General features: G+C 45.3%; 2 protein-coding genes across 6 annotated transcripts in view; both read left to right on the plus strand.

Moving 5' to 3' along the window:
* The first annotated feature begins 3407 nt into the window (after positions 1 to 3407).
* On the plus strand, positions 3408 to 154227 carry DTNB (dystrobrevin beta). Its single transcript, XM_054989090.1, has 23 exons — positions 3408 to 3446; positions 17464 to 17531; positions 19911 to 19991; positions 24099 to 24312; positions 28091 to 28176; positions 32582 to 32736; positions 33937 to 34042; positions 35907 to 36073; positions 44272 to 44396; positions 66172 to 66180; positions 75916 to 75993; positions 90939 to 90950; positions 100451 to 100528; positions 102323 to 102410; positions 110683 to 110768; positions 112591 to 112704; positions 115848 to 115944; positions 117093 to 117113; positions 138672 to 138831; positions 142145 to 142234; positions 144964 to 145017; positions 147363 to 147398; positions 151656 to 154227. Exons 2-22 carry the CDS (start codon positions 17465 to 17467, stop codon positions 147365 to 147367), a joined length of 1893 nt encoding a protein of 630 aa, XP_054845065.1. The 5' UTR covers positions 3408 to 3446; position 17464; the 3' UTR covers positions 147368 to 147398; positions 151656 to 154227.
* A 40038-nt stretch (positions 154228 to 194265) lies between these two features.
* The window catches only part of DNMT3A (DNA methyltransferase 3 alpha), a 106390-nt gene continuing 12297 nt past the window's right edge, over positions 194266 to 288358 (plus strand). For 2 of the 5 annotated variants that reach the window (XM_054989182.1, XM_054989215.1), the window contains exons 1-10: positions 194266 to 194417; positions 211256 to 211504; positions 229011 to 229118; positions 242790 to 243048; positions 247026 to 247072; positions 252718 to 252864; positions 259301 to 259333; positions 283929 to 284141; positions 284990 to 285148; positions 287167 to 287274. In XM_054989182.1, the coding sequence (XP_054845157.1) occupies positions 211436 to 211504; positions 229011 to 229118; positions 242790 to 243048; positions 247026 to 247072; positions 252718 to 252864; positions 259301 to 259333; positions 283929 to 284141; positions 284990 to 285148; positions 287167 to 287274 (1143 nt within the window). In that variant the 5' untranslated portion in view covers positions 194266 to 194417; positions 211256 to 211435. Of the gene's footprint in view, positions 194418 to 211255; positions 211505 to 228111; positions 228229 to 229010; positions 229119 to 242789; positions 243049 to 247025; positions 247073 to 252717; positions 252865 to 259300; positions 259334 to 283928; positions 284142 to 284989; positions 285149 to 287166; positions 287275 to 288358 lie in introns of those variants that run through there. The other 3 variants (XM_054989191.1, XM_054989200.1, XM_054989206.1) reach the window with 3 other exon arrangements.

The following is a 288358-nucleotide window of genomic DNA, read 5'->3' on the forward strand; positions in this document are numbered from 1 at the left end:
TCATCCTTGGTTAGTCCTTCCATGGGAGACCACCAAGGAAATCCAGAGTTGCTACTACACAGAAGCAGGCAATGGCAAACAACTTCTGTTCGTCTTTTGCCTTGAAAACCCCAGCAGCTTAAGTCAGCTGCGATTTGAATTTCTGACTTGGGAAGTACTTCACACACACACACTGGTTACCAATTTGTTTTGGATTAATTTTAAAGGGCTGGCATGGACCCATAATCCCCTCAGCACTCTGAGCCCAGAGTACCTGAAGGAGTGCCTCCACCTGTACCAACCTGCCTGGGTTCTGAGGTCAGATGGTGCACGTGGACCTTCCTTTTCAGCTGTCTCCAAACATGCATGCCTTCCCCACAGAAGAGAGTGACACCACTGTGACAGGCTTTCTGGAGCAAGTTGAAGATATTTTCAATTACAGAGGGCTTTGAGCTAAACTGAGAGAGGAACAGCAGCAGCAGCTGGATTGTGCCTGCCATGTTTTTCAGGTTTTCCCAATGTTTTTTCTGCTGTGTTTTAGAAAGTTAAGTCCCATGTTGCACATTGGGGCTCAAGTGGGTTCTGAATTTGAAAAGTTTACTGGCTTAGACTATATTATGCAGACATTTTGGCGATTCAGGACTTGTTCTTGCAACCACAGCAAGTGGTGAAAGAAATGCTCCTCCTCCACATACCCCTACATTTGGGAAAGGAACATTTCAATGAAAAGAGTAAGGTTATAGTTAAACAAGATTCAGGTCCAGTGGCACCTTAAAATACCAACTAGATTTTCAGGGTATGAACTTTCGAGAGTCAATGCTCCCTTCATCAGATACAAGGGGTGGAAAAAGGCAGGAGTCTATAATCCAGGCAGAGGGTGGGAGAAGCATTACAAATTAAAGAGTGTCAAGAAGCTAGCTATAATGGATGATGTAATTAGCTTGCTACAGCTAATATCTTGGAAATGTTAGGCACTTCCCATTACATTGTTTGTTGTATATAATAATAACTGCACTTATATATCACTCTTCTAGACAGATTAGTGCCTCACCCAGAGCAGTGAATAAGCTAGTGTTATTATTATCCCCACAATACAGCTGGGGAGCTGGGGATGAGAGGAGTGGCTTACCCAAGGCCACCTACTGAGCTCATAGCAGGAGTGGGATTCAAACCAGTAGAGTGCTGATTCGCAGTCAGACAACTACTGTGCTATAATAGCTCTTACACTGTTTTATTGCACTATTCTCCAATTTTGTAATCCTGTTTTATTGCATGCATGGTACATTTATGGTCTAATTCAGTTTTACCCCAGTGTTTGTTGTATGTATTATTACATTGGTTACATTTTTGTAAACTGCATGTGTGTATGTACCGTCAAGTCACCTCCGATCTATGGCAACCCTATGAATGAAAGACATCCAAAACATCTTATCATTAACTCACTCAGATTCTGCAAACTGGAGGACGTGGCTTCTTTTATTGAGTCAAGCCATCTCATTTTAGGTCTTCCTCTTTTCCTACTGCCCTCCACTTTTCGTAGCATTATTGAATTTTCCAGAGAATCTTGCCTTCTCATGATGTGACCAAAGTACAATAGCTTCTGTTTTTTTCATTTTAGCTTCTAGGGAGGATTCAGGCTTGATTTGATCTAGTACCCACTTATTTGTCTTTTTGGCTGTCCACAATATCCACAAAACTCGTCCAGCATCATATTTCAAATGAATCAATTTTCTTGTCAGTTTTCTTCACCTTCCAACTTTCACATCCATACATAGTAATGGGGAATACCATAGTTTGGATTATCTTGATCTTGGTTCCCAGAGAGACATCTTTAAGGATATTATCTAGCTCCCTCAGAGCTGCTCTTCCAAGTCTCAGTCTTCTTCTGATTTCTCCCTTTTGGTTGATGATTGAGCCAAGGAATAGAAAATCTTGAACAATTTCAATTTCCTCATTGTCAACTTTAAAATTGTGTCATAGATCATTACTTTTGGCTTCTTGATGTTCAGCTGTAATCCTGCTTTGGCACTTTCTCTTTTAACCTTCATCAGTAGTTGTTTCAAGTCTTCCACTATTTTCTGCCAGTAACGTGGTGTCATCTGCATATCTCAAATTGTTAATGTTCCTTCCACCAATTTTCACTCCACCTTCTTCTAGATCTAATCCAGCTTTCCTTATGATATAATCTGCATAGAGGTTGAACAGATAGGGAGGTAATATGCCAGTTTGGTGTAGTGGCTAAGAGCGCGGGAATCCAATCTGGAGCCCTGGGTTTGAATTCCCACTCCTCCACTTGAAGCCCGCTGGGTGACCTTGGGTCAGTCACAGTTTCCAGGAGCAATCTCAGCCCCACCCACCTCACAGGGTGATTGTTGTTGTGGGGATAATGATAACATACTTTGTAAACTGCTCTGAGTGGGTGTTAAGTCATCCTGAAGGGCAGTATATAAATCGAATTTATTATTATCATCATCATCTTTGCCAATTGGAAATCACTGTTTCCCCATATTCTGTCCTGACCGTGGCCTCTTTGAGTACAGGTCGTGCATCAAAACAATCAGATGTTGCAGCACCCCCATTTCTTTTAAGTCTCTCCTCACAGTAAACCGCATAATCCGTCTTAAACCTCATCCAGAAATGTGAACTATAAATGAAGCGAACTAGTAAATAAATAAGCTAGAACCCTGACTCGCTATATTTCTTCGAGCAGGGAACTTCCCTCATTCCTCCCCCCCCCCACACACACAAAGAAGTGGTGAAGCCCTGATAAAGGAATAGCATTTTTTTCTTGGTGAGAACGAAGCGTTAAGAAAGCATCACGATAAGGTACTAACAGACGGGCTCAGAGGAAACTTCCCATCTTCACACCAACCACTACACTGCAGTGCGCGTGCGCACTCCTGAGAAGGCGGGGTGATCAAGGGTCGCGCGAGGATGGTTATTCGAGCGCGTGAACAGGAAAAGGGGGGCGCGCGCAACAGCGAACGAACCGATTGGTCGGGCATATCTGCGCATGCACCTCCGCTCGCCCTTGGGAGACGGTGCGGCTGAGCGAGAGAAGGCGCGCTCCGACCCACCCACCTCGTCGCCTGGCCTTTTGCGCTCTCGGATTGGCTTAACCGTGGCGAGGCCGGCATCGGATGGGTGGGATTCCGCGGTCGGGTCTTTCCCTTTCTATTGGTCAAGAGCCGCCAATCGGCTGTCGGGTTGGTTGGAGAATTTCTTTCCCCGCCTCCTACCTTTTAGCTTCCCTGAGGAAGTGGCTGCCCGGATTGGATGGCGGGGAAGGGAAGGCGGGCTCTCCGTGCTGAGGGAAGAACGGTCGTTGGTGGGGCTCTTGCCCGCTAGGTCGGTGCGAGCGGAGTCGCCTGAAGGGAGCAAGGCTTGGGCGCGCGCGGAGGCTGGGCGGTCCCCCCCCCCCCATTTCCCTGGGCAGACGGACGGACGGGAGCTCCCCGCGCAGAGAAGTGAGTGAGGGAACTACGAGCAGGGGAAGGAGAGGGCACGGTGATAGGGGCGGCGGGGGCCGTTTCTCCACCCACCCCAAAGCCTCGGGGAGGACCTTCCTCTCCCGTGGTCCCTTCGGGGCTTTACCTGACCAGGAGGGCTCGGAGGCTGCGCGCGGGACTCTCCGCCCTCCATCCTCTCTGGAATGCCATAGCGAAGCCTCCCCTCCCCCTCCTTTTCAAGAGTGATTCCTGTTTTCGACCTTGGGGGCCCGAGAGGGCTTCAGCTGCCTATGCTGCATCGCCAGCTGGGGAGCGCCAGAAGGTTTGCAGAGGCGGAGAGGCGCGGACGGTGCCCTTTAAAACTGTGTTAATGAACGGGCCATGCCCTGCGACGCATCCTTCCCCGCGGTGCTTGGTGCAGGTGGCTGCTAAGTCGCTTGGAGGTAGAAAGGGGCTGTTGTGGTGGGGGTGCAGGATGGGACGCGCTGCATCTCTCTGCATAGGATCCCTTTCCGGGCGGGTCAGGCTACCCAGTGTTCTTGCTCCATGGTTGCCTTTCATTGGCAGAAACTGAAACGGTAGGCTCATTAGAATGGAAGTGGTGCTTCCTTCCCTCTGTTGGTCACTTTTGAGAGTGAAGGAATGTTGGGAACTGGTTTATGTGGTGTTAACTGTATTGCAAAGTGCTTTACCTTTTGTTCGTCTGCATAACAGCTCCTTGGCATAGATCGCTCAGTGAGTACCTAAGAGAGCAGTGTGGTTTGATGCTCTGGGAGATGAATGTCTAACCTGCTTTAGTTGTAAGTCTATATGTGCTTCTGCTGCTGTTCACTCAAGTCAGCTCTGCTATAGCAAACATGGGGAGGCCTCATGGCTTAGCAGTGCTGCATTTGTTATATATGCAGAAGGTCCTAGGTGCAGTCCCTGACATCTCCAGATAAAAGGACCAAGTAGTAGCTGATATGAAAAATCTCAGTCTGAGATCCTGGAAAGCCACTGCTGATCAGAACAGACAAAGCTGACCTTGATAGACCAGCGGTGTGGCTCAGCATAAGGCAGCTTCATATTTTCAAATATAATATACAAATGCTGTCACTGGCAAATGGACCCAAGTTTGAAGCTGGAGGCCTCCTGAAATTATTCCATCCGCTGTCCAAAGATTGCTATGCACTCCTTAGAAGTACTGAGACATAGTGTGTGGGTTCAGAGTCCAGCCGAACTCCAGTCACATGGGTTTTCATGTTTATTGGACTGAAGGTGTTAATGAGAAATCACGAAGTCTTTTTCCACAGAGATGAACTAGAGGCGGGTTGTATTAGTGGAGATGGCTTTTATTATTAACATCGCCTGGATGTCTTAACCATGTTGTGAAATGATCTTTCTCATTGTGGAAGAACTTATTGCCTGCATACTTACTGCTTGGGAGGCTGTAGTCTATGTGAAACGGTGGGTTTCTATTAATATGGTTGTGTTGTCAATATTTCAGGATCAGGGTGCAGATCTCAAGCCCATAAAGGAGTGCAGCAAAGAGCTGAGCCAGAGTCAAACTCCTGGATTGTTAAGTGGGTGAATCAGCACCAGTACAGTGGACAGCACTGAGTACCCCTTGCTGCTCTGCTTTTGGGGAAGGCATTGCATTTGGGCTGAATCAGGCATTTATTTATTTATGTTATTTGTAGTCTGCCTTTCTCAATGAGACTCAAGGCAGTTTACACAGTGGAAGTCAATGGTTGAGACATTCAATAAACAATATTTTACAATAGGTTGTAAAAATTTGTAAACAACTAGAAATGGATAGAGAGCTGAAACAAAACATAATCAACTTTACACAATATATTAAACAACATGGAAACTACCAAGTAGGAGCATATTTGCAGCAACAGGCAGTGCACAGTAATGATATAGTCTACCATCCTTATCCCTTTACCAAAGCATCTCTCTGAACTATTATCTTACAGCACAGCCCTCTTACCTGTGTAAATCTGAATAATTGAGTTTTGCATAGTTTGTGGAAAGCCAAGAGAGTGGGAGCTTTCCAGCATGCCACAAAGGTGTGATCTTTTTCATGGGGAGGGGAGGCTACAGTTGTTATATGGAGAGACAGTACAAGTGATACCATGTTAACATTTTCCCATATTTGACTTTCCTTTCACTCACAATTGCCCTTGCAGCTACTTCCCTTTTCTCCTTCTCCTGCCACTGTTCCTCTGCTCAAAACTGCAGCCTCCTGAGTGTGTTAAAACACACACATCACTACTTCCCCATGACTGGTTTCTTGAAGCTTGTATCTAAGAAGACTTGAACTGTATAGCTTTTAATGATTGATTATATTAGCAGACTGTTTTGTGAATCAAGTTGAGGAGGTGAAGCCTGCTCTTTGGCTGAATTGGTATGAGGACATGGAAGGTTTATTTGCTCAGTGAACTAAGTAGTTTGCAATCCAGTTTCTGTAAAGGAAGTTTGAACAAGGCTAAGATCCTGCATGGATGCATGCTGAGGGCTGGGAAGTCTCCAAGTTGTCAGGAAATGAAGAGAGGAGAACCTAGACGTAGGAACCTGAAGGAGCAGTAGACTTGTTGGAAAGAGTAGTTGGCAGGGAAATGAAACAAGGAAGGCCTAATTGATTTGAGTCTGTGAAGATACATTTCAGTGCTTAGGATTAAGAGGGGCTGTGTGGGAGGGAGAGAAGAATAGTAGGGAGACTAGCTAAAAAATTTGGCTTCCAGAGAGAATAGGACAAAGTGGATAGTGGCTTGAAAAGCAGGAATATAAGGACACAGCATGGAGCCAAGGAGACAATAGAAATGAAGCAAAGTCTGACATAGGGTCTAGAGAAGCTGTGCGCTGTTGGTACAATAGAAATGGATTGGTGTGGAGATCTGATGACTATAGGCCAGGTGGCAATATGTACCTTCCCTTATCCCCAAGTCACCTTATATATATTGAACTTCGTAGCTCCTGGTGCTTCTTCCTCCTCCATTTCCAGCACCAGCTGCTGCTGAGCCTGGAAGCCACCACTCTCTTCTTAGAACCACTCAGTGCATGAGCTCCTTCTGTCCTTGATTATCTCTTCTAGTCTGTTCTGCTAGGAACAGGGTGTGTGTTTGCTGAGTGGTGGGCAGTAGCTTGTCCTTTAAGCACCAGCTGGTGCTGTGAAGGTAGAAATGTGAAGGGAAAAGTAACTGTGATGAGGGTGGCTGCAGAGATGGGCAGATTGAAAGGGATGAGGAAACAGCAATGGACATCTCTTCCAATCTTAGATCAGAGATTTTGCTTTTGGTTCTTTTAGTTCAAAGATTGCCTCCCAAAGCATTGATTTGACATGGGTGATGCTGAACCAGGGAAGGGATTTGGGGATCATCCTCGACTTTGTATTGTTCATTAGAGGTGCTAGTCTCTAAAGGTCACCATGATATTGAAGATAAGGCCCAGCCTTCCTAGGAAGGTTCATAAGAAGTGCAAATTTTGGCTCTTGGCTATGCAAAACAGTAGCACCACTTGTGTGTCTGTGTAAATTTCACGTATGCTTGAGCTAACCTGCCATTTCTTTGGCTGTCAGTTAATAGAGATGCTGTTGGTTTGGTCGTTTGACCTTGCAGTGTTCTAAATTTAACCCTCAAATCTATCGACTATAATTTCCTTTAAATCACTCATTACAGTATTCACATGGAATGCACTTCTGCATACAAAATAGTATGGAACCACTGTGTAGATTTACAAGTATTCACATGGGTTTTCTGTTACCCTTACATATAATGTGTGTACATCCAGAAGCTGAAGATAATACATGCATTGAGTACATCCACATGCAGCAAATCCCCCTTCCCAATTTCACCAGTTATAATCTATGCGCTAGTTGTAATTTCCTGCCCATATACCTTCTGTGTAGGAAAATTTATTTAAAACGTTTCTATGCCGCCTTTCAACCTAATTCAGCATCTCGAAGGCAGTGAAATTTTTCAGTGAGTGTGCTCATGTTTTCTCAGATGTGGGTCAGCATCTGTGCTAGCAGTTAATTCAGCCTGGTAGTTCATCACAAGTAGAAAGTCAAGAGTTTGCCATAATCTGAAGCAGCCACCATGTACCTTGAAGCTTGCATGTATGGTGTCTAAGACTGAACTTTGACTGAACACGGGATGGTGATTAAATGTCAGTGTATTGGCCTAGCTTTCCTGAAACACTTTTGGCATTTTCCAGAAGAGTGAATTCAATCAATCAACTGGAAGAATAACTCAGGTCTCACAGCCAGATGCTATCCAAATTTACTTGGAAGTGTATGCAGTTTGTTCAATTTAATTGAAAATGTCTAGTTTGAGTCTTTATTTGAAAAATGTAGTCTTTTGTATCATTTCTATCTTGTCTGTTGTTTGCTATTTTCTTAAATAGTTGCACTCTGTCTGCAATGTTAGCTTCCAAGCATGCCCAGAAATCTAAATATTTTGCTTAATATGCCATTAAAAGTTGTTCTTCTTTTCCCAAATGCCAACTGTCTCATTGTATAAAAAAATCCACTGACAACTTGCAAATTTTGCACTCTTAACTGTGCTATATATATTGTGCATCATTCATAACGCCTATACTTTATCCATAAAACTAGCATGCTGCTAGCAAGTCATTTAGTTTAAGAAATAAAATATTCTGCAGTCTATTCTGAGACTTCACTAATTTAAAACCTCTGCTGTTTGATATACTTGCAAATGAAACTGCTTTCATCTGCAGGTTTTGATAGTTCTTCTGCAGTACTTGAACCTGCGACCTTCTACATACAGAGCACTTGCTGTGCCACTGACACTTGCATCCCTATTTCATTATAAACAGAATTTGTACACTAGCAGTTTTACTTTTGGTTCTTTGCAGTATTTATTAATAGAAAATGTGGGACTGTGGATTATCTGTTAGTTCTTTACATTATTATTCATCAAAGTCTTGGATTATTGGGCCCCTGGAAAAATCAAGTTGTGTGTCTAGATTGAGTCGTTGTCTCCATGTCTTCTAAATTTGCTTTATACGTGACTTCAGAAGGAACCCCCCCATATCCCTAACAGTTGGCAACAAGCTTTTCTTTTCTTTTTTTGGAAAAACAGTGATGCCGAAAGATCTGTCACAGTCCTTGTTAACTTCCAGCTAGGTTCTTTTGCTAATGCCCTTGAAAACCAAAGGGCTATCTTAAAATGCCTCACTGCTAGAGAGCCAATGGAACAGGGAAATGAGAACTGGATTTCTTCCAGAGGTGGTATTGATAATTATGAACTTCTAAGATTTAGAGCGTGTCTAGACTGCATTCTTTGGCTGTTGGTTGGCAGGTTTTGTGTTACTGTTGCATTTAGCCATCTCCTACTAAAGCAGCTGCCAAATAAAAGCAAAGACTGAATTTATGTCGCAATAGCATATTTGGTGTAAAGTTGGCTGTCCCCAGTGCTACTTGATGAGAGTGTTTATCATTTCCATAGGCTGTTGCTGTTTATTTCAGGAAGTAGTATGTTCACCTGTGCAAAATGAAATCAAAATTGGCCGGTTTGCAAAGAAAAAGCAGAGGAAGGGCTATTAGGCCAGGTTAACTACACATGCTTCACAGATCCCAGTTTGGGAGTCCACCTGAAAAGGTTTCAGTGGGAATATTATGCAGTTTGATCTGTGCAAACATTACCATACACGGTTCACATGCTATTGTTGCTTGTGGAAACTGTTCCTTTAACTCGAATCAATGTTAATTAAAATAATGTGTAAACCAGAATGGTAGTTAAACCTGTTCTGGTCAGTTGTGGGCGAATAAAATGGCCTAGCAGTGAGCCCTCCTGCAGGGGGAGAAGTGCATGACGCTACTTTTAGTCTAATCATATGACTGGCTTTTTATCAGAAGAGTTTTTGAAAGCCCAATATTCAGTCCCTGGTGCATGGTTCTGATCCAGGAAGGCCAGAGGTGGCACTTTCTCCCTTTCAGTCTTGAAGGCTGTTCTGAGGCTGGCAAGTCCCATGTTCAGTCTTCTGTGCCTTACAGAGCTTAGCTCTAAATCTGCAAAGGGGAACCACTGTCGTGTGCCATGCTGAGCCTGGGGCTGCTCATTCTCTCTTTGCAGTCACAGCACTGGAGCTGCAAAGTGGGCTTGCTGGCTCTGCTTTGAGCAGAGGGGTCAGGAGAAGCAGGGGGAAGAAAAACTTGCGTGACTAGAGTAGGGTCTGAGCACAGTTGTCGACTGAAGAATAATTTGAAACTTCCATGTACTCAGCCTTGGAGAAAGGCTTCAGCGAGGGAAAGCTGATGACGTTCAGACTCTAGAAAGGTCTCTGGCAAGACTCTGCACAAGTTTAATGACAAGCATTGTCTTCAGCTCCACACTAGCTGGGTCAGAAAAATGAGTGGGAATAAATGGTCTTTTTCATCATGGTGAAAGGGTAACAGTTGGTTGTCCTTAAGCTCTGTATTGCATGAACCAGAAGGAACGCAATGGCAAATCTTGTATGGAAAAGTTTAAGCTGTTTATGTATTTGCAGCAGATCTTTGGTAATCTTGGAAAGCTCTTACACATAATCAATGGAGTCCATAACACTTCTTATCTTGCCCTTCCTCTAGGGAGCTCCTACTTCATTTTCTCCTTACAAAAACACTGTGAGGTAGGGTTAGGGTTAGTCTAAGAGAGTGTAACTGACCCAAGGAACCCAGTGATTTTTTTAAAAAAAACTGTTGTTCAGAATGGCAAAATACTTCAGTATTTATAAATATTCTCTTCTTGTGAGAATTACAGCATACCTGGAAGGTGAGTCAGTGTTATTTCTGTGCTGCTTGTTTGGTGGGGTGGGGGACACAGAAGCTGAGAAAAGAACTTGTTTAGGCCACGTATTATTTTGGGAATTTTTAATGGTGCCTCTCCTCAGGGTCGGCACCACCATTGAGGCAGTGAGGCGGGTGCTGAGGCGCTGGAGGGGGTGCTGGGGGCGGAGGCACACACCACAGAGCTGGTGTGTCTGGCCCGTAGCTGCTGCAGCCGGCCAGCCCCGTGCCGCCGCCACCAACACACACCCCTGGCTGGGCGCAGCAGCCGCAGGACAGGTATGGCAGGTGTCTGGGGCAGCGTGTGGAACCTCCCTAGCAACCCGCTGCACCCGACTGGGAGCGCAGGCAGCCCCGTGCATCGTCCCAGCCACCCACCAGCCAATGGGCTGGCTTGCTGTGTGATGACATCATCACACAGTGATGTCATCACGCAGTCAAGGGGCGCACGCGTGCACTATGTGCGAGCGCACGTAGGGGCAGCTGCGGGCACCAGAAACCCTGGCGCCACCCCTGCCTCGCCTGTGGAACCAGCCCAAAGCAGCTTACAAAATAACAATAAAAAAACAAAGATTAAAAGTTATAAATAAAAACCCAGCCGTACAAACCTCAACCTGAGAATTAAAAATATCATCAACAGCAAAGTGGTGAGCAGTTTAACATGATTTTAACAATTTCAGATTAAAAGTACATTATAAATGATTTTTAAAGATCAGTCTCTAAGTAAAAGTTTAGGCCTTATTCAGATGTCACAAACCACAGCATGACTAGCATCAGACTGGTTTATTGTCCGACTCCCATCCTCCTTCCTTTCCTTGTACTTTCAGAAGTGTTGGATGTCTGAATGCAGGCACTTCAACAAATTTCAGGTTTTATGTTTTGGGTGGTGAAAAGTGCCATCAAGGTTTAGTAGACTTACCCCTGCTAATGTTTTCAAGGCAAGAGACTAGCAGGGATGGTTTGCCATTGCCTCCATCTGCCTAGTGACTGGTCTTTGTGTGTTTGCTTGGTGGTATTTGGTATTGGTTACAGTGAGAGCATGCTTTTGGATAGGAAGGAGTATACCCAGGGCTTCACAAATCAAATAATCACTCTTCCGTTTTGGTGACCACCCAGGCACAAAGATTCTCTTCCTGCCCCTGTGTTCACCATGAATTTAAGAGACTGAGGGGTCCTTCACTAATGTCATACCTTTGAGCACATGAAAGTAACCTGAAGATCATATGAAGCCAGTCGCTCATTTTGAGCTGAATTTTGGAGAAGGCTGGATCAACCATAAAGATTCTTACAATTCTTGCCTTCTCCAAAGCCTTGTACAAAATGATTGAAACAACTGTTCCCCTCCCTCCCTGCAATGAGGATTACTCCTCATTGCAGTACATCTCTTGGTATCCAGCTTGGGTTTCCCTTCCCCAGCTCTCATGCTCTGCTGCCCCTAGTTCTGGCGTTGTCACAGATGAGATTGTAACTTTGGCTCTTCCTGTGACTGTGATGCCATTTGTCTTCCTGTCCTGTGCTGGCAGCTCAGTGGGTCCCCATGCTCCTGTCTGGGGTATACGGTTAGGTCCTTGAATGGAAAAGGTTGAAGAACACTGAATGGAGAAGGTTGAAGAACATTGCAGGAACAATGAAACAGGACTCGGGTTATTGCTTACAGCAGATAATGGGTAACTTCTAAGTTAAGACAGCTTGTGGAACATGCCCAGGATGTAACAGGTTCCACTGCTGTGTGCTTCCTAGCCCAGCGATCAATCAGCTGTGCTGATGCAGAGTGAAAGTGGTGTGTATTTTTTGTCAGTCCGCTGAAAGTTGATGCAGCTATTCTGAGAAAGACAGGACAAAACCTCTCACAGAGCCTGGAGATGAAGACTATGCCAAAAAGGCAAAGAGCCAGGATGACCCTCTCTCCAACCTACCTGGGAGCTTGCCTAGGGATCCTTGTGTGGGAGGGAGCACCACTGCATAGTTGCTTTGCTGTAAAAGTTCTTGTTCCTTGTCCTCATCCTTTCTGCAGCAAGGGGGAAGAAGGAGTGTGTGTAGGCAGAGTGGGGATGTGGGGAAGAAATTGCTCGCTGATAGTTGAAAAATGAGCTGTACGTGGAGCTCTAGTGGCTCACTTTTGATCTTTGCTGCTGCTTTTTGGGACCCAGACTCAGGCACTCAAGAGGATTCAGCGCATTCTGTATCCAGCTGCCTCCATTTGTTTTGCTGCAGAATTGATTTAAGTCGAGTTTGCCTTTCAGAACTGACAATGTCTCAGCAGGTAGCTGTGTTCTCTACACCCAGCAATGGTCTGCATTGCTACTTGGGGGTTTTCTATTGCAGATTAGAGTGGAGGAAGAGATTGCTTTCAATGGAATTGCAATGCATTTCTGCTTTAATAGAAGGTGGGGGTAATTCACCACTATTGCTTTGCAGTCTGCATTTGTTTCAGCTGGTGTTGGGCAAATCCTACAAAAACAAATGGTGGCTGTGCAGCTGTATTGCTGGAGGGAGAATTGCAGCCGGTGCCTGCAAAACCAGGAAAGCATCCAATGATATTTCAAGAAGTGTGCTTAGGCAGTTGCATTTAATGTCTGTCTCCTGTCTATTATGTTCTTTTCCAGTTGTGTCTTATGGTTCTAGGATGAGAGAAAATTCAGATGATTGGTCATTTAAAAGTTTGACATCTTCTGTTCAGCTTTTCTCCTTGTTCTGTGTCCAGCTCTTCTGTGAGGGAGCTCAGGGCAATATACGTGGTTCTCTCTTCCATTTTATCCTGGCAACAGCTGTGTGAGATAAGTTAGGGTGAGAGTGCCTGGTCCAAGGTAACCCAAAGGCTACCAGGTTTCCTAAGTCCCATTCCAGTAAGTACTATGCCAGCTCCTTTGTTGAATTTTACTATTTGACTTTATTCCATAGGTACTTCAGTAACTGTGGCATAAATTCTCTGTGTTCTACAAGCTATACCACTGAGACTAAGCTCTGCTTTCCCAAGCCAGTTTAGCTTCCTTGATTTCTTCCAATACAGAACTTGTGCCATATCACTGATCATACTTTGAGTCCCGTTGTGAGCAGAAAGCAGGTCTGGAGCACTTTAAACAAATTATCAATTTAAGTAAATAGTTCCACACTGCACAATCTCCCTTGATTTGACTATCTTTTCTTTTGGTCCCTGCTGCCTTGTGAATGTGCTATTCTGTAGGTTAAACTAATTGATTCCCCTGGAAGGGAATGTTGCTGTGGGGTCCAGTTGAGAGGGAAATAAGAATGGTTATACAATATATAATAGGCACACCACCAGTGCGAGACTCTTGTTGCATCTAAATCACTAGGAAGTACTTCACAAAACTATTGACAGTACTTGCCAACTTGGAATTATTTTTCTTAAGTATTCCTCTTTAAATCAGTTGTCTACAGTTGGCCTTGTGCAGCTTCATGTGCTGGTCTCTAGTAGAGGAAGAAGATGTCTTGGATAAAGATGGAAGTGTATAGCCGTTGTGCCTCTAGGGCTCTTCTGGTAGAGTACACAACTGTCTTGCCTGGATCATTTTGCAGGTGGGCAGCATAACATTAACAACTTTTTTTTTTGATGATTCTGCAAAATCCCCAACAAAAACTCAGGTGATGGACTAAAATGGAGAAGACAAAGGCTTCTCAGTGGTGGGGGGAAAGTGGCAACGGGATACTAGAGGTGCTGGAACCTAGGTAGGATTAGCAACTCTCATTGGGTAAACAGCTGAAAGATCATAGTCTGCAGTGAATCCAAAGTTCCTTAAAAAGAACACCCCACCTGTATGACCTATTCTTTTGATGGCTTTGTTCCAGCCTTCTGACTCTGAAGAAGTTAGTAGCCACAGCCTGTTCTAAAATAGAAGAACTATAACTCTCATGTTGCAGAAGCAACATCAATGATTGACTAGCAGTGAAGAGTGGCCATGGTAGGATGCATTTCTCCTTTTGTTCTTGGAAAAGTTACGTAGGAATTTACTCGATCAAATACCTGACATCATTGTGCATAAAAGAACACAGTGAGAAAACAGGATAAGTATTCTGGGTCATGTTGCTTTACCTTTTTGTTTTTGTGCAACTTTGCAGAGATCTAGCTAGGTCTCCAGAGCAACAGTGTATGCAAACGTAGCCTAAAAGTGAAATATCAAGTTAATCACCATGAACTGTGTAATTGAAATAAGAGATGCTTGCCCTTGTGTGTACTTGTGGGAAGAAAATTACACTGTAGTAGTTTTACAAAATTAGCTCTCGTGTCAGCTATGCTATGTTTTCTACCTACAAATTTTGTAGGAGAATAGAGAGTAAACTGTGTACTTGGAACAGTTAGTATACTCTGAAATGTCTCCCCTCTGAATTTGGTCACGCAGTAGATAAGAACTCAATAAGCTCAGAAGGTGTAATTAAGATTTCACATCCTACCCTACCAGTGTAAATCTTTCAGTTCTGAAGAAAAAAAATGTGCTGCTTGCATCAGCTGTTCCTTTACATTCTTCCAGAATAAAATAGGAGCAGTTTTTGCACATAAAATTCAAGTTTAGTACTAGAAGTTCAACATACTACAGCCACCTGGATTTGAGAGCTTTGTATTACAGCACAGCAAAACGTTTTACAGGCTTGGAAGCAAATACTCTAGGGCAGAAATTAGTTTTAAGACATAGCCATTTCAAACCCCAAACTTGATGTGAGTAAACATGTAGCTCGCTGATGAAGTGGGATGTTTCCGAAATATGATTCAGCCAGAGTGTGTGTTTGTAGGTTCTCATAAAATGTATATTTGGCAATCCATAGTAATAGTGTCATTTTCCACTGTGCAGAATCAAATTAAGGTGTGGGTACGGTCCTTTGGTTTCAGTTGAAACAAAGAACTTCACTGGTCCAAATAAATCAGCATCATGTTTTACTGTGTATCTATTTTTATTCTGTGCACACCAAATCAGAAGCTCTGTGTGGGTAATAACACATAAAAAACCATAAAGCAGAAAGTCCCAAATGATAAAGAATAATCAATGATCAAATTACATAAAACATCTTCCAGGTTTTTTGAAAAATGCAAGCGCTTTCTTCCTGATTCACCCAGCTTCAAAAGTGCTTTCTCTGCATTCAAGAAATATTCTGTTGACAAGCTGCTGTTATGGGGAAGAGGGAGAGCCTGCTTAACTGAAGAGATCCCTCCCTTATGATGGTCTGTCTGCTATGTTCAGTGTGAGTTGGTTAGGTTTTAATAAGGCACATCTTGAATTGTGCCTGGGAGACAATAGGAAGCGGTTCTTCTAATAAGCTCCCTTTAACTCAGCGTTGTTTGGTAAAGATCTGCCATTTCGTGCCCTAAATGAAGGCTCCAAGAGACCAAATGCAGCCCCTTGGTTTTATAATCTGGAACTGGAGATGGGTGAACTCTTACTTGAACAGAATGGAGTCTGCTACTGATTTGATGTGGCAGATACAATTGCACAGTTTGTTCCATGTGCACCTGGCCAGGAAACTGCTTTCGAACATATGACCTTGCAACTTGTGTTCAGATAATTGGTATGATGCATTTGTGTGCTGTCCCCTTTAATGTATTTTACTTGTTAATTATAAAAGTTATTTCTCCTATAAGCAAGATAACCAAACATTTCAAGTCTTTTTTTTTAATTTTAAGGGGACAGGTAATGATTACATGTAAAATGTTAAGCATCTGTGAGCCCAAATCCTAAAATAAATGCAAATATGTTGTAATAAGCTGTGGTATTGGAAGGCATAACCAAGTGGGTTTTAGAAGCAAAAGTGGCTATCTGTCGTTGTCGTCGTTCCCCCCCCCCCCCCCGCAGTTGTCATATTTCCTTCGCAAACTTGCCACAAAATAGGCCGTTACCTACAGCTGATGAGCTCCAAGAAGAGCGAAACCTGTTAAAATAGGTCCTGTAGTATTGGCCTAAAGAACTTAGGTTTCCACTTGTGTGATACATCTGAAATAAGCAAAATATATAAATGAAAAGGTCAGCTTGAAGTCAGTGTTTGGCTCAGTTTATCAAGTAGGGTGAGGTTATCTCCACCATTTGCTCTCTTATTCCTGAAACAGAATGAGGAAATAATTAAATTTTAAATGATGTGTAAAAGTGTGTTTATATACATTAAGCTTTTTTTAAAAAAGTTCTCACACCACTCCAGAATCTCTTAGCCCATGAAAAGATTGTGGCCTGTTAATAGTGCCTGCTTCAAAGCATGTGGTTATTCCTGAAAGGCCGCTTGACATAAAAGTGAAGATGACTTTTTTGCCTTATCTGAGGAGCATCCTATAGTTTTAGTCATCTTGGTAATTATCCTCCCTTACATCTGTGATTTACTAGTAACATCAAGGAGGGGGGAAAGGGGGATGACATGCCATATGGTCATAGCTAAAGAAACTGAACAATACTCCTGCTGTGAGAACAGGAATTGCATCGCTGGGGGTTCATGGGATACAGCAGCCACCTCTATCCCCCAGAAGCATATGCTCCCCTTCAGCAACACAGGAGAAAGCCTGCTACTGCTCCTTCAAAACCTTTAGTACTACTGTGCAGAGGCTACTTTCCCTGAAGTTTTTCTAGTGGTTGTTGTCGATTGTTGGCATTGCAAACACCGCACTGTCTTTTTCAGTGGCTGTCCCTGTGTCCGTGGAAAAGCCTCCCAGAAGAGGTCAGAGGTTTCTACCTTCCTGGATTTTCAGCAAGGCTATGTGATAAGTCTTATTCTGAATAGCTTTTGGAAAGCCCAAACTTGTGCAATGGGGGGGGGGGCGCATCTGCTTTGGTTTTACTGTGTTGTATGTCTGTTTTAATGGCTATTTTTACCCAATTTTCACATTGTTACCTGGGAGAAAGGTGGGCATATAGATATTTTAAATGAACAGAAACATCAGTCTTATGCAGTCCCCAACACTGAAAGTGGAGCTGCTTGCAAGTGGGAGCTGGGAGGAACTCAAAGGGCTTTACAATGATCTCATTCATCACAGCTTCTTTCACAGGATATTGTTGCCCTTTTCTCTCCCCTCCCCACACCTGTACCTGGATCTATATTAAAAACAAAGGAGTGGCAATTTATTTAAACTGCTGTCATCTGCTTTCTCTCTATATACTCCAGTTGTCTAACTATCTATGTAATCTTCTCAGTTCACATTTGCTTAGTGGTTTGCATTAGCTATTTCCTGTGTGACTTGTTGGAACAGACTAATAGCAGAACTACTTGGTGCGTGAATATCATTTCTCTTTTGTTAGAGGATAACATGGAGTTGAAACCCTGGCTTTGTGTCTTTAGGATGATTGAGGAGAGCGGAAAAAAGAGGAGGACAATGGCAGAGAAGAGACAGCTGTTCATGGAAATGAGTAAGTAGGACACTTGTAAGCTTACAGCTTCGCTAAGGAATGCACTATAGCTTTTAAAAAAGAATGTTACCAGATCTTATTTCTCCCAAGAGATGATGAACATCACAAGATAAAACATTAGGGGTGTGATCTCTTGAAATAAAACTTCAACTTCCCAAAAAATTTTCAGCATTAACTGCCTTTCACGTGTTTTTAGGTCTGTCTAATGAGATCCTATGGTAGTGGTACTATAGTGAGCAGAAAAGAACGTGTTGAGGGACAATGACCATGGGAAGAGAGAAGGCAGGGAATTGGAGGCTGAGTGGAGAGGTGTAGTAAAGAGGAGAGGCAGGATTCCTCCCAGTATCTTAGTGTCCTTGAGTACTTGGTTTGGAAGTCTACTGACACTCTGACATGGTCTGTGAAAATGGGAGGGTCCACTTAAGTTTGTTTAGTACATTTTTATCCCACCCTACTTCAGGGTAGTATGCATTGTTTGTTCTTTCTTCTATTTTATCCTTGCAAAAACTCTGAGGTAAATTAGTTTGAGTGGGATACCAGTCCAAGGTCCCCCAGAGAGTTTCATATTGGAGTGAGGATTTGAACCTGAGTCTCTTTGTCTGACATGCTGACTACTACATCACATTGGCTCCAAGTTACCTTGTCCAACTGTTAGCAGTCGAACCTGCCCTCACATTAATAAGAAGCGTATGAATATGGCTATATCATAAGCCCCTCTCCAGATGTGTGAATTAATCACCTCCACTTCCTACTGACCCTCCCCTTATCTGCTCTCCCATTCTGAGCTACTCAGGGATCTGTTAAGCCTCTCCCATCCAGCCATCACGGGTCATCAAGCATCTTTCCACCTTTAGTAACACTTAGGAAGGGTTTATCAAGCTTTCCCAGTTCTTTGTCTCACCCCAGAGACAGCCATTAAGTTATTGTTCTGGGGCAGAAGATGCCATCCTGCCCCAAGGTATGTTCCACAGTACAATTGGGCTACCTTCTGCCATAGTTCTGTGTGTGAGTGTCCTGGACCTACCCCACATGCCCTCAGGCTGCACTCCTGAGCCCCTCTCTTCTTGCCGCAAAGCACTGAATGCTCAAGCTGCTCGCCTTCTGGACTAGTAACTATAACCCAAGCCCCTGAAACTAGATCCAACCTCCTCTTTGCTTTTCCTAGGCAACTCTGTATGTGTGTGGTGTATGTTCTTTTACGATTGCTTTTTATACCCCTTTAATAAACATCATTTTTTTGTTATATACCTGCTTGATCATTTCGAGAATTCTCTGAGGGAAGAGACCTGGTATAAATTGGTGGAGATCTTGCAGTTACGCCCTCTTTCTAGCTTGTTTCTTTGCATGCTAATTCTCTCAACTTGCAAAGAGACCCCCCTCATTTATATAACACAGCATGTCCTGTAAGTGCTTGCATTCAACTTGAAATGTAATTAAATCCTTAACTGTGGTGGTGTTCTCTAAAGCACCATCAGTATGCTTACCATTATATTAATCCTGGTTTTAAAACAAGCCCTAACCTGAGAGAGTTGAGGAATCACTGTCTGTGTTGTAAATTGAAGTTTAACAACCTTCCTTGCATAAATGTTAATGTGGAAACAGATGGCAGGCCAAAACCTTTCTTGAGTCTAGATTTCAGTACTGCTAGGAGACTTTTGGCACTGTTCTTCTTGCATATTTGAAACCTTTGGCTAGAATTGGCTAGGAAGACCCTGCCTGTTATCAGCTGCCACATACCAGCAGAAAAATTCATAATGTAGAGACATGTAATAAAACTCCCTGGCCAGCTGATTCCTAATGAACCAATGCAGTAATTCAAAGCAAGTTGTACACCGTATGGGGAATTATATCCAGTTGAACACTGGATGTAATTTTATAGTGAAAATGGAGGGGAAATTGTCTCTTGCCTTTGATTTGATCTGAACTGAAAGTCAGAAGAAAATATCATAGCTTTAAGCAGGGGAAAGCTGAGGCCTCATTCTCACTGAAGTGATAATGCTGTGTTGGGACCACATCATTTCAGTCCAGGGCTGTGTGAAGGGAATTTTTGTATGAATGGAATGCTCCTCCATATAGAAATAATTCCTTCCACATAGCAGCTGGTATGCTAGGGAGAAGGCTTGGCTAGAGCTCTGTTTCCTTGCTGGTCATTTGTCTGTACGGAAGGATGTATACATAGTATGGAAAAGAATGTCATCAGATGAAGTATGAAGTGGTACAGCCCAAACATACGTTACACTCTGCAGTAAGAATTAAGCCCCAATATGCAGTTGCCAGGATGAGAATGGCACCAAGCCATGATTAAAGGCCTTTCCCCACCATAAAATGGTAGGAAAAATGGTAATGTGTTGTTAATATGACTCTTTTTCTGGCTTATAGGGGCCCAGAATTTTGATGTCATCCGACTGTCAACATACCGAACTGCCTGCAAACTGAGATTTGTGCAAAAAAGATGTAATCGTAAGTAAGGAGCTACTCTTCTGTGAGCAGTCTGATAAATGCACACGTTGCAGCTATTTTTCACGTGGACTTCACTGTCTTGCACTGGTTCAGTTCACTATAAGAATAATATGTGGAAATGTGGATATAATTTGAAGTAAATATACAAAGTTCGGAAGACCTTTATCAGGTTTGTTTGGTGAAATGTTCCCTTGTAAGCACTGCTGTGTATTATCTCTTGGAAGTATGGAAGCCTGACTTAGGTTAAGAGGGTGTATTGTGGTGGATTGGGGCCATATTGACCCAGTCCTGAGCCTCTCCTGCCATCTTCAGATTCTGATATACTGCCACCACCTTTTGAACCTGCCTTGGCCAAGAGGAACCTACAGGGGAAGATTTGATTGTACTTTGGCTGCAGAGAGGGAGAGACAATATTTCTTTGGATGAGGGAATTAAAACCTTCCAGGAACGTCTGGACTGTTCTGTCTCCCTTCTCTACTGCTCAACAATCCAGGATTGAGTTGAGGGAGCAGGATTTCTGTAGCACAGATTTCACCAGTCAAGGCATCAAGTTAATTAAGTTGTTTAAGCTAACGCAGAGATGAAGGAAAGGTATTCAAAGGCAAGTTGAAACTTTATTTTCTTTTAATCTATCTTACCTGTACTTATGGAAAACCTAAATAGGTTCTCAGCTTTCTAAATACTATGCCACTCAGTTTTTCTTTCAAGCAGAAGCAGCTTACAGTAGAAGCCTAACAGTTTTCTATGGACAACTTTCAGTCATGGAGCAAAGGGGAGCTGTGGAGAAACAGTTTGTTCAGTCAGCTTGTTGGAGACTGAAGAATGTTTCTAGCTCTGAAGTTAACAGTGGCTCATGGGAGAAGATGCATCTTACAGAGACCAGAGTGGGGATAGGGACTAAACAGTTGTCTGGAAGTGGCAGACATTAAGAAGTTGACAGAACAAAAGGAGATAGGCATAACTAGGTATAAATCTTCCCTGCTGTTAAGGGGAAGATTCAGTTTACTCATCTCCTGGTGCTGGCTGTGTTGTGGATGTACAGACCATATGCAGAGATGGGAAGAAGCTATCTAGGCTTTATGAAGGCCATTTAAGCTCAAAAAGCAAATCAATACAATTGGGTATTGAAGAAGTCTTATAGCTAGAAAGATGCTTTTCACCACAGGAATGCAACAGCTCACAGTGACTTTACCAATGTGCTCTACATGGATCATAAACTTTTCATCAGTTGTCAAAGCTGGGTTGTGCTGTGCTTTCCCACCCTTTGTTCCTTGTTTGCTACTATTCTCTGTGATTGTTCTCCAGGTGGCTTACAACATTAAAATCCAATTAAAAACAAATGCATAATTAACATACAGCCCCCCAGCATAACGTTCCAGCAGAGCAAATCAAAAAGCAGCCGCAATAAAAATCATAGGAGAATAAAAGCGAAAGTGAAAATAGCAGAAGGGGGAAGGGCATTAATGGCTAAGCAGAATTAAACATCATCAAAACCCTAGGAAAATGAAAGTCACCTTTTACTTGTTTTGTTTGCTGTGGTGCACACTGCAGGATCAAATGTAGCTGTGCATAAACCATAGTGGCTTATATGCAGTCCTTAAGCCCCGTGGAATGATACTGGATTAAAATGTAGTCCTGTGTGTGTGTGTGTGTGTGTGTGTGTGTGTGTGTGTGTGTGTGTGCGCACATGTTACATAGTCTACCTCACAGAGTTGTTGTGAGGATACATTGGAGGAGAGGAGGACAATGTAAGCTGCTTTAGGTTCCCGTTGGGCAAAAAGGCAGTGTATCAATGAAGCAAATAAATAAAGGCATACATTTGTGATAAAGGGGAAGTATGACACTTAAAGTGATGTCAAGACCCAGCTTGTGTCAGTGATTTTTAAAAAAAGAAAAAAAACATCCAGAAGGTGGTAGCCTGGTATACAGTAGGAAGTATAAGTGACAAAACCAGGATGGTGGGGCATAGGGCAGGTGAAGGGGTATGCACATATGAACATACATTAGGTAAGAGTGGGTTCTTCGTTACAGGTTGAGGTTAAAAGAGAATTCCAGATCCAGGAGACTATCATTCTCTTCCAAATGGATGGAAGTATGTGTATGAAAAACCAGGTGGAAGAAAATGCCTTCTACATACCTTGAATAAATGCTTTTTTAATGTATTTTTTCGCTGTGCATTCCTTTTCATGGGGCTGCCCTGTTCTGTCTCTTTCCCTGTTGACTTGTCTTTCTCTTTCCCCTTCTCCCTCCCTCTCCCTCGGAAATTACTTGCTTGTTTGTAAAAATTGAGGCCACTCTGGTCCTGTGAAGCTGAAGAGTCCCCTCTCTTTCCTGTTACAAAAAAATGAAGGATTGATTGTTCTCAAGGGGTTTCTCTTTGTATTTTTGTCACAAAGACCTTTATGTCTCACCGTTTGTTGCACAAACAGCAGTACAGCAGCAGCTAATACAGAAAAACAGTTCATTCTGACAGAAAAATGTGTTCTTTGGTTGAGGGAGAAGGTGGAAGAATCTGATTATTTACTCCTGAGAGGAGGTGGTGTGCCTCTCAAAATATATGCGTGTGCACTCCTGGGACTGCACAGTGATGTAACTTCCGGAAAGTGACATCACGCAGGCGTGGCCACCATGGGAGCACTCCTGTGCTCCATGGGGAGGGTGTCCCAATTCGGCCTGGAATGGGCCGCTCCACCACAGGGGAGCACTCCCCTGCACCACTGTGGCTGGCTCAGGGCCATTTTGGGGCCAAATTGGGCCAAAATGGCCCGGATAAGCCTAAACGGGCCCAAAATGGCCAAAATAAGCAATTTTAAAAATACCCACATGACACCAATCATGTGGGTATTTTAAAGAGGTACCGGAACACCGTTCCGGAGTGTTCCGGCTCAAAAAAAACCTTCTGTGTTTATGTGTGTTTGTGCACGCAGTGCACCTGGTTTCTGACTGGCCATGTAACAGAATGCTTATCCACGTCTCGTTAAGGCTTCCAACTGCTCAGTGTGAAGATTTTATCTTTATTCTGAGCAGCCTTCAGATCTTGAAGTGAGACCTGAAAACAGCTTTCACTCCTTTTAGAGAGACCATTTATCAGTGCAAAATAATTTATAGGATGGTTCTTGCAATACTCTCTCCACTAAGACAAAAAGAGCTTAAGATTAAAAGTTTAATGATTTCTTAAACTTACTTTTTAATAAAGCAAGATATCAAAATATAAATGCTTATTGAGATAAAACCTACAAAAATGGAACAGATAAAGTTAACAAGAATTAAGTCTCCTAACATTTCTCAATTAAATCTAAGTTTAATCCATCAGATTTACTATGAAATGCATTGAAGTTCCCATAACAGACATTACAAAAGTAAGTTTCTCACCTAGATCTACATGAGATTTCTTTCAGCCCAAACCCTGATCTGCTATCTGGGTTAGCACTTCTATATGCTATCTTTTGCAGAAATCTAAAATCTTTTTTTCATGTGATAGCATAGATAAACTATGATTCATTTGAGATTTAATTAATCATATTTCGACATTCTACCTCACCAAAAAGTGACACTATGTCCAGCTGCAAGATGAAAGATATAAATTCACAATACAAGAACTCGTGGGCACTCTATGAAATTATTGAGCAGTCGGGTTAGAACAGATAGAAGAAAATACTACTTTACACAAAGGGTGATAAACACATGGAATTCGTTGCCACAGGAGGTGGTGGCAGCTACAAGCATTGCCAGCTTCAAGAGGGGACTGGACAAATATATGGAGCAGAGGTCCATCAGTGGCTATTAGCCACAGGAGATAGATGGTATTCTCTTTGTGGGGAGGTGGTGCTCTGTTGTCTTGGTGCTGGAAGGAAGGCAGTGGGAGGGCTTCTGGTGACCTGGCCTCACTGACAGTCCTTTAGATGGCACTGGATTTCTAGCCACTGTGTGTGACAGAATGTTGGACTGGATGGGCCACTGGCCTGATCCAACATGGCTTTGCTTATGTTCTTATGTTCTTATGTTCTTAATCAGTAAAGATGACAGGAAAAGTTAAGTGGAAGCTGGAATTGTAACCAAAAGGTGCATCATATAGTAGTAAAACTTGCCTTTCCCTTTTCTTGCCAGTTCACCTTGTGGATATCTGGAACATGATTGAAGCCTTCCGAGACAATGGCCTTAACACACTGGATCACAACACAGAGATCAATGTGTCTCGACTGGAAACCATCATTTCGTCTATCTACTACCAGCTGAATAAACGCCTTCCATCTACTCACCAAATCAGCGTGGAACAATCCATCAGCCTTCTTCTCAACTTCATGATAGCAGCATATGACAGGCTAGTAACTGTCTTCGTTGGGTTTTTCCCCCCTTGAAGTAGTCCATGTTGTTTTTGAGCAGAGGTTGGGTATGCCAAGAGCCTGAGGTCTTTCATACCTACACTGAAGCAGATGGCAGACTAGCACACCCTTGTTCCAGCCTTAAAATCTAGTTTGAGCAAGATTGACTATCTCTCTGTTGTCTTGAGTCAGAGGTACAGGTCACCATGTTGGCTCTTGAGCAGGGCTTGTTGCTTTCTGTGTAAAGAGTTGGTAAAAAGAAGCAGCAAGGATCTATAGTATTACCGTTGTTACGTTTTTGACACTTTAGAGTCAAATATGTAGCAGGTGGCTCTATTCCTGTGTAGTCTAGGGCTGAAGAGATCTCTCCTGTGGGACACCTGAGACCTTGTAGCCTGATCAGGAGGTAAGACTTGTCTTTTCAGTGTGATTGCATATGGGAAGACGTCTTGTGGAATCAACACACACACTTCCATAGCATTTATGATGGTAGAAGCATATTTGAAAACTTGCAGGCAGCATCTGCAAAAGCGCCTGGTGTTAATAGAGCTGAGCGTCTGTGTCTTTTGTGGCCCTGTGCCAAGAGTAAGTAATCTCAAAGTCAAGGTGCATTTCTTTTTGTATAAAAACTAATTCTGAATTCTGCAAAAACTCAGTATCATGGTAGAATCCAAAGAGCTGCTTTAATTGTACCTATTAGAGTCCTTTAGGTTTCAGTGGTAATATGCCACATGGTATTGGGGGCGTGTTTTTTTTTTTGAGACATCTGTCTAGTGTAATGGTTAAAAGAACAAACTGTGACACAGCTCATGAATTCAAGAGGAGGGGGATAACAGCAACCTTTCAGGGTTGTTTGTCAGTATCATTAATAACACTGCTTTGAACACTTGGAAAAAGTAAAAGGCTTTATAATAGATAAAGGCAAGTCCAGAATTTCACTCTTGCCTAGTATGTACCCAAGATCAGGTTAAAGAATGCAAGATGAGTCAAGCTCTGGTGAATTTTGATCTCGCCCTTCTTCTGAAGAGTTCAGAGTGACCTACATGATTCTCTTCTTCATTCTCTTCTTCTCTGTTTTATCCTCACAGCAGCCCTGTGTGGTAGGTTGTGCTAAGGTCATCTGCCCAAGGTCACCCACTGAACTTGGATGGTTCCTCATGTCCTATTCTAACAGCTTATCATGTTGGCTCTCTAGAGAGAGATGTGTGTATAATTCTACTCTTAGAGCAAAATTGGTGGGGAAGGGTTGACACAAACATATTCGGCTCATGGTAAGGGCCTGAATTAACCATCTCTCTCCTGCTCATTGTACCACTTCTCTTGACCTGGGTATGTCTTGCAAAGGCTTTGCCTGCTCAGAATGTGATTGCTCCGAGTCTCTTTTCCTAGATTAGTCTGTGTGCATTCATCTTCAGTCTATACTTTAATTAGTCTTTGGTGACCTGATCCTTGTGACCTCATAGGGACTCTTATAAATCCCTGTTGCTTCAGACATCACTGGGAAACTTAAGACTGCTGGCTCAGTGTTTGTAGAACACTCAGCCCTGGCTGAGCTGCATCTTCTCATAAAAGGGAACAGTTATTTGCATGCCCCTTCTGCCAAGAGCAGTTATTTACATATTTGCATATCTCCCCACCCACCAGCTATTCTACCATTATGTGTTCTCTGTGTTCAGTTTTCACTCCTTCCCTTCCCCTGGCAACCTTTACCTTACCCAGTTGTACAATGCTGGGCCCAGTTGCATATTAGGGCACCTGCAAGGACTCATGGGGAAGCACTGCATTTCCCCCTGTACCCCTTCCCTACACTACTTCCTCTGTCCTTCCTCCTGGCAGCCCACATATCTTCACCTTTTCCTTCTTCCTTCTCTCCTTTCGACCCATCTGCCAACCCAGCTTTTAACTCCCTGCCTTCAGCTGTATTTATTATTTACTTCATTTATACCCCACCTTTCTCCCCCATGGGCCACTGAGGGCATTAATTTCTTAAAGCTACAGGCACTGCTTCTATTCATTTAGGGTGCTTTTAAACCCCCCCCCCCCCCCAGTATATTTTTAGATTTCAGATTTTTCCACAAACCTGGGGCACTTTTCAGATTTGTAGAAAGATCTGTCTTGTTTGTTCATGGCTCCAGTCTCCCAATATAAATATCCCACAGATTTGGCCAAATTGAGATTTAGGTATATTGATGAGGTCAGTGGTGCTTTTTCTGGAATTCAAGAGTTCTCCAACTCTCTTACATCAAATAGTGTGTAGTATTTTCATAGCACGTTCAGTTTTCAAAATGCTTCAGACATTATATTGGAGTCCTTGCAATAGCCCTGTAAGGCAGGCCACTATTCTCTTTGTATTGCAGATGAGTGGATGCTGAAATGAGTAGGTTGCTTAAAGAAATGTAGCACATTTGTGGCAGAGGTGAGATCTGAACCAGGAACAGTAGCATTGAGGCTTTTTACTTCCTTATAGTCACATGCATCTCTCTCTCTCTCTTTCTTTTTTTCGTTTACCTGTGCACACTTAAGAAATGATAACAGTCTGTATCCTACCACGTCACTCATCTAAACTTGATGCCTTTCTCCTCTCTAAGGAGCCTCTCCTCCAGTGGAAGAAGAGCCACTTAAGTTGGAAGAAGTCTTCTTCAGATAGAGGGAGGCTTCAGACTTAACTGAATGGAGTGGTAGGATAGACCAGTGTGTTTTGTCTGGTGTTCTGAGAGCCCAGCATGACATACTTTCTGCTTAAGTAGATCTTCCATGCAGGAAGCTCTGTGCAAAAGATTTGTGGATTGTCAATTATTATCAAATGCACATCTTCCTTGTGTTGTATATTCATACAGGGAAGCTAGTTTGTGGCTTCTCTGTGTGCATGGCTTCTGTAAAAATGAAGCACAGGACAATTAGTACAGAAAATCACATTTTGGTGTTGCTGGATTTCTGCAGCATCATAAAAGGCTTCTTTGTATTGTGCTGAGTACAGACAGCTGGTGTAAGCAGCTGGCTAATGTTCTCCTTCTTGGTGAGAAATGGCATTCAGAACTGCTTATATTTTGAGTCCAGTTCTATAGAGATCCTTTTGCAGAAGCGACTGCTAAAATCCACAAGAGAATTTGCTCAGTGCTCTCACTCAAATAGTAGGAACAGCATTAAGGTCTTAAAGCCTGGGTCTTCACCAAGAGTTGCTGGAGGTGGCTGCAAGAGCTCGTAAAAGTGGAAAATATTGGGGTGGATCCAACCAGCTTTCCCACTCAATCTCTCCCAAGTCCCCTCCTTATTACTGCCTCTGTCTGATGTGTCCATGCTCGACCCACAATCCTCAGCGTAACCTTTTTAGGTGGTCAAAGGGGACCCTTTCTCCCTTTTTCATAAGCAGAAAAGCTTGTTGGGTCTACCCCATTGAGTTAAATAATAATATCCAAGCCTTTAAAAACCATAAGAATCCCCAATATTTGTAGAGTATATGTAGAGCTTCTTTTTCAAGATAAAGAGATGAGTTATTGGTCTGCAGTGTGTCTTGGTTAACAATTCTAGAGTCAAGAGGCTGGTGGCAGCTGCTAATTTCTGATCATTGATTAGATGAAGTGAGCATTGTTCCCCTTGATATAAACAGAATGTTATTTGGCCAGCCAGATCAGAGTGAGGTAGCTGCACCTCCTTGGTAAATGGTCTGCTGCATAAGAATTGGATACTGATGGGTGTTGGCAAGCTTTAATACATCCTTGTCTTGTGACTTCAGTAATTTGAAATTCTCATGTAGTAATTGTGGCCTTTGTTTCACAGCGAGGGCCATGGGAAGTTGACAGTGTTTTCCATAAAAGCAATGTTGGCAACAATGTGTGGTGGGAAAATTCTGGACAAGTTAAGATGTGAGTATAACAGAAATATCTTCTTTAAGGACAGTGTTTCTCCTGGTAAGTCAACATAAAGACCCTAGCATAGTGGCTACTACTTTTTCTTCCAGTTGTGCCGAGTTAAGGAAGATTTTCCTTCAGCCTTGCATTGGGTTGCCTTAATGCTGCTTTCATACTGCTTTTCCAAACGGTCAGTCCCATGCACAATTTCAGGCTGCTTCCTGGATGCTCTGGTTATATGACTAAGGAGGAACAAACTTGAAGCTTGAATTGAACAAACTTGAATTCAGATCAGGCAGAGATGCAGCAAGAAGGAGAATAGCACACAGAGAAAGGATTGGCTGTGAAGAATCTGGCATGTGATATTAATGGATGAGCTCACAACTCATAAATATATGTGGAGAAAGAAAATTTAGTTTTAAATAATGGCTTTCTTTTATTAAATATTGGCATTTGTACAGTTCCCTTGATGGGGCTATGGAAGAGATTATCACAGTATATTTCAGTGGATATGTTTCTTTTCTTTCTTTATGTAGATGATTGTTGAATTTTGATGTACTTCGGAAGAATAATTATTTTTAAAAGACCACCTCTGGTTAGAAAACCTGATAGTCTGGAAAGGGATTTATGTTGCCAACTTTGGATGGGTTAACTCAGTGATATCATATGTGAATGATTTGGGAGTGCTGCTGAACAGGGATAGGTCGATTGGTGGTGTTGGTGGAAAGCAGTTTTAGCAATTGCATCTAGTGTGTAGATTAACTCTGTTTCTAGATTTGGCTGATCTGGCCACACTGATCCACTATGCTGTAGTCTCAGGGCTGGATTATTGCAATATGATTTATGTAGAGCTGAACTTTAAAAAACCTGGAAACTTCAATCAGTTTGAAATAAAAGAGGCTCTCCTTTTGAATAAAATGCATTATTTTGTTACATTGCACCTGTCTTAAATGTCTGTGTGGGCTACCATTATGTTTCCAGGCTCAGTTAAAGATGTTGTTTTTTACCTATAATGCACTTTATGGTCTGGGATCCAGGCACCCAAAGGACTGCCTCTTTCTCTGCCTGGACTGTACTAGTTTCATTCGTTACACTGCCCCTTATTAGGAAAGAGCATTCCAGGGCTTTTCTGGAGTGGGCTGCAAGTGGAAATGAGGACTGTTTCTTCCCTGCTTCTTTTTAGGAGAGCTTGTAAGGGACTTTTATTCAAGAGCTTTCATATTGCTGTGGTGGATGGTATGTATTTTTAAGCTGTTACTAGTTATGTGTGTTCTGGTTTTATTGTAATGCTGGGTGCATATTTGTAAACCAGTATGAGCCAACCCTGTTCACAATATAAAATTGCATCTCAAAATACAAAAAAGTTACATAAATCCCTTTCCAGACTATCAGGTTTTCTAACCAGAGGTGGTCTTTTAAAAATAATTATTCTTCCGAAGTACATCAAAATTCAACAATCATCTACATAAAGAAAGAAAAGAGTCCACAAATGGGCTTTCCGTTCTTGACAAATGCTTGTATGATGAAAATGTTAGGTGAGAGATGTGTTCCTTCCAAGTACTTTTAAAGGCTAGTGTGACCTTGAAGACAAAATTCCACACATGCATCCTGCAGTTGAAGAAGAATTGAGGTCAATAACAAGTTTCGGCTGACTACAAAAGCTTCTCGCACAGCAGTCAGCAGACTAATTGACAGCTTTAAGGAACCTTGAATTACATGGAAAGGTGGGGTATCAATGATAAATAAGTAAAAATATATTTTAATAAAGCTAGCAGTGGCTAGGCTTATCTAAGTCTGACCTGGCCTCAATGCCTGCCCAAGCAGAATAGCTTCACTGACTTACCGAAGGACATCAAGTTTGACTTCTAGAGGCGAGAGGGAGAATTCCACAGCTAGGCTTTGGCATCTTTCTACCTCTGTGCAACAGACCTATATTATTTACAATCTGCAATCTGATGGAGGTTCCCCTCCCCGAGATTTTGCTTTGTACAACTTTAATTATCTGTTGTTTTCAGCCCACTTTCTCTGGAGCTTGTTTTGTGTGGGGTAATGAAATTCAAGCAGCTCAGTTGTGCTTGCACACATCATAGCACGTGAGCCAGCCTGGCATTGTATAGGTGAACGTGGGAAGAGATTTTGGCAACTGAAAATGGCAACAGAAAGAAGAAATAGTGTTGCTCTGTGCTACAGAGAGCTCGTTGACTTGTTTGAGTAGGTGAGACTCAGCTGCGAGTAGCAAAATGGAGGCAGGGAGAGAATGCCCACCTCAATTTTATGATGTTTGTATCAGTGTTGTGAGTTTAGGTCATAATGTAGTCTTTTGTACTAGTTTTAAGCTGTCCTGAATGCTGTTTCAGTAGAAAGGCAAGGTAGAAATGTCTTAATTATCTTTGCTGCATCCATTCTGGCTGTGAGAAGACTTGGAGCTGGTCCTAAACTCTTCTAGGCCAGCTTACTCCTACTTGTTTGCATCAGGGAATTCTTCTCTTCTGCTGACTTCATTTTCCTTTAGAGGAGCAATACAGCAAGATTTATACATAGCCATTTAGCCAACCCTTTGTTTGCTTTTCCGTGTCCCAGATTTTCTTCTGTTACAATATTCTGACCCCGTCATGCTGCAGTGTGTCCAGCCATTCTGTTCCTCTTGATCAGCTTTAGTGGTTCTTCCTTCCCCTTTCAGCCTCTGAATGTATTTTTGCAAATAACTGAATCCCTCTCTTTGGGCCTGTTGCATGTTGACATTTTCAGTTCACTGGCTGACTTCTCAGTAGCCATTCCAGTGGTCCAGCAGATCTGAGGCCACGTCTAGAACTAGGTCAAGTTGTGTGGCCTAACATCAGTAGCCATCTACAACAGGAGGCCAAAGGAGGCAAATTGGTGCTCCAGTTTTCCTGCCAGAGGCAGCCATCAGATTCTGCTTTCAGTTGAATTGTCCAAGGCCGGCCTTCCTTGCAAAAAGCAGCAGTAGCGTAATAGCTCTCGAGAAGAAGGTCTGTTGAAATGTTACAAAGTAGTGAGCAAGGTTTAGAATTCCTCTGAACTTTTCATCAGGATGACCATTCAGGTGGTTTGCAATGTTGATGGATAAATTGACAGCCTATAAATAGTGGCAAGAAACAGGAACATTACTCTCAGATTACATTTATTGAGAACTGGTGGCAGCTGTTTCTTTTGTACTGAAATAAGACTAAACCTCAAGAAAATGTAAAATTAGAAATATTGATATGTAGATGAGATGTGAAACAAAATTTTCTTTGAGTGAATTGTAAATTCTCTGTGGATGTATTTTTAAACATTAGTAATTTATATTTAAAAAATTCTTATTAGCAAATCTGGAGGTTAATTTTAGGCAGTATACTAGGTAATCTCCAGTTTTGCTTCTACAAGGATTACCTTTTTCCCCACGCTTGCTCTCAACCTTACAAGGGAACCCTGTTTTCTGATTAGCTTTAGAGGCAGAATATGAATTATCACTGTTTTTAAAAATATATTTTCAAGAACAGCTGTTCCTTCTTTCTCCCTCTCCTAGCAGCCCTTGGTGCAACCTAAAATCTGTTTTGCACTGAACCCATTCTAACCTAATTAAAGCTGCTTTATCTCTCTTGTACTCCTTCTGAAGACTGTAACAAACAATACACTGCAGGGGTGGGGGTAGGGGAGGTGTTTCCACAATCAATAAACACCTTTCTGTCCCTACCTCCCTTTAAAAGTCAACATCTAACTTGCCATGTTCCAGTGACTGCTTGCTTGCTGCTTTGCAGTAGTTTAGTTTGTCTCACTTTTTAAAAGGCACTGTTAAAAATTGGCCTGAATATCTTTATCTACCTGTAATTTCCTTGGTCTTTGCTAGGGATCATCCTTGTTTTTGCCGCGGCAGTTATTCTTATCCTAGGAACTCCATTAGGGTGGAAAAAGACCTCTTCCTTGATTCTGCATTTTCCTGTAAGACAGATAAAACTTTAGAGTGGAAATCTATCACTGGTTTGCTGCACTGACCCATTGAGAACAGAGCTGTTTTCTGAGGACCCCATGAACCTTTATCTTATGCTATATCTGGCATTCTGATCCCCTCTTGATTTCATTTGGACACTGGCGAATGGTCTCGCTCTTCCCTGTTGTGCTTATTTATTGGTGGAGGCTTAGAGTAATTACTTCTGTGCTGAGTTAGCTCATGTTAAATGTTTTAAGATGCACAGTCGCACCACCCTTGAAATACAGCAAAGTATTTAGACTCCTGTTGTTTTGTTTCTTTGGGGATGGGATAGGAAGCTGTATAATATTTAAACTCCCATATAATTAAAAAAGCTAACTCTTTGCAACTTTACAAAGATTAAAGGAGGGGTAACAGGTCTGTTTGTACTGCCATGACAGTATTATATGACAGACTATAACCTAAATAATGGCTTTTGATTTGCTTTAGATATTTTCTCTCAAATGTCTGATTCCAATGGAATGATGGTATTTTCAAAGTTCGACCAGTTCCTGAGAGAGGTGCTGAAACTTCCAACAGCTGTTTTTGAAGGACCTTCCTTTGGGTACACCGAAAACTCTGTGCGGACATGTTTCCCTCAGCAGGTATGTTTAACCCTGACAGGTACAGGGGTTGCTATCTGAAATGCTTGTGTGATGTTACTTCAAGCAATCATGAAGTTTGATTAAAGAAACCTGTGGGGGCGTAAACATTTGGACTTCAGTGATGGCAATTTGTAGCCCAGTCCTGTGCACATGGGGCAACATGATTGTATTCCACCTTTACTGCCACCAAATGTTTTGTTAAAAACTGGCCAGCGGCACCTCACTTTATTGCCTGTTTTGCCTAGGTAGTGTGTCCAGGTAGGCCCTGTTGCTGACCCCTACCATCGTGCTTATCTCCACTTCCTTTTCCCCTGACACAACTCAAAGCATTTCCTCTGAGTATGCAGCCTCAGCTTCACATGAGCTTTATTGTGAAGCCCCAGTTTAGGGACAAATCGCTTTCTGCTTATTATATGTGGATAATAGTCATGAGAGGTTGGTTAAGAGCAGTGATCCACAGCATGGCAGCTGTGGGTGCTCACTGATTTGTTTTGTGGCGGCCATTTACATTTTTCTCCCCAAATGCCTTTTCCTCAATTCAAAGAACCAATCCTGGCTTTCTTCTCTCAGTGGACTCCTAGTTAAGAGTGTCTTGTTAGGTTCTTTAAGAAGAAACCACTTAAAATGAAGCAAAATACAAACTATGTTAAAAAATTTTTGCAACATTAGCAAGTGAATTGATTCAGAAGTTAAGATAGGACTTTATACTCTCAGTCATTTAGATCAACTGTATCCTATCCCAGTCCTCTAACATCTCCTTAACTGAAACTATTCCTGTTGCGATTGTTCCCATCCAGTAACATCTTTTAACACTAAAAACCTTTCTCTAGTTCCTTAGATTTCATAACAAAAGTTCCCCTCAAGTAGTATGCTGACACTGTGCCATATTCCTCGACTTTGTCTTCTGCTTCGCTCAAGAGTCTAAAAGGGGTCTCTCTCTCTCTTCCTACCTGTTTGCAGTACTACTCATTTAACCCTCTTAAGACCAGCTCTTTCCTAAAACGTAGTTAAAACATATTAGAAATTATTCTAGTTCGTTTATTCAGCACCTCCAAAACCTTACCCTGCTGGGGCAAGTATGAGGGGTAATGATATCTGTCGCCCATAGCAAAAGATGGAATGGTTGTGAAGAAGCTTCTCTGCTTAGTTTTGAAGTGAAACATGCTTGGCTTCTGTCTAACCGAGTCGCTCTCTTCACAGAAAAAGGTCATGCTAAACATGTTCTTAGACACATTAATGGCTGACCCACCACCCCAGTGCCTTGTGTGGCTACCTCTCATGCACAGACTTGCCCACGTAGAAAATGGTAAGTTGATCAGGGTGAATTTCTGAATTTTTTCCCCCTCCCTGCGTGTTCCTACTTATGCGTAAAAGTTGTTGCCTGAGATGACCAGAGTGTTCTTCTTGATAATTATAGAATGTGAGAAAGAGGAGGCATTCATCTACGTAGCAGACATGAGCTAATTGAGGCTGTGTCTTGCACCTTCCTGAATGTTTAGCATACACTTATGCCATGGCAAGCTTTGATGTACTACTACTACTACTACTACTACTACTACTACTACTACTACTACTAATGTGCCATTAAGTCCTTGGTGGTTGCCCATCTAAGTACTAACTATGACTGGCCCTGCTTAGTTTCCAAGCTCAGATGAGTTTAGGCTAGTCTGGGCCATTAAGGCTGTAGATATAGATAGATATACCACTACTGCCACAAGAAAGGCCCTTAGCAGCCTGGATCCTCTGTGAGAAGCTGTGCTTGAATGTTAGAATGCATAAGGCCTGTTTCTTAGAGCTGTAGACACACACCTGAAATTGCTGCAACTATATGTAGACTTTGTTTCAAGTGCTGCCTCATTAAGGCTAGGTGGCCTTAAGAGAGTCACAAATTCAGTATTACTTCCCCAGCTCTGAAGAGTTTGTGTGGTAGTGAAGAGCCTGAGCTTTTGAGTCAAGGTGCCTGTAGTCTCAAAACTCAGCTCAGTTGTGAACTGGACGGCCTTAGCAAAGCAGTTGTTTGCCCTGTCTGCAGTCGCCCTCCCAATCCATAACACAGGGACAATAATGGTTCTCCTTCAATAATGGATTCTTGTAGGGATTGCTGAGATAATGCATGTGAAGTGCTTTGATTGCTTAGGGAAAGCACTACTTATTATCCTCATCGTTATTAATTGTGCTAATAGCAAAATGCCCATCATCATGAAGGACTTACATATTGAAAGCATCCTCAGGGACTCTCTCTCTCTCTCTCTCTCTCTCTCTCTCTCTCTCTCTCTCTCTCTCTCTCTGTTTACAGCCTCTGACTATCTAGTGCAGTGATACTGTCTTAGTAACTTGGGAGCTACCTTTGGCTCTTCTGAGCACTATTCCCCAATGTGGCATCTGCCCCATGTTTCAGGAACGTGGGCAAGGCCTGAGGGGCTTGTTGTTGGAAGTTGGTTCCTACTTTGAAACAGCTGCTGCCAGAGGAACGGGTGAGCTGCAGGCCTCCCTGAGGTGCAGGCCTCACATCAGAGAAGGAAGTAAATGTGGCTCTTTTGGTTGTGGAATGAGTACCACTGATCTAGTACATTTTCCTCACCCACTAAGGTGCTCAGGACAGTGTATGTGGTTCTCCGTCCCCCATTTTATCCTCCTGATAGCCCTGTGAGGAAGGTTAGACTAAGAGTGTGACTGTCCCTAAGTCACCAAACAAGCATTCATGGGTGAGTGGGGATTCGATCCTGGGTCTCCCAGATCAAACTCCAGCACTATAGCTGCCACATGGCTCTAGATCTCTTCCTGATCATGTTTTTGTAATCTCTCCATCGTTTCAGTTTCTTGATCACATGGATCTTATGTAGAAAGATAAGAAGTTGGGAACTAGAAAAGGTATAGATTGGGGAGGCGGAAGAGGTAGGTAATGGTAAATTACACTGTCAGTGGAGGTTTTCTCTTTCACCCGCGGGAAAGTCTGCACACAACCATGTGCAGCTCTTTTTGGGGAGGTTACTTTGGGTTAAATATCATCCAGGAATGGATCCTCTTAAGTGTGGTGAGTTTTTGGCAGTCAAGACTTGTTTGGAGACATTTTTTGCTGAGCAGGGAGTCCTTAGCTCAGGCTAAACTAGCCAGTTTTCAGAAGGCCGTCACTTACTCTTGCTCTTTCTCTCCCTGTTGTCCTCTCCAAGTCTTCCATCCAGTGGAATGTTCTTACTGCCGGTGTGAGAGCATGATGGGCTTCCGGTACCGATGCCAGCAGTGCCACAACTACCAGCTCTGTCAAAACTGTTTCTGGCGTGGCCACGCAAATGGCCCTCACAGCAACCAGCATCAGATGAAGGAGCATTCTTCTTGGGTAATCCTACTTGAATACATTGTACTTCCTCTTAGAAGAATTTTGTGTGTCTTTTTTCTGCAAGTTGATGTATGTGTGTTGGGCACTCTGTAAGTCATGAGCATGAAGGAGAGGGGGTGGTGGTGTTCAGCCGTGACTGGGACCCTCGAGTTGTTCCGAGTCAGTTTGCTCCTTCGGCCTGATTGCTCTTCTATAAATATCCAAATGTTGGTCTTGCCAGGATTCCAAAAGGTTTAATTGAGCAGTTACCTGAGTTAGTCATAGTCCTTATTTTGCCTCTTAAGATCTGTTCTGAGACCATTCATGTCAGTTACCTACAGAGGCTGCACAAGCATGAGCTTCCAAGTAGAGGCAGGTCACACAGTTGCTAGCAAAGCTTTTTTTTTTTTTTTCCCCGAAGTGAACCTGGAAGCAAATCGGCAGCTAGGGCAGGAGTCCGCAGTGTGGTACCTGCCAGCATCTTTCCTGATGCCTGTCAAGTGTTTTCAGAAAGTGGGTGGGGCTGTGTGGGGCTCCCACCCACTGGTGCTTCTGATTGGCCACAGACAATCTGATTGGTTAAAATAATGTTGTTTCAGCAGCTGCTGCCACTACAGCAGTATTATCTTTTCACTCCTCTTTCTCAGTGTGTTTTTAAAATTTGCCCCTCTTCTGCCCTGCACTTGGGCTTGCTCTGTATTTGTGGCTCTACCTCCTGTGGCCACCATTTTATTAGGGCTGACTTCCTCCTATGGCAGCCTTTTTTTGTAGTTGTGCCCACTGCCCTTTGTCAGAATCCAAAGGTGCCCACAGACTCAAAAAGGTTGACTACCCTTGGGCTAAGGCTTAATAAAGTCTGCAGACAGCTCAGCAACTTCTATAAGCCTTTCCTCCGTAAGCACAGAGTTAATTAGCTTCCCAGATGCCTTTTTGGCATAAGGTCTGCCTGTGTGTAAAAGTAAGCAAACAATGTGGTCTTTCTCAAGAGGTACGGTAACGTCATGAATCTAAAGGCAAAGGATGAAACCAAAACAAAGTATTTCCTTCCTTTCATTAACAGCAAATCAAGATATGAGTGATCTGCACTTAATGACCATTAGGGAAAAACATTTTAATGCTTTTTTCTTTTTTTAAAAAAATGTCTTTGTCACATTTCTGGTACCACAGTATGCAAAGACCGGTTTGATACCGAGTTCTGATTTTAATAAAAAAGGAGGTTCCTATTATAGAAATAGATGCCACTGAGAGAAGTCCCTTCCTAACCCGAAAAAAGTGTGGGATATAGTGGCAGATGATGGGAAACTTCTTGCCAGCAGCGTCTCCTCTTGTGCTTATGAATTGCCCAAGTTCATAGCATTCCTGCTTGATGTGTCATTCATTTCCAGATGTTCTCAATGTGGGTAACAAAACGCAAAATGAGAATGTGATGGTTTGGTATGAAAAAGACTGTGCCCTTGGAGGATTTTGTTCTGCCATTGTAAAGTTCATTTTTCTTGTTTCCATATGAAGTGTACACAGGAAGAGATCCTCAGGGTAACCGGCTGAGGATTGATCAGTGCTCTTGATCTGAAAGAGTCCCTCTTGGAAAACTGGGTGGTGACTAAAGTAGAGCATCAAAGAATAAACTGTGAGAATTTGCATGTAGTTATAACATGGTATGAACTCCTGGGATAGACAGATTCTATGGACCAGCCAGCTCAAGGCTCAAAGGGGAAAGTATTTTAACAGGAGAGAGACAACACGTTTAAATTAAAGGAAGATACACTCCAGATTTGTGTCCTGTGTGGTAGGTTGTTGCTTTAAAGAAATCAAGAAATGCTTCTGGTTCTGGTGAAACAAGCTATGGACCAAGGTGATTCCAGAATGGTTAGCATGATGAAGAGGACCGAAGTCCTTCTCACAGGTACATGTATGTCGAGGAGGTGGAGACGATCACAACCCCGACTGGGATCAGGTGCAAAATGGGGGACAGATTGCTATCTTCTCAGGAGGCAGCAACAACAACCTGGGCCTTTAAGGCTTGCCATCCTCTGCACAGCTGTGCAACAGCAATAAGGGGGCAGGGGAAGATGGGGCCAGCAGGGAAGCAGCTACAGCGTTTCCCCTTGTGGGAGAGAGTCTTCCTATTTGGGAGGCTGGAAGAGCAAAGAGGGCATGTGTGGTTTGCAGACCCACCTTCATAAAAGACTGGAAGCCCAGCTGATGAAGAAGCGCCAACTCCTCAGTCCTAAACTTGCAGGAGGAAGCCTGGAAAGAGGAGAAGGACTCAGGGTGTTTTACCAGCCCACTTTCCTTTTACTCCAGGGCTCACTTCCCACTGAACCAGGCTCATCAAGTGAGCAGTGGGGAAACTCTCTGCCCCTGCTCAGAATGTAGAATGCAAGACATTAATTGCCCCTGTGTGCAGTCTTGCATGCCATATGTACCTGCTATAGAGGCTTCTTCACATGCCCAGCAATTCAGAGGTTATTAGTACTTGGAGCTGAGAAACCTCTGCTAAAAGTTTGTTTGCAGTCTGGCTGTCTTGAAGATGGTTGGTTTCTCGTAGGTCTGTGAATGTCCATGGAATACTTTGCGTGGTTCTCTTCCTGTGTGATCCTGCTGTGAGAAAACAAGAGTCCAGTTGAGCTCTAAAAACGTTGATGAATTTCCGTAGATGTTCTGTGAGATGTATGAAATAGGTGGGAAATGTAATGAGTGTTCAGGAGTGTGTAGAGAAAGGAGTGCACTGGAAGAAAAAGAAAAGCCCAAACTTAACAAATGAGGAAATACAATGATGCATCCTGATTGCAAGAATACTGTATACTGTGCTGAAAACATCAAAGCATGAGGATTTTTTTAAAATGCTGTTGAAACAACATGTGGGACTTTACAATGAGAGTCAGATATGCACGCAATTGCTTGCTTTTCTTTCTCAGAATCAGAGAGAGGCAAATCGAACTCCTGATTTTGCTAGGGATCTTTGATTCCCTCTTGCGTATTCCACATCTGAAGCAGAATTTGGAAATGTGTTAAAAATGATTAATAGCAAGTTGCAAAAATGGGTAGTCTTATGGTGGATAGTTTATTATCGTGCTGGTTAATGTACACACTGCCTAGTTGTTGAGACCTGAGGAAATTCTTGCATACATCACAACATGGAAGGTGCTTCCATAAGGGTGTCTACTGCGGAAATCTACCTCTTTCCTCCCCCCCCCCCCACTCATGATGGATTTAAGTTTCCATTTTCCAAGAAGCACTGAAAAGCAGATGAAGGACTAAGACTGTAAAGGAGAACATTTAGCAGCTGAGAGAACTTGAGTGAAGAAAAAATATTAAGGGCATGGACAGACTTCATAGTGGAAGACTTCAGATATCCAGTAGGCTGTTAATGCAAACTATCCCTTCAGAAGCAATCCCACGAGAGTAACAGCCTCTGCTGCCTGTTCCTCTTATCACCGGGCATTCAGAAAGAGAACTCCCTCTAAACCTGAAGAATCCATTTTAGTTATTATATGACATGTGGGTGGGAGCAGATCTGTTTTCCCCTGTGAAATTGTGTAGTTCTGTTTTAATGCCATCTGTCGGTAGCCATGGCTGCTTCTGGTAGCTGTGAATACCGTGCATCTCTGTCCTGAATCTGTTATCAAACAATTTCATTAAGGGAACCTGGCTCTCAGTATTATGAAAGGTAAGACATTTCTGTTCATTCAGTGTTTCCGGTTCTCTAGTTCAGTACAGAATCCAATACCAAGGAAAGCTGTAGACCTTGATTGTTGGGGTCTGAAATCTGTAAAACTGAAGCGCATGCTTCAAGCGGGACATGGGTGGGAGGTATGGAAGGGGGTTTAGTGCCTACCCCTAAGGCTACTTCCAGCTTCTTGTTGCCTTCCTGTTGGCTGAACGTCAAAGAAATGGTGTTTAAACAATTTGGCCTGAAAATTGCTTCAAGAACCTCTCAGACTTAAGATGTGTTCTTTAAAAACACTTGCAAGTCATTCTGAATATGCATATCAGACGTTCGTTTCACAGGATTATACACTTGTGCTTCTAAAAAGCTTAGCTTTATAGAATGTTTCTCCAGCAGAGGGCAGAATCCGCCCACGTATAAAAGCAAGAATTCTGGTCTCCTGAAGGTGGAACTTTTGAGCTGGATTGGCACAATGCAAACCAGTAGCTTTGTATGCTTGTTCTTTCCCAGGCCTCGGTGTCTTGCTTCTTTTTAGCATTTGCTAAGATTAGTTTCTTTTGGAAAAAATGGAGTATGAAGCGTTTGGCACGTTTAAAGTGTCCTGCTTTTATTATTTGCAACAGCTTCAGAACTTGTTCTGTGTATCAGTTGGGCAGCACACTTGTTTGTTTGTTTATAGTTTGCCATTCTCACTGAGATTCTAGTGCAGATTACGCAGTGCAAGTCCATAAGATCAATAGCTGGGACATTCTATAAACAATGCAGTAGGATATGCCAATGCAAATTTGCAGAGATTTGAAAACAAGGAGAAATCTGATACAGAACTAGAACAATGCTGAAACCGAGCATGCAGAAACTATCCTGTAGGACCATATTCACAGCAACAGCCAGTACACAGTAGTATAATCTACAGACTGTCCCTTTATAAAGGCATCTCTTCAAACCACTTCCTTACAGTACAGCCCTCCTATCTATGTAAAAAATCCCTCATGATTCATAATTCAGTTTTGCATAGATTGTAGAAAGCCATGAGAGTGGGAGCCTTCCTAACCTCATCAGGCAGGCCATTCCATTAGGTGAGGGCCACAGCAGAGAAGGCACACACAAGGGCAGTTGTTGGTTTTGCCTGTTTGGCTCCGGCAGGCTAGGAATAAATAGAGAGAGGAGAGAGAAAGAGAGATGTTATCTAATCTTGTTGATGTAATTATATTTCATTTAGGGATCCTATTCCCCTGGTGGGGGCGGGGAATCCTCCAGTCCCAGACTTCACCCCCCCCACCTCTCAGCCGGTCAGCAGGGGGGGAAAGTGTGGGAACAAGCTCAGGAGCCCTGCCACACACTCCAATGGGCTCCAGAGCACTTCTTCGTCACTCTGGAAATTGACTCCCCAAATTGACTCCTGATCTAGTGTTTGGGGCTGGTTTTTATCAAATTAGCCCCAGGTGGGACCTATCACTTCTGCATTGCGCCAGGAGTGATGTCATTCCCAGCACGAAGAAGTGTTCTGGAGCATACATGCTCGCTGTGAGTCCTCCCAACATGCACACACACGTGGACATGTACACACCTGTTCCCCAGTTTTAAGCCCAAGGTACCTGGCATCCCTAATTTTGTTGGTGTTTTTACTTTCAGTTTTTGCTTTCTGGTGAAATGGAAGTTACACTTTCACAGTCTGGTTTTGACTACTTATGTCATAAGATTGGATTATGATTTAAATTTAGCCTTTTGCTTTTTATAATTAAATATAACTCTTAAAGCCCTAGACTGCCTTGGATTGGGATATGTGCTTTCTCACATGCCATCCTGCCTGCAGTCTAAGAGAGCTGGTACAGCTTTCTCTGTGTACGGTTTGTGGGAATATGGGACAGGGATTTCTGAATTGTGGGCCCCCTTTGAATTATAATTCTCTGCCCCAACAGGCCTAATTGCCTCTCTCATTGTTAACCTTTTGGACAATGATAAAGAAGGTTATTCTGGAGGGTTTTGAATGAAGTTTTAGCCTAGTCAGTCTTCTGGAAAGTTCATACTATTGCTATTTTTATTTTGTTTGCATGTTGTGGTCTACTTTGAGTACTCCTATTTGAATGTATACTTTTATTTATTTACTATTTCATTGTTCATAAAAAAATTTCGGTGCTGCTGTTGCAGAAGGTTTAGTTACTGTTTTATTGGTTTTATTCTCAATCTCCTTGAGAAATCTTGTGGAAGACCAGGCTGTAAATACAGTAAATAAATATTGCTTGTGAATTTTAAATTATGATTGAGTCTCATAAGTGCTTGTCAGGTTGCTGGTTAGATAACTTGGGGAGGGGAGAGTTGGGGAGGGGGAATGAAATGATCCTCTGCTAAGCATAAGTTGTTGGGGGAGGGGCACCCCTCTGAAGTGTATCTGTGACTATATAGCCTGCTGCTATGTCCATGGATCAGGTCCAGAACCACACGTACCATTAAAACTGCTGGATATGGAGAACTTCTCCCTATAGCAAACACTTGCAATCTTATTTCTGTGCATAGGTTGGCTGTTGTTGATTCAGGGCAAGTGTGTTCAGTCTTGTTCAGAGTCAGCATAAATTCTGTCACTGTCACTGAGATTATGTAGAAGTATATGTAGAAGTGCCAGCACATTTGTTATGAAGGTGTCTGAAGAAGGGAGCTCTGACTCTCGAAAGCTTACACTCTGAAAATCTTGTTGGTCTCTAAGGTGCCACTGGACTCAAATCTTACAATAGTTATGAAAAATGTATATATTTTCTCTCATTGCACGTATCGGCAGTGTTTTTCCATAGTATTGGAAAGGCTCTAATTGAAAATCTGGGTGATATAAACATGGTAGAATCCAAAGGGTAAGATGTGCAAGACTAGCATTTATTCCTCAATAAAGAGAACGTGGTTCCGATGCAAACATAAACATTGAAACTGAATTGCAGTATTCCTTTGCTTGCACATAACAGGACACACTCTAACCTGTGCAAGAGCTTGTTTTATCTGCTTAAATTATTTTAAAAGCCCCTAACGTTGATGGCTGTGGCCGAATGTAATCTGAAAAGGTCTTTAAAATGTCGGAGCAAATTGTTTTCCGGCTAGCATGCTCCATAAACTTCCCAGTTGGATCAAAAGGCGAAAGAGTCCAGCATATATGGCTATAAATATGGTTAGCTGCTCAAAACCTTACTGTTTTTATTGGAAGTGTTTTTTGCTGCAGAACTGCTGATCCATTCTCAAAATAAAATCAGCAGCTCCTGCAGCCTGCAAGAAGGCAGCTTATCAAAATTCTTTGAAGTGCATCCCAAAGAACTTCCTGAGTTAATCAGACAAAAGCAAGTGGGGGACAAGCATCAAAAAAAGTGGATTTGGCAAAGGAACGTGCTTTCAATGATATATATTCGTTTGGCTTTCAAAAGCATGAAGAGAAATTAACGCAAAATAGCTGTGTTATATGGTATTTTTAACAGCTTCTGGAATACACGTTTATTAAATGTTGAATTGGGCAGAGCTTTGTTGCTCAGTGATCCTATCATCTGTTTTTACACTGTGCTAGTGTTCAGTTTCTTCTCACAGTCCCAGGTTTTCCTCTGCCCCCTAAAGTAGTCTGTGGTGGTTACTCTCTCACTGTTTTCAGGATTGTAGGTTCCATGCATCTGCAAAGTGGTTGAGCCACCAAAGGGACATCAATTTGAGTGGATTTGCCCCGTCCCCTTCCTGGTGCGCTTTGGCAACCCTAATGTTTGTGTATGTGTGCATTTTGGGCATGTCTGCAAAAAAATAGCAGGTGCAAAATTTTATTTTTTGCAATTGGATTTCATTTAAAGGGGGTGAGGGAGTGTCTGTCCCTTAGTGCTGCCAGTAACCAGATGTTTGGGCAACATCTGCTTGAAGGCTCTAGAGGCCAAAGACCTCTCTCAAATTGCAGGGCGTTCCAAAAAGTCCCAAATATTTCAGTAGGCCTAATCTTATTAAGCCAACTGTACATCCTCAAATATAGCTGATCTCTTCAATCATGACTTGAAGGAAGTCTCTGATAGTGGCAGGATATTGCGTTAGTGCAACCCATATTGCGAATTCACAGATTGTAGGCAAGTTGGTACTTATGGACTCTGGTTTCACCACATGGCAGATGGGAGCTTCTTTAAGCAGGGAAATATTGCTGGTGTTGCCCCCCCCCCATCACAATGAGAAAGATCTGTGAAATGAGTATGGGCTCCTTAATGTATAACTTGGGTTTTGTGTTTTGATTCCTGCCATCTGTCCCTCTGACGTGCTTCTTTAAGTGAGCGGAGGTATAGGAATGCTAGATTTTGTTTGCATTTTGTTTGCCGTATTCACCAGATGATGGCCAGAAACTCAGTGAAGAGCTGTATGCAGAGGTGGTGGTGGGAAGACCCCGCTTGAGACACCAGGCGAGCTTCCAGCTGACTGGCTCCTGGTCTCGAGCATTGAGAGCGCTGCATCTGTCCAAAGTGGATTGTAGTTCTTCTTCTGTACTGTGCTGCACAGATTGATCTGCTGTTTTAATACCAGTCTCTGTGTTTAATTCTTTTTAAAAAAACAGAAATCGCCTGCCAAGAAGCTGAGCCATGCCATTAGTAAATCTCTTGGTTGTGTACCCACTAGAGAGCCTCCTCACCCTGTATATCCGGAACAGCCAGAGAAGCCCCTTGACCTTGCCCATATAGTGTGAGTATCTGTTTCTCTGCTCTTCGTCTAAATATCATTTGTTCCGTTTGCCTTTTTTCCCTAGATTTTCAGGTGGGGATGTGTTGGCTAGGGCCGCTCTCCTTGCTTTTATTTTTATGTAGCATCTACATGGCATTGCGTTCTGCATAAAACAGGTAAAGCAGCCTGTGCGGTAAAAGAATACGTAACAATTGAAGACTTTTAGTAGAACGAATGGACTTGTTTTATGCAAATATTACTTGGGGGCTTGGCCCTGCCAATTGTGTTCTGAATGTTCAGCTCCAGTTTAGCTTAGAACTTTACTGTGCAATAAATGAAGTGCTTCTGCATGGCTAGCTTGATCACTTTTTATCTAGTCCATAGCTAAGGCTTCTATATGCATGTCTTTTGGAGAAGTAGCTCTGAAAAGCTGGTTCTGGCTTGGCCTTTAGGACAAGATAAAATCTCTTTCTTCAAATCCATATTCCTCAGCACTTTGTGAAGCACACTCAGCTTGCCAACTTGGATGCAAACTTACATGCTGCCCTTGAAATGTTCCACTGGCTTGGATCCAGGGATCCCCTTCCCCTTCCCCACAACAGTCTTTTCTGATCCTGGGGAAGTTGATTCTCAGAGTTGGGGGTCCTGTGTGGAGTAATAGTTACGTTGGTCAATAGGATGCAGTGCAGGGAGAGCAGGGGGCAAAATTGCTCTTCCTGCCTCTTCTGTCAGCACAGATGGAAGAGGCAGGAAGGAGGGATTTCAGTCCTTTCCCCCATCCTTCTGAAGCCCACTAGGCACGTGTCTGTTACTTCACACAGTCCCACAATACTGGGAATCTATTTTGTCAAGATTTGAAGGGACTAATGGGGGCGGGAGGGCAAAGTGGGAAACATTCACAACTATCAGATCGGTGTCTTCAGTTGATGGATGATTGAATCCAACCCTTTGTGAGCAGGACTTGGCAAATTTAGAATCCTGCCAGCGAAATTGAGGACAATTTCTCCGTAACTTGTTAGGAGGCCAATTCCGATGTTTATTTAGTGCTACTAGAAATTCAGAGGGTGTTTTCACAAGCACCAAAGGAGCCTTCTGCTACTTGAATGGTGAGGTGCTTTTTGGAAGGGCAACACCAAGTGTGAGGAGGCAGCAAGCAGGCAATAGTGTCTTCCTCAAAACCGGCGCTTTATACCTGCATCAAGGTTTTTGCTTTCTTAACATCTGTAGAGACAGATTAACTGTTAGAAATGGAGAGACTTGACGGTCCTCAGAAGGCTTCACAGCTCTGTTAAGTGACAGGAAATGATCTTTTGGAAAGTGAGGCATGTTCCTGTGCTTACTGGGACAAGAGGTCCTGGGTCGGATGTTGGTGTGTTCTTTTTCGGTTTCTTGAAATACTGCTTAGGCTATGATGGGCAACGGATCAGCCAGTGGTGAAACTACAGGTGCCCCCAAGGTGTGCTTGGAGCTTTGAAGTTTGGCAGAACCCCAAGAATGTCACACTTGTGAATGTGCGCATGTGACGTTCTTTTTTGCTTCCCACATTTCAAGTTTTCACAATTGCAAAGAGGGCAATCCTGAGATCTTTGTAAGTGCCAAATCCTTTGAGCTATGAAAGATCTCTGGTAGTAGGTCTGTGACAGAAATCTGCCAGTGATCCTGGAGAGTCACTCCTGCCAGTAACTAAGTTTGAATGTTTTGTTGCAGGTCTAGCTTGGCACAGAGGGTGTATCTGATGCTCTCATTGGCTAAAATGTGGTTTGATGTGCCACATTAGAACAACATGATTACATCTCACCTGGGTCACCCTTCAGACTGTCTTCAAGAGAACATTACATTGACAAACAATTCCTCCTTACTTTGTAATATGACCATGTGTGGCCTTGACAGTAGTACACAATGAAGTAGTAGGTTTTGAGATCCAAAGACTAGGATAGGAAGAGAGCTAGCAAATGGCACAGCGTGGGATCTGAATAGTAGCCCAGAAGGGGTGTTTGGTTGGCTCTGATCTGGCTTAGAAAATTCTGATGGCTCTGAGATCCAGCTTTGGCCTGCCAGTAGCTATTTTTGACTGTGAGCACTGTTTAGTCTGAAGTGGTAACATTGGTGGGCTGATCTTTGGGCATGTATCTTTCTTCTTTCCTTTCTTCTTCCCCTTCCCCTACCTGAGAGTCAGGGAAGAAGTAAGGAAAAGAATGCTTCTTGTTTATGTCTCTGTCTTCTTCTTTACTAATGTTTTAGAAGGAAGTGAGTGTGTCTGCTGGGGAGCAAGACGACAGAAGGATTGAGGTTTTTTTCGTGGTGCCTGCAGCTTATTAGCTAATCCAGGTGTCAAAACCTCTCTCACAAGGAGATATCTTATGGGGGTTGAGAGACAAAACACTCAAAATTGGGGGGAACCCTCATCCCCCAAAGTAGCAAAACCACCATCAGTCTCTTTGGCTAACCCTCACCTTGAGACTGAGATGCAAATTTCAAGTCCTACAAGGTCTTAAGCAAAAAGAAGTCAGCCCTGCAAGGTAGACCACTTTTCAGACTGAGTTCTGCAAAACAATTACTTGGGTAGCTGCAGCAAGTAGAACAAAGTACTGGATACGGATTAAAGCTCTGAAACCCAAATAATACCAGAGGAATATGATTAGCAGAGTTTATTTAAAAGAAGTGCAGGAAAATACAATAGAAGTATGCAAACAGGGAAAGAAAATAATAAAACTAAATAACTACTCTAACAATACTATACCGGCTTTCAGTCTTCTAACCAGATGTTACCTTGTCAAACTAGATTACAAAAGTCCAAGCAGAACTTCAGAATCCAAAATCCAAAGAGCAAGAGTTCCAAGCTGACACCTATCTAGGCAATCAGGCACAGGGCACAAAAACGGTATATGGCTGTAGGCGTCCACCAGCAGCCATCTCTAAGGAAGATGTCAAGAGCAGAGATGTGATCCCTAGCAAGGATGTAGCTGGAATAAAGGATCAAGCTTCAAGGCCACTTGCCCCATAGTACGGCCTGACCAGCTTGACCAATCAGTGAGTTGCTCACATCTCTGCAGCTGGCATAAATGACATAAATAAAGGTCTTAACAATTAGGAGCAAATCACTTCACTTCCACAATGCTGTGCTTTAATGAGATGAAATGCAAGTGTGAAACTCCCTTCTAAGTTCTTTCCTTGAAGCTCTGTGGTCTGCACCCGTGGCCAGTTCCATCCCATCGTTATCTTGCAGTGTCATCCTGACTCTTTTTTCCCAGAGAAGAGGCCTTGTTTGCTTCTAACTAGGCTGAGAAGCCTGAACCAATGTTTGAAAAAGGCCAAGAGACAGACTGGGCATGCTCGGTTTCTTGACACCAGGTAGCACCAGTAAGAGGACCAGGACTACCTGTTTAAATGATTGCTTGAGCAGAGGACAAAAAATAGAGCTCTAGTTAAGGACTTACTGTTTCTTTTCCAGAGTGAAGTCTTACAAGTGGAAGAGGTTGTGGTGCAGAACTATTCTTCTTTTACCTATGTTGTAGAATCTCTTGCTTGGCAAGGATTTTAACTTCCAGAGAATCTTGCTTTGTAGTGATCAAAAACAAGGGTCTAACTCCTGTAGTTTCCAAGTCTATTTCAGAAAATCCCATAAGATCTTGCAGAGTTACCTTTTTAGGGATAGGTGGGAGCTTCTGCAACAATTGAAATTAACTTGTCACCTTTATAGCGTTCACGTCTCTCTTCTTCCTCTGCTTCTGGCCTCAAAACCCCTCTTGCCAAAAATGCCTAATCTCGCAAAAGCTCAGTCCTTTATTCAAACCATCTGTATGTTTTACAAATGAGCAGATCTGCATAATTTGAGAGCACAGAATTGGAGATTGCCCTGGTTTTTTTTTTGTTAATGAAAAGTCCATGGGCTATTGATATGTCATGTTAACAATAGCTCATGGCCTCATAAAAATTAGGATGTAAAAATTAGCAAATAAACATCATAGATATTTGTCCTTGGGTAATTCTAATCCTTAATGGAACATATGAAACTCTGCCAGTAAGATCGTATGGCCATGTTAATTGCTGCATTTCCTCAAGCAATTCTGCTTTTTAAAATTTGGAATAAAGGAGTGTAGAATAACGAGATTGTGGTATTATACTTAACTGAAAAAGCTACTGAGGGTTATTTAGCTGAATTCTCCTTTGCTTAACCCTCAGCCCTCCATCCTGGCAAAGGCAATTATTTGTTTACGTGCTTAAATCAAGAGCTGCTGGCCATATCTGGCCCTCTGAATTTGAAGTGGCAATCAAATTTCTTTTGATTTTGCTCAGAACTATATGCTTTACCATGTCACCATTTATATTGGAAATGAAGAACACTTCCTGTTCTTTACAAAAATATTTTTTATTTAAAACATTTCTATGCCCTTTCCACCCAAATAGAGTTCCCAAGACAGCAAACTATTCATTTATTTATTTAGATGTCTGTCTGTCTGTCTGTCTGTCGTCCACCTTTCTCACCGGAACTCAAGGTGGATTACACAGGATAAGTCAATATGATCAACTAGTGGGACATTCAATAAACCATACAATAGGGTAAGAATAGCAGAGATTTTAAGACAAGCAGAAATCCAATACCAAGCTGAAAGACAAGGCTGAAACAAAACAAAAACAGATTGATATGACATATTAAACCATATGGAGTTATCCAATAGGCACACACTTAAAGCTACACAGTACACAGTAGTATAGTCTATAGTTCCTAACCCTTTACCAACACATCTCTTTGAGCCATTTCCATACAGCACAGCCCTATGATTTGTGTATAAGAAAACCCTCCTGAATAATTTGGATTTGCAGTTTGCAGAAAGCCAGGAGAATGGGAGCTTTCCTGATCTTTTCCGGCAAAGTGTTCCATAGGGTAAGGGAGCAACTACAGAGAATGCACATGTACAGGCAGCTGTTGATTTTGCCTGTTTGCAGGCACTTGCACTTGCAAAAGCCCTGTTCAAATGAGCGAAGCTGTTGTGGTTGTCAGGCATGCTTACTAGATGTCTGCCATGCCTCAGCTACCTTCCTGGGTCCCTGTGTGCTACTTGGATGGGGGGCGGGAGATGGTGTGAACTCCTCCCCCTAGCTCCTACCACCTTATCTGTCTCCTGCTGTTTTGTGTACACATGCCTTCCTGCTGTCCAAAAAGGGCTGGCCTTGAGGAACTCTTCTCACAGGACAGACTAACAATTCCCCACCTGAAAACTTTGCACCCAAACTAACGGCCCCGGCTGGGGGAAGGGGAGGGAAGAGGGGAAAAGGTGGGAGTATAGCCATTGATGCTTCGCTTTGTACCAGTATTCCTGTCAGTGCCTTGTTGGAGTCATGAACTTGTGATCCAATAATAAACTCATACTTTAACTCATACAGCCTGGTCTGATGCAGTGAAGTATCTGAAGGGTCACCTGTCGGAACCTGACAGTGGGGGAGCACAGGGAGAGAAGCGATCCTAAATATGAGGCACCAAGGCAATGAAGGGCTTTGTATGTGATAGCGAAAATCTTGAATTGAGCCTAATAGCTGATGAGTAGCCAATGGAGTGACTACCAAATGGGAGTAACGTGCATGCGTCCTGATAATAATTGAGCTGTGGCCAAGCTGACTTTGAAAGGAGACTTATGTAGAGTGCATTACAGTAGTCAAGTTTCAATGTTACCATGCTATGGATCCAGGTGGCCAGATCAGCTGTGTCGAGGTAGGGGCCATCTTCTAGGCTAGACTGAATTTGGAGAAGGAAGTTTTTGCAGGTGTGTTAACTTGCTGTTCTAGCATCAGCTTTGTATCCAGTATAACCCCATGGCTCTTAACCAAGTCTGCAAGGGTCAGCTGAACCCCGTCAAAAGTGGGGAGTACAATGTCCTTCAGTATCTCTGCCTTCCCATCCAACATCACTTCTGTCTTGTCTGGATTCGCATTCAATTTGTTTACTTTCAGCCAGTTAACCACAGCTGTCAGCCTGCAAACATCAAAATTTTAAAACATTTTTTTAATTCAACATTAAAGCAGCATTTAAAATAATGTATATATAAAATACAATATGCATTTTCTCAGTAAGTGGCAATTTGGGGAGATGTTTTCTTGAAAGGAGCAAGCAGATGCTGTGACACTGTTATTTTGCTCTGACAGAGAAGAATAAATCTTAACCCGCAAATGTGTGTTACGTGCTGTGTCACTTCCGACTTACGGTAACCCTTAGGAATTAACGACCTCCCAAACTTCTTATCCTTAACAGCCTTGTTCAGATCTTGCAAAGTGAAGGCTTTGGCTTCTCTCATTGAGTCAAGTCGTATCGTTTTGGTTCTTCCTCGTTTTTTTACCACCTTCGACTTTTCCTAGCGTTATTGCCTTTTCCAGTGAGTCTTGTCTTCTCATGATGTGGCCAATGTACAATAGCCTAGGGAGAACTCAGGCTTGATTTGTTCTAGAACCCAATATTTTGTTGTTTTAGACATCCATGGTATCTGTAAAACTCCTCCTATACCACATTTCAAATGAATACATTTTCTTCCTGTCAGTTTTTTCATTGTCCAAATTTATAATATAATAATAATAACAACATTCGATTTATATGCCGCCCTTTAGGACAACTTGACACCCACTCAGAGTGGTTTACAAAGTATGTTATTATTATCCCCACAATCGACTCCCTGTGAGGTAGGTGGAGCTGAGAGAGCTCTGAAAGAGCGGTGACTGGCCCAAGGTCACCCAGCTAGCTGTAACTGTGAAGCAGAAATTTTATGCACATTTACTTGGGATTATCTCATTGAACAATAGAGAAATAGTTCAGTTGTAAGTGCTTTGTACATGAATATTCTGTTGACTAGGTCCTCTTGCTTTGTAATTCTTGTTTGGAGAAATATGAGCCAAAGTTTGCTTGTTCAAATATAATGGCCAATAATAGTTTGCGTGACAGTAGAAGTCATTAATTGACTCCAACTGTGCATCGGGGAGAACGTGTAAGCAAGTGGCCCCAAACCATATTTTGGCACAACATCTGAGACATCCCAGTAATACTTTTGAACAAACATGCATCCTTTAAAGCTGAAAGTATTATACTAACTTGTATTATACTAACATCCAGGCTTCATTACTGTAATACATTGTTGTGAGACTCTCCTTGGAAAGTTTTCATCAGTTTCTGAATGTTAATCCATCATAATGACCATCTTAAATTTTTATATACATATGCAATATGCTTGTTATGAGGGATTCTGGTTAACGACTTGGCCACTGTATTCAGAACCTCATGAAAACTTTTCACTGGCTTCCAGTTTATTTCCACGAGTAATTTAGAGCACTGGTTATAACTTTTAAAGGTCTAGATGATCAGAGACTGTATGAATTTGTTTGCCTGCTGAGATCATCTTCAGAGTGCTTCTCTGGGTATGCCTACCGTCTGAGATCAGGCTGTACCTCATTTAAGCAACTCCCTCCTGATATCTGTCCGGTGCCTTTCCTATCTCAAGTGCTAGGACAGCATAAGTCATCAAATAAGGGATTACAAAGTTAGCAAACAGTGGAAATAAAAAACTGCCAAAGGCATGATATACCATAAACAAATCACTATGAAACCAAAAATGCTTACTTTGTTCATATGTGATGAAGATGTCCATGGGCAAATAGAATAGGCAAATTGTATAGGATTGATTAGTTTTGGCAAATAGTATAGGATTGATTTTGGTTGGTAGAGGAGTTCTCCCTCTCTTTCACCGGAGCTTTCTTTACTTATGGTGAAGAAGTACCAAATAAATATAGAGATTTAGTTTTGAATGCTCTTACTGCTGCTGGTCATGGGAAGAAAAGTTGTACCTAGTAAACAGGCAAGGATAGACAATTGAAAAAATTTACTATAATAAAGCTAACCAATTTATTTCAAAAGGAGAATCTGAACATGTTAAATCTGTGGAGCTAATGTTATGTCGTTTGAAGAATGAAGAATGAATTTTTCTAATAAGTATTAATTACGAAATAATTATTAAAAAGCTACAGTTTATACTTGGGTGGGTATAAATACTCTAAATATATCCAAAAGGTCTTATGTAATATTATCTACTGTTCCTCTGCAAAGCATCCTTGGGAATGGCTTGTTTGCAGCAGAGAGGAAGCACCAAGCGGGAGGTGCTTAAAACCCTCCCCCTTCCCACTAGGAAAAGCAGGGTACCGAAAAAGAGTTAAGCGTGCCCTCTCTCCTCTGCAGCTTCTCCCAGTTTAGCATGCTCTTCTTGCATTTGTTTTCGTACATTCCTGAATTAATGTTCCATTTCCTTAAATAAAGTAATTTTACTCCCTCGTACTTAAAGTTATTCATTTTGCTGTGGGCAAGTCTAAATGTTGCTGCTTGCCGTTCTTTTGTTACAGCTTAGAACCTGGCTATCACTGTTCTAAAGAGGGGTTGGAAAGCAGCCTCTCTCCCTTCCAAGGAAGAAGTGCATTAATATTGCACTGGTTGTTATTTCTGTCCTTGTTTAAGGTATTTCTGCTTCAGTAGATGTAGATGCAATAGAATTGCGGTGACTCGTTTTGACAGACTCTACAGGGTTTCCCCCCCAAGCAAGGGAAGCCAGTTGGCTGAACTGCACCGACCCACTGAGACTTTTCCGCATAAGAGAAAAAAAGGCTTTGTGATTTTAAAATGACAACTGAAACTTAATTACTGCTCATCATACTTTAGAATAATGTTTCATAAATAATTAAATTGCAGACCTTTACCAGCGTTTGTTTGTGAAGTGCGCCGTTTGCATCCACTTAACTAGAAAATGTCAAAATGCTAATTTTGGAAGAAAAAAATATATATATATATATTTAAAAAGGCATACAGAGCACATGTAAGACCCAGAAACAAAATTAGTCTCTTGAATTGATATGGTTCAAGAGTACAAGGTGGTGATTGTAGCAGCAATTTGGAAAAATAATTAGCACGGCAAACATGCACTTTCCTTCTATTGTAGCGCTTCATTCCGGCTGATGTGTACTGGCCTTTGTCACTCCCTGAAAATATATTTGTGTAATGATGATAAAGCAAGCCAAACTGTGACAGATGGCGTCAGGTGAACTCGGGGTATTATGCTGGAGTGCTGCCTTGTAATGCAGTCTGCCTGTCGCACCAGCCTCTTTCTGCCAGGAAATAAAATGGCATCTTGCTTGCGCGGGAAGGGGAGGCTAGGTTGCTGCTGCCTGTGGCAGGAGCAAAGAGAACGGGGAGAAATCAGGAACAGGTACAGTTTCATACCATCTGCTTTGGCTGCATTGCCCTGTTCGTTCCTTACAGTTCGTAAGCATACAAGGGCGGATTCCAAAAGGAGTAACACAGCATTCGCCTATTGCAGTGAGAACAAATTAGAGTCTTGTAGTACGTTAAAGAGAGCTCATTTTTATTCTAGCCTAAGTTTTTTGTGGACTAAAGCCCTCACCCTCCATATACAAGTGCAAATCACTCAGCCTTTCTCTCTGCAACCAAAATGCTTGCCTTTTTTGGCAGTAACCTTATTGGGAGAGCTTATTTTGTTTAACATAATCAGGTTTCTGGCTCCAGAGATGGAGTCTGTTGACTCCATCCTCTTTCGCCCTTTACTAGGAACCTGGAATGGCTTCTTCACTTTCTTGTGAGGAATCTAGAAAGCCACAGTTAAGAGGCAGGATTTTGAGTGGTGTGGACTTTAAGGGGTTGGTGGATGACTCTTGCTTCTGTATGACTGGGAAAGGAATTTTTTGGGAAATTTCCCTGGTCACTCTCAGCAGAGAGTCTAAGTAGGTTTGAGATACGGTGTTCTTTCCCCCTTTATTTTCCTCTAAAGATACGGTTTGACTGACATCCTTGAATGTTTGGGCACTCTGTGTCCTTTATCACATGTCCTCAGTCCTTGTGATGTGATGCAGTCAAGATTTCTTGTCTTGGAAGGTGGATGGGGAGGCCTTAACTGCACAAGTTTGTTCAGCCAAACTGCAAAAAGCCTGTAGCCCTGGCCAGGAATGATAAACTCGGGAAGGCTTATCACACATGAATTTACTAACATCGTGGAGATGTTGGTGATAAATTCAAAACTTGATTGGTAATTATCACTTAGTACATTTTACCTTAAATCTTTTAATTTACCTTTGAATAGGGAGAATGGTATAGATTGTGATTATTATTTTTTTTTACAAAATCTGCTGACTTACAGCTACTCTGAAGTGCTTGAGGGATAATGAACTAAACATAATGAGGATGAGCATAATGAACTGAGCCAAGGATGTGGCTTTAAAAAATGCAATCATTGCCAAAGCAAAGGTGGAACACTCTCCCAACGGAGATCTGGTCCCTGCAGGATTTGTTACAGTTCTGCAGGCCCTGTAAGATGGAGATGTGCCGCTGGCCCTATGGCTGAAGTGTTGGTGATTTGTCCCTCCTGACTGCCCGTGCTCCACCCCGTGCTACCCTGGATGCGATTGGTAGATCTGCATCACTGGCTGCACTTTGTAGTCTTGTTATAGCCTTATTGGGACTTCATAATTGACGCCTTTTAATTGTTGGTTTTATTTGACCTATGACTTACTTTTTCTTTTAAAGTGTTTTTAATCTTGTACTTATTATTCTTGGGACCCTCCCGGAGCCTGTTTGCAGGGAGGGTGGGATATAAATTGAATACAATAAATAACATAAGCCTTCTGACTTCCCGGCTGAGAGGTTGGCAACTGACAGTCCTTAGATCAAATCTGACCCCAACCCAGAGCAAAAGAGTGATGCCACTTAATCCCTCCATTTAGGTTTGTGTGGAAATGGGCTCAGGAGAGGGTGGGAAGAGATATAGGGAAGGGGAAGACTCTGTCCTCCCACCTCCAAATTCCCTGAGCCATTTTCAGGCAAAACTGATGAGAATGTCTGTTCTTTCCTTTTGCTTCATCGTGGAGTTTCATTGATTAACGGTGGGAAATCAGTAATATCAAGAATTAAGCAGGTAGCTATTCCTCAGCTGTTATCCCTCCTTTCTGGCCATGTCATATGGGAACTTAAACATCCATCTCGTGCTATTTTGCTGTCCTGAGGGGCAGCTATGGTAGACACCAACATTAACCTTCTCCCTTTATTCCTAAAAGCTATGAGGAATTCTAGATTCTGTTGCCAAAACACAGAGGTAGGTAAGGTCTGTACCAAGAGAAGTAGTGGATGAGTCAAGATGAGGGAAGGTTGGCTTAGAGTGTGGGTGTTTTCAGGTGGGAAATTGCCGTGTAGGCACTCGGGGAGGAGAGTGCCCCCTCTTAGAGGAGAAGAAGCTGTAAAATCCTCCAGTTGGTGGACCTGCACATGCACAGTCCCGTGTGTGCCTGCACAGAAGACCTCAATGAACAACAATTACAGGTAAGTGCAATTCTGTTTTCAGCTTAGGGAGGCTGATCTTCCCATTTTATTTTGCCCCTCTTCCATTGTATCCTCACAACAACAACCCGGGTGGGTTATGCTGAGTGTGTGACTGACTTAAGGTCACCTGTCAGAGTGAGGCTTTGACCCTGATTCTCCTAGGTGCTAGTCCAACACCCTGATAGCTCAACCGTTGCTGCAAATCCCTTTCCGTAGAAATGGGAGGGCAGAATAGAAATATGAAATAAATAAATAAATGTGAAATAAATAAATTTGTGGTCTTCTCAAAACTTTAATGTCTTTTTGCTGCTTATGGACAAAAATTTGCAATGACCCAGACAAAGCAGCCCAGAACACATTTTTCAGCATTCCATCCTGTTCTTCCAAAGAGCTCAAGGTGGCGTGCATGCGGTACTCATTTTTAAATTCCCAGCAACCCTTTGAGTCCAGACCTTTGATTCCCCCTCACCCCGCCGCCCAAGGGAAGGCACACAGTGACTCTTAAAACAGCATGCAAATGTGGTTGCCCCGCACCACTTGGTCAGGAAGCCACACAAATTAATAATCAGGGTTTGGATCTGTGGTCTGTTGCAGTGCAGCTAAAGCGGGGCAGGGGACAACGCCCCTCTTCCTAGATCAGCAAGACACATTGTGGAGAGAGCCGGCCACACCAGGAGCAGCAGTCACCTATTTTGTAATATTTGCTAGCATCCCAGGTACTGCTTGCCCAGGCTGCTGTGCTTGCTGTGGGGCACCAAGAGAGGGAAATTCTGGATTAAGTAGGAAAGGGAAGGAAGAGAGATTGGGTGGAGGGGGTGGCCCACAAATTGGCTATTTGCTGAGGAGGAACAGAGTTGTGAGTTGTCAGAGTTGTGTTTATGGGGCCTCTGTGCCAGTGTAGATATTATGCTTGAAAAGATTTTTTGTTTGGTTTTCTGCCTGTCGGTCACTGTCAGATGCAGGGCCTTGCCGAAAGTCATAGCAGCTACTGCACTCGACCCTTCATTTTACATCCATTTTTCTGCTTTCTGTCTTGAACTATGAGCCTGTGGGGAGAAATCTGTCTATGTAAAGCATTTAGTTTTTTTTATATTAGTTTAATATTAAACATTAGCATTATTACTTCTGTGATTAGAAAAACTTGAGGGGGGCATTACACCTTGATCACAAAAGTAGTCACTGTAATTTTTGAGTCCGCATTGCACCGTTCTGCACAGTAGACAATTCAGGTAATTACTTAATTATGGTGGTAATTAATACAGGAGGGCTAGGCAGTCACAATAAAGTCTACTGTGGCTCTCAGTGTTGTATGCTTGTTTACTTACCTCTTTTATAGTCCACTTTTTTCTCACTAAGACTAAAGGTGGATTGTAGAGCAGGAGATAATTTAAATCTACAAGAATGGGACGTCCAATAAACAATGCATTAGGGTTTGGATTGCAGGAATCTGAAAACTGAGCTGAAAAAGCATGAGCATTAACATGACATGTTAAACGATTCAGAAAGTATAGAATAGGATCATACTTATAGCAACAGAGAGTATGTACTATACGTAGTAGTATAGTCCACGGCCCCTATCCCTTAACCAAAATACCTTTCTGAAACAATTTTTTACAGTATAGCCCTGTTACCTGTGTAAGAAATTTTACCATTGCATGGATCTGGGTGGACAGATTGGCCATGTCAAGGTAGAATGCCATCTTCTGGACTAGACTGAGTTGGAAGTGAAAGTGCTTTTTGCAGCTGCATTAATTTGCTTCTCCAGCAGCAATGCTGGATCCAGTATAATCTCTAGAATCTTTATCAAGTCAGCAAGGGTCAATTGAACCCCATTGAAAGTGGGAAGCACAGTGTCCTTCAAGAGCTCCGCCTTCTCAACCAGCATCACTTCTGTCTTGTCTGGGTTCTATTTCAAATTGTTCACTTTCAACCATTTGACTACATCAGTCAGGCAGTGGATCAAGACCTCTACTGCATCACTGGGGGAATGGAGTACAGTGATACATATTGATGACATCCAATTCCAAAGCTACAAATGATTTCCCCTAAAGGCTTTACATAAAGGTTGATTAACAGGGGGGATAAGATGAAAATAGCTGGTCTACACTGAAGATAGCTGGTCTGCAATAGCAATGGAGTACAATTAATCAGGAACAATTTAAACCAGTCCAAGGGACATCTCCTGATACTTACTTCTGCTTCTAAACGCCTCAACAGGATAGCATGATCTACTGTATCAAAGGCTGCAGATAGCTCCAGGAGGAGCAAAAAAGAAGTGTGGCCTATGTCTACATTCAGACGGAGGTAATCAGCTAAAGCCACTAGAGCCATCTCCATCCCATAACCTGGCCTGAAACTAGACTGAAAAGGTTCCAGAGCACAAGAGTTATCCAAGAAGACCTGGAACTGAACCACTGCTGCTCTCTCAATCACTTTTCCCACGGAAAGGCAGATTTTCTGTGAGCGTGGTTTTTTAAGTAGTGGAAGTATAACCACCTCTTTGAGTGGCCGAGGAAAGGTGCCATGAGTTAGTAACTAGTTTATGGTATACATTAATGGTTCATTTATGTGGTCCGGACATGATTGTACCAGCCAGAATGGGCAAGGATCCAGTGCACATGGTAGCCTTCACAGGTCTCAGGATCCTGTCAACATCCATCATGGTAACTGGGTCAAAAGCAGACTTGATGAAGTATTTGGCAATTCTTCTGCTTGGCCGATACTACAACTGGCATCCAGATCAGAGTGTATTCATGTTATTTTATAAACAAAATACTTTGCATGGGTATCACAGCTAATCGTCTGGTCCTGAGACAATAGTCTCAGATTTAGGAATCAGCAGATGTCGAGATACGTATCTGCTGCATTTTCCTAATACAGCCTGTTTTTATAATTAATTGTCTATAAAGTAAACGTTTTTGGTCTTGGATCCTATGATGATTCCGCTGCATCTGGCATGATTGGCGCCTGAATCCTCTGCCACATGGTAGGGTGTTTGTCCTTTTGTATGCAAATATATTTCTGTATATTTCTATATTTGCTGTACCTGTTTTTAGGGTATAATTCCTTAATATGTTGCAACTTTTTAAAAATTGACTTAGTGATTTATGATTGCATCATGCTGGATCCTACAAACTACATGCAAAAAATGCTCCCAAATTGCTTCTGCCTCCCCCATTCCCCAAATATCCTCCTGGGTACTCTGAAAGCTAATGCTCAATGATCACCATGAAAAGGCTATGATTGGGCTCAAGGGGCTGCTTTAAACATCATCCTCACTTACCTCTTTCCATGGTGAAGTCTCTTACATGAGTGGAAATTCTGTTGGTGGAAGAGCAAGGAGAGACAATGTCATCTGACTCCTCCTCTTAACTGCAGCACTCTCTGCCTCATCGTACTTTGTCCACAGGGATACAGTGACTCCAAGCATCACCTTTTCAAACGTCTTAGGAAGCTGCTGGGGGAAGTGGTGTGTGCGTGTGTATGTGGTGTGTGCGTGTGTGTGTGTGTGTGTCTGTGTCAGCCGGAGCTTTTGGCTCACAGTTGTGCTGCAGAAGCTGGATGGAGCATGCATATTACTCCTATTCTGCAGTCACTCCATTGGCTACCCATCAAGTACCAGGCTCAATTCAAGGTATTGACTGTCTCATTCTGAGCTCTTCATGTCCTCAGCCCTTCATATTTGAGCAACCGCCTCGCTCCCTACATTCCACCATGGCAGCTTCACTCATCTGTACAGGGCCTTCTGCAGATACCACTTGCAGATGGGCAAACTCAACAGCTGCCTGTGCCCGACCTTTCTCTGTGGTAGCCCCCTGCTTATAGAATGGCCTGCCTGAGGAAGTCAGGAAAACTATTCTCCTGGCTTTCCACAAACCTATGTGAAACTGCATTGTTCAGGAGGACTTTCTACTCAGGTTTTAGAGCTGAGCCAGAAGAAATGGCTCAGTAAGATATGCTCTTACTGAGTAGTTCCAAATCGTTAAAGAGGTGGTGTTAATTAGTTGGTTTCAGAAAAGTTTCATCTCTCTGTCCAGTTTTATGCTTGTTTTCAGATTTTCTGCAACCATACCCTATTGTATCTGTTTTTTGGGTGTCTTGGATGCTGATCATATTGTATTTTGCTCAGTGAATGTCCTAGGTATTGATTATATTGTATTGACTTGAACTGTGTAATCAGCCTTGGGTCTATGAGAAAGGTGGACTATAAATAAATAAAACCCATTGAGTTTTTTTTTTTAAGTGCAGCAGGCCTATCTTTATATAATGGCCTGATCTAGAAGACACTGGGATGTAAGCACAGTAATGCTTTATTGAAGAATCATGTGTAAATTTTATATTATTCTTATCATTATTAATAATAATAATGTTATCTATAGACCGCCTTTCTCATTGAGACTCATGGATTACACAGTATAAATCAATAGGTTATGAACTGCAGAAATTGAAACCAAACATAATTTTAAAGACAAAGATTGCTGAAACAAAACATAAGTAATTTTATACAACATATTAAATGACGTGGAAACTATCCAGAACTAACATATCTACATCAATGAACAATACTCAGTAGAATAATCTACAGACTTTGTCACCTTACCAAGGGATCACTCTGAGTTATTTCTTACAGAACAGTCCTATTACCTGAGTGAAAAAGCCCTCCTGCATAATTCAGATTTGCAAAGTTAGCTGAAAGCCAAGACAGTCGGAGCTCTCTTGACCTCTTCAGGAAGGCCATTTCACAAGGTGGGAGCTGCTACAGAGAACGCATGTCTATGTGCAGCAACTGATTTTGCCCAGTTGCAGGGTGATACCTGCTGAAGGCCCTGTTCAAATGAGCAAATGTGTGCTTTTTAAAACCATTTATTCTGGTACCTATGAAAAAGAGCTGTAAAAACTTAACCTTTTAAATTGACTTTCAAATACTTTTTTCTTGCATTTGTGGTTGATTAGTATAGCTCTTATGTCTCTGGATAAGACTTACGAGACTTGGATGTGGAAGAGGTCAGAGACTGATATGAACTACAGTGACAGGATAAGAATATAAAAACTGACTTGTTTGAGTCTGGAAATCCATATAGCCCCGCACAGTCCCTGGCCAACCTCCTGACTCAGGAAGCTGACAATCGGGGCTTTGTAGAGATGACGGCCCTTTGTTTCTCTCCATCATTTGGTATTTATAATGCCTCGGAACACGGGGGCTCCATTTAGCTGCTATGGCTAATAGCCATCGATATAGCTCTCCTCCACTGGTCCAATTTTTAAGGCCATCTTCCAGCAATGCAGATAATTTTGCCTCGTGTGAAGAATTGCTTTCTTGTCCTGTTCTTGTTGGCAATCGATTTCACTCGGTGGTCCCGCTCTTCTTTGTGAGGCTTATTCTCTTTTCATTTGCGCTGTTCATTACTTTATTTACCTCTGTGCTTTTCAATATATTTGCACACTTCAGCTTTACTGTTTAGAACCTATTCCAGCCCTTTTGTTATCTCAGTTCTTCTCTATACCTTCTTCACCTTTACTGTACCCTGTCAAATAAGACAATAGAACTACACACCATATTCTAGAAGTGGACATATATAATAGATCTGTAGAATAATGATACAATCCTACTTACTTAGTTCTGGCTTGGAGACCTAGTTTGACAGGAGGAGATATTGAACATGCGGCATTCCCAAAGTTTGGTGGAAGGTCAGTTTGTGAGGGGAGGAGCTGCCTACAGCAGTGGGAAGGGGATAATTCTATCAGACCAAACTAGCAGGCCAGATTGCCTGAAGGGTCAGTCTGTGCCCCATTAGCCAATTGCCTAAGACATTCCTCTGCCAATTCATATTTGATCTGCCAGGAAATATAGCAGGCGGCAGCTGAGGCATTTGTGTAGCTGTCAGGGCCAGCAGCAGGATGCAGTGGGCTTTGTTTCAGAGCAGCTTGTTTGCTACATCCATGGTACTATAATTTTTGCTTCAGACTACGATGTTGCTCCCTGCTCCTCCACTGCATCATGCTCAATTAGCAGTCCACTGCTTTTGTGCACTGCTACTCATTGCCTATCGTCAGCTCTTCTCATGCTTGAGGCCAGTTCCTTCAAGGGTCTTGGAGCCCCGCCATACCAGAAATTTAATTCTTTTCTCATTGTCATCAGTCCTTTCTTCCTGCTCTGATAATCCCTAATGTGAAGTTTGGTGGTGGGGTATTCACAGATGCTAGTGGAGGAGACAGCATGGAAACTTTCATGGATTTGGCCCAGGAAGAATACTGAAAGAACAGGAAGCTATGCCTTTTGAGAAGCAAGCCATCCCTTCACTGCCAGTTGGATCTACTCCCGTCTGTGCTTGATGTGAGTGCAACCTTGGTGTTTGCAAGAGATCCTGGGGGTGCACCTCACCTGTGGCCTTTTTGGCAACCCAAAAAATATTGCTTTGCAGTAGAAGTGCAGTAGAAGTGCAAATCAAAGAGCATCTCTCTCCACACCTGCACACCTGAGTGGTCATTGTTCCATGTCAGCTCTCTTCATGGCATTTTTTGGGAGGGAGTTCCATTTTTGCTTTGGGTAACTCCATATTTCAGCTCCTGTGGGCACTTCAGTTCCCACACAACACTGGCAAACCAGGAAAATAAGTGCTAGCAAACCACTGCTAAATAAAATTCTTAGATGTGTGTGGGGTTGTAGAAGGGTTTGATTCCAAAGATTTCCCAGCATGGGAAATGATCCCATTGTAGCAAGGCTTATTGCAGTGCTAGAGTTACTTTCTATCTGACTAGTATGCTCTTCTCCAGCATACATCATTATCCATTTCTCCTTTACCCTCATAACAGCCCTGTGAGTTGGGTTGAGCTGAATGTATGACTGACTTAGTGTCATCCAGTATGCTTCATGGTACTATACTGCACTGGCTGTATCTCTCTTCTTCTTTCCTTGGGAAGACATACTGCTTTGCAGCATCAGTCTGCATTTTATTTAACCTGGTAAATTACAAACATTCTGGGGCCCTATTCTTATAAAAAAGGTCCCTAAGTGACTATCTCTTCTCCATCTGGGAGACTTACAGTGTCTGTGTGTGGCTGTGGATGCAGGGCACTCTAATATGTGGTGGTCTATCAGAAACTGGTCTGATTATTAGAACGGTGAGGCCTGGGTCATAATAGAAAGTAAATGGAGCCCTGGAGTGTGCAGCTGTATCTTCTCTGCTGGAGGAAATTAGAAACCAGATAAGCTAATGGGCAGAATAGAAATAAGAAAAGAGCCACTCCTATTCTGATTAGAGTTGGAGGAAGGCGGCACCACTCTGTATGTTGGTCATTATCTTATCAGTCTCTAGCAAATGCGCTGTAGCAAAATAGCAAAGAGTCCAAAAGCATTTTTAAGACTAACCAACTTTATTGTAGCATAAGCTTTCAAGAGCCACAGCTCTCTTCATCAGATGCATCTGATGAAGAGAGCTGTGGCTCTTGAAAGCTTATGCTACAATAAAGTTGGTTAGTCTTAAAAGTGCTACTGGACTCTTTGCTATTTTGCTACTGCAGACTAACACAGTTAACTCCTCTGAAAATACATTGTGTCATCTTGGCAATATCTCCTAATGATCTTTGCCAGGAACAATCTTTTACATGCTTAAAATATTTAGAGATTTAGTTGCATTTTAATGAAGGGCCTGAAACTTTCTTACAAAGATACTTGTAGGTGCATTGGAGATGAGCTTTAATGGGTCTTGCAAATGTCAGCCCATCTGTATGCCTAAAAAGGTCCTCTTGAGTGGGTGGAAAGAATGAGGTTTATTCAAAAAGTGCTGGAGGAGAGGCTTCAGTATCTCTAGGAGGCTGGCCATTTTATGGAGGTTTGGCAGTCACTACTGTTCAGCTTAATGGGAAATTCAGATCCCCAGAAGTTCAGGTCCTTTTGTAATCTGGGGTTGGACCATCCACCATGAATAGTTTTTAATTCCTTAAACGTCTCTGAAGTTGCTTTTTGCTGAGTGAAATATAGACCATTGATCCATGTGACCCAGTGCCGTATACTTGGGCACCTTTTCTCTTGGGTCTCAAGCCTTTCCCTACTCTTCTATTTGAGATTCTTTTAACCGGAGGTGCCATTGATTAAATCTGGAACTTTTAGTGTGCAATGCTCATCCAGTACGTTACCAATGAGCTGTTTTTTCTCCTCAGGTCCTTGCTTGACCTTTCTTGTAATGAGGTGGAATCTGTTTCACGTTTGTTAAGGCACAATAAACACAGAGCTGTACATTATAGATATATAAATCTATAATAGTGCACTTGATATTTTTGTATGCCTGCAAATAAAAAATAATGGCCTCAAGCAAGTGAACTCTGCTCTCACTTTACAAGTGCCTCTGCTGGTTAAAGTAACACAGGGATTTGTGACTTTTTAAAAGGCTGCTTTCTTCCTCGATCTGTTAAGCATCTGTGTCAGCAAGACAGCAGGTAAAGATTGGCTGTCTTTCTGTTTTGCCTGGCTTGGATTCTTCTGCATTCTTATGCTGTGCATGTCTGCCCAGTTCGAGGCATCGGTTTTTCTATTACAGACATCCCATTTTCTGGGATCAGAACAGAAACCCAAGTGTTTTTGTTACACAGTTTTGGAGCTGTCTTCTAGTGAGCCAAGCCATCAGTCTATCAGGATCGGCGTTTTGTACACTGACTCACATCTCTAGGGTCTAAAATTTGAGGTCTTTCACATCACCTAATGCCTCCTTAACTGGAGATATTGGGGATTGAACCTAGGACCTTCTGCATGTGAAGTAGGTGCTCTGCAATTGAGCCACGACTCTACCCCTGAATGGAATAAAAACACGGGTCTAGTTTGAACAGCGTTTGTGCTTTTCATGCAGGGGTCACTCTGAGAAGACTGCTCTGCATAGCTGTTTTTGACATGTCTTCCCTCTTTGAGAGCTCTTTGCTTCTCTACTTTCTTCCCCTGTGTTCTGTCCTCCTTTCCCGCCTCCATCTGCTTGTGTGTGTTTTCTTTATATAAAGTCAAGAAAATCATGTCTTAAAATGAAGCAGTTGGCTTCCTTTTGCTGCGACTGTGTTTATCTGACGTCCTTTGGAGAGGTCACCCAAATCAGCTGAAACACGCCCTTTGGGAGGTTATCTGTGCTTTAAAAGATTCATTCAGTCCCTGAGAACCAGCATAGATGTAGATTAACAAGGAGCTGTCCAAGCTTTCTCCTCTCCTCATGTGTTTGTCTACAAAGCTTAAAGGGGAAATGCAGAAATGAACTGGTCCTCGTAATCTGAGCTGCCTCTGGCCAAAGCACTGGGTGTGTGTGTGGGAGGGGGGGGGCCTCTTGACTATTCTCTCTCACCTTGATTGCTTGAGATAGAAATGGGTGTGTAGCTGTCTTGCAAATGTGCTGCCGGGGTGGTACCTGCTCTTCCCTGAAAGCAAGCCTTTTGCAAGCCCGAGATCCTCAGTCATGTGACGGCTCTGTTTCCTTAGAGACGGCAGCGGAGGAGTGCCTTTGGATGCCTATTCGGTAAAGGAAGGAAGAGGCATTTGCTACTGAGCGCAGAAGGTTTGCTGTATTTGCTTCTGTTCCCCTCTTTTGCTGCTCTGGGTCTGGAAGGATCTTTGCATGCTCTCCTCGGGACTGAGAACCACGTCCTGACAGTCAAGTGAACTTCTTGGGATGCTGTTGATAAAACATAACCTTTCCTTGGCAATTATTTGTGGCTTTTTTTTTGTTACAGAAGGACTGGTGTGTGAGGGGATGGAGCAGTAGCCTGAGCAGGTTGCGAGTGCTTCCCCCGTACCCAATTTGGCTGCTATAAACAGATTGCAAAAGCAGCTGATAGGGGAGGGGACGGAGATTTGTACTAGGGAATATCTGATGGAACAAGGCTGAAAAGGGTAACTTCCTGAACTGTTGAGTTCCTGTTTGAGACCTGCTCAGAGAAGGAAGTCTTTGTGAAGTAGCATCTCATAGACGTGCTAGGTTTTGAAGAGATGGTTGGGGGTGGGAGGAGGAGGCAGCTTAAACACATCTGCAAGCTCAGTGGTTTGTGTTCTTATTGGAATGGAATAGATATTGGAGCCTGACGAATACTGATGGTTTTATCTTAATGTTTGGCCTCATTAGTCAGTGAACTATTCATTGTTCCGGAGATCACATGTAAGCAATGATCGAGTAGTCCCTGATGGGTGGGTCTTTTTTGTATCAGTCCCTCTATGCATGAATTCCCCCCTCCCCCATGGTACTCTGTTGTTTTTCTGTGTGAGCTTTTCATCAAGCAGTAGGAGAACTTCTTAACAGTGATACCAGCTGAGTTCTTCCCATTGGAGCAAACTTAATTATAATTCTTCTAGGTTAATATTTGCTTTTTAGGTCTAACCTTTTAGACTATATTGTGTGTTCGTTTTTGTTGTTGTTTTGTTTCGTTTTTTTTTTAATTGTTATCAGAGGAACAAATGCTTTCGGCTGTCCTCTACAGTGAAACATAGTTTGGTGTGGTGAGTTGCTAATTTGCCCAAAGGAAGACTAGCATGCATGAATGTTTAAAAAGCAAAGCAACCCTTTCTGCTTTCTTATTGAAAGGTGGATGGGAGTACCAAGCCATACTGAGTGGCAAGTAGCTGTTAGTCCTGCCTTTAGAACTGTGATTGTTATAAAAATACTGCTGTGTTACCCAATCACTTTAATAAGCTCATCTCAGGGTAGCAATCCCTTTTCTTGTTTGAAGAAGCTTCTAGAAAATCAGAAAATAAATCCGAAATATAGTCAGTATTGCATCTGGAGATTCCAGGGAACAAGAACTGTTGCAAATTTGGCCCAAGTTGCTGTGAGCCCTTGGGGCAGGCTAGGAAAATTAACTTCTCATCTTTTTCTCCTCCCCTCTCCCTAGTCCCTACCAACACACACATGTATCTTCTGAAATGCGGAATGGCTCTCCCTTTCTTCTGTGGCTGTGATACATCTCTTGTTTCTGCGGTTCATTGCCGCTGGCCTAGCAGCTCCCTTTATTATCCAGCAGAAGTAAAGCTCTCCCAGTTCAGAGAGAAGTCAATGTGGGTCAGTTTTGAAAGGGATTAAAAGTGGACATGTGCAGTACGTTTTGCTTCTGTGTAAATGTTCTTTGTAGCTCAGCCACTTCAACCCCCCAAACGAACGGGGATACTTGACAATATGTACCTTCAAACGTAGCCTTGGGTGCCTTCTGCCTTAGTGGTCCATTGCAGCAGAGGGAGTTGGACTTAGATCTTGACTAGCTGTGTTCAGATTCCCTTGCATGCCATAAGTAACTTCTTCCCTGCCATTCCCCATCTCTGGGTTGATAATAAATGTAACCTTGATGTGAACCTTACAGTTGCCTGCGTATACATGATAAGATGCTGTGAATCCCACAGGAGAGTGTTGCATTTTATAGGAACCTCACGGAGGTCTGAGGGTAGAAGAGCTGCTCATCTCTGAAAGGCATGCAAACAAAAGTTCAAAATTCTTGCTTTATCTGTTGCTAAAGAAGCTGTCAGTCAGGCCTGTTTGGCCTATCAGATTTCTTGCAGTCCTTGTAAAGGTTGCCCTTGGAATCTAACAGTAGAACTGATTTATTGATTCATGCCCTCTGGTGGATTAAAATACAATGGACAGTGGTACCCTAGCACTGGGTAACTCACAAGGAGGGTTGCAAAGCAGTTAATATTTGAAAAGGTGAAAGAAGATGAGTGAGCAGCATGCAGACACTAGCTTTAGATAAAGGCCAAAAAATGCCTATTTGAAATAAGTCACAAAAAGATGCATACTTGGGAAGCCAAAAATGTTTTGTGAAACAATATGCCGTATGCCTTGCTCATCTACTTAAAACTGATGTTTCTGAGACTCCGTTTTTCATGCCTCCCCCCCAAACACCCTGTCTCTAGCTGATGCAGTCCCTGGTGCCTCATAGGATGTGGTACCAAACCTCCCAAGTTCCAAGTGCAGTGCTGGAAGAACATTCTTCCTCATCCACAATGAGGCCCCCACAAGGAAGTGTCTTACAGTATTATCTTCAATCTGCAAAATATTGCAGGGACAAACAGTAAGACAAAATGGGGGTGGAGCTACCATTCTGCAGTGGTTCTGATTTTTCTGAAAAGGTGGTGCTGGGACACTACTGCTCTGTCTTGTGTCCTTAGGCCTGTATGATGCTACAAGATCCCATTCTGTCTCGCATGCTTTTTAATATCTCCATGCAACCAGGAGATGAGGTCGTTCAAAGGTTTAGAGTATGATGCCATCAGTGTGCTGGTTACATCCAGCCCTATCTCTCTTTCCAACTTGTCCCAGTAAGGTGGTAGAGGGTTCTGACTTGATGTCTGAGGTCATTGGTGGGCTGGTTAGTGGGTGGAAGAATTGAAACATAATCCAGACAAAACTGAAGTACTATTGACTGGGAATATATCTGGTCGACGGATTAGGTATACAGCCTGTGTTGGATGGGCCCTCCTGAAGACTCAAGTTCACAGCTTGGATATTCTCTTAGACCCAGCTTTGCATGTGGATGGTCAGGTGACAACCGTGGCTAATAGTGCCTTCTACCAGTTAAGGCTGGTTCACTGTCTACACCCTTTTTTGGAGAAGAATGACCTAACTGCAATAATTCATGCTATAATGACATTCAGATTGGATTACTGTAAAACACTGTACATAGGGGCTGCCTTTGAAGAATGTCTGGAAAATGCGGCTGATTCACATTGTGGCTGTTAGCATAAGGCAGGCTGCATAGAACATACAGCAGCAGTCTTTCAGTGATCAGTTTAACTTCTAGTTGGTTTCTAGGCCCGATTAATTCTGCTAGTATTGATCTATCAAAACAATAATGAGTCACAGTCTAATATACTTTAAGCATTGCCTGCCATAGTAAACCAACCTGTACATTAAGATTCTCCTTGGACCCCTGCCGTCTGAAATGCTGTGGATGATTATTGAAGACAGAACCTGTTCCTTAAGGGCACCAAAATTGTCAGATTCTCTTTGAAAAGAGGTCTCTATTTCCTCTGTTAGCCTTGATATATCTTAACATGGATTTAATATGGATCTACTAAAGTTTGGTGTAGTGATTAAGTGGTGTAGTGCAGTTCTCTAATCTGGAGAACCGGGTTTGATTCCCCACTCCTCCACTTGAAGCCAGCTGGGTGACCTTGGGGTCAGTCACAGCTCTCTGGAGCTCTCTCAGCCCCACCCACCTCACAGGGTGATCGTTGTTGTGGGGATAATAATAACATACTTTGTAAACCACTCTGAGTGGATAGTAAGTCATCCGGAAGGGCAGTTTATAAATCGAATGTTAATATATTGTTATTATTCTTTGTTCTGTTCTGATTGTTGTGCTTTTATTGGAATTGAGTTTGTATTTTGACTCTTGATTAACTTTTTGTTAGATGTCTTGAAGATTTTAAGTGAGAGATAAAGATATTTATTAATAAATATAATATTATCAAAAGCTTAGAAGGTTGCAACCCAACCTGCATAGATCCTCTCACCTCTGGTTTGCTGTCTCTGGGAGGCAGGGAGACATTTTGGCTTGCAGTGTGTTGGATAGCTATTGTATCCCATTCTTTTCCTCTCGCAAGTGCTTTAGTGCTCAGATCGTTTTCTTCTCGCACCATTCTTGTGTGTTGCTCTTTCTAATACTGCATCCCCAGTTCCTCCTGGATCATTATCCCTTCACATCAGAGCTTGCTGCAGCTCGTAAAGGAGAGTGCACAAGTAGCTTTAGAAAATGGATTAGCCCTGACTAATGTGGAAGGGAAATGCTGTCATTTGTTTTGAGGCAATAGCAGGCACAAATAGTTGCCAGAGTCTGGTGCATGTTATACATTTCCCTATCACTATTCTAGACAGAGAGGGGAGACCAGGACCAACTTTTGGAGTTAAGGATAGATCAGGTGAGTCATTGACAGTGACTGATAAGGACTAATTCCACCCAGGGTCTTGCTGTATTTCTATGTCTTTCTGATGTCTGCCACTAACTGCAAGCAGTAAAATGAAATTTTTGACATCTGTTAAGAATTTGCTCGCTTCTTCTTAAGGTTCGAGGAGAGTTCTGCCATAAGCTAGGTAAAAAAACCCAGTAATTTTGTACGCCAAGAAGCCAAATGTTTCCCTGGAATTTGCTACCTCCTGATTAGTAAAACGGGCATGCTAAGAAACTAACTGCAAGAGGAAGAAATGTCCCCATTTGTTAGTCCTCCAGTTTCTCCCACCTTGGCGGTGGGGAGGTGAATAAGCTTTCTAAGGAAGATGCTACCTTCTGATCAGCATTCCTCCCTTTCCCAAGTGAGAGGGAGGAGAGGCAGGAAAGAATAGAGATGAGATTGGTTGGTAATTAATTCTTCAAGTGTCTTAAGGCTGTGTCTGCATTTGAGAGATTGGAAAGTGGCTATGTAAAAATGGGCCACCCATTCCAATAAGATCTCTTGGTGCAACATAAAACACAACATGACTGTTCTTTTGTTGGCTCCAGGTAGTCCACTGGGCTTCTGCAGAGCATTCCAGCTTACAGATAATCGATGAACCATTAAATTTCAGTGTTCGGATTGGCTTTTCACTTTGTATAAGAAGTTGTTGATGAAAATTGACTGCCACTGAAGGGGAAATTCAATTTCTGCTGTTGATGCAGAAGCCCAGAAGGAACCTGGTCTGTCTAAGATATTCCTTGTTCTGTGTGTATATCTCGCACACAAACACACTCATATGCTCACTGCTTTCCTTACAAGTGTCTTCCAGAGAGAATGGAATAGTTTTGACTCTTGATTTCAACTTGGTAAGAAACTTTTTTGATAATATTGTTTGGAGGTTTTTTCCTCAGATATGGTTAGGTAGGAACCTTCGTGTTTCATTTTGGGAGCCCTTATGTCAGACTTCATCAGATAAGCGGGCATGTAGAAGTTCCAGTGCTATTTATCTTGTATACATTTATACCCTCCCTTTCTCCCCAGTGGGGGCTGAAAGTGGCTTATATCATTCTCCTCGCCCCCATTTTATCCTCTTCCATTTTATCCTCACTTGAGGAATCTCACTAATACAAACTGCAATTTGTATCCAACAGTCACCCTTTTAAAAATCCTTGGCAGTAAGGAGGGAGTCAGCATGACTGAGCAATGGGATTCATAACTTGCGGGGAGGGATAACAGACTGGAAGATTCTCTGTAGGAACCCATGGAAGGGGACTGGTTCTTAAACCAAAGAGATGGATGTGAGAAGTCTTAGTTAACTGTTGTGTTGTTGCCTGGCATTCATGTTCTGTGATAAGAGAATGGCCCAGCCATGTTTGCAGTCTTGGCAGGACAAACTTCCCACCATAACATTTGTGGTTTTGGTTGTGGCTGATCTGCCAGCACCTATTCAGAGGCTGTTCTGCTCCCAGAGTGGAGTGAGATGCTCTGCTATTTTTGCTCAGCTGTATAGCAGGATGGGGTTTGTACTGCTTCCCCAAACCTTCCAGTGTTCCTCTGCTCAGTCATGTACACATGATGCAGCAAGCATCAAAGAAGGGAAGTGTCACTGTGAACTTGAGTATTTTTACCCTGACCTCTATGCTAACCAGAGCAAGTAAATAATTCCTTTTCTTCTGCAATACATCAGCATTGCTTCCTTTCCAGCAGGGAATTAGTTGAGGCAGAAGTCTAAGATATTGATGCCTTGCTTTAATGCCTGTACATTTGTTGCCTGGCTCATTAAGTTGCCTTCTGCTGCAATTAAAGAAACCAAACACCCGCATTTTAAATTACACTGCCCTCGGTTGTGTTTATTCTTTAGCCAGAGATGTGAGGCAGTTAAAATCTTGCATGGAAACAGGTTTCCTATCTTCTGCTCGGGGCTCTTGGGAAATGAGAGGGCTGGAGGAGAAGAAGCATGTCTCCTTCAGAATTACTCTTTTGGGAGGACTTGAGGCTGCTGCCTAGAGAGGACTTATAGTTAGTTGCCTGTTGTCCACTAAAGAACCTCCATTGAAAGGAGATGCCTGGCTGCTCCCGGTAACACTGAATTTACCACTGAGGTGGCTGCGCAATATTGCTTTTGAGTCTTGGCTGCACAAGGCAGCAAACTGGCCATGTGAAAGAACATGGTTGAACGGGATGAAGTTGCTGAACTAAGCTGCCTGTGTTGGGGGAGTAAAGCCATAGGCCACTTGGCTGATATATAGGGAAGGCAACCCTGCCAGGTTTTGGTCCTTTCCTTTCCTATTTTAATTTTAGCCGGATGCTTATTTTTGCATTTCACTCCTTTATTATCATGGAAATTAAAGATATAAAAAAGAATATTAAGGGCCGTAGAATTTATAGACCAGGAATAACTCTATGAAGATATTGCATTACAATGAGAGAATGTCTGTTTTATTTATTTACTTTGTAGTCTATTTTTCTTGCAGGGACTCAAAGTGGATTACAGAATAAAAACAATGTATTCATACAGTCTAAGAGATTGAATAAACAGTGCAGGAGGACTAGGATTACAGAATTAGAAGATTATGCATACAATAAACTTCTGATGCCCTGCTTAGGGTCCCCCTGCCCTCTGAGATTAGGCATGTGGCAACCAGGCACACATATCGGTTGTGATATCAACACTCTGGAACTCTCACCCCTTCTGTCGCCCATCTTCCACCAGTGGTTGAAGGCTTTTTTGTTTGGTTTGGTGTTCCCTCAGTGATCTCTTCTTTCTGCTCAATAGTTTAATTTTTTTTTAAGTTTGTGTATGTGTCTTTTAGCTCCAGTTTTAATTGTTTTAATAATATGTGGGTTTTTGTTGGTTTTAATGGTTTTTGAGACGTGATTTTATTTTCTTTGTTTTAATTGGTTAGGTGCCTTAGTAGCCCTTATCAGGGCAGAAAAGTGGGGTATAAATTTTGTAAAATGAAAAATAAGACAAGGCACACTATAAACAATGTAGTAAATGGAATTACAAAAGTAGAAAACAATGCAGTAAAAGCAGGATAATATCTGGAATATTGCAGCAGGCTCCAAACCTATTCCATTTTAAAGGCAGCCTCTTGGACTGTTCCATTCTGCTACATTTCTGATACCTTCATCAAAATGCCCTCCTGAACCGTTCTGTTTTGCATATTCTGCAGAATGATAGAGAAGTATAGGAGCGTTCATGGCCTCTTCAGGCATGCAGTTCTGCAAGGTGGGAAATACCATAGAGAATGCACACAAGTGGGCAGTTGCTGATCTTTCCCCATTTGTAGGGCGGCAAGCACCATTAGAAGGCCTTGCTCAGATGAGCAAAGCTGTTATATAGTATAGCAAGTGAGGTGGTCCTGCAGGTTAAATCTAACATTCAGATGAAAGTGGGGTTAGTCACTCAAACAAAGGCGTATGCTGTTTCATGTTCTTCAGCACTAATACATTCTGGAGTGCAAAATTCACCACCTGCAAAGTGCCCTTCAAGTCTTACTTTGTCTATCCCGGTAGCAGCCAGCCCTGTGAGGATGGTTTGAGTGGAAGGGACCTGCGTAAGTCCACCTCAGGTAGTAGTTCTGGAGCTGTCCTGAGCCTCCCCTATCGAAACCCAGCACTCTAGACCAGGCAATGGGCCTCATAGTTCCTTTGTTGCCACCTAAGGGCAACTCTGTTGTGAAGGTCTTACAGCCTTTTGCGGTTCTCCAGATTTGGCTTTGCATACTCTTTTGGATCAAAACACACGTTCTATAATGGTATAGCTGGGATTAGTTAAGACCTAGGAGAATTTTCAAGCAAAAAGGGGGAGGGGGGACCAGTAACCCGGTAAACGTAAGGGAGAGTCTCAGAGGTGCCCAAAAAACAAAGTTTGCTGTGGCCTGCTGGGTTACAACTAAGTCTCTTGATCACAAGCAGTGGAATTATATCTGCATGAAGCAGCAGCAGACCCTGTGAGCTAAAATAATTTAGAAAACAGTTAAAGGAGAAATAATCCCAGAGGTGGCTTATTTTAGGATGGGGAGCGTCTTAAAGAAAATACATTAGTCATTAGTTTCTGCCCACTTCTGGAGGTTCTCACTCCTATCCTGGCTTTTTAACCGTAAAGGCAATAGGGAAATATGGTTATCTGCCAGAAATACCATTAGTTGCCTGAGATTGCATTTGTTTAGGTCTGCTTGTACTATTTTAGCTGGCAATCAATGGCTCTCTTGCAGACCCAGCCACTGTTACAAAGTGATGACAAAGGGAGTGTGCAGTTTTTTTTACCTAGATGGTCCTATATAGATTTGCTATCAGAGATAAACTATACATTGGGAGCAATCTGCCAAGGATGACCACACGTTTTCTTGGGCAGCCTTGGAAACTTTTCATGATGTATGCGGCTCTGGGGTGCTACTTAGTTTGACCTCTTGATCCGGGATGCTCTTCTTTGTTAGTTTCTTCTTGCATGCTTTTAACAAATTAGATTCTGTAATGCTTGTTAGCAGCAAAACCCCAGAGTGCGTGCAGTGTGTCCTAATATTACTTCGCTGGGGGCAAGGGAAGAGTAATCTGGTTTGGTTTTGAAATGCAGAGAGACTGCAGCCCTGTGGGAGTGAGGGACCAGTTAGGATGGTCCACTCCTAATAATTTCCTGACACTTGTAGGGAATTTTCCATCTGACATGACTGACTGACCAGAGCTTTGACACATCTGTCTCTGAGTTGGAGAAATGGCCCAAGCTGTTAACGCACTTCTTATGTCCTGTGTTCTTGGTCCAAACAGTTCCTTGATTCACTGAGGATGAGGGTAGGCAATGACATGGCATCACTGGTGGAAGTTTCATGACAAAACCACTCTTAAGTTTGTTTTAGAGTCTATTGTATGCTGGTTTGGAAAGTTTACTTCTCTGCCATCCCTGTGACTACAGAGAACCACCCAGCAAAGCCTTTTCCAAGTGGTTTGGGACCTTTTACATCTGGTCCTACAGGGAGTATTTGAAGAACTCATGACACCCTCAGATCAATTGTTTGTGCATTTTGGAGTGAAAAATTGCAGGCTTATGTTCAAGATTGGATGCCGTATAGAGTTCAGAGGGTATCTAGAGTTTGTGTTTGTTTGTTTCTTTGTTGGATGCCATTCAGCTCGAGCAATGCAAGCACATGGGCGCAAGATACTTGGAGAGGTGAGGACTGCCACTAGTACTCTTGACCCTGTTTCATTCTCAATGATTTAATCTGTTGGTTTGGACTGGTCAAGTGAGGAATGGAAGTGGTAGATGTCCTCTTTAAAGAGTGGGTGGCCCTGATGATCGTGAAAGTGAATGGTGTAAGGCCACTTCTGAAGAAACCTTTGCTGGATCTGCAAGACTTCACTGGATTTGGGCCAATCTTCAATTTGTTGTACTTAAGCTGTTAGGGCAGGCGTGGCAGCACAGCACCAGAAGTTATTCAACATTGCTGATTATCTTGATCTTTTTTCAGTCTGGCTTCCACCCTGGTTTGAGAAGAGAAATGGCCTTGGTTGCCCAACTCAGTGACTTGTACTGGGAATTGGGTGTTTGTTCTGTTGGACTTTGGATTCTCACATTCTGAGTTGCTTTGGAGGACAGGTCTGAGACCAAGAGTCTCAGAAACAGGCTGGCATAATTATGATGCACTTGCAACTGGTAGTAAGTGTAATTTTTTAAGATGAATGCTATCCACTTCCTTGTGCTAAGCCTCTCTGAGAAGGCCAGACTGCGCAACCAAGTGGACTGGATTCCTTCCATGGTTTAGTAATCTTATTTCCTGTTGCAAATGGGCAAGTCATGATCTCTGACAACTGGAGCAAGAGGGTGCTGTAAGGAACCCTGAAGTGGATAGGATTTACCATTAAAGGTGCTGGCTCCCCTGCAGTTTTGCTGTCCTACACAGACTTAGTTCTTGGGAAGGAGCCTCCCTATAAGGGTCTGGTCTCCTCCACTCCTGCCAGGTAAATCTCTGTCATCTTCCATGAAGGAGATGCAGCACTGATCTGAGTTTTTCTCTTTGATGAGAGGCAATCAATGCATAACTAGTGTGACAAGAAAGCATAGCAGCTAGGATTGGGATGTCCGTTGCTGCAACCAACAGAGGGAAAAGTCTGAAGCGGCAATCATGCTAAAGGATGGGACACAGCTGAGCCTTAGGCCATGGAGGCAGCTGGAGGCTTGCAGGACTGAAGATGGCTCTTGTTGCCTATAAGAATGTGGCGGCCATTGTGGGGCGGGGGTTTCCAACTCTGTGCCGTTTGCCCAGTGACTGACCGTAGCATGCCCTCTGTGTTCTGTGTTTCAGCCCTCCTCGGCCCCTTGCTAACATGAATGATGCCATGGTTACCCACATGTCTTCTGGAGCTCCCACGCCAACAAAAAGGTAGGCATATGTGGCATTTACCAGAGGCACATGGATCACCATAAAACATCTAGGGTATCAATTCAGAAATGGGGGTTGGGGATGAAGGGTGAGTCTCCTGTGCTCTGGGTAGTTCTAAAACAGAAGTTTCATTCTAGCAGCCTCTTCTCCTTTCATCCACAGAAAAAAATACTTCCTTTATTTACTACTGTTTTTATTCTCCTGCCTTATTTTGTAAGCTGAGTCATTTTTAATGTACTTCAGAAGCCTGGGTTCCTTATTTGTAGGAGTTGTCTGCTGAAGAATGCTCTATCTTCCGGCTAAGCAAAAAATACGTTATTTCATGTCAGTGCTTGTTTTATTATTTGATAACTAATGCCATTTTAATTGCCTTTTGTTTCATGTGTTAACAATTGATTGATCTTTTCTTTTGTGCAAGTTCAGTTTGAAATGATAGGTCAGAGCAGGATCAGTGCAAAGTCTTTCTCAGCCCAAGGAAGTTGCTACAAAGACAAAAGGGGCCGTGAATTCCTCTCATATAGCTTGAGCACTTGGTTGTTTTCAGTAGGTTTGCAGACAACTTTGGAAAAACTTACTTTATTTGTATACCATCTTCCTCCTCAGTGGGGACCTGAAGTGGCTTCCATTGGCCTGTTTTCCTCCATTCTATTCTCACACAACCCTGAGAGGTAGGATAGGCTGGACATATGTGACCAGCCCAGTCAGGATCTGAGCCGATCTGAGGTAGGAGGGACTCTTCTCCAGAGTCGGGGGAAATAGTGGAGGGAGACAATTATACTCATTATGGCTTGGGGTGGGAAGACAGAGGAGGGACGAAGAAAAGGCATACCCTCCAGCACTCCATTTCCTCCTAGCATGCCGATGTTCCTGTGAGGATTGTTGCAGAGTCTGCCAGAATTCATAGGGAAGCCAGCCATCTGAGTGTTCTCCAGTTGGTGCCACTGCAACTCTTCATCCTCCCTCCTTTCTGTAAGCAAGAAACTGCAGAGCCAGGATAGAAACTGCAGCAGCAACATTTGATCCTGTCATTGGGTTTGTGCAGGGCTCGCAGCGTTGCTGGCACCAGTTCTGAGTGCACACCAGCATTTTCTTGAGATGCCGCTGCTTGGGCTTGTGTGCCACTCTACAGATGTAGTCTGATCTCCTTTAAAACCTGTACATGAATCTGAGTATCAGTTTACTCCGCCAGGGCACCAAAAGGCTGCTACTAGACCAAATAATTAAGAGGTGGGTGTATGGTTGGGTTACCTCCGTTTCAAGGCTTCCTGATAAGCTTCACAAGATTAGGAAAAGGGAGGAGGGAGATTTGAGAGATGCTTACAGTTCTTGTGAGCATGTAGCATTGAGCAAGCAAGGTCAAAGGAGGGAATAGCAAAGCAGATGAAAAACAGGGTCATCTCAAGGAAAACATTGCTGTTTCTTTGGAAGAACGCATGCTAATTATTCAGGCCTCCAGCACGTCCTGCTCTTGTTAGCAAAAAAAATAAAAATCAAAAGTTCCAGGCTTCATTTCCTTTCCATGTACAATACGTATATTCCAAATCTGTTAAAGCACAAGACTTTCCGTTCAGACTGCTTCCCTCTTGCATTCCCACATCCCAATATTTGCTACTGGGTCTAAGGTACAAGGCTTACTACCAAGTGCCTTTGTGAATGTTTCTGGTTCTCAAATTTGGTATTGTCCTTCCTGCCTGTAGAGAAGAGAGCAGTTGCTAGGAGAAAGCAGGAGGAGCTGCAGAATCAAGGTAAAGAATAGGGCAGAGGAGTTGGGGGTGGGGGTGGATGGAGGTAGCAAAGGAATAAGAATGGATAGGGAATTAGACTTGAAAGTGCTGTAGGTATGAAGAGTCTAATGTTTTCTAAATCATTCTGTAGTAGTTGTTGTTGTTTTTAATCTTGGTTTGGGAAGTCTCATAAAAACCCACTAGCAAGATCAGACTAAGGAACCATCTAAAGTTCCTTTAGAGGGACAATGATGGATCGCCCCTGCAGCCTGTCCCCAGCTGTTTGTCTTCACTTGAAAGGAGCCTCTGAACAAGGTGATTGATTTGTATCTGTCATCACTAATAGACTCCTTTCCACAGATGTGTCTGCCTACCTTTAAAATCCTTGTAAGCCAGGGCCAATAACTGGAGTGTGGGGACAGATAATGAACGAAAGATGGGGCTTGTGTTCTTTTCTGGTCTCTAAGTACTTCAGTGTATGGAGAGCACACCCCGGGGAAATGCTAGGCAGCATGGAGACTGAAAAAGGACAAAAAGTGTGGGGGGGGGGCGGAACTTAACCCAAACAAAATTGGATTAAAAACCAAGAAGGTTAAAGAAATCCCAATCCATGAGCCAAATATTAAAATTACTAAATATAGAAAATAAACATATCTCAATATACAACAAACGTATTTATTACAGGATAATATAAAAACTGTTACAGGCCCAAATATAGCCTCAATTCCAATTAAAATCACAAAAATCTCAAACAAGAACCTTATGCGACCCTGACCAAATGCGTTTTGGCCATGTGGCCTTCTTCAGTGGTCAAGTATAGTTATTACACAGTAGCTCCAAACAGTGCAATAATATGACAATGATTAATAAATATAATCAGTATAGGACCAATTTGGAATTATGTTCCAGTTAATATCAATAACTCAAGGCGGAGATGAACTTAAAAAGCCTCATTTGGAATCCTCTTCTGCCCTAGTCAAGTACATGTCTTGGGTGGTAATTCAATTGTGTACTTTCCTATTTTGGTCCAAAAAGAATCAATGCTAAGTGCAGTCTGGAGTCATGTAGTAGTACTGCATTTTACTGGGCAGAAGTGTAGATCCACCTTGACTGCTTTAACTGCTCTGCAGCATGCCCTCTGTAGTGTACAATGGAGACACTTTGGTATTTCCTGCTGAGGTTTACAGAACAGTCCTGTGCCAGAGCTCTTGGCTTGCAGATGGTAAAGGGTCCTTGGGGCAAGGTTAACTGAAGAGCAGCAACCTTCTCAAAGACTCTGCCTCTTGAATGCTAGAATGGCTGATAGAGGCAATCTGGTCTCATGTTCCAGAAGCTGTTTGGGTATTGTGATACATGGAATTCGCCAGACTGCTAGTACTTGCAGCATGCAGTGCTGCAGTTATCTTTTGATTGGCTTAGCCAATATCTGGCATTCTCCCCCCCCCCCCAATACATTTTAAAAGCACTCCATATATACTGGGCAGAGGAACCAACAAACCAGGGTTACTTACAAAATGTAAATATCATCTTTTGGGCAGCTCTTTAGTAGCGGTGGGAAATGGTCTGTTAGGAAGGAACATGACTGTCTGAGGCTCCCTCCCTCTTCTTTTTGGATCTTGAAGATATCAGAAAAGTTACAATTTTTACAGGACATTTCTGTGTGCAGAAGCATCTGAATGCAGAAATAATGCCAAACTTAATGCTTTGCAGCCTGTGTGTGTGTTTGATGTAATATGTCCTAGTGATTCTCCGACCACAAACACTATGCTAGCAGATCACTGCAGACTCTACTCATGGCAAAGCACTCTAAGCCAATACCCCTAACTTACTGCTATTGGAAAATAAGCAGAGTTACAGCTGGCCTAGGCTTTGTGTTCTTGGTGAAGTGGAACAGACTGCAGGCGCCACAAGCTCAGCCTAGAAGTTTGCTCTGGGAAATGATGGAGGATTTTGCCATTGATTGTGCTGGTGCAGAGCTTCAAGCCCAGAGCTACAAATAAACAAGATTTTAAGGGGGCCCAGCATGGGATCATGCACTCTTTGCTTGCGCCCTCGGATTTTGCACACACACACCAGGGTGCAGCATTATCTTTCTGATTGTGTGCAAACATCCCTAGTGATGGGAATCACCAGGGACAATTGTGTAACTTCTCCTTGTATGAGTTCTATGGGGCTTAGGAAGCAAACTTTCACACAAATTTAAGAAGAATTTTTTTTAAAAACTTTTCAACAATTAATACAATACAACTATTTTTCTTTAACTAAACTCATAACTGCAATCATACACAAACTTTAAACCAACGATACAATAAAATTGGTTAGTCTTAAAGGTGCTACTGGACTCTTTGATTTTAAACCAACGATGTCTTTGAAAAGGGTAAACCAGTTCAACTTGTCTGATTACACCAAGTGATAGAGTCCTTTTTCACTATCCTTCCAATTCGAAGCAACTGTAGCCCAGGTTTCTGTCCTCTTCTTGGGGAATTACAGCCCTTATTCAAGGGGATAAGAGCATATTAATTATTATTCAGCTCCCCAGCAACCAGCTCCTTCCTCAGCTGCCTGAATTTCTCGCAAAGGTTGTTCTCAAGTTTTACACCTCACAAGAGATCATACTCCCATTGTTTTTTCCTCCGTCCCTGTTGTCTGAGGCTGAAAGGACACTTCACACACTAGATGTACAAAAGGTGGTTCTCTTTTTTTCTGGACCTACAGCTTCCTTTAGATCAGATGTCCAGTTATTCATTACGCAGGTCCAAACTCTCCTCCTTGGGTAAGTGGCTTGCTAATTTCTCATGTGGGACAGCATAGAAGACTGACAATGAAAATAGAACTGCACTTACCTGTAACTGTTGCTCATTGAGGCCTTCTGTGCAGGCACACATACCCTCCCTTCTGCCCTGCTGTGTGCTCTTCTCTCCTTACTTGGTGAGTCCATCGGCTTAGGAGAAACTGAGGGTCAGGGGCACCACCTCTCCCAGAGCTCAGGTTGTTTCGGCGAGAAGTGGCCACACGTGTTCTGGTGGGGAGAGGTTCCCCTTACTGTATTAAAAGCTGCAAAACATCTCCAATCAGCAAGCCTGCGCATGCACAGTCCCATGTATGCCTACATGGAAGACCTCAATGAACAACAGTTACGGGTAGGTGCAACCATGTTTTTCAAAGCATATCGTTAGAATTCTGGACTTCCTTGAATTCTCTGATCAGAAGCAATGCCTCTCTGAAAGAGTGTGTGCCCTCCACAACTGATCTTTCCCAGTAACACACAGCTTGCAAGGGAATGTTGGGCATGTTCTAAATTGTGCGCACAGTTCAAACAAGACAGAAGTGATGTCTGATTGGCCTGGCCGACAAATGTGGGGATTCTTGGCAATTGAGTCAATATGGAAAGGGTACCCTGAAGACAGATAGTTTGCAAACCTCTGATACAGCAGTCACTAATTCTTGTAAAATCACAAGCTTGAGCTTCTGTACCTTTGTGTTACAAAGACATCTGTACTCCTCTCTCTCTCTCTCTTTCTCACTTGGCATCCTGATACCTTTCAGTTCCCTCTAGGGAGTATTCATTCTGCCTGAGTTGTAACATCATAGATAACCAGAGGCTTTTGCATTGTCTGATAGAGCGGATTAAGTCAAAGCATTCCGTGGTTTCAAATATAAATTTTCTTGCATTTCTCTCATGTCAGCTCATCTATGTCCTTTAACAGAACTTGTCTGGACTTGGTTAAGTGTGGGAGATGCTGCAAACATCTGTGGTTTTCTGTTCTTGCTGCAAAAACTAAACAGATAGCAGGTTTGAGAGTATTGACTTGCACCCAAAGATGCCCTTCTATGAGCAGAGGGCACTTCCACTAACACAAGGAGAGAGCCATGTATTTAGGGGCATTTCCACTCAAACTACATCTACATGTTTCCTGAAGCCACCCCCCCCCCAACCCTCAAGAGCAAGAAGGGATGTTGGTGACACAGGAGGCTGCAGACGATAGGAGGTGGGAAGGAGTAGAGCTCCACTCATGGATCCAGCCCATTTTCTGAGTCTGTCCTGCAGTGGATGAGCAATTCACTGGACAGCTAAGAAAAATATGACTGTTCTCCAATGACTGGAAATCTGTTTCTCCTGTCTTTGGAAAGTGAAGGCTTTGCATTAGTGTGAGGGGCAGGGAAACAGTTTGGTTGCAGTTCTTGGATTTAGAGCACATGATAAGGAGAGCTGAGAGTTTTGAACTATTTGGTAGATTGAGAACAGTCTGGGAAACTGCAGGAGTTCCAGCAATAGCTTTGGACAATCTGACAAAGGGTCAGTAATTTTGCTCTCTACTTTTGGATGCTTGCTTCTGTTATTCCCTGCTTCTCTATTTGTAAATAAGACCAGTATTTGCAAAGACATAATCTCTCCAGCATTCCCTAGTTTAAAGGAAAGTAAATCTTTCTTTGTGTTACCTCTGGCTTTCTCATCACACTGGGGGAAAGTGGGGAGCTCCCAGCAACACTATTGTCAGATCCATTTTTTAAAAGAGCAGTGACTGGATGTACAAGACGATGCATAATTAAGTCAGTTGCTCGTGGAATATACAATAGTTCAGTTGCATTATACTGCTTGGAAAGATTTTGAATGGGGAAATGATGCTCAATTAAGCCAGCTGTTGAAATATGTATGCTTGTATTGATTTGGCTCAGCATTGCAAAAATGCTCATCTATTTTGGAAGACAAGCGTCCTGGACTTGTGAGGCCAGTGTGCAGCAGAATTTTTTTTTAAAAAAATACTTCGTTCATCTCTATTATACATCCTTTACTATTGAGCTTAAGAACTACCCTATAAAAAGAATATTTTCCATTGGAATTACAGATAATCTCTAGCTTGAAGGCACGCCACCGTCTTCCAGTTGAAGAGCATTGTTGCAAGTTGCTTCTGTTCCTGAAGCACAGCAGCAACCAGACAAATCGGGGTTGTCAGCTCAAGACTCCAGTGTCACTAAATGACAAAAATGTTCCTCCATAATTAGGTGGAATTTTCCCCATCAAACTGCAGAATGGGTTTGCTTCTGTTTTTAGTATATAGGGGGAGGGGGAGGGGTCAGGAGCGGGAAGCAATAGCGTATGTTCAGGGCAGAACTTCCAGTGGCTTGCTCTCCATTCTTGAACTTCTAAAATTTCTCTCTTGGTTGTCTTGAGCTTACCCTCTTCTACTCCAGAAATTGGGAGACTCCTTAGGGGCTTAAATATGTGGAGATTCATTTCACGGTATTGCTTATGGCTGGACAGTGTATCTCGGCTCGCCTCTTGCTCCATTGCCCTGCCTGCAAAAAGGCCTGCTCCAGTACAGTTGGTATGGGCAGTGGTGGGGTGCAGGGGAGAGAGAGACTTTAATCTGACATGTCCAGGTACAGTGTGGGTAGATCTGGGGTTTTGGAAGCTGCTGTATGAGCCCAAGGAAGCTTGACTGATTGCAGCAACTGTAATGCATGCAAATGCCCTGTACTGCTGTAGCCTAGATTCTTTGGGACAGCTTGAGTTTTTCTGGTCTCAAAAAGAATGAAATTAAAACAGCAGCTCTTGTGCAGCACATATACAAAAAAATGGGAGTGTAATCTGTGCCTGTATATGCAGCTGAGACTGAAAAAAATGCCACATTTGTCATCACTAGCAGCTTGGATATAGGATCGAAAGGCTAAGGAATTCATATGTTCTGGGGCTGTATGCAGAAATTTGATGAATGGAGCAATTACTCTGGCCCTGCTTAAGACTTCAGTGGAACATGATGTGGGGTTGAGGTGGCAATTCTATTCAAGGAAGGCATTGCTTCCATGTTGCATGCATGTTGGAAATTGTGCAGTCGAAAAGAGAGTGGCTAAGGTGAGCTGTTCAAATAGATGAGTAGATTGAACAAATTTCTGCTATCTGGGAGAGGTGTGGGGTGTGGGGTGAAGCTGTGGCTCACTGGTAGAGCCCCATGCATTGCATGCAGAAGACCTCAGATTCTCTACTTGTAAGTAGAGTATCTGAAAGACCTCTGCCTGAGACTGTGGAGAACCTCCATCAGTCAGACAATATTGACCTTGATAACCACCATATAAGCAGCTCCGTGTGTTCTTGTGAAGTATGAGCTTCTCACAAGTACTGAAAGATCTTCACAGCACAGAACTAAGGAGCAGAGGAGGGCTGCTTACCTGTGATAACTGTTTATTTTAAATGTTTTGGGAATAAAAACTCCAAAAAGAAAATCTGCACTGTTACAGTTTCTGATGAGGTGATTGTTTTGGACGTAAGAGCCTTTAAGTTCTGCCTAGTCCAGAATTCTGTTCCCATCAGAGACCAACCAAATGCCTGTGGGGAGTCAGTAGTCCTCTTCCTGTTGTTTCAGCTCACTTCAGAAGTGATCTGTGGCTCACGAAAGCTCATCCCCTACCACAAATGTTGTTAGTCTTATAGGTGCTACTGGACACTTGCTATTTTCTACTGCTACAGACAGACACACGGCTACCCATCTTGATCTGTCTTCCTGTTGTTTGTCCACCTAGTAACTGATATTTAGAACTATACTGTCTTTGAACATGGAGATTTGATTTTGCCCTGGATGTGCCCTGTCTCCTTTTAAAGACATCTAAGCCAGAGGCCATCTTCGTGTCTTGTGGTAATGAATTCATGAAGTAATCACTCTCTAACCTTGAGAACAGTTTAGCTGTTGAGACTTCATTTTTTAAAATCATCTCCTGGTTTGCGTAAACCAGGAAAATGGAGATGTGTTTCCACTGTGAGCCATGGTGCCTAATATGCTTATTAGCTCACAGGAACACTGTCAGCCAAAGTTAGGTGGGTAGCCATGTTGGTCTGCAGTAGTACAGTAGGATTTTAGTCAGTTGGCACCTTAGAGACCAACAAGATTTTCAGAGTGTGAGCTTTCAAGAGTCAGATCTTAGAGTTGTGATTCTTGAAAGCTTATACTCTGAAAACCTTGTTGGTCTCTTAAGATGCCACTGGACAAAAATCCTGCTGTACTACTAGCCAAACTTGTCTATTTCCTTTTGTGCCTTTCCAGTGCAAGAGGTGATGTTGACAAGGAGCAGAGAACGGTGGAGGCCGTGGAATCTATTTAGAACTGTGCTGTGTGTTGGTAGAGGAGCGGCACTTTCGTTTGTAACATGGTGGAGACAGAATTGGGTCAGGGAGAGTCCTTTGGAGCTAGAGATGTTCTCCCAGAAGAAGTACATCTTTTAAGAGCAGCATTTGTTAAGTGGCCTGGTCTTCAGCATTTTCTTCCGTTTGTTTTACGGTTTTCTGGGTCTAGCAAAAGAGAACGATCTGTAACAAGTATGCAAGATTAAAAATGAAACATCATCATCAGAGGTTTCTGTACTGAACTTGTGCACCATCTTCCAGTTTTGTATGGACTGGGACACATGGAGTGCAGTCATGAAAAGCTGCCTCTTTCCGTTCGGGAGCCAATGGGTTTTGAGCACTTGCAGTTCCTCAGCCTCACCTTGCCTGTTTTTGAGTTTACTTTTCTAGTATGTTCAACCAAGAGAGTCTTGCTCCTTCCTCTCTTACCTCCATGTTCCTGCTGTTTCTTTAGGTCTTTCAATACTGTCTGTCTGTCTCGTGTATAGTCCGCCTTTCTCACTGAGACTCAAGGCGGATTACACAGTGTGAGATTAGTACAGTCAGTATCAAAGACATTTCCATAAACAATGCCGTAGGGTAAATAAATACAAGTTCACAAAGGCATTGCATTAGCGAGAATCCAATACAGAGTTGAGGAAATGCTGAAGCAGAACATAAGCAATTCTAGGGCTGACATTAGACAACATGAAGCACAGGTAGCACATAGGAGCACATATTTAAAGCAACAGATAGTAAGTAAGGCAACATAGTGGTGAAGTCTATGGTCCCTAACTCATTAGTGAAGCATCTGAGACCCCCCTCCCTACAATACAGTCCTCTTATCTGAGTAAAAAGCCTTTTTGAATAATTTGGTTTTTGCTTCTAAAGCTTTCTGAAGGAGCTCACATTGGAACCACAAGCCTCTCCAGACAAAATGAAATCTCCTTAATGCATGTTGAGCTGTAGATAATACAAAACCCACTTTTTTATTACACAGGAAAGAAAACATCCATTACATTTGAAGTGGCATCCATTGAATTATAACAATAAATCCATCTGCTTGGTTTACTCTCTGTGTAGTCGCGTCACTGTAAATTTGAGAGATTTAGAATGGGTTGGGTGGTCTTGCTTCAGAGGACCAATTCCTACATCAGCTGGTTGGTGGTAATTTGCTTTGATTGATTATACAAAATTGGTTACAAATCACTGTTACCTTGCTGTAAGAGTAGGATTTTCACAAGGAATTAGCTGTCCACAGCATGGGATTTAAACCAAACAAAAAGTAGATTATGCTCCCCTTGTTTCCTGCAGGCACCTCGAATGTTGCTGCTACCACGTTATATTGATGCAGCTACACCCTCCTCTTCCTTCTTTGTTATACTGAAATAATATAATTTGAATAACTAAAATCGTGGGGATTGAGGGGGCAAAAGAATCCAAGTTGAGCAGATCTCCTTCTTTAATTAAAGTTCAGATTTACTAACATAAAAGGCAATTTAATGAGTACAGGTAAATGTAGAAGTGCTTCTTGCTGAAGCTTGCTTCTCACTGAAGTGATAAGTAAACATTTGCCTGGGCTGTACAAATTCAGACTGCGGCTGGGGGCTTTACCTGAATGGATATTCCGGCATATAAAATATTCCTTCCACAGAGTGATTATAGTTTAGCTCTCTAATTCACTTGCTAGTTTGTGAATGAGTTGATTTTTGTTTGGTAAGTTGAACTGGCTTGCAGAGAGTAAAGGTAGTTGAGTGTTGCACAGGAAAGCTGAATAGCAGTAAAAATTTAAGCCCAGATTTTCTTGCCGTGCTGCTTCCACTTTTCAGGAAGAGGGGCATCCATGGATGTCTCTCTCCCTGCCTCTTCCAAAGCCAAGGAAACAGTAACCAACCAGCAAGATTCTTCCGCTCTGTCATTCTTACAACCTGATCCTATGGATATTGATTAAGAGCTAAGTCAAACTGTAGTTATACAGGCACGGGATGGTAGCTTTTGCTTCACTAAATCAAGGATTTGAGCCTCTCCCAAGGCAGCTGAAGCAAAGCAAATGTGATTCTATTTATCAGCCAAGCAAATCCAGGCATGAGTACAGGGGGATTAAGGGAGAAAATAAGGGCCCCATATTTGCTTTAAAAGTGTGCAAAGAAGGGCCACAGGGAAAGCAAGTAGCCCCTGAAAAATACCCCCTCCATACTGCTATTAGTAGGTGAGGAAGAGTCCCAGTACTGCAGTGACTAGCAAGGGAGCGAGTGGCTGCATTCAAAAAAAGAAGAAGCCTGATGCTGCCAAGCCTGTAACCTACTCCTTGGCTTTGTCCTTCACCTCTCCCTGGCTTGCTCCTGTATCAGAGCTGAAGACCTGCTGTTGCTTACAGAGAAAGAAATTGCCTTAGCCACTCAGATAAAGGCACATTCGCACATGCCTCCAGTTTACATTGCCTTGCAGTGTTGTTGCGAGGATTACATCGGATAATTCCATGTATGACAACCTGACCTCATAAAGTTATTTGCTTATTATTCTAAACTGAAAACACTGCAACTTTTTGTAAAAGCTCAAAGCATGTAATTTTATTTATTTATTCCTTTATATTCCATCTTCCTCTCCAAGCAGCTTACATCATTCTCTTCTCCTCCGTTTTATCTTCACAATACCCCCTATGTGGTAGGTTAGGCTGAGAGTGTGTGATTGGCCCATGGTCAACCACCAAGCTACCATGGCAGAGGGGCAATTTGGACCTGAGTCTCCCAGATTCTAGTCCAATATTCTTCATCACTACACTCCACTGTCTCTCCTTCTAATCTTCTAGTTCATCTTCGTTCTTCTGTGCTTCCACACATGGGGACTGCGCAGGCGCAGGCCAGCCGCCGGAGAATTTTCTAGAGCTTCCATGGCTCCGAAGGGGCCGTTTGTCGCGTGCCTCAGCGACCATTTTCCCGCCCAAACGGTCACGTGATCCTCCAGCGACCAACGGCCCCTTCCCTCAGTTCTCTTCTTGCCGCCGCTTGGAGAGAACGTGAGCTTCGTTGCTCTGTGCTTTTTTGTGCTTTGTGCTTTATTCTGACTGATTGCTTGGCTTTTGACTTCGGACTTCGTGACCTCGACTATTCTTCGGATCTCGTTTTGGACTTTGTTGTGGACTCGGTAATTTGACTCGGACTGTTTTTGACCTTCCTTTCGCGTGCCCCTGAAGATGGCCTCAAAGGCTCTCTTCAAGCATTGCCTCCAATGCCACACGAAAATGGCCAAGACCGATGGCCATGAACTGTGCCTGTTTTGTTTGGGGGAGACCCATAATGTGTCGGCCTGTAAGATTTGCCAGGGCTTCACCAGCAAGGCCCGGCAGGAGCGCAAGGCCCGACTGAATTCCTCCCTGTGGCAGAAGGTCATGTTCGGAGGCGCTCCGTTGCCCTCCCCCAAGGCCGGCCCTAGCCCCTCTGCCGAACGGCATTCAAGAGCTGGCTCAGTGGCCTCCGCGAGGTCGGGGTCGAAACCGCGTCCCCCGAGTACCTCGGCGTCGAGAGCGGCCTCTCCAGCGCAGGGACCGGTGCGGCCGCCCCGTAGCGCGTCATCTACCAGGTCGGATCCGAGACCAGCTTCGGAACCGAGGATCCTGGTACCGAGTCCCCGGTCGGAACCGACGACCGGTTCGATCCCGATCAAAAAGAAGAGGTCGAAGCCGAGGTCCCCTTCGAAGGCGAGGAGCGCGTCGGTTCCGAGGTCTTCTTCGGAACCAGCGAAGAAGAAGAAGAAGACCAAGCATCATCGGTCGCCGCGTCCCGCTCCTCAGGAGGAGGTCATCGTGCTTCCTCACACGCCTTCCCCTCACCTGGGCTCCCCTGAGCCAGAAGCCATCTCCGTGCCGGTGCCGGATCCGATGGCCTTCGAGACGGTGCCCGCGGAATTCTCGTCGGGGCCGGAGCCGAGCCCGCACCGTCGGAGCCGACCATCGCTTGCCCTTCGGTCGCCGAGGCTGGAACCGTGCCCGTCTCCTCGTCGGAGCCGTCCGTCGCCTGTCCGTCCGTCTCCACCTCCGGTCGGTCGTGAGCGGCATGGTTCCGGGGACAGTGTCCGATCAATCCGGTCCACTGCGTCCCGGCATCGACAGGCTTCCTACCTCCCCTCGCCATACCGTTGCCAATGGGAGGGGGCACCTGCGGGCTTCTCCGTGTCGGAACCGAGGCCTTCGACATCGAGGTCGGCGTGGGCTCCCCCTCCGCTCCAGGTTCCGGAATCCCACCTCGGTTCCGATGAGGAGGATGTGGAGAGCTTTGGCGGCTACCAGTCGGAGTCCTGGTCCGAACCATCGCCAGCTGAGGAGCTAGTGCCATCTGCGGACTCGCCATTCGAGGACCTCCGCATCTACGCCGACCAGATGGCAAGGATGGCCAAGGCTCTCGAGATGGACATCTCTTCAGCAGCCCCCAAGACCAAGGACAAGCTCCTCAAACGTATCTATGGGGATAATCCGGCGTACGTTGGCTTCCCCATGCTCGAGGGTATTGAGGAGATTGTGGAGAAGGTGTGGCAGGTGCCCTGTGATCAACCTCCAACATCCAAGCGCATCGAGCAGCTTTACAAGATCAAGCAGGGCACCTGGCCGGCGTTGGTGAAGCACCCTCCACCTTCCTCCTTGGTCACAGAGGAGTTCAACCCCCGACGATCGGGTCACTCCTCGGTGCCTGCCGATAAAGAGGGCAAGAAGCTTGATGCCATGGGCAGGCGCCAGTACATCGTCGCTTCGCTGGGTCTGAGGATTGCCAACTACCAGACCATCATGGCAGGGTACCAACTGTACCTCTGGGAGAAGTTGGCATCCTATACCCGGGACCTCCCTCCTGAGCAGAAGGCTGTGGTGTCCCTGCTGCAAACAGAGGCTGTCCGGCTGTCTAAACAGCAAATGAACGCTGGGAGCCACGCTGCTGACACTGCTGCTAGAGGGATGGCGTCGGCGGTGGTCCTCAGGCGCCACTCTTGGTTGCGGTCGACGGCCCTGTCCCAAGAGGTGCGTTCCAGGGTGGAGAGCATGCCCTTTGATGGGGACTCGCTGTTCTCCAAGTCCACCGACGAGACCCTGAAGAAGAAAAAGGAGGACAGGCAGACGGCGCAGTCTTTGGGTCTGGCTCCAGCGGACAAGCCCTCCTCCAGGTCACGGTACGCTCCCCGGTCTGGCCCTTACCATTACCAGGGCAGATACCAACAACAGCGGCCGGGCTACCAACAGTATCCTGCCTACCAGCAGCGGCCTTACCCTCCCGCACAACAGCAGAGGAGGCGTCGGCCCTTCAAGCCTCATCCGGCACAGCAACCGGCCCAGCAGAAGGATCAGCAGGGCGCCGGGAGGCAGTACTGACGGGTCGCGCCAGCCGTATCCCCGAACTTTTCGGACAGACTGAGTCCACTCCTCTCTGAGTGGGAGTCAATAACATCTGACTCATGGGTCTTAACTATTGTTGAACTGGGATACGGGCTGGAGTTTGTTGAGCTGCCTAGATGCAGTTCACCCCTGACAGCTGTCAATAACACTATGGCCGAGCTGGATGCGGAGATCGTGTCGCTCTTGGCCAAGGGTGCTGTGGAAGAATTGCCCTATGAGGACTCTGTGAAGGGTTTCTTCTCTAGGTTCTTCCTGGTCCCTAAGAAGGATGGGGGCTTACGTCCCATTTTAGATCTGAGGGGCCTTAATGCCTTCCTCAAGGTGACCAAATTCAAAATGGTTACGTTGGCAGCTGTGATCGCCTTACTGAAACAGGGAGATTGGTTTGCGGTTCTTGACCTAAAAGACGCATACTTTCACGTGGGCATACGGGAGGAGCACAGGAAATACCTGAGCTTTGTTTACCGGCAAAGGGTTTTCCGGTATAAGGTGCTCCCCTTTGGCCTGTCCACTGCCCCACGAGTGTTCACTAAATGTGTGGCCCCTGTGGTTTCCTTCCTACGGGAAGAAGGCTGTACCATCTTTCCGTACCTCGATGACTGGCTCATCGTGGCTGAATCGGAGTCTAGGCTGGTGCAGGACATTGGCTTGGTACTTAGCACTTGCCAACGCCTGGGGCTCCTGGTGAACTTGGAGAAATCCAAGCTGGTGCCCAACTGCAAGGTGTCCTACATTGGTGCACTGTTAGACTCTGTGGAGGGTAAGGCCCTGCTCCCCTTGGAGAGGGCTCGGTCCCTAAGGGGTCTAGTGTCCATGTTTAAAAGGAACCGATTCCAGTCTGTGCGCACTATCCAGTGCTTACTAGGGCATATGGCAGCGGCCACCTCTGTGGTGCCTTTCGCTAGGCTGCGTATGCGCCCTCTCCAGAACTGGTTTGTGCGGAGGTACGATGCTCTGTTGCACCCTCCGTCCTTCAAATTCTCTATCCCGAGGGTCATCCTCTCCTCCTTGGACTGGTGGCTGTCTGATGACAACTTGTTTAGAGGGACCCCTTTTGGGTATCAACACCATGACATCACGGTTACCACTGATGCCTCTCTGTTGGGATGGGGGGCTTACTGTGGTGATGTGTCTGTGCAAGATGTCTGGTCGGACAGGGAAAAGACCCTCCATATCAATGTGCTTGAACTAAGGGCCATTCGTTTCGCACTTGTGTCTCTTACAGCACTGCTGAGAAATCGTCAGGTCTTGGTGCAGACGGACAACACGACTGCCATGTACTACGTGAATCAGCAGGGGGGCACAGTGTCCATGGCCCTGTGCCGGGAAGCCACACTCACTTGGCAGTGGGCTATCAAGAACGGCGTGTCGCTCCGTGCTATACACGTGGCTGGGTCAGACAATGCCCGGGCAGATGCCCTCAGCAGGGCCCCTTTACTAGACCACGAGTGGGAACTGAACGGAGAGTGCATTGGGCCGATCTTCCAGATGTGGGGTCATCCGGTGATAGACGTGTTCGCCACTGCGGCGACCACCAAGGCCCACACGTTCTGTTCCAGGGCAGGGAGCGACCCCCTCTCTATTGGGGATGCCTTCCAGTTTACGTGGACGCAGGGCTTGCACTACATGTTTCCTCCGTTCCCCTTGATTCCCAGGGTCCTGTGCAAGATAGAGGAGGACGGGACGGACTGCATCCTAGTGGCCCCCTTCTGGCCACGGCAGGTTTGGTTCCCGAAGCTCCTGTGGATGTCCCAACGGACATATGTGAGTCTGCCCCCTTGGCAAGACCTTCTCTTAAACGGGAGCCTAGTCCACCACGATCCCAGGAAGCTGCACCTAACGGCTTGGCGGATCGTTCCTCCCCGATAGGCTTTACTGACGAGGTACAGAGGGTCCTCCTGAATGCTCGTCGGCCATCCACTAGGCGCGCTTATGCGGCCAAGTGGCGCAGGTTTGAGCTCTGGGCACTTGCCAGAGGAGTAGTGCCCGAAAGCAGTCCCTTGGGGGTTGTGTTCGAGTATTTGTGCCACTTGCGTGGCCTGGGCTTGAAGGTGTCCTCCCTCAAGGTACACTTGGCAGCGATATCAGCTGCTCACGCCCGAGTAGAGGGTGCTACGGTGTTTTCTCACCCACAATCCCGCCAGTTCCTTAAGGGCATGTACAATCTTTACCCACCTGTGTCGGCGCCAGTGCCTCAGTGGTCACTGTCCTTGGTGCTCTCACGTCTCATGTTGCCTCCATTTGAACCTATGGCTACCTGCCCCTTGGATATGCTATCCTACAAGGTAGCATTCTTGGTGGCCGTCACATCGGCCAGAAGGGTCAGTGAGCTGTCTGCACTGCGGTCTGACCCTCCCTTTCTTGTGTTTCATCCCAACAGGGTGGTCCTGCGTCCCTGCCTCGGGTTCCTGCCCAAGGTGGTGTCCGCCTTCCACCTCTCGCAGGATATCTCACTGCCTGCATTCTTTCCTCAACCTTCCTCTAAGGGGGAAAAGGCCCTCCATTCCCTAGACTTGAAGAGGGCCCTAGCCTATTACCTGGATAGGACGAAGGGATTCCGTTCCTGTCCTCACCTGTTTGTATGTTTTGGGGCCAAGGACAAGGGTAACAGGGCTTCCTCACAGACCCTGTCTAGGTGGATTGTGACGGCCATTAGCAAGGCCTATTCCCTGGCAGAGGTAGCTTGCCCGCTTCATGTCAGAGCCCACTCCACGCAGTCCCAAGCATCCTCTTCGGCACTCCTCAGGGGGGTGCCCCTGGTTAACATTTGTAAAGCAGCCACATGGTCCTCTGCAGACACCTTTGTCAGGCATTACGCCGTTGATGTCAATGCGGAGCAGGATGTATCTGTGGCCAGAGCTGTCTTACACTCCCTTTTTTCCTGAGGGAGTTTTGGAATGACTTTCTTGGCGTACCTGTTGGGTACCCTTGAGTGAAAGTGTGTATATATGTACCTGGGGGTGTGTATATATGTAAATATTGAGTATTTATGTGTCCTTACACAGTATTTTTTCATAGATGTATATATGCATATCTATTTATTGTTGTTCTTGTTTGCTTAATAAAATTGTGTTGGACTTCACCCCCGCCTTCCTTATTGTGTGAAGCTTGGTACACTCCCATGTGTGGAAGCACAGAAGAACGAAGATGAAAACAGGGTTAACATACCTGTAACTTATGTTCATCGAGTTCTTCTGTGCTGACACACAACCCTCCCTCCTACCCCGCTGTGAACTCCAATGCACGATATTGTGATGGCTGTAACGGAAATTGGTGTTTTTAAGGTGTTGTGGCTGAAGTGTGTTGGTCAAGCGGCGGCAAGGGAGAACTGAGGGAAGGGGCCGTTGGTCGCTGGAGGATCACGTGACCGTTTGGGCGGGAAAATGGTCGCTGAGGCGCGCGACAAACGGCCCCTTCGGAGCCATGGAAGCTCTAGAAAATTCTCCAGCGGCTGGCCTGCGCCTGCGCAGTCCCCATGTGTGTCAGCACAGAAGAACTCGATGAACATAAGTTACAGGTATGTTAACCCTGTTTTTGGGCTATTGGCTATGACAAGGTGATGCAACTTGCCTGTTATCTGTTAATTCTATTTTTATCCCTCCTTTCCTCCAAGGAGCTTGGAGAAGAGTACATAGTTCTCTTCTGTTCCATGCAAGATTTTTGTATAGCATGCAGGCTTACCAAGTTGCAGCAATGGAGAAGTTTTTCTCTTAGAAAAAGGAGAACCAGCCTATGGGAAGAGATTTCCCATGGCTCCTCAGAAGGCAGCCATGTTACCTTGGCTTTACAAAACTAAGCAGGATTGACCATCCAGGGCTTCTCTTTTGTAATTCAAGACATGAGTGTTTGTCTCCTGCTTTGCGCAACCTTCCAGTGAGATGCCATTTGAATTTTATGGAGGACTTCCTGTTTTATTAAAAGTAGTTGACTTTTTCCTCCTGCTAAGCCCAGCTTTATGGGTAGCTTATAAAATGCCACAAGCAGCCGTTCAAGTCAGCTGGGCAGGAGGACGTAATGACTTTAAAGGATTACTTAGGGTCAGAGGTGACCCGTGTAAATATTTGTCTGCTGTAAAAGTTAACTGGAAAATGTTGGTTGTTTAGAATTTCAGTGGTGAGACATCTAACCTTCAGAGATGGGATCCAGCAGCTGTGCAATTTCTGCCTTTTTTGAATCAGCAAAGACACGCATGTCAAAGATTTCTCTCACCAATGTCAACATCTAACAAACTGCAAACAGAAGGGAAAGGGATGCTTTGCTATTGCCTGGTTCCCTGTATTGTTGTAGTCTGAAAATTCTGTGCTTTGGTTCAGCATGCTAGTTTTACACCTTGACCCATCACTGGAATAGAGTTGCAGAAAGAAGAGTTAACTACTCATGCTATATTCTTTTTTCCTTTCATTTATTTGTTTTTTTTTTTTTATAATAGTTTTTTTATTTTCAATATCTAACATACAACTACTACATACATACATACCCTACAAAACAGTAACTACAAAAGACTACAATAGCACAAGGGGTAGGAAAGAAGAGAGAAAAAAGAGAGAGGGAGGGAGGGGTGGAGAAAAGGGGAAGGTACCCTACAAACACTAAACACTAAACACTACATTTCTGTTTTCCCTTCATACTGCCATTATTCAAAAGTTAAAGCTTTATATTATATTGATGGAGTGGTTGACCTTACTAAATGCAAATTACAATTTAATTTCAAGTTAGATTTTTCTTCCCCTCCTGGGTCCCGGACGGAGTTCTCTCTGCGCAACTGCAGCCGCAGTGCTCGTTTCCTCCCCCTCCCCCTCAGGCTTCTCCTTTTCGTCTAGCTTGGTGCACTGGAATTCTGGGTTCCTGTCCTCAAAATCCCTTAGTTGATCTTCTGATAATATCTTAAAGGCTTGATCTTTATGGGTGAACCAGATTCCTTCTGGAAATAACCATTTGTACTTTATTCCACGTTCTCTCAGAAGAGCTGCGAACTTTTTATACTTAAAACGTCTTTTCCGGACTAGAAATGGGACGTCTTTCAATATCTTAATTTTATTGCCCAAAAAGTCCAAATCCGCATTATATGAATTGTATAGGATAGTGTCCCGGATCCTCTTAGATGAAAAATCGATGATGATCTCGCGCGGCAACTGACGCTTCATTGCATACTTTGAAGTAGCCCGACGGGCTTCCAAAATGGCGCTTTTAACTTCTTCTTTAGTTGCCCTCGCGGGTATCGCCAATAGTTCCGAGACAAGACCCCGTAAGTCCTCGTTTTCCTCCTCTTTCACATTCTGGAGGCGCAAAATTGTCTGTGTTCGTTCCACTTGTAGCCCGATCAACTGATTCTCCACCAGTTTAAGCTCTTTATTCGTAGCCTTCACGAGTGACGCACTTTCCCGAGCAGACTTCTCTGCCCCCCCCGCTGCTTCCTTGATGGTTTTCACTTCGCTCTCAATTAAGCCCACCCTTTGATCTGTTTCATTCAGCTTGTCAACAAAGGGTTTTATAGCTTCACCAACTGCCCTCCGTACAATTTCCTCCAGCGATTCTCCCTTTAAGGCAGCCGAAACTGACTTGCCAAGGGCAGGACTTTGTTTTTTTGTTGCCATTTTGGGGGGGGGGCACCAACCAAATTTTGAGACTCAGCAAAGGGGAAGAGTGAGCCTTCTTAGCTTCAGATCTCACCTCTCCTTCACGTACGCTTGTAATAACAGAAGGAATTCGCTTACTTGTAGGCTCTCGCCTAGTTCTGCTCTTTGCCGTTTCTCATGGCCCGGCAGCACTCGAGGCGCCGCGCACGTCCGCCGGCCTCCGTAGGGACAAACGGGCAATTAACCCCCCGCATCGATTCCGGGGGGCTCTTCCCGCAGCGTCCCGGACCCAGCCTCCCTCACTGGGAGTTTTGGGGGCTAATCTTCGCAGATCAGCCGCCCGGACAGGGTGCTCGGCCGCTTCCTCTCGAGCCAGCGAAGAGGAGCGTCCGACATGGCGGAGAAAACGAAACCGAACCCTTTCATTTATTTGTTTATGATATTTATAGTCCACCTTTCTCACTGAGACTCAAGGCGGATGACACAGTGTAAGTCAATACGTTCAACAGCTGGGGGATTCAGTAAACAATAACATGGAAAATTCTTTACCTAAACTCCCTCCCCATGTGGTTTGTCTGACGCTGGCTTTTAGGAAGATGGTTAAAACAATGTTTTGGATTCCATGGATCCGTGCACTAACTAACTTGGGCAGAAGCAGTTTTCTGGAGGAAAGCGCCTCCGCTAGCAGAATGGATCCACAGGATCCAACCCAATTTTTGGTAATTTTTTTTTTGGTTAAAGCTAATGGTGGCTCAGATTGTTTATATTAAATTGGCTGGTTTGGGATTTTGCATTGAGGTTGGTGCCAGGTTTCTGACTAGACAAGCCATTGGTGGTGATAGATCATTGGTCATACTGTCTATACTGACTGGAAGTAGCCTTCCATGATCTCAGCTGGAAAAAAGGTTGGTCTCCCCCCTCAGCTGCTGTTGATCCTGGGGACTGAATTGGGGCATTCTGTGGGAAAAGTCTGTTCTTGGCACCCTGAGCTATCTTGGTTACTGATTTTTTTCTCACCTTGGCTGCTGAACTTTAGTCTATTGATGGAATTTTGGACTTTGTTTTGATTTTAAATGCGTGTCTTGTAACTGTTTTCCCCCCCTTTATTCTAAGCCACTTTGTGAGTCCTTTGCTCTGGAAGGCAGGATAGAAATATTTTAACAAATAAATAAAACAGCCGCAGCAGATACTTTCCTTGTTTAGAGTTTTTCATAGTGAGACTGAGCATTTTATAAACTTCCCTAGGCAATGTCTTACAGAGTTTGAAAATTTTTCCTTTTAATGGTTAAGTTGAAACTTATCTCCCGTCTTTATAACGCCTACCCCTGTCAGCTGCTGCTTATGTGTTTCTCAGTGCAAAGGATGAAAGGAGTTTTCCCTTCCTCTTCTTTCTGATGTCCCTTGAAATAGACACAAAGTGTCAGCGTAGCCCTTCTTAAGCTTCTTTTTGGAGATTTAATCTATCGTTGCTGAATTTTAAATGCGGGGGCCCAATCAATGAACAGCTTGTGCGCATCTCCTCATTTTCCATGGCGGCAAAGGATGAAGGCAGAAATTCCTCAATTTTGTGTCTTCTTGCTTTGGGATCTGTGTTCCTAGTAATATGCCTTTAAATCTGCACAGGTGTCTTTGTGTTTGTGTTTAAAATAAAAGAGAATGAATATGAAGCCAGTGCAATTGAAACAGCCCGAGTGTGAGCCTGCAGCCATAACCATTAATTTCTTGTAGCAGCTGGTCTGCAATCCAGAACAAGCCCGTTCCCTCCATCCTTCCAGTCCGTCATACCCCACGGCTATCTACTTTCAGCCCCTCACCCCTCTGCAGCCTTGCCTATGCTCACAACACACTGAAATAATATGGGAAGGGGATTCCTGCCTCTCTAGGGTGTGGTATGACAGGGTGGGGGGTGGTTCTTGTTGATTTTTCTCACTTTCGAAAGCTATCAAAGTGGAGTGGCTGTGTTATGAATCAGCTGTATGCCAAGCCGCCTGGATCAAGGGGGGAGGAAGTTTAACGCCCCCCCATGAAAAACTGTCCACCACAGTATGCATGCAAAATATTATAAGTCTTCCTGATGTTGTCGCCTCACAATACAAAATGTCGCTGTTTAAATGGTGTTTTAATATTTATACAAATGTAATGTTTTAAGTTGTTTTTAAATTATGTTAGCCGCCCTGAGCCCGCTCGCAGGGAGGGCAGGATATAAATATGAAATAATAAATAAATAAATAATCAGGAAGTCCTTGGTTTGAATCTCACCTGTCCTATTAAGCCACTTGCCCATGCTCCCCCATCTGCCATGTGGTGGAGAGTGCCCTCAAGTCAGAGTTGACTGATGGTGACCCCTGGCGGGATTTTTCATGGCAAGAGACTAACGGAGGTGGTTTGCCATTGCTTGCCTCTGCAACCCTGGTCTTTGTTGGAGGTCTCCCATCCAATTAACTGACCAAGGCCAACCCTGCTTAGTTTCTGAAATCTGATGAGATCAGGCTCACCTGGGCTATCCAGGTCAGGGCCCCCATCTGCCATATGGGGCTAGTGATACTTGTCTAGGGTGGTTGTAGGGATTGCAGCAGGGCAGTGCTTTGTGAAGAGTTTTGAATAACTGAAAATCACTGTACAAATGTTGAGGAGTTGAGGAGTTTCTTATGTATCCATTGAACATTACGTATTTTTTAGGCAAGTACTTCTGAGAGTCCCGGCTGCTGACTGAGACAGTCTGTCAGATCAGAGCCCTCAGCCCTGGAGCCCTCTGTCAGATCAGACGGGCTTCTTCTAATCTCTCAAAAGCCTTCCATGTAACAATTCCTTCCGTGCTTCCTCCCTTTGTTCATATTGTTTCTTTCCCCTTGAGTCATCTCCTGCATGCCTCTATCCACATCCAGCTCCTAAAACTTGCAATCTTCGAATAGCCCATTGGTTCCCTTAAGAAACTATGTTTTGGATGTGAGTGTGAATGAGACAGACCAATGTGCTCCAAGCATGCTTGGCTTTGTCAGGCATACTAGCAGCTGCCCTAAACTTGGTGGGGAAAGGAAGGGATGGTGGAAGGGCTCCTGTCAACAGGGCAATGGGAATGGGAGAGGTGAGCAGCTGGTCGGAGGAGTAAGATGCAGGCAAGTCTGGTTTCTCCTCCCTCGCTACATTCTGCCCTGAACAGATGGCCCAGCTGTTGGTTTTTATTTTATTTACTTGCTTTGGGGGTTTTATTTATTTTATTTACTTCATTTATAGTCTGCCTTTCTCTTGCGAATCAAGGTGTATTACAGAATTTAACAAACAGTGCCAAAAATGATCAACTAGCAATGCAATAAAACTAGATTGCAGAATTAGAGAATGATGAAATAAGATCTGCGTAATACATCCAAGAAACAATCCAATTTTTTAAAAAACTGCATTAAAAACTTTTACAGCATTTCCTGCTCCAGTAAGGCAGAGGATGGCCAGAACTGGCTCTTTGCTTTGGAGAAGAGGTGCTTTGGGGGGAAAGCAAGTAGGCACCAGGAAACATATCAGTGGGTGCCTTGGTACTCATGGGCACCACATAAGATAGATTATTGGACATTGAGAAACTGTGTCTTGATCGCTGTTGATTTGGAGATGAAATGGTGTGTGTGTGGGGGGAAATATGCAACTAAAAGTTGCAGAGGGCTCTTTAGAGAAAGAGCAGGATGCTAACATCATAAACAATAAAGAATCTTACCGTGTTTTAAAGACCAATAATGTGTTGTGGCAGCAGCTTTTTTTCCAGCCAGATTTGTTTGCCAGATGCACAGTTGGCAGATGTACATACATGTGCACACACAGAGGTACAAACACTTCCTGTGCAGAACACACATGAAAACAAGAACTAGTCACAAGATGTCAGAGTAGATGTGGACCATTTCCAGCTGGAGAGGAATTAACAAAGCAAAAGAAGGGCAATTACTTTCTCTAGGGAACGGGCTGCTCCCAGACCCTATCAAGGCCAAGTCTAATAATGCCAAACCTGTATATAACAAATGCCAAACCTGTAAAACAAATATTGTAATACAGTGTGCATGTTCAGTTTAAATCAACATAGCAGCGCTCTAAAGTCTTAACAAGTACTTGAAAGCCTGCGATGGAAGTACTAATATGGATTCGGACCCTGAAGACCACCGTATCATAACTGTACCGTGCTTGCACAACACCCTCACTGCTGTTTTTCAAGCATCATGCGATGTTGTAATTTTTTTCATTTAATTGCAGCAACTGTTGAGTGAAGGAGGACCTGCACAAGTGTTCTCATCAGGGTTAGTGTTTTGCATGATACTAAGGACGCTGATTGAGATTGCTGACCCGTTGACCACCTCTGTCTGTCATGTACAAGAGCCTTGGCTTTCAAAAATTATGCTGCTGTCAGCCAGTTAGAGGGTGACTGGTAGAGCACTAATATGCATGGTGGGGGGCTGAAATATGGTAGGAGGACCAGCTTTTTCTCCAAGATCTTGTTTACCCCTTGGACATGGTAGGCAAACTCCTACATGAAGTTCCACCAGACTGAATTTTCCCATTCGTTTTTTGTACAATTTATGTTTGCTTATTTTAATTAGAATAATTTTACGTGTGCACTTCCACCCATTAGCACATTATCCCATTGCCTCATCTTTATTTCTTTTGTGTTTGTTTCCTTTACTTTCGTCATCATTAGGTTGCCATGCAGCTTGGCCCTCTCCGGTCGGCTCAGCGATGAGCACGCCCTGATAGCAGCCTATGTGAGCCGGCTACAGAGTGGTACACGGTTAGTTTTAGGAGGGTGGCAGGGTGGAATATTCTCTTTCAGATGACAAAAGGGCCAAAAATTCTGAGGGCCACTGGACTTGGCTCACACTGTGTAATCTGAAAGTTGTATGTTTACATTTATTTAGCCACTGAACTTCACAAAGAGGAGGAATATATTAATTCCAGGGTTTCTGAGGGTACCCTTGTTGGGTTTTGTTTGGCTGGTTGGTTTTGAGCATCCATCCCAAAGAGGGTTAATGTAAAAATAATCTTCTCCCACTCTACTTTGGAAGCTATTTAGTGGAGCTTTTGGACAGACTCCAAAATGCTTTCAAGTGTCCCCGAATACCAGATAGTATGAATAGGCCCTCCTTAGCACAGCATCTGTATTCCAGCAGGCAGTCTTTGGCACGAAACTTGACAAGTACACAGTCTTCCCGTTTCCTTTCCCCTCTTCTAGAGTTAATGAATTTTCTCTGATGGTGACCATAGGCATCCATTTCATTCATCTACACAATAACTTCAATATGGGAAGAAGGGGAAGAGCAGCTGCCTTTGGGGCGTGGGTAGAGCCTTGCCATTGCTATCATTTTGAATAAAAAACTGGGCTAATGAGTTGACCTCTGTGGCATTGACTGTAGCCAGGCTCTTTCAGCCTCCTGTGTTTCAAAACCCCTGTTCGAACTATTCTTCCACTAGAGCTGGTTGGATGCTCCAGTAGCACACTGGGAGACTGCCCAACCCTAGAGCCACACTGATCTTTCCTTCTGGAAACAGGAGGCTCCATTTGCAGAAATGGAGCTTCATTTCTTTAATAGATTTGTATCTCTCTCTATTGCTAGAATGCTTTTTTTAAACCCCACAATAATGGAATGGTCCTAAATATCCATGAACATCTTCAAAACAGTCAGAGAATGTTCTTGCCTGAAGCCATAGGGGTGCAGTTGCCTGACATCTCTCTGACTTCTGATTAGGACTAGGCTCTAAGAATTGTCTTCTGCTGGGTTTACTTTCATTTGTCTGCGTGTTGCTTTAAATAGAAACCTTTTTTTAAAAAAACCCTGAATTCTCCCAAGTTATAAGCAACTCTGGCTGGTATGCTGCTGCCCTTACTGGGTGCTCTGGCCCTGCTTCCAGCTGCCAGTTCATGACAATGGAGCCCATTCAAGTCCCAGCTTGAGCTCTCATCAGATTGCTATATTTGAAACGATGACTAATTTTGCTTAATTCCTCTTACCATTTAGCCACTGGAGCTTGAAATCCTCAAGTTTGAAATCAAGGGTATCAGGTTTAAAGCCGTTTCTTAAGTGGATGCCAAGTATACATTCATTAGATTTTTGCAGCCTTCCATCAGACAAGTGGAATGCCTTGGATCAGGGCCCATGTGTGTGAGAGCTGAGAGCCTTGCAGTTCTTGTGGTTGACACACTTCCACCCTACTTTTTTTTTTTATTTGCCAAACATAAAGAGTCCAGTTTGCTCTGGTTGAGTTTTTTTTGGGACACACCACACGCTGCTACTTTGTCACTTCCGTATAGCCCCTTGAATTTGCAAAGTGCTTTACAATTTTTCACTGAAGTTGCCCTTGAACTACCTACAGAATTCTCTTTCTCTTACAAGTTAATCTTCTCCCTAACAGATGTAGAACTGAGGTTGATGGGGGGGTGAGGGGTAGGGGAGGCTTTACTGAGACCTGGTAACATTTCCCCCAAGTCATGGCTCTGATTCTACGTAGTGTTTATACAGCCATGACCTACCTTATTTTGGATCTATGGATAGTGACGGGCATGTGTTTGCTTTCTCTCTCTCAGCAGCGTCCTTGATAGCCCCAGCAGACTGGACGAGGAGCACAGGCTAATCGCCCGGTATGCTGCCAGGTTGGCTGCTGAAGCTGGAAATGTGGTAAGCAATGAGACTGGCTCCTCTCTGGGCACACCTGTGCTTTTTACTTCTTCATTTTAAAGGGGATGCAAAATTGCAGCTCCAGAAGGGTCCTTAGAGAGGTCTTTGGGAAGTAACAAAAAGGCCCCAACCTTCCTTCTCTTAAATAACATGCCTCATCCTCACAGATGAGGCAATGGTGTATAAAAACTGTACTGCTGTATGAATCCACCATGTCTGTGTAGTATCAGCACAGCATTATTTCTGCAGTCTCTGCTTGAGACTGTGGCACAGGATATTTTCCTGGAAAAGGCAATGTTCAGTGAAGCAAAACAAGAAACGAGCTGTACACATGACAGAGCCTGGTGATGGTTCCCTGTGAGCCACAGGAACAACAGAAAACTTAGCACATCCAGAACCCTGCCCTCTCTTTGACCGCAGGAGCCTAATGCCCTAAAGGGGTCTCTTGGATCCATTCGAGAACCATTGTTCCTGCCCCCTCTTTTCTGCTTCCTTTGAGGCTTGCACAAGAAAGCTACCAGAAGATCATTTACACCATCATCATTTTGAAGTTAGTTTACTGCTGGGCAGAGTGTGTGTTGCAAAGATTCTGTGCTTGTTTGCCATAAAAAAGCGCTTGATAAGCAGGCAAAGGTAGGCCAATTCTTTATATGAAGCACATACCCATGGAGGGGTCCACACAGCCCAGTGACTCATTTAAAATGCCCTTTGTTCATGTTCCTTTGTGTACAGCATTAACATATCAGAGATGTTATGGCCTAGAGGGAAGCCATGCTGCATGCAAAACCGCAGGTACGTTAAATGATACATTCCAGAGCGGTAGTCAGGCTCAATCTGTTGCACAGAAGGTGCCTCTGAGCGCTGTGACACTTGCAAGCTGACAGCTTTATTGTGGCAGAATCTTTTATGGGCTGGAACATGACAGCTAATTTGGTGTAATGGCTAGAGTGCTGGACTTTGACCAAGAAGGGTTCAGATCTCCACAGAGCAGTGAAGCTCACTCCATCCAAAGCTCTCTTCCAGAATACCTCACAAAGTTCTGAGGACAAAATGGGGGGGGGGGAGGGGGACACAATCTGTGAACACCGCTCCAAGTGTCTTGGAGAAGGGGTGGGGCAAAAATGCAATCAATGGAAGTAGTCCCAGACTGTATAGGGGAGTATCGATTCAGGGTATAAATACCCACCTACTTTGATGGTGGCCATTCTGTGCATCTAATCAAGTAAGCTCTGGCCCATTAAAGCTTTTGTCACAATAAAGGAAGATTGCCTTTAAATGTCACGAGGATTTTCATAATTTTTAATGGACCACATAGAACTTCACATGGGTTAGTTCCTGGGGACTTTTTTTTTCAAAATCTCTATATAACTCTATATCTTATGTTTCTCCCCAAGTGGTTGGTGGGGAGCATATATAGTTAAGAAATACTTGCAGTCATTTAAGCAGGATTTTTCATTTAAGTGGGGTGGATTCAACCACCCTCCCAGAAGCCTTCCTCCAAGTTGCTCAGTGGAATGGTAGGATAGGGGTAGGATTGACCCAAACATATTTTAAGTGGCATAATTTGTGTACAGTACTCTCACTGGGAAAGAAAACTAAAGTAATCCAAGAGCAAATTGGGAGGCCAAAATGGCACTGGGAAAAAGAGCCCCTCCTATCATCACAGCCTCCTCACCTAGTGAAGGTCAGAAGAGCTACCTACAGGGGAAAAGGAGGCACCACTGTGTTCCTCCTCAGCAGCAATAAGATGTCCAGGTTGGCAGGCCATAGCTTGGCACTGCTGTGGCCCTCCTTATTCACCACGCTGTGAGGTAGGAGGGGGCTTTGGGACAGACAGCCCTCCGGGGTGCAGTAGCCTGAGAGGATTTCCCCCCATAAAGTAAATAGCCGAATCCCCCCTTGAGCTGATGGCAGCATGGAAATCCCAGCCTCTGAGAATGTGTAGTGCTTTCCAGCCTAAATTCCTGCACTCCCAACCCAGCTCCCTCTGACCCAGCCAAGTGGCAGGCACTAAGTTGACAAACAGTTAAAGGCACATGCCTTTTGATTTAATTTTTATCCATTGGTTCTGGTCTGACCCTCTGGGGCAACTGAAAAAATTCTGCTCCATCCTCTGTGACAGGTCTTCAAATACTTGAAAACGGCTATCATATCACCTCTTCGTTATCTCCTCTCTAGGCTAAGCATACCCAGCTCTTTTGACATTTCCTCAGGCTGTTCTCATTAAGTGGACATAAAAGGCTCTTTACTCAGTAGGGTAATAACTGCCAAAACAACCAATGGAATCAGGAATATGCAGTCAAGGTGTCAGCATGCTGAGGAAGGTGATTTTTAAGTAACACCTGTTGGGTTATTACTTTGGAGACAGGCCATTGGTTACTTTTCTCCTCTATTGAAGTGTAGGAAGGAAGGATCTTCTAGCAGTTAGCAAAACATTTTATTTGTTTATATTCCACCTTTCTCACTGAGTCTCAGACACTGAAACAAGGAAGAAATGTGCAATTGAAGTAAGAGATGCAAAAGAGTGAACAAAGTTTCTGCATTCAGATATCAGGGGAAAGGTTTTCTGACAAGTAGAAGGTGGAAAGATTTTGGCCTCTAGGCAAAATGGAGTTGGATCAGTTTGGCCAACTTCAGATGTCAGCCTGTAAAGGCTTGGAGGCATCAACAGGCAGCAGGCTGTGACTTGGGGACTATGTTCTGTTCTCAGTGGGGAAAACCTGCATCAGGGAAGAGCTGCAGGCGCCAGCTATGATCGCACATTCCTGGATATGAGTGCTGCCTCTCATCCATCAATGCATTGCAGTCTTCTGCACAGTCTAAAAGGTGGATGCCTCCTCTCTTTATCAGCTTCTCAGGACTTGCTGGAGCTGGTCACAGACTAAATGTGTGATGTGACCAGGGAAGACCATGTCCCCCTGTTCTGCCTTTAGATATGAACGCTGACTTGGGAACAGTGCCACAAGTCAGGCAGATACCTGGAAGCACTTTTATTTATTTATTTACTTTGTTTGCTGATGCATCATCGTGGTTAAGTGGCTGTCTGTGAATCAGCACTCTACTAGTTCAGTTCCCACTGCGGCCATGAACTCTGCAGGTGGCCTTGAGTCAGCCACTCCTCTTAGCCCCAGCTCCCCAGATGTATTATGGGGATAATAATAACACTGACTTTGTTCACTGCTCTGAGTGTGATGCTAATCTGTCCAGAAGGGCGGTTATTGTTGTTTACAGACTACCTTTTTGTTACTGTTGTTTACAACCTACCTTTTTCACTGAGACTCAAGGCGGATAACAAAATACAGAAAGCAATTCAGTCAGACAGCATAAGATATCCAATAAACAATGCAATAGTAATGTCTTTCTCCGGCAGTCTTTGGGCTCCTGAGTTGTTCCCTGGATGAAGCGTTCCAAAGCATATGATTTCAGACGTAGCAGTGGCTTTACATGAATTCTCCCATTTGAAAAAAATTGTCATCAGCACAAGTAATGATTTTTGGGACCCTCCTGGTTGCGTTTGTGATAGGCAGGGAGCTTAGTGAGGGTATCATTTTATTGGCAGCGGACTCAGGAAGAAAATACTTTTTTACTCACGTCATCATTTTATTTATTTATTTATTTATTTATTTATTCCTGCATTCGTTCCATGTTTATATTGCTTCTCTTCAGTTAAGATGGGTTCACAACAATTAAAACTGTTAAAAACAATACAAAAATATAATATTCAATAAAATCACAATAAAAGAGCCTAATACAGTAATTAAAAACCACTCTAGTTCCAATCCCAGCCTATAAAACCTTGCAAATAACATAAAAATTGCAGGTAGATAAAAATGTTCAGCAATTTGCTCCGTCTCCCAAAAAAAAAATCAGATAGCAAAGGCATGCTGGATTACTTCTGCCTTACAGAGTTTCCGAAACATCATCAGCTCGTGCTGAGCATGAGTGCCTTCTGACAATGTATTCCAAAGGGCGGAGGCCACAATCATAAAAGCCCTCTTCCTTAAAAATAATTTTAAAAAATAAATAAAAATAAAAGCCCTCTTCCTAGTGGAAGAAAGTCATGCCACTCCGTGGCCAGGAACCACCAGCAAGCCCTGCAAACTTTGTCTCCTACAAGCTTTGACATGACATTGGCTCCCGCAAGCTCTGCTGATGGTCACTAACTTAGATGGCTTCTAAAGAGAGATTGGGACAGTTCATGGCAGATGCTTCTCAACATCAGTGTTGCAATCCTACCCATAAATATTCAATAGCTATGTGTAATGTTCATACGGAGAGGCAGGTTACCTCTGCACATCAGATGCCTGGGATGGGTGGATAGGTGAAGGCCCTTGCCCTCATGCCTCACTTGTGAGCTTCTCCATGGCATTTGGCTGGCCATGGTGGATCTAGATGGATTTTTCATCCAGTATAGCTAGGCAGTGTTTATTCTAGGCTGCCTGCACTCCTGTTCCCACCAAGGGCCCACTGCTCAGTAGGGCTGTGGGTGGAGAAACTGATCTGCAGCCCAAGCGTCCTTAGAATATCCCTCATCCTTTTTCAGCCGGTTCTGTGCAGACCAGAACCAGAAAAGTCAAGTATGAGCTACAGATGGAAATGGAAGCCCAGCTCAGAACACTCTTGGGTTTCAAAAATCCTGTTTTAGAGATAACCAAATTTGAACCTAACTGACTCTTGTAATTTTCTGCTGATGTACAGTCAAGTACAGTTGCTCTCGTCCTGTAATGGAGTTGATTTAGCAATTGCTTTGTAATAGGTTGCAATGTCTGGGATTGCTACTCTTGCTGCTTGCATGTTCTCCACGGCATCCCCAGTGTGTTTATAAGGAGTTATTCCTCAAGTGCTTTGCACATTGGCGGCACTTTACAATAACAAAGAGAAGCTAATTTTGCCGCCTCTTGTGCCTGGCGCTCTCCCACTGAACATGTACATGATGCCATCTCTCCCACCTCCCAATACTTCAGTCCTTGCTCAGAAACCACCTTTTCCATGAAACCCTTGGCCTGAACCCCCTCAATCACATCATCAGTTGAAATGATGCCCGAGAACACTCAACAGCAATTTTATGTCCTCCTCTCTCTCCATTTTCTCTCTCTTCCCATCTCTTCAGGCTAAGCAATTTGAGCCGACCAGGACAAGCAAAGGTTGCTCAGGGCGGGGACTTGTCTTTTTGTTTACGTCACTCTGCAAAGTGATTTCTCTGCATAAGCAATCATGGAAGAGTGCACCCCTGTCAGTAAATAGTGTTTACTGCTGGATCACTTTGACAGCGTGCCAGTAAAACAAAGGGTCAAGTCCGAGAAACTGAAGTTATGTTTGCAAGACTTCTCTTTAGCATCTTACCCTTCCTCCCACCCTTTCTCTGGCTTAATTGTTCTCTGCAATGAATGCTGAGCTGTCACAGGTTTCTGAACTCATCCATACCAGGGCAGGCAAAGAGAGGAACTGTGTGGGTTGCATATGAGTGTGGCACTAGATTGTACTGCAAGTGAGTTAGCAGAGTAAGTATCTTTGAGAAGAGTCAATCCCAGGTAGGTGCGCCATTTACATAGTTTGCTCCAACGGCCATTTTTGCTCCCTGGATAATGCTGAAGCCAGTGGAGCCATCCAAGAGCACTGGCTATATTGGGTCGTTCAGGAAAAATTCTGATTCTTTTCCCTGTCCTTGGAGAAGCCCAGGAGGCAGTCAACAGTTCTGGTTTAGGAAAGGCAAAGGTTCTATACTGGACCCCAAAACATTGGCTTCAAATTATCTGGAGTAGATGATAGCTTCCAGAGTTGATAGCATTTGGGTCATAAGCTGGAACCAAGAAGGAAAGCCAGCTATACTTTTCAGGGGGTGATCCAAGTACATTAATGACAATATCAGAGAAGTGGGGCTTGTTGCGCAGGTGTGGAATTCACAGCTGTGCTTGAATTTGAGCCTTTCATTGCCCTAAGAGCTTGCCTGAGCAAAGTACCAGGTGGGATGCTAGACAGCTAATATATACTCCTCTAGCACTGATACCTGCTGTATACTTTGGGCCAACAATTTCACTCTTGCTTACTATTTCTATCCTGCTCGGAACCAGGGATCCCAAGCAGAGTTGGTTCATATGTCTCTGACACAAGCTGATTCTGCTTGTGCATTTCTTCACTGTGTGTGAAGCCATGCCCTGGCTTGAGGGATTCTCACTCGAAACTTTTGGTCGTAGCAATCCTCTATGTGTATCCATAGGCTAGCGCACTTGACGTGCGTTTCAGAAGCTTATCTTCGGTGATGTTCACTCTGGCGAATGTAGCTAATTTTGAGCTGACGCAAGCCAGAGATTGTGCTGCTGCTACTGGGTTAACTTGGAATTTACCAGAATGAACACAGTAGAAAACATGCTAGGTGAGGACAAGCCTACAAAGGACTCCTTAAATATTCTTTTGCATGGGGTGGGGGGGCAGGTTGGCTGGCTGTGTGTTAGGATCTCTGTTAATCAAGGATGTGCTGTTGATTCCCTGGCTGATGCACTAAGATTTTGGATCATGTAATTACAGTCCAGGAGGAATGTTTCTGGAAGTTAGAAATTATGCTGGGTGTGTATCTAGAGAGAGACCAGCAAATTGCATCACATGTACTGCATTGTTCATCCTCCACAGTGGTGGGCAAAGAATTATGGGTGGGTGAACAATTTGGAAATTCCCCTATTTCCCCAAATCCCTGCATCCAGGATTCTATAAGCTCTTGGGCTGATCTCCCTTCCTCCTTTTCCCCCTCTAGCTAATTCTCACCCTACTATTAACAGCTAATAACTGTAACAGCTAAATGGGGCCTCCAGATTCAGAGGCAGTTGCTGCAGAGGCTACAGACCACCCTGTGAGGAAGGTTAGGCTGAGAGCGTATGACTGGTCCAAGGTCACCCAGCAAGCTTCCATGGCAGAGCAGGGATTCAAACCTGGTTCTCCAAGATCTTAGTCTGACACTCATACCACTACAACTGCATAAACCAGCCAAAATAATAACAGTGCATTGAGCAAGCCTTTCAATTTCTCCAGAACTTTTCCTCGGGCTGTATGTTTTAAATGTGGGTGGGGGTATGTGTTAGGCCATGCAGATTTGAGGCACTGGGTCGAGCTGGTATCAGGCCACCTGGGAAGGAGGAGGAAAATCAATGGGAGCCTGCAATGGCTGTTGTTGGAAACAATGGCTTACTCAAATGTCTCTTTAGTAACGGGTCCCTTAAAAGGCTGAAAGCAAAGGAGAAATGTGGTAGTCCTTGTACTAGCAGTAATGGAGGTGAATTTTAGATGAAGAGTAAATGGAAGCCAAACTGGGAAAGCAACCCACCGTCACTGTTTCCCTTGCCACTTACGACTGCTGGGGACCACTTCTGTGTTCTCACCCTGTTCCCATTCATTTCATTGAGGCTTATATATCAGAAAAGTTCTCAATGGATTGGACCTTTGTACTTGTTTGAATTAACCCCTTCCAAAAGGGAAATTTGTCTGCAAACCCGTAAAGCTTGAGGACCAGAATCCCATGGCACAACTTGATCTGCCCAGGGAGAAAAGACGCTTGACCAATCTTATTTTTAATTGTGTCATCATCTTTACAATATGCCAGGCATCCTTTTTTTTTAAATAGATTTTTATTGGATGGGTCAATATATAATCAATTTCAAATACAAATACATTCCATTTCAATACCCCTGTGTATATTTCCCCACCCCTCCCCACCCCTTTTCGATAATGACTTCCAACAGCACTCCAACCCCCCGTTATTAATCATGCCTTATTTCTATACTAAAGTTGTTCTTTTCTTATTATTAGTAAAGATCTTAATTATATCTTTTCTTACTTAATTTCTTTAAAACCTCTCGAAAGACCGTAATTGTCCCTTAACATCCCATTTCTTTTCCATGTATTTTTTCAACTTTTTCCAGTCTTCCAAAAATACTTCTGGATCTTGCTCCTTCAAATTTCTTGTTAATTTGTCCATTTCAGCCATGTACAACAATTTCCTTGTCCATTCTTCAATTTCAGGTATTTCTTCTCTCTTCCAGTACTGAGCATATATTATTCTAGCTGCTGATATCATATATAATATAACAATATCTTATCATTTCTATTAACATCTTCCAAATGCAATGATAATAACAACATTTCTGGATTTTTTGCAACATTATAACACAATATGCCAGGCATCCTGAGCTACCCACTGCAGTTGGGATAATGGGTTGTGTGTGTTCTAACCAAGCATCAGAGAATCTGTATTTAAACTCTTTTGTGTTTCTGGTGTATCTAGCCACGTCCGCCAACAGACCTGGGGTTCAACTTCGACGCAAACAAACAGCAAAGGCAGCTGATAGCAGAACTGGAAAACAAGAACAGGTATGAGGGCCAAGGGTGAGGGGAGTGAGTGATAGGCTGATTCTCCTCCCCCCTTTCCCTTTTGGTCAGTCCTGAACCTATTAGCCATCATCTTCTCTTGGTGCTCCCAAGTTCTAGTACTTTGAGAGAAGGAGAAAAAGTTCTCTCTATCCACTCCCTCTGCATAATTTTATAAACATCAGGTCTTGTTCTGAAAGAGAGAACAGCAAGATTATGGATTGCTTTTTAGAGAGGAATACTTATTCCTCTACAGGGCTGCCCTTCTTAGGTTCTTTTTGTTGGGTATCTGCTGCTCACATCCATATGCTGATAATGGGAAAGGCCCTGGGCCATAGAACAGAGGGCATTTGTAGGACCAGCATCTCTGCAGACACTGTTTAATCATCCTGGGGTGCAGGAGAATATTTTTATGTCCAAATGAAGCTAAAGGTCTTTTGGTGATGAGATAACAGCTGCATGTGTACAACCCTCTGATGCTGAAGGTTGTGTGGCATCAACTCCTTTGAACTGCCCAGCAGTTCAACTGTGCTATGGAAGCAGGAAAACAGCTTCTCTGGAAACAGATATCTGATAATCAAATCCTGCAACCCCCCCCCCCTTCTTCCCTCCCAACTGTTTTTGCCATGCAGGAGCAATCATACAGGTATGAAGCATGGAAGAGAAAGGGGGTGCGCTCTCTCTCTCTCTTACAGTGCTTTGGCCCAGGTCCCCGTTGCCCACCCCAACTTTGAAGCTGCTGCTGCTTGTGTCTAGTTTGACCCTGAGGACCAACACATATCCAAAACCAGCAACATGCACAGTCAGCAATGTGGATACCTTAACCATTCATCACCAAAGTGATAACCACTACAAAAAGGGATCTTCTGGCACCTTGAAGACAAGCATATTAATTATAGCATCAGCTTCCATGTAATACGCTGCTCTTGGGCATGTTGCCACATTATGGTGATAGCAGTGGGCATACCTACCCAGAATTCTATGGAACAATCCATCTCAGGGGATCTATGACTAGTTATTCTAGGGGTCCTAAGGCTCAGTAGATTCTTGCTTGCTTATTTATTTATATTCAATTTATATTCCGCCCTCCCCACATCAGCAGGCTCAGGGTGGATTACAACCAGAATTTAAAATCACATTTCACAATTTATACGATTTAAAACCATAAAACATTTAAATACCTTAGATTAAAATACATATATATCTCTCTCTCTATATATAGACACAGCGGCACAATAATCTAGACGACCACCTTTTTTTAGCCATCTCCAGAGCATTTTGGCAGGGAAATATGTGAGAGATGGAAGGTGTCACTAGTTGGGAGGGCATGTGCCATACTTCCCTGGCTAGGGGGCACCACCTCACATCAACCATTTAACAGAGTCTGTTGAGTTACTTGTCACTGTGGCTTGCCCGGAGGGCTGTAAGGCCAGTAATATTCTCAGCGCACAAACCAGAGTCTCAGAGCTTTCCCATTTCCTATGGCCCACACTGTAGATTTGGTCCTCCATAGTCCCCCAAAGGCAGCACAGCCCTTGGCGCTCCTAGGGAATTGGAGTCTGGGGCTCTTGCATGAGTTGGGTCTTCTTTCCCCTCTCAGGGTGTCAAGGAAGAACCAGCCTATGCTGTATAGGTGTGGGCCCTAGTGTAAGCATGCGGCCTCAAGATCTCACAGGAGTCCGCTTCCAGCACTCTGACTCTCTTATGTGTTCAGGGTCTTGAAGCTAACAACTGTATTCTGAACTCATAATGATCTGTTGAGAGGCCTAAAAGTTTGAAAAGTGAGAGGGGATAATGCTGCTTCATTTCCTCTTTATTTGTTCAGAGAAATATTGCAAGAAATCCAGCGCCTCCGATTGGAGCATGAGCAGGCCTCCCAGCCCACGCCAGAGAAAGCCCAGCAGAATCCAACGTTGCTGGCAGAACTCCGGCTATTGCGGTAAGGAAAAAAATAAAAAGGCATTGCTTGAAAAAATTGTAAAGGTGGCAGCTGAAAGCAATGGACAGCTAGAAACATGCCTTTTATGGAGTCCTATGAGCCTCCCATTTCCCAAAGGTAGTTAAAATATTGCTGTGTCATCTTTAGCCTCACAGTGACCCTGTACAGTAGACCAAAGTGTGCTAAACGTGGAAATTGAGGATGCAGAGCAGAATGCAGCGTGTGGGGCCAGCCGCTTGGCCTTTGCTCTCATGGCAAACTGGTCATTCCTCCTAGAGGTACGCACTAAAAAAAAGGGTATTATTTGAATCTGGGTGTCTGGAATACCGTATATATTTGGTATTCTGTATATTAAGGTCCCAAAATTGCCAATTTAGGATTTGGATCTGGGGTTTGTTTGGGAATCCAAATGTATTTGGCTCCATTATTCCCTATGGGAGAACCTATCTGGGGAGCTGGGGGAACATTTTTTCATGCAAACTCCACCAAAATTACATAGAACCTAGTCCTCCTTGTGCATTACAGACCCGCCCCTGCCCCCTGCAAGTTTAAACAAGATTGGAGCAGGGGGTCTAATTCTATGGACCCTTGAACAAGGTGCCCGCAGCCACTCTTCATTGTTCCCTATGTGGGGGTGGGGGTGGGAATCCAAGTGGCTTTCCAGGGCAAAGAAACCTTAACCAGACCCCAAACACACAGGAGCAACCACTGGCCACAGCCAGTCCCAATGCAAGCTGAATGAACAAAGACCAACAGAACCAATATCAAACCAAAGAATCTCAGCAGATCCAACATGAAAAAGGGACACTGTGGCAAGCCCAGTAGATCCACTGTCACTCACAGAAGCCAGGCAGAACCCAGGGCCAATGTGGTTACAGAACAGAACCAAGTAACAACATCAACCACCCAGCAGAACCACCAGCCTGGCACAAGCACAGCTAGCCAGACTTGGCAATGACAAGTAAGAACATGTACAGTAACTATTAGAATAACGTTCTTTTCCCAAGGAAGGCCTTAGAAAGCAAGAAGGAAGGGTAATTTTGGGTGATCCAAGTTCTCCTCTCTCTGTAGTCTGCAGCCTACACTGTCACTCAGAGGAACCTAGAGACAGAGCTGCAAAAGGTGCTCTTCATCACTGGCACTCCTGTTCCCTCCCACCTCTGTAAAGAAGAAAGTTAGCACAAGAACACAATAGCAAGCGCACTAGTTCATTTTTGGTGCTTCTGTGGGTTTTCCTTCTGCTTGGTTTAAAACATTGGCACTTGTGTCAATTCTCTACTTTCCTAACATCTCTCTTCCTGTTCCAGTGGCAAGAGAACCATGTTTTTGGGTGCTGCTTTTCTTAATTTTCTGCACAAAATTGTGCCAAGGTCCAATGAGTGTTCTGGCTGAGCTGAGGGGGGGGGGGGGTTGATGGGGGTGGGGGAAAGATTCCAAGTTGAAAATGTGAATTTTATATAGTGTGCACTGGATAAACTGTCCTGCTGGTTTTCTACATAAGGTTTAATTTTTGGAAGAGCGCTTCACATTCTGAGAGGGACTGAGTGCATACCCAATAGCCTCCATCTCCATGGACATCTGGGAACTGGCTGTAGGGGAACCCTGATGAGAAGGGGAGGTGTGGGGAACAGCAGAGCTGCTTTCCCTCTCCTCTCCCTCTGCTGGCAGGATACCCCTCTTGGCCTATATATGCTGCACTTGCCAAAAAAGCTTACCTTTCAAGCTGATGAGTTTCTCAGCCCACTTGGCAATGCTGCCCTTGATGCATGGCTTGCACATGGTTGCCAACATGTATGCCTTATTCATAGTGAGAAGTTGCAGGCGGGACTCAGTGCTCTCTTGCAGCCTTCTCATGAGTGTGCGCGCACTGCTGAAATGTCCTGTGCTTGGGACCAGAAAGGTAGCCATTTTCCTCTGAAGCCTTTGGATCAAAGGAAGTACCAGACTCAGGGTTGCTGTTTCAGATGAGACCATCATGGTCAAGTCCTTAAAAGACTTAAAGATCTCCACTCTGTGGGAGATGGTCAGCCAATCATCTTGATTGAGCTGACTCTCCCCTCTCCCAGTGTCTCTCTCTCAGAGCCACATTGTGAGGACGGCCTGCTGCTCCACCAAACACTCAAGCATGGCGTGAGTGGCATTCCAGTGAGTGTTCACGTCGCTGATCTGGCAATGTTCTGGCACACCTGCCGGGACCTGCTTCTGGTGCAGCTGATGGCTGGACTTCACACAGCTCAAGAAGTAACTTCTTTTTAATAAATATATATTACAAGATCAGAAAAAAACTATGAAACTATGCGCTACAAGGGTTATTGAAATACACAGTACACAAAACATAACTTTTCTCAAAATTTGTCCTTATTCAAATGAAGATTACAGCCATTATTAAATCTGATTAATATATATTTTCCATCTGAGCTGCACAAATTGAATACCTACCTCTTCCTGCTTGCTGTTTAATACTGCTCAAGAAGTAACTTGAGATGCCTCAGCATCTCATGATGACACACTGGAACTCAGGAGATGCAGCATCTAGTCTGGGATCCTCTGCAGGACCCAAACCTAGTGCATCTTTCACTGAGAGCCAAGCTACAAGTGACGCCTGATACAGGTTGGACACTTGTCAGCTTCCCTCAAGTTTTGATGGGAAATGTAGGCATCCTGGTCTTGCAGCTTGGCTCTCCATTTAATTAACGTTTACAGAGCAACAGTCTATGGGAGGGAGAACATGCGGTCGGGAGGGGAGTGCAGGCGTCAGGCTCTTGCCGGGCACCCCCCTTCCCCTCCACTGGGTTTCTGTAAACTTCAATTAAATGGAGAGCCAAGCTATAAGACCAGGATGCCTACATTTCCCATCAAAACTTGAGGGAAGCTGACAAGTGTCCAACCTGTGTCAGGCGTCACTTGTAGCTTAGCTCTGAGAGGTAACATTTGTGGCTCACGCAGTAAATTCGCTTGAGGCCCACTTGCAATGCTACTGCCTGAATATTATTGCTGCCATCGGTCACCATGTATCCTGTGGTGATGTCCCTGCCTACCCATTCCAATATACCTGAATTATACTGGTAAGATATTCTTGAGGCATATATTTGGCTTAGGAATACTGAATTGCACATCCATAATTCCTCCTTTTTTAAAAACAGGCAAAGAAAGGATGAACTAGAACAACGAATGTCTGCTCTGCAAGAAAGCCGAAGGGAGCTGATGGTACAGCTGGAAGGGCTCATGAAACTGCTCAAGGTGACATATGTCCCCACCTTGCATCCTCAACACCTGTCTTGGCATTGCTAATTAATTGTATTGTGAGAGCTTTAAGAGGCTGTTTGTTGTATCCATTTACGGAGCTGCCTTACACAGAGCCAGACCATGGATAGCTCAGTGCTGCCTTCTTTGACTGGCAGTTGCAATCCAGATATCATACAGAAAAAGGTCTTTCCTAGCACTGCTTCCCTGGATCTGTTTAACTCCAAATGTCAGTGTCTGAACCTATGACTCCCTCATGTATAGTGAAGGCTTTGCCAGTCAACTATGCCCTTGGCCAGTCTTCTGAGTGAGCCAGTTACTGTTGGATGAATAATTTTGGAATGGTACAAACAAGAATGCTGCTGCTGTGCTTAGTCTTGTCATTGGTTGGTTAGTTGTGAAAACTGACGGCCTGAATGGCAGCTGACTCCAGTGTTCATCTGCCCTTTGTTTGCCCAGAGAGCATCTAAAGGTGCTGCCTAGTCCTTTCTCTGGCTCTGTGGTCTTTTTCAGCAAAGAAGCAACAGCGACAACTTCTTCCATATTTTTCTGGCTTCTCCCTGACTTCCGTGGCCATGTGCAGGGATGCTGTCATACTGTTGAGCCTTTATTGGCTCCTTGTGGGTTACCATGCACTTCTTCTATCTCTGCTATGACTGCTCTGGTCGATAAGTTAGGCTGTGATTGTTTCCTTAGGGATGCTAAGGATAGTCTTGGCATTTCTCACAGTTTCCAGCCAAATCAATTAAACCACTTCGATGAGAATCCACATCCAGTTCTTTTAAAAGGTTCCTATCTTGGGAGTCAGGGGCTATTCTAGTCGAGCCTCTATGTCTGTCTCGTTCTCAGGTCATGGTTTGGTCTACAGCATTTCCAGATGGAAGGTCTGTGGTAGCAAGACTGGGAGAAAGATTACGGGCTGAGAAACATGCAACATGTCTGTGCTGGTTTAAGTGGAGAATGCTGAACTAAATGGCCAGTGATGGTCTGATTCTGCATAGGAAGGCAGCTCCTTGTGTCCTTCTGTACCTTGTATCTCCTGTGTCCTTTCATGTCAACCAACATCAATGTTTTTCCTTCCAGTGTGGCAATTTAACTGTCTGGTTTCTCTCTTTCTCATATTTTCTCATTGTCAACTGTTTTAGGAGGAGGAGCAAAAGCAGGCAGTAAGTCAATGTCCCCTAATTTTTGCTTTGATTCTGCATGAAAGCGCTGCACCATTTCACCATTAGGGGTTTGTAGGCATAGGAGCCAAGGTTGGTACAGAGTCTCCAGTATGGGGCTACTCTCGTCACCCTCCAAGGGCCAAACCAAAGCCTCTTGTACAGTGTGCCCTTCCGCTGTGTCCCTTTGCTTGCTTTCCGTATTTTGTTTTATTTCCTTGAATTTGTGACTAACGAGAGAGTCCTGTTTTGTCTTTCACAAAATGTGCACGATGAGCAAGATTTGGAAATGCAGGTTCCCACGTCATTCAAATCCCTCTCTTTGCACTTTGTTGCTTGATGTGTTTTGAGGGTCTGCTTTCCTCGGGTTTGGGGGGGGGGGAATCCCTGCACTTGCCTGTTTGGCTCTGCATGAGGCGATGCATGAAAAAGAACGAGCCGCTGAGGCCCACGTGATGTGGCTTGGAGTCCGTGTCGGCCCAGAAATGCCTTCTGCCAGCAGCGTGAGAGTGCAGACGAGGTCGCCTGCCTTCTTCCTCGAGAGATGCCCTTCAGTCCTCCCTTTCCTATTCCCATCCAGCTTTAGCTCTGGATCTACTCCAGAGGGAGCCCTTTTTCTTTCCTGAAGAAGCAACCGTCTCTTCTTTCGGAATTAAGGCAGGCTTCGGAGCCAGTGAGAGAGCTTCAGATCCTTGACTTGGCTTCAGAGCTTTGCCCATCTGTAACAATGTACACTGATGCATGGCCCCAAAGCTGCTTTTGGGGAAAGGAGCGCAAGGTTCTCAGGTATACTCGGATAGCTCCGCCATCAGTAGGCAACTTGCTCAGAAGTCCCAAATGAGTAACTTCATCAGTCCCATCAAAGCAAGCTCTGTACCAGCATTCATAGGCACACTGTGTTCTAACACTGTCCTGTTCTGAGTGTTTTGTTTGGGGGAGTGGAGGAGGGGGGGTGTCCCTCAACACATGAACATATTGGAAGTGGCCGTTTGGTGTGCAAAAGAGACCCCCCCCCCAGAAGGTCAACGTCAGAGATAAGCATAGCATTTGTTCCCCAAAGCTCTTGCAGTTCCGTACAACTAGACCATTCACAGTTTTCCTGCTCTTCTGATGGGGCAAACTCATGCATATGTGCAGGGGTGGGAAATAGGAAACAAAGCAAACTTTGGAACCATGTTCAAACAATGTTTTTGCAAAATGATTCCAACTAATGCGTCTGTTGGGTGCTGTGTGTTCTGCTCTCAGTTAATGGCCGCCACACAAGAAACAATCACATATAGATGTCACGAATGTCCCATGGTGGAGTAAATCTGCCCTGGGGTACTTGCACACAATTGTCAACAGCAGCTGGGCCCTGTAAAAAGGGTTACCATTTGCAGGGAAGTCCCTTGACCTGGTCTGTTAAAAATTGCAGAGAAGATTATTGTCTCACTTCAAATGGGACAGTCTCCTTTGAACAGTTCCTTTCCACCTAAGTTGTCTTCTGACTATCCCCCTGGCTTTTTTAAAACTCTGAATTCTGGATTCACTGAGATACCAGTTGCCTGGCTGATATCTGAGAAACAGAGTGCAAGATGGGCGGAGATCCCAGGTCTGATTGGGGGATAAAAGGTTCCTCCAACAATTTGTGCTTCCTCCAATCTGTGTTTGGGGCAGAGGTTTATGCAACCAGTTCCCGCCCCCCCCGCCCCGCCCCCCCAAAGTTTAACGAGTGCTGCCAGTGCATTTGTGATTATGATTGAGAGCCAGTGTTGGGATAATGATTAGAATGTCAGGGCTGACTGGGGAGATCTGGGTTCAACTTCTTCAGTCGTGAAGCTCACTGGGTGACTTTATACCAGTTTAAAGTAGCAGGAATGTTGCAGCACCTTAAAGACTAACCTGTCTATTGTGGCGTAATATTACTTATTGTGACTGCAGTAGATGTAGCAGAGTTGCCTCCCTCTGAAATCTGGACCAGTTAGCCCAAGAAAGAGAGCAACCCACCTCACAGAGTGGCGGTGAGAATTCAGTCAGCGAGGGAGAACGGTGTATGCCACTTTGAGCTCCCTGGTACAAGGGCAGAATGGTTGGACTGCACGGCTTTTCCCAGTCATGAAAGAACTTTGAAAAGCAGCATGAGTCAGAGCACCGCACGTCATGAATCTGCAGTTGGAGCATTCACACAACCAGAGTGCCAAAGAAGTTACCTCCAAGGCTCACATACTTCAAATAAGAAAGGGGCCTGGAAAATGGCCTCATTCTGTGTCACAGCTTAGATGGCATCAGGTTCCCAGTTCATCAGCAGATGGTTGGTAGCTGCTTCTCCTTTCAAGAGAGCAAGAGAAAAGGATAGTTAGGGTTACAGCTTTCTGGAAAGGCTCTTCCTGCTCTCAAAAAGCTTGGATATAAACAAAGACCAGGTTGAAAAGTCGCAGAGATGGCTTTTAGCTTGCAGTAGCAAAATCCTCCCCATCTGAGAAATAAAATCAGAAGGATCTTAGGAACTGCTGCAAAAGGAAGAGGGTGTGGTCCAGCCATAGTAACAAAGCGCCCATCAGAGCTTGTGAGGAAAATAGCCTGTTGTTGGTAGCAATTTCTGAATCCTATAGGAAGGCAAGGCCATGCATGACCACAATTGTGGGAAAGCTGGGTGAAAGCAATGCCTTTCTAGTATCTTCTATAAGATAAAACCAAGGTTTCATTGCTTCCTTGATCCCAGGAAAACAAAAATTAAAACAAAGGGAGCTGGTACTGCTGAGGTCAGCAGAGCTGTCTTACCCAGCCAATCTGTGGCAGGGAAAATGACCTCCTTTCTTTGGGATCAGAATCGGTAACCAACATAGTCAAGCAGGAGCCGAAGGGGTGGTCAGCTTTTGCCAGCTTGTGCTGCTGCCCTGCACCTGTCTTGCAGACCAGGAGACAGTGCTGGCTCTCCTTCCCAAAGAGGGGCAGTGCTGAGGAGTGGTTGGGTTTCCCTTGGTAACTGAAGATCCCCAGCAGGGTCCTGGTGGTTTGAAGGGCAAGGTGGATAGTTCCTAGTGGGCCCTGATGCCCTGGCTAGGGTGGATCTGCCCAGGGGTGTCCACAAGCTGTCCTGACGAGCTTGAAGTTCTTTTCTCTTACCTGATGATACAGCATGCAAGGAGGTGGAGGTACTGGTCCTAGTTTGAGCCCAGTGTTGCTGGACATTTAGGTGAGTGCACAAGTGCCATAGTTGTGTAGTGTTTGCATTCTCTTTTTGCGCGTGCCCCTGAATACAGGGTTCTTCAGCTTTGAGAAGGCCTTTCTTGACCATATGTGCATAGCTGCATTGATGTTGCTATCTGCATGGTTGATTTCCCAGTTGGACTATTGGGTCATCTTGTAGCAAAAGAAAGAAACATTCTCTGAAGAACTTTTCCAGCACTGAATGTTGTGATGGCCAACCAGGCCAGGAAGTTGTCTTGCAGACATGTCTCAGTAATGATACTCGTCTGTTTGGGGAAGTGAAGTCACAAGGGATGCCCCGGGGGTTAGAAAATGCTATTTGTTATTAGAAGTATAAATACTGTCCTGGGATCTGAACTTGCTGAGACTGAAAGAGAAAGAGACCTTGGCGTCATAGTGAATAAGCTCAGTGAAAGTGTCGCCCTGGTGTGCCGCAGCAGTTGAGAAAGGCAAACTTTGCTGGGGATTATTGGGAAAGGCATTGAAAATAAAACAGCTAATATTATAATGCCTCTCTATAGATCTATTATGCAGCCTCATTTGGATTACCGTGTACAGTTCTGGTTACTGTACCTTGAAAAAGACATTGCAGAGCTGGGAAAAGCACAAAAGAGGGCGACCAAGAGGATTAGAGGGTTGGAGCCACTTTCCTATCAGGAAGGGCTGAAGGGCCTGGGACCTTGCAGTTTAGAAAATAGATGACTTGTGGGCGGGGGACGGACGGACATGATAGAGGTTTATAAAACTGTGCGTGGGTAGAGAAAATAGACATAGAGAACTTTTTCTCCCTTCCCAAAATACTAGAACTTTGAGGGCATCCAATATACTTGATGGGCAGTAGATTCAGGACAAACAAAAAGAAATACTTCTATACACAATGAGAGATGATTAAACTGTGGGATTCACTGTCCAGAAGCTGTAATGATGGCTGCAGGCATAAACAGCTTTAAAAGGGAATTAAATTCATGGAGTATAGGTTTATCTGTGGCTACTAGCCCTGGTGACTAAAGGGAACCTCCACATTCAGAGGCAGTAAACCTCTGAATACCAGCGCCAGGAGGCAACATGAGGGGAAGCCTTGACCTGTTGGCCCTCCAGAGTAACTGGTTGGCCACTGTGTGAAACAGAATGCTGAACCAGATGGATCTCTGGTCTGATCGAGCAGGGCTCTTCTTAGGTTCCTAACAGCTTGTGGCCAAGTGGGCCACAGAGAGCGGCTTCACCTTGACGTGACTGACACATGAAGGCTGCCTAAACCTGACTTAGCAATGCAACCCTAAGCAGAGTTACTCTAGTCTAAGCCCATTTGAAAGCAATGGACACAGACTGGAGTAATTCTGCTTAGGATTGTACTGTTAATGTTGTAGCTGCTTCACAACGCAGGGCGAGTCTTATCACAGGGCTGTTTGTGGAGAAACCCTCTGGTTTAAATCAGAATCTCAAGAAAATGTCTACTTTTAACCATCTCTTCTCCTATCTGTGGGACATCAAGGACTATCACAGAAGTGGATGTATGGCTGTGTAGATCTGGTGGCGCAGTGACATTTATCAGGGTGTAGGGACTCAGTGGGTGGTTAAGCTCAGGTGCTGATTTCCATATTTGAAGTCAAGAAGATTTCTTTTTTTTTTACATTAAGTAGTTCTCCCCACCAATTCATGCCCCTTTGCTTGAGACTCTGAAACATCTATCCTGCCAGCCCTTTTCTGTACTTATGCCTCTTCTCTGGCTGTGGGACTCCCTCGAGTTCAGATTGCACATCTTCGGGGTTGGGGATGGGTGTCCATGGTGTTGTCTTTCACTGGAGGGCTGGATTTAGATGGTCTTTTGGCCCCTTCCTGAATAAAACAAACTCTCCAGGGGTTCTGCAGAATTAGCTGTTTGCAAGAATAGCTTTGCTCTTTTGGAAGGAGCCTCTGTTACCCACCCTCCAAGAGCTAGCCCCCTCTTTGTGGAGTCCCTTTCTATTTACAGCCAGTCAGCAATTTGTGCTTCACAGAAGTTAATCATTAAGGTAGAGTTTGTGTTGGTTTTTGCTGCAGACTCCCTCTTTCAAAAGGAGGAGCTGGGCTAGAATGCTTCCTCAGTCATTTACTCTGGCTTGAAAACTTTGTATGCAGCCTCAGGGGGAATGAGAGGAGGGGGATGAGGAGGGGGTCTTCAGGCATTTTTTAAAAAATTGCCAAATTAGCTGCTTTAAATTTATACTGCGAATCTCTCAGGCATGTGCATGCAAGCCCTGCTGCTCAGCCCTTGATGAGCTCCGCCATTTTAATGGTTTCTAGTTCCTGTGTTCTGCTGTCAGGGAGGCTGCGTCAGGAGCCCCTATGTGCAGGCGTCCCGTGTCACAGCTGCAGCAAGGCTCCCAGTGTGTTTTGGTGCCCTTAATTTAATTATGCAATTCTGCACAATTAAATATGAACTGCTCGACGTGACGGGCAATCTTCTGCCTCGTAATCCCATCGATCCCGCCTGCTCTTTTTACTCCAGCATTTGATTAGACAGCTGTGCTTTTTTTGGGAGAAGCTGGTGCCAGCAGAGGCCCAAAAATAGAACACACGAAATGGACCATGCACGTCTCTCTCCCTCTACTGTACATTGCTGTCAGGGCGCCAGGAGCACATGCTGCGGCCCCCTCTCCTGGCTGCACAAAAAGCACCTTTCCCTGCTGTGTCTTCCGTGCAGCCATTCTGAAGCCAGTAACCAAGATGATGATGCCGTTTGTTTTGTTTAAACATGCAGCAGCAGAAAGAAGGGAATTGTCCACACCAGCCATCTGCTACCTGGCCGGCTTCCATGCGCTCAGGAGACAGCAATGTATGGATGAAGTGCCTCTTTCATTGCGTTGCCATGATAACAGCCCTGCTTTAGATTTTAGCAGGGGGTTTTATTAACGCTTTGGAAAAGGTTATTAGGCTGCTGAAGTAATAAGCTTTTTATGGGCCCCTTTATGGGGATTGTTCTTGGATGTTTTACTGTACTGAACAATGAAAGGGGACAGGATACGAGTGAGGGCCCTTTTGAAGGCAGACATTGTGGCTGATGTGCACTAGGGCCAGTTTCTACCCCAGAATATAAGGTGGCCACCCATTTAGTCCAGGCTTTATCCTCGCCCTTTCCCACCTCTCTGTGCTGCAAGGATTCACTTCAGATTTCACGTATTTATACTCCATTGGGATGATTTTCAGGGTAATCCTCCTGGTCCAGTGGGAGTCTTTGCATGTTAAGGAACAGGCAGGAGTGGCCTTTACCAGCTGGAGATAATCTGACTAATAAGAACAGCTGGTGTTTTATTGGAAAATTGCAGGAGATTGCAACGGACAAAGACAAAACGGAAATGCATCAATGTGTGAGGTTAAGGAAGTGGCATGGCCGGGCTGGAGCCTTTTCCTGGGAGAGGAAGCATCTGTTTAACACAGACAAGCCATACCATGAAGCAGGAAAGGCAATAAATCTCTGGGCACCATAATGGGCAACAGAGTGCGAGAGTCAAATGTGGCGCAGCGATTAGACCGTTGGACTAGGATCTGGAAGATCCAGGTTCAAATCCCCACTCGGTCGCAAAACTCACTGGGCATTCTCATGCTCCCTCTCAGCCTTATGAGGATAAAACTGAGGAGGGGGAGGACAGTGTATGCTTTCCTGAGTGTCTTGGAGAAAGGGCAAGGTAAAAATGGAATGGATGGGCAGATCTGGCCCATGATGCTCTGATTTGTCAACAGTGTGTGAACAGGAAGACCACTTCTCAGTGGGCCAAGGCGGTTTCTTAATTGAAATAGCTACCCCAAAGTAGTTTACAAGCTCATCATTTAATCATGCTTCATTTAGTGCATGTGATGGGGGAGGGGTGGTGTGGCTGTGCCACTTAGATATGGCTGTGCCCAGGGCTTTTTTTCTGAGAAAAGAGGTGGTGGAACTCAGTGGGTTGCCCTCAGAGAAAATGGTCACATGGCTGGTTGCTCCGCCCCCGATCTCCAGACAGAGGGGAGGTTAGATTGCCCTAAACTCCCCCCTGGCTGGAGATCAGGGGGCGGGGCCACCAGCCATGTGACCATTTTCAAGAGGTTCCGGAACTCCATTCCCCTGCGTTCCCCCTGAAAAAAAGCCCTGGCTGTGCCAAATATCTGTGGCTGCCCCTGAAGCTTAAGATAACGTCCAAATGGCACTTTACCACTGCAGATGCTAATTCCTATGCCTGTTTTTGGCTGAAGTATGGTATGTGAGGGTGGGATTGTTTAGAATTATTTAGAAAAGATAGCTGGTGAGTGCACAAGTGTGTTTAACCCTTTCCCAGCTGCCTTTCCCCTGCTCAGACCTTGCTCCTCCCCTAGCCATTTTTCACCCGGGCTGAGCTTCTTTTCCCTGCTGGGGATATTTGTTTGTTTATTGTGCATTTTCACCATCTAGCCTTTTAGGTAGCTGGGAGTTTGGGTTGCAGGCATGAAATAAAATGATGAGGGGAAGGAGTAAGCACCCTCCACTTGTCTGCCTAATCTCCCTTGCCAATGCATTACTCCCATGTTATAGTAACCCAGCAAAGACAGGATCTGGGCATCTTGTGCTTGTTGCCAAACCTAGGAAAGCAAGTGCTGTGATGGGTGAGGGAGAACCTGTGGCCAAATTAGACATTGCAGCAGGGCAGAAGGAGCTCCAGTGTGTTACGTGAACTGGGAACTTAAAGCTATGCTATTGTTCCTTTGAACAGGAGATGGTCACTGCTTTCTGGAGAAGCGTGGCGTCATTGACAATATCTAATGGGAACCCAGCGGTGCTCATCAAAACAGGAAGATCTGTTTGACTTGACATGGTAGCCACTCGTCCTGCTGAATCTCTCTTCTGCCAGCCCAGGGACAAGTTGTGGCTTAGGATGGAGCATCTGCCTGGGAGCTGAGGAACCAAAGTGGTAGCTGTCTTCGGGGAACGTCCTCTTTGCCCTGGAAAGTTTAGCAGTGTGCGCCAATCAGCCCTTGGTGGAATCACACACACACACACACCGCATTTTAAAAAAGCCCATTCTGGTAACAGGTTTCAATTGGGAAACCTGGTCTAAGACATTCATACTCAATTAAGTGGGACCACCAGTCTAGTTCACTGTAAAGCAGTTTCCAATATGCAGCATCCTTTCCGGTACAAACACAACGTTCCTTCACTGGGTTTCAAAAGGATGGACGTATGATTGGCAAAATAGCAAATTAGAGACTGGTTTTAAGGAACTCTTCGATTGGAAAGTTGTAGTTGTTCGGAGCTGGACAATGAGGGCCAGCTCTGCAGAAAATGTGTGTACAGGCGTCTGAGCCGACAGCCAAGCGGGCTGCTCCCTGTTCTAGAATTCTCGCTGTTGGGGCCTTCCTTTCCTCTTGCCCAGCTCCCATTGATTTCATCAGAGCTTGTGTCTTTTTCTCCGTCCAGAAAAAAAGTGAAGCGTGTGAGAATGAAATATCACAGCAAGCTGATATTATTTTTAGTTTGATGTCCAAGATGTGTTTTCTGTTCCTAAATTACTTGGAATGCCTTGGGAGTGAGCCAGCATGGCCTTCTAATGCATTTCAGTTCCCAGTGACCCCACTTCCTTGTCCTGCTTGGCGCTCCTCTGAATAGCAGGGCTCCCATGAATCTTGGCTAGGGAGAGAAGCATGTAGGATTACAATATGCCCTGGTTTTATTTTTGTAGCCATTTGAGCCATGGGATTATCAGCCTGCTGCTCTCGCCTGCTGCAGCTGTGCCAGATCTGAGTGGTGGAGAAACCAGGTCTTTTTTGCTTACTTTGCTCATGTAACCACTTACTTTTAAAGGATACTGACGTATTTATTTTAAAATGTTTGCCCTGCTTTTCATTAATCCCCCCTCCCCCCCACACCCCAGACAGGCTTAAAAAGCCTTATGGACCTCACCCTCTGGTTATGATATGAACCACCACAGAGTGGTACCTCCCAGTCCCACACTGGCTAGGCAGTCTGAAAATATACTATTGTTGACGGTATCAAAAACTGCTGAGAACTTCAAGATAGTTGACCAGGGCTTGCATTCCCTGTCTGGGTTCCAGCATAGGTGGTCAGCTAAGGTGGTCAGTGCTGAAACTGGGCCAGAAATCAGACTGAAAAGGATCTGGATAATCCTGAGGCCCTGGAGCTGAGCCCTTGCCCAAGAACAGCATAGTGGAACGGAGCCTGCTGGGGTTAAGGTCAGGGGATCAGGGGATGATTTCTGAAAAGCGGTCACATTGTGTGCTACAGCAGCACACTCCCTCAGCGAGGCGTTCCCTGACTCTGCTGTTTGCATGGCGTAGTGGTTAGAGTGTTGGGAGTAGGATTTGAGAGACCCAGGTCCGAGCCTCCATTCTGCCATGGAAACTTGCTGAGTGACCTTGGGTCAGTCACGCCCACTGAGCCTAGCCTACCTCACAGGTTGTTGTATGGATAAAAAGGAGAGAGGAGAGCTATGTGAGCTACTTTGGAGTCTCTCTGGGAAGGAAGGAGGCTGGCATGTAATTAAAATAAAGCCTCCTCTCTGGCTCCCTCTGCAGCCAGGAAAAGCAAGTGTTCAGCATGCTGGCTGTTAGCCTCACTCCTCTGAGGAGCTTCTTGTCCACATCAGACTGAAAACTCTGTCTGTCTAAGCCTATCTACGATGAGTTTATCTCAGGATGGAGCAAGTACAAGTGATTTTGTTTCCAAAGTGTTTAGGGAATTGGGCACAGTGGACTGTCAAGATCCCACCTATCCCTCCATGTGTACAGTTTCTATGGACTAGAGTGGAAGCAGACTCCTAAACTTTTTTTTAAAAAAAAAAGCTCTGCTGGATGACTTTGAACAGATGCAATAGTGGCAGAGAAGTAAAGTTTTTTTTTCTTTTTTTTAAAAAAATCACTTTCTGGAGTAAGTCCTACAATGGGCTCTAGCCTGTAATCACTTGGATTCAGCCTGAGTCTTTTGCCCCTGTCATTCTACCTGTCATCCCACCTTTGCTTTCTAAGGGGGTTCATGTATGTTCCAAGTGTGTCCATCTTCCACAGCTCATTCACTCCACTTGATTTCTTCCCCTGTTTGCCCCCTGCCTGATTCAACCACTGTAAGTGATTTTGCTTTGAGCCCACTACCTTGCTCTGCTTTTCTACAATAAACCAAGAAGCCACTGTCGGGGTATGTCCTGGTGCTGAGCTCCTGTCTATGGCCAGCTAAGGTCCTAACCCGGTACCCTCAGCCAACAGCAAACTGATTCTTGGCCTGGTGAATGTGCTTGGAAAGAGATTTAGCAGACCTATCTTCCTTTGATCTTTTCACCCCCCCCCCCCAAAGCCATGAAAAGGTTTCCATTTGTATAGGAAGAGTGTGTGTTTATATTATATAAAAGCATTTTTATAACTCTTGTAAAGCAATGTAGAAATCCAGTGTCATTTGTCTCCATAGGGATCTTGCCTCTTGTAGTGTACAGTGTGACATTGGTAATGTTTGAGCATTTTTTATAAAGGTATCCTTTTTCCTTTTCTTTCCATTAAACGCTTGCCCTTCCTTCTGTAAACACAATGTTGATGTCTTTTTCAGCGTTTAGCTTTCAGAATGGGGCAAGGGACTCATTCTAAACTTGCTTTGCCTGCATGTAAGCAAGAAGCTACTATTACCCCTAGTTTCATTGGGAGAGGAAAGCACGTGCTCAGCTTTTTAAATATACATGTTAAGTTTGTAAAAGCTTCAAGTTTTATTTTAGTAGGTCATGGAGGGATTGGCTTCTGGCCTGAGGCCCTCCAACACTTTCTGTCTGATGCTTTTCTTCTCTATTGATGTTTTCTCCTAGATACCCTAGCCCCACCTTTGCATAACTTTTCGTCAAATGCAAGACTAGATTTTTTTCTCCAGATATGCCATCAAAGAAAGAAAGAGGGAGTCATCTTACATTCACCTACCAGTTACAGTTATGTCCAGTAATAATAATATTTCAGTGTATAGTTAATTTATGGACTTCACTGTCACAGGATGTAGTGGTGGTCACTAGCTTAGGTTTCTTTAAAAGGGAACGAGACAAATTCCTGAAAGACAGGTCTCTTGACAGCTGTTAGCAATGATGGTGTTGATTAAAATCCCTGTTAAGAGAGAGGGAGCCTCTAAACACCATTTGGTGGTTTGGGGGGGGGGGTGATAGAGGAAGACTGCTGCTTTCATTCCCTCGGGGTGGGCTTTCCAGAGGCATGTGGTTGGCCACCATGTGAAACATAATGCTGGAGCAGGGAGAACTTTTGACGGGAGGCAATAGGATCTTTTTTCATAGGACTTTTTCTGTTCTTAATTTTTCTGTTTTTCTTCAAAATTGGGTTTGCTTGGGAGCTGACTCTATTTGTTTAGGAAGAGATGTGGCTCAGTGGAAGAGCACCTACTTTGCATGCAGAATTTTATTTATTTAGAAAATTTCTATGCTGCCCTTCCCAGGAGACTGCCTGGCTTATAAAATAAAATGTTATAAAGACATAAATAAAAGGTTAGAGGGCCAGGTTCAAGTGTTTTCCATGGGGGGACAGGCTCATGTGGTTTTCCTGTTGCTGCTGTTGGGGCAGAGTCCCTACTCTGTCCCCTGTTGGGACTCTGCCCCAATCTCCTGGCTTTGGCCATTCCCTACCCCCTGCACCATTGAGACTTGCTTGGTTTTTCCCTCAAACTTCACAGAAAAAGGAAATTTGAGAAAGCTCATAGAAAACCCGTAGGAATCTAGTTAGTCTTTATGGTGCTACTGGACCCGAATCTTGCTCATCTACTATAGACCAACATGGTTACTCATCTGAAACTATCTTCATAGAAAACTCAGGAGGTTCACTAATGCTTATGTATAATCTTTTCTGAAGGGTCCTGTTGTAAATTTCTGAATGCTTCATCATATTTTTACAGGGTGGGGTTGTCAAGTGAGGCTGTCTATCGCTGCTTCATCTGGCCCTCCACCCTTCGACCTGTCCAAGTGTGAGAGGCCCTGCTAGAGCTATGCTGCTACTGCCAGCAAAATCATTAAACTTTTTGAGGCTCTCAAACTCTCCCACTTTGAGGGTAGGTTTTACTTGCTGCTGTGGCTTGTAATTGACCAGTCTGAGCCAGTTTGGTGTAGCGGTTAAGAGTGCAGGACTCTAACCTGGAGAGCCGGGTTTGATTCCCCACTCCTCCACTTGAAGCCAGCTGGGTGACCTTGGGTCAGTCACAGCTTCTAGGAGCTCTCTCAGCCCCACTCACCTTACAGGGCGTTTGTTGTTGTGGAGATAATAATAGCATACTTTGTAAACTGCTCTGAGTGGGTGTTAAGTCATCCTGAAGCGCAGTATATAAATCAAATGTTGTTGTTGTTAATATTAATATGGCCATTCACAAAGGAGAGGAAAAATAACCTTCATGGGACGCCAGACCTGCCAAAAGTTTAATTGACAGTCTCTTTGGATGCAGCCTGTTCCCCCTGCTTTGGGGGTTCTTACCTGATTTCTCTTAAGAGGCAAGCTGGAAATGGAGAGTGCTTCTGAAATACAGTACAGTCCAAAATCCCAGATCACTGGGATATATAAGGTGAAGCACCATTTGGAGCAAAAATGTCCCTGAAATCAGTAGGAAGTTCTTTGCTGATTTACAATGCCGTTTGGTTGGCCCCCACCTCTCCTACTATGTTCCTTTGTGGTAGCTGCGCTCTGTAGATTGAGGCCCCTGGAGTGTGCCATCATGCAAGAAGTTAAGAGAGCTGTTGCCAGCTCTAGAACTTTTTCCATAGCACTCCTGCCTTACAGAATGGCCTTCTTGAACCTTTCAGGAAGGCCTCGTCTTTGTTCATTTTCCAGAGGCTTTGCAAGACTGACTTGGTTAGATGGGCTTTTTAAACAAAGGTATAGCTGCTCTAACTGGTTTGTTCGGTCAGGGGTTAGGGCTGGTTTTATCATCTGTGCTGTATGACAAAGGAATGTTGTTTTTCTGTTTTTTTATTACTTTTAGTTAACATTGGGGTGTATCCAACCATGCAGTTCTGCTAATGGAACGACATTTCTGCTTGCGGAAGAAGGAATTGCAGTTTCCACCAGTCCCTCCCCCCGCAAGCAGACACCCACTTCCCCTCCTATGCTATTCTTGAGCGTCCACTGACCCCCAGGAACAAAACTTGGTGGAGGGGGTTTAGAGGGTTGGATCAGGAGAGGGGAAGCAGATAAGACCTGTTCCACTAATTCCATCGATGGTTGAATACTCCCACTGTAGCATGCCTTAAATCCTCTCTCCCAAAAAATAAAGATGGAGGTTTCAGACTCTAAACACCATCCACCTAGCAAGCCACTCTACTGGGAGGGAAAATGAAATACATACCCATTAAGAGCAAAAGAGTATGGGACAGGAATGGGCACAATCCACTAGGAAGTTCTCCTGCATAAGCCCCATTGACATGAATGGGAACAGAAGAACTGCCCCATGTTAATTGATGCCATTTAGATTTTCAGAAGCCAAAATGTCTTGGTCCAATCAGGCTGGACTGACATATTGAATGGAATGTACAGCTGTGCTCCCCTCCCACCATCTCTCCTACCTGTTAAGAACACAAGTACTCTCCATCTGGACTACACTCTCCAGTTTTTCCTCTTGTGTTATGGAAAGTGCTCAGTTGTAATGGAATTTCTTTTTCAACTTCCACATGATGGTGGAGGGATAGAGTTTATTTGGCTTCCAGTCAGGAGCTGAAGTCACAAATTGGCCCTGACTCTGCAGAACTTTTAAAAAAACTTTTTTTAACAGCCAAGTTGTCTGTAAAATTGAACCCCATCAATCTTATGGAAAACAACCAAGTTTAGCTTCCTATGTTGTTTCTTCACCATACTGTTAGCAGGGTGATGGCCACCTTTCCACCAGACCACATTGGGAACTGCTGTTTTAGCCATGTATACCTGTGGTTTCTTCACCCCTCCTGAGGCACTGCATTTTCTGCACTCGTCTGACAGTAAAATTAAATCTGGTTATATTGTCAAAGGCTTTCACAGCCGGAGAACGATGGTTGTTGTGGGTTTTCCGGGCTGTATTGCCGTGGTCTTGGCATTGTAGTTCCTGACGTTTCACCAGCAGCTGTGACTGGCATCTTCAGAGGTGTAGCACCAAAAGACAGGGATCTCTCAGTGTCAAACACTTTGACACTGAGTTTGACACTGAGAGATCTCTGTCTTTCGGTGCTACACCTCTGAAGATGCCAGTCACAGCTGCTGGCGAAACGTCAGGAACTACAATGACAAGACCACGGCAATACAGCCCGGAAAACCCACAACAACCATTAAATCTGGTTGTTTGCACTACTTAATATAATTGGGAAGAGGGAGGAAGAATGGAGCGGGGAGCACATGGCTGCTCAAAATGGAGAAACAGCCAAACTACGTGGAAATCCCAAGGTGTCATTGGACGGCTCATGTGCTGTTCTCTTCACTCCCCTCCCCCAGTTCTCCACATGCCAGGATTTCTGTTTGTCTGCCTTTTTGTCTAACTTCATCTGACTTTCTGGGGCTTGAGGTCTCCTGACCAGCAGAGCTGAAATGGGTTGCTTAGAGCCCTGAAATAGGTTGCCTAGAATCCTGGAGTTGGCTTGGTTGTCCAGGTTTTTAATCAACTTTGGATTTATGTTGTATATTTTTGGGTAAATGGCTCTAAAGTCATGCCCTGATGGTAGAGTTACTCTTTGATATCTTTTCTCAGTGTTGTGCAATTGAGCGTAGCCCAGGCTTACAAAGGATCTGAGGCAAACATGCTCTCTCCTCTCTCTCCCTCTTTGTGTGTGCGTGTGTAAGATTTTGGTATGCTCATAGTTAATAATATAGCTGCACCTGGCCTCATGCTAACATATGTGAGTGAAGGTTATCTTGTCCTGCTAGCAACATTAGAACTTGGAAGTGTCCAAACATGCTTCAGTTGGTTCTATCATTTGAAGACTTCAATCACAATGAATTGCCATTAGAGGGAAGCAGTGAAAAGGCAGGAAAGCTGTAGGAGCACACTTCTCTCCATTCTGTTCTTGACTCTTGCCAAAGAAGCCCCAAGAGGGTTCTTGTTGTTTTTCTTGGTCTTTTCCCCTGGTAGTGCTGGGATGGATCTGTAGGGAAAGCTAGTGCAATGGCTGGTAGTATTTTGTTTCAAAATCAGCAATGCTACCCATATCTTTCAGGGAAAGAGAGCCAGTGTGATGTAGTAGTTAGAGAGCTGGGCTAGGATCTAGGGAACCCAGGTTCAAATCCCCACTCTGCCATGGAATAATAATAACAACAACAACATTTGATTTATATACCACCCTTCAGGATGACTTAACACCCACTCAGAGCAGTTTACAAAGTATGCTATTATTATCCCCAGAACAAAGCACCCTGTGAGGTGGGTGGGGCTGAGAGAGCTCTTAGAAGCTGTGACTGACCCAAGGTCACCTAAGGCTTCAGGCGGAGGAGTGGAGAATCAAATCCAGTTCTCCAGATTAGAGTCCTGTACTCTTAACCACTACACCAAACTGGAAGCTCACTGGGTGACCTTAGTCCAGTCACACTCTCTCAGCCTAACCTACCTCACAGGGTTGTTGGAGGGCAAAGAGGAGGAGGAAGAACAGTGCATGCCACCCTGGGCTCCATGAAGGAAGGCTGAGATAACAATTAATGAAATAGCTGCTTTTGTGGGAGAGATTACATTTCTTCCTTACCAATAAATATGGTTCTCCAGGATGGATGGGTGGGTGTCAGAAAAGGATGCATGTGGTTATGAATAAGAGACTTTCTTTTAAGGTGTGTCAGAATCCTACTCTCAGATTGTTTTCCTCTATTCGGTGAAATTAGCTTAGATTAATACATTACCTCTGAGTGTGCACAACTTAGTGTGTGTAGGCTGTCACCTGTAAAGGATTTAAATACCAGAATCAAGCACGAGAGAGGGGGAAATAAAAAATTCTTTGGGGAAGGAGAGAATCTGTCTAAGAACATCCGGACTTCAAAATACAGTTCTTCTTTGTAATAAAGGATTGTTTGGCACTCACTCATGTAAACTGCCCACCAACTTTAGGTGATACTTGTATCTGTTGTCTGTTGGTGCTAAGATCGTAGCCTCCATCTAATGATTCTGCATCAATATTTGCCTGGGTCTAGAATAAGTCACATAAAACTACAGGGACAAGATTGAGACATTTGTCATAACTGGAGGGCTTAAATTATGAAGATTCTCTTCCTTTGAAATACAGAACTACATGATCCATCAGTGTCTTTCTGTAACACCAGATGAGTCCTTGATGTGGTTCTGTCCCAAGCCAGCTTCACTCCTTAAGGAAACTAGAACAATTCCACATTTCCTAGGAATTCCAATATTTCCTGCGAGAGACCTAGGAAGAAGCCCCTTCTGCAGTGGAAACATCTTATCGTATACACTACACATTGCCTGCTTTGTTTTGCGAAGACTACACACTGCAATAGTTGAAGTGAGTTCAGCAGTTGCCTGCACAATTCTTATCATGAGATAACAAACCATTTGTCTGTTACTCAGTGGCCGTAATCCTGGATTCAGATTGTGCAATAGTAAATGCGAATCTCCCACAGTAGATGGAGGACACCAAGCAGTTGACTATAGTGATGGCCACTGAAACTCTTGAGTGTTACTCAACCAGCCCACCTGGGATGATGGATATTGACCTGACTTGACCCAAAGATTTTCCTCCATGCTAAGGATGGCAGAATACTTAGAAGGGCATATTCGTTTCCCAAAATACTGTCTGTATTTGTGTTGGCATTGACTTGAGTTGTTTGGGATGAAATTGAATGTAATTATCATCTTAGATGATGAGCAGGAGAGGCTTGGCTGGTTTGGAGTTGGAGAAAGAAGGGCCCCTTGAGTTTGCATTTGACTACCAGGAAGGCAGCAGAGAAAGGGGCAGTCATGGAACTGCCCTGGCAAGTGCAAAAAATTAACCATTTGACTTCTTTGTAAATTATATGCCGCTTTTCTATACATAAACATAAATCCTGTATTAAAATGTATTTTCAGAAGTCATAGCACCTTAAAGCAAGATAAATGCCTCTATAGCTTCTCCAAAGAACATTAAAACACAAGTTATGTCACGAACCAAAAGGCCCCTGAAAAATAACGGTTTTGCACTGCATCCTAAAAGTGAGCAAAGAGGGAGTCTTGTAGACCCATAGAAAGCACTTTCCAAAGAACTGGAGCAGATGGAAAATGTGCTCTGTCTAATCAAAGATGTCTGTACCTGTCGAGTGAGAGGCTCTGATTGGGGAAGCTGTTCTGGGGACCTCAGCAGGTGTCAGGGGTTACATAAGGGCGAACCTGGGTAAAGAACCTGTGTCTACTCTGACACAGCTCAGAGTGTCCTTGGGTCCAGCTGTCTTGGTACAGGCCTCACTGTTCCTCAAGTGAAGCTGTGTAAAAGCTGACTTCATTTCACCTCGGTGGGTATTGCTGGATTCCTTCCGCTCCAGTGACGGCATGGTTTCCATAGCAGCAAAGGTGGGGGGGAGAAGGCTGCTCCTAAAAAAAAAAGAAAGAAAAGGATAAAGGCCAGATGAAACAGCGCAAACTGAATAAGGGAGGATGTGCAGGGGCTGTAAATTTTTAATGGGGTAATCATGGTATTAGTCATGAGTGTTCTGCCCCAGACAGCCACAAGCACGTACGAGAATACAGAGACACAAATAAACCGAAGTGTCCTCATGGAGCAAAGTCAGGGCAGTGGCATGATGCAAAGGGAGAGCTCTGCTGTTGCCTTGGTGCCGCCTGACGGAGGCCACTTTCAAATGATGGTGAGATTCACAGTAGATGGGCAGTGGCCGAGTACAGATGCAGAATGCCCCACATGGCTTGTTCCCTTTTCTCCTCCCATCCCACCCCCAGTTGCTTTAACACAGTGCCTTTGAAAGGTATGTGCTTGACAGGCAGATGGGTGTCCCACATATACATACAAACAGCTTGTTGTTTTGCAGATCTTGGTTTATCTTTCATGTGCATGTCCAAGGCATCTTGGGCATTCACATGATGTGCTCAAGGCATCTTGATTTGAAAGGCAGTATTAGACTGTGCACGGCTTCTGTTAGGACTACATCCACAGGCTGTGCCACTGATGCACAGAATACATGGAGCTGAGAGCCGGGGCATTGGTCCAGCTAGCCTGTTTTGACTGGCAGCAGCTCTCATGTATAAAAAAGGCCTTTCCTAGCCCTGCTACCTGAGATCCTTTAACAGGAGATGCTGAAGGCTGAACTTGGGACCGTCCAGGCAGTTGCATATGCTGTACCACTAAGCTGACATCTCTAACTGATCTCTTCTGATTTGCATTGTGTTCACACCCATGTCTTATCTCCTCCACAGGCTCATGTGAGCCTGATGTCTTTTTCTGCATCCTTGTAAGCACAGTGTTGTCAAACACAATTTGTTTCTAGTTAAAGTAGTACCATTAATCCCTTTTGGGGGACTAGTGGGGGGAATCCAAGTGCGTTCTTAGGCCTAAAGCGTTTTTGCATATGCAAACTCAGTCTGGTGCCCAGCACTTCTCCCCTGTGGTTTTGCACCCTCTCCCTAATCTAGCTGAAGATTCTCTTCCCTAAAATCTGTTCAGGTGTGACAACTAGATCCCTGGAGAACGCTTTGTGAAATTCCACTTAGGCATCATTTAATGCCAATTGTATGTATGTTGAATTTCAGGCTATGCCTTTGGGAGACAATAGAACATTTAGTGTGAGTACTCCTTGTACACTGAAAGGAAAATGTTTTGCTGGAAGGTAGTTGTGGTGCTCCAGAGGAAACCGTCTACATGCCCGTGATACGTATGCGTGCGCGCGCGCACACGCCACTTCTCTCTTTTGGTATCAGAAAGCAGACTACTTCCTACAGGGTTAAACTCCACTTTTCAGCCCCCCTTGAACGTTGTGGGTCAGGGATGTGGCATTTTGGGGAGATATGATAACAAGAGATTGCAAATGCTTAAAGTGTGGAGAGGGGAATAAAACCAGTACCTGCCCGTCGAAGTGGTGATGAGTCCTCTTGTTGGCAGGGCTCTGATTCATGCAGCCATTCCAGCAGGCAATGACTTTGTGCTGAAGTGAGTAATACTGAGACTTTTTCAGAGTGGCCTTGACTCCTGATGAACCGCCGAACCCCCTGTTTCACCACCAATCTGCTGCGTGTGTAATCTCTTCCTGTACAGATTCTATGGGGCTAAATGAGGAACCAAACTGGCAAGACAATTTCAGGTTAAATGTCTTTAACTTGCAATTGTCTTGCAAGTCTTTTAAGTCAAAACCTTTCAATAGAACGATACAACTAGATTTATATAACTGAATCCCATAGTGTCTTTGAATTCACTTAAACAACTGATTGTTTCTTGGTAACACTTCAGGGTGAGTGTAGTGGAGAATGCCCTCAAGTCATAGCTGGCTTATGGCAACCCTTGGTGGGGTTTTCATGGCAAGAGATTAACAGAGGTGGTTTGCCATTGTCTACCTCTGCAACCCCACTCTTCATCCAGTTACTAACCAAGGCCGACCTTGCGTAGTTTCTGAAGTCCGATAACAACAACATTCAATTTATATACCACCCTTCAGGACAACTTAACACCCACTCAGAGGAGTTTACAAAGTATGTCATTATTGTCCCCACAACAATCACCCTGTGAAGTGGGAGGAGCTGAGAGAGCTCCTAGAAGCTGTGACTGACCCAAGGTCACCCAGCTGGCTCCAAGAGTGGGAGTGGGGAATCAAACCCAGTTCTCCAGATTAGAGTCCCGCACTCTTAACCGCTACACTAAACTGGCTCACCTGGGCTATCCAGGTCAGGGCTCGGGGTGAGTAAAGTCCCAACTTTTCTAGTCCACCAAGTGCCAACATCTTTTGATACTGTGACACTGAGAGATCTCTGTCTTTTGGTGCTACACCTCTGAAGATGCCAGCCACAGCTGCTGGTGAAATGTCAGGAACTACAATGCCAAGACCACGGCAATACAGCCTGGAAAACCCACAACAACCATCTTTTGATTCAGTCCTCTTGATTAAAGGAAGACACTGGAACCCAGGCTTTGGTCTTCAGTTTAGAAATTACAGCCCTTATTCTAGGTGATAAGACCACATGTAATTTTATCAAGTTGCTCAGCAGCCAGCCTCTTCTGCAGCTGCTCAGCTCCACATACTGATTCTGTCCTACTGGGTTGAAACAGCAAGTTCATTGGGGAGGGGGGGAGGTTTACACACTACAAAACCATTTTGGACATCTCGGAATGCTTGTGTCTGAATTAACCTTGAGCCCTCCAGCTACCTGGTGGGGTAACCCAGAATCCTTAATTAAAACTGAGTCTCAACTTCACAGAATCCCGAGATGGGTTTAGAAGCTATAACTCCGTATAAACCCCATAAGCAAATCTGGACTTGTTTATCCTTATGAAATTGCTTCCGTACCTCCCAAGTCAACCGCTCTCTTATTTTTATGCACCTGCACACACTAGGTGCTGCATTCCCGAACCAGTTGTAATCACTTCTGGTTCAGAGAGAGCCAGATTTGCATTTACCATCAGTGAAAAGAGCTGTATGACTACTGCATGCCCCAGTCCACACACACAATAGTGTAAGATATAATTATTAAATATATAATTGTAACCTTTTTAATGAACAGAGTACCTCTGAGCATGATGGGTTGTCTCTTCCCACCACTGGTGAATCTTAGCTAGCCTTACTGTAGCTGGTGTAAGGGGACGGGCTTCCCTCTCTGCCATCTCACTTTCTCCTCACCATGAGGCACAGCAGCTCAGGAGAGAGAGAGAGATCGCCAAGGTGCCTGGAGGAGAGCAAGCTGGCTGAGGAGAAGTGGGAGTAGAATCATCACCATCCCATTATGGCCAGGGTTCTCTTTTCGCAGGCGGCTGCCAGGTCTCCCTTCTCTGCAACCAGCCTGATTTTCTCTGAACATCCAGGTGCTGGGATGAGAGGGTAGACGGTGTAGAGAGGGGTGAGAAGGTGTTGGAGAGGATTGGCTCTTCCATCCTTGACATGAGTCATGCAGCTCAGGCAAGCTTGCATCTTATCTGTCTTCCAGTCTCTCCAGGATTTCAGTGGAAACTATAATCCCTACTGGGTAGTGGTCTTGCCCATTTCCCTGAAACATGAGGTGGGTGCTACATTTGGGAACAGTGCTCAAAACAGCCTCTGATCAAGGAGCCCACGTATGACTTCCATGCCTCTGAATATCACTGCCTTAGTTCGTACTTAAAGAAATGATTTCTTATTGGAGACAATTTTGCCTAAGGATTTGTTAGTCAGCTTAGAGCATCTATTTGTGGGGTCAAGTTGTAATGGTTGCCATTTCGCTGGTTTGAAAGAGCTGTTCCACAAAGGAAAGGTCCTGACTGAACTGGTCTGTATGTCTTATTCTAGGCCCAGGCAGCAAGTTCTCCACACACCTCCCCTACCCATGGGGCTGGCCGGTCAATGCCAATGCCAGTCAGGTCAACATCTGCCGGCTCCACCCCAACTCACTTACCCCAAGATTCGCTTGCTGGCGTCGGTGGAGATGTTCAGGAAGCATTTGCACAAGGTGAGTGCGCTATGCACCCAAGGCAAGTAAAATGCTATATGAAATAACTTAAGTACAGACTGTTTCTTGAGAGCTGGCAGTGCCCTGTCAGTTACAGTTTGTTTGTTTTAATGTTCATGAATATTCTGTTGTTGAAAAGAAAAGGAGAATAGTAGACCAGTGGAAATCAGTGTTGCTGTTATGTGATTACTTTGAATTTAAATGTAGCATAGGGATTTTATGGAGGGATGGGGAGAACAAAGAAACATGAATTTATCCCCCCCCCCCAAAAAAAACCTGAGCCCCAACTCACGAGTGTCAAATCGGATGCAGACAACATGGTAGATGTTTCCATAGCGCAAAACTTCATCAGCAGAGAGAAGATTTAGGCTGTTAGTTCAGAGGCCAGGCTTGCAGAAACAAAAAAGTTATCCTACATAAATGGTAACCCAAAAAATTGGAACAGTTCGTTTTTATGATACACAAGGACCTAATGTACAGGATTGTTTTAAAAAATGAGCATGTGTGATGCAAATATTCCTGTGAAAATAGCCGATTAATTGGATACACTACCGAATAACTCATCAAACTGGAAGTCCACATAGCCTTGTGGAAAACAAAATTTGGTAATGTCTGATGCGTTTGTTTTCACAAAAATCTTCACCAGGAGCCAACTTAAAATAAGCCTTAGCAGTTTATGGTTTTGGTGATTTTTTTTTGTCATGGTTGAAATTTCTTGTTAGTCATGGTTAGCATCTTGGAAGGCTGATATATAGCTAAGGAAGTACATCAAGCACTCACTGGTGTATAACTGTGAAAAGTACTAATAATTGCAATAACAATCCTGCAGTATCTCCATGCTGATAGCAGTATTGAGTTTTTAAGGTGCCCAGTACTTTGGCCCTAAAGTACTGAGTTCAATATTGCTATCAGCACGGAGAAATTGCAGGATTGTTACTGCATTTGTTAGTGTTTTTGTGCAGACGTATGCCAGAACTAGAAGCACGTTGGGAGGTCTGTGGTTTCAATTTGATTTCCAATGGCAGCTAGAGAAGATTTAGATGTTTTCCCAGTCTCAGTTGCACCCACAGGTACTGGGGAAGGGGGCAGTTTGTATGGGGAAAACAATTGGAGGGGAGGCCCGCCTCTCCCGGTATAGACTCACTGACTCTCTTCAGTTGTCAGTGTAGTTTTTGTTACCAGTGCCTTCTGCTTACCAGATTCAGACTCCCTTGATATGATCTAGAGCCTTCTCAGCTGTGGCCCCAATACTTTGGAATACCCATGGAGGTCTAAGAAGCTCCTGTCTTTCTGGAAACTACACAAGGTAGAGCTGTTTAGGAGGGCTTTTGGTTCTGAGATCAGTTGGATTTGGTACTCCTTGAAGAGTACTCTTTGTCAGTCATTCTTGTCTTGTTGTCTTTATGGCTATTTTGTAATACTGTTGCTTCCTTGGGGAGATTTACTGTGAGGTATAAATATTTTAATAATTGTAAAAAAAAATATCATAACCCATCCATCCCTTCTTTAGTGCCATGGCCCCAGTCCAAGTGTGCCTGCTTTTAGTCTTTAAAAAAACCCTGTGGAATATCCTGATAATCTCTCCCTGGTAGTGTCTGATTTTACCCTGAAATCTAGTTATTTTATAGGCAGGGAGCCAGAATATAAGAGGTGTGCACACACACACACCCCTTCAAAGTTTAATTTACCCACAACTGTTAGTAGGAGAGCTTCACAGAACTGGATGTTTCCTTAAGAAACAAACAGAATGGATTTTGTCTACTGAGAAATCCAATTGTTCCAATTCTACACTTCATTGGACTATTTTATTTATTTATTTACTTCATTTATACTCCACTTATCTCCCCAATGAGGCCCAAAGTGGCTTACAATGTGCTCCATTTTATCCTCACAACAACTCTGTGAGGTAGGTTAGGCGGAGAAGGTGCGGCTGGCCCAGAGTCACCCAGCAAGCTTCCATGGCAGACTGTGAATTTGAACCTGATTCTCGCAGACCCTCGTCCCACACACTAACCATTGTGCCACACTCTGGCTCTCTATTTTCCCATCAATTATTGCCTTCGATATGTTTTGAGTCACAAAGGATGAGTTTTACTTCTTGGACAGTGCCACTTTCTGGTTGGAAGACCAGTGGAGAGCACTCCAGCATCCTAGCATTGGGCTTCAGCACACAGGCAGGCAGATTCCAGGCAGTCAGCATTCAATCAGAAATATACAGTTGCTGGCATACCTAATAAACACTAGACTCAGCAGAAGGACTGAGGAGCCCCTGCCGCACATTGCCCTTACGCGCTGCTTCTTGGATTGTGTCAGCAGGATTCTATGAAAGCTCTGAAATGAACAAGGCAAGAAAGCAAATGTTTACAAAGTGTTTCAGCACACTGGTTTGCATGTGATATTTGCACCTTTTGAGGTTGATGATTGCCTACCTGCCTGTCTTAAGGGGGTTCTGTACAGCTAGGCAAGTGGACACGTGGAGTCCTGGCAAAACCTTTACCTTGTGGGTTGTGCCTGTCTGCCTTAAGAGGGTATGTGCAGGAGCATGGGACAATAGATAACTTCACCAAGGTGCATATCTGTCCTGCATGGCAGCAACCCCAGATGGGGGCAGGAAGGGTCTTTATGTGTTTTGGAGGGATTAGATATTTTCTACACCTAGTTGAGTTTCTGATTCGTTTCCCACCCCCCCCCCCTCTGGGCAGCTATTGTTATGAGGCAGGTGGGCAAGCCAAGGGTTCCCTGGACTTGCAGCAGTCTCCACCCCTCACCCCAACCCCCACCTTTCTTAAAGGGGACTTAAAGTTCCTGGCTGTCGTAAAGGACATAAACTAGGAGTGTGGGGGGAGGGTCTGAACTGGGGGGGGGAGGTAGTCCCTAAAGATCCAAACTGCCAACGATTAAAAAAAAAAACTTGTACTGTGGGAGGGGGTCATTTCCTGAATCCTAGAGTGAGTCTCCAGTGCCTTTCCCCCATCTAGCAATCCACTCTCTCGCAGCATCACAAAAGGTAGATGAATGAGTTTATTATCCCCAGAGCAGAACAGCAGGTGTCTGATTACACATAGCAGAATGGAGATTGTGTACCTCTTTGGCTACCTGGTTGCCGTACAGGCATCTCTTCCTTGAAGTATTTGCTGGCCGTGCTGACAAAGGGGGCAGCTGTCTACAAGTCATGGGCTATTCCCAAGTCAGCTGTCAGACTCAGCATCATAGTGGGATGTCTGATGTAATGACTGCTTGTTTGAGATGTCCTTGAAAAGGTTCAGCTTTCAGATTCCTTAACCTCCCCCCCCCCGCCCTTTTTCTTTCCCAGGAACCCGGCGAAACCTTCGTAACGATTTGCTAGTAGCAGCAGATTCAATTACCAACACAATGTCATCATTGGTGAAGGAGCTTCATTCAGGTACAGAGTAAAAAATTGCACTGGAGTCTGAACGAGGGAACCAGCAGATCCCCAGAGACGTAGAGAGTATTCTCTGTGGTTGAGTTTTCATGGAAGTAATTTACCCAAAGGCCGTGCTATTGATGGGGACAAAAAGATCATAACTCAGTGGTGGAGTTCCTGCTTTGCATGAAGGAAGCCCCAGGTCAATACTCTTGCAATTTTCATTGAAAAGACCTCCAAAGGTTGACCTGGGAATTCCCACAAGCACATGTTCCACCACCTGCACCCACACACATCCTGCATTACTTTCAGTGTGCCGTGCATACACATCTGCAGCCAGATGCATTGTTTGTCCCAACCAGAACAGGGTGAGCGGGTATCGGTTCAGTTACCATGCAATAGGAATGCATTACCTCTTCCTCCCCCCAGAACCCGTCCCCTGGGAATGTTTTCATTCTTTTGCAAAAGGTTTCAAAATCAGTGAGGAGGGAGAATGTTTTGTCGGGGCAGTAACGTCTAGGAGATGCTCCCCCTGTTCTGGATCTGTGCTTGTGGGAACATCATCTGGCTCTTACTCAGAAATCAAGTCCTCTCTGCAATGTTCCATATGTAGGAACAAAATGCTTCTGGGAAGGTTCCTCAGATAAGTGTGGGAAGAAGAGCTGGATTTGTTTGGCTTGGAGAAAGGAAGACTGAGAAGGGACTTGATAACAGGCTTTAAATACCGAAAGGTGGGTGGAAGGGGGCTCACTTGTTCTCCTTGCCTGCTATGGAAGTGTCACGAAATGCACGGCACAATCTGCCAACTGCAAAGAGTTTTGGCCGGCATCTTGGAAGAACTGTCTCTGGTAAGAGGGGGCTGTGGAATCCTCCTCACAGGAAGCATCCCTGAGTGACTGGAAGGGTTCGGTCAGAAGAATTCAGCACCTTTAGAGTTAGGACGGTGGGCTAGGTGCTCTCTGAAGGACGCTTTCAGTCCATAGCCTTCTAGCAGGAGACTGGGTTTGGACACTCCCCGTTCTGATTTTGTTCCTAGAAGACAGCCCAAGCCTTCTTGGGTCCTCAGGGATGTAGCTAAAAAACAAAACAAAGCTGCAGGCTACAAATCCGCTACCTTCCCCTCTCACTTACCAGGCCTATAAGGACGCCTCTGCAGATTGTGCCTTTTGGCAAGGTAGTATTTGCTTGCCTGGGCTTTAAAGTGTCAGGGCAGAAGAGCCCTCTGATGTGTTCAGTGCCTCTGTAGCTGCAGGCCTCCTCTCTGGTATGATGGGAGCTTAAGGCTCTGGCTTTCCTTTAGGGTGGGGTCTCAGTGAAGCTTGCCTTGTTCTTCTAGAAACATGCAAAGTCTCAGGCAATTGCTAACAATGTAGGGCTTGTTCTGTCGGCAGCCTCCAAAGTGTGTTGCATTGAGTTGTGTGGGGAGATGACAGGTAAAACAAACTGCAGGCTCCTGCTTTGATGATACGCAGACTTTGCAGGCAAAGGATCCTGGAAAGTGTCTTGAAATCCTCTCATTTCTGCAAATCAAGAGAAGCAGCTGGAGGTAGAGCTGTACAGCAGCGCTGAGCTCTGCAATTATGTCAGCAGTAGCTATGAAATCAGAGAGCTCTGCCATTCGCACCCCCGTCCTGGTAGTCCTGGCTTCCTTGCCTGTTTGGGATTTGGTCGATGCCATTACTACAGCTGTCTGACCCAGAGTATCCTGTCTGACCTATATTATTTTTGGCGGATGGATAGAGAACCAATGAGGGTATAGTGATCAGAGTCTAGGACTGGGAAGAGCCAGGTTCTGTTCCCTGCTTGCCATGACCTGGGCCCAGTCTCAGCCAAACACACCTCACAGGGTTGTTGTGTGGATAAAATGGAGGAAATCCTGCACGCTTCCCTGAACTCGCTGAAGGAAGGACAGGATAAAAATATTATAAATAGAAATTGTGCAAGAAGTCAAAAAAGGCCATCTTGGATACAGGCAAGGGAACGAGGATTCATCCTGGTGACTCTCCTCTTCCTCCTCTGATAAACTGGTTGACTGTCACCTTCCTGCAGCAGTTGTGGATGCAGGTCCCATATTGAAATGGCAGTTTCCTTTCTTTCCCATGTCTGTGGAGAAGTGCAAGGTGGGAAACGAATGTATTCTGGGGGAAACTGGCATGTTCTCCTTGTGGGCAAGAGATGTAAATTTCTTGGTCTGGTTCCACAACTGACCCTGTCCCATGTGTCCAGCCATGCTCAGCTACACGGTATGAGGACATCTTCCACTCTCTCTTTTTTATTTCCTCCTGTGGCTTTTCCTCTTTCTTTTCATCTTCTGTCTTTCACCTCTTCTGTCTTTCTCCATCCAGCCTCTAACCCTCTGCTCACGTCCAGCCATAGCTTCCTGGGCAACCTTAGGGGGGATCCCTTTCTTCCCACCCCCTGGTGGGCTTTAAAAGCCAGGAATATAGGAGAGGGAGAGAGCTGGAGGTGCCTGAAAAATGTTTTATTGTGAGGTTTTGCCTCTTTTATATAGATATTCAACCTTTTACAATTTTGGTTTCATTGATTTTGAAGTTAACTGTCCCGAAGGCTCAGGAGGGACTGGAGGGAGTTGTAAATAGACCTTTGCATCCTTGCTGTCCTGCAGAAGGAATTGTGGCCCCCATAAAAGGCAGCAAGGTTTCTGATGCTCTTCTGCCAGTGCAGCCCTGCTCATTCACCCGCTGCTAACCTGCTCACTTTTACTGGTATATGCTTTTGTTTTGAAGGTGAGGAAGGAGGGGAAGAGGAAGATGACAAAATGCAGAACGGGAAGGACCGAGGTAAATTCAAACTGGATGTTTTGCTCCGTCAAGCACTTAGCAGGGTTGCTGAGTGCAGAAGGGACCTTTGTACAGCTGCCAAGTCTAATGGATGAATTAGGATATTTAATTTATTTTAAATCCTTTTGACTAGTTTGCAAAAAGGGCTCTGTTTCATCAGGAAGCAGATTTTTAAAAGACGGGTTTTTTTTGGAAACAGTGTTTACAAAAACCACGAGCCACTAGTGCCACTTCACAAGGGGCATTCTCCTTCTCCCCCTCACAAAGCAGAGAATGCCTCTTCCACGTTGGTGCCTGTTGTGACATGTGCATGCCTAATCTAAAAACAAAAGCGTGTACTCCACCAACTGCAAGCGCTGAAGGTTGATCTTTCCTCGCCTTCCCAGAGCAATTCCTTTAAAGACTCCCAAGAAGCAACTGCTCTGGGTCAGGAGAACCTCATGGTCAAAATGCTATGGGACTGCCGGGAGGAAGGGACACTGTGCAAAGCTGACACTCCCCCGCCCCCCGCATCTCCTTCTTTCTACTGGTGGAGGAAGTGCCGTGGAGCAAGCTTTCCATCCAGACACAAGAGAAAGATGCCTGATTCTCTTACTGCGGCCCCTGTGCCTTGCGGCATTTTGTCCACAAGACCCCCTTAACCCAGAGCATTAAGGGACTGCTAGAGGCAGGAGAAGGCAATGGAAGTTGTGCCACCACCGGTGAGGCAAAGAAAATTAGAGAGAGTCTGTGACTCAGAAGAGCCTCTGCTTTGCACACTGAAGATCCATGGTTCAATTCCTGTCATGTCCATGCCCTTGTTCTTGTACCCCTCAAATATGTTACTTGTTTTGTTGCACAGAGCATTCCTATTTTGGCACCCAGTTCTAATGGTCAGACAAGTGGGTTGGCATTTTTTTTTTGTCCAATTTTAGAATGGTCTCAAAGAGGGACAAATTTGCAAAAGGCATGCAGACATAGTTCTGGAGCCAAAGTGAACACAGAGATCATAAACACAAGTATGAAATACAGATGCATATAGAACTGTCCTGTTAAAAAAACATGAACTCCACAGGAAGCATGCCTGAGGACTGGCCTGGGTGGGTTTGCCATAGTCCTAGTCCAGGTAGTGATTTTCTCTTCCGGTGTGCGTCTGTGCTCTGTCTCCTTCCTGCACTGCTCCTCCTCCCCGCAACGACTTCACAGAACCGGCATGGACTGTGCAGAGCTCATCATTCTAGACGAACTCTGGCAAACTTTGATTTGCTCTTAATCCTATCCTTATTAGAATCTCCAGAATGCAAAGAACTTCTTCCTCATTTATTTATATAAAGAATGTTTATGTTGCCTCTCTTGGGGAACCTTTCCTCCTTGAAGTAACGTCATTGGGTATCAACTTGATAATTCAAGTGGCTGCCTGTAACATTTTATTTATATGAAAATGTTTGTAATCCCACCTTTTCTGTCTTCAAGGCTAACCTAACAGCATTAATAAAGAAATAACAAGAGAATAAATCAGTGAAATCAATGAATCAGACTTGCAAACAAAGTCCAGCTACCTGTCTCTGTGTGTATACATAATCAAATTTACTCACGGTAAAACAGCCCAATAAAAATCTGTACTTAATACAACCGATTCCAAATGCCAGCCATAAAAACACCTCACCACTAGGATTGCTAATCTGAAAGCTAGCCAAAAGAGGACGTACTTATAGCCTCAGTGGAAACTCTGTGCAATTTGTTTTCCTCACCTCCACGGATGGAGTGGGGGTTTCATACGGTAAGTACAGCCACTGAGAAGTCCCCCTCCCTTGGTGAGGGCACTAGGAACACAGAAAAAGAGAACTGAAAGGGTCCCAAGCGGCATCTAGTCCAGCCCCCTGCACACTGCTATCCTCCTCCACTCGGCAAAAAGACACCAGGATCCCTGACCAATCTGGCCTGGAGGAAAATTCCTCCCTGACACCAAAGGTGATCGGCCTTACCCTGGACATATAAGAAAGGGCCACGAGGGCCAAGCACCGGCTTTATCCCTTCATGCACTCCCTCTCTTGATCGGTGTACATTTATATTAAGTCAGAGAATCTGCATAGCCATCAGATGACCATCTAGCCTCTTGATGGCATGCATGTGTGTACACACACACACACATAAAAATGTTGACTTTTCAGTTGGACTTTCTAAGTGTTTTCAAATGGTTTGTTTGGATTTTTTAGCCCCCTTGAGTACATGCTTGGGAGGTGAAGTGTTACACACTCAAAATAAATAGAAGTTGGGGATGAGCGGCTATAGGGGTGTTTCTGCTACCCAGAATGTCTCATTGCTTGTTTTCTTAGCCTCTCCTTTGTCTCTCCATTGCTTTGCAGGTTAACCAGAAGGACCAAGCCTGCCCACAGATTCAAGTAAGTGTATGGGCCTCCAGAAGAGGCATTAGATGATATACTTCCAACTGTGCCAAAGGCAGTACGTAGGACTGCCTCCCATTCTGACCCCATAGACAGGTGGACAGAATGTCCATGCAACTTTTATTAAGTTCAAAGAGAGCTTCCTTGTGCTGCTAGTGCAGCTGATATGTTATGGGTATATCTTAATGGTCAAATGTAAGAGCAGCCATGATGCACCAGACAATGGTTCATCTAGCCCAGTTTTCTGTTTCCAACAGTGGCCAGTCAGCTGCCACACAGAAGCTTACAAGGAAGGCTGGCAGATAACAGCCCTCATCTCTTGGCTCTTTGTAAGCACCTGACAGCATCCACCTGCCCCTAAACACAGAGGTCCCAATGGGCTGTAGTAGGAGAGATAGCCAGCTATAGAACTACCCCTCATAAACCTACCCAGTTCCCTTTTAAATCCATCTTAGTCACTGGCCATCATCAGAATGGTAGCAGTGACTTCCACAAACCAGCTTTCTGTTATTTCAAATAGTATTTCCTTTTGTCTGTCTGAAATCTGTCAGTCAAAAGAAAGGTTTCTCTCCATTTTCTTTGCACCAAATATAATATCAGTCATTCACAACTGGATTATCCTTTCTGGACAAGCCAGTTCCTATCCAGTTTATGGCAATCGTGCACCAATAGCACCATAACCAACAATATGTGGAGCAAGCTATATTTTGTATACTGGGTCACCTTTACATTTTTTTAAAAACTGGTGTGACACTGGCCATATCCCAGTCTTCTGGCACAGAGGCTGGTGATGATAACAAATAACCTCTTTTTGTTACAAGATCAGCAATTTCATTTCTGAATTCTTTAAAAACTTCTGTGTGATTTGTAAACTTTTATTTTTCTAATTAAGCCTAGACTTAGTAATATTTCAGAAAACTATTTGACTTGGTTTTTTCACACATCTCCCCAGGGATTAGGTATCTGCCAGACATCTTCCACAATGAAGCCAAATGCAAATAATTCATTCCGCTTATCCATGATCTCCCATCCTCTCTCAGAAACCTTATCTCACCTTTGTCACCTTATGGACTAACAGCTTCCCTTTTTGACTTTCTCCTTCTGATGTCTTTAAAGATGTCCTTCCTGTTCATCCCAATACTTCTAGCAACACAGTCCTCAGATTCCATTTTTTCCCTTGCCTTGCCTTTGTCTTACGTTTATTGTGTCGGGTTTTGTGCCCCCCCCCTCACATTTCCCCCGTTTGGGCTCACTCTCTAAAGGAGGCCTTCTTACCTTTTATGGCTTCCTTGACTCCAGCTTATTTCGGCTTATTTTCATTCTTCCATAGTCAGTGGTATACATATTCTCGCTGAACTTCTGTTATTCTGGTTTTAAATAAATCACTCAGCATCGGGGGGAAAATTGACCCTCCTGAGTCCTGACTCTTCCTTCTCATTTCATTTTAAGTAATCCCCTCGTCATCTGAGAAGTTGCCTGTTCTGTGATTAAACCAAAGCTATGTTGGAGCTCGCGATTTATTGCTCACATGTATGTTTAATTCTACAGCCCTGTGAGTCACTGTTCCCTAGTGGTTCAGTCACTTTTATCTCATACACGAGATCCCAGGTATTGCTCAGGATCAAATCCAGGGACACATTCCCTCAAGTCAGTTTCATGACCAGCTCTTTTAAGACACAGATACATGACATTTCTAGAAATTGCCTTTTTATTATAATTTAAGGAGATATTTTTCTAATGAGTGTGGGGGTAATTGAAGTCACCTACTATTTATTATTTATTCTTTTAGGTATTTATACCCTGCTTTTATTCCCAGTGGGGACCTGAAGAGGCTTGCACCATATTTTTCCTAATTTTATCTTCACAACAATAGCCCTGTGAAGTAGGTTACACTACAAGTGTGGGTGGCTGGGCCCAAAGTCACACAATGAGCTTACATGGCAGAGTGGACATTCAAACCAGGGTCTCCCAGATCCTAGTAAGGACACTCTTTTTACTGTCCCACATCGTCTCCTTTCACAGCCGCTCTGATTTCTTCCATGATAGTAAACCCCAAGCACCAAGTTATTTCTCAGGCCTGTTATTTGTATCCATGGTAGAACAGCCCAGTGCCCCTGTATAGACCGACGGTGCAACCTCATTTGGAATACTGTGTACAGTTCTGGTTGCTGTATCTCAAAAAGGATATTGCAGAGCCCCAAAAATTACAGAAGAGGGCAACTGAGATGATTAAGGGGTTGGAACACCTTTCCTATGAGGAAAGGCTGAAGAGCCTGGGACTTTTCAGTTTAGAAAAGAGATGACTTGGGGGTGGGGGACATGATAGAATAAATTATGATAAAATTATGCATGGGGTAGAGAGAGTAATAATAATAATAACGTTCAATTTATATACAGCCCTTCAGGACAACTTCACACCCACTCAGAGCGGTTTACAATTATCCCCATAACGATCACCCTGTGAGGTGGGTGAGGCTGAGAGAGCTCTGAGAGAGCTGTGACTGACCCATGGTCACCCAGCTGGCTTCAAGTGGAGGAGTTCAAACCCAGTTCTCCAGATTAGAGTCCCACTGCTGTTAACCACTACATCAAACTGGCTCCCTCTCCTTTTTCTCCCTTTCCCAAAATTTTCAGGGGCACCCAATGAAGTTGATGGGCAATAGATTCAAGATGGACAAAAGGAAATAGTTCACACATGCAATGAAGTGTAGAATTCGCTTCCAAAAGATGTAATGATAGCTACGGCAATAAACAGCTTTAAAAGAGATTAGACAGATTCATGGACGATAGGTCTATCCATGACTACTAGTTATTACGGTGACTAAAGGGAACTTCCTCATTCAGAGGCAGTGCAGTGTCTGAATGGCAGTGCCAGGAGGCAACATTGGAGGAAGGCCTCAGCCTCTGTGCCTTGTTGTGGGCCCCTCCGTAGGAACTGGATGACCGCTTTGTGAGACAAGATGCTGGACTAGGTGGGACACTGGTCTGATCCAGCAGGGCTCTTGTGTTCTTATATTTGTCTGTTCCTCCTATGCGTTCTATCTACTCTTTCAGGTAGAGAGCAACCCCAATCCAGACTTCCCTGTTCTTCCTGTAAAGTTTCAATCCAGGCTCGATCACACCCCACTGACTCTTCCCATTCTTCCAGGTTTATGCCTTCTTTTAGGATGAAACACCCCTAGTTGGTTGGGAGGCTTCTAGCACTGGCATGTAAACTCCAATGCACCTACACTGTGCACAGTTTTTTTCCTTTGGCTCTTCGGCTCCTCTAGATGGGGTGGGGGGATCATTTCTTACCTGAACACTCACCCACAAATTTCCACTCTGTTTCCACTAGGATGTTCTGACAAATTTTGAATTTAGCTTGACGTTAGGGTGATCAGGTGCCTATTTTAGGGCAGTATGGGTGATAGGATTTGTGGGGGGGAGTGTGCACAGATCATGTATCTGGCATGACTGGAAGACTCTTGGAGATGAGAGGCTTATGTTCTCAACGTGATGAGATCGCAGGCATTCAGCAGAATTATAGCCAGTTTTTTTCAAATGCTTTGTTTGGCTTAATGTGTGTTTTGCTTCTGTGGCCAGTAATGATAGAAAAGACACAAAAGGGATTTTAATCTTGCCTGGAAGCTTTGGAGCCCTTTAAGAGTCACCTGCTGTGACTGTGCTCTAAAAGAGAATCCTAGTACTTGTAATTTGAGGGGGGGGTGCACTCAAAGCATGTCTGCACTAGAAATTGAAGCTAGCTTGAAGCAGCCTGCTTAACTGTCACAGAACATCAACCAAGAAAACTCTGGAACTGCATTCCCCTGAATGGGCAAGTTTTGAAAGGATTCTCAGCACTGTTTAAAAAAACAAAACAAAATCTTGCATTTCCCAAGATTCTCTGCAAGATACTCAGACCACAGGCCATGCTAGATGCGCAGCCCCACGACAGGACAAATAGCTTATGCATACACCCCACCCAGGGGCTGTTTTGGCTCAAGAAGCAGTAGGGGGGAGACTGAAGTCTTTTCTGCCCTGGCACTGTAGGTCCTGATCCAAACTGGACCCCAGTGTGCTTGCAAATGTTGTTTCAAGTCAGTAATGTTTAGCTGTGAACCAGTAAGAGTGGGGTCAGGGACCTCAACCAGACTCATGCCAAATATTGCGACTAGTTTGACCCTAAGTAATCATTTTTCAAACTACTTTAGATTATGTAGGCTTCCTTGAAGCAAAACACGTGACTTAACTAACGCCTTCCTTGGTGTACAGGAAAAGAGGTGTGAGCTCCTGTTCTGAAGCCGTCTCCGCATCCTTCAGCTGAGGCATGTTCCAGTCGACACATCCACCATTGTGACACCGTGAAGATCACAACCAGCAAGGAAGCAGCCTCCTTCTGACAGACTGAGTGGCTTTCCTGGGGGGGAGGGCAGGGGGGCATTTCCTTAGGTTTGCATGTCCTGTTTCCATAGGTATTCCAGTGCTAATTGGACAGAACCTCCTTTCAGTCTCAAGGAGACGAAATGTTCAGAGCACCTCCTGAAAAATCCAAGCCCACCCTCCTGCAAAAGAGTCTCCATTTCCTAACCAAGCAGCTTCATCACCACTACATCACATCACAGGCACATCCTCTTACAACCTTTAATCCCTTGTGTCATGTTGAAAAGCAAACTTGAGGCCAGCTGAGTTTCCTTCTGCGCAGCGGCCACTGAATGCTGAGCAGGACCACTCTGTCTCTCTGTCTTGCTGAACGCTGGGCTACCTTGGGGCTTTGCAGGTGCAACGTTGCACAGTGCAGGGAAGGAGTTAGGGCATGAGAGGCAAAAGCAGACCTCTGATAAGGCAAGGCAGGGTGTGTCAGGTAGCAGATCAGGAGGCTGGCCGATCCTGGCTCCAAAGAGGCAATCTTTTACGATGTTCTCTTGCTCAGGCTTCATTGAAATAGACAGGAGTAGTTCAAAAACCATGGCTATTTCAGCAAAGATTGCACAGGGCAGTTCCTGGTGGGTGTTGTTCCTTGGTGAGTAATGGTATGGGGAACAAGTCTGATAGCGTAGGGAGAGAAGGGCTTGGCACTTGGGAGAATTCTTCTTTAGTCACGGAGCAGGAGGGACACCCCCTGGCAGCCTCTTGGCTAGTGCGTTGACTCATAAGCTGTTGTTTTTTTTTAAAGAGACTGCACCAGCCTATTGTTCCTGGCCCTAGAAACAGTTGTCTCCTTGCTGCAGTGTGCTGGGAGAGCTGTACAATCCATTCCAGTCACGAGTGGGTTCCCTTTTTCTCAGTGGAGTTCTGGAAAGTATTCTTAGTAGAGGAGCCAATGACATTAATTTATAGAGGGCACTGAATGGAGGTAAACAATAAACCCCTGAGCCAAGTTCTGCCTTCTTGCCTGCCTGGCTAAACCAGCTGGTCAGGAGAGGGAGGGGGCTTGCTAGTTCCATGTCCCCCCTCTGGGTGTGTGTGTGAGAGAGAGAGAGAGCGAAAGTAAACAGCCGTGTTGGCAGGAGATTTAGTCCAACCTAAATATTGTGAATGGATTGTCAGGCGAATGGAAAAGTGATGATAACCTCGTTTCGGGAGGTTAGCCTGCAGCCTGCGCAGGAGCAGCAAGGATGTCTTCCTGGTTCTACTTGCCCTCCGTTGGGTGTGGTAAGCTGGACTGGTAATATGGTGGGCGGGGGGGGGGGGAGTCTATTCCAAGCATGAGCTTTTGGCTGAAAGTACTGTGGCTCTAGACAAAGATTTTCAGCTCACCGGAGACTCAAAGCTAGGAGGTTCTGCATCTCTCCTCTGCAAGTGGCCCCTTTCCCTGCCCAGGCCAGGACAATAAGATGTGGCTGATGAAAAATGCACCCTCCCAAACCAACTTGCTAGCACAGCTTTGGGGCTTGTGAGCTCAGCAAAATCTGCATTCATAAACAAGGTGATGAGCTTTTCATGGTGGCACAACATTCCTACACTGGAGGCCCCTCTAGCACAGCAGCCGCAACGAAGCCTGGTGGCTTCATGAGGTTCGTGAGACTTCTCTTTGTTTCCTCCCAGGGTTTTGGACTCCCGCCTCTCGAGGTTCCGTCCCCTAGCTCTTGTGGCTAACAGCCCTTAGTGGACAGGGACGAGCCCTCCCCTCCTTGGACTAGTCTTAATTCTTTTCCAAAGCCACATATGCTAATGCCATCACAACCATGTGATGTCTTTTTTGGCAAGCTAGCCACGATTGCCGAACATTGCAATGTGTTGGTATGTTTGCAAGATCCATGTCCATGCCCCAAATGTCACCACCTTGGGGGTCCCCCACATCATGCTGATTCCTCATTTGGGAAATAGGAAAGGGAATCTGGGTAAAGAGCAGCTTTTAGTTCAGTCCTGCACACTGCTAGTGAAAATATGGAGATATACATGAGGTTAATTCCTGCTTTGTTTGCCATTTAAGCATGGCGTTTTCTGCTGAAAATATTCATCATTGAGGCCAATTCTATCCTGCTTGTGCCTTTATTTTTCTAAAACCAGTCGTGATTTTGTAGTTCTTACCATTTAGAAGCCTCAATTTCACTCCTTCCTACACCAGGAGCAGGCAAAGAGTGCTGCAGGCAGCACATGTGTTAGAGCAGAAGTTCAGGGAGCTTCGAAGAGGGGGGTGGGTTGCAGCAACTTGAAGCAGGCGCAGGTTGCCTCAGTTGTTACTCTGGGTATCCCAGGGCAAGTGTAAGAATGGGCGAGATTGCTTCCGCCACCCCTTCTGCGGGAGCCAAGAGGTCTGGGCTGAATGGGAGTACCTCCCCTCGGCCTGCCAGTGGCCACTTCTCGAGTTCTGAACATGAGCATCTTGGAGTGCCATCAGAACAAGAGGACCCAGCTCTCCATGGAGTGGTCTGAGCAGCTAGTTAATGGCTTGTTGTGGCTAAAAAGGTGCTGCCTCTTGAATCTCCGCTAGCTCATCGCTATCCTGGGAGAAGGCTTTGCTGCAGCTGTTTTTCCTCTTTCTCGCTAAGCCCTCCGCCACTTACGCAGGCGGGTGCAGCAAACCCAGTTGCTTGAGCTGAAGGCTTCGGGGTCCGTTCTCGTTCGAACCATGACAAGGTAGATGGGTGAGGTCTTGCAGCCTGGGGTCTGTGCAGAGTGACCCCTCAGTGTCATACTCCTGGATCACTTCGCCCGCAACACCGTATATTTTAGCCTACAAAGCAGTTGAGCAGATGCTTTATATTACTGGAGCCAAAGGGGCTAGTGGCCTGGCTCCCTGCCAGGCTCTAAGCCTGCCTGAGAGGGTGAGAGATTTAGAGGCAACTGGCGGCTTACCCTTGCTCTCCTAGAGGCGTTTGGGAATAGCTCCCTTTTCTCCCAGCCACATCATGCCTGCAGCCCTCAGGGACCGAAGGCAGGTGTGCCACTGAGCTGGTGGCTGGCTGGCTCCAATGTCATCAGCCCTTTTGGAAGATTGAAGGCTTCCACCAAACTTACCTCGCTGAGAACTTCACTCTTCTCAGGGATGGTGTCTGCATTTGATTCAACCACGTTTGTCAGTGGCCAACGGAAGTCTGTTGCTTGAGATGCTATCAGGGCTTTGTGTCCTAAGCCACCTATATCCCCGGGATTTTTTTTTTTAACCTGGTAGGCCTGTTAATGAGAGTGCCTGTGAACATGTACAGAAATCATTTGCCAAGCTGCCACAATCAGCCCTTACTTGGAACTGAGTATCTGCATCGTGTTTGGCAAATTGAGTGAGGCAGACAATAGGGAATAAGATTCTTTCACCATCACTCATTATGAAAGGAGCAAAACAGATAATTTGTTTCTCTGCAGAGACCCAGTATAGTAGAAAGGGGAGAGAAAGTGTTTTGCTTTACTGAGGAAGGCATGGCCTGAGTTGTAATCCTAGCACCGTAATGTTGCTGAAATGGCATAAAAATCCATCTTTCATTACTCATGACATTCTGTGGACAGGCTAGAACTGTGATGCACTTAGCAAGGTGCAAGGGACTTCAGCCTTCAGGCAGAACATCAGTCTTTAGCATGAGCTAGTGCAAGATCCCAACAAGTGCATGCAGTCTGGAAAGAGGGCAAGGGCCAAAATACGTGCCCTTGTGGCTCTCTGCGCCTTATGTGCACACCCTTTCTAAAGATGCCATATTTAGGGAAAAAATGAACTATGGGTAGTTCTATGGGCATCTGCTGTTCACAGGTGCTGCTATGGTAAGCCTGAAGGGCATTTCACAGCATATCTGCCAAGGTTGCTAATGCCTTCTGGAATGCCCAGAAGTTGAAATCTCCAACACGGCTAGAGGAGGTGTACTCAGAGCATGTATCCATGCAAGGATTAGCCTCCTGCCTCTCCAGTTTAACAGCATCTATTCTCTTCTCAAAATGTGTTTCACGCACTGCCATCTCTTTGGTCAGATTCTCCTTTAGAAGAGGCAGCATTTCTTCTGTTCTCCTGTCGTGTCTCTGCTGTCCTGGGATGTGGATCTTGCATTATGTCAAAGAGGCCTTGCTTTGAAGCCCCATTGCTGGCTGAGACTTTGATGGCTCTTGATCGCTAGTGGGCTTGGCTTTAGCCAGGCAGAATTAAGCAGCTGGGCAAAAAAATACAAAAAGAATGAGAATCCTCTCTTAGAGTTGTCAGTCTGTGCCTCTGTTACCCTTCCTTGAGGACAAGGCAGAAGCTCAAGTCTGCTGTTTTATGCTGCTTGCCTATCATGGGACCAAGCGAGCCTGCACAAGCTCTTGAAAGCCTCCCACTGCAGTTGAGCTTCATCCAGGTGCGGAGCTTTTCCCCGGAGCAAACACTGGCAGAGTAGTAGCTGGAGCAGTAGGATCCCTCTTACCACAGTCACCCTCTGGGCATCTGCTGTTCCCTGCACTGACCTGACCAAGCTGTCTTATAATTTTTGGGCCTGGTGGGCCCTCCCCGAAGAGCCTTTCTGTTTTTGCTGATCTGCTCCCTGCTCTCTTCCCCAACACTAACATCAGGGACAGCACCCTTTCCCTCTTTTTGGCAGGATAACTAGACCACCCTCTGCACCTTCACACTTCTCTTAGAATCTAAAGTAGCTGGTTGGGGTATTGGGTGGGGTGGGATTGGTAGCTCCATTGCTGCTTTAGGGTTTAACAGAGAGATGCCCGCTCTTCAAATAAAAAAAATTCTGGTGCTTGGCGTCTCTTCCTGGGGTCAAGGAAGAGATGCCAGGCAGAGGAGAGCCTTTTTGGGTGGCTCTGGAGGTGGAAGCCAGTGTAAAACAGTAGCCTACTCTCCTATGGGTCTGAGCTTCTTAAGGATGTAGCCTTTTCTAGCCGCGGGGTTGAAAACAAAAGAAAGTTGCCGGACTGATTTGACCCTCAAATCCCTCCCCCATCTGTTTAACCACTCTAGCCAACCTTAGCTTCAAGAGATTAATGGCAAGGCCCTTCCACAGGTTTAGCCCTCAGCCGTCTTTTCCTCCAAAGGTGGATTCTTCTTGTGTGCATGAAAACGTGCCCTGCATCCTGTTTCCCACAGCAGACAACCAGATGCCTTGAAGACCCACAGACAAGGCCTGGAGGCCAAAACGTCCCCCTGATGTTGCCTCCCATGCGACTGGTATTCCTCGCTAATTGCTGCTGAGGTTTCCCTCTTCCATGAATTGATTGAATCTCCCTTTAAAGCCATCTAAGCTAAAAGGATGTTACTACATCCTGTGGCAGTAAATCCCCCAAGTTAGTTGTGTGCTGTGTGGAATTGCATTGTAAGGAAATTATATTGCAGACTTAGATTGTAAAAATTTCAGTGAGTTGTGTAAACTGGACCTAGCAGACTGCCAGGCCAGCTACCCAAACCATCTGAAATGAGCAGTGATGGATGTTGCTTTGGTTGGACCCCTGTTGCAATTCATCACAGCAAAGGACAGCATCTTCTGTAGTCCTGTGGGGAGAAGCAGCTGAGCAGCCTGATCGGCATTTTCCTATCAAAGGCACAGAATAGCCAGGTGTGAATTCCAAGTGGGTGCCTGTGCCAACTTAGGGCCCTGACTTAAAGGCTATCTTTCCTCATCTGACCTTTGAATCACAGTGACTCAGTGCAAGTGAAGCACTGAAGTGAAGGGCTCTGCCAAGTGTGAACAGGTGCGGGAAAGGTGACCTGAAAGGATGTCCGGATGCAGTGGTAGCTTACAAGTCTTAACAGCTGTAGCAGATCTCTGAAGCTTGGCAGGGAAGCTCGGACTAGCTGAGGGATGTTTCTGGCTCTCTCTTTTTAGGGGCCTGTATCACTTATGGGCAGGAGGCTGATGTGTGCCGCACGAAACTAAAGGCAGTACCAGTGTTCACCACTCCCAGAGGCCTGTACATCAGAGAGATTTAGCTTTAACCAACTGCCTCTTTTGCAAAGTGTGTTTCATGAACCATGTTTCAGGAAAAGTCTTAATGGCAATCTACATGTTACTGAGAATCCCAAGTGCTGGGAAGGTGGTTGGGCTGTTTGGGGTGGTAGCTGGGAGGCTGCAGCAGAGGGTAGGAGGATGTGATTGTGTTGTAGAGTAACATGGCTGGGCAGCTCTGGCTGGTGGCATGTGGGGGCAGTCAGTATGCCAAGCAGAACTAGGGCATCAGAGTGGAGTCTAGTCCTAAGGGTAAGGCAGCCCTTTCCCCGCCTTGTTCAAGGGATTTCAGATCCCTGCAGTTTACAGCTGCCAGAGGCCCTGTCTTAGTTGCCATATCATCACATGCATAAATGTGATGCCATAAAAAAAAATGCAGCAACAGAACTGGGGCACCAGTCACCACCAAGGGTAGCAGAGGCTCTTGGTCGAGGAAAGGCGCTGGAAAGGAAGCAGGTTTTCCTCCCCCCACCCTGTCTCCAGTAAAGATGGAAATTTAATTGCTAGGATAGCACAGGAAAGCTTCATGCTTTCAGCACTGTGTGGCTGTGTTCTGCAAAGGCCTAATTTGTCAGCATGTTCAGAAAATGAACAGCTCAGCCAGCTCATGCCATGCGTGCATGTGTGTGTGTTTTCTCCTTGTGGCAAGCCCATTCTGGATCTCAAATGACCACTACCACTGCAAATCGACAGCGTCTGTTTTATACTTCACCAAAATCCGGCTTGGTACTGGATAGAAATGGATGTGGGGATGGATCTTTGTACTACTTCCATTTTACAACTGCTTCCCCACTCCGTATGTGCGTGCGTGCGTGTACATAAATGTATGTGTGTGAACTCAGAGTATGAGTGTGAATGGTTCCATAAAAATTTGTTTAAAATATCTGGGAGAGACTGCACATGTTGGGAACAAATCTAATAGTTGTAAACTGGAAGCCATGTTCTGTCATCTGCCAAATATTTAATAAATGAGTCCCGTCCCACCTTGTGTCTCTCCTTAAATGCCTAGCGGAACTGGGGGGGGGGGAGCTGCTACAAAAGCCCAAGGCACAAATTCCCCAGTAGCTTCTTTTTGCCTCTCTGGCCAGCAGGAGAATGCCCTCTGAGCATCAATGAAAAGGGGAGGGGGGAGAGATGCTCTGCAATTTCAAGCCCCTTAAAATAATCTCTAGCTCCACAGGACAGAGGCAAGTATAGAAAAGTGCTGTGCCAAGCAAGGAGGATACAGCAGCCACACATCTACAGGCCAGTCTGCAAAGCAAGTCATGTCGAACCATCATACAGCTCACGAGCAGCATTGCTCCAGTTGTGGGGTTGGACCGGTTTGGCCCTGTACAGACCGTCTCTGCCCTTTGCATGCAGCTGCTTCTGCTGTCAGTGGTTGTGGATGGTGCCCCAGTTCCCGCCTTCTGCTCCTGTACAGCCAGAGCATCACAGGCTGCTGGCTCCTGCAGGGAACAGCCACAAACCTGGAAAGAGCAGTCTGTGAATGAGGAGATTTTGCGAGCCGTTTGGAGGGAGGTGTGCAGCTGCTGTGATGGGCCCCTGCCTGCAAAGCAGTGGGTGTAAAGCATGAGGGGCGCATGGGAACCTTTAGAAGTGTGTCTGGAATTCTGTTCCATTTGCCAAGTGGTTTGGAACAATAAAGCAAACCCATCTTAAGAATGCAGACCCTAATTGAAATCATTCTACGCAGTAAGTTTAGGCTCAAGGAATAAATTAAAGCTAGCAGGGTGCCATCTTGCCTTTAGTTCTGGGCAATGCCCAGAGCAGCAGCTTTTCTCAGTTCGGTCTTTAGTTGGGAGGGCATGTTTATCTCTTCTATCCCCCAAATTCTAGCACTACCCCTACAAATCCAGGCTCAATTAGCAATTCCTTTACGCTGTACAATGAGAAAACAAAACATTCTACCCCACTTTCCAGTGGGGAGGGAGGTTATCAGCTGTGCCCAATACAGCCCAAGAGCAGACAGGTCTCGTTTCCAATAGTCCAAGAACACACCTGGAAGGGAAGGGAAACTACATGGCTTCCTTCTGGGAGGGAGGGATCCTAGAGGTGGAGCTCAGTGGGAGGGGCACACAAAATGGTCTAACAAACGCAACTGTGTGCGCATGAAAAGTACTGAGCCTGGGGAAGAATGTTTAATCTGGAAGGTATTGCCTCGGCAACCTAGCCATAAATCATTTCCCCATCCCCACTGAGCTTGTTCCAGAATGCGTGAGAATTCCAGCCGAACCACAACAAAGAACTGTATCTGGAGGAGGGAGCATTGTGCGGGGGGGGGGGGGCATGATCCCATGTGGCCTTCTTTAGACTGTCCATCCAATATCATGGCTGACAATTTAGCCAGGGGCAGAAGCCAGGAGATGACCCAAGGAACAGAATTGGAGGCATGGTTTATGTGACAGCTTTTGATCAGCAAAGTGCCTAGCAATCTATATTGTGCTTTGCTGCTTGGGAAAGACTGCCTCCTTCTCTTTTACAGATAGGGAAACAGTGGCTGAGAAAATCTATTTACTTCATTTATCTTCACAACAGCCCTGTGAGGTAGGTTAGGCCAAAGGTGATGCAACAAGTTTCCAGGGCAGAGCTGTGATCCAAACCTGGGTCTCCCAGATCCAAGTCTGACACACTGACCTCTCCACAATAGAAAATAGGTGACTGGTGTTACTTAAAGACCACTCCAAAGCATGTGGGGCTGTAATCCAAATCTTTAGTCCAAACTCTACCCTGCCCTGCTGGTTCCTGCCTGTTTTTCACTGGGTCATAGCGTTAGGCAACAAGACAATGTTACTTTTCATTTAAATGGAACCACACATACTCTTTTTTTCCCCTTTAAAATGGCCTGCAGTTCAGAAGATGGACAAGTGGAGGCCCCATCTCCTTTCCCCTCCGTTTCTGCCACCCCTAAACCAGGAAGCCCCTTTACAACTATTGCCTGGTGTTGGGGTTGAAGGGTTGCTTCAGATTCCTTCCCCCCCCCCCCGACCCTTGGTGTGCAGCCCAGGCAGGGACTTTCTGCTTTTGAGAGTCAGGGAGGAGGAGTCTGCTGGTGTCTATCAAAAATAATATCTTCATTTGTTAAGATGCAGTTGTGCAGAGATTAGGGAAGGGGCTACTCAGGCGACGGAATCCCAATCCATTCTGAACAAAGAGCAATCCAGTCTGTTTCCTCAGAACTTTTCACAGCTCCTTCAAACTCCCTCAGATTCAAAGCCCTCCCCCCCCCACATTGTTTTAGTAGGTATCTGTGACTGGCTTTGAGCCCAGCGTATTTTTTTCTATTCTAGAGGCTCGTTTCTGAATGGCCTTATACTAGGGAATGGCCTTATACCCTGTCACCTGGGTTGGAAGTTCTTTGGACAGCCACTGAAGGGATGCCATGTGGAGGCCCACCCTGTCCTATTGCTCCAGCCTGAGTTGGCTCCAGACTGCTGCTTTGCAAGCCCCAAAGGGCTCTGACTTGAGTCTTTACTGGATAATTAGGGAAAGCCACAAAGGGCCCCCCATGGTGTCATTGAGAGCCTGTCGGTGCCTAATGAGGAGGCGGGTGCTGAGTCCAGGGAAGCCCAGGCCAGGCTGGGGCCCTCTGGGGCGAAGTGGAGGTCAGCAGCGCCAGCGAAGGTGAAAGGTCATGCTACCTCTGCATGGGTGGGGGAAGAAGAGGATGAATTCCTAGAGGGCTGTCTGGGAGGACAAAGAAGGGAGGCCGGCTGGCCTTTACTCCTGACACGTGTTTGCATTTGCCGTAGTCTCCTGCTGTGACTTCATCATTTCCTCCTCACCCCAAGTTTAGCAGGAAAGGGAACAAATGTCAAAAAACCCACCTTCCTACCGACTGGATCTTCTTTAAGTACTACAAGTTCTGCCTCAGCGACATGTTTAAGGCACAAGACTTGGCAAGGCAGAGTAGACCAAAGCCTTTACAGGAGTGATGGAGACATTGGGAGAAGGCACAAGCACAGTTCTACATCGCCGTCTGTGAAAGCCTGCACTCATCCACTCAAAAGTGACTCCGTCGAAAAGAGCTGGGGGGAACATACCCGTTTCCAGACGGCCCCCCGCCTCGCGAAACGTCGCACGTCGTTGCGCGTCGTTGCGCAGAAAACGCGAAATATCGCGTTTTCTCGCGCGAGTTTTGCGCGACGTCGCGCAAAACTCGCGCGAGAAAACGCGATATTTCGCGTTTTCTGCGCAACGACGCGCGACGACGCGCGACGTTTCGCGAGGCGGGGGGCCGTCTGGAAACGGCCCAGGTCTGGTTTCCATTTTTTGATGGATGGATTGGAGAGGAGGGTCTCGGGAGCATCGCTCCTGGCCTTTCTCTATCCATCATTCTCTTGGTGCCTTTAATGCTTCCCAGGTACAGAAGTCTCCACTCATAAGCCGATGGGCAGAGATTATGATAGGCTATACCGAAGGAAATTCTGTTTGCACCTGATGGAGTAGACTTATGAATAAATAAAACAACCTTATTCTTAATAAGCCCATTTTGTCTGCCAGAACTGCCTGTGGTGGCTGGCAGCAATTCTTCAAGGTCTCAGGCAGAGAAGAAAGTTACAACCCCCTTAATAGGTGATTCCAGGGCTCGAACTTGAGAACCTTCTGCTTGCAAAGCATATTCTCTGCCCCTGATGTATGGGTCCTCCCAGTTGCCTCTGAAAGATCATGCCACCAAAATAATCTTCAGAGATGCCCCTGGGGGCGGGGGGGGGGTTCAGGATTCTATGAAGAACCTAAAGGCTGCAGAGATGTCTGAAGAAGCCAGAAGCCTCATTGGTGAAAAGGTTTGCCTTTGGTTTGGGTGGGGAAAGAGACCTACTACCACTGCCATTAAACACAAGGGAACTGGTTCCAGGTTCTCTCATACCCAGCAGTATTTCTTGACTAGTATTTAAAAACACATCTGCAAGGAGTGGAAAGGCAGGTGAGGGGATGTTGTTCTCCTGGTGCTGCCCCAAGGCTCTTAAGATTCCCTTGGCCACTTCCTGGCCGTGCCAGATATAAGAATCAGGGCAGGTTCGCTGTCCATGCAGAGCAGCGAAGCTATTTGCTATCATTAGCAAATAGCTTCACTGGGAGGCAGGTTAATGCCTTGTGCTTGCCTGGGCTGGTGGGGTCAGGAACAGCAGGCATTCTGCACACCAGCAAAGGGGAAGGTCAGAGGGCAACATGTGCTAATCTGAGAGGATTTTGCTGCCGGCTCCTGGGTCAGAGGTCTGAGAGGGCTGCTCTGCATGGTGCCAGGCGGACATGGGCTTGGGTGGGTTTGTCTTGCTCTCAGGCTGGCCCAGGAAGCAAAAGCAATGTGATTGGACTCAGGTCCATTTGAGTCCAATGTTATCCCCAACAGGGGGGCTGGCCATTCTCCTGGGAAATTCACGAGCAAGGCATGATGGGAAACTCACACACAGACGCACTGTTTCTCCATAGCAGCAGGCGCTTGGCGGTATCTTGCATGCATGTGTTGGAACCGTCATGAAGGCTATTGGCCCTGACCATCTGTTCTCTTTGCATTTCTAAAAATTTAATTGTGCTAGTGTCGTTAGCAACATAGGTTTGCAGGTAAATTATGCATTATATGGAGCGGTCCTTCTGTTATCTCTGGACTGAAGAAGGCCCCCCAAAGAAAACCTTGTTGGAGTCAACAAATGAAGTCTAAAAGTAAAAAGGGCTCCCTGCTATTCAATTGGGAAGGGATAAAAAGCTTTTGAAGGGTACAGGAAACCCTGTTTTTGCACAGAGATGAACTTTCGCCATGAGTCCCTTCAAAAATGAACATGTGGAACTAAAGCTAAAACTACTGTGAGGGTTTTCTTGCAAAGCTCTGACATCCTCCCTTGAGGAGATGGTTTTGCTGGGCTTGCTGTGGGGGCAAATCCCACAGAGAGAGACACGGAGAGGCTGAAACATCACATGCCCTGCAGGCAGAGGCAGAGCCACGTGACCTCTGAAATGGGAGGGTTTCGGGTTTGTTGTTGTTCTAATCGGTTCAACCCATCCCTGTTTCCCAGAAGAGAATCAGAATGGTCATAATGTGAAAACTTGATGCAGAGGAGATTTTTTAAAAATGTGTTTAAAAATGTACAACTCCCTCTTGTCGAGTGCTTAAGGTGGTCCATGGATAAGTGGCCAAGTGCTGTAGCCAGATCTGGACCACTCAGGTACTGAAGTACAAATTCCTCGTTGCCATGTGCCTGCATGGTTTTGTAAGCTGCCTCAGATACGCGATATAAATGACAATGAACCAGATTCACCGGTGTTGAGGACAGGGAGCAGAGGGTAGGTTAGACTGCCTCTTTCCTGCATCCGGCCAGCATTCCAGCTCCCTTCTCTCCATGAAATGGAAAGGGGTCAAGGACAGCTATACAAAAACTAGCAAGGGGACAACATAAGCTCCTCTGGCTCCCTCTTTAACCTGTTCCCTAGATGGGAATGACAAGGGGATGCAGAGATGTGCACAGGAGAGAATTTTTTTCTGCAGGTGCATCTTTGTGGTTCCCTGTGAGGAGTTTCTGTGAGGGGGGAAGGTAACAGAGAAGCCAAGATCCATCTCCAAGGGAAGAGCAGGCCGAGCTTACTGGCTGCCAGTTGCTGACTCTTGTTTTATATAGAGGAGAAAGCTCCTGCTAGAATCTGCCTCTTTCCCGGTTCCTGGAGAGATCCCTCCCTGCTCCAAGTAATCTCTCCAATGAGTGTAAGTGGAAAATGGCAACTGGATAGACCACAGATTTCGTTGCACCTCATAAAGGCAATGGAAGTTGGCTCACAGGTAAGAATCTCAGACCTAGTCAAACTGGAGATCTTGAGAGCCATTAGTGGTTAGAGTGCAGGACTAGGATCTGGGAGAACCAGGTTTAAGTCCTAATTCTGTTGTGAAACCTCCTCAGTCAATCACACACTCAGCCTGCCTAACCTAACTCACAAGGGTGTTGTAAAGATAAAATAAGGGAGAACTAGTTATGCTGCTTTTAGCTGTGTGGGAAAGGTGGGATAAAAATGCAAAAGAGAGCTTTATTCCAGCCACCAGACTGAGCCATCTGGCCCAAGATCATTGCCTCTGCCCTGCCATTTTTACCAAGTGGTTCAACCAGTGAGCCAAGCTGCAGCAAAAGAGAAAAGGCTACAGAAGTGAGCCAGTCTTATGGAGAGAATGGGATGTGGCACTGATGGACACTCATAAGAACAAATCCATGTCAGGTCTTCTTTGCTTCTGCATGTGTCTATGAAATGATTGTAGAAAATTAATAACATGCAGGACTTCCCACTGTGGTGGATTAGACCGGCTACAAAAGTGCAAATCAATTACACTTCCCTTGAAAAGTCAGGTTCACAGTTTAGGTGTACTGCTTGACACAGTGGTCGCCTTAGAAAGTCAAGTGGCTGCAGTGGCTCAGAGAGTATTCACCCTGCTTCGGATGGTGCATCAGCTGTGCCCATTCCTGGCTCCATCAGATGCAGCCACAGTGATCCATGTCTTAGTTGCATCTCAACTGGACTAGTGCAATGTGCTCTACTTGGGGCTACCCTTGAAGACAGTTTGGAAGCTGCAGCTAGTGCAGAGTGCTGCAGCTATACTGCTGGTCAGGGCCAGCTATCGGGACCATCTGACCCCAATATTACAGCAACTACTCTAGCTACCATTCTGCTCCTGAGCCCAATTTAAGGTGTTGGTTTTACCCTTTAATGCCGTACATGACTTGGGACCTGGACCTGGACAGACCACCTCCTCCCATACATTCCTGCTTGGGAGTTAAGATCATAGGGAGAGTGTTGGAATTTTTGCATGTGTCCTACACTCAGTCATGAAAGAGTTAAATTGTTGTTGTTTGTTCAGTCAGATAGCTAGTTAGCATAGGACCACTTAGCCTTCAAGAGAACTTCCTGCCAGAGAAAGTGGGTGTCTTTAGTCTTAATGAAAGAATCCAGGATTGTCTATTGGATGAGCCAGTTTATTGGGGGGCAATTAGCTAGCAACATATACAAAGGTTTTATTGCTCTTTGTTCAGTCTGCTACAGTCTACTACTTCACTAGACCATGTAGTCTAAGCTCAGTCTACTTCTCTTTGCAATCTAAACTTTTCTCTCTCTAGGACCTAGTTGAGACTATCAAGATGTAGTCAGAAACTGTTTGTTGTTTTTCCTACCAAATGTACCCTTTTTACCCTGTTATGTAGTAAAGTTTTTTTATAGAGCTAGAATCACAGAAGTCTGTCGACTTATTTCCATTGCGCTATCATCAAACTCTGCTACTCTGCAAACTTTTATTGCTGCTGCAACCTCCCCAGCAGAGAGGCCTCCTGACTATCCCATCAACCAAAGAAGTTCAGTTGATGGGTACACTGGAGAGGGCCTTTTTGGTGGCAGTCCTACAATTGTGAAATAATCTCCCCAGGAAAGTGCACCTGGCTCCCTCACGTTCTATCTCCAGGAGGCAGCTAAGGACGGTTTTATTAAGGATGGCTTTTGCTTAACCACTTTTTAACGTATTTTAACTCTGATTTTTTAAGTGGTGTATTTGACGGTTGATTTTTGTATTTGTTTATATTTTATATTGCAAGCCACCTTGAGCTCCTTTTTGGTGAAAACATAGCTAATAAATACTGTTGTTGTTGTTGTTGTTGCTGCAGCTGCTATTATGTAAAAGGCTCCCAGTAAGACCGGGGTGGGTAGGTGGGTGAATTGATGGTTCAGGCCACAGACAAGAATGAGCTAAAGGTATGGTCCTTTGGAGTGTATGGCTGATCTTTTGCACACTGGCCTGTTCCACTCAGGACAGGGTCTGTCTGGGACTCTATTTTAGAGGTCCTCACTTCAGTTCTATGGTTTTAACTATGTGTTTAGAAAAACTCTCCGTTGCTCATGACTAAACTTGATGAGGGTCTGATTAGATGATACATTAAACACAAGTTGAGTTGTGGGAAACCCTAACTCAACTTGCATTTAACATGTGGCTCCGGACTCATCCTAAAAATAGGGAGGAGGGGATGGTAATCTACCAGGGGCAGCATGGCAGCACCAGGGGGTTCATCATTCCCTCCTTTCCACCTAACCAGCAGAAAAGGGCTGAAGGAGGAGGGCTGTTTGTCTTACTGCCAGTTCCATGTGTCTGCCCCAGAGAAGCCCCTGCTGCCACCACACTGCTGCACTGGGGAGACAATTTGGCCCACCATACACTATTTTAAAGGTGAATTCTGGGTCACATCTATAAGACTAACAAAATTAGTGGTAGGATAATGAGCTTTTGTGAGTCACAGCTCACTTCTTCAGCTGAGCTTCTTCAACTATGGACTCCTGCTCTTTTCCACTTTTTTCTTCTAATTGGCCTGAGGTTGCCTAATCAAGACCTATACAGGAATTGTTGGTTCACTTCAGTGGGGTACCTAGGATCTCCATGGGGCCTTTTCAGAGCAGAAGAACAGTGCGTGGGGGGGGGGGTGCATAACACACACCTCTCCCACACTGCAGTCCCAATCTGAATCAGGACCCTTCATGTCTACTTAAAACAAACCAAAAAAAATTAGAGCTTTTTCACTGAACACCTTTCTTATTTTGGCCCCTCTTGCCTCAAATGGAAGGGGCAAATCTTCAGGCCCCTCTTTATTAACCTGATTCCGTACAGCTCTCTATCTTCTCTCTTTCTGTCCTTGACATCTTCCCCTCAGTTCCATACACATTTATTTTTCCTGCTCAGTTTCAGACGGAAGCTTCCTGAAGGCTCGTGAAAGATGCTTACAGAGAGGACTAATTAAGCCCACAAGCTAGTCTTTGGGGTTCAGTGTACCACAGCTGCCATGGCAGAGGAGAGGGGAGGACAATTTCCCCAGCACATTGTTAATATAAATGGGTCTGTAGGTGGTCCGCCAAGTGAGTCATTGTTGTTAGATTCCCACCGACTTAAATGTGGCTATTTTAGGGTGAAATAATTTTCCAGCCTTGGCTGGCTGGTGTTGCAAATGTTCCCCTTTGCTTTGTGTGCAGAATGAGAATTCCCTTATTCTCTTGGGCATCCTTTGATTGCCTGTGGAAAAAGCTAGCAGGAGGTGCTTTGGTGGTCGCTACTGCCCAGAAGAAGGCAAGCACCAGAGAATCTCCGAGTCTATGATGCTGGTTTATTTTAAGGCATTTCAGTGCCCTCTCTCAGCTGTCAGGCTTCCAAGTCCGCAAGCAACAAATACAATAAATATAAGTAAGCCAAATATAAAACCCATGAATAAAATATAATCAGTTCACCATTAGTAGCAGCCTAATTTCAGTTCCGTGATCTGTGTTTGCCTTCTCCCAGAACTGCACGCACACCCCACTGCTGCCACCACTGCAAGAACCTGTAGTCCTGCTACTTTGCAACATAGTCCAGGATAGATGAGCATGTGGAGCGCGGGAGGGGGAAGGATGGGGAACGTGGGCCGTGGCATCTCCTCAGCAGACACATAGTCACATTTCTGTTTTGACAGCTTGTAAATAAACATGAAATATTGAACATACAAAAATGTCTGGTGGGAAGATGCTTCTGCAAAAGATTACAAGGGACCCAGATGGCAGACTGTCTCCCCAGCAGATACACCCTAACTTCCTCCTCTGTTTCTTGCCCGAGGCCAGTAAAAACTTCACTCCTGCCCTTCTCTTTCTGCTGCTGGGGTCTCCTTTTTCCCCATTCCTCCCGTTTAAAGTTTTCACTCTTTACTCTCCTACCCCTTCTATGCCTCAGGGGATAATGAGAAGTAAAAACTCTTTTTAAAAAGAGTGCTGGCCTAGCCAGACACCGTCCTGTGACCACTGAGGAAACAGGCCAGCTCTGCTTCATATCCCGGGCTGAATTCCACAGAGGATGGCTCCACACTAGGTCCTTCTTGCACCACTGAAGGGTTCCTTATCTACCTTGGGCAATGGCTACAGCTCAAAAGGAAGGGATGAGGGTAAAGGGAGTGTAAACACGATGCTTAATGCTTCTCCTGGCTGTGTGTTTCCCTTTGGTGGCAGCTCCTCCTTCCACTGTTTTCATTTGGTTTAATGTTCTCTCAGATTGCACATGGCTACTTCATGGGTGTCCCCTGAACACAGGGAGCTGCTTGATGCTGAGAAAGACCACTGGCCTATTTACTCAGACTGGCGCAGTGGCTCTCCGGGGTCTCAGGTCTTTCACATCATCTCCTACCTGATCCTTTTAAACAGAGACGCTAGGGATTGGACCTGGGGGACCTTCTGCAAGCAACACAGGTGCTCCACCACACAGCCACAGCCCCCTCAGAAGATACGGTCCCAATATCATCCCAAGCAATAGTCTGGGTTGCTTGTGGTGTTGGGCTGGCTTTGGCTGCCCGCTGATTGTGTTTTGGGAAGGATAGGGGAGAAAGGTCAAGGAAGCATCCAGACAAAGGTAGAAAACCTGCAATGGAGTCTTTATGAGATGAGACATCAGAAGCTGATAATGTGGAGTCTTTTTGAGACTTCCATGAAAACCAGGAATTTATCTGGTTGGGCAGAAAATTCAGCAGGCCTTCCGTTATCTGAAAGGATCTGGCTCCCAGTCTTCAGGGACAGTTCACAGGCACAATGTGTATTTTAATCCAATGTGTTTAATTCCACCTCAGCTGCAATGTGCACACGACAAGCAGGATCTGCCTATCCCATTGAGCACACAAAATGCTCTGCAGGGGTGTACATGATCAGTTTGGGCTTCTTTAAATAATTTGCCAAAACCCAAAAGCCGCAAACTCAGTGCAGTCCCGAGCATAGTCACACCCTTCTAAGTTTGTTGTACTCAATGAGTTTAGAAGGATGTAATCCTACTCGTAAGATTGATCTGCAGATCTCTAAGTGCCCTTGAAGCTCGCTGAGTGATTTCAAGCCACAGATGAGCAAAGGTTTCTATTTTCATTGGGCCCGTGTTCCAATTCACCACTATTTTCATGCAGCGTATAAAGTTCTTTGAAGTTGGGAGATGCACCTTTTCGCTACTGTTGTGTTCATTTCACACGTACAGCCATCTGTTTTCCTATGTATTTATAAGTAATTGGCTCAATATTTTGTCCTCATTTGATTTTTTTTGTAATTCACCTCTATCAACACATGTTCTCTACTGCAGTCTACACTGTAAGCAGGGCTTTTTTTCTGGGAAAAGAGGTGGTGGAACTCAGTGGGTTCCCCTCGGAGAAAATGGTCTCAGCGGCGCGGAGGGCAATCTAAACTCCCCTCTGTCCGGAGATCAGGGGGCGGGGCCACCAGCCAAGTGACCATTTTCAAGAGGTTCCAGAACTCCGTTCCACTGCGTTCCTGCTGAAAAAAAAACCCTGACTGTAAGAATGATGGTTATTGTTTCTGCAAATATAATTCTCCCTGCATGTGCAAGTCTCAGCTTGCTCCACAGAACTGAATAACTGTGTGTGCACTCCAGGGATGGATCATTGGCACAAACTGTTTGTTGATGTCTCAAGTGCTATTTAAAGAGGCAACTCTATTGGCTCTGTTACTGTTCAGTGATCGGTTTACCACTGCTAAAAACATACAGTATGGGATTGGCCATATGCATCTGCATGCAGATTATATAGATATGCTAAAAAGCATCAGTGACCTGTCACCTATGTTAAAAAAATTTCCCACACACATCTATGTAAACACAACATACAGTTCAAAACCAAACACCAAGACAGAAACACATACATATATGTACAATGTTATGAATGTAAGGAAATTAGAAATGCACATGTGTACCTGGAAGTATTGCCAAAAATACTGTTTGGGGACAAAATATCCATTATAATGTGTATATTTGGCTTGGCAACCACAAAAAACACACATTATTTATCCCATCCCGTTGCAGTGAAATGAAACTGCCAATTCGTGACTGAATCAACGTTGCTGGGAAATTTGACAGCATCCCTATTTTGGGCAAGTTGTGTGCTCTCCCTCTCCCTCTCTCTCTCTCTCTGCCTCATAGGATTGTTGTGAGAATGGATGAAGGGAGAGCTACATTTAGTGCCATCTTGGATACAGGGCTGGATAAAAATGTAATAGACTTGGATGATGCAATCGTGGCTGGAAAGAAAAAACAGCTTAGATCTTCACCATGTAGCCACAAGTGAATGTGGCACCCCCTGGTGATCCCAGTCCTTGCTTCCACAGTGCTGGAGTCCATCGGGGTCTAGGCAGATGGTAGAGCCATGTGCTCTTCCTCTGCACCAAACGGAGGGGTGGTAGAATTGCCAGATTAGCTCGACCCCATCCTGTAAAATTCATCATGGGTATTTCTACCTTATGTCAGAGGTTCCCTGCAGGGAGAGGAAAGGCGGTGAGACTCCCACAGTATGGCAACCAAGCTGTCTCTTGTGAACGGGGTCAATTGAAGGGAACATAGCGGTCTACACACAGAGATCCTCGTGAAAGCGTGACGCTTGTGGATCTGGCCTTGATTGAGCCTGCTGTGGAGAAAATCTCCTTGGTGTATAAGGATGGGAGCGTGTGCTAGATCCAGGTGGCTGGCTGCATGATCCCTGTATGCCTCAGTGGGCCAGTGCTCCCCCTTCCTCAACGGTCTCCCTTGCACAAGGGGCTTCTTCTACTCCTGTTTATTCTCTGTGTGCTAACGTTTTCACACCTCATTAGTTTGGTGTTTAAACCCAATTACCCCCCACCCCCAAGGAGCAGAGAAGAGCTCACACTGAACACACTACAGCAGATGGCCTCAACCCCAAAGTGAATGTAATGACCCCACAAGGCCCCAAGGAGCTCTTCTCTGTATTGGGCCTAGCCAGGTGGAGACTGGAGAGCATTCTTTCCACCGCTGGCTCATTAACCCTTCAAAGGGTGCCTGAATAAACAGTGAACTGTAGCAAGGGGAGGGGAGACAATGTCTCTTCCGTCCCCTGGATCCTCTTCAGAGACTGCAGGCCAATCTTTAGAGCAACAAGTCCTGCACCCAGCGCTTCACCACCCAGAAGGTGGCACCGCCTGCCCCTGGCTTCCCCAGAGGCACATCACTTTTGTGGGAGCTAGGGTTGCCAGCTCCAAGTTGGGAAATTCCTGGAGATCTGGGGTGTGAAACCTGGAGAAACCTGGAGAAAGTAGGGTTTGGGGAGAGAAAGGACCTTGGCATGGCATAATTCCATAGAGTCCACCCCCAAAAGTAGCCATTTTCTCCAGGTGAACTGATCTCTGTGGCCTGGAAACCAGTTGTAATTCCAGGAGATCTCCAGCCACTACCTGGAGGCTGGCAACCCTAGTGGGAGCTGCCAGAGGAGCTGCAGCAAATGGGTCTGTTTTGGATCCAGGACTGTCAGGGTGTTGCATGGGAGACAAAACACTGCCAATAAGCCTTTCACATCACCAGATGTGGCATAGAGTAGAATGGACAAATGGATGCGCGATCTCACTGGAGGGGAGATGTGCTATCAGCAAGGAGGATCCCAGCGTCGTCTCTTAAAAAGGCTATTCATTTGGCCCTTCTTCTCAGGGCATGATATTTATTATTTAAATTCAAATAAGTTTAGACTGTATGAGAATGTAATACAAAAGAAACTGGAAGTCACATTACTTATTACTTCGGTTAAGCCAAAGCGGCTTACTTCGGTTAAGCCAAAGCGGCTTACAACAGTCTCCTCTTCTCCATTTTGTCCTAACAGCCATGTGAGGTATGTTAGGCTAAGAGTGTGTGACAGGCCCCAGGTCACTCAGCAAGTTTCCGGGGCAGAGCTGGAGTCTCACAAATCTTAGTCCAGCACTTTATCTGCAACACTATACCGGATTACACTGGTATCAGTTGTCCTGTATGTCATATTACAGAAATACTTAGAAAATATGGGCATTTCTAGGTCAAGGGGAAAGCTGTCATTCGAGGGGGTGGGGGCTGGTAGCAAAATGACAAATAGTTGCACCATTTATTTATTATTTGTTTATTTAGAAAATTCATATGCTGCATCTTCAGAGACCTGTCCAGGTGGCGATCTAAATTTATTTATTTTTATTTTATTTATGTCATTTATTGTCCGCCTACTGAGACTCAAGGCAAAGTGTGAGAGTAGTACAGTCAGTATCAAGGAGATTTCCATAAACAATGCCATGGATTAATAACAACAAGTTTACAAGACATAGCATTAGGAAGAATCCAATACAGAGTTGAAGAAATGCTGAAACAGAACATAAGCAATTCTAGGACTGACATTAGACCACACGAAGCACAAATAGCTCATAGGAGCACATATTTAAAGCAACAGATAGTAAGGTAAAAAAGTAGTGAAGTCTATGGTTAGCAAAGCATCTGAGACCTCCTTTCTACAATACAGCCCTCCTATCTGAATAAAAAGCCTTTTTGAATAATTTGGTTTTGTTCCTCTACGAGCCAGCCCAAATAAGTGCTACCCCTGGAACATCCCAGGGAGAAGGTGAGGTTTGTGTAACATTGGTGGCAGAAGCAGGATTGTGTTTCATCAGAGAAAACCTCTGAGCTGATGGGTCGGAGCCAGAATGGAGAGCCAGAAACTCCTAGAGTAAATGCAGTTACTGTATCGGCAGTAAAATCCATGGCTCAAAGTCGTGTTCCTGAGGCACATGTAACAACTAATATGTTTATTTTGAAGACAGGGTGCAATAGTCACATAATCCAACAACCTTCCAGAGATACGGATTTGATGTCTTCCTTTCTAAAGGGAAAAATATTAAGATAATTTCAGCACCTTGACACATTGAAACAGTTAACCGCCATATGTCCTAACTTGCTTTATGTTGGGTAATGAATTTGAGGGTGGTGGTGGTAAAAAAACATGGTTGGTTTTATTTCTGTTCATCAAACATAGGGATTTGACAATTTGTGAACTGAGACAGAAAAAACATTTTTAGATAGCCTCCACCCACAAGGACCTGGAGGCCGTTTACAATATAACAAAAAGACTCATAAAACCAACAAACCACACAGTAGTAGCTTTGTCTTGATAAACCTTTGCAAGATATGAAAAATGTGATGCTGTGATATCAACGCCCCTTCCAAAGATATTGGCCACGCAGAAATAGCTGTAATGCATACACATAACTGCATGATATTAACATGGCTGCCTGTAAAACAGATGTCTGGAGATGGTTTGAGGAGGCTCAAAGGTATCTTGAAGGGGGACAGAGTCAAAAACATTGAGAGCAGCTGTCTTCCCCCCTACTCTTTTCCACTTAATTACTTTCAAATGTGTTTTAGTGAGGGTTTATTGTGCTATTTTTATGTAATTCCCCTTGTTTGGACTGGGAGGGGGGGAGGGAATCCAAAGTGATTGGCCTCCTGTGTCACAAGGCATCAGGCAGGGGTCACAGTCAAGGGCTTCCCCTTCTACTGAAGCAGTAACCTTTGTTAGACCTTGCGGCATGACCTCCTGCCCTGGTAATGGGGGGTGGGCTTCTGCTAACAGCCCCAGCCATGGGATTGGGAACAGTTAGGAAGGGGCTGTGGCTCAGTAGAAGATCCTCTGCTTTGCATGCAGAAGGTCCCAAGTTCAATCCCCGGCATCTCCAGTTAAAAGGACATGGTAGTTGGTATTGTGAAAGACCTCCGCCTGAGACCCTGGAGAGCCACTGCCAGTCTGAGTAGACAATAGTGACCTTGGTGGACCAAGGGTCTGATTCAGTGTAAGGCAGCTTCACGTATGTTCAATGGAGAATTCAAAATCCTTAGCAACTGAATGGCCCCCTGGTACTTCCCTGGCATCTGCAGTGATGAAAGGATTGGGTAATAGGATATGTGACTTTTGCCTGAGACCTTGGAGAGCTGCTGCCAGTCAGACAGGGCTGATCATGATAGGCTGGTGTTCTGATTCAGTGGAAGGTAGTTTCATGTGTGAGATCTGCCCAGCCCAGCCCTACATGTAAGCACCACCTCTCTGTTCCCCTCCTTCTCCTGTTTCAAGTTAGAATCATAGGGCTGGAAGGTACCTCCAGGGTCATCTAGTCCAACCCCTGCACAATGCAGGAAATTCACAACTACCACCCCTCTGACTGCCCCAGTGACCTCTGCTCCATGCCCAGAAGATGGCAAGACACCATCAGGATCCCTAGCCAAACTGGCTTGGGGAAAATCACTACCTGACCCCAAGATGGTGATCGGCCTTACCCTGAGCATGTAAGAAGGGTCCACGAGAACTAATCACTGACCTAACCCTTCCTGCCCTCCCTCTTAAGATCTGCCTAGGTTCACAGAATCAGCATTGCTGTCAGATGGCCATCTAGCCTCTGCTTTATTTTTTTTGTTTGTTTGTTTGTATTCTGCCTTCCCCGCAAGCGGGCTCAGGGCGGATAACCTTAAAATCATTTTAAAACGTTCCATATTAAACATTAAAACATCATATAAAACCCTCCAAAGAAGGAGAGCCCACCACCTCCCAAGGAAGCCTGTTCCACTGAGGGACTGCTCTGTCAGGAAGTTCTTCCCAATGTTCAGCCAAAAACAATTTTGATTTAATTTCAACTCTTTGGTTCTGGTCTGACCTTCTGGAGGTAGCGGAAAACAACTCCACACCGTCCTCTATATGACAGCCCTTCAAGTACTTGATGGTTATTATATCACCTCTCAGTCATCTCCTCTCCAGGCTAAACATGCCGAGCGCCTTCTACCTTTCCTCATAGGACTTGGTCTCCAGACCCCTCTCCATCTTCATTGCCCTCCTCTGGGTACATTTCAGCTTGTCTATATCCTTCTTAAATTGTGCTGCCCCAAACTGGACACAATATTCTAGGTGAGGTCTAACCAGAGCAGAGCAAAGCAATACCACCACGTTGCATGATCTGGACTCTATGCTTCTGTTGATACAGCCTGAAATTGCATTTGCCTTTTTAGGTACCATATCATACTGCTGACTCATGTTCAGTGTATGGTCTACTGAGATCCCTGGATCCTTTTTGCACATAATACTGCCAAGACAAGTCTCCCCCCATCCTATAATTATGCCTTTGATTTTTCCTACCTAAATGCAGGACTTTGCATTTATCTCTGTTGAAATTCATTTTGTTTTAGCCCAGTTTTCCAGCTTGCCAAGATCATCCTGTATCCGGATTCTGTCTTCTACCATATTTGCTACCCCTCCCAATGTAGAGTTACCATCTTCCTCTATACACCACCCCACTGTTGAGTCCAAAGCTGGCCTCGTCTTTTTTACTTCCCTGCTAAATTCCACCATATTTTCAGATCTCCCAATATGACTATCCTGGTAATCTGCTCTGCGTACCCAGTTTAGGCTACACAAGTCAGTATTATGGGATGGATGCCTCCAAGGCCAGGTGTCTCAGTTGGAACCAAATGGCAAATAGCCACAGCCTTTGTTGACCTCTCTTTGGGTGACGTCCTGTTACTTGGGGGTGAAAAGGCTTTAGTGTGTTGTTGCCTTTTAAGAGGCATAGAACTCATAGAATCATAGAGTTGGAAGGGGCCATACAGACCATTTAGTCCAACCTCCTGCCCAGTGCAGGCATGCTATAACATGTTTTCATCTTGATTTTATTTCATTTATTTTAACGTTTAAATCACCCACCTGTTTAATGAATGGTACTTTACTTAAAGGTGTAGAGATTGGGGGAGGGGGGATGCATTCATATTCTGCAGCGTGTGTTGGAAAGAATAAGCAAGAGTCTTTTGCCACCTTAAAAACCAACATTTTATTCCAGCATAAACGGTTGTGGATTAGAATCCACTTCTTTGCAGTTTCATTCTGAGTCTGCTGCCCTCTCCCCCAAACTCCACCCACACACTTTACTTTCCAGGATGGGAACTTGTGAAATTATTAACGGAATCCAGCCCTGCCTCCCCAAATGCACCCCCCCCCACCTGTCCACAGCTAACAACTCCAATACTACATTTGGGGAAAGATAACAGTATCTAGATTTGCAGAATCGTGCGTCTGTTGGTCAGGTTGGCATGAGTTTGCTGCGCCATGTAGGCAAACACTTCCAAGGTAGTAGGCGAGTCCGTCTAGTGCTGCAAAATAAAACAAGTCCGGGGGCACATGAAGCGAAGATCGTGGGGCATCGAACAAAGGACAGAGTGATATCCTGGGCGCCCCTCCGCTTGGTAAGGCCCTGAGTTTGCCGATCTCTTGTTCGGAGGAAGGAAGCCCGTGGCGATCTCGCCGTCAGCCCTGTCGGTGGCCTTCTTAACGTGCTCGCCTTAGGCAAGGCTCCGCAGTGGCAACCTCGGCCCCTTCCGTGGCTACAGCCTGCGCCTCCCTCGCCCGGCACGCCTTGTGTCGGCTGGCTGGTGACCCGGGTCGCCGATAATGAGCCTCCTCCTTGTCTGCGCCGTTTAATGGCCTGCCACTCCCTGGGCTCCAATCCATCACCATAAAATGAATTCTGCCTTCAGTTTCAGGCTGTTAAGATGACCCGCGCGCCTTCCTTTCTCACCCAGGGACCCACCCCCGGCCCTGCGCTTTAATGATTGATGATCCAGGAATGCGGCGGGGTGATCGGGGCTAAATCGGCAGGTAAACACGAGGCCTCTGGGAAGGAAGAGCGGCCAGGCCAGGCTGGGCCAGGGAACGTGAGAACGCAACGTCTCCAACTCCAATGTTCTGCCCTTCCGTACTCCATTCGTCTGCTGTGTAAAGACAGCTCCTGCAATGAGATAATTTACCCACCCGATTCCAGCAGCCTGGTGGAAAGGGACGCTCTATTCACAGGATTTTTTTTAACGTTGAAGCCAATCCAGCTTTGCAGGGGGAAAACCCACATGCTTTGAAATAAAGTGGCCCCATTTGGAGGGGCTAGCTTCCCCAGCGTGGACTGGACTAAAATGTGTTGCAATGAGATTTGGAGATCAGTATCTGCCTCTCTGGTACCCTTGAGAACGATAAATGAGTCCCTCTTCTTCCAACCATTAATTAACTTGTTTATTACTACTTTATACCCTGCTTTTCTGGTTGAGGCTCAAGGCGGATTATAAAGAATAAAGACATAATATGTGTGTGTAATGTGCCATCAAGTCGCCTCCGACATATGGCAACCCTATGAATGAAAGACCTTCCAGACAACCTGTCATTAACAGACTTGCTCAGATCCTGCAAACTGGAGGACGTGGCTTCCTTTATTGAGTCAAGCCATCTTATTTTGGGTCTTTCTCTTCCTATTGCCTTCCAATTTTCATAGCATTATTGATTTTTCCAGAGAATCTTGTCTTCTCATGACGTAACCAAAGTACGATATCCTCAATTTTGTCTATAGCGTAAGACATATGATAAACAATGCAAATAGGACCAGATTTGCAGAATTAACAAACAGTGCTAACAAAAACTGTCTAAGGCATGTGGAATTCAATGGCACAGGATTTGCTGATGACTACTAGTTTAGATGGTTTTCAAGGGGCAGGGAGAGACAAATTTATAAGGTCCATTAGTGGCTAAATAGGATCTTCTTGCTCAGAGGCAGTCGTCCATTGAACACCAGCGCTGGGGGAACAACATGTCTCTGTGCCCTGCTTGATGGCCTTCTGATGGCATCTGTGGCCACAGTAGATGCTGGACTAGATAGACCACTGGGTGCCTCCCTTTTGCATCACAAAACTGGCAGAAGCAGGACTCTTGTTTTGGTCTTAGCTTGTCTTAGGCCCTGCTGGTGCAGAGCACATTTTTCTTAACATGGAGATCAGAGAAGCCCCGCCCACTAAGAACCTTGTGGATCAGAGGGCAGCTTTTACAGACAGACATGAGATTGGCCCTCTGTGCTTCAGAAGTAGTGGGGCTCAAGGTAGGGTTGCCAGCTTTCAGGTGGAGTTGGGAGATCTTGTGGAATTATGACGACACTGATCAGTTCCCTGGAGAAAATGGCAACTTTGGAGGGAGAATACTGAGCCATTATACCTCATAGAGGTCCCTCCTCCAAACCCTGCCCTCCCTAGGCTCCTCCCCCAAATCTCCAGGAATTTCCCGACCCAGAGCTGGCCACCTTATCTGTGGGCCACTCTGCCTCCACCCTACTCCTCTGGAGCCGCTTGTTTTGCTTGCCTCAACAGTCCCAGCTCTGAGCAGTGACAAGGAAAGTGCCAGAGAGAATTATGGGAGGGAAACTGGTCAGCATTGATCTTTGTTTGAACCTTTTTTCAGGCTGCTCCTTTAGACAGAAGTGCCACCAACCAGTTCCCATATGCATACCTGTCTGGTACCTTCAGCTCCATCCTCAACATAAAAATGCATCTAAATAAACACAATAAAAGTTACAAGGTCAACTCTTCCCCATTAAAAGATAAAATACTACGTTCAATAATGGACTCGGCTATCCCTGGCTCCTTAACTATGGCTGGCCATTAAAGGCTGGCCTTCAAGAAGTACTACTGAAGGGGATTTCTTTAATTCAGTCTTTGACAAGGCTTCAATGGGCCGGAGTTCCTCAGTGCTTCACAGAGCCAGACCAGGGCATCCTGCCATGGTGCAATCCCAGAATGTCCATTGAAAGACTCCCTGCAATATCAGGGAAGAGTCTCATAGACAAATTCAAGTATTCATTAACTCATAAACTCTCTTATTATGTAACATATCTGATTGGAGGAATTTTTTTGCCTAGGCTCCAGCGAAAATGCTCAGATCTGGCTATGGGGTATTGCAGTTCCTTACGCAGAGGTGATGTTTGCTCCAACCTGCTTTTGTTTTTAACAATCCCCTTGATGCTCTAAGGTGGTATGCTATCTAGTCCAACCTCCCCAATAAAGCAGAATGTTCTATGCATTGCTTGGCTCACCAGAAGCCTCTGCTGCCTTGTGAGGGATAGAGGGGGAGCTCATGTCATAGGATCATGTGGTACAGCTGCTATAGGGCAGAGGAGGCTTTGGGCTGCTGCCCCTGTGGCCTTAGCGAGCACCTGCTCTGCCAAAAGACATCAGCAGAGTGAATCCCTTCAGAGGCATTGAGCAAGCAAGCCAAGATTGCATTAAAATAAAAAGCCAGTGCTTTTGATTTTTGGCTTCTGTGATTCACTTATCATCAGACTCCTCTTTCATGCACTTTGGGGTAGGTGCTTGGTTTCTTCTCTAGGCTTCTTCCCCATAGCCAAACTTACCCAAAGAGCTGGTAACCAAACCCAGCTTCCGTCATCCTGCCTTCCCAGCTGCCCCCACCCATGCATCTTCCCCCTTTGACCAGCTCTCCACTTCCTAGAGGAGGCGGCTCGTGAGTGGGTTCCTTTCCAGGGGAAAGGATCAGCAGATCTAATGACTAAGCAAGAGTGGGGAGAGAGGTGTGTGTTGGCAACTCATCTTTGGCTTATTTATTTAGAAAGACATTGGTGATGACATCACCTCGGCTCATTAGTCATTGAAACGAGAGCACATTAATGAGCAAGTTAGACCAAAAAAATAAGCCTCTGGAACTTGCAGAGGAGGAGAGAGAATGGTTTAGAAAAGTACTTGAGCAAGTACACATTGATCACTAATGCAACAGAGGAGAGTGCTTACTAAAGTCAAGATCACTTTAGATATGAAAAGTTTTCTTTTTTAATGTTTTGTGCTGGCCACCAAATCCTTGAAGAAGAGTCCTGTGTAACTTGGAAACTCATGCAAGAAACATTTAAAACTTAGTGCAAACTCTCAAAGTGCTGGCACCAATATGGGCAGGGGACATCCCCAGTGCGGGGGAGATTTTGTGCGTTATTTATCTGTACTGATGATCTGCCATGATCCTGAGTCTGCTACTATAATGGGATAAGGGGAAGATAAAGTAGGTAAACATATGTAGACCATAGAGCTTGCATAAATTTGGTGCACTGAATCAGTGTTCTAGAAATAATCCATAGGTAGGAGTCCAATCTCCATAACCAAACTGGCATATTAGGGATGTATTGTCGAAGGCTTTCACGGCCGGAGAACTATGGTTGTTGTGGGTTTTCCGGGCTGTATTGCTGTGGTCTTGGCATTGTAGTTCCTGACGTTTCGCCAGCAGCTGTGGCTGGCATCTTTAGAGGTGTAGCACCAAAAGACAGCGATCTCTCAGTGACACTGAGAGATCTCTGTCTTTTGGTGCTACACCTCTGAAGATGCCAGCCACAGCTGCTGGCGAAACGTCAGGAACTACAATGCCAAGACCACGGCAATACAGCCCGGAAAACCCACAACAACCATCATATTAGGGATGTTTGCATAGATTTAGTGTGGTGTTGACGTTGGCCTGCTGTTCAGTGGTTGTGGGACTGACCCCACCCCATTGTAGCCTATGATGAGGCCGAAAGTGCGTTGTGCTGTGGCACAATTAATATTTCCCCAGGAGTGAGAAATTATACGACTCCAAGATCTGCAGTCGATCCACACTGTTTGCATGCGATCTTGTTTGGTTGTGTGAATTGGTGCCAGATCTAGGCTGTCTGAAGAAAGCTAGCCCAACTTTTCCAGAAAACCAAGCGGTTTCTTGCTTGGGGTTGGTGAAATTGATAGGGGCGCACCAATAAAGCCTTGGTGAGCAGGAAAAAGTAATTATTAATCTGCCAAAAGTTGAAAATCTCCTCTCCCAATACTCACTGCTCTGTTGGCCCCATGAATGAGTGCATGGTCTCTGATGAGAGAAAAGTACCCCTGGATTTTTTGCTTTGCTTCTGAAGTGTTAGTATGCAATTCCTGAATCAGCCACTCGGGGAAGTAAAAGGAACATTGGACTTACTATGAAGATTCCTTTTACTCAGAGGAAGTGAGGGTATCTTATCTTATGGATAATTCCTACCAACTAGGCAGGAGGCAGATCAACTCAAACTTCCTGTTTTCGCCAGTGGGTTCACCTAGGTCCTCATTCTGGGAATTCCCCAAGCCCTAACAAAACACTCTTGAGTAAACAATCTGAGTAATACCCAGAATAATGCCAACAGTAGAGGCTAAACTTGAGAAAAACACAGCATAGAGTCAATCAGACAGGAAGACTGATAGAAGAGAAGGCAAAAGGTCCAGCCGTATTAGGGGGGAAAGTGCCCTATAAAGTGTGGGGTAAGATGTCCCCCCTTCCTCAGAGCAGAAGGAACCTTCGCAGTAAATCCAATGTTCCATTCTCACTCTGAGGGAGAGGGCATCTTATGTGATTCTATAAAAGCAGTGCCCATGTAGGGTGGGTGTGGCTGGTTACTCTGAGTGCACATCTTGTTGCAGTATCCTACCCTGCATCACCTGAGAGAAGGGTCTCAGTTTTATAATATTGAACGAACATGCAGCAGCTTTAGAAATCTCCTCCACCAAAGTGGTTAGCATCCAAGGCTGTGTTGGTATCTGCACTGTGAACGGAGTGAGCTGTAATGCCCTGGAGAACCAGAAGCTTCTTTGCTTGGTAGGCTAGGATGACGCATTGTCTTAGCCATCTACTTAATGTTGCATCGGACACCTTGTCTATAGATGGAAGACAATAAGAAACAAGGAGAAAATCTGACAGATATAAAGGAGCTGCCTGCCTGACGTAAATTCTCCGTGTCCTTCTCAGGTCTAATGTATGCCACTGCTTCTCCTTAAGATGAGATGGTTTAGGACAAAAAAGGGGAAGAGAAATTTCTTGAAATCATGAATTAACCTTCACTACAAATGTAGGATAAGTCCAGAGGACGACCTTGTCTTTATGAAATACATGCAGACCTTTTCTTGCAGAAAGGACACCTTGATATCCTATGAGCGGATGTGATGGTGGTCAGGAAAACAACCTTTAGAGTCAGCATTTTAATGGAGACTTCCTTGATAGGCTCAAGTGGAGGAAAAGTGATGAATTACAGCAGAACTCAGCTTATCAATGCCTTTTAGGAAATAGATTATGTGAGGATGTTGAGACAGAGGCATGCCATTGGTGTAGGACAGTATACAGCACTGCCACCTGTCTACATAGTGTGCTAGCCCTGAGATATTGGTTCTGTAAGACATTGGGCACCTGCAACAAAAGTGAGGGAAGGGACTCAAGTGGTCTTTCTCCAATATCAACATGCATAGGCCTTCCAAGTCAAGCCATGATTTCTGGTAGTAGATATCTTCTTAGAAGCCAATATGGTTTGAGCTATTGGTTCAGAGTAGCCTAGATCTAAGAAGAATTTCTGCTCAATTTACAGGTAGCCAGATGTAGCCAACGTAGGTTGGAATGTCAAATGGGATCCTGACCCCTTGAATGTGTTCTGCCAACAGGGACAATAAATTGTTCTCTGCCTGCAATAGAATTGGGGTTACTTCTTAGAGCTGAGGACCTAGAACCACCCCACCCCCCTGTTTGATAATATGTTCAGGCTGAAATATTGCCTGATGAGGACATGATGATTCGTTATGAGAGAAAGTGTAGGTAGACTAACCTGATCGCCTGAATCTCTAGCAGTTTGATGCTCTTGAGGTGAAACTTCTTGTTCCAAGTTTCCTTGGCATTGTGTCCAAGACATGTTGCCCCCTCAGCTGAAAAAACTGGTGTTGATGGTGACTCTGTATCAGGTACTCTTTATCCTTGAAAAGGCTTAGGTGCTATAGCTACCACAGCATGCTGATCTTCAGGGATTTTGAAATGATGTCTGTGGCTGAACTTCCTTATGATCTTGAGCTGGAAGGGGTAACAGTTTAAGAACTCTTGAATGGAACCAGTTCAATACATGCCACTATGAGGCCTTGAAGGTGAGCTAGAAAATCCAGGTGTGCTGACTTTGCCCTCATAACCTGAATGGGAGATCTTTTGCATCTTTTCTGGAGGTAGGAAAAACCTGCTCTTAAAACCCTGAGGTGTAGAATCCTTTGTGTGAGAGGAGTGGTCGGCTCTTTTCCTCGTTTATGAGCCTTCAGGCACTTTAACATGGCTGAGATATCCTTGAGAGCTTGTGTTCTGGATGGAAACTGGATCAGCAAGTTGTCCAGATATGGTTAAATCTGAATGTTTTGCTGATGCAAAAGAGCTGCCAAGGCCAGCATCATCTTGGAAAAGTTGCTGGGGGCTGACGCTAAACCAAAGGGGAAGGCCTGAATTGAAAATGTCTGTCCATATAGGCTAATCAGAGATGGTAAAATTGGAATATGTAGCTTGGCTAGGAAATTGTTGAGTGATTCTACTATGAACCCGGATGGTTTCATTTGTGATGGACAAATTTGTTCAGAAATTTTAAGTCTGGTCTCCATTCTTTTTGAGAACTGTAAAGAATATGGAGTAAACTCTTGAGAGCCATTCTGAAGGGGGTACGGGTTTTATGGCTGAGATATCTAGAAGATATTTGGTTGTCCCAAATGCAGTAGAATGCCTGAGATGTCCCACCACAGGTAAGGACTTGGCATCAGTTGCACAGCTGTTGGAATCTATTAGGACTGTTCTTGGAATTGGGACCACCCTGAGAGCCAGTTTGGTGTATGGTTAAGAGCAGTGGGACTGTAATCTTGAGAACTGGGTTTGATTCCTCACTCCTTTGCTTGAAGCCAGCTGGGTGACTTTGGGTCAGTCACAGCTCTCCCAGACCTCTCTCAGCCCCACCCACCTCACTGGGTGATTGTTGTGGGGATAACAACAACATACTTTGTAAACTGCTCTGAGTGGGTGTTAAGTTGTCCTGAAGGGCAGTATATAAATTGAATTTTATTAATATCCTCTCTTTTAGCTGGACATAGGTTGTTGTCTTGCCATGGTTTGGACCAGGTAGGTCTTGGACCTGAAACAGGGAAGGAAACATTGGGTACAAAAGAAGTAATTGGGTACAAAAGAAGTAATAAGATTGAGGGTGTTGGCACTGGTCCTTTGTTTGATCTAGGTGTGACCTTATTCTTATCCTGGGTTTCAACAAGGATGTCATCCCAGTTGTCCCCAAACAGCTTCTTACCCAAGAAGGGGAAGGAAGTTAAGTTCAGCTTAGAGTGGTAATCACTCAGCAGGCCAACATTTTAACCACAGAATATTCCTGGACATCTCTGCTGAGGACATGTCACAGGAAGAAAACTTTAAAGATTCAAGGCTAGAGTGGGCCATAAGTGAGGAACCTGAAAGCCCCTTCTTTGGCCTTCCTGTTGTCCTCAGGAATCAACGGCAACTTGATAGATGCTCTTGCGAAAAGCAAAGTGGTAGCAGATGCTCTTATGGCTAAGGCAGAAGATTCATGGAACCTACAGAGGGTGCTCTCAGACCTGAGGTCAGCTTGATCCTTTAGGGAGCGTTCTCCATCCTTGCTAAAGGACCCTTGAGAGGCGGGCCACCACCGGAGCATCTACTAGAGGAATTTGCAAGAGATCCATGCTAATTGGCTCCTGACTCTCAGCCTTTTAAGGGACCATTTGATGTTGGAGAGACATTTGATCAACTACTATTTTATTTATATTTGCCATTATAGGATGCCCTCCTTTCCTGAAGGTCAAAAGTGCACCTGACACCAATTCCGCCCAGCATAACTTTATCCAATCTGCCTGGCATTCTACTCAATATGTGGACAAGTGGACTTCAGATCAAGGCCTGGAACATGTTGTGTGTGTCCCACCCTCTTTTAAAACCCTAGCCAGACAAATAATTTTGGAGAACTAAAAACCTTTCTCAATGTTTTGTGTTGCTTTGGTTGGTCCTAATAAAAGCATGACATGGCTTTTATTTTTGAATTTTGCTGTGAACCAACCCGAATGTCCACAACCAAGGATCCCTCTTGCAAAGTAAAAGCTGTGATTCCAACATCACGTCATCTTTGCTTCAATAAGCAAGCCCAGGAACAGCCAGGAAATGAGTCCTTCCTTTAAGGGTTGTGAGTAAGACAAGAACCCAGTTTTCTTCCAGAGACTTGGCTGACTAAGGGATGGGTTGCATGTGTCACAAGCTTCTTCGTGAAATTAACAATTCAAATCAGGCCGATGAAGGCCCCTAGAAAGCCTTCCCAGCCTCTGCAAATTTGCACCTGTCACAGCAACTTCACGCTAGTAGCGTCTTGGTGATGAGTCTGTTTCTGGAGGTATGGCTGGGCGGAGGCGGGGGTGAGGTGAGCAACTGCCTGCTGTGTGGGAATATTTCTTATGAAAGTCCAGATCATTGGGGAGCGGGGGTGAGGGATGAAAAGAGCTGGGCTCTGAAAAATCTTGGGTCCGGATTGTAGGCTCTGGTATCTTAGGAATGATCTTGAGTCTGATTAAGGTGCTACAAAGGAGTGAATGAAGAGAGTTTATTCAGGAACTACAACTCTGAGAATCAGAATAGTAAACAAGGAGGAGGGACTTCTGGGAAGAAACAGGAAGTAGCCTAAGAATACCAATCCAGAGACACGCACGAAGGACAGAAGAGAGGAGGAAAGAAAGATCTTGTCCTGCTATCTATCTAACTGTCAGACCTGCTGCCCCCTGCAGGTGTTCTGTGTCTTCTGCCTTCTCTGTACATTGTATTTCCAACAGGGATGAGGTGAGGTTGACTTTGGAGGTCATTAATGGAAACAGTAGAAGTAGATTCGATCTGCAGAATACATTCTCCTGCTAAGCCACAGACACCTTTTGTTCATTTCAGGGGGACATACTGTTGGGCGCAGAGTGGTAAGCTGCAGTACTGCAGCCCAAGCTCTGCTCACGACCTGAGTTCGATCCTGGCGGAAGCCTGGTTCAGGTAGCCGACTCAAGGTTGACTCGGCTTTCCATCCCTCCGAGGTAGGTAAAATGAGTACCCAGTTTTCTGGGGGTAGTGTAGATGACTGGGGAAGGCAATGGCAAACCACCCTGTAACAAAAATCTAAAATCCTCATTATATCCAATGCACGACTCTGCAAATCAAATCGAATATTTCCCCCCACACCTACAAGAGAACTTGCTGGTGGGCTAAGCCTTGGCAGGTAGCAAGATGGATGTGATTATTTCTGTGAGAGAGCCAGTGTGGTGTAGGAACTAGAGTGATAAACTAGGATCCAGGTAGGGTTGGTAGGTTCGTGAGGGGGCCAAACAGGGGGATGGGGGCGCGAATGGAAGCCGCACAGGGGGCACTTCCCTCTTATGCATGTGCTGTCTGGAGTGCCCCACTATGTGGAAGTAATGGGTTGCGCAGGGGCTGAATGAGTGAGAATCAGCCCTAAACACTAAACTGGGGGCCAATGTCATTCCTGGCACAATGCGGGTGCATGTGGGGGCGCTCCGGAGCACATGAGAGCACACTTTGCCCCTGCCACCATGTTCCCTCACCTTTCTTCCCCCTGCCAGTCAGGTCGGGGGACTCCGGAGGACTGGCATGCCTAGATCTGGGCAACCCAGGTTCAATTCTCACTCTGCCATGGAAGCTCATGGGGTGACCTTGAGCCAGTCACACACTCTCAGCCTAACCTACCTCGCAGGGTTTGTTGTGAGAAAAAAATGGACACAAGGAGACCGGTGTAAGCTGCTTTGGGTCCCCATTAGGGAGAAAAGTGGGGTATTAATGAAGTACAATTTAAATAAAATATTCTGTCTCTGGTGCAAAAGTACCTGGCCTGGCCTTGCTTGGCTGTCCCACATAGTGCCAGTTTCATCCTGAGGATTCATTCAGAGTTTTCAGGTCTCTTGCTTTCATGCAACTCTTTTAGCATGGCAAGATATGGGCTGTTGAAGGGGGTATGCTGAGTGTCAGATCAGTGGTCTGGTGGTCACCTAATTGCTAAGATACCTAGATGGATGCTTGCTTTTGCCACAGTAAACACTTCCGGGTGTGCATGGTACTATAGTGTGCCAAATTCCAACATGGATGTGTAATGAAGCCGTTAGGCACTCTGGGAATTAGGGTGTCTGGGGAGCATGCAGTTGCCTGAGAACATCTTTTTGTGTGACTACTGGCAGACTGGGGGTAGCCAGGTGATAGATACGGCTTTTGAGAAAGAAAGAACTCTTCACATTATGGCTCAGCATAAGAATCCCAAATCCTTTAAACTGAGCATGTCCAACATGGATGCTAGGTAGATGGCAGAATGGGTAGCGTATAGATGAATCTTCCTTGTTGTGGAATTTTTAATGTCACGAATAATACAAAAGACTCTTGTCTGCAGAGACCCAACACTTTGTTTTAGGCTGCAGGGGGAGTTGCCATTTTAGAGGACATGGCAGGTTCTGGCCTAACTTCCTTTAGCATAAAGCTTCCTGCACACTTATTCTGAAAGTGACCCCTTTGTGATAACAATCTGGCTTCTAAATCCTGGTGACTTCAGGAGATGATGGAGAAAAACAGTTGTGTGAAAGGATAGGAAGGAAAAATCCCTTAAATAACTGCAACATTTGAATCTTACTTCTGAATTGGAGGGGAGGGGGTGCTAATTCAGTTTCAGATTCAGTTTAGTTTTCCAGTCAACAGTGCCCAGTAAATACATACAACACTGACACCCCCTCCCCATTTTGTTTTCCACTAGGAGAGAAGCTTTTTAGGGACTTCTAAGGCAATGGGAGGTGGAGAAATCCAAGCATTCCAGAAGGTTAGCTGTGTTAACATGCTGCAACTCAGACAAATCTTGCAGCCATCTTATAGACTAAGAAATTGTGACCCAGGCTTTTATCGTAGGCTGCCCACACCCCATCCCATTAACTGCACAAGGATTCATGCAATTAGCAGTAAATGCCAATGTTAAAGTGTGTACAGAAGTACAGTGACGATACGCAACAACATAATTAGTGACAATACAATCTGCCTAGCTTTGGTAAGAGAGGGATTCTTTATAAAATGACCCCAAAACAAATAGCTTCAAGTCCAGCAGCACCTTAAAAACCGAGATTTCCAGAGTATCAGCTTTTCTCAACTCTTGTTGATCTTTAACGTGCTACTGGACTTTAATCTTGCTTTTCTACTGCAGAGTGCAGACCAACACAGCTACCCACCTGAACTTATATAAATAGAGTCAACGGTGATGATAAATTTGAGTCTAGAGATTTCAAGTTGGAGCCTCCTTTACGATCTTGTCGAAGAGCAAATTACTTTCAGATCAGCATTGGACTGTCCTGGGAGACCAAAACTTGCCCCCATGGTTGCTGGATGTTGCTGTTTTTTAACATCAGATTTGTGTCCATGTATTCTTCTGTGCAGAGACTGACCTTTTGCCTTAAGTAACTTGCAGAAGGGCGTTGTTGATAGATGATTGTATCTACAGAGCTGGAGGTTAAGCAGCAGGTGAATGAACTCCTGCTGGTGTGGCGATGTCGTCATCAGGTCCTGTACCGGCGTTGGCTGAGTTGCAATCTGGGTTTGTTGTCAAATCTGGTCCCTGACCTTGCATTGAGGGGGCCCATTGTTGCTGGTTAGTAACTGTTGTAAGTTAAGAGTCATGTCCCAGACATGATTTGCTGTAAAGCATCAATATTTTGGAGAGTTGTTAGCATGTTGTTGCAGGACCCATGAGTTGTTGTCACTCTCTCTGCTGGGCTGGCAGTCTCCTAGCAGAAGCCAAGAATCTCTGTCAATGTGCTTTTCACTTTGTATTGTCGAAGGCTTTCACGGCCGGAGAACGATGGTTGTTGTGGGTTTTCTGGGCTGTATTGGCTGTACAGTGCCAAGACAACGGCAATACAGCCCGGAAAACCCACAACAACCATGCTTTTCACTTTGTTTGGGTGAGTATTGCAATTTGAAGAATCTGCCTGGCTTCTATACCTTCTCCCCTGCCACTTTGCAATGGCTAAGAGCACCTCAATATTCTGTAGTCATTCTGCACTAAATTCAGTCTTTAAAGCCATTGACACACAAATCCAGGGGTAGGAGGGGGGACCTCATGCACCCCATCACATGTGTGGTATTTCTGGCATGAAGTAGCTCTTAACACTTACTCTTTGGAAATATCCCTTAGGGGTATAAATATGAGAATGCCGGACACAGGAGTTGTCACATATTTATTAATTGTTTAAAATATGCACGTCCTATCTTTAAGGCCACTTACAAACCAGACCACAGGCCAAAGAACACAATGAGAATATGAAATTATAATATGATAGCTTCCAAAAGAGAGCAGCCTTAGTTAATCTGTGTGCAGGAAAGAATAAATTTAATATAAAATCAGTTTAATAGCCGCTGCTCAGAAGTGAGCCCGCTGAAAAAGGATGGCCTTATGGGCCTTATAAAAAAGCAATCGGTGTTGATGCTCCGTAGACTGCCTCTGGTAATTCATTCGATAGTACAGAAGCAGCAACTGAAAGAAAGTCCAGGAATGGACAGAGGCATGGAAGTCCATGCAAGGGAAGTCCCCAAGAAGAGAAATTGCTGTAAGGAGAGCAGTTAATCCTCAGGTTGCTACAGGGAGAGGTGATCTTGCAAGTATAGAGGTCCCAAATCGTGAAGGGCCTTAAAGGTTAGGAGCAGCACTTCAGGCTGAACTCAGAAGCAAATAGGAATCTGGTGAATCCACTTCTGAATAGTTGCTATGTTTGCGTAGCAGCTCGGTCCCGAAGGTAAGCGGGCGGTTGCATTCTGCAGAATTGAAGTTTCCAGGTTGTCTGTTGCTGCAAACAAATCTAGAGATTACATTACAAAGCATGAATCAGAGTGGCCAATGAGGTCTAGGCCAGCTTCCAAATTAGAAAGCATTCCCAATGACAGATCCAACCTGTTTTTTCATCAATAAGGTACAATCCAAGAGCACGCTCAAGACTTTTTTCCTGACCTGCTAAGGACAACTTCAGATCCTCCAGTCCCTTCTAAAAGATCTGCTTTCACAACTCACACTACCTCCATTGTATTTGGATTCAGTTTCAGAATGTTGCCCTTCATCTACCTGAACACAGCTTAAAAAAACTGGTTCAGAACTGAGACCATCTACGGGCTTTGTAAATGTCACACAGCTCCGTGTGATTACCATATTGATGATATCCAACTCCAGGGCTTGGAATTATCTTAGGTGAAGCTGCTGTTCCAAGTCAGACAATCAGCTCATGTTGCCTAGTACTTCTGCCTCTTGAACTGGCAGAACTTTTCCACTTCTGTTATTTGAAGTCTGTTTTAACTAGGCAGTGCATTGGAAACCATGTTTGGGGTGGAAAGGCGGCAAAACAATGTTTTAAACAAACAAGATCCAGAGGAGTTAGCTGCGTCGTTGCAAAATAGTAAAGAGTCCGGTAGCACTTTTAAGACTAACCAACTTTATTGTAGCATAAGCTTTCGAGAACCACAGCTCTCTTCGTCAATCTGACGAAGAGAGCTGTGGTTCCCGAAAGCTTATGCTACAATAAAGTTGGTTAGTCTTAAAAGTGCTACCGGACTCTTTACTATTTTTTAAACAAAGAAGAAATTCTAGGGATGGAACCCAATGCCTTCTGACAACTTTTTCATTGAATTCTCTGGGCCTTGAACCAGAAGCCTCACAGCAGCATCCTTAGAGCTGCCAACTCAAAATGGTTCCGAAAGATGCTTGGGTAAAGGGCCAGGCCCTGTAGTCTGTGCCACTGTGTATATAGTTCACACTGTCTGTTGCTGGAAGCACAATCCTGGGATGTGATTTTTAGCATTGTTTGAAGTGTGATGTTAATATTTATGCTTTGCTTCAGCTTCTGGTTGATTCCAGGTTTCTTCCATCCAAATCCTATTGCGCTGTTTATAGGATGTCCCACCCTGTTGATTGTATTACCTTACTCTGTGCAATTGACCTCAAGTCCCAGTGAGAAAGGATGACTCAAAATAATGTAAATAAAAGTAATAAAATAAAAATTAATATTGGCTTTTGAAATTCCTGGAGATTTGGGAGAGGTGCCTGGAGGGGGCAGAATCTGTAAGGGGGGAGCGGAGCAGTGAGGCCATAGAGTCCACTCTCTGCAGCTGCCATTTTCTCCACCGGAATTGATTTCTGTGGTCTGGAGATCAGTTGTAGTTCCAGGAAAGCTCCACACCCCACCTGGCGGCTGGCCTACCTTGATTAGCTGTGTGCCCTCAAAGCTTAGGACCCTCTTCAGCCGTGGGAAGGAATTGGCATCGGCCATATTGACCCTTGTGAAGGGCAGGCAGTCGGAAGCGTCTGATTCGGTCAGGCCTGACAAAAATAGCAGGAGTGGTCTGCCTTTGCTTGGGCTTCATAACTGGGTTGTCTGCTGGTTGTGCCTCTTCCCTTGACAACTGCCCCAGAAATCTTGGGTTAGTAAAACCAAATCTCAGTTTTGATATTGGTACGGCTGCCCATGGGCTATATCTAGACTGGGCCGATTCCACACGGCTTACCTGAAGCCGGGACGTTGCGCAACGTTGCGGATCATGCCGGGAAAAACGTGGAAGATCGCATTTTCTTGCGCGAGATTTGCGCGACGTGGTTTATTTTCACTATGGAATAGGCCAAGGGCCTGTAGAGAAGAAATCAGGCGAGGATGCCAGGCACTTCCGATCCCACTGATGACTGGGAGGGCACTGAGCCCCTGTGCTGCATTGGCACCCTCCTCCTTGTCCACCCTGAGCAATCAGTCACTTGGCTTGGCAGGAGATCTGGCTCAGGTTAGAGATACCTCTATTGTCTCTGGATCACAAACATTAAAAACCTTGATACATTCCAGAGGAGTAATTCTGTTAATCTGCTGCAGCTGAAATAACAGAGACTTTTGTGGCACCTTAAAGACTGACATCGGAATACATGAAACAGCCTTCTTATGAGTCAGACCCTTGCTGTATCGAGCTGAGTCTCATCGGCTCTGACTGGCAGCTGTTCCCCCAGGGCTTTGGGTAGAGATCTTTCATATTACCTACAACCTGCTCCTTTCAGCTAGAGATGGAGATCTCCGCTGGGACCTTCTGCATGCAAAGCGGATGACTGACCCGGCCGTGAGCCATGGCCCCTCCCCACTTTTTAATTTATTGAGCCAGAAGTTTTTAGGAGCTGGAGCCCATTTTGTCAGGTGCTGAAGTGGACTCTCTAGCTCAGCTCAGTGCCGCAAGAGTTCCAGTTATTCAAAATAGTGCATTGTAAAAGATTTTCTTTTTGCCTTCGGGTTTGTGATGAAGCAGCAGAGCACACAATTAACAACTGCTTTCTCTAGGCAACAGGATCTGTTTTCTGGTCAGGCAGTACCATGTGGATAGACAGACTAGGGCAGCCGTAAAATAGCCACTCTACCTCTACACTGACCTCCTAAAATCAGTGTTGTTACTTTCACAACTAGCTGTAGACCTGTTGGTGCCTTTTCTTTTGCTGCTTCATTCTTTAGTGATGGGCTAGCCAGGAAAGAAAACTTTGTCCTTGGTGCAGAATAAAATCCTCCAGCAAGGCACTCTTTTCCATGTATTCCTGTGCTGTGTATGCATGCTGCAAAATTAGTTAGATTCTTCAAAGCATTCTCCACCCCCTTCAAAGTGGCTTAATGCTTCAATTCTATGCAGAGTTACTCTGGTCTAAGCCCAGTGGAGCTTAGACAGAAGTAACTGTGCATAGGATTGTGTTGTCACTTCCGTTGTACAAAGTGGAGGCTGGGCAGCTTAGTCAAAACGGAAGTGGGCGGCTGTTGCTGCTCAAGGGATGCGTGGCCTGTGGGTGTTTAGAACTGATTGAGGGGGTGCCCTTGGTTGTTCTTTCTCAGGCGCTGAGCCCCTCACTGTCACCCCTCACTGCCACTTAACACTGATGAGCTATTGTTTCTCCTCCCATTGTTTACTCCCAGCTGGAGTTGTTAAAAGGCAGATGTCCTGAAGGCATGCTCAGAGATTGCAGGGAAGATTTGAATCTGTGTTCCCAGGACAGCAGTAATGGTAGATGCTGGAAACTGATAATTTTTTCCAGGTAAGGGGATGCAATTTTGTATTGTATACTGCGACTTTGTTTTCTGGGGGTTCAAACTAAAGGCTGTGTCCTATTAACTTATTCTGGCAGGAGCTCTCTAGGGTCTCAGATAGTTTCTCACATCATTCTTTTCACTAAAGATGCCAGGGATGGGAATTTGGGAGTTTTCTCCTGCAAAACAGAGCTCTGCCACTGAGCCATGGCCTCATGGCCATGGAAGAGTGCTTTAGGGTGTATGTTCCTCAGCGTCAAGTTAACAAGTGAGCTCCCACTATCTGGGCTGTTCAACCTGAAGTATAATTTATGTCTGGTGAGATGAAATCTTGACTTTGTGTGTGGTGAGATGAGATCCTGATTTTATGTGTGGTGGTGGCTAGCTATTATCACAGCTCAGTGGGGAAGAGAGAGTAAACTTCTCTCTGTGAACTGCTAGGCATTGAAAAGTGCCTTTTGTCATATGGAACTCTGCTTGGCTCAACATATGCTCAGAGATAAATTAATGAATGATTAACCTATGGGACTCAACGCCACAAGAAACAGCAGTAGCCAGGAGTAAAACGGTTAAATAGACTCTGGAAGGAGAAACGTCAGGAATGACAGCTGGAAATGGAATCTCCAGACTGATCGGCTGCTCTGGGGACAAATGATGGAGTGGCTGCTTTTTAAGAGCTTCTTGGGAATCTCTGTAGTGTTTAGAGAGAGCTGCTTTAGCGTTGCACAAGCAAGGGGGCTGGCTGTAGGCGGGGCGTAGGGGTCAGTGAAAGGGCGAGGCTTTGGCCCCTGTCCCGCAAGGTAAGGGGGATTTCCTTCGCGAGGGAAAAGACGGGTTTTAGGACCCAGGTGGCCGCTCGTCTGGCGAGACGCCCCGGCCTAGGCGGCCGGCGCCTCTCGGGCTCCCCCTCTCGGGCTTTGGCGGCGCTGCGGGCCGAGCGCGTCCGAACGGAGCCGAGGTGGTCCGATCCGAGCGGCTTAGTTGCTGCAGTGGAGGCGGCGGGCGAGGCCTCCTCCCCGGGCAGGGCAAGGCAAGGCAAGGCAAGAGGGAGCGCGGAAGAAGGAGGAGGAGGATCCCCCCTCCCGGGAAGGAAGCAGCAGCTGCAACAGCGGCAGCGACGCCGGGGCGAAGGTAAAAAAAAAAAACCATGGAGGGGAAGAGCTGACACTTGCAAAGGGAAAGGGGGGTCATCTGTGCCAGGGCTAGCTTTCCTCTTCCACCCTGGGCAGGGGTTTCTGGAGAAGCCGGGGGAGAGGTTGCTATGACATGCGAGGCTGGCGGAGAGGGGCTGGCAGACACCCCCCCCCGCCGCATCCCCGCACCAGCCGCAGCGCCCCCCCTCCCGCGCCTTTCCTGCTTTGCATTTTCCATGCATGCCCAGTACAAGCAGCGGCAACTCTACCCTCCCCCCCACCCGCCGCGATCGCTTGTTGCATTTTATTGCATTGCACAGAAATTGCACGTCCGTGTTTGTAGAGGTCTGCTATTGGCAGCGCCTCTGCTGTCTTCCTCTCCCCCCCCCCCTCACGTCGTCAAGTTCAAGTGGCTTCCTCCTGGCACAGGGATGGGCAAAGAAGGGGGGCTGGCAGCGAGGAGTCCCTCTCCAAGATGTGCCTAACGCTATAGATTTCCCCTTCTAGATTCTGGGTGAACTTGAACTTCACGGATCTTCCCTAAATAATATGAGGAGGGAGAGGAAAGAAGCTTGACGGGGGCGGGGGGAGAAGAGTGCAGTGGTGCTCCCCCATGCGTGTGTTTGTGTGTGCGCGCGCGCTGTGCAGCCGGGTGAGGGGGGGCTTTATTAATTTCCATTTTTGCAGACGTGTCTCGCCTGTGCTGTTCTGCGATTAGGGGCTTTTTGCAAAGATGCATCTGGGTTTTGCAGGGACAAAAAAAAGACACACGCAAAGATGGGGGGGGCAGGAGGGGAAGCCGTGGTGGATTTCCGTCTCTCTCCCCCGCGCCCCCTCCCCCTGAAATTCTCCTGCAAAGCAGAGAGTAAGCAAGTAGAGGGCAAAGCGGAGCAAGCAGTAAAAAATGGCAGCCTGGCATGACCCGACCGGGGAGGGGGAGCGGGGGGAGCCCCCCCCCGTTCTCGTGGAGGAGGGAGGGATGATTTCAGGGAGACGTGAAAGGCGATTAAGGTGGCATTTGGGGGCGGGGGAGGGTTTGCACAGTAAAGCGCAAAGCCAGACTGCAGGGTATTAGTGTGTGTGCGGTGTGGGGGGGCACACTCTAGCATTGGGCGGAGACCCGGAGACCACTTTCTCCCCCCGCACACACCTGTAGCGGTGGGGAGGGGGGCTCCGTTCTCTCCGGTGCGATTTCCCACCCAGGCTCTTGCACCACTGATCTCTTGCCACCCCCGAGATTCTGGCAAAGGAGGCGAATGTGATGCATTGGAAGCGGGTGCAGGTTTTCCCGTGCACCTTACTGCCGGCCACCCCTCGTCAAGCCTGCCGAATTTGTACGGCTGGGGTGGTGGTGGTGGTGAATTTAGGATTGGTCCATGTAGGAGATTTAGCTGTTCAGTCTCTCTTGGGGGGGTAGATGGGACTGTCCCCCTTTTCTGCCTCTCCATGGGAGGCAGGCTCTGCTGTGTCCTTGAAAGCTTTGCAGAGGCGCTGGTGAAGGGCAAAGCGTGTGGGGGGGGGGCTGTTCGGCTTCATCCCTCCCCAGTAGGCACATCCTTGCAGGGGATGGGGAGGGGCCCTTTCAACTAGCCCCTCTCCAAAATGTAGCTTGGAACCCCTCCCTTCGCTTTTTCCATGTTTGCCAGCCCTCCTCTTTACTTGCGTGCATGGCTGGGTTAATATCCCCGGACTGGCACTGTGCCAGGCTACAGTCTCCACCCTCTGCCTCAACCCTCCTCTAAGCCGTAGGGGCTGCTTTTTCGTAGCGCTGCCTGCCCAGCACCAGCCTGACCCACTGAACTGGGGCAGGCCACGGAGGGGGTGGGGGCAGGAAGGACACTCCTCTGTGCATGCCCAGTGCTGGAGGGCAGGGCTTTGCACTCTATGCAAACGCGGCTTCTTCCAGCTGTCAGTCTGGAGTGTGCATGTGTGCATACGTGCATACACCGACTCTACCAATTTCTTGTGCTCTAGGCAGGGATGCCAAGGGACTGGAAGGCTGAGGGCAGCCATAGTAGCTGGAGACCTTGGGCCTAGAGTGTATCAGATTCAACTTGTATCAAACTGCGGAAGTCTCTCTGATTTTCCCCTTGGTATTGAAAGGCTGAAGCCAGGCAGCTATGTTCTCGGTTCCTGGCTCCACCCTCTCCAAGTGGTATGCAGCGCCTTGCATAGTGTGTTGGCGTCTGATCGGCCTTGATGTCCGGCAGCATATTGATTGCTTGGGAAATTCTCCAAGCTCTTTGGGTCAGAGCCACTGTGGTGGTCAAATGTGTACCACAGGCAAGAAGTTGCCCTGACTCAATTGAGAACTGGACGGCAGGGTGGGAGGTCCATCCTCACCAGCCCCTGCTGAAAGGAGAGTCCCTACCAGTATGCACTTCCTATTCAGTTGTTGTTGATGTGACCATGTCTTTAAAACTGTCACCAAACTTCCCCGTCCGTTCAGCCTCCTGTTCTGAAACGTGGAAAAATTAGCTTTGCTTTTCAAATCTCTGCCTACCTGCCTTATCTTCCTTGCCTGTTCTTCCTCTCTTTTTTGGGAGTGTGTGTATGCGTGGGGTGGGAAGGTTCTTTAGAAACCTCAAAGCCTGTGTTTCAAATGCAGCGGCCATGAAAGATCCTGGCAATAACGACAGAAGGGCTGACCTTTTGTGAACCAGGGGTTTGTGGGGTGTGTGTGTGCTCTCCATAACCCTCACATGCTGGGCCAGATGGAAGCATCCCGGCAGGAGCCCTTTCTCCTTCTGATCTGATGTCTGCAAACATTCGAGGAGATCATAGATGTAGATTGTCTGGGCTAACTATGGTAAGATGGTGTTGTGTGTATGTTGGGGGCGGGGGACGCAGGACCCCTTCCCTTGAGGTACCAGGATTAGATTCTGGGTGAGGCTGCTTCTTTGCTTTATAATCCGTAAATTTCTCAGTGCCTTAGAGGAGCCAAACTTGATTGTCATGAGAAAAGCGGGCGGTTGGGGGGGGCGGGGGGAGAGGAGAAGGAGAAGAGACGCAAAAAAGGAATGTTTGCATTTAAAACTTGGCAGAATCCCATATGTTAGTCCTGCCTTGCAAACTTCCTTTGGATTCGCCTCTTTCTCCCCCTCCCCTCCCCCCTAGTCCTCCCAACGCTCACAATTATAATTTGGCAGTAACTGGAAGACCCTTCTTGCTCCAGGATTCTGTGTGAGTGTGCAGAGCTCAGAGCCTGGCCTGGGCTGTGTGTTGCCACCTGCACCTTTCAGCCCTGGCACCTTTTGCTCCCTCATGCAGCAGAGACATTTTCCAACAGGAAATGAGAGGCGGTGACTTTGGCGCCCTGATGAGAGCCCTTCCTGGCCTCGGGGCAGTGGGAGGGCAGACAGGTTGTGACCCCAGCAGAGGCCTTCTGACCTTTCCACCTGCAAAGAAGACAGGTTCCATGCCCTGCTGTTACTGTGACGGGGAGGCCTGTAATTCTTCTAATCCACTGCAGGCCTGAGTGGAGTCCCTGGCTGAGAGTGCCGATGGCAAGGAGGAATTGAGGTTGTCTAGCGCACAGCAGGGAGGTCGGCTCAGGGCACTGCATCTCTGAGAGATTGCCGAGAAGGGACGTGCTTTAAGATGGAAAACAGGATGCTCGTGTGTTGCTCTTCTGATCGATTTGTGGTGCGTTGGTGCGACCAGTTGGTGCGCGGTGCCAGCTTAGAGTGCTCTCGTGCATGTGCTTAAGCATTGTGGTTTTTACCCATGTGAGCTGTTTTGCAATGGTCATCTCAGGAAAGACAACTTGAAGCTACCATGGCATGCCTACTATCACCGAAACAGCTCCGGTTCAGTTGAAATCAATGCTTTTATTTCCAATTAAAGTAAAGGCTTTCCATGGTTGGAAGAGAGGGTGATTTTTGCCAGTTCACTCCTCCCTTCAGGTTTCTGACTCCTTCCCTGTACGGTCCTCTTCCCACCAGGAGCAGCAATTCAGGGGTATTCTGGCCTGCAGGGGGAGGAGGATATGGGGAAGTCTCACTCCAAAAACTGAACTCCTCCATGGGATTCAAGCCAATGCGTTTTGGTTAGGTTGTGTTGATGGTGGCCACCCCAAACAAATTGGAACCAGTTTATTTGTCCAGCCAAAACAACAGTTTGCAGCAAATCCAGTCTGATGGTTGGTTTCACCACTTTTAAAGGTATGCTGTACCTCCAGTTGTGCCAGCCAAAATGTGGCATTACGCTGGTACGAGGGCAACATCGCAACTAGACCGACTGATAGCTGTTCTGTGCCTTGTTTCTCAGTCTTGAATTTTTATCCTAATTTTTGTTCTAGAGATGGCTGATACACTTCTAGGTGTTTAGTGAAGGCAACAAGATTCTGGTCCAGTAGCACTTTAAAGATCAACTCTATTTGCAGGGTATGAGCTTTTGAGAGTCAGAGCTCCCTTCATCAAGGTGGAAAAAGGAAGGCGTGGAGGCAACACTTTCTTATGAATGAATAACAAGTTGTTGGTTGTTTTTCCTGTGGGCTGCCTAATATTAAGTGAGGAAAGATTTCTCTTGCCAAGAAGTGAGAATAAAAGCCCACACTTTGTGTTTACTGCTGTGGTTGAATGGACCGTGCCAATTCAAGCATCCAGTCCTCAAGCGCTGATCAGCCACTCTGATGCACATACAGAGCTCTGTGTGAGGAGGGGCTTTCATGTTTGAGACCTGTGTGGACAGCACGGGAATGCCCCTGCTTCGATACAAATTTCTGCCTTGGCAGCAGAGTCCCAGATTGTAGTACTAGGAAACACGTTTGCTTCAGAGATGGTGTGACCCGCATTGTTGTTACAGAGTGCGGGGGCCTTCCTTTTTGGAAGCTGGTGTGGGAAAACTCTCCTTCGCCCCCCTGTATGAAGCCAGCGTTATGTGTTGGCGATAAGGAATACGTGATGAAGGCAAACAGGGACTTGTACATCCTGAAGCCTTTTCTGACAGTGTTTTGGAAAATTTTCAGTAAGTCCTTTTGAACTCCACCCCCTTCCAGTTGTTTGGATTTGCCACGGATGTTCTGAAGTGTTTAGAAGCAACGGCTTACAGCGATAACTTGGACTTGAAAGTGTGTGGGGTGAAAGGAAGATGCATTGGGGTAATCCTCAGTGTGGATATCACACATCTGTGCCGTGGATGCCTTGCCTTGGAATAGCATAGAATCATAGGGTTGGAAGGGACCTCTTGGGTCATAATTGTTTTACTGTGCCTTTCTGTGTGGTTGGCCTGGTGTGTGTGGTCTCAGTCACCTGTATGTGTGTCTCTGGGCCACCCAAGGGAAATGAGGTGCCTGGCTTGTGGCGATTTGGCTCTCCTTTGTCAGATGTGAAGAGGCTTGTTCTGCACATGGAGGTAAACACACCCAACCAAGGTAAGAGCAAATATTCCCAGACTTGCCCCTCTGTGCATCATAAAGGGATCACACGCCTGTTCGGATACAGAGCTAGGTATTTGACCACAGACACTATAATTAGCCGAATATGTCTTGCTGGATGGAGCCAGCGTTTTTATTGCTCGTGGCTATGGATTTATGACAGTCATATATCAAGAGTGATAGCAACGGGGATTCTGTCCTCAGAAACCACCCATCCCAGGGGAATCGTAGCAGAGGTGGCAGTGAGCCTCAATCTCTCTCTCTCTCTCTCTTTCCCTCTGGCCTTGCTGTGAGTGAATCTTACGCTTGTATTGGGTGGGCTGTTGGCAGGCGCTTATGAATCCCCCCCCCCACCAGCAGGAATAGATAGGGAATTGATGGGTAGCTGGGAACTTGCTGACGGAGCTTTCGTGGTGCTGAGTCAATAGCTCCCACTGGAGAGAGCGGGTATGACTCAGGGAAATAGGTGCTTCCTGCCATGAGTCAGAACTCCTTCGGCTTAGGGGTGCTCTGTGTGTTTGGTGCCTCAGTGGGAGATGGTTTCTCTTTGAATCGCAGGCTGAATGTGGCAGAGGTAGGGGTGAGCGAGTTTGAGGGCCTGCCTGCTTCCAGATCTCTTCAGAGAACCGTACCTGCTGTGTATTTTAGGTGTTGCCTACTTCCTATCCAGCAGGTTTGCAAACATTTGTACAGCGCCTGGTACGCTAAATAAATATTGAGCAAAAGTTGTAATTGTGTTTGAGGCAGCTGAGTTGGATGGTGGTGTCAGATTTTTGTTTTGTTTCTGTCCTAAGGCAAGCTGAGATCTGGATTTGAAAAATGAGCATTTTTTCTCCCCCCTCCCCCATTCTCAGAGCCTCAAGATACTGAAGACCGTTCATTGCAGGGGCCTTTGGGAAGGTGAACAGGGTCTCCCTTCTATCTTTGGAAGCAAGGAGCCCTGTAGGGGAAAGAGTAGGGATGAAGTCAAATTGTCAACCTTTCCAGCTGGTTGGTTTGGCTGCACTTTGTTTTGGGGTGAAAATATGGGACCGAGACTGAACTCTCCGTGATTCTTCTGTGGCCCAGTGTCCTGCTTCTGACAGTGGGTGAATCTTGCTGCTTGTGGAAGTGCATGAAAGGAAGTGCCCTTTTAGCTCTGCTTCCAGCATTAGGAAGATGGCAGGTACCTCTTAGCTAAGCAGAAAGCTTCCCGCATGCTCTGATTTTGATTCTTGGCTAGTAAACTTGAAATGCAAGCAGGTGCCTATTTCTCCTTGGCCATGGCCAACAGCCTCCTATGTGGACTGTACCACTTGTGCTGATGTTTGGTCCCCCTCTCTCCTGCTCAGACTGCTGTGTGAACTACTGGGGAACAGCCCTGGGTCTATTACATGCAGAAGGGACATGGTGAAAGAGCTCATCTGAGACCTGATGAAGGTCACTTCTAGGCATGTCTCAAGATTTAACATACAGACACAAAGTAATCATCATATTTCTTCCATCCATTTAACATATGCCTCAGTTTCTTTGGTCTAGCATTTACTAATTTCTGCTATGGCCCAAGATTCACATCCTGTGACAGTAAGTCCCACAGATCTGTTTTGCAGCATAGGAAATTGTACGTTAATTTCATTGGCTCCTGTTTGCTCGTTGTGATGTGTACAGCACTGATTCTTTCTAGTTGCTCCCTATCTTCCTGTTCGACTATTGTTGCCCCTCCACCCAGAAAGTGGATGTTTTCTATGCCAAGCTCACCTGGAAGGTAATTTCTGACCCTAGGTTGTTTTTTCTATAGATTTATACCTGAATTTGAAAATGATTGGCAGTAAATGCAGAACAGTGAAAAGGAAATATTTTTTCCTACTATAATTATTCAGTCAAGATAATTATAGCAAGTTGCAGTGGTGCTCTCAGGCTTTGATCTCCTCGAGAGAGGATTAGATATGTTCATGGCAGAGGGGTGTATTGATGGTGGAACCTCCATGATCAGAGGCAGTGTATTAGCATTAGGTGTTGGGGAATGACGAGAGGGGAGGGCCCTCTCCATCACTGCCCAGCCTGCAACCTCATTGGAGGACTTTGGCAGCCAGATTGAAAAAAAATACATTGAGTTGCATGGACCTTCTGTCTGATCCAGCAAGACAACCTTCATGTTCTCTACAATAACTGTGGTTACTCGTGCAAGACAGCTGCAATTATGATGTGGTAACTGGGTTGTTGGAAACGTCCATTACCCGTCCACTGCCACAGAGAGTGTGCTGTTGCCGAATGAAACCAGATCTGCTCTTGGCTTGCATTCATGGGATCTCTCGCTTTCTCCCTCCCCTCCCCACCCCTCCCCAATGTCTGGCTAATGTTTTAGTACTGTAGTAAATGGAAGAAAAGATTCCAAAGTAGCTGGTCCACTGGGCTTCTGCATGCTGGCAAAATCTCTTCCCGTGTGTCTCTGATGCCACCTGTTCTGGTCCATGCTCGCTTATGTGGCTTTGCCAGGTTTGTCTTGCTAAACTAGCGTATCTGAAATCCTGCAAAGCTTTAGTCAGGTCAGTTGTCAGCAACGGGAGGGCTGAGTGGTTTGTAACAGATGATCAGAGCTGCTGTGCTAGAGTGTGTCCCCTTTGGTTTATGTTGCCCTTTTGGTGGAGGTGGAACTTTGCTTTATTGCGCAGCGTAAGCAGAGAGAGAAATCGCTACCCAAGGAACTTAAGCTGTAAATTTAGAGCCAAACATGTACATACAAGTTATTATTATGATTATTGTTATTAATAGTCTGCTTTTCTCACTGAGGTCCAAGGCAGATTACACAGTACGAGTGAAAATACAATATATTCGACAGCTAGGACATTTACTGAGCAAAGTACAATAATGAACAACAACAGGGAAACAGATACAATAGGGAAGGGTAGCAGAAAAATATTAAACATGCATGAAGAGATGAAATCTATCTGAAATAAAGCATAACTAATTTCCATGGCATGTTTATAGCAGTGTGGAAACTTCCTAGTAGACGCATATCTACATCAGCAGACGGTACCCAGCAGTGTAGTGTTTAGTCCCTGTCCCTACCAAGGCATCTCTCTGAGCTATTTCTTGTGACACAGTCCTGTAATCCGAGTAGAAAGCCCTCCTGAATAATTCAGTTTTGCATAGTTTACGGAAAGCTAGGAGCATGGCAGCTTTCCTGGCCACTTCAGGTAGACCGTTCCATAAGATGGGGGCTACCCTAGAGAAAGTTGCAAGTGCAGCACCCAGCCAGGGAAATAACTCCCTCCTGGGGCCATTACAGGTTGGAAAAATGGCACAGTGGGATGAAGCCCTGTCTCCTCCCACACTGCGGACCCACTCTGAATCAAGTCTCCCTTTTGCCCTTGGAAAATGAGTTTCCCTCTGCTACCATCTGACGGAGAGAAATGAGAGTCAGGTTGGGGGAGTGCTGATTCAACTCATTAAAAAAAAGTAACATCTGAGTTGGGCCCTTTAGACACAGTAAAATCCTAAGCAGAGTTATTACAGTCTAAGCTAACTGAAATCAATGGTCTTAGACTGGAGTAACTGTGCTTAGGATTGCACTGTAAGGGTGAATATGGATGACTCAGTGGCAAAGCACCTGCTTTGAATGCTGAAGGTCCCCAATTTAATTCCTCAGCATCTCCAGTTAAAAAATTTCTTCCTAACCAGCATACCTCAGGGACCGCCTCTTCCCGAATGTACCCTAGAGAGCGCTAAGATAGGCAGATAAGAACTTACTGGTGTTCCCTGGCCCCAGGGAGTCTTGGCTGGCCTTGACCAAGGCCAGGGCTTTTTCAGTCCTGGCCCCAACCTGATGAAACTCTCTGTCAGAAGACACCCAAACCTGCCAAGATCTTATATCTTTTCAATGGGCCTGTAAGACAGAGATGTTCCGCCAGGCATCCGGTTGAGGCCAGCCTTAGGGGAGCCTTCCTACCGGTCTCCCGCCAAGGGGGCTATGAAATCATCTGCCCCCCTTACAATCAAAGTCACTGGAATGATATTAACTGTGGCCTCCATCCCCCCCTTTTCTGTTTACATTATGATTGGGGAATTTGGAGGGGGCTGCTGTCTGAGATGTTGACTGTATATATATTGCTGTTTGGGAGTTTTAAATGTATTAAATGTTTTAACTGTGTATCAATCATATTACTGTACCCCGCTCTGAGCCCGTTTGTGGGAGGTCGAGCTAAAAATCAAATAAATAGATAAATAGGGGGGCTAAAAATCAAATAAATAAATAAAATAACACCTCTGGAGAGCTACTGCCAGTCAGAGTAAGCAATACGGAGCTAAATAGACTGACTTAGCGTAAGCAGCTCCATGAGTTCATTCACATGCACACACATGAAGGACTGCACTTCACGCATCTGATGGAAGTAGATTATGTCCTGCAAAATTTTAAGATGCTGCAGGCCTCTTCGTTGTTTGGGCTGCAACAGATGAAAATGGGGACCCCCCCAGGAGTCACTTTTCAGGTGCAACCCCCCCCCCTTGGATTTCTCCTTTTTCTTTCCCCTTTTTGTTGCTGGCTCTCTTGCTTGTATTGTCTGCACTGGCAACTTTCAGATGATTCTCTCAAACCTGATAAGGGGTGCCTAGGAATGAGTATTACGTCCCGATAAGTAGCAGGAGAGATGGCTGTTTTTATGCCAAGAGGCCTGTTTGTTTTTTGGGGGGAGCACATGTGTGTGAATGATGCTTTGTGTGTGACTTTTCTGTACATGGAGATGGAAATGCATAGCTGCAAAACAGCAAAACACTAAAAGAGTTTTGTCCCCAAGTCACTTTGAGGAGTTGACAGCCCATATCAGTTTCCGCATCTGTACATCCAGGATCAAAAATCAAAGCTGACTTGAGATGCTTTGCTGTCCCAAGTGACTGCAGTGTTGCACTGTGCGACAGGGAAGTGTTCTCCTTTGGGACTTTGTGTAGGGCCATAGAGAGTGCATGTTGTCTCACTGGTACCCTTTGATATATTGCTGCTGCAAGTGACTGCCAGGATTGGCTAAAGGGGAAAGGAGGGGAAAATGTGTATTCGTTATATGAGGAGAGGTCTGTTTTCTTCCATCTGCATAGTACTAAAATTTGGACCACCCCAAAAAAGCTATTGGAAGTGGAATCAGGGTAGGACAGTATTTCTTCACACTATTCACTTATGGAATTCCCTGCCCGAGACCTGGCAATAACCTCTAGCTTTAAAAGGGGACTAGGCAAGTTCCTGGAAGGAAAAGCCTATCAGTGGCTATAAGCTATAGTAGGTGGCCATTAATGGAGCCTCAAGGGCCAGGGGCAGTGAACCTTTGAGTAGCAGTTGCTGTGGGAAAGCAGGATGGCTATCCTTTTCCTGTATTCCTTGTGACCTTCCCAGAGATATCTGGCTGGCCACTGTTGGAAACAGAATCTTGGTCTAGAGGATTCTTTGGTCTAATCATAGATCCAGAGGAGTTAGCCATGTTAGCCTGTAGTTACAAAATAGTAAAAAGTCTAGTAGCACCTTTAAGACTAACCAACTTTATTGTTGCATACGCTTTTAAGAACCGCAGCTCTCTTCGTCAGTTGCATCTGGCAAAGAGAGCTGTGGTTCTCGAAAGCTTATGCTACAATAAAGTCAGCACGGCATTTATTCTGGAATCGGTGGCCCATGCAGTTGGAATGGTACTGAAGGAGCACTTTGCAGGATGGTTTTGTGCACCCATGTTGCTGCTTGAGCATGGCACTTGTAATGCTCATTTTGTTTCCAGTTCACACAGTCAAAGCCCTGGTGTGGTTACTGGTTTCTTAACAAATGCCCCGGATCCAGTTAGAGGCTGTTTCTCTGATATCCTTATGCAACCGTTTTTGTTCGCCAAGTGAGTGCTTGGGCACAGAGGTGAGACTCAGTGTGCAGAATGCCGCCCCCTGTGACCCCAATAGACAGAGCTTCTCAGGAGGCGTGCAGAGTGGTCTGAGGCCAACTATCTTGTTTAGTTGGTTAGAGGGGTGTATATATACATATAATGTTTTATATTGTTATATCATTTATTTTTATATACCCCACCTTTCCCCATGGCTCAAGGCAGCTTATGATACATCACTGAAGCATCAAACAACAATTAAATTCCAAATTCCACTCCCGCATGATAAAACCTAACAAAGCCTAATAAAATGGGAATAGCATGTCTGCAACTTACAGTTCATTAAAAACAGCCTTGTGGTGCTTCCTGAAAGTTTCCAAGGACAGTGCTGCTCTGCCTCCTTGGAAAATCCATTCTATAAACTTGGAGCAGTTGCAGAGAGACGAATGGGGCTGTGTCACTCTCCAGTGTGCCACTTTTAAAGAGCAAACAACCAGAAGATGGCAAGGTGAAGACGTAAGGGGGTGTATGTGGAGAGATGATCCCTTAGATATGTGGGTCTGAGGCTGAGAAGGGCTTGAACTGAACTTGGCCTCTGAATTGAACCTGGAAATAAACTGGCAGCGAATGAAACTTTTAGAATAGGCAAGATGTGTTCCTAATGGCCAGCCCCCTAACACCAGTCAAGCCTTTTGCCTTCTTAACCAGCTTCACTCTCCAGTTTGTCTCCAAGGGCAGCCCTATGTAGAGTGCATTACAGAAGTCCAAACCATGAGAATACAAAAACATGGGATCAGCATGGACAGGCCAGCTGAATCAAAAAAAGAGAGAGCTGGCAAATCAGGTTCAGCTGGTAGCATGCCTGGCTTTTGAATAGAGGCCACTGTATGGTAGGAGCATAGTTGCTCATCTGTGTTCCTGCCTTGGTTTGGGGATTCTTTGGGTTAGTAGGGCTATTCAAATACCAGTTTGAAGGCAGGGTCTGGTGCCTTGAAGACACCTGCTAAACTTCTCCCTGCCATGTGTCTCTGAAGGGCATAGGAGCGTTTCCCTACTCCTGCCCAGGCACCAGTACAGAACTGTTAAATGTCAGGAGGATTGCGTGCTCTTCCTCTGAGCAGTTCAGTCTCACCTAATGAGTAAAAGAAGTGGAAGAGTGGAAGCTCTGGGTAGTCACAGCAGCTGGTCTAGGGGGTACTTTGAGGAGCAGGCCCAATTTGCCTTCTCAGTGTCATCTGGAGTGCCTCTTCTTCCAGATGGGGGTGACTGGCAGGCCCAAGGCAGCTCCGCCTTCCACGTGGGAGAGATTCCTGTAATGAAATGCTCCCTTTTCTCCCTCCTAGCCTTTCATTAGGTCAGACTGAACTGCTAGAACATGAGCCCAGGAAAGCCAGGTAGCAGAGAGGTGAAATATGCCCTCATGTGCCAACAATGTCCATCTGCTCTGTACATCTGACAAACCAGCCAACCTCTGTGCAAAAGAATAAATGGACACAAATCTGACATTAAAAATGGCAACATCCAGAAACCAGTGGGAGAACACTTCAGTCTACCAGGACATTCCATCAAAGACTTAAAGGTCACTGTAGTTCAACAGAAACCTTTCAAAAACAGAATCCAATGGAGGCTGCTGAATTGGAATTAATATTTAAATTTGACTCAGTCAGGCTTGGCTTGAATAGGGACTATGAATGGTTATCTCATTATCAGAAGTAACTGATTTCATTATCAGAAGCAAACTGATCCCATTATCAGAAGCTACTGATTGCATCTACTCCCCTCTCCACCTATATATCTGACCAGTTTCTTCTTAGTGCTCTTCATCAGATGCATGGAGGGTAAGATTCTCGAAAGCTTAAGCTACAGTAAAGTTGGTTAGTCGTAAAGGTGCTTCTGGACTCACGGCTAACTCCTCTGGTAGCAGAGAGGGGAGATGGTGGTGGTGTCCTGGCTGCATTGCTTGGCAATGTTTTGGGCATTCAGCAACCAGGAATGGAGAGAGGCACACCTCTGGGAAAGGGTGGAGTTGAAATCTCAAGGGACGTGCATGGGGCCCCAAGTGCATTTGAGCTGAGCAGTTTCTCTGCTCTCTGATGGGTTGGCGTAGGCAAGACGCACAGCGGTGGGAAGTTGCTGGGGCTTGGCGGGGGTGGGGGGCTTCCTCTGCAAGTTCTTTCTTTGCTCCTCTGGGGTGATCCTGGCCCAATTATTTTTTGCATCTTTTTCTTTCTGGAAGGCAATCAGAGCAGTGCAGAGAAGCTGTGTTCAATTTCCCTGCGCTAAGAACAAATGTTTGCGGGAGCTTCAGGGAAGCAGGGGAGAGAAGAGAGAAAATCACCCCTCCTGGGTAGGGCGATGTGCCAACATATTAGTGCATGTTTTGAAAATCAGGGAGAGGGTTTGCTGGTGTGGTGACTGCATCAGCGGTTCTTGTCTTTATTTTCTATGAAGATAGTTTCAGGTAGGTAGCCGTGTTGGTCTGTAGTAGAAGAGCAAGATCTGGGTCCAGTAGCAGTAGTGTTGGTCTTTAAGGTGCTACTGGACCCTAGTCTTGCTCTTTATTTTCTAGCGCATGTTCGTTCCCTTTCCCACTTTCTCCTTTGGGGCTTAACTCACTTTCCGCAGCTTGAATGCTCAAAGTGGCTCATTTATTTATTGAAACATGTATATCCCACCTTTCCTTGCGGCTCAAGGCTTGCTCCGAGCTCCCTGATCAGTGCTACGGTGTTAGGAGCTTCCAAACCATTTAATGGCTCACTTAATATTGGTCTTGTGTTCTGGGAGGGTGAAGACCCAGCCTAGTGTGTTTGTGTTGGGCAGGGCTGAGACTTGTAATTGATTTCTCTGTCTGTGTGTTGGGGAAGGGGTGAGGCCTGTTTCCTGAAGGGCAGGAGGGCCAGTCCTAGAGAGGAAAATTCACCCCTTTTTGCTACCCTAGAAACAGATGGGGATTGAATGAGTCAGTGTTAGAGGGCCACCAGAGTGTCCTGGCAGGGCTTTGAAGACCAGGCCAAGATGAGATATTTGATCAATGAAACCCTTTTGGCAATGGAGTGAAAAGTGGTATGTGTTCTAGGTAGAGGCAACTGGTGGCACAGACATTTAAGACAGACGTGTCAGCCATACTATGGGAGTTGTTGAAAGTGATTTGGTAAGGCAAAGAAGACTTTTGCAAAGGTTAAGGCCCTTGGCAAGAAGTTGAGGTCTACTGTGGGTTGGATGTTGGGTAGTACTGAATTAGATCTGGTAGTATTCCATGGTCCACAGTTTCTTTAGCTTAGAATTTAGCCAGTCCTGGCGAGGTTGGCCTGGGACTTTAACAAGCGTCGAAGCATTTTATGTTTGTTTCCTCTTCCATCTTCTCCTTTGACTTGACTTTTGGTCGCTCGGAGCTCTTTGATTTAGAGGTGTCAAGCAGCCTGCAGTAATCCAGGTTTCGGTTTGAGGCACTCTGTTGTGTGAGCTGTGTGGGTCCTGACTCGTGCCATGGGGTTGTTATGGAGGGCTGTGTTCTGTTCCCCACCCCACCACCAGCTTCTCCCATCTCCAGGGCTGTGATCCTAATGTGGATGTGGAATCTCTGGATGATTGATTGCTGGGTGTTGGCAGAGTTTGCTTGCACAGCCATTATGGAAGGAGGGGGATTGGGTGACAGACTGAGGGAGCCAAGTCTGGCTTGACAGAAGGCAAGGCTGCTGCTGCGGCAGGCATGTGGAGGAAATGGGAAGCGAATGAATTCTTCGAAGGTGCCAGCACATGCACTTCTTAAGGTAGTGAGCTTCAGGCCATGAATTGGGGCCCTCGGGGGAGTTTCATGGCCTCCCCCCCTATTTTGCTGCTTTGGGGTAGTTGCACGTCCAAGGGAGTCTCATGCTTCTCTTTTGCCCCTAGTGCACATGTGTAGAGAGAGGGCTTTTTTTCAGCTGGAACGTGGTGTAACGGAGTTCCGGAACCTCTTGAAAATGGTCACATGGGCTGGTGGCCCCGCCCCCTGGTCTCCAGACAGAGGAGAGTTGAGATTGCCCTCCGCGCCACTGCAATCTAAACCCCCCTCTGTCTGGAGATCAGGGGGCGGGGCCACCAGCCCATGTGACCATTTTCTTCAAGGGCAACCCATTGAGTCCCACCACCTTTTTCTCCAGAAAAAAAGCGCAGTGTAGAGAGCAAAGGGGCCGTGCCTCCTGCCTTTATTTACATGTATGCAGCAGGACTGTGAGAGGAAGCCGCTTAGGGGATGGAGTGGATACCTCCACTGCTTGTCTGTAATGTGCCTTCAGGTGTTTGGCTTGGCTTTCCTGTCCTAGGAACAGGGGAAGTCATCGCTTTAGCTCCTCTTCTTCCCGTCATGTGATTGTGAGCTGCTTGTTCCTCAGTGGGTCCCATGCTGCCACCTTGGGGGTTAAATGTGGGTCCCACATCTGGAAACACTGAAGACTGCTGTCCTAAGATGTGAGTAGTACAGGCAGCAGGAGTTTGCAGTATGAAGGCCCACTTGCCTAGCTGCGGCTTAATAGGACATCCCTGGGTCAAAGGCCATCTACTGAAGAGCCGTTCTTCTCAGATGTACCAGGCCTGATTTGAATTTGGGCTGTGGTGTGTGGAGAGGTAGGCTTTCCCTACTTTGTACCATTCTTCTGACCTGAAGGCTCCAGAGGCGCTGTTTGCCTCAATGCGGAAACATAAAGTGTAGCTCATAATATACGTGCAGCTCTCTACAAGGCAAATAGGACCCCCTTGGGGTCTTTCGGGTCAGCACAGTGGGGGGGGGGAAGCCTGAGCCCTTCGCTCTGCACTGTGGTTCTGATCCAAGCTGTCCACATGTGCCTGGGAAGTGTGGAACTTAAGAAGATGCCTCTCCAGTTGACCCAAGGATGTGCCCTAAGTTGTAGCAAGTCCTCCTGGCTTTTCCAGGGGTGAACTTCTGCCTGTTTTGCTCTCTGGTTGAGTAGATTAGAAGCCAAACTGTCCTGAGGCAATTTGGGGGCAGAAGGTGGGCTTAAATGCATATCGAAGCGGTGCTGTTTCTCAGCTGGGGTACTTTCTGAAATTCTTTTGCAGCAGATGCTGGCATTCATAGGTCAAGGCCAGCAGGCAGACAGTGGCTGAAGAGGGGGACTTACTTAAGGGAGGCTGGTGGCACTGAAGGTGTATGAAGCAGACACCCCCCCCCCCCGTTGAAGCGCCCTTGTCCCATCATCCACTCCCCCTCGGTGTTTTGTTCCCTGAAGCAGCGGCTGCTGCACGCCTCCTCCCACCCCGTTGTCTGGAAAGCTCCAGAAGCAGCTCCCGGTGCCAGAGGCAGCCGCATGAGAGGGCTGTGGTTAATATGCTGGCTTTTCCCATAGCAACAGGTGCTGGACTTCCGTCTCTTGCCTAGGGCAGCTGCTGCTCGAGGAGAGAAAGCTTGCCTCTGGGGCAGGGGAAGGGAAGGACTGTGGGGCTGAGCGGGAGGGGGCATCCCCTGTCAGTGGCTTGGGCTGGGCCGGACTGTGGCACTCACAGGGGGCCCAGCATGTCTGAGTCAAGGCTGTACCTTGTTAATGATTGCCCACGGCTGGGGAGAGGCCATTGAAGCAGCTCCCCGTTGCAAGTCTGGGCCTCACCCTCCATCCTTCCCTCTTCCCGTTACAGGTGGCAGGAAAACCAGAACAGACGCGCCGGCAGAGGGGCCAGCAGACTGCCATCGTGGGCAGCTCTTCCATTTCTGTCTAATTTTTTTTTAAGTTTGGAACTTTTGGTTTTTTTGGTCAGTAAAGCCCCACGCTCAAAAAACATTCGCAGCCCCCTGTCACCACCCTGCTTCTCCCCAACATGCCGTCCAATGGCCCCATCGATACCAGCGGCCCCACTGCAGACCAAGAGACAGCTGACTCTCACAAGGTAAGGTGGGCTGGGCCTGGCGTCTGGGCTCTGTCCCTGTCCCCTACCTTGTGACTTGGTTGCACAAGGCTCTCCCTCAGGAGGCCACACTCTGAGTGCAAATGGCAGCCACTTCCCCTGTGTGTATTTACAACATAGAGCTTGTGCTACACAGCCTGTGTGCGCCTGTCTGTGTCTTCATGTGACTGCTCTGCCAAATCTCCCACCACCAAATGCAGATTGGGGTGGGATGTAGGGTTCCCAGCCTCCAGGTGGTGGCTGGAGATCTCTCGGAAATACAACTGATCTCCAGGTGACACAGATCAGTCCCTCTGGAGAAAATGGCTGCCTTGTAAAGTGGACTCTGTGGCATTATAGCCAGCTGAAGTCTCTCTCCTCCCCAAAGCCCGCCCTGTCCAGGCTCCACCCCCTAAATATCCAGGCATTTCCCAACCAGGATCTGGCAACGCTAGCTTGGGGGAGGGGTAGGAAATTCTGCTGTGGTCAGTTCTGTTGCTTGTTTAAGGGCAGGCTACTTAATTGACCCACACTGCAGTGCAAGGAGACAGAAAGGCCCCTGAGGAGGACTGTCCTAGGGTGGTGGTAACTGAGGGGAGGCCTAGTTAGATTGCATCCATTGTGTAGACATATTGGATCCATGTTTTTTGAATCTTTAGTGCCAAGCCATTGAAAAAAGGCCCCTGACGTCTGATGTGATGGGAAAAAGAGCCAAGCCCAGCTTGTTTCATATGTTATGCTGACAGTGCAACCTAGAGCTGTCCCCATGCCATTCCCCCACGTACCAAGCAACAACAGCCCTTGCTTAGGACTTGTAGGAATGCTGTGCCTGGAATAAACTCCTGCAGTTCCCGTTCAAAAGCCTTTTTGTGGGTATGCCATGGAGGGGGCTGAGAGATGAGCAAACTGGGATTTGAAGGGGATGTTTGATATAGGAACTTGGGGAGCTAGCTCCAGTGTTGGTTATGTAGGGTTAGGGTTATGGACCGATTTACAACTGTAAGTATTTTATTGCGAGACCATATTACAACACATTTTCTTTCTGCACTGACCAGCTAGCTACCCTAGGGAAGCTTAGAAACAAAGCAAGATGAAGGGAACATTCCCCAGTTGCTTTGGCTCCAACACTTATAGAGGTATCCTGCTGCTGAGCGTGGAGGTTCCATTCTTGCTTATTGTGGTTTTAGTGGAGGTGACCTGCGTGAATCTTGCCCCTCAGTGCATCCATAATAAAACTTACATAATTTGTTCGTGCATTTTAAGCCTGAGAACTCAGGACAGTATTTCTCCTGTTACAATCTATTCTTTGACCCGCCCTGCATGTTTTCTGAGATGATTGTTTGTCATTTCCTGCAAAACTCTAGTGCAGCCATCTTGCTACGTAGCTTGGAGTGTGGTTTGTGACATGATGGGAACTGGCATATAATCCCTTCTTTCTTCATTACTCATTCTAAAATGTCATCTGTCTTCTGTGAAGGTCCTGGAGTGGAAATTGTCTTAAGGCCCATAAAAAGGCAAAATCCATAAGCAAGTTGATATTTCCATCTCATTTTTCCATTAGAACTGTACATGGATTTCTCCAAAAAGTAGTTTCTGAGTGTATTCCTCATCTGATTTAATAGTCATTCTTACAACTGTAGTCCCTTGAAGGGGGCATCTAACAGATGTATTAAGAGGAGCTGTGCTGGTTAAACTGATTTAATAACAATGTAAGGTGCCTTATTGTTAATGCTTTTGTTTTTATTTAAATTACTTATATCTGGCTTTTCTACTTTGAAGTACATTGGGTGGCTCTCAAAGAACAGAACATTCATGATGTACATTAAAAATACAATATCAATAAAAAGCAATGAAGAAAAATTCAAAACAGTCAATGGTGCCACTAGCATTGAAAGGAACACTGCACAGTGTAAGGCATATCCTGTTGGAGTGGCCTGGCAGATGTATTTTATTTACTTAGTGCCAGGGCTTTTTTTCTGGGAGAAGAGGTGGTAGAACTCAGTGGGTTGCCCGAACAGGGGGCAACTCTTGGCGGGAGGTAGTGGCCCTGGTACCATATGCACGCATGCAAAGTGCGCGCATGCTTCCAGGACCAATGATGTCACTTTGGGTCAGCTGGAACAAGGGGGGAGTTTTTAAAAGTTTAAATTGCCCTTGGTGAAAATGGTCACATGGTTGGTGGCCCTGCCCCCTGATCTCCAGACAGAGGGGAGTTTAGATTGCCCTCCGCACGCGCTCCAGCGGCGCAGAGGGTAATCTAAACTCCCCTCTGTCTGGAGTTCAGGGGGCGGGGCCACCAGCCATGTGACCATTTTCAAGAGGTTCCGGAACTCCATTCCACCGCGTTCCAGCTGGAAAAAAGCCCTGCTTAGTGCACTTTATGGCGCCTCTGCAAAGACAACAGTGGGAAGTGGCTCCTGACAAACTCAGAAGTATGGTAAACAAACAAACAAAATCAACCATTATTAAAACAGTAACCATACCGCAGGAACATCCCAAACCTGCAGTAATATAATATGAAAATAAAAATCAGAGAAAGAGTAGATTTGCAAAAGCAGAAGACCCATCAAATTAGAGCATACTCAAGATGTAAAGATGTTTGCCTGCTGTTGTTGGAATTAGGTCCTTGGACACTGTTCTCTGTTTTATATCCTGGGTCTTTTAAACGTACATTTCTGGTGCTCCTCTCTTGCATCCAGGAGAGCATGCCACGCATGATCTTCTTGGTATGCGCAATCACCATTTTGTGTGAAACAGGCAAATACATTTTTCAACCATGGTGTGTACTACTCCAAATCCATCTTTTAAAGGATATATCTTTGTGTGTACTGAAGCAGCAAAATACATGTGCAGACTTTTTCACACCAAAAGGCAATGGTGTGCGCTGTGTTCTCCAAGCATCCCAGAAATGAGCACCAGAAATATGATGCCTGAAAAGGTCTGCAATGTCTAAGGCTCCTTTCCCAAGTGGATGTGTTTGAACTTGGTTTTGTATTTCCATTGCATCTGTGCTGTGACATGGTACCTGTTCAAATGCCAGAATTTCTGTGCTCGTTGAAGTGTCTGGGTAGTAGTATACTGCCCCTTTTTTCTAGTATGGAGGTGATCCCTCCTTCAGAGAATTCCAATTACTGGGTTTCCAGACAAAGTAAGGATGGTAAATATCCCTAGATTGCCTGGAATGAATAGCTCTTTCCTGGGACTCCTGCTTTCCTTTATTAGATAAGTTGGTGGTGGAAAGTGCTGGCAAGTTATTGCTGAGTAATGGCGACCCGCGCTGGGGTTTTCAAGGCATGAGATGTTCATAGGTGGCTTGCCATTGCCTGCCTCTGCATAGTTAGCAACCCTGGTTGTTTTTGGAGGTCTCCCATCCAGTTACTGACCAAGGTCAGCCCAGTTTAGTTTCCAAGATCTGATGAGCTAAGGCTTGCCTAGGCTATTCAGGTCAATTCTTCAGGCAGAAGCTTATCACTGCGGATGAAAGTGGTTTATGGGTGTATTCTTAAGCCAGTTTAATAGTCACCCTTAGAAATGTAGTCTCATTAAGGGGTACCGGTGTTTTAGAATGCGCTGTTTTAGATGAAGTGAATGGAACACCCCTGTAAGTTTTTTTTTTAATTCTGCTTCCTGTCCCCAGTTAGTGAATTTTTTTGGAGCAAAAAACCCTATCCCTGGCTCAGTTGGAGAAATGGCATGGTGACTTCAGGTGAGCATTCATGTGGATACTCCCACCTGTAGTCAGTCTGGGGAGTAGAGCCAAGCTTTGTTTTTTTCACACCCTTCAACCTTTTAAGAGCTTTTTAAAAAATAGTTCAGGGCAGGAGTTACTAACTTTTTCTAGCCTATAGGCCCCTTTGGAATTCTGACACAGAGTGGTGATTGAAACCACAAAATGGCTGCTTTTGGAGGTAGAGCCAACCTCAAAATGGCTGCCATGGAAGGAGCAGCCAACCACAAAATGTCAGAGAGTGAGATTACTCTAAATCTGACAGTAGGTCTTCAGCATTTCAGGCAGAAGCTCTGTTTAACAGGATGCCTTTTAATGTTAACATATTGTTTAAAAAACTTGCATATACAAAAATAAGTATACATATTGAGCTAACACAGCATATTACTCACAGTGAGCCATCCCTGGGAGAGGCAGGTGCGTGGCACTTCATTCCCAGCAGTTCTGTCTCAGTTGAGTCTTGGGGTCAAATTAGATGATTTAACATCCCTGAGTTGGCTCTTGAAAATGGCATGCAGAGGGGAGACGTGAGCCCCTATGGCATTTTTAAAAGTAAAAAATAAGATCTGAAATGGTGTCCTGTCCTTGTGGCTGACTTGGGGACACGGTATTGTCTTGTTTGGTCGGCCCTTCGATGTGTTTCTGCATGTGATTGTTTGCGTATATGTAGACCAGGTACATGGGAGAGGGTTTCTCATGGTGGTGTCACACACATCTCTTGCCATTTATGTAGCATTTGCAGTGCACCAAGTTCTGTACAGAATGTTCCCGCCCTGGGGGCTGTGGAGGTGTATAATAGAGGTATAAAGTGGGGTAAGGCCCAGCAGTTGGGTCTGATAGGGAAGCAGGGGAGGATAGCTGAGGAGCGTTGTGATTCTAGCAGCGTATGGGCAGGTAAGGTTGGCTGTTGCAGGTTGTCTTATGACCGTTCACACAAAGTGAGCAAAAAGTGTCCAGTAACAAGAGGTTTGGATTTGTGCCCAGCTAATGACTGGAGGTCTCATCTCTGCTGTCTTTTGACTTTTGACATTGCTTTGTTTTGCCTTACGGCCCCTGTCTGGCAAATGGAGACACTATCTGCTTGGTATGGTGGTTTTGAGGAGAAATGAGGGGAAGATAATAAAGGAGTAAATTGCACATTTCAACTGCTGGGTGCAGTAGCAACAGACACGTTTTCTGGAGTTTTGTTGTATTTTTAGTGCAGAAGGTTATTGGCAAAGAGCCAGTGTAGTATAGAGGTTATAGTGTTGGACTAGCATCTGGGAAGCCCAGGATTGAATCCCAATTCTGCCAGGAAGGCTTACTGGTTGACCTTGGGCCAGTCACATTCTTTCAGTTTGCCCTCCCACACAGGGTGGTTGTCGTGAGGATAAAATGAAGGAGGGAAGACTAATATTGTAAGTCACTTTGTGTCCCCATTAAGAAGAAAAGCAAGATATAAGTATCTAATAATTCTAGTAATGTTTAGCTGCATGTGTTTGCATTGTTTCTGTGCCTCATATTTCCTGTTCATTACAACAAAAGTTGTGTGAGAGATGTTTCTTTATCCCAAGTGGGTAACTATGTTGGTCAGCAGCAACAAAACAAAACAAGAGTCCAGTAGTACCTTAGAAACTCACAAAATGGATTCCAGTATAAGTTGATGAAGTGAGCTGTATCTCGCAAAAACTGAAGCTGGAATAAATTTTGTGAGTCTCTAAGGTGATGCCAGGCTTTGCTGTTCCCATTGCCTTCTGCCACAGCATTGCAGAAAAATCCCTTTGTGGCTGTTGAATGGCTGCCGTGTTCCCTCCCTGGAGGCCGCTGCGCTGAAGAGGGAACTTGCTGTGAAGGTAGGCACAGGTTGGCAGAGGAGCCTGTCATTCGGCGTTCTCAGAGCAAGGCAGTTTCCCTGCAGGGTTGCTTGGCAGCAGAGGGGAAGAGGGGAGAGAGAACATGCACGCGCTGGGCTTTAGGGGCCTTGCAGTTCATTAAACCTGAGGCAGCGGTGGAGCAGTTTGATTTATAGAGGGATGAGTCAGATCAGAGCCAGCTGAAGGGAGAGACAGTGGTGGAAAAGAAAAGGGCATGTCCCATCCTTGCTGTAGGGTCACATCCAGCCCCCCTCTATGGCTTTGCTTGTCCTCCCTCAGCTGCCTCTGATTGTACAAAGTGTGGGAGTTGCCAACTAGAAATAAATTTTTGTCAATAAAATAAGACAAACTACTTTCGAGGGCCTGCTCATTTTAGAGACGGAAGGATTGAGACTGACTTGACCTGTATGAGTCTTTGGCAGACCTGGGGCTTGAATCCAGGCCTCCAGTGGTGGAATCCAATACTTGGTTGGCTGCAGGAGGCAGCTTCTCAGGACAGCGTGGCATAGTACAGGAGTGATGGGAATTGGTAACTGCATGCTTGTATATAACGTTGTCCTTTGAGGAGTATGCCTTATGTTGCCTTTCCTCCAATTTCTGCTGGTTTATGAACAAGTTTTCCTGAGTTAATTTTTTTTCCCAGGACTATGTCTCTCAGAGACAGACAAAACAGAGTTAGACAGTACACATGGTATAATGCATTTTAATGCTGGGTGAGAATAGCCTGCTTATTCTATTAATTGCTTTTAAAAAAAATAAATTTTATTTTATTACAGCAAACGACAAGCAAAGGTTCACATAAAGAAACAAAAAAATAAAAACAAACAAATAAACAAGAACATAGAAGGAGACGTACCATTTAAACATTATACAGAATTTTTTTTCTTATTACTTAATAACTCTTCCATAATACCCATATCTTAACTAAACATATAACTTCGACTTTACTGCGAAGATATATGCATTTTTTCCCTCTTACTTCAGACTATCATTTGTTGCCAACCTTATAACTCTAATTTTCAAATTCACAGATCATGAATTCTGACTTCTCTTTTATATACAGAAAGTCCATGAAAGGTTTCGAGATCTTCACAAAATCCCTCAGCAGTTCCGTTAATTTTGCCATTTCTGCAATCTCCAACATTTTTATTAGCCAATCATCTACTGTTGGCAATTTATTCGATTTCCAATATTGTGCATAAATTATTCTTGCAGCCGTTGTCATATATCTAATCAAAATTCCAAATTCATTTTCTATTGAAATATCCACTAAACTCAATAGACACATCTCTGGCTTTAGTTGTAGGTTGCTCTTTAATATTTTTTGCATTGTTAGATGTATTTCTTTCCTGAGTTAATTTTGGAGGCATGTTTCACTCTTCTGCCCCCAAAGACTTGCTTATAGTGGCCGTTTTCACACTCCTGTTAATGCCTCTGGAAAATCGCACAAAACTTGTGACACAATGGTGTCTTCATAGTGCAATTTCCCGTTTAATGGTGCAATGATGTCAGAAATCGTCCCATTAAATGGGATATCATGCTATGAAGACAACTGTTGTGCCGTGAGTTTTGTGCAATTTTCTGGAGGGTTTAGCTGTGTGAAAATGGCCAGCATGTGCAAAATTCCCTGTTTCCAATGGAGTCCCACCCTGTATCTCTGTGCGAGTCACTCTTCTGAACAGGCTTCTAATTGAAAGATAAACCCAGAGCAGGAACTCATGCTGAAGTACAACATGCTGTCTCCTCAGAGGAATGGCAGTTCTGCTGTGCTTTTGCATTGTGGGGAGATTGAATTTTATTTATTAAAAATGTATATTCTACCTCTCCAGAAATTTCAGAGCAGCTTATGTAGTAACAAAGTTTAAAATACAACATTCCCTATAAAAAAATTTAACACCAATAAATTAACAGCAGCACCAGTTATAAATTGCTAAAAATGATCACAGTAACTTGCTGAAAAAAGCAGTAACAAACCTGTGTGTGAGATATTCATATTCAAAAATCCTCTCGAGGAAAGTTGGCTTACTGGATCTGAGTGTTCTGTGGACCTTTTTGGAAAGGCCATTCTGTAAAATGGGGTGCAGTGGTGAAAGAGATTGATGTGGCCAAAGTTTATCTGGCAAATAAATTAAATGGTTAAAAACAGTAGTGGTATGGATCCAAGTTGGCAGGTATGTTAGTACAGGAAGAGGTGGTAAATTAACCAAGTGGGTCCCTAGTTGTGACAGTTTTTGGTCCAAATTAGTTATGTCTGGTGACAGATTTTGGTCCAAATTAGTTACGTCTGGCACAAGTTGGGGTCTCCCAACATGACTCTAATTTTTGCACAGCCAAATATAACCTCAGGAAATAGAGATCCCAGGTCCCCTGGTAGGGGTGGGTTTTTCCCCTACTCTTACCTTCTGCTCTCCTGCCACCACTCACCTGCCTGGTGGGGAGGGGGAGAGAACAGGCTTCCTCGGCACGCTTGGGGCCGATTTGGGCCACAAACAGACTGAATCAGGCAACAAAAACAAGAGTGTTTTTTGGGGGGGGGCTCTCTCTGAGAGGGTAAGGGGACCTGGGTGCTGAATTAGCTTGGGACCACAACACAGGGTTTGGCCTTCTTCCATGCAGTTTTCTTGAGCTGGAACAGTTTCAGATGCATCAGAGCAAATTACCCCCCCCCACACAAGGCCATTTGGCTTGGGAAAATAGCATGTGGGGGGAGTTTGAAGTCCCTCCTCCTCCCACACCATAGTCTTGAACTGAATTGGATACGGGAGCAGTTGGTAACTTCAATTCCCCGACATCATGTTTGGCTGTGTAAACATCATAGTTGGGTCTGGGAAACCCTGACCTGGCTTGTGAACAAACCTAACATCTAGTTTGGGCCTATGCAGCTAAGCACCAGCACCTTGAATTGAGCTCAGTAATACAATTGGCAGCTGTTTAGATTTCTGTTGTATCAAAAGATGGGCAAGCTGCAGTTTTGATGAAACTGAAATTTCCTAAATACTGACAAGGATAGCCCCATGTAGAGTGTGTTACCATAGTCAGTCCTGGAGGTTCGAGAAACATGGCTCCTGCATTGTTAGGTTCACTGAGTCAAGAAGGGAAAGGTCTTATTAGAGCTGATGAAAAGAAATGGCAGAATTAATCACACACCCCTTCCCCTGAAGGCTGATTGTTTCTTTGTAGTAAATCATGCAGAGATTCAATAGGCCACCTCCCCTGAGAGTGCCTCCATAGGACTCACAGGAGCCATAAATTTCTCAGTTCAGGAATTCTTACTGTAATACATGAGGGGCAATTGTCAAATTTTCAGCTAGGCTATGCTGTTCCAGACTTAGTCAGTGCAGGTTTTAGGTTGACCATGTCACTTTTCTGTTTTGAATAGCAGATAGCATACATCATTGATGCTAAATAATGCCTTAATGGCAGGCTGGGGTGTGTGTGCATGATTGCCCTGCCATTTTTTGGCTCATAAAACCTGCCTTCCTCACTCTCTGCTTGTGTATGGTGGCCATCATCTTTAATGGTGCTTCAAAAATTTCTGTAGCAGGTAGGATAGGAGAGCTGCTTCGGCATTATTTATTTGCAGTCCGCCTTTCTCACTGAGACTCAAAGCAGATTATACAGTGGAAGTCAATATGATCAGTGGCTGGGACATTCAGTAAACAATACAATAAGGTATGGGTTGCAGAAATTGGAAAAAAAACGAAACCTGGATACAGAGCTGAAACAATGGTGAAATAAAACATAAGCAATTTTACATGACATATTAAACAACGTCAGTAGGAGCATACTAGTAGCAACACACAGTACATAGTAGTATTCCTACTGTATCCCTATATTTGAATTTATCAGAATTCTGCAATGCATACTCTCATATTAACTTAGGCTGTGAAATTGATCCTGAGTCTCAGTGAGAAAGGTGGACTAAAATAATTAAGTATAGTCTACGGTCCCTATCTCTTTACCAAAGGATATCTCTGAACCATTTCCTTACAGCACAGCCCTCTTACCTGTATAAAAAAGACATCCTGAATAATTCAGTTTTGCATACTTTATGGATAGCCAGGAGAGCGGGAGCTTTCTTGACCTTTTCAGGTAGGCCATTTGATATGCTGGGGAGCACGACAGAGAATGCACATGTACAGGCAGGGTGGTACCTGCAGAAGACCCTGTTCAAATGAGTGAAGCTGCCATGGCAGAGCATAAAGAGAGTGACCGTCCTATAGATATGAGGGACCCAAGGCCATAAAGGGCTTTGTCTGTGATAGCCAAAACCTTGAATTGAGCCTGGTAACTGATGGGTAGCCAGTGGAGTGACTGCAGAATGGGATTCATATGCATACTCTGCCTAGCTTTGGATAATAATTGAGCTGAGGTGTTCTGAACCAACTGGAGTCTCTGAGTTAACTGGGGAGACCTGTGTAGAGTACATTTACAGTAGTCTAGTTTCTTTTCTTTTTAAAAAATATTTTTATTTTTTAAACAAATAGGGGTACAGAAAAAATGGGGGGGAAAGGGTTTGTAAAAAACAGTTTAAAATGCACATTGCAAGGACTATCAGTATATAGTAATAACATAGTAATATGACTTAAAATATAAATTTCAGAGATTCAGTTTTCTCATAATACTCAACAATATTTCCTCTTCATCTTAATAAATCTCACCATTAGATCAATAGACGTTTAATGAACTATATATACTAGTTCACTTAAAATGAAAAAAATATTTATTATTGACTATCAATTATTAAATATTTGAAGTACTTAGCAATGTATTAATTCTTAAATAGTTTTAAAACCATAACATATCTATACACTATAATTATTACATCAAACAAACTAAAGGCATTTTAAAGTTATTTTCAAAAGTTATAACAGTAAAACTTAGCTTACATCACAAATTAATTATGGGTAAAATATATCATTAAACATTTATAATACTGATTATGTTGATTACATTAGTCAATGAACTAATATACATTAACCTTGATTAGACTATATCAGAATCTTAAAAAACAGCATTTTAATAACTTCAGCAGATTGAAAGCAATAGAGAAAATCTGTATCACTTGTTTCCCATCTTTATCTGTAATAGATGTAATAATTTTCCCATTTCCTTTCAAATTCCTTGGTTGATCTCTTGTTTATATAGTTCGATAGCTTAGCAAATACCTCATATTTTACCATTTTATCTTTCCAATCTTCAATTGTTGGACATTTTTCCACTTTCCACTTACTAGTTTTTACAACTCTGGCTACCATCAGCATATATCTGAACAGTTTGTGTAAGGTTCTTTTGATGCCATCTAGCAAAATTCCTAACAGCATAATTTCAAGTTTCATAGTAAAATCAATTTTTAATATGAAAATGAAATCCTGCCCTCAAGTCATAGTTGACTTATGGCGATCCCTGGTGGGGTTTTCATGGCAAGAGACTAACAGAGGTAGTTTGTTATTTCCAGCCTCTGCGAGATGCTGTAGCTAAAAAGGCAAATGCGATTTTAGCCTATATCAACAGCAGGGTGGATAAACATCAATTATTTTTTAATTTTTTTAAAAAAAAATCAGATCTTTTAATTTAAATTGGATTTTTTAATTTAAATCAGATTTTTTAAATAAAATGTTTTTGAGGAAAAACAAATTCCATTAATCTAATCACAATGTCACACTCTTCCAGAGGTTTTTGTAAGATTAATGGGCAATTTTTCTATCTAGAAGATATTATCACAGATGCTTGGTACTACAGTTTTCAAAAACTGAATTTGTGCAGAGATCACAAAGTTATAAAATAAACATACACAGTTGAGAAAAAGACCTTAATCCCATTGTTCCTTTGCAGATCTTTGTGCACAAAACCAACCCCTTACCTCCTAAGTACTAAGTTTCAAAAAAATTCAATGAATAGATGATTGTTGGGAGTAGAATAGATCTGCACAAGAAGTTAAGTGCGACGTCGCGCAAATTTCGTGCGAGAAAACGCGATCTTCCATGTTTTTTGTGCGATGTTCCGGGTCGTTCCAAGGGAAGGTAAGCCATGTGGAAACGGCCTTTATGTAGAAAACCATGATTTAAATCTAGTTCTACTGACTAGTGATTTAAATCATGATTTAAATCGATTCAATTTAAATCAAATCCACCCTGATCAACAGAAATATAGTGTTCATTTTACTCTGCTCTGGTTAGGTCTCACTTGGAGTACAGTGTTCAGTTTTGGACACCACAGTTTAAGAAGGATGATGACAAGTTGGAACATGTCCAAAGGAGGGCAACAAAGGTGGTGAGAAGTCTGAAAACCAAGTCTTATGAGGAAAGGTTGAAGGAGCTAGGTTTGTTTAGCCTGGAGAGGTGACTGAAAGGTGATCTGATAGCCCTCTTCAAGTATTTGAAGGGCTGTCACATAGAGGATGGAGCGGAGTTGTTTTCTCTTGCCCCAGTGGGTTGGGCCAGAAACAGTGGGTTAAAATTAAAGCAAAAGAGTTTTCAGCTAAACATTAGGAAGAACTTCCTGACCGTTAGAGCGGTTCCTCAGTGGAACAGGCTTCCTCGGGATGTGGTTGGCTCACCTTCCTTGGAGGTATTTAAGAAGAGGCTAGAGAGTTACCTCACAGCTATGTTGATTATCTGACTTAATATTAATGTACACAAATCAAGCGAGGGAGAGTATGAAGGGATGGGCCAGTGCTAGGCCCCCATGGCCCTTCCTTATATGCCCAGGGTAATGCCAGTTGCCACTTTGGAGTCAGGAAGGGATTTCCCTCCAGGCCAGAGTAGTCCGGTATCCTGGAGGTTTTTTGCCTTCGTCTGAGCATAGAGCAGGGGGAGGTGAGGGGCGGGGAAGATAGCTGTGAATTTCCTACGTTGTGCAGGGGCCTGAACTAAATGACCCCAGTTATATGTTTATTTGTTTCTAAATGCAAAGGAACTCTGCAAGAACACTGTAGAGTCACAAAAGATCAATTCTTCCTGACCCCATTTTCCAAGGGAATACATGTCTGCCTGTATGGTAACCAAAGCTATGTGCATTCCATTTACATGTGTGTGGTTCTCCCTAGCCCTATTTTATCCTCTCAACAACTTTGTGAGATTGGTGAAGGCTAAGAGAGAGTGCCTGCCCAAGGGCACCTGCTGAGCTTCTGAGCTGAATGGGGATTTTAGCAAAGGTCTCCCCAGTTCTAATCTAACTCTCATACTGGCCACTCCATACTAGCAGCTGACATTCTAGATTAGATGGCTGAGCAAAGCTGCCTTTGTTTTAAAAGCCAAGGTTCTAGTCCTTGTAGCGATGGAAGAAAGGTGAGTCAGAATTTTCATTAATTTTCCGTATTTTAGTTTTTGTTTTGGGCCTTCCTTCTTAGACTTCCAAGACCACCCCGTACTTCTTGTCACCATTCAACTCTGCTCCCAAATCTCCAGTTGTTGTTTTCTACATGGTGATTCTAATTCTAACTTCCATCTGTTGTGCTTGTAACCCTTTTCAAGTTCCCAGTCAATTTATTTAGGCTATACAGAAGTGCCTTTGCCTCTGTTATGGCAGTGGCACAAAGGTAGAGGAAGGTGCCAGGCATATCAGTAAAGGCATTATAAAGATAAGACTGAACTTGGCAGCAGGAACTGCAGCAGAGGTGAGGCACTTTAATGGTGGCCCTGCAGAAGGGGTTACAGGGGAGGGCTGTACAGAATTCACAGCCTCAAGTCATAGTAGTAGTAGTAGCTCTCTTAGATGGCTCTGAAAAGGAGTGAGACACTTTTTTGGCAGAGAGAGGGGTATGTGGCAACTGGCTATGATAGCTAATGGAAGCTTCATGTTCAGGGGCACTGAACCTCCAAATGCAAGTCAAGGATATCTCCGGTGGTGGGTTACAGGATCGTATCACTCCTATGCTGAAAGATTTGCACTGCCCATCCATTTGTTTCTGGGCACAATTCAAACTGGTGGTTCTTACCTTTCAGGCCCAAAATGTCTTAGGGTTGCAGACTCTGAAAGACCATATCCTCCCATACTATCCAGCTCACAACTTAAGATCTGCCTTCCAAGCCCTGCTTTCCTGCCCCCCCTTCAAAGGTGAGGCAGGTGGCAACTAAAGCCAAGGCATTTTCTGTGGTGGCACCTTGCCTTTGGAATGCCCTCCCTCTCGAGGCTCGCCTGGCTCACATCTTACAGTCTTTTAGGTGCCAGGCCAAAATGTTTCTTTTTACCAAGGCTTTTAATTGCAAGTTTTGGCTTTCCAGATATTTTACGGTTAGTTTCTGGTCTGAAATGTTCATGTCCCTGAGCTTGTTTTTAATGGTTTGTTTTTATAGTGGTAATTTATTATTTTAACTATCCTCAAGCAGAATTCTAGGGAGGAGTCATAAAATCTCCTGAATAAATTAGTTGCTGGAGGGGGGAACGGAGGCCTCCACACCGCAGTTTGCCCAAAAGTTTTGCTTGCCTGCTGATGGAAACAGAATGCTGTGTTAGAAGAATCTCAGTCTGATTCACTGGGGCGTTTGTGTTTTTAGATTTATTTTTAAGTCTTCTTTCTTTATCTCCTGGTGGGTAGAGGGAGCTATTGCAGATGTAAGGGCTCTGTGGCAGCTCAGAGGAGAGGGAACCACAAGGACGAGGCAAGATGGCGGATGAGCTGGTGTTGAAAGTGTAGATTGTGGGAGATTGTAGAAGGGCTGACTGGGGAACTTTGTGGATTGTAGTAAGCCATAGCAGGAGAAGGTGAGTTTAGCTCATGTGTTCTTAACCCGAGAGGAGTAATACGTTTGGCGTAGAGGGGAAGCACCAATGAAGAGGCTGCCGCTGACTAGGCCAGGCAAGACCAGAGCATGGATGAGGTTTGAGAAGGGGACACAGAAAGGAAAGGACAGATCTGGAAGATGTTGCATGAAGAAATGGAAGGATAACATTCGTTGTACTCGCTGTTCTATTCTCAAGGCCATCTGTGATCAGCTTTGGAAGGCCTCAGAGCACTGTGGAATCTCAGGCGGAGATCTTTGCCACTGTACAGCAGATAGGCCTTCTCACTGCTGCTTTCCCAATGAATTCAAGACCTTTCTCCTGGATAGTCATTAACCCATTTAACTTGCCTGTTAAACTTAGGACTCTCTCGCTCCCTCCCTGCTATCCCCTCCTCTGCAGCCTCCCCCCTTGCTTGGCGCCTCTATGGATTTAATCTCATTGACTGTTTTGTTCTCCATTTACTTGAGGGAGATCCTTTAAGCGCAGATGGGAGAGTATGGCCCTCTGGCCTGCAGGAGCTTTTCATCGGGTCCTCCTGTTGCTTAATATTTTGTTGGGACCATTGTCCCTGCTAAACAGCAGCAGCACTGGCGTGTGTGCAGTCAGTAAGAGCCTTTAAGAGTAGCAGGCCCAGACAGAGAGCCACTTTGGGGTCTCCACATGTTTTTGAGAAGTTCAAGTTGGATGCCAGGAGAGATTGATTGGCAATGTCAGAAATGTGGGCAGAAGAATGAGGATGGAGAAGATGCCCTGTAGTTAATTAGAAAAAAATTGGCCAAAGGTCATGGCCAGATTGGAGAGGGTCAAAGACAGGAAGTGAGCTGCTAGTAGTCTGGATGTGAAAAGAAGGATGAGGATGTATGGTGAGTATTGAAGGAGAGGGTCAAGGGACAGGTTTTTTTTGGGGGGGGAGGACTTGAGCAAGTCTGAAAGCAGAAGCAGGGAACAGCCTGGCAAAGTATACCTGGCCCTTATTCCACTCACTTTCAAAGTGAACAATACTCTTGGAGTTACATATTTGGATGCCTAAGTGTTTTCCTTTGTAAATTCCAGCTGCAGTGGGAGAGGGCAGTGCTGGTCAAGAACATAAGAGAGGAGAACAAATGTAAAGCATTCTGTATGTTGCCCCAGTTGGGCAAATAGCAGCTCAGTGGGGTTATGTCAGTGGGGTTGTCAGGCTCAGTGGGGTTATGTCAGGAAAATAGCATGGGAGGAAATGAGGACACCCCCCCTCCCAGTACCATGTTGCCGCTCCAAACAAGTTATTCTCGCAACTGCTATTTACTGGGTTGTGTGGGAGGTGTGACTGCAGCTCCATACATGGAATTCCCTGTTTCTTGTCTGGCAGAAGAAATTCACCATTGAAAAAAATCAGACTCTTTTTTGAGGATAAAGGCTACTGTGATGTATACATTTGTGCAGATGATTTTTGTAGCAGTAGGTGGGCTTCTGCAGGATTTTTACTATTTGAGTAACAATTGGGCTGGTTACAGTGGAATGGGAAGGGGAATGGGTTGGACGGGCAGTTGTGGTTTCTGGAAGGTGGTGAAGACAAACCTTTGGGTGTGCAGAAGCAAGAATGGATGTATGCCAGGGATGGTCTTTTTGATTTCTGTGCACATTAAGACATCTTTCTGTTTCCATGAGAGATAGACACCTTTTTAAATTGTGGGAATTTGAAGCATCAGCGTATGGGTGCTTGCTTGTCAGTCCAATATGTCTTCTGTTTCTGGACTAACCATGAAAGAATTTGGGTTTCAGTCTTCATAAAGGTGAAAAGGGTTATGGTTCCACCCAGAGTATCACCTGCCAGCTGCCTCATACCAGTTCTTGGAACCCAGGTCAGTCTGGACAGCCCTCCCTAGAGGGCAGATGCTCTGTGGCAAAGGGCTGATGAGGCAAGACATGCTCCCTAAGCCACTGCATAGCCTGGGAGAAAAAATTCTCTACAACCTTCATAGGTGTATTGAAACCCATGCTGCTGAGCCCCGTCAAAGGAAGCTTTTAGTGTTTGTGGTAGTTGGACTGACCAGCTCTGCTATCTCTTGGTGATTATGGAGATGCCCATCTTCCCCTTTAAGTGGCTGTAACTGCCAAGGTCTCCCTATTCCATCTACGCCAGGGTCTTTGGAAAAACTGGCCCACCTGGTTCTGCTCTGTTGTCTGCTTCTGAGCTCTGAAACGCTGCATTCCTCTGTGCCCTTCAGGACAAGGGAAAGTGTGCCTTTGCTTTCGGTGCTCTTCCAGCTTAGCAGTGCAGTATGTTCTCCATCTTTTTTCCACACAGAGACATCACGTGGGGACATCCCAGAGTTCTCTGCTCTGTTTACTAGGAAGGAAGTGGTCCTTCTCTCTGGAGAACAGGGAGGCCATCGTAGGAGGAAATTGAGCAGGCCTCCTTCACGCTGGTCCGACACAAGGTGAACAAACAGTGTGGGAGTAGGAAAGCATGCTCCTCTTCAGAGAGGATTCCTTGCTCTCCCTGGCTCAGCAGTGTCATCAGAGAGGAGGGTTTTTTCTTAAGTGTTGTGACTAAAGGCTTAGCTACATGATACAATATCCCTGGATCCACCCGAGGTCCTGTTGAGCAGATGTGTGCTAGGAGTGCCTGGCTGAAAGTTAGATTCTCAGCCACGTGGGACCGATTTGGGTCAGGGAGAGGGGAGGTAATCCCCCCCCCCACACACATTTTTCTGATATGTAATGGTCACAGAAAACTACTGCTTGTCCTTTTGGGAAATTTCACATGGGCCATTTCCACATGGCTTACCTTCCCTCGGAATGACCCGGAACATCACACAAAAAACGCGAAAGATCGTGTTTTCTCGCACGAGATTTGCGTGACGTCACACAAATCTCACGTGAGAAAATGTGAACTTCCACGTTTTTTGCGCAATGTTCCGGGTTGTTCCGAGGGAAGGTAAGCTGTGTGGAAATGGCCATGTACTGTATGTCTGTATGTGTACCAATGGACTACACGCAAGTGGATCCCTGGGAGCATTTCCAGTCAGGAAAACAGTGGATGGTGGGAGTGACCTCTCCCCATGGGCCTGAGGATCTTAAAGTTCAGCACGCTTCCCTGACAGGATCTGGTGTGGACCCAGGAACAATGTATTGTGTAGTTCAGAGATCAGAGTTGCTGAAGCTCGCTCTGCTAAACAGCCGGCTGACTTGGGTTTGATCTGTCTCTCTCTCCATACAGCAGGGTGAAGAGGAATCTGATGAGAATCGTAACAAGGAAGAGAAACCAGATCCGGGGATACCCATGAGGAAAGCGGGGCGGCCCGGTAGGAAACGCAAGCAGCTAGTGGTGAGTGGAAGAGCTGCTGGAATCGGGAGAGAGGGGGGTATTTAAAGACTTTGTGGTCATCTCTTGGTTCCCCAGCAGAAGGAGAAGAGAGGGCATGTCTCCCCTTTGACTGTTGGTATGGAAATCTGATTCACCCAGTGGGGAGATTTTACTGCAGTCCCATTTTCTGTTTGGCTCACTTGTGCCAATGGATTCCTGAGGGCCTAAGAACTTTGTTTATCCTGTGAATTAAACATCTTATTGTGCGTGAAAAAACTTGGTATCTGCAGATTTCAATGGTCTTCTATTCTCAGCTTCCATTCTCTGTCTCTCCCCCTCCTTTCATTTTACAGCAAGTTGCTATTTATTATGTATGTGTATATTAGTCACAATTCATGTCCTGCTTTTCTCTTCCAAAGAAAAACAAAATTGGCTTACAAGAAGACAAACGCTCCTTTCTAGTCTTCATGGCCCACTAGAAAAAAGTTCAGGAAGTGCAAAAGGTATTAGGTGAAATCTCAGAAGCTGAGGAGGGCGGAAAGGGAGGAGATTCTAGTGTCTTGGACTACTCTTGCCTGACCCATCTTCTCTCCCTCTCTCATTTTTCCTGCCTTTTCTTCTCAGTCCTTTTTAAGTGGTTCAAAAACTTGGTTTCAGAAACTGATTTCTCTCTCTTTCCCGCCATTTTAAAAATCTTCAGTGAGGAAAGACTCCTTCCAGTAGATAAGCAGACATGGATCTTGCACCTCTCCAGCCCCAAGCAGGGTCATGGGGGAATTTGCAACTTTCTCTGCTCCTGTGACATCTGGAGTGATAAGACTGTGTGTCTTGGCTTCATTTTAATTATGGGTTTAGTGTGGCGGGTGGGGGGAAGCCGAGGAGATGGGAGGCAGTTTGTGCTTATAAACTGTTTCTCTCCTCGTTTTTCTTCCTGAGGAAAGAAACATCTGCAGTGCGCATGAGCATGGAGTCCTTGTATGTTCCCCTCCTCCTCCGTGCTGCGTATGCTTTCATGCCTAGATCATCACTTTGCCAAGCTACTCCCCCCCCCACCCCGTGTGTCCCCTCAAGGCAAGATCCTTTGCAGAAGCAGAGTCCTTCCAGAATAGCTGTAGCTTCCCTGTCCTGCTCCTTTCTGGCCATTATCCCTGTCACTGCTTTATTTGACACATCTTCCTCAGTCTTTTCTGTCCCTAAACCCCTTCAGGATTGCTTCCTCTCAGCTCTGTGTTTTTGGACAATGCCTAGAATGTCATCAGTGTGTGATAAATGCTGGGCAGTTTCTATGAGGTGGTTTTTAGTGGCCAGTCAGAAAATAGCTGCCTGTACAGAACTTCAGTGTTGTGTCCTGGCTAGAGGTAAACCCGGGCAGGCATTTAGTGCCTACCTTCTTTTGTGAGGTGGGGCCTGCCAGGTTTATGCTGCAGAGGAACTAGACATTCAGCCAGGCACAAGGTAAGTGGCCAGAATTTCCTCTCTGGTCCTGAGATCACCCCGAGGACGGGACTGGAGTTTCTAAGAATAGCACTGTGGCCTTGGCAGGAAGACAGGCAGAGCCACGGGAGGGGAAATACTCGATGAGGAAGTTCTGTATGCTTAGACATACAAGAGTACAGATCCACACTCATACATACAGCTAAGCACACCCTCTCTGGCAACACTTTTGCTAGTTGTAATGCATGCACCTTCAGGCTACTCAAACACATTTCTTGTAAGACACACCCGGCACATTTGGCAAAATGCACAATCCTCTTGCATTAATAAACTCCAGCAGACATGCAAGAAGCTGTTTTGGATACTTCAGCTGTTTCTAGAACAAGGGTTCATGTCCTTGACCCCAGAAACTGTGGTGCATGGCAGGATGCAAAATCCGCAGATTGGCTTGCAGCATGCGTGCGTGTGCTTAACTTCAGCTGCTGTCCAGTTGTTCCTCCTCAGACAAGGTTGATGGTGTGCCTTTTGTGCTAGAGCGTGCGCTTTGCATGCAGAAGGCTAATCCCCTGTGTTAAGGATCTCAGGTAACAGATGTTGTCCATCAGATAAGACAGTGGCAGAGATACATAGCTCAATGGTCTGACATTCTAAGAAACCTTCCTATGTGTATATGCCAGCTGTGGATGGCCACACTTTCTGCTTCAGGCTCTATTTGTTAATTCTTCCTTAACACAGTGGGTTGCCCAGTGAAACCAGTGGCGCTTCCACCCGCCTTTTAGAAAGACTGCATTAGTTTGCATGCTGTCAGTAAGCATTTATCTTCTGTAGCAATTCTGCCTGATTCAGATACTAATCATTGCTGCTCTTCCTGAAGTATTTTGGGGCAGGAAGTTCCCCTTTGCTTTTTGCAGCTGGTTTTCTTTTCTGCTCTCTCCTGACTGGTGTCTAGTTATTTTTGTGAGCATGTGCTCCTCCCCTTAACTTCATTAGAAAGGTGTGTACTAGAAAAAAATACAGCTAAATGAAATGTAGGTTCTTTCTTTAAAAATGTGAAGCCCTACCCCTCAAAAGATGGCCAAAATAGATTCTGCCACCCCCAGTCTGGAAGAGGCTTGGGCTAGGGCTTTGTTGAACCTCCAGGAAAAGATGTAGAGGTAGCCATTGAGAACTCTGTGCGGGACTTGGAGGATGTTCTTGAGCCGTTCTGGCGTAGTTTGGCATGGTGGTGCTGTGTATGGAAAGCCATTGGTGTCCCTTCAGTGTGAACTGCAGTCCTTTTAAGGAGGATTATCTTGAGTACTAGAAGAGAAAGTTCTCTAATGCCAGTGCCAAACTGTTTCAGACCAAGGTCTCTCTTTCCCTGGGAAGTGCCTTTTGCAGCCGAGCTAGACTGATAGCGTTGTTTCTTCAAATTTTACTCAGCATCCCCTCCTTGTCCTTGTCAAAGCATTATTGGGTTTTTGCTTGCTTAATTATCCCAATTGTTCGGGGTGCTCTGCTTTCTACAGATCTCCTTGGGTTTTGTTCCTGCCCCCCCTCCCGCTACTGATTGAGGGAGAGGAAGGGGTGGGATCTGCTAAACGCCTCCCTGTCTGTTCTGCCATCTGATGTGGAAGCCTGGGAAATTTGGGTCCAACATGAGGTGATAGTCTGGCTGTGATAAGAGAGAGGGAGAGAGATGCTCTCCGCTCATATTCCAGCATGGAGATCTGGCGCTGTAAGTAGGGCCTGCTGAAGAGTGTCCCTATTAAACAAGGAGTCCTTGGTTGCTGAATCTTGAAAAGGATAACAAGAGTTGAGAAAAGCGCAGGAAAAGGCAACAGGAATTATAATGGGTTGGAAAGCCTAAGCAAGGATAAAGTGTCAGCATTTTTTCCGTTTAGAAAACAAGCAACTGAGGGGGCTATTTATTTATTTATTTATTATAGTCCGCCTTTCTCATGGAGTAATTCAATATGGTCAACAGCAGGGACATTCAATAAACAATACAATAGGATATAGATTGCAGATGTTTGAAAAATGAGCAGAAATCTGATACAGAGCTGAAACAAACATAAGCAATTTGACTTGACATATTAAAGGACATGGAAATGACCCAGTAGAACATATGTACAGTAACAGACAGTGAACAGTAGTATAGTCTACAGTAGCTATCCCATCATCATAGCATCTCTTTGAACCATGTCCCTAGAGCATAATCGTCTTCCCATTGTAAGAAAGCCCTCTGGAATAACTTGGTTTTCTGTAAAGCCAGGAGAGTGGGAGATTTCCTGACCTCTTCAGGCAGGCCATTCCACAAGGCAGGGGGCACTACAGAGAACGCTTGTTGATCCTGTTGATTTTGTCCATTGGTGGGAGGGGGCACCTGCAGAAGGCCCTATTCAGATGGGCAAAACTGCTGTGGCGGAGCATAGGTAGAGGGGCGGTCCTGCAGATAAGAAGGACCAAGGCCATGAAGGGTCTTGAAGGAGTGACATTACACGGGGGGAAAGGCATGGTTTGGAGAAAGCGAATAGGGAGAAATTTCTCACCTTCTCTCACAGTCCTTGAACTCACTTTTCGCTCTATGAAACACATGGGTAGTAGCTGAAAGACAGTAAAAAGGAAGTATTACTTCACACAATGTGCAGTTGGATTATGGAATTCACTGCTGCGAGGTGTGGTTATGGTCACTGGCTTAGATGGATTTTGATGGGCAGGGCAAATGTAGGGGGATGGGCCTTTTTATAGGCTATAGGCTACTAGCCATAATAACACGGTGGGGCCTCTGGGTTCAGAAGCAGAGTGCCTCTGCCTGTGAGGTGCTGGGGCGTAGTCAGTGAGGGAAGGCTGTTGCCAATGCTTGTGGGGGGCTTCCCTGTGGCATCTGATTGGCTGCTGCTAGAAACGAGACGCTGGACTAGATGGATTTACTGTTACGTTCTTATGAGGGACTGCTCTTTTTTGTGTTGAGGGTAGAGCTGTTGTCCTACAGTCTCTCTCTGCCTGTCTCTCCTCGGACTCTGAGGGTGCTTTCTGGCTAGCCCTGCCTGTACATCAGGTAACTCCCACTCCAGATAGGAGATGTGAACTAAGCAGGCCTCTATATTTCCAGGAGAACAAGGCCCAGCCACCAGCCTCCTTCCTCCCCTCATGCTTTTGCTGGGCTTAGGCTGAAACCTTCACTTGAAAACATCCTTCAGGGGACGACCGCCTTCTCATCCCTTCTAGGTTGCAGCTGGGGCCAGTCTGAGTAAGCCCCACTTGAGTGTCACACTTATCACTCCTGCCAGCTGGTCTGCTTCCCTCCCCCCTTACACCTTAGAGCTCTTCAGGCTCACTTCAAAGGGAGACAGCTGGAAAGTGTAAATGGTGGATTCCACGTACACTTCCACACCCTTGGCTGCTGTTTTGAACTGGCTCATGGCATATGTCCCGCCTGAACTCTGAAGTGGTGCCAAGGCTCTCCCCCCCACCACAATCAGATTCTAAACATCAGTCCTTTTGACAGAAAGGGGTTCAGGTGGTAGCAAGACTTCCAAGGATACTTTCCCATGCAACAGATTGGTGCTGCATGGAGGAGCTGCAGCTCCTTTGTTTTGGGATGAGGAAGACTTTTGGGGAGTTGTGCTTGTGTTGCGGAAATGGCTCCTCCCCGGCTGTTTTCTGTCTCTGTCTCCTTCTGTGCTTTGAATTCTTTAGTGCAGTCTCTTGCCTGGCAAGACAAGGCTGTCCACTCTATCCCCACCCCACCCAGACAGGACAGGCCCATTATGGGCCACACCAAGTTCAGAACAACTGTGCTGCAGAAAGGGGGCCCACGTGCTGGGCTTGGGTTTTAATGCTGGATTTTAATTAATGTCTTTTAATGTTTTTTTTTTAAATTTTGTAAGCCTCCTCAGGCCACTTCTTGGAGAGGTGGCATAGAAATTGACGAAATAAATAAATGAAGAACACCAATGATTCCAGCCAATTGAAATACAGTGGGGGAAAGCAAAAAAAATGTTGGGGTCTTTGCCATCTCTTATCTGGGACAAAACTCCATCCTGACCCCATAACTCGAGCGTAGCAAACTCCTGTCCACAGAGTTTTCTAAATGGAACTTTTGTGCATGGATGTTCTTCTCTGATTAGGGATTCTCAGCCTCTGGGAGCTACATCTGCATTTCCTGTTTCCTTTCAGAGCCCCTTGTCTTAGTCCTGGAAGGCCCTGATCCATACAGGGGCCCCAGTAGACCTCATTTCCCAGTGGGATGCTTTGTTAAAGTGGGCTATGGGGGACGGCTCGCCCTCTGAAATATGTGCTCCGTGCGGCCTCTTTCGTTCTCCTCCATTACTCTGCCTTGCGCAGCTGCAACCTGATCTCTGGCACTGCTGCCAGGGTAAGAGAGTGAAGTTGGCTGCCAGCCACCAATTGGGGTAGTCAGAGAACGTTTGCCGCTATACGTTGCCGGATGCTTCCTGAAACTGGATCGGGCCGGGCTGGAAGATTGCTCTACCCAAGGCTGGGAGGGAAGCAAGGTTGTCGCAAGGCTGCAAAGGGATGAGGAGGAGAACTGGATTGCAGCCAGGCTCTGTCTCTCTGCCGCCAAAGGCACTGCGTGGAATGGTTGCAGCTGCTTGGCTGGATCCCCAGACTCTGTGTGTGTGTGCACGCACATGCATGTGTTTAAAGGGATAGCGCACTGAGTTTTAATGATCTTGGGAGGACAAGTTTGGAGCAGGTGATGTATGCACAGTTATCTCTGTTCTGTATTTCTGCTCTGCATTCTTGTTTAAAATAGTCAAATGCAAGGTGTGTGCATTCTCTCTCTCTCTGTATGTATGAATCTATTATGACTCTGCATCCCATTCTATACCAGCGTGGAATTTAGTTAACTGCAGCCAGCCAAGGCCATTTCAGTTCACAAAAATGGCTTGGGGGGGAATGTTGAAGACCCTTCTCCACCTGAGCCACAGTCACGATCAGGCCTGCACACACCTGGGAGGCACAGAACAACTGCAGATGATGAAATGAAGTCCTTGTGGCAGCCCCAAGGTATCGTATGAATCAGCCCGGTTTTTTTATGGGCTTGAGCAGGCCAATTTCTCCATCTTCTTGCTCTCAGCATTCTGGTGTCTCATAAAACACACTCAGTCTTCGTCAGGTTGTTTCTAGGTTTGCGTTTGCTCCCTTTTGGATAATTTACAGTCATACTTCTGTTCATAACTAGGAAACCTTTTGCACTTGTAGAGCTCCTTACCTTCAGTGGGTGGCCTGGCTTTTGCTGCTTTTATAGTAACAATAACTGGGGTAAATCCTTACATGTGTGTGCCGTGCCCAGCCCGCCAAGTCAAATTTCACCTGTGCCACTGCAAGCGCTTTTGAACCTCTCTCCCGCAGCTGGTGTGCATGTCTGAAAGGCAAGAAAGCAGTTTAAAAAGCACTTCCATGAGGCTTTTGTCTGGCCTTTCTCTGCTGTTCACAGGCACTGCTGGTGCCAAATTCCAGCTACCAGTTTCTTTGTGCTCTTGCCAAAGGACAAGAGTGCCAGCAGCAATCCCCTTGAGCAATAGATACAAGGGACAGGTGAGATGGCCCTGGGGTGTATGTGTATGTGTAAGAGAGGAAGAGAGAGAGAGCTGGCCTGCCTGACAGTTCACATAACAAAGCAAAAAAGGTTTGAAGTTTTTGAGCCTTTAAATTCAGCGTTTAGTAATGCCACTGGTGAATGTTTTAATTCAGTTGAAAAGCTCTTTATTCCCCCAGGTGAGCAGTAGCTCTTCCCATTCTTTTGGTGAAGCCGTCCACCTGGAGGCTTTTTGGAGAGGTGTGTTTATGCAGCTGCCTCATCTGTGAGCCAGTGTGATAATAGTGTTCACTCTGAATGTCAGACTAGGATCTGGGGGAACCAGGTTCGACTCCCCATTCTGCCATGGAAACGTGCTGGGTGACCTTAGGCCAGTTACACCCTATCAGCCTAACCTACCTCACAGGGTTGTGGGGATAAAATGGAGGAGAGGAGAAAGGTGGTGTATAACTAAAATAAACAAAATCAGACAATTGGTCTATCAAAGTCAGTGTTGTCTGCTGTAACAGGCAGCCGCTCTCCGATGTCTCAGGAAAAAGATCTTTCACGCCTCCTGTTATCTGATCTTTTTAACTGGAGATGCCTGGGATTGAACCTGGGACCTTGCAAGCCAATTTTTTTAATGGTTGACTTTTAATGGCTGTGTTTTATTATGTTAGCTGTAAGCCATCTTGAGCAGGTCCCTAGAGAAGCAGTGTATATATATTTAAAATAAATAAGCAGATGCTCTACCTCTTAGCTACCAGCCCTCCGCATCCACAGATGCTGTCTTTATCTGCCTCTGTAGTCAGGGGTGGGGGCCTGATTCCTGCGCTGGAACCAGTGTGGTTGGTTCAGTCACTGGGGAGGGGGAGGGGGAGGGGAGGGGGGAGGGTGGCTAGCAACACTTTACTTCCACATTGTGTACTTTACTTCCACGTTGTGCACTTCCACATTGAACACACTTCATCTGATACAACTACATTTTTAGACTTTTCTTATGAATGTGCTTCAAGGAATCCAGTGTGTGGACTGGGTTCAGATCTAACCTTGTTCTTGCCATTTACCAGTGGTAACCTGTTCCTGGTTTGAAAGAGTAGGGTAACCTTAGGTTTAGAGTAATGTGGAGGGCTGCTGTGAGAGCCGTTGTAACTACTATGAGATCCTCTCCTCACGTGGGACATGTGTGCCTTGGTACTTGTGTCTCTTTTCGGAGGAAGTGTGTCTTTTTGGAGGGGGAGGAGGAAGGTAGTTTCACTGCAATGCAGAGCAAGAGACCTCTGGTGTCAGGAACTGTTGTGTGCAGGTGGCAACTAGTGTCAGTCCATCCAGGCTGGAGGAAGAAAGGGGTAAGACTCTTGAATATGTCTAAGTTCTGTTCACGGGGCAAGGGTATATTGGGATTTAATAAGGCACGGTAGGAGTTTGAAAAGGAAAAAGAAAGCCATAAGGTTACCATGAAGCTAGGTACAAAGCATGCTGGGACTTAAGAGTTCCTAACTCTGCAGTTGCACTGTTTTGGGAAGAGGCAAGATTGTTTAATGTAATACTTAATTATTACTAAAGAAACTCAGCACACAGGATGTTCTCTGTGCAGGCAACATGGAATGAAATGAGAACTGTTCGCTGTTCAAGAGTATCAGTGATCTGATTATTCTAGGGCGTGTGCAAGATCTTCATTTTCTGAGTCACGTGCATCCATCTCAGGAGCTCTGAGTTTAGACCAGCGCTTGGGGTGAAGCCTGGCTTTGACTCTCTGCCACGGCCTCCATGCTTGGCACTGAACATATCAGTCTTTCTCCAACTCACTTTCCACTTCTGTGAAATGGAAGTAATGCAAACCTCTCGCTCTCTGCACATACGCAAGCACACAGGTTTGGCTGTGGTATTTCCTGTAAGGCCTTCAGCAAGTGGATCAGAAGTGCTGTGGGAAGTCATAACCAGAACCTTTCCCCTGCCTCCATGCCCTTTGCTGTGAAATCCTAAGCAAGTTGTTCTTTTGTAAGTCCATTGAAGTTCGTGGGTTTAGAAAAGTGTAACTGCTTAGGATTGCACTGTTGGCCACCAGCCTTCTGTAGCTTTCCTTTCCTACTTTGCCCTCTCTGCATGAATTTCTGTCCTTTCTTAGCCTCTGTTTCACTTCCTCTTATCCCACGGATGGAGTGAAGGCGACATCTGCTTTGCACTTTCCCTGTGCACACTTTGTTGAAGCAGTGCTTGTGCAATGCTGTTTCAGTGGCATGTGAGGAGAGGTTCCAAGTGGAGTGAACCCTATAGTGATTGCTAGTATACGCAAACTGCCCCTGTAAAGATGATGTTTTCCTTATGTTCAGCTTGGCTTTTAAACAAAAATGAAGTGGCATTGGGGCAGTTCATGAGAACAGAAAGTGGTAGAGTTCTTAGCCACAAGTACATAATCTAACATTGAGAAGTATTATAGGCCATCTGTGGATCTGTAGCTTGGGGTGATTTTGTTGTTTAGAGTTGATCTTCCTGCCAAAAGTGCTGTGCCAGTCACTGCAGCTCTGTAACCCCTAAGTGACACATCAAAGAAGACAAATTGCAAAAATATGTGCGAGCAGGGCTGCCTCTTTGCATGTAACTCTGGGTGGGTGGAAGATGCTATTTTAGGTGTCCTGCCTGGCTAAGGACTGACATGCATCCAGGCCCTGATTTCTCCGGTAAAGATTTACCACCACTTGAGTGGCTTAAAGATTTACTACCACTTGAGTTGCTGAAATGTGGGACATGGCTGCTCACACCCTGAGGGAGCAGGCCCTGCCCTTTGTTGTGGGTTGCTTTGGGTTGGGGATAAGGTGATACACCGCCTCACAGCCCCTCCTGTGCCATTTGTGAAAGAGTGAGAGAGGTGTGTATGTGGGGAGGAGGGTAAAGACAATCTAAACAGCTTGGAGGATATTTGCCGAACAGAGGGGGATGAGGAGGTCAGAGCTGACTGTAAAGAGGAAGTGAGGAAGGCCTGTCTGCAATTTATAATATACTTAGCATTTCTGTAGCACTTTTCTGAATGACTCATAGAGCCTCACATATTATCTCAGCAATAACTCTGCAAGGTAGATCCATTTCATTGTCTCTGTTGTGCAGATGGGACGGAAGCTCACCTTGACCTACTGAGGTTATGGCTAAGCCCCATCTGAAGCACTGGGTTCTGTGTTCCTAGCTCATGCGTTTAACTGTTCTTTATTTATTGCAATATCTTTACCCCATCTTTGCTCTCAGTGCGAGGTGGCAATGCCACTGTAACTCAGTTTAAGTGGCTTTACTTTAAGGGGTTCTGAGAATTAGAGTTCAGTAACGGGACTAAGATCACAAGAGCCCTGCTGGATCAGACCAAAGGCCCATCTTGTCCAGCATCCTGTTTCCCACATTGGCCAGCCAGGATTCTTGGCATCTTTGCAATTCCTGGCTTCCTTGGGAAGTTGTGAGAGTCCATTAGCTTAAAGCTACTTTTTAAAGTTTGCTGGGAGGATGCTTTCTAAGGCTAGAGGAGTTGGGACGACTTATAGGTGAAGATGGGGAATTTCTGCTGGATGCCACTCGCCCGTTTTGAGTGTCCACCTTTTTTAAAAAGGATGCTGCAGAACTGGAACAAAAAAAGGGGAGGTATTAGGAAGGAAAGACTAGTTGGATAGCAAACGATAGAAGAAACGTGTCTACAGTGTTCCTTCCTCAGGGAATGTGCCTGGAGGAAACTCAGTATGCAACTAGGTTTTGTAAATGTTGCTTAACAGCAAGGTGCTAGGTGCTGTACAAAGAGGACTGATAAATGAAAATGTAAATGTACATGGCTGCACAATGTCAGGTTTACACATACTCACACCCACACATAGATTCCCCCTCCCATGGTGGTGCTTGTGTAACAAGTACCTGTATCGCAGTATAATGTTATGGCATGAAAACCTGAACCAGAAGTCATCCCGGGCACCGAGAGAAAAACACATTCATGAAATGGTTACAGAAAAATTCCATTTGGCCTGAGTGTTCCTTGAGAACTTAAGTGGTGAGCTGTGCTATTTCATCCAGGCTTGCTATTGCTGTGGCATAGCTATAGCTCTTGTCTCCCAGAAAGCTGGGTTTCCCATTTTGCTGCAGTTTGGAATTCCATTTGGTTCTTTTGCTGGCTTTGGTAAAGCCAAATGCCTGATTATTTTAGTAAGGTCAAAAGTTTAGGCTTTTTTTTTTTTTAAAAGGGTAGCAAATGGCCACTGCTGGAAGGAGGCGTCAAAGCATGCCTTGAGGACAGGGCCTATGAACAAGGTTCTTCTTGTTTCTTACCCAGATGCTTTTTAGTGGCAGCTTTTATCCCACTGAGAGAGCGGACTCCATAGTTTAAAAGGCATTCCCATGGGCAGCAGCCCCGGCCTATGCTGCTGCCCCCTTCTGCAGCGGATATATTTTTTCTCTGCCAGTGGTGCAGAACCTGGGACTCTGACCACTTTCCTCAGGGAGGTTTAAGAAGTTGCAGCTTTCCAGGTTAGTGAAGAGAAAAACAGAGGATGGGAGGGGGCAGTTTGCAGGAGAACATTTTGCTAAACCGTGAACCAAGTGATGAGAAAGTGCTTCTAGTTTCAAATATGCAGGATTTGGCTTCAACCTGTGAACCACATCAGAGACCCTTGTGACTCACAAGTTGAGAGGTACCTATTTTAGATGGGTGCGTACTTGGGACAAGGCCTTTACTACTGTGGAGCTAAGAATCTGGGACTCCCTCTCCAGTTTCAGGTGATGCTAAATCTGCTGTCCTTTCGATCCAAGGCAAAACTGTATTTATTTTCTCAAAAAGTTTATCATGCCTGTGTCTCAGTTGGGTCAATATTTATTGTTGTTTGTTGTTGGTTTTAAGGTGGGTGGTGCTGTTTTTAAGCTCTTACAAATATTCCCCCCCTCCCATTTTTTGCCCCAAACATATCCCACACTTTCTACAACATGGTTGCTGAGGTGACTTACAGGTTAATTAAAACATTGTAGAGCAAAGCAAAGAATAATAAACAAGTTACTGTAAAAATTATCAAATACAGTTTTATCTGCTTGATTGTCTGTGTTGATGGGTTTTTATTCTTGCTCTGACATGCACTTTCACTGCTGTTAATTTTTGTATTGATATTTTAACTGAACATTAGAAGTCACCCCAAATATTTTAACAAGAGGTTGAAGATAAACCAATACTTCATAACTACTCTTCGTATTTGCTCAATGCCCGTTAGAACTCCTTGTCACTAGAGAATATAGAGGCTTGGGAGCAGGATATGGGTTACAAGGAACCCTTCCTGTGACAGTCTTTCACATGTGACTTTTTAACAGTACTGCATACACTGGCGGAGTATAAGAATGGAGCCTCCAAATTGAAAAACCATATATCTGCCTTCAGTCCCAGGGAGAAAGGTGGACTATAAATAAACAAAACAAACCTGTATCTCTGATCACCAGATGCAAGAGACAAATGGCATGGCATGTCTATCTCTCCCTTGTTTTGTTTGTCAGCTTCCCAGAGGTTTGCTGGCAAGCTGCTCATTGGAAACAGCAAGCTAGCCTCGCTGGGTTTCTGGTCAGTTCCAAGAACGCTCTTGTTTCTGTTCCCAGTTTCTGAAGATATTGGTGGGTTGATATTTTGCATCATTTTGTTTGATGGGGTTTTTTTTAACCTGAACTAGAAACCCTTACCCCAGAAATGCATAGAAGAAGCCGGTCGTGGCTGGTGACGCCTGCCCACCCTGGGATGGGTTTTCAGTGGCTTTTACGCCAGGTGGAAACCCACCTTGAAATCTGACATAGAACTGTCCTTAATGCTGGAGCCATCTCCTGCCCCAAATGTAAGCAACACATCTCTAGCAACCAGTTAAGAATTGTCTAAGGTCTAGCAGTGACCAGCAGCCAACTGACACAGACACCTGCCTCTCTGCTTTTTTCAAATCAAAGTAACACTTCCCTTGCTACTTGCGTTCCAGTGCAGAAGCAGTGTGATGTAGTGGTTAAAAGTGTCAGACTAGAATCTAGGAGACCCATGTTCAATTCCCTCCTCTCCCATGGAAACTTGCTGGGTGACCTTAGGCCTGTTACATGCTCTCGGCCTAACCTACCTTGCAGGAATGTTGTAAGGATAAAATGGAGAAGAGTAGAACAATGTAAGCCACTTTGAGTCCCATTGGGGCAAAAGGGAGAATATAAATGAAGTAAATAAATTCTTAACCTCTGCTTATAAAAGGGCAGCCCCAAAGAGCCGCATGGGTAGGACTGTTTCAGAGGTTTTGGACATAGGAGAGGTGAGCCATCACTGGCCATGGTATGCATGTTGCTGTTTCCTGTCAATAGGTTTTACAGGTTGCAGTGTTTCAGAGCTTGTTGGACCAGAGAACACAAGATGATAGCTAATAAATGAGTTTTACCATAGTTGTGGGCAGTTCTGTCCTGTGCTGATGGGTCTCTGGGAATCCTTTCCCTGTATATCTCCTCCTAGTGAGAAACCTTCAGACACCCCCAGCTTTCCTATAAAGTGCAGATGTGCTTGATTTCCAAACGGGGTTTATAGCTCTGGCTTTTGTGAACTCCCCATTTGTCCCAAGGGGGCCCACAGCAGTTGGTCACTTTGTTTTCAGCTTTGCAGAATCTTTAATGGCCTTCATTCCTAGGTGTGCCTCTAGATCTGGAGGACATGAGTTAAGTCAAGGAGCTACATTTTCATACCACCCGTTTGCTTGGCTTTTGTTTTTCAGGTGGAGAGCAGCGAAGCCCCCAAAGACACAGCCTCAGCACCGAAGTGCCCCCCGCCTGCCCATGACACCAGCCCCATGGAGCAAGTGCCCAATGGAGATGCGGAAATGGGCAGCCCAGAGAACAGCAGTACCACTGATCTAAAGGGCAGGCAGCGTGGTGAGAACGAACCCAGCAGCCTCCCGGATGGGGAGACAGGACGGGCCCTGGAAAATGGGCGCTGCACCCCCAAGGACAGCCCCGAGCCACCCTCCAGTGAAGGTGAGCCTGAGGGATAGAGTTGATCAGATATGGGCTGCTGCAGTAGGAAGGATACAAGGGTATGGTACCCTCAGGTCAGGCTTCAGGGATGTCTAAACTTTGTGACAGGAATGAATCAGGATCTAGGGCTGTAAATTTCCATCCAAGCAGGGCAGAAGAGTTAGAAAAGGTAAGGTGCAACTAATTGAGATGAAGCAAACCAGGCAAGGAGACGAGAGAGCAGGAGTCTCTATTGGGTGGGGGCAGACAAGGTGGAACATTCTTAGAGCAGTGGTTCTGATTTGGGAGCACACTCCCTGCACTCAGTCCAAACTTTTTTTCTCGATGATAAAGCTGTAAATAAATGTTTGGCAAACTTGGAAAAGAAGCCAGCTGTTGATGATTGGCTGGTGCTTCTGATGCCATTAAGAAATACTCAGTCTCTGAAAGGACTTTGATTCTTAAAATCAGGTGGTTTTTTTTTTTTTAAAGGGAGCAATATATATATGGTGCATGAAAAGCAATGGTGGGGCAAGGCTGATGTCTAAACCAGCATTTGATTCATTGGCATGTCTATCTCATGAAGCTGAGAGAAAGGGACCTGCTGTGAGTCCATTATTAATGCCTGCCTTCACCCTGAGTTGCTTGGAGCACGGAATTAAGAATTCTGATACCCGAAGGTGCCTTATACTGTGGTCAGTGTAGTATACTTTGATTGGCAGTGGCTTCTAGGATCTCAGATGGAGGCCTTTCACATCACCTGCTACCTGACCCTTTTTAAAAAAATCGAGGTGCTGGGGATTGAACCTGGGGTCTTCTGCCTGGAAAGCAGATGCCCTACCACTGAGCCATGGCCTTGACTGGAGCTTGTTACATAACTTTCTGTAGCTTAGCTGTTGTTTGCCTGGGTTGTGTAGTGAAAGCCCCAGTAAAGAGGTAGGAGCTGAGCCAGTATTTCTTCAGTGGCTGTGTGGACCGTGCCTATAATGACAATCAGTTGTGAGAGCATCCCTAATCTAAACAGACTCATGCCAGATACAGTGTGCATCTTCACAGGCTGAGTGCATCCTTGGCAGCATTTCAACATGCTCAACTTTGTTGTGCATAGCAGAAATGGGGGATGTGTCTTTGAAGAAAAGGGACCTAGTCTCTTTACTTTATGAAGTTGGGTTGGAGAGGGGCTGTGCTTCTTGTTATTCTTGTCCACTGTATGGACCTGCCAGAATCCATCCACTGTATGGATGGATTCTGGCAGGTCGTAGGCACTGATGCTGTCCTTTGCAGCCATGCAGGTAGAAGTGCCATTGAGTGTGGCTGGTGTGAATTAGTTCCCTTTGGATGTCCGCCACCACAGACGTTTCCCAGAGCTGCTGCTTCTCCCCATTCCACTCTCTTTCCTTCCAGATCCAGAATAACAACTCTCATTTTTTTGCAAAATGTGTTGACTTTTAGAGACCAGCTTCTGACTTGGGAGGAGCCAGCCAGAATCTGATTTTTAGGTGCCAGAGTCCTTTCTCTGCTCTTTGGCTGAAAGAGGGAGGGCAGCCATTGGTGGTAGTACCTGGGTCGGAAATATACAGGACAGCAAGTGCAATGAGGCCGTGGTTCTAGTGGCTGCCGGTGTAGTCTTGTCTTAGGGTGCCGACAGTGTGCATGCATGAGAGAGACAGGAAGCAAAGGAAGAGGCCGTGTCATGGGGGGAGGGGGAAGAGCACGTGTCCACATGTGCAGGAATCAAAGAGAAAGCACGAGTGAGTAAGAGACTGCTGCTTATCAAAGTGGGGCAGAGTGTGTGAGGAGGGTTTTTGATCTGACCATATTTTCTCCATTGTATGGGCCAATAAAGATGGTGTCGTGTAGGTGTTTTATTTTAATATTCTGTCCTGAAAGCTAGGAAAGCTTAATTCAGTTGGTATGTAAAAACTAGTTGGAGGTGGGGGCGGGGGAGTCGGTGCAATCTGTTGGGAGCTTTGCTTGCTCGGGCGCATACAAGACAGGTTAGCGCCTTTCTTTAACTGCGAGATTCTCCTGTGTGACTCTTAAAGGAATCAGGGAGCTGAGTGTGGCAGTTCCTTTTAGTGTAGCATGCACAGAAAAGCTTCTGGGAAGATTCTGCAGCATGGATCTCTGACTGAGTCTCTTCAGGGTGCTCCAGATCCACTCCCTGAGGGGGCTGCCATACCGTCCCTCTTGATAGTGTTGCTTCTTTTAAGACTGCATTGGAAAGGAGTCCCTTTGCACAGCTTATCCTAGGAGGGCTTGCTCTTTCTCTGCCTTGCCTGGTTTCCATCCCCCTCCCCACTTTCTGGGTGGGGTTCAGTGGAATTCTGCCATGCCCCAGAAATCCAGAGGGAGGATTTTGCAGGGTGGACTTGAATGGCAAATTCCATGTTCCCAGGGAGCTTAGGTTTCCTGCTGGCAGAGAGCCTGCAAGAGGAGGGGTCTCCTTGGCTGCTGTCATGCCAGGAGCGTGCGTTGGAAAGGAGCCTCCTTCAGGCTGGAAATTCTGACGGTGAGGGACCTGGGAGGAGAACCGTAATGTCTGTTCTGACTAGCTGAGATGATCCACAATGTGTGGGGAATGGGGGCATCAGAGTGGATTTGCCATGCCTTGTGATAAAGAATTCTGGGTATCTACATTCAAGAAGATGGGGGGGGGAGGGGGCTGCCAAAAGATGACCAAAGGGGCTGTAGGGTAAAATCAAGGCTGAGGAAAGAAGGTGGCTATGCAGTGTGCTTGTGTGATGCTGATGCTTTCCTGATACTTAAAAACGTGGGAGAAACGTGGATTGGCAAGAAGCAGCGGAGGTGAATTACAGAAATGAATAAAACTATATTTTGAAAGTAAGTGGGGCAGCTGCCTGGAAAAATATTAGATTAAAAAAAATAATAACCAGAGTCCTAACAGTGTAAGAAAGAAGTCCCCACTGCCATCACCAATTGACCTTGTGGTCCTGATACAGTGTGTATGTCTTGTTTGATGGGCGCAAGTACACCGGAGGCTTTTCTGGAGTTGCCTTATGGTGTTGCTGCAGCTTCCCAGTTGTTGCCCTGCCTGGCCTGGCTTTCTACCTGGCCCCGTGAGAGAGGGTGGAGGGGGCTTCCGTTGAACTGAGGGAAGTTTTTTTTCCGGAGACAGGGGAACTTCTGCTTTGTCTTCTTTGCCCAGGTGGTGGGAATGCCACACTTCTACATCTGCACATGTGTACATAGTATAGGCATGGTGGATCTTGGAGGAGGCGCTTTTGCTCCTCCATGCATTTGCATACCCTACAGTTCGTAGCTTGTGCATTTACCTTGTGTAACGAGCCCCCCTCCTTCAGCCCTCCTCGATGCTATTTTAAGCTGCCTCGGTTACCTGCCAGAAGGTGAGATGTGCAGATAGCACAGGAAGTCAGCCGCCTCACAGGGAGAGGTGAACTCTGAGGCTGAGCAAACTTGCAGCAGGACAGAACGCAGTCCCCCTCCTCCCCCCCATCTCAGTTCCTGTTTGAAGGTCTGTACAGTGTACAAAGACTTAAGACGACCCTGAGCTGAGCCCCATCCCTTCCCCCTCTGGTTTCTCAAGGGCTTGTTCCCACCTGCTTTGAGGAAGAGGCACCTTTGTTAGACTAGCCAGAGTTTAAATTTCTTCCTTCCCCTTTATAGATGGTCTGGAAACAGATGTGAGAGTAGTTCAGGTTCAAGGACTGAGATGCAAAGCAAAGAATAAAGGACATCAGTTTGATATGGAGAGCTGGGGGAGAACCACTTTGTACTGGGAAGACAGAGCATTCTTCCATTATCCCATACACCAGTAATGGGGTGCTGGTTATGTAGATGGGTACCCTCAAACCACATCAGTTCCATCCACCACAGGGGCATAGGAGGTAAGGGCTCTGGGACTGGGTGCACTGGTTGAGTGTCTCTGATTTCCGCAATAACAGTTGTGCCTCCCCAAACTCTACTGCTTGGACTTTCTTGGCTCCCAGTACTCATACAGCAATTTCTGTTTGCAGGCAAAGAAGAGAAGGAGGAAAACCACTACAACTCTTTGAAAATGGAGGCAAGTACCTTGAAGTGGTGTGCTGCAGCGAGGCCTACAGGTTTACTCTCCATTGTGCGTCACAGCCCAGGAGCCAATTAGGAACAGCCAGGTGGTTCCCGGGGAAGCCAGTCAGACATTTGACTTCATATTCCTGTAGGCTTAGAAACCAGCATACCTAAACCACATCAGCCCTGGACCTACACTGCTCACCTGGCGGCCCCAAGTTCATGTTTCAGAGCTCTGTTGGCATTGGCTGCCTTCTCAGTAAAGTTAAGTTCCAGTTCTCACAACTGAGTTTGATGTGGTGAACTTTGTTGTGAGGATTAAATGAGACAGCAGCTTGGTCATGGCTGCAGTTCGCTCTCCGATGTGTCATTCCCCATTTCCAAATCTTCCAGGATGATGTGGGCTGCAAAACTGATACAGCTTAAAGCATCCATTCAGCCAGTCCCGGGAAGGAGCCATAGTGTCAAAAGTTGTCTTGAGAATGAACTTCAGTTTCGAATGTTCGATCTATATAGTTCTGTGTTTGTAGCCCTCGCTTAATGTCACACACTGTGTATAACAGCGAACAATAAACATGAACCCAGTTAAGAACTTTAAGTGAATATCATTACTAAAACCCCTTATTTCTTTTGGCTTGCCTGAACATCCAGAAGGTGCACAAGTTGAAACTTTGGAAGCCTCCAGTGGTAACATAAAAGCCCTAATGGATCACACCTGTGGTCCAGTGAGTCCAACATCCTCTTTCACACAGTGGCCAACCAGGTGCTTTGGAGGGACAAAAAAGGGGCATAGAAGCCAAGGCCTTCCCATGTGGCATGCTAGCACTTGGTATTCACAGGTTTACTCCCTCTAGACGTAGATGTTCTCTTTAGTCACCATGGCTAGTAAATACTGATGGACTGCTCCTCCGTGAATCTACCTAATCCTCTTTCAAAGTCATCTGTGCTTGTGGTCATCACTATCTCTGCTGCCAGTAATTTCACAGTTTAATTACTTGTTGGGTAAAAGAAGTGCTCCCCCCCCAATCTTGAATGTAATGTCTATCCACTTAATTGGGTGTTCTCAAGTTCTAGTATTATGGTACAGGGAGAAAAAGTTTGTTCGGCATCTTCAAAATTATGCATAATGTTATAAACCTCCAAACCTCTTTAATCTTCCTTTTTTCCCAACCTGAAAATTATAAGGATAAGGACATTCTAAGAATAGTTGTATTCTAGTCCTACAAATCCATTCTCTGTGGTGGCCAAACCTCCTGACCAGTCTTCATTCTGAAGGGAAAGATTCCTTTTCTCTGGATGGATGAAGTTCTTCCTTCTGCTTCTGGATCTGGGTTGAGTCAGGGTTTGATCCTCCCTCAGTGCCCTTGGTTCCATCTCCTCATAGGTATTGTCTTGAGATATTTCTTTCCAGTAAGCTCAAGTCAGAGGGAAACTGTTTTGACTAAGTTTCTCTTGTGGAGTGACTACCCAATAAGAGTGTGGTGTGTGTGTCTTCTCACAGATGATTCCCCATTTTCTTCTATCTCAAACCCAAACAATCTCACCAGGCTCTAAGTCTTCTTGCACTGAAGTCCCATGATGTGGGCCATAATTCCTCTTTTGTCTCTCTCTTCTATGGCTTTCCCACTTAATCTGTTCCTCTGTGTTTACTTTCTGGGGGAGGAGCAGATATGAGGCCATTAGCAAAGGTGTTTAGATACTACAACCCGTGAATAACTGCACAGCTGTATCCATTTGAGAGAGGGGCAGCTCTGTATTCCAGCTCTGTTTATATAGATCTGCATTCTCCTTTAACTGCATCTTCACTATTTTGACAGCTGCTGCAACAATGCCATTGCTCTGGGGAAACTGGAGACTGGATGCTTAATGTTGAAACCCCTAGTCCCTTGTGAATGTCTGGAATTCTGATGTCTTCAAAGGCAGAAACTGAGGCCCGTTGTCACTCTGGACTAGCTCAGGGAGTCCCTGTCTTGCAAAAATGGATTTACGATGCAGGATTACCACATTGCCACTGAAAGCTGTCCAGTTTAGTGATTTCAGGGAAGCAGGATTCATAACTTATGACCAGGAGAAAACAATTCCCCTGGCAGTGAAACAGATCAAATCCCACTTTTTGTCAAGGCTTCTCTGAATACTCCAGCGGCATTAAAGGTTCAAGACTCACCTGCCAAAACTTGTGGCACTCCCAGTCCAATTTGTGTTTCTCAGGCCAGCCCTCTTGAGTATGTTGTGTGATCTTACACAGCAGTGTTGTCATCCTGTTGGTTCCTCCAGATTTCTTGCAGTTTTCTGTCGGATCTGGAATACATGCAACAATGGACTGTATATAATCTATAACAACTTGTTCTAGTATACCATTACCATATTTTGTCAATGGCTGCCTAGTAAGAGTTTTAGCAACAGTTTAATCTTTCTGTGGTCCATAAGTGATGTCAAATGAATCCTCATTCATCCTCATTGAATCCTCAATGAATCATCATCAAACCATCCTCATTCAGAAGCATTGTAGCTGAGGTATGATGTCATTCCAGTCTTTTGGTCGTGAAAAAAAGGACCAAGGTTTTATCATCTGCTTCAGTCATAAAATATAACCCAATAATAAAATCTTGAAGATGTTCACATGCCCAGGTATTAGCCAAAGTTTCTTTTTCAGTCTGCGTGTAATTCTTTTTTGGTGCTGACAGTGTCCTTGAGGCAAAAGCAGTCAGCCAAAGTGGCCCATCTATATTGTACTCAGTAACTGCACCTAGTCCATAAGATGAGGCATCCGCTGAAACAATAGATTTTCTCATTGGAGCAAAGGTCACCAGAACAGGTTATGGTGAGAGACTTTTTAATTTTCCAAAAAGTTCCTGACTTGAGCCGCAGACTTTCTAATTGTTTGATCTCAGTAGGTCATTGAGTGGATTTGTAAGAGCTGATAGGCAAGGCAGGAAGTGACCCAAGAAATTCACCATTCCCGGAAATTGACAGACTGCTGTGACTGATTCTGAAGTTGGAAATTTCACCTCTACTTTCCCAGGATTAGAATGTATGCCTTCTCCATCAATCATGTGTCTAAGGAAGCACACACTTCAAACGCCAAACTCATATTTTTCATGGCTGAGGGTGATACTTGATCTCTGGAGTTGTTGCAAGACCTGTCAGTTGTATATCATGCTGTTCCATTATAAGCCCACTTACTATAACATCATATGGCAAAGGAATGCTCCATGTCTTGGAGTAGCCGATTCATTAGGTTTTGGAAGTGTGGGTGCAGAAGTCATCCCAAAGGGCAATCTTTTGAAACAATATCTCCCAGAGGGAGAGGTGAATGGATGTCATTAGCTTCATGGAGCTTTCTATCAAAAGAATTTGCCAAAACCCACTTTTAGCATCCAGTTTGGAGAAGAAATTTGGCTTTCTCCGGCTACCCCAATGTGTGTTCTACAACTGACATTGGGGTGCCATTCCATACTAGTAGTCACATGGGTCAGATCAACAGAGATCTTTATGTTTCCATTTGGCCTACTGGCAATAGCCAATTTGTGGGCTCATCAAGAGGTTCAATGACCCCCATTTCAATAACTTCTTCCAGCTTTTTCTTGACTTTCTTTAGGAGGGAGATAGGCACACGCCTGGGAGCACTGACAGAGAAAGGTTTAGTGTCTGGTTTTAACTTTTTTCTCATATGGAATCTTCATCCATCCCAGGCTCTGGAAGAGAGGGGGAGTTCTGCCTGTGGATATTAACGGTTGACAGATGTTATTTGTCCCAAGTGTTTAAGCAACTCCAGGTCTTTACATGCTCTGAGTCCCAACAGGGGTCTTTCCAGTCCCTTTACCACATAAAACATTTTATTGATTTCTTTCCCATTGTATTGCATGCTTTCTTTGAATGTTCAAACAGTACCAGAGGGTTTCCCTGAAGGCCTCTTCAGGTTCTTGTCAGATTCTAGTGTGTACTGCTTTAGGTATTTTCTGGATGCAGACAACAGAATAGCTGTAATATCTGCCTCAGGATCCAGCTTGTTCTACTGGTAGCTCATTCATTTTGTTTTTTTTCCCTGTCTATACCCTTGTTCTACTTACTCAGTTCTCTGTCATAGGCCCTTTTCACACTACTTACTTGCTTCCGGAACATTGCGAAATGTAGCGCAAAAAACTCGGAAGATAGCGTCTTCTCGCGCGAGTTTTGTGCGACATCGCGCAAAACTCTCGCGAGAAGATGCTGTCTTCCACATTTTTTGCACTACATTTCACAATGTTCCAGAAGCAAGTAAGTAGTGTGAAAAGGGCCAATGTGGCCAAGAAACTAGTTGAGTTAGTTGCAATTTGCCTTACTGCTATAACTGCAAAACAGGCCTTCGCAAAATGGTCTTTTCTGTTAAAATTACAGCATACAGATGCTTCTGTTGGGCATCTTTCCTTTCTGTTTCTTTCCATTATATCACTGGCATTTTTCCTCATGCTGTGGGTTGACATTCGGACTGCAACTGTAGCTTTTCAGATAAACTGAGGTCCCTCACTCTCACTACAGTTCTGTCTTGGATCATTTCCTCCTGTAGGGGCACATATTCACAATACTCAGCTTGTGAGTATAATGAGGTAATGAAATAATCCATAGGCTCACTTTCTTTTTGCATACATGAATTAAACTTTGCCCCTTCATAAATCACACTGTCTCACAATAAAATGCTTTTTAAAACTTTCAGTCACTGTCATATTTCTTTAACTCTTCCTCATTCAGCCAGAATGACAGTAAAATACCATCTGCCCGATTCCCTCGTTAGATAGATCAGTGTATTGATCTGTTCTTCTTTGGGTTTGCTTTTTAGTCCTAAAGCTATCCAGAATCCTTCAAATCTATGCTTCCATTTGGGCCACTTGCTGGTGGTAGTATGTGGAAATGGCTCTGGGGAGTGAACATTAAAAGAAGCTGCTGCCATTTCCTCTCTGCCAAAGACAGGCCTTCTCTCGCTTTCACTGTTTCTTGTTAGGTCTTGGTTTCTCCCACACTTCCCCTCCACTTCTCCTTCAGTCTTCTGAGATCTGCCATACTGCCTCCACGTGTTCTTAGCTGGTCAGCTAGACACCCTGGATTGAGAGACTTGCCAATAGCAGAACATAGAACCCAACTTTATTAAACAGAGAGGCTTAACTAACTATATACTCTGGGATTTCCTTGTTGTCTCCTCAGGAAATGCTTCCTGCCCAGGCCTTTGAACCAGAACTGGTAACAGTTTTTACAATATGCAGTGCCTTATAGTGTCTGATGCCAGACAAAGGCAAGGCAGGGGCCGTTTCCACACTACTTGCCTTCATCCGGAATGGGGCGCAACGTCGCAAAAAAACCCACGGAACATAGCGTCTTCTTGCACGAGTTTTGTGCGACGTCGCAAAGTGTGGAAACGGCCAGGGACTTCTTTATGGCTGGGGATGGTGCTTTAATGCTTTATGTAATCCCTCCACAGGGCTAGAAAAAGTAAGAGTTTTGTATACTCGTGCAGATTTTTGTATAATCACTGAATGATACAGGAAGTTGAGGCTTTCTAGTGTCAGGTAATGTATATGTTGCTAGGTATAATGCTAGTGCCAACTTTGCCTCTGAGTTCTCTCTCCCAGCCATGCCTCACTTTCCTCTCTCTTTTTCTCTCTCTCTGACTATTGCTACATACAGGGATCCCGAGGCCGCCTGCGTGGGGGGCTGGGCTGTGAGTCGAGCCTGCGCCCAAGGCCAATGCAACGTCTGACCTTCCAGGCTGGGGACCCATACTACATCAGCAAGAGGAAGCGGGACGAATGGTTGGCCAGGTGGAAGAGGGAGGTGAGGCAGTGCACCGGCACCAGCATCCTCAGTCACAAGGGAACCCTCTTTCACTCCGTTTTGGACAGGGCAGGCCCTGATGACCACCCTGGCTCTGTCCAAGCCTTGGTGGCTCATGTGAATCCTTAGCTCTCCCTGCTTCTACCCTTTTGGCTTTCTCTCCGGATCCAGATTGTCAGCAGGAAGGCTGCTGTGTCTCCCTGCCAAGGCTTCAGGCCTTTCTGAGGAGACCCAAGTTGGTGGCTTTGAATGGTGGTCCTTGTTTGGTTTCTTAAGAATCTTTTACAAACACTTCTGGAGCTTTCTGTGAAAGGCAAACATCTCCCCAGCCCACACAGGCCGAACAGAAGCTTGGGGAGATGTCTTGAAATTGGCTTTGCATTCATTCCCTCTTCACAAGGAATGCTGGGAATTGTAGTTTTGGGTGGCTCTTAAGTGCAGAGCATCCTCTGCATCTTGCCAAAACTGCAGTTCCCAGGAATCTGCGGGAGAGGTCATGACAGTTAAAGCTGTATACCCCTGTGCATATGCATAAAATAGGGTTTCTACTTGGTGGTGGACAGCTGGAACATTGCTATGCATACGGTGCAGAGGAGATTGTTTAGAGGCAAAAGCAAGGCTTTGGGGGTGCTCTTTCAGGGTTGTAGTGGGAAAAGGCAGAGTCTGCTGCTTGGGTGCTTGATGAAAGGTGGACTGTTTGCACGTGATGATAATGCTTCTGCTAGATCTTGACTGGAAGTGGATGGCAAAATGTGCAGCACCTAAAAACACTCTATCGCAGTATGGCTAATAAGTGCTGGCTTAGGCAAGCTACAGAGGAAGATTTTTCTTGATCATGTCAGTTTCACAGAATGATAGCAGATTTCTGTGTTTCCAATTTGGACAATTTTGCACAAACACAGCACATGTACTGAGAAGGCCTTTCCACACTAGACTTTTGCTATAGTTCTTAACTGTGTTAGTTTGCCACCTCCCTTACACACAGTATCATTTTTCCTGGGTTTTTTTTCTGACCCCCCTCCCCCCAGTTATACAAATGATACTGTGTGTAGTAGAGGGAAAAAAACAAATGCAGTTAAGAAGCCAAGTTGTAGCAAAAACCCAGTGTGGAAATCCTAGGGTTATTTCTTCATAATATACACACTTTCTCCATGTGCTTAGTGTGAGGAACCAGTACATGGGTAAGCACAGGCTCAAGCCCCCCTCCCTTCCCTCTTGCACAGAATTAGTGTCATCTAATAAGTTGGGCTGGAAGCAGCCCATCTCCTTCTGAGTCCTCTGTCCTAGGCAAGGCGGTGTGTCTCTCTGGTGACACAGCACCAGAACAGAAATTAGAATGGGGTGCAGAAACTCAGCTTCCTTACAGTTGCAGCTTTAATTATTTTAAAGGCAAGTTTCTAGCCTCAGTTGTTTGTTGTTGGGCAAGGCAGTGGTTTAGCAGGATTTCCAGTGATTGGGGTTTCATTCCTGATATTAAGAGAAGGAATTGTGCAAAAGAACTAAATATATGCAGATTTTCATCATTGTACGTAGGTTATAGAATTGACAATTCCTTTGCACGGAATGTAGGCTTCTTAAATCATGCACTATCTATACCCAGTCCTGGCAGTAGAAAAGGGATTCCCAGGCTGATTCAGGCAATTAAAGGATTTCCAAACCTGATCTCTCATGCTTTTCATTTTATGGATGGGGAAACTGAGTCTGAGAGTGAGTGACTTGGAGTTTTGTAGCTGAATGGGGCTTTGATCCTGAATTTCCTGGTCCCATGTTCTTCACTCTTTGTGTATTGGCAGCTGGCACTGTCTGCCTAAACTGGAATGAAGTCATTTATGGGGAAACACATAGGCAGCTTAGCTTCTTCCTTTGTAATATCCATGCTTCTGGTAGATTGGTGGGGGGGGGGCGGGGAACGTGATCTGTGGATTGCAGCTGAATGTTTGCTTATCAGCCTTCAGGTCACCTGCTTGACTTGTGCCCATCTTCCCACATTGATGTTTTGCTGGTCACATGTGTTTTCCTTTATTTGTTCACTGTTTTGCCCCAATGCTGAGGCCAAACACACACAAGCCCTTTTCTGGAGGTGAATCTGTTAAATTTCCAAACGGAGCCCAGAAAAGCTTGATAGGTTGCTGCTATTTTGAGAGAGTGGAAGGGACTAAAGGTGGGCCCAGGAAGGTGGCAGGATTCCACAGAGAGAACAGCTGGCTCTTTTCCATGGGCATTACTAAACAAGACACTAAAGGGAGAGGTGTGTTTCGGCTGAGCATGAGTTTTTATAATGGCACCCTCTGGTTTGCTGAGTTTACTTATTGGAATGGGCATGCTAGGGTATTTTGTGGAGCACAGTATCCAAGCATTGTCATTCTTTTTTAAAAAAAAATTTAGTAAGAATTTAATTTTTAAGCTGTTTTTATCATGTGGTGCATTTAGAAAGTTGAAAATAAACAAAAAGAACCTTCTAAAAACTTCGGAAAACCCTGAGGGCTGTGAGCAGTTTCTGTTAAAAACTTTAGAATTGCGGGAACAGGTTTGGGGCAGGGTTGTTCTAGACCAGAGATGAAATGTTTGCATTCAGCATAGGATTCAGTTCTTCTCCTTTCCTTCCAGTTCCATCTCTTCCACTCTTGCATCTGGTCTCCTTTCACTCTGGCGTACTTCTTTCTTATTAATATTAAAATAGCATGACCAAAAAAAAATCTGGATTCTATATAGAGAGGGAGATTTTGCTATCGAAAGGACACAATTTATATGAACAAGCACAATTTAATTTGTTCTCAGAATCCATTATTTATGGTTGCGAATTTGGGGATAGCATTTCATACAGCATTTCTCATACATACCCATGGGGTAAACAAACTTGGGGCGTTGTGCATCTTTTTAATGCTAAATCAGGCAAGGGCAGATAATCCAGATGAGGATTGTAGGAGTAGGGGAGTGGTGGTTTAAATCTTTTCCCCAGTGCCATTCTCTATTCCTAAACCCCATCTCATCCTCCTGAAACTCTTCTTTGTCCCTGAGAAGGGGGGAGCATACAGGTGTCCTCTTAATATGATGGTTTCTGTTAAGGGCCAGTGATCTTTCTTTCTTAATAGTAACTTGCTGGGTTGGGGGAGGAAGGGGGACACTGTGTTATCCTCTTTTTTTTGTACAATTACTACCATTAGCTCCTTTCTCAGGGCCTGTTAAGCAGAGAGTGACACTCTCAGGGTTATCAAGGAAGCTTTCTGGCTGAATGGAGTTTTAAGCCCAGGTTTCCTGCATCCAAGCCTTTTCCCTCAGTCACACCAGCTTTACTTGGTCTGCAGATTCCTGCCCCCCCCACCCCAAAGCAGCTTGTAGTTTGTTGGGAGTTGCATGCTAGGTGTACAACTCCCAAGAAACCTAAAAGCATCCACAAATATGCTTCAGTAAACCTCCTTGCAGATGGTTGCTATGGGCTTAGGGTAGGGATCAAAGTCTCATCCTCAACACCTGTAGCCTCTGATCAGAAAGGTAATAGACTGTTTTCCTAAGTGGTAACTTGCCGTGGTGTACATGCAATTAGATAGTCACATTGAGCATTGAAAAGTGTACCATCACAGACGTCCCCTAGATTTCTGACCAGGCGCAGACAGGTAATAATGTAACAACCGTTTACATGCAAATTGTGGTCCATAACCACCTGAGGCCCATTGTGGCCCATCACCATGTGTGAAGCTGCCACATACTGGTCAGACCACTGGGCCATCTAGCTCAGACCTCTCCAAGGACTCAATCCACGGTCTAGTGTAGCCTTAACATCTCCGCTGTGGACTGAACCTCAGACTATATGCAGAACCACGTGCTGTACCATTGACCTGTGGGTCCTTAGTGGTTATGTCTCCCCCTTTTTGACAGGAAGGGAAACCTGTACAAAGTACTTCGTAAAAAAATAATTGGAAAGTGATACTATACTGCTTGGTGGGTGGGAAAATCAATTTCGGGGTTCAGAATTTATGTATGAGTCCATTATGACGTTCAGAGTGCAGGTTTTGAGATACAGGCTTCGCTTTTGCATCTCTTTCTTTAGAAAAAAATAGTCCTTGTCTCCATTGTCACCCCTCTGAAAGCCGGCAAGTGGGAAATCTATCCAGGAATTATAAGGACTCCTTCCTTTTTCCACTCCTCGTACCTGACTCTCGAAAGCTTATACCCTAGAAATCTAGTTGGTCTTTAAGGCACTACTGGACCCGAATCTTACCTTTCCATTGCAATGTTGCTTGAGTTTGTGAGTGGCCAGGGAACTAATATCACTTTACCAGCTCATTATCAGCCCCCCCCTGCACAAATCCTGAGCTGCTCTTAGCGCAGTAAAATTCAGAGCCCCCTTCATTGTTTTGATTTCCTGACTAGTTCTTCCATTTGCAGTTGTGACATCAGAAAAGAAAAACATAAGCCTCTCTTGGAGTGAGGGAAATGTTTCACAGTCCCAGAAACTCACTTCAGAAGCACCAGACAAAACTCTATTACAAATTTACATAGCTCAGTCTTAAAATTGTTTTAGGAGTGAGCGGTTAAATTTTATTTATTTATTGGTGTTATTTATAGTCTGCTTTTTCTCACTGAGACTCAAGGTGGATTACACAGTGTGAGCCAATACAGTAAATGTCAAAGACATTTCAATAAAGAATGTAATAGGGTATATAAACACACATTTGCAAAGATTCAAAACTAGCAGAAAATAAATAACGAGTTGAAGAAATGCTAAAACAGATCATAAGCAATTCTAAGACTGACATATAATCAACCTAGAGACTAGGATGTGCCCTCTGATAATGTTTAGACCACTGGGAAAGAGCTACCAACCTTGTAGCTGGCCGTGGTCAATTGGAAAAGTGTTTTGCATATCCTGTTTTATTTTGTCACATGTGAGTCATTCCCTTCCTCCAAAGGGCTCTGGGCAGCATTCATGAGATCATCCCATTTTAGCCTTTAAACAACCCTGTGATTTAGGCTAAGCTAAGAAACAGTGGGTTGGATCCAGTGATACATGAGCGGAAAGGGAAATGTACTAAATGCATTTTCTGTTGTGCAAGGAATAGCACAAGGGCTGCAGCAGCACATGCTTCAGTATAATTTTTAGCGAAACCACTCTGTGCATATAGAACAGTGAAAAATACAACAGAAGGCATGCTTTTAATTTGCTTTTCAAATGGTATCAAAATAAATATATTGTGTTATGTCTTGCACACATGGGAAAGGTAGTGAGGGATACAATCACTCCCATGTAGTGCAAGCAGACAGCAAGTAGTAATTTTTGCGCTTCCACTTGTGCGGGGTATGTTGTGCACACAAAAAATCTGTGGGATCTAAACCAGTGATTTCACCAAGCCCACTCAGTAGATCTTGTGTCAGAGCAGGGACTTTAATCCTGTTCCAGCTCCGTAGCAATCAGACTCTCACCTCCAACATTGTCTTCCCCACTGAACTGATTTGATAGAGGTGTCTGACATATTAAACTCTGATTGTGTGCATGTCTGTTTAGTCATAAATCTTGGTAAACAAATCCAACATTTGGATTTATTTCCTCTCCTTTTCTGACTTTGTGCACCTGGGAGAGAGGTGGGGCATGCACAACTCGTGCAAGTTAGCAGTGTTGAAGAATTAAGGCCGCTCTCCCATATGCACACAGTGTACTATAGACAATGTAAAACATACAGAGTACATTATGGAAAGGATCACCAATAAACTATGCAGGAAGAAAATAAGACTCCAGCCGTTATTCATAAAAATGTCACATCAGATATTAGCTCCATGCCAAAAAAAATCTGTGAATGGTATGTAGTTGCCCCTCTTGCTCTCTACCCTCCACCCAATTATTGTGACTATATAACTTCCTGGTATTTGGTCGAGACAAATTTAGACAGAGCTGCTTTTTATCAATGCCTTTACACTGAGTCAAAGGAAGACTCCGCTAAGGTGACCTTTCCTCCCAGCATGCATTGTTGTGCCCTGAATGAAATGACCCGCTGCACAGCATGCTGGGGTGGAGAAGCATTCTGGAGCATGGTGAGTTGAGCTGAGTTGCTTCTGAATCAGCCAGCCTTGATCGAGGCTGTGGGGCAGCCGCAGGTTACATTCTGATTTTATAGCAAGGGGCTTTTGTCCTCTGAGTTCATTTCAATCAAGTGGAGGGGGCAGAGGGGGCATTGCTGCATTTTGATGGGAGAATGATGGTCAGGGTACTGGTCTGTGGTGCTGTGCCAGGTTGCGCCTCCCCTTAGATGGATTGGCTCAGGTCTCTCTTCTTGGAACAGAACAAGTGTTCCCCTGAAGCCACGCCCTCCTTCCTTGCTCCCCAAATTTGCCCTGCTGTGCCTGGCCTGCCCGGGACAGGTAGTGGACAGAGTCTGAGGTGCCAGTTTGCTGTGGCTCTGTGTGTGCTAACTCCCTCCTCTCCTTTACCTTTCTCCCACAGACTGATAACCCACCGGCAGCTCAGCTTGACAAGGTTCGTGGCACACCTTTGGGGTTTTGGGGGGGAGGCTTGTCTCTCATGTGGCCTTCATACCGGGGCTTGTGTGCTGGGCGTGTGAATGCGCGCACACACAAACATGCATTCACACCCTCCCATGTGTGTGCCCGCTGCCATAGAGTTGTACTTGCTCATGCACACCTGCAGACACTCAAGCGCAACCATACACCTGCTTTGCTTCTGTATAATGTGATTTTTGAAATCATGGGGGTGGGTATGGAGGTAACCTGTCGCTTTCTGGGCCTCTTACCTGGGTGTGCATGAAAAGTGTGCCCTCCTCCTGCCCACTTTTCTTTCTCTCTCTCTTTCTCTCTCTCACATGTACCCAAACCCATACCTACTTTCTTCCAAGGCTCTTTTCCATGGCACAAATGCAATTTGACGCCACTGGTTGTGCCTGTGTTGTGCCTCATGTAGACCCTCCCCAACCACACCCCAAATTGCAGATATATTTAGCAAGACAGATTCCTCATCATAACAGTCTTTGAGAAGAGATTAACTAGGCCTGGAAGCACTCTTGTGTTCTGAGCCAAAATAACTGTCTCATTCTGTGACATGCATAAATCATGCAAATTAACATGCATATACTACTTCATTTTTGCATAATTTATGGTGACATTTGGTACTTTACACACACACATAAATTATTTTGCAGTTGGGGAGAGACAAAGAATTACATAATACCCTGGATCCTTCACCTCTCTGAATTTTATCCCACAAGTTTACTGGCTTCTGGGCAGTGCCCATGTAAAATATATTTGTAACCATAAAGTTTAGAAACTTTTTTTTTCTTTTTAAGGATTTTAGGAAGCTGGATTCTGTGGCTAATACTGTATTTTGCTGCTGCAGCATACACTAGATACAACTTACAGTTTTCTAGTTGCTGCTTGTTGGCATTGCAGCCTTTAATAAATGAGATGAGTTGGTGTGTTCAACTATCTGCATCTTAAAATGGTAGACTAAAATTAGCTACCCTCTGCAAACCGCCCCCCTCTTTTACTGGCCTTGACAGCAAAGAAAGATTCTTCTCAGGATTTTGGAGAAAGGGCATTCTTTCACTGTGCCAGATCTGATTAAAGAAAAACTGGTGTGTGACCCTTCCTGTTTATACCCAAAGGTAGCAAGTTAGTGTATAATCAGGAAGAGCTATAGCTAATGGCATAGGGCCTGTGGTGAATGCAGAATATCGTGGGTTCATTTCCTAGACAGTTCAGTCACTCTTTCAGCCTGCTGACCCTTGATAACAGAGTAGGCTATGCCAGAGTAGATGGACCACTGGGTCTGACCCAGAATAAGGTGGCTTTGTATGTTTCTGTTTGCAGAACTCAATAAAGCAAGATGTTTTGACGGCTTATAGTTTAGGTATGTTTGCAAAAAGGATTAGAAAAGAAGAAAATAACTCAATGGAGCCTCCATGTTCAGAGGCAGTATATCTCTGAATACCTGTTGCTGGAGGACAAGTGGGCTGGCTGTTTCTTCCATGCCCTGCTTATGGGCTTTCTGGAAGCATCTGGTTAGCCTTTGTGGAAGGTGAGCTAGATAATCATTCAGTCTGATCCATCAAAGCAACATTTACATACTTCACATCTCTTTCTAATCTGGGTCTTCTGTTGCACAGAAATCTTGATCATTGTTTGAGGTAAATTTTGGCTTCACTGATTTACTGTAAGAGTGAGTATTCTCTGTTCTGAAATTTGGCAAAATTTGCCCTTTTACTGTAAGATCCTCAGAAAGGCTCTTTCCATAAAGTTTTGCCATTTATAAATGTGTTTAAATTGAATGGATTGATTAATCAGTAAAAAGCTGGATAGTTAATTGATTTTTTTTAAAAAAATCTTTAAATGGTTGGCAGCCCTACTTCTTATAAATTGTTTATCCTTCTTCATTCTGCAACTCCCAGAAGACAAATATACAGGGCTGATGAAAGAAAAAATGGCATTTATGTTTTTTCTGCCACTTGTTTTGCTGGCTGCTCCTTTTCTGGTTTGGCTTACTGGCAAATGACATTTGGCACCATTCTTGGCCCAAGGCAGGTGCAAATTTAAGTGGCACCGTATGTATGTTCTTAATGGGCACACTGCACCTATTGATGGGACCTTTGCACTAGAAAAACAAGAGGGGACACGTAGTGCGAGTGTGAATTTAGACTCCACTCCAAACTGCTCACTTCATGCATCAGTAGACAGTCCTCTGCTTTCTGCTCATAGGCAACCAATAGCCAGTGTGGCTGTCACCACTGGTAAAATTGGGCTACACAGGAAGATCTAATCTGCTGTTTCAGGTACAGCCATAAGGGAGGGGGGAAGAGATAGACGAGTGCTGTACAGGCTGAGAGGCCTTCCTAAAAATAGAATATTCAGGGATGAAGCCTTTGTGGCTATAGCAGGTTGTGCCTGTACTGGTCTTAAAGAGCAGAGCTCAGAGAGGTAAACAAAAGGTATATGTGAGGCATGCCTTTCCCTCCCTGAGCTGGGGGGGGGGGCGGGGGTTAGTGGATGTTCATGTGTTGGACTGGACTGCAGATATCTCTTGGTTACCATGTCTTGTGTTGAGATTCTGGGAAAGGCAGCTATATGGTATGATACCAAACTCATTGGACAGGTCTTAAAAGATCCAGTGTGTCTTTTGGTAAGGGAGGGATCAGATTCACTTGGGATGGGCTGTAAAGCTGTGGTTATCATGATGGGCCCACAAGCTTTGGCTGCAAGGGGCTGTGTCAGTGTGCAGTGCCAGTGCTGGGGACGTGCATTGCTGCTTGGGGGGGGGCGGATTCTTGGAAAATATTGCCCCCCTAAGCATTACTCAACTGGTATGCCTGTCTGTCCACCACATTTGTTATACCATCTTCCTTCAAAATCACTTGGATAGATTTTACTGGCCCTCAGATGTTACCTTCACAACATCAGCCAGGTTTGAACCAAGGTGCCCCGATCCATGGCCAGCACCCTGGCTGCTACACTGCATTGGCTCACTTGCTCAGTCAGGCTGGTACCAGTTTAGCTCCAGGGATGGGCCAGTGGAGGGGTTAGAGAAGCTGCAGCAGCTGGAGCCCTGCCAGGCAAAGCCGAGACTTCCATGCCAAAATGAGGATGCTGGATTAGAGCAGGAGCCAGGGAGATTCAGGCTGCGAGCGAAGAACCTACAGCCCCTCCTTGTGGAAAATGCTGCAAAAACCCCCGAGGAATCCCCCGCAGGGATGTGAGCAGTTTTTTCCCCAATGACAACCCAGTGTGATTCTTCCTTGTGTGTGTGGAAAGTAGTGGTGAATTTCCATCTCCACAGGTATTAGGTGGATCTGTTTACTTTGAGGCAGGATGTGTGTTTATGGTGGGGGTGATGCCAACCGCAGAAGTGCCCCATGGCATGGGCAGACTTTCATTATGCACTGCCACCCCCTCCCAACTTGTGCTTCCTTCCCTCCGTGTCCGTGCTCTTCCTTGCCGTTTCACCTCAGTGTCTCCCTAGCAACAGGTCCCCTCACGCTCTGCTTGGGCTATTTATAGCTCTGCCTGGCAGCCACTTGCCTCGGGCCTCCAATGAGGAAACAGAAGGCAGGGGCCAGGGAGGTGCCTGCCTGCTGTGTACAGATAAATGAAGGTCCCCTGCCTGCGTCAGCTGCATCCCCTGGTGGGGCAGGGATACTTGTATATGAAAGCAGGCCCCTGTCAAGGTGACACAACAGGTAGGGGGTTTCCCAGAGAGGCTGCAGTGTCTCCACATTAAGCACCGCTCTGAAAGGCATGCCCTCCCTCACACACACACAGGACTGTAGATACCAGAGAACCTTTGCTCTGACTCTCCAAAGCTCATAACCTGGGAATCTAGTTGGTCTTTAAGGTGCTGTTGGACCTGAATCATGCTCTTCAAGGTCACAGTGGTATGTGAGGGGAAGAGGCCACAGGGCCAGCCAGTCAGGTCCAGTGGTTGGGAATAAGCAGCCCATCTGGATCTGAGACCAGTCGGAGAACTGTATGGAGCCACCCTATACCAGGTGAGACAGTCCATCTAACCATATTCTTGGACTGGCAGCCATTTTCCAGGGTCTCGGGCAAAGAAAGGCTCTCCCATCTCCTGCTTTCTGAGATTTTTTAAAACTGGAGTTGCCTGTCATTTAACCTGCGGTTTTCTGCAAGTAAAAGCAGAAACTCCATCACTGAGCCATGGCCCTTCCCCAAGGTCTCAGCATTTGCCTTCCCTCAAAGGGAATCTGAGGCCATTCCTGATGATCAGTACACAGTATAGATCACCCCTACTTAAAAAGAAAGAAAGAAAGAAAGAAAGAAAGAAAGAAAGAAAGAAAGAGAAAAAGAATATGCATTCAAGGTGGAGCAGGTACAGGCAGGACGATTGTAGAAATGAAGCATTATATCAGTCTGTAAATTGGGCAGGGGGAGGATAGGACAAGAAGCTAATGAGCTGTTTCAGAGCTGATTCTGACAAATGGCACATGGTGAGTTTTTCCTCAAACTGGACCACTTTAGGCTGCAACTGGGAAGACCATGTTGGAATGCTCACCCACACAATGGAAGCCAGTAAGATCAACAGCTGGGACATTCGATAAACAACACAATAGCGTATGGGTTGCAGAAATTTGCGAACAAGCAGAAATCCAATACAAAGCTGAAACAAAGTATAAGCAATTCTAAACTCAACATATTAAGCAATGCAGAAACTACCAAGTTGGAGCATACTTGCAGCAACGCACAGTACAAAGTAGTGCAGTCCGCAGTCCCTTTTCCTTTACCAAAACATCTCTTTGAACCATTTCCTTACAGCATAGCCCTCTTATCTGTGTAAAAAAACCCCCTCCTGAATAATTCAGTTTTGCATAGTTTGTGGAAAGCCCAGAGAGCGGGAGCTTTCTTGACCTCTTCAGGAAGGCCATTGGATAAGATGGGGGGGGGGGCTCTACAGAGAATGCACATGCATGGGCAGCTGTTGATTTTGCACACTAGCGGGATGGTACCTTCAGAAGGTCCTGTTCAGATGAGTGAAGCTGCCATAGAGGAGCACAAGGAGAGTTCAGTCCATGCAGAAAATTGTCTTTAGCATTTTTACACAGAACTGCACTGAAATATGTGACATCCCAAGAGGGACTGTACCAGTTGTGGTTTCTGCACACTTGTTCTTGTTTATTGATGAAAGCTGGCAAAATAACAGAAGTCAGAGGGAGGCACACATTAGGCATTAACAGTTTTAATGAGGCTTTCACCATTTATTTAAAATATTTATATCCTGCCTTTCCTCTGCACCCAAGCTGGCTTGCAAAATATAAACATATACAATTAAAAACAGAATTGAACAAATGAATTAAAATATATCAACCAAAAATGGCGAAAATTGTCACTACTGGCTGCCAGAGACATTCCCTAGTTATTTCTGCTAAAGGCACACCTTTCTTTGCAAATTTGCACACCTTGCTTTGCACTTTGCTTTGCAAATGTTACTGAAGGAAGAGAATATAGGAGTTTTCTGTACCATATCTGGCAGGCTATTTTTAAAGTGCGAGTCCAGCCACTGAAATCAAGTGTGCCTGGCCTGTAGCTGAACGGACATCCCAAATAGAAGGGGCCGTTAGAAGTGAATGTTAGGTGCCTCAGTTCTAATCCTGCATTAACTGTATTGGAATAGTTGTGATAAGAAAACTGCTCACAAGGTTTACATCTGTGGAGGGATTTGTGATTTCTGGTATCTCACTTGGTGGATTATACTGTTCAGTAATGTTTCTCCCTGGCATAGGTTGGTGGAGGTGATATTTGTGCAGTGCATCAGACACAGGAGAATGGGTTCAGGCCAAATAAAAATTTCCTGGGAAGACAGGGTGGATTAGTTTAGTTCATGATTAGAGGCCTGACTGATCTGCCTGGACATTTGGGATCAGGAAGCAGTATTCCACCCTGTCGTATTGACCCATGGGTCCTGAGTATTTTTTTCAGAAGCATGTGGCTTGGCTTGCTTGCACAAGTTGCCTTTTTGTTCATCTAGTCCCTTTTGCAGAATAGTTTTAGTACATTTTTTATGCCACCCATCCTCCACGGAGTAGAGAATGGTGTCATGCCTCACCTGTCTTTATGTTTTATCTTCACAATAACCTTGAAGTAGGTTAAACTGCAGGAGAATGGCTGGCCTTGTATATCCCCCACTAAGTTTCATGGTATGCGGGGATTTGAACCAGAATCTCCCTGGTCCTGATTCATCTGACAAAGGGAGCTCTGACTCTTGAAAGCTCATACCCTGGATATCTAGTTGGTCTTTAAAGTGCTATTGGGCCTAAATCTTGCTTTCATATAACCATTTTTTCATACAAACCTGCTTTCTGCTTGTGCCACAGACTGTCGTTGGGCTGATGTGGATTGAAGAAAGGAGGAGGCTGGTGTAAGATGCTGTCACTCAGGAATTTACAGAGGGTTGTCCTCTTAAATCAAACACTGTCACTTTAATTCAGAACGAAATAGTGTGAAACAAACAAAGGAAAAAGAGGCCCTCCAGAGTCCTTTATAGCACCTTGCGGGATCCAGAGAGGCAGCCATAAGTAAAACCTGGCCTGGAACTCCTCCACATCCTGGTACCTTGGAATTATAAAAAAAACATGGAGTCAACATTTGCCCATTACAGCTGATGTCCACATGGTCCTGCCTTTTGACAAGAAGAGCAGGTCTCTGGAGAGGCCATTTATACGTTTGATATGTAATAATAAATAAATGATGTGGCCCTTTGAGCTATTATTCTGGGAAGAAGATGGTAGTTTGAGGAAATCCTCCCATAAGACTCTAATCTAGTAGGAGAACAGAGATGATCTAGCTTCTTGCCCATGGTAGGAAATTTAGAGTTGGGAGAACACTGATGGGAGGGATTTTGGTCCATAAGTCTTCCTTGGGACATTAAAATTTGGCAAATGTACTTTAAGTTGGGGGATGTAGCTCAGCTTGGCTGGTGACCAAACCAGGACTCAGGTTGCCACCCCAAGAACGCTTTCCTGGGACTAAGCCCCCTTGATAACACAGGACTTTTCTGAGTAAACCTGGGCCGATTCCAGACGTCCCTCCCCATGCCAAAACGTTGCGTGTTGTCGCGCGGAAAACGCGAAATATCACGTTTTCTTGCGCGAATTTTGCGCGATGTCCCGCAAAACTCGCGCGAGAAAACGCGATATTTCGTGTTTTCCGTGCGATGACGTGCAACGTTTCGGCATGGGGAGGGCTGTCTGGAATCGGCCCTGCTTAGACTAATTCCCTCAGAAAGGCCATTGAGACTGACTACGGGTCTTGCAGGGACTGTTTGTATGAAAGGTTTGCTATGCTCTGGTTTCTGCTTGCCAGATTTTCTTCCCCAGCATGCAGTCACTCTATGATGTGATGTATTTTTTCTCTAGGCTTTGTTGCTTCCCTGTTAAAGATTGGGTGCTTTAAGGAGACTGACCCACCTGCCTCTTTTCTTTCCTCTTCCACTTGCCATTGCTCCTCACGCTGCTTCTGCTGTGGTGCTCTAGGCTTACCTTTTACTGACCATAGGCAATGTTGAAAGGAACTAGAGGGACCAGGTTTCTGGCCTCCATTTCAAGCAGCAGGTGCCACTGACCCTTCAAGCAGAAGGTCAGGAGGTAGATTGGCCTACCCCATCCTTGCAGTAGCTCTTACTGTGGTGGATGGAGAACAAGTGAACCAAATGCCCTTTTCCTTTTCACTTTGGGTCGGCTGTCATTGTGGCTTTAGTTATGAGCAGGGATTTCCCCATTGCTGTGGAATGAGGTGAGCAAGTTGCAACTGATTCCCCTTGCAGGGAAAAGGGAAGGAGCCTTCATGAGGCTCACCTCCCTTGGCTGAGTGTGATTGAGAGGAAGGGAAAAGTTGGCTTGCAGGGGGGCTGCATACTTGACAGACAGCCACCCGGACTCAAAGGCAGGTTTGATGGAACACACCTGCATGCTTTCTTTCGCGACACTGTTTTGTCATTTCTTGAATTTTTGCTTTTTCTCTCTTCCGTGAATGATAGTGGCTTGTAGCCGACGTGTTTGCGTGCATGTGCGCAGGCAAGCCATCAAATGATAGCTGATGTACAGCAACTTATACAGTTTTCAAGGGTAGAGACATTCCAAGGTGCTTTGCCATTGCCTGACTCTGGATTATCAACCCTAGCCTTCCTTGGTGGTCTCCAACCCAAATATTGATCAGGGCCAACCCTGCTTTAGCTTCTGAGATCTGCCAAGATCAGCAGACATGTAGGCATATGCAAATGTGCTCATAATTGAAGCAAGCGCTCTTCCAGGCGGGCCTAGTTGACAGGAGGTGGGAGCTCAGAGGCCTTTTGCATTGGGGATATCTGTCTCACTCCAGATTGGGCCAGTACGACAGGCAGAGTATGTTGGTGCAGGGGGATCAGATGGATCTACCCAGCCTTGTCGTTTCTTGCCCCTTAGCCCCCAGTAAATGTCGTCTGATGTCCCACACAAAGCTCCCCCAAACCCCCAATCCAGTTATCTAATTGGTGCCAGTCTTTTTACAAAATTTGACCTCCCCGGGGCCCCGCCTTTACTGCAACTCTTAACAGTCGTGGTTCTCATGAACCCAAAGGTACCTGGGCAGAAGAGTACAATCCAGGCACACATTTTGCACAGTGATACATAATGAACGATGGAGTTCTAGAATCATGTCTTTTTTTGCTTTGAGGTGCAGTAGTTAAAGGCTAGGCTTCATTTTAGTCCTGCCTCGCCCGTGGATTCATTGGTTGGCTCTGGATTTGTCACTCCACCTCAGTTGTTGAAGAGGGAATCCTTGTGATGTAACTCACAGGGTTGGTGTCAGGGAAACCAATGAGAAGTTGTAAAGTGCTTTGCAAATTAAAAATGTGATAATTGAGTAATTATACAGGTAGTAATTTCCAGAATTCCTTGGAAGAAGGTGTAGCTTTTGAACAAGTTCTGCATCCATAATGTGGATGTTACCCTTTTGCACCTCAAAGCTAATCTGTCTCTATTCAGCTAGGCCAGTGCTAAAACTTGCCCTCATCTGGAGCAAGCTGGGTGTGCGTGTGTACACATATGTACACATGGTCCCACCACGCTTCTGAGGAGACCCAATTCCATGCATCTACTCAAAGGTTAGTGTACTAGAAAATTCTATCACTATGATTAGGAGTGGCTTGACATGTAGCGCTTACGAGTGGTTTGACCTACGCCTACCCAACAAGGGAGTCTTCCCTGAGGTCTTTTTTGAGGTCTTCTCTTGATAATATTTTATCTAGTGTCATTGGTGCATGTGACATTTTACAGAGGAACATAATGTAAGTCTCTGTTCCCAGGGAATTTACAGTCTAGATTTCAGCTGGGAAGGAGGGAGAGGTCATGGGTGCACAGGAGCAAAACTCAGTTGTGCAACTTTATACACGAAAGTTGCAGAGAAGTGGGCTTTGAGCCAGGGTTTGAAAGAAGACACAGTTGGTGCCTGGTGGGTTTTCTGGGAAGGGAATGCCCGGTTTAAGTACAGACAGGGGAATTGCGTTGAGTAGGAGAGCTTGGTGGGAGCTCAGGAAACTAGAAAACTTCAGAAGATGTTTCTCAAGATCATTCTGGATCGTGGTTCAAATCCATGGAGATCAACTGGATAAAAACTAGTCACAGTTAATTTCAGTTCTCATTAAATCTTATACATGGGACACGTTTTCATTGCAATGGCTTAGTTGGTGAGGACCCACAAGCCATTTCTCAAAGACCCACTTTTGGTTTGGGGGGGGGGATGTAATCCATACAACAAAGTACGATAATTTGATGCTGGGAAAGTGTGTGTCCCCCTCCTGCTTTGGTTTTGAACGACAACTGTGAAAAATATATAGAATGTGGGTTGTGCAATTGTAGGCACCTACTGGTTAACGCTTGTGTGCTGTTTTAAAAACTGACACTTCGCAAGAGGTCCCTTGCTGTCCGTGTTTTACTTGTTCGTCATAGTGTAGACTTGCTTCCCCCACAACCCCCGCCCGGGTTAATTGTTTGCAGGATGTGAAGCCCCTAGGCCACCCCCACCCCGGGTTTGTAAAGGAGATTCCTTACTGTAAAGCTGTCCCCTTCACCGATTTAGGTTCCTCAGAGGGTGGGGAGGAGACTTAAAAGGTAATTTTCAGGATGAAGACTGTAACTAGATGTGTGCAAGTGTTTGGGGGGAGTCAGTCACTGCGGGAACAAATTTTGGACGGGGGTGATGCACCTCGCGAACCATTGCAGACGGTGTGCAGTGGCAGAAGCCTGCGGCTCCAGTAGCCTCGGTGCCAGGCAGGGATCGGGGAGGGGGCGCCCTTGGCAGCCCCCAACAGCCCTCCACAGCTTTGCATAACGCTTGTATTTTTGCAGCCGCCCCTAGAGCCCCCCTGAGCCAGGGATACCGGGGCGGGCATTTGCAGCCAGGAGCAGTGGCGCTCGCAACCATTCATTCGCCTGCATCGGTCCGGTGTAGAACGTGGACGTGCTTGTGGCTAAATCCGGATTGGGGGGAAGGGGTGCTTTGCAGCTCTGCTTTGGGGTTCACTTGTTGTCTCATTTGCAGACCGAAGGCCCTTTCCTTTTCCTTCCAACTTTTGTAGCTCCCCCAGCAGTCGATGTGGGAGGGGGACAATAGCAGCGCGTGTTTCACGTGCACAGCTCTTCTCCCCGGCAGCGAGACCACGGCAGGCTTGCAAACACCCCCTCACCTTTCTCTTTGCGCCCCCCCTTCCCAGCTTTCGCAGCCAACCAGGAGAGCTGTCCAGTGTCACGTGGCCCGGAGTTTCCCAGACAAAGAACGTTGGCGGCGCTGCCCCCTCCCTCACGGCCCCCCGCCCCCTTCCGCCCCCTCTCCCGCCAGCCCCCTTGGCAGGACCGCGGCTGCTGCAGCGCCGGGACATGCGGGCAGGTACTGAGGGGGGGAGGGGGTGCTTGGGGGGTGTCTTTGTGCCCCCACCCCCATTTGTAAATGAGGTGTTGCAAAAGATCCAGGGGCGCATTGTGGGGGAGAGCTTTGGCGCTGGAGGGGCAGCCGGCAGGGTAGTTCAGACGATTCGGGGGGGGGGGAGCTGTTGCTGTTGCTTTTGGGGGTGCGAGAGGTTCCGGAGTTGACTTGCAAAAGGAGGGATCCCCCTTTGGGATCCGGGGCAAAGGGATCAGTTGTGTCGATTGCACGGGAAACTTCGGAGGCGGGCGGGGAGGGGGCAGGAGAAAAGAAACTCCGCCGCTTTGCAAAAGGTCTCGCTCCCTCGGATGCAGAGAGAAGCTCGACGGCCACGAACAGCAAAGCCCATCAAAAGTTTTGCCGCTGTTTGAACCGGGAGGGTGTGTGTGTGGAAGTGGAGGAAGCGTCGAGGAAAATTTCCGTGCACCTTTCTGTGCGCGCTCAAGAGAAGTTCTGCAAAGGGGAGGGGGCGTCTACATTGCAAACCCGCCCCCCGCCCCGGAGGAGAAAAGAGAAGTTGGGAGGGGGTGGCACGGGCAGCACACGCAAGTGGCACGGTTTAATGACAGAGAGGGGGGAATAGCCTTTGGATCGGTCGCTGGAGGGGAAGGGGGCGCTGGGCCTGAGAGCCGGAGTTCGCCTTTCCCCGCCAGAGCTGTCAGCCCTCCATTTTGTCCAGAGGCTGGGTTAAGCTCAGGCCCCTTTCAGAAGGGACTAGGCCAATGCCCGTGTGGTCGCTGGCTTTTTCTGCAGGGTGGAGAAGAAAGAGGCGAGGGCCGTGGTGGGGATCACTCTCCTTTTAGATGGGCTCTTGTTTCCCCCTCAGTTGCCCTCTCGTGCGCGGGCCTCCTTTCCCTGTTTGCGAAGTATATTTGGGGTGAAATTACCTGGAACCAGACAGGTCCAGTCCAGCAGCTGAAACTGGCCCAAACGAGTTAGGAAGACTGAGCCAGCTGTGGGGAGGGGGGAGAGGTGAAAGGTGGCTCACGGGTGGGTGGGGAAGGCACTTTTTGGCCCTGCAGGCCAAAAAGGCCTGAGATGAAACAAGGGAGGCCTATTTAGTATCTTATTTGATGGTAGAAATAAGTGTCACTCTGGACTTAACCCCCTCCGCATGGCACACACAAGGGGATGGTAGAAGCATTAGCATCCCATAGAGTTAAAACGGGAGGGGGCAGTTCTTAGTGCATGCCACCTTTTGGAGGAAAAGCTGTGTGTGCTGCTCTTGCTACCTTATTCACTGGGCAACATTAGTTGTCTGCTACTATTCCCGTTATATTGCTGAGGTTACAAAGAGTGGTTGTGTAAAAAATCTGTAATCAGTCTTGTATTTGAATCCAGATCTGATTATCCACTGTGACTGTTTCTGAGATAAAAGTTTGTTCACAAATGTTTTAAACTTCTTTGCCCAGAGGGATGATGCAGTATGAAATTTAAATGTAAACAATAGGTTTGTTTGCATGGAATAGACGGAATCTCATACAAGTCCTCCTGATCCATGATGCTGGTGGCCTCAGAATGGGGAGGGATTCACCATTCCCCCATAGCACACTCAGGCACCCCTTTCTTGAACCAGTGGCTGGGGGGGGGACCCCAGAAGTGTGCCTGGACGCTTCCCCCCCTCCTCAGCCCTGCACCATGTTGTTTGTTTGCAAGGTCATGCTTCAAAAGGGCTGACCCATCCTCCTGGGTGCTAGGGTCTACAATCACTGGTGATCTTTTGGTGTCCTAAAACTGTGATCAGTTACCATTGCCTGGTTATCCCAACCATCTGTATAGAGAAGGATGGTGAAATAGTAGCCTGTAGCAAGTGTGGAAGGCACGTTGTGCAGCACCTGAGAGGGAACCGCAGTGACCTGCTCTTCCTCTATTTTGTCCAGGTTCCAAGAACCTTTGGCATACGTCCCTCACTACGTAGGTGGCTAGACCACAGTGGGCCTGTATGGATTTGTGTCCGTACTTTTAGAGAAAGATGTTGACTATGCAGCAGAAAGTGATAAAAAGCTCAGAAGGCACATTTAAAAAAATGCATTTACTCCACAGCATCCAAACCTCATATGATCTCCCTATGGATTATTCAGGGTAATGTGGGTTAGCAATCTCTGAGCAAGAGCCAGCACACCATCTTGGAATGCCTGTGTGAGGCAGTGAACGGCTCAGTAAAACTATCCAGTGGGAGAACTGAAGCTCAGGCTGACAGAGAAGGCTGAGGGAGGAAAGCTCACCCACGTGCAAGATCCCCACAATCACCTACACACGAGATCCCCAAACGGGAGATTAGATCCCTCCCTACTAGAGGCATCCACCATCCAGCTTTTAAATGCTAGTTTTAGGTGGGAGATTGGCTGCCTCCGATTGGCTGTTTTACTGCTAGCTTGTACTTTTTAATTATTTGTACTGTATTGGTTGCTATTGCTGTTTTAGATTGTTTTAAACTAAATTTTATTGCAGCATTTTTTACTGAATGTAATCCACCCTGAGCCTGCCTGTGCAGGGAGGGCAGAATAAAAGTATAAACAAACAAATAAATAAATAACCCAGACGTGAGTAGGCAGGGGTAAAGAAGGACTTTGTGGACTCCCCCAATTGCAGGCACTTAATTCCTTTGCATAAAACCCCCTCCCTACAGCTGAAAAAATAATTTCTAACATCAGAACTGCAGTCGTTTAACCCAAAAGGAAGGAATGCACACTGTACAAATGACAAAATTATGAGGAGTTCAGGACATGAACCGGCAGGTGGTAGTACAGAGGGCTGATCTTTGAGGCCTCATCCTCTGGGCTTACCTCTAGGCATGTGAATTCCTCCCCTTGCGGCTGCTGATGAAGAAGCCTTTGACTAGCAGTGTGTAGATTCAGCTAGTGCCATGTTGCCAGGTGTTGAATATAATAATGCTGCAACTCTTTAACGTGTGACTGTTTCAGCTTTATCAGTCTCTTTCCTTCCCTCTTTTACGGTGCAATCCTAAGCAGAGTTACTCCAGTGTAAATTCATTTATTTCAACAGGCTTAGACTGGAGTAACTGGGATTGCATTGTCAGTCTAGAAACATTCTTCGTGCTGAAGAGTTTGTCTCTGAACTCGGCTCGCTCTGTTTTCCATTTTTGCCTCAGCTTAAAATTCCTTGTGTGTCTAGAGTGATTTGATGCCAGTTTGGTTGGTAATGGGATGGGGAGATCTTTCTCCTTGGTAGCCCCCACCCCCATACTCTAGGCCCAACACACCAAACGCTTCTTCTGCTAGGTTCCGAAGCCTTAGGGCTCCCCCTCTTGTCCTGGCTTGTTCAAGTAAGTGGAGCCATTTTATGGAATGAGGCTGAAAGTTCTGACTGTTTTAAGGCCTGCTGTTTAATTCAGGAATAGGTATCCTTGCCTGCACAGCAAACCCATTGGGGCTGCACCTCCTGGCATATTAAGTAGTGATAGCCTAGGTCTTAAGTGCCCTGAAAGGAAATGGGAAATCCTCTCTGTATTTAGTGCTCTGAATGTCCAGCCTGCCAACTATCAGTACAAGGACAGTAAGCCACGGCTTTACTAGTAACTTTTATATCCAGCTCTTGCCCCAAGGGTGGAGACATGTTTTAGCACCCCAGCTCATCAAGTGAATCATATGCCCAAGCAGATATTTAAACTCATGTGGGCTGAAGGCAAGCAGACTATACCTTGCTAGCCTTGCATATGATGCCGTATGAAAGAACGTCTATTAAAACAGAAGAGTGTTGCACTAAATTTGCTAGGAAAGAGACCTATGCAAGAAAGATACTGAAGTGACTTTGAAAGTTTGCCCCCCAAACTGAAAGTGTCATTGATTAGCCCCAAACTATTAACTAAATGGCATCTCCCCACAAACTCCTCTGTGCTGAAAGAAAATTTGTGGGCGTATGTTGTTAGAAACGTAGAAGGGGCAGTGATTACTCTTCCTGCAAAGTGAACAGCAGCTGGTTTTGGCCCTATCAGTAAGTCTTCAAGATCTGAAATAATTCCTTCCATCTCCCAGAACTTGTGCATATAACCTTTCAGGAGTTGGGGACTCTTCTTCCCATGCTTTCCTGGGACTTGTTCATTCTTTATTGATCATTGGGTGTTTTTTGTCCTGCTTCTACAACCAAGAGGGATGGAAATGTACTTACTTCAGAGGAGGCCAAATCCTTAAAACATCCGAAGCAGCAGGCTGTACATAGAACACACAAAGCTGCTTTATACAGAATGAGACCACTGACTAATGATGACAGACACAACAGCTTTCTAGAATTTCAGCCAGAGGTTTTTTATGTCACTTATTTCTGGACCTTTTTAACAGGAGATATGCCGGGGATTGAACCTGGGTGTTTCTACATGAAAAACGTACTGAGCCAGTTTCACTTGAGAAAACAAGGACAGCCAACAAGCCCTGTGTTGCTCACCCATGGCCACCTTTAGTCTGCTGTCCATCCTTGTAGGCCTTTAGGGTCCCACTTTTGTGTACTGACTACTGCTAAAGTTTAGAAAGTTGTAGAACCACTTGTTATGGACAACTGAGATAATCAATTTACATTTTTTAAAATGCCAGATCCAAGTGACATCATAGAAAGAAACTAAAGAATTAGAAAAACTTATTTCTTAGTTCAGGCCATGCTCTAGCTTTCACAGCCAAAGTACAGTTTGTATATATTAAGTTTATCCAGTTACCCAGTCTGTTCCTTTACCTGTAAAATGGGAAGAAGGGTTGCCTGCCACAGATATGTTCTGTTTGCATATCACAGACAGAACTTTTTTCCAGCTGTGCTTACTTATTGCACCTAAATACCCAATAGTTTATCAGAAGGCCTTTCTTTGGCTTGGGACAACAACTGCTATTCCTCCAGCAGCCATTTAAGGTCATGCTATACAGCAGTTTCATCTGCTGTATTTCTTCCTGTGACATATCAATTAAAGACACAGAATCTTCATCGGGTAGCAGATGTAGAGGAAGGACTCTGTCTGGTTCAGACTTTGGATCCTGCAAGTATCTTCGCTTTGATCCCCCCCCCCCCCAATATCCTTCACCACTGTGGTAGAGAGGCAGGCTACAAACGTTAGCTCTGAATGTGAGAAGTTCTTACAGCTCACTGTCAGGGCCTTGGACAAGTCACCAACTCTCCTAGCGTGCTCTAGGGTGGTTGTGGGAATGGAGCAGACAATCCCACGAATGCAGCCTTCATTTCTTTTGCTAGATGTTAATGGAATGATGAATAATACACAATGCAACTTTTAAGTGAGAATCGTAGAACTGGGAGGAACCTATTGCAACCCCTCTACTGATCTTCTAGGCATCTCCTATGGCTAATCAGCCTGTGCACAGAGTGTGCACATGCTGCAGACCTTGACCAAGATCTTGGGCAACATGAGCTGAGAGACCTCTTGTGAAACAGGAAGTCCCAGTTTGAGTCTTCCCTCTGCCATGGACTCATTAGACTCGAAATTAACACAAGAGAGAGGTGCGGGGTGAATCAGCAAACAAACTGTATAAACCGCACCCTACTAACTGATGCCATTGAGCAGATTGCCACTTTGCACTTTAACTTTTGGAAAAATGTATTGAACTGCTACTATATTTATTGAAATGTCATCCATCAAAACTGTTTAAGTAACTGCTTTGATAAAGGGATTCCGGAACGGGAGTTCCTGCTGGAAACCCGTCAGCAGTTACCTTTATTATATTAGAATCTTGCACAGCACAACAAAAATTATATATTTGAATTGGGTTATGATGGATGTTGATCCTCAGATGATGTGAATTTGTATTATGCTTGTATTAATGATTCTTATAAAAATGCTTTATTAAAAAAGTTGATATATTCATATAATCTAGTTAGTAGGGTGCGGTTTATACAGTTTGTTTTATGGACTCATTAGAGGCAGGTCAAGACATTCCCTTAAGCCTGCTTCTAATTCAGCCCAGATTTGCCCCCTTTCCCTCTACCATATTTTCTATTTGTAATGGTGGCTTTGTTTATATTTTATTTGGGGGGTTTATATTTTGAGTTCAGCATTTTAAAATTCGGAGGGTTTTTTTTTTCATTCTGCACTCTTCTCTGCTTAGTGAGTGTCTTCTCAAAGCTCCGTTTGTTTTAGGGTTTTTAAATTGAAAAGTGATACTTCTTTTTTTAATGGAAAGTTGTAAACTGCTTTGGGGGACACCAGTGGAAAACTGGGGTACATAATCCAGTTAATAAATCAAGATGGGGAGCCATGTTAGTCTGTCTGTAGCAGTGGAAAAGAGCAAGAGTCCAGTAGCGCCTATAAAACTAACAAAATTAGTGGTAGGGTATGAGCTTTCATGAGTCACAGCTCACTTTTTCAGATACCAGATACGTATCTGAAGAAGTGAGCTGTGGCTCACGAAAGCTCATACCCTACCACTAATTTTGTTAGGCTTACAGGTGCTATTGGACTCCTACAGTTAATAAATGTTCACCTTCTGAGCCTCAACTCCCAATCTACAATTCAGGGAAAACAACTACCTTACATATGACGCACTTTGAATGCTTAACTGCCCTATATAAAAAAGTATTTATATTCTGATTAAAAGTAGAATAAAATTGCTGTGAGCTGAGAGACGAGCAGAGCTGTCACCCTTTTTCTAGTGCAAGTCTGCCTGCAATCCAAGACAAGCTCTTACCTCCTACTCACCAGAGCTGACAGGATTCCCTAGGACTAGTGCACTTTTCTGTTAAGGAAAAAAATCTGCAGAGTACTCAAGGCCCCATGTGTCCCCCGCCCCCCAAGGTTGCCAACTAGGCAGGAAAAAATGTCCTGTCTCTTTAATAGAAGTGTAATTGCAGCCTACCTTTCTCTCAGACTTAAGGTAAATTACACAGTCTAATTCAATGCAATCAGTAGGATGAGATATCTGATAAGCAATATAACAGGACTAGGATTACAGCAATCTGAAACCAAATGAGTGGAAATGGACAGTTAAAGCTTTTCATAGCAAGTTAAGTAGCATTACCCGATAATTGCTTGCAGACTGAATTGATATCGAAAGGTCAGCTGGAGGGACTGGTTTAAAAGTTGGCAACTGTTGGCCCTGTCCAGCATGTCCATAATTCTTGCATTGAAAATTGCAAACCTTCTGCCCACTGAATTGTCCCTAATAGTGCATACTGTTTTGCTCTAGAGCCCACTCTTTCCCTAGCAGTATGGAACTGTGATGTATTTGTTGCTCTGTGGCCCCGCCCTATTAAATGCTGAGTCCAGTATTCTAGTGGGAATATGTCTAGCTTTCACCCCTCCTGTTTACTACTACTAAGGCTCTCAGACAAGGAAATCAAGCCTTCTAAAGAGACAGCTTCCATATTTTGTATGGGATATAGCTCTTACGCATTTAAGAGTTATGTTAAAGGTGTTGGAAAGGGTTTTTAGGCTGTCTGACCTGGCACCAGTAAACTTGGAGCAGGGCAAGAGGAGGTCCACAACAAGGAGGAGAATGTCTTAGTGGCACAGACATATGTAGCACCCTTTGAATATTTCCCAGACTGCATGGAAACCATTGTGCTTTAAGGAGCAAATTGGGCTTCTCCATCAGCTGCCTTGGGCAGATCTTAGGAAGGTAGGATATGAATTGTTTAATAAAGGCAACCAGGAGAACATTTCAAGGCAACCAGGAGAACATTTCAAGGGTAACTGAGCAAGCTATCTTTGGAAACATTTGCAGTGTTCACCATAACTCTGCTGCTGTTATGAGGCTCCCTTCCAGCTGTTCCTGTAATTTCCTCTCTTTGTCATAGTTTTGTCTTACCAGATCTCAGAAGCTAAGCAGGGTCGGCCTTGGTTAGTAATTGGATGGGAGACTTCCAACGAAGACCAGGGTTGCAGAGGCAGGCAATAGCGAACCACCTCTGTTAGTCTCTTGCCATGAAAATCCCACCAGGTGTCATCATAAGTCAACGCTGACTTGAGAGCACTCTCCGCCAATGGCAGTGCACAGGCTGAATCCATTCTCAACATTGTTCTGGTCTTCTTGAATTCAGAGTTCTGACATGCTCCAGGCACACCTGCTAAAATTCTCCCTTCTGTATTGCTTCACAACAACTTTTCAAATGATCTTGTTTCCCCCTCCATTTCAAAAACCACCTTCTAGAAATTCAGCATGCTATTAGCAAGGCCAAGAGATTGGAACTAGTTGGCTTTTAAAGGTAAAGTGCGAAATTGTCAGAGCAGCTATTCTGATTTCCATCTCTTTATGTAATTTGTTTACATGGTTTCCCATCTTTTCCATTATGGAGCTTAAGGCAGCGTGGATAGCAAACCTCCCATCCAGACCCTGGCTAGACTCTATATTATGCTCTCTCCCACTATTACACCTTTAAAAACAGTCGTTTAGGTTCCATTATGTACTGTGGTATGCCTGAGAGAGAAAAACAGGCTGGAGGAAGGGAATGTATTGCTCAAAAAGGTCTGCTGTTGCTCTTACTTGTTGCACCTTGGTGGTCAGTGAACTGTTAGTTCCTAGAGTGCAGTTGATGTGGCTGGTAGAAGGCAACCTTTGCCCTCCTTAGCTGATCTTAGCCTAGGTGCTATTTTAGGGGAGAATGGCCCATTGGAATGAGACACTAGCAGTCAGCTGGTGTACAGAGCCTGGTGGCAGCCGCTTAGAGCTGTGGGGGTGGGCTGTGACCCCCCCCTCTGTTATTTAAGCAAATAATGTTTATAGTTGGTGCTTGCATGCTAGCCAGTTATGGCTTTGTTGTCCCAAAATATTCATGTCTCTTAAGCCAATTGGTAGATTAATTGACGCACGCCATAGCAGATTCATTCACCAATGAGGGCAAATTTTAATTGGAGGCTGAGATTGACAGACACACCTTTGCCTTTTTAAAGCCGTTTTGGCTATATTGTTAGGGTAAACAGAACAAGAAAGAAAGTAATGTTGGGGAAGGGGGACATGTTTAAACAGGAGGTAGTTTCTGTTTATGTATTTTTGTGCTGTCACCCTCTCCTCAAAAAGGCATTTGCATTTCAAGTGTGATGCACAGAGGTATGTTAATGGGCCATCTAAAAGTTGACTCAGTAGTCTGCTCCAGATTTCAGCTGATTAAATGTGAGCTATCCAGCCAGATACAGAATAGCACACAACCTGCCCGTATGCATCTCTCATTCTGGAATCTTTTTTGGTGCAGAAGCAGATGGGAGAGCCACATCCAAAAGTATCATCAACCAAAAGAGCCCCATCTACTTCCATCCCTGGCACAAGGCTCTTAATGGAAACTCCTTGCCTGCCACAAATGTCACCAGGCAAGGGCCTTCTCCACTTTTCTGAAATGTGGTAGGTTGCCACATTGGGGAATTGTGTTCAGAAGAGCCTCAGGTGGCTCCATAGCCACTGAGTAAGTATCACTGCGATAGCCACTAGGAGCAGTGGGAGGGGGAGACAAACTATGGGAAGAAGCCTATGGGACTTGAAATGGGTTGAGGGCTTCCTTCGGTAGTTTAACCATTCCCCATGCACTGTCTTCAAACCTGCCAACGGATCTATCTAGAACGTTTTTTCTCTTGCCCTTCCTCCAAGGAGCTCAGAGCAGCGTGCATCATTTCCCCTTCACCGGTTGTCCCTGCAACAAGTTCAGATGCTGATGTGTTTCCAGGACATGGGACACTTCACCAACAATGGTTCTCTACGAGCCTGTCCTCTGAACAGAATCCATGTTGCTGAACCTGATAAACAGTGGTGCTGAGACCAAGAGACTAAAATGGTAGAAACTTTTGAGATGACTTTCACTCAATTCAGCATTCCTCACAGGATGAGTGTAAATATAAGGTGGAGGAGGAAAGAACTATTGAGTCCATTGAAAGGGGCGTGATAAAAATTAGGTGGATGGGTGTTGGATGGTGGCATCGTAAAGTCAGCCTCATTGAACATGAAGGCAAATTCAGACATGAGGATCCAGCCAGGATCCTTAAGGGGAAAGTGTCTCCATGTGTTCCTTGTTGCAATGTGCTGAAGAGACACTGAACAGCGGTGCATTTCACGAAGAGGACTTTCTCCCATGTTGCACTTCTCAGGATTTCTTGTACCACAGTTCTTTTGCAGAGTGTGGTCCAGGATGTGTGGACCCACAGCCACAGGGAGAACCTTCCTCTTCTCCGCAACCTTTCCCCTCTGAACCAGAGGCGATGGCCCAACACATAAATAAAGTGATCCAACCAGGAGGATTCTAAAGTGCTTCTCAAGATCCAGTAACCTTATAAATGCCATTTCAGACACTTGACCCACAAATCAGGAGTACTGCAGCATTTGAAGGGTTAATGGATTGCACCAATATAGGAGAAAAAATGTGTTGGGAAGGTTGTACAAAGTATTATGGTAGAGAAATCAGCAGCATTAAGTAAGGTAGTGATACTCAACAGTGGGAAGGCTAGCAAGTTACCCTACTCAGATGGTGGAAGTGGGAGGAACAGAGAGAGAAAGAGCAACTAATCCTGAGATACAGCAGAGAATTCAGAACTGGTATGAGGGAAGATTTTTTTTTCACCTTGGGTTGGAAATTGGGGGGAAGCTTGGGATCAGAAATGCACCAAAACAATGCAAGACTGAGGAGGATGGGTCCAAATGCACCAATCCTGGCATGTATTAGGCCTAAAGAAGTCAGAGGATTGACAGAAGGGGGCAGTTTCTTGAGCAAATCCAGACAAGATTAGACTAGTGATTCTGCACATGTTGGATAATGCACTTTCAATCCTCTTTATAGATCATTTGGAATGGATTTTTTTGTGTGCGGAACAAATAATCCACCTCAAATGATTGATAAAGTGCATTGAAAGTGCATTATCCAACGTGTACGGAATCAGGTTGACTCTACAGATGGGTAATATTTCTATATGAAGCGAAGGATGTGCTAACGGGTTGGGTAATATGATTTTAAATATTGGTGGAAATGTGGTAGGGTTCTCCTTTACTCTTTGGGCATTAGAAACACAGTGAGCTAGAAATTTCATAAAGATGGGGAAGAATCTTTTATGACTAAAGGTACACTGAAGTCTTTTGCAGTCTGATCACTTCTGGGAGCTGCTCTTTCAAATGCGGCCTTGCCCCCAGAGTTTTCCTATTCTTCTTCAGCCTGTGAGCTCCAATTAGGTGGAGCGCCTTTTATTGCTAAGCTCTGCCGGCATCCTCTGCAGGCCAGATATTTCCTGCACTATGTTGACCCGAGTTCAGGACACATCAGGGTTTGGTGGGGCTCAGCACCAAAACTAACGTTTCTAACAATGTCCTGGAACTAATTATTGTTTATTTACCCACAAATGCATTTATTTATTTATTTATTTTAAATACAACTTTAATGCTTGACTTTCTCCTGAGCATCTTGAGAGGTGGGCTTATAATTTTTTTAATTTTAAAAACAAATATTATGTTGAACATGAGCAGGCTGCTGGTGCTGTATTTTTGGCTGCACAAAATGGAAAGAGAGGAGGGGCTTGAAGCAATTCTGTGCATTGGCAGAGCAAGGAGGATTGTGGAAGGTCAGAAAGGGTCACTAAGATTTCTCTTTGTCACCCTCCCTTCTTTATAAATGAAAAAAAACAGTGTTTAGGGAATTGTTCAATGGGTAGATTTGTGCAAAATCAGCATTGAACAAGGAGCCAATCCTTGTTCGGTGACTTCAGTGTAAGTTGGATGATCCCAGGATGGGTGAAAGATATTCTGAGATGCTTGTCCAGACCCCCTTGAGGGAAGGTTAGAAGTACTCTTTAGAGAAAGCCAACTGAAAGAACCCAGAGGCGGATCCATAATTGGGAAGGAGTCCTGGATGAGGGCATGGATTGCCTGAGCAATTTGTGGGATGTTCAGATACAAGCTCTTTGGCAGCGCAAGTGTGTCCTCATGCGGGTCGTTATCCCTGTGGTGTCATCACTGCTTGATGACTCGGTGCTATAATGGGATCTGACCAAGATCTGGATCTTGGCTTTGATGCTTAGATTCCTATTTTAACTTTGGTTTGTGGATCGGCAGGTTTCTAGTTCTCTGTTAGATTTGTTCACTCCAGCTGCTCTGACAATAGGAGCAGTGGTCCTCTACCCTAGGGATTTGCAACAGAGTTTGGTTGCATCTCTTTTTTTTTGACTACTGATAAAGGGAATAGCAGGTATCTTTCTCCTCGGTCCACCAATGCCAACCTCATTGCAACAAATGAGAGCTGGCTAGCTAGATTTTTGTGCCCTCTTCCTAACAGCAAGTTTAGTTCTGTCATGACTCTGTTTAGAACCATACTTCACCTGCAGAGTGGTAGGGCAGAATGGGTGGCCCATGCCTGGGAAGAGGTCGTATCTGATAAACGGGTGGCAGGAATTTGCAAAAGCAGGGGAGTTGATGTCCTGTTGCGGGGAGGTGGCCTCCTTGAGGCATCTGGCTGGCCATTGGCTGAAGACTCAATGAAATGAACTGTTACTGGCAGTTCTTAAGAGAACTGCCCCAAGGACCCCCACCCCACCAGTCTCTGTTGCTTCCTCCACGGGAACTTTGGCTTTTGATACCGTCCTAATGCAAGGTGAGGGAGGAAGGTCAGAAAATCAGGAGGCAGCATCATCCTTGCCTTGGGGACCTTGGCAGGAGCATGACTCTTGCGGCTTCAGAAACCTTGCCTTCCTTCTCTTCCCAGGAGTATGCTGACCATTGGAAGGAATGGAAATTGACACGAAATATTTTCAATACCTGTGACCTAGGAGCAATCTGTATGACGGGGAAAGATGATTCGTTGTGTTTTGTTTAGCTACTCACCCCACCTTCCTTTCCCTGCAGGAAAAATTGCTGCTACACGTTTGCCACCCTCCAGGTTCCTAAGTCCCCCTTTCACACATATACACACATGCTCATTGTCTGAAGTTGGCACCAACCCTTTTGGTTCCAAATTATCTCTCATCCTGTTAAGCCAACCCCTCTTGCCCTTCCTGGATGGGCAATAATAGACCATGATTTCTTGCAGGGAACAACCTGCTCTCCCCTTTCAGGGGACCCAGATTTCTCCTATGGTGGATGACGGTTGTAGTTATAAACATGATTATTTCTACAATGGGCATCTGTCTTCAGCCTTTTCAGACTCTGGATGCTGGAAAACAGGAGTCTCCTGCTTGATCCTTCTTTTCTGTCCATATTCTCTTTCTTGTCTCTTCACTTGAACAACTAATATGACCCAGCTGTGCGTGTAAACTATTTGACTTGCCGTAAAACCTGGGAGTCATGGGGCTACAATGGGCTTGGTCTGTGATCTTGGGCAGCTTCTGGATTCAGTTTTTCCATCTGTAAGACAGGAATACCACTGACTGCCTATCTCCCGGTATTATGTGACAGCAATAACAGCTGTACCCTGCCCTTTTCTAAAGGCTTTGGTAGTTTGTTATTCTGAGAATTTGCACTGGTAGTCTGAATCTGGGCGGCAGAATGTTGCCTCAAGTTCACTGCTACCAAAATTTCCTTTTGTAAATTGTGTGTTCTAAAGCAAAAAATACTCCATGTGATGAGGAAAATGAAGAGAAGATTTCCAAGTGCACTTGGGCCTGTAGCACATTTCCAGTACAATCCTAATCATATTTATTCAGATGTAGTTTTCTTACAGATAAGTATAGCTTAGAACTGCAGCCTTGCAAAGGACGTTCTTGGGGCTTCTTTGCTTTGTCACTCCAATCCTGTCGGCTGTTTTTGCAGGCTGAGAAAAAAGCTAAGGTCATTGCTGGGATGAATGCAGTGGAGGAGACACCACGAACCGAGCCCCAGAAGGAGGAAGAGGCCAGCCCACCTGCCTTGCAGCAGCCCACTGACCCTGCCTCTCCCAATGTGGCAACTACACCGGAACCTGTGGGGCCCGATGCTGTGGACAAGGGCATATCCAAGTCGGCTGATGATGAGCCAGAATATGAGGTGCAATATATTCTTCCCTCTGTGTTTCTTGTTCCCCACCCCAAGCTCCACACAAGAGTTTCAAGTCTTCTTGCTCTTGTAATCCTGACACCTTGTGGCCGCTTTGCCCCCAGCTGTCAAGGCATTCCTGACTTCCTGTCCCCATGGATAGGATGACTTTGCTTTGCATTAGTTAGGTCAAAGGGATACTTTTGACAAAGCACCTTTTCATATCATAGTGCTGCAGTCGAGGGGGAACCTCCCTGTTACTGCTGTTTTTGTTGCTTTATATTTATATGGTGCCAGATGTGTGCCTGACCCTGCACGCAGCACAGACGGGCAGGCAAAACGGGAGGGAGGGAAGAGAGAGGTGGAATGTAGAAATAGATAGTCAAAATGGGATTGGAAAGAACAAAGTGGAGGAGGGTTGCTCAGGAAAGGTTTTACTGGTTTTGAGGGAAAAGATAAGTCAGGAGAAGGAAAGGAAGTGAAGAAAGGGGGCGGGGCTAGGCAGAGGGCAGAATGGAGGTGGCGAAAAAGGTCAGATCCATCACAGCTCCTCGTCTGTTCTTATGAGGTCACTGGAGATGGACTCACGAGAGGAGTAAGGAAAGACAAAAAGAAGAAGTGCAGGTGCTGGCATGAGTACCGTACCTAGTTATGGGTGGAAGCATTTCCATTGAGGACTAGAAGCTTGACATTAATACAAAGAGCGGCAGAGGGATGAGTTTGGCCGAGGCATCCTTACCTGGCTATGCACCGTCTTCCCCCTTCCCATTGCACCAGTTCCCCTCCCAGTCATGTCAGGTTGGAGACACATCTAGCCCTCTTTGTGCATGACCCCCATGGTCTCCCATACCCATCCACAGGACGGCCGGGGATTTGGCATCGGGGAGCTGGTCTGGGGGAAATTGCGCGGATTCTCCTGGTGGCCGGGCCGCATTGTTTCCTGGTGGATGACTGGCAGGAGCCGGGCTGCAGAGGGCACTCGCTGGGTCATGTGGTTCGGAGACGGGAAATTTTCTGTGGTAAGTGACTCAACTGCAGGTGGAAGGTTGTCAGGGTAACAGGAAAAGGAAGATCTTCCCTGGAATTCTCACACCAAACCCAGAATTCCGCAGACTCCATTGTATGCTCCTTCCCCAGTTGGTCTGTTGCAGATCCCTTCAAGGATCTATACAGTGATGAAGGCATTTGGCACAGGACAGAATAAAATAAGCAATACTGTAGATGCGCACTTGCTTCCTCTCAGATTCTGCGCTGAGGCTCCCTTTTACCAGTCCACTGCCACTTGCCTGCTCCTTTTATGGACTCCGCTGTGAAAAGGCAGCGGGCATTCTAGTTCCCCCATCCTCCTCCTTTCTCCCAGCTGGCTCCTCAGCTGCTTGAAGCCCAGACCAGGTCTGTCCTCATTGGACTTTCCCTGACTTTTAAAGACAAGCCTAAAGATGAGGTAGATTCAACCAAGGTTTCCTGGCTGTCAGTCTTCTGGGCCATATCTGTGTTAGTGGCTCCTGGCTGAGCAACCAACAGGGTTCTTGTGAGGGCCAGAACTCTACCACCTGGTGGACTGATGGGATGCCTCTGTTCCTTGTGGGAGTTGGGGCTACTCTCAACCTCTCTGACACTTAAAGAAACTGCAGTCTAAATTTTGGCGGAGGAAAGGGGGAAAGTTGTGGGAATCCACATCCAGTCCTTTGAGTCTCTGCCTGTTCCCTTCTCACTGCCACAATTCTGTGCTGCAGCACCCTAGATTCACCACCACATTTCCTAAGAAAACTGCCCTTGCTTGCACCCTGTGTTATAACCTTGGCAGCTGAGTCAAGCAGGGTCCTACCATTCAGTCATAACTGGATCGTGAATCACTCCTGTAGGAGACAGAAGTACAAGAATTGTGGCTCCCAGGACTTTCTTGCCCCCTTTCAGTCCATGGCTACAGCAGAAAACTAGGACTGAGTGAAGCCTGGAGACCTGAAGGGTGTTTTCACTCAGTACAGCCTAGCGGTTAAGTTGGGTTGTGAATAAGCACTCTGCTGGTTCGATTCCCACGACTGCCACGAGCTCTGCAGGTGGCCTTAGGTAAGCCATTCCTCTCATCCCAAGCCCATCAGCTTTATTGTGGGGATGATAATAACACTGACTTGGTTAACCGCTCTGTGGCACTAATCTGTCCAGAAAGGTGGTATATAAGCACACTGGTGCTGTTATATTTCCCCTTGTATATGACTGATCTTGAGGCTCTGGCAGGAAAACAGGCAGACAATGGTCTCCAGAAAAGGGGCCACTGACTTTAAATGACTTCGTGGAGACACTTTTTCCCAACATGTTCATGTTATTGGTCATCCTTCACTATATTTGGGGTGAAGAAAAAGCATATCATCCAGATAGTCCTCCAGGGAGCGCGAGTGCACGGCCTTTCATGTGCTAGAAAACTAGCCATGGCACTTCTGATCATGTGTCAGAGATGATGCATAAAGTGGTAATGTGGTGCATACGTTGAAGTCTAGACCAGCTGTTTAATGTATCTTATGAAAGCTGCATGGCAGGATTGGAAGCCAGGGTTGCAGAGGCAGATAGAGGTTTAGCAGCAAGCATCTTCCCCAATTGCTGGACATGTTCCCTGTGTTTTCTGCTCTTTATTTGGGGAGGGCAGCGTGAGCTTGCACTGCTTAGCTGGGAGGGACAGTCTTTCTCTCCCTGAGAAACCCTGACATGTTTGTGGGAGCTGTTCAATCCCTTCCTCCACGAGAAAATAGAACAAATGGTTGTTCCTTCTCCCGCTAAAGAGTTAAATTTCCTCCTCACTATATGGGGGGCCTAAGAGAGTCGGTGCTTACATTTGTACAAATCAATATTATGTGATGCACAAACTTCAGTTTGATTGCTAAGTTCCTCTGCAGCGTTTTCGTTGCAGGCTGCCTGTGTTCTTTTTTTCTCTTTATTTATTGGGGGCGGGCGAGCAGGCAGGGTTTTTTTTCTTTTTATTTATCGGTGCGGGCAGGCAGGGAACTTTAGATCACATTTCTCTTGTCTCTGTTCTGGGCAGGTCTGTGTGGAGAAGCTGCTGCCTCTCAGTTCCTTCGCCAATGCATTCCATCAAGCTACGTACAACAAGCAGCCCATGTATAAAAAGGCCATTTACGAGGTGCTGCAGGTAAGCATTGCTCTGCTTGTTTTGCTGAGCTCTGACCAAATGGCACTCACTGAAAGGGGTGGGAATAGAGGACTGTTGTGATGGAAGTGGGTAGGAGGCCTTCATCAGGAGAACATCATCTCCATCCCAGGCTAATTCCTCCATGGAGCAGTAAGGGAACATCTCTCCACCAACTTTCTCAGCAAAGAATTTATGGCATGAATGAGATTGCTCATGCAATTGATCCAAGCCATGTTGTGCCATTTTGCTCCCTTTATGAAACCTGTATTGTGCTGCCTCCCTGTTTTTCTTAGTGTTCCCTTAGATTTTCACTGCCACCAAAGGCTCTTGCCTTAGTTCTCTCAGTTTGACTTGTATGCATATGCATAGTATAGGAAGTATACCATTATACTTCTTATTATGCTATACATGTATAGCATAGGAAGTATATTTAGTAGAATACCAGAATGATCAGCATTTGGGAGTGGCTGTGAGGTAAAAGGGGATCCTTTATTCTAGATAAAACAGATGTTTTACTTAAACAGAAATAGAGTTTATTTATAAGTACATATGCATAATGGTTTACAAGTAATTCCTAAGCACATTGGTTTCAGAGTAGTACATAAGCCCAATTGTTTCAAGATAGGTGCTGCTCTTCAAACATTTCTAAACAGAACATGAAAGACACTGCAGACTTGGCCAACCTGAAAAATCAGCAGTGGCTGAACATAGCCTAATTCAAACAGGACACAGTATCTTATTCCAGGACACCAAAATACTGGACAACACTTCCAACTACTTCGTCAGATTGCACAGGGAAGCCATTGAAATTCATAAGCATAAGCACAATTTCAACAGGAAAGAAGAGACTTTAAGAATGAATAGAGCATGGTTTCCAGCCCTGAAAAACACCGGTCTAACAGAATACTCTACATCTTACAATAGCCCTGCAGATAAGATCAGTATATCAAGCAGCAATCCATATGCAAAAGAACCTCCTCAGGATACAGTGAAGCATTAGCATTCCATTAACATTCCACACCCTGGGAAACTCTTACAGGATGATGCAACCCAAACCCACCTTCCTGAGTAGATATAAATTACC

Source organism: Eublepharis macularius, chromosome 1 (genome assembly GCF_028583425.1).
Source record: "Eublepharis macularius isolate TG4126 chromosome 1, MPM_Emac_v1.0, whole genome shotgun sequence".
Lineage (NCBI taxonomy): Eukaryota > Metazoa > Chordata > Lepidosauria > Squamata > Eublepharidae > Eublepharis > Eublepharis macularius.

Bases quoted from the DNA above. Each gene is read 5' to 3' on its own strand.
- DTNB (XM_054989090.1), top strand. From the start codon at position 17,465: ATGATTGAGGAGAGCGGAAAAAAGAGGAGGACAATGGCAGAGAAGAGA. The intron at 28,177-32,581 runs GTGAGTATAACA...GATTTGCTTTAG, and splicing joins AATTCTGGACAAGTTAAGAT to ATATTTTCTCTCAAATGTCT. The intron at 100,529-102,322 runs GTTAGTTTTAGG...CTCTCTCAGCAG, and splicing joins CGGCTACAGAGTGGTACACG to CGTCCTTGATAGCCCCAGCA.